Source organism: Ostrea edulis, chromosome 6 (assembly GCF_947568905.1).
Source record: "Ostrea edulis chromosome 6, xbOstEdul1.1, whole genome shotgun sequence".
Classification (NCBI taxonomy): Eukaryota; Metazoa; Mollusca; class Bivalvia; order Ostreida; family Ostreidae; genus Ostrea; species Ostrea edulis.
The window spans coordinates 16,272,555-16,560,912 of NC_079169.1; the positions used below are offsets into that span (position 1 = coordinate 16,272,555).

The following is a 288,358-nucleotide window of genomic DNA, read 5'->3' on the forward strand; positions in this document are numbered from 1 at the left end:
TTCCCCTCTGTATTGAATTCCGCAATATCAGCCATTTGGATTTTGTACAAGCTGACGGAAAATGAAGAAAACTGAAGACGGTGGAAAGGACTTCTGGTACCCCCCCCCCCCTTGTATTTTTTAATCTTCGATGTCTCAGGTACATGTATTTAACGAATATATTTTTTGTAAAGATATTCAGCTTATAGTAACTGTTTTTATAGATATTTTCACTGATCATAATAGACACAATACACATTGAACAACAGTAGGGGCGTAGCTGCCTAAACGCAAGTATCCAAATGCTGCCAATCATTTGAGAGAAAGAGAGAGAGAATGGAGGGCACAGATGAAAGTCAAATATTTGTCAATATACTCGGCCATTTTGGGAAACCAGACAAATATAAAATTAGAATTTTGTCAACATGTTTTGTCCAGGGTTTGAATGCCAAGGTTTCCCCACACTATCATCTATAGAGGCCAGTAATGCCTTGCAAGTTGTTGTTGGGGGGGGGGGGGGGGGGGGGAGGGGAGGGGGGGGGACTCTAAATATGCCACTGCACTTTGAAAAACGATGACGGTGCTAAAGGCCCGCTGATTGATTTATACATTGAAACCACTCAGTCGTGTCATTTTACTTAGAGAGAAACAGGTTTGACTGGAATAAGGATGGAGGATATGTCAGGAGTTACATATTGAACCACATCTGTTCACCTGACTCATTAACAAGATTCAAGTTATATAGGAGGAAAAACACAGGGATTTGATTCACTTCAGAAAAATTCAAGGAGCCAACTGAACTCAAGATCTCAGAGTTCCTTGCCTTGTCCACAGTAAATTCTCTATACCATATCTGCATATCATAGTCTCTTGGGTTTTATTCTGTAGCCCAGAGTTAACATTTATTGAAAAAGTACACTCAAAACATTGATCTATCATCTTCAATGCTGTTGAAGCACTTGTTAGCTAATCTGATCCTCTTGAGCTCGACCCAGGTGAGCTAAGAAAACCCAGCATTTCTCCAACATTCTGCATGGACTCTGCCATTCAATCACAAAAATCTAAAGCAAGTAAATTATTGACATTTTATTGAATTATTGTACATCTCTGTATAAAGCAAATTAAATAGCAGCAGTGGAAACCATTCAACATGTACTGTTGGTAGTTTACCCATATGACAAGTCACATGGAAATGTCATACAGAATGTCTAACCAATAAAAACAAATTACAAAGGCAAGCTTGGTATACTTCATTATATATGAGGAAAAAATCTGCATCTGTCAAGTTTACCCATTCTCTTTGCATGGTAATAAAATCTTGCCAATTTTTTTCTTTTTTTTTTCTTTCCATTTCACAACCCTGTAACAGAGATCTGCATAAACCTAAACAATACATAACTTAAAAAGTGTTTTTAAACTGGTCAATATATGTCCAGGCTGGAGTTTACAGAGATTTGAACTGGTCAATATATGTCCAGGCTGGAGTTTACAGAGGTTTTGGGTAACTACACTGATTATTGGTTTGGATAACATATCTATAAACCTGAGCAACAGTCTGAATAGGAGAATACAGTTACACATATGCTTTGGTCATATATTGTAGTTGTCTAACAGCTTGGTCAAAAGCATTAAAATCAAAGGACTACAAGTACTGAGAATTGTACAACAATGATGAGAATAAATGTAACCAAAATCAATTAATTTTTTTGAACATTCCTTTAATGTAGAGCTCTGGGTATCTCATGGTCCACTACTACAAAAAGTATGATAAAAGTATTTTGTCTACTTACTTACACGACAATCCCCCATTGACTTATCTGACAATGAACACAGTGTCTTTAATGGCATTTTACATGATTATATGAAAGACACATTGAAGCTTTGGACTAGAGAGTTTCAAGGGGGGATCTTCTTGAAATTATGATGCAATCAGTCTGAATTTTCACAATAAATATTGCCCAATCAAAAGGCTTTGTGTTTTTTCTTCAAGAGTTGAAGTCATGGGAATTATTTGGCAACTTCCATACACAGAGTTCATAACCTGGGATAAATGATTTCCCAGTAGATTGAAATAATTCTAAGTATTTTTTCAACCATTAGCCATGGCACATAGATTGCTGACATTAGTCTCAACTGCCCTGCAACTTTATCAGTGTTTTCTTAAAATCTTCATATGCTGTGCTCCCAATATTTGCTCTGAAATGCACTACAAGATATATGTAAAACTATTCTTAACTGGGATGAGTATCACTTATGTTGTTGGGTATGCAGTTAAATATAAATATATAATAAATATGACTGACTTTATGCATTTTTTTAATACACAAAGTAAGGTTTACATGGTGGTTTTAAATAAGAGAATACAGGCAAAATTATACTTCTTGGTGAAATTTGGATGTGAATACTCAACATGTTTAAAAAAAAAAAAAATTAAATCAAAATCTGTCACTAATTCATAACTGAAAATTAAAGCCCTGTAAAAATGACAAATACTTAGAAAATGTGTGTATATGTAGCTATCACATGTAATAAACTGCCATCTAAAATCTTCTTAAAAGCCACTCTAAAGAAAGAGAGAGAGAGAGAGATAAAAACTCCAAACTCCTATAAATCTTTTACCTTAGAAGATTCAGACTAGGAATCACGAGAAATCCGGTCTACAAATTCTAAGTTTTATGGCAATGTTTAGGGTTTTGTAATATTCATCACTAGTATCTACATGTCATTGCAAAAAAAAAAAAATTCTAAATATTTTTTTCCATCTGGGGAAAAATGAGAGCAAATGAAATCATGATTCTCCAAAATGAATAACAGTTTCAATATAGAGTCAAAAATAACATAATATATGAAACAGATATCACAAAAAATCAACATTATCAAATCACAGCTGAAAAGGGTGTTCTCTAACAAAACAGCAGAAAGTCAAACATTCATAAAAAAGAAGAGATTTTAAGTTTGCTATCATACACAAGACAATGACTACTATCATTTGGTCTTCAAAATCGTATAGCACTTGCTTTAATATTATACCTAAATTGTCACACAGTGTACACTCAGGATGAGTTTCAGCATAACTGAGAATGACCACAAGACTCCAACAAAATTTCTGGGTTGCATACATAGCATCTTGAAAATGGACATCAATACAGTTTAATCTGAATATATAAGTAAAACAATTCAAAAAAAAAAAAAAAATGGATGAGGCGGAATATTTGATATCATTGACATTAATAACAAAGCATCAATCTTTTCCATTCCTTTGCAACAATCTCCCACACACATATTATGCACTGGTATATTGGCCCACTAAAATTGTAATAAAACACTATATAATAAATGAACAAGAAAATGCCTCTGAAATCTGCCAACCTATTGAACAGTTAGCTGCCGAACTCCTCCCGGTGACAGTCTGCCATTGCATGGCATGGAGGGCCGGTCTGCTAAGTTGGCAGTTATATTTCTTTGTGCGGCACAAACTTTCTGGCACTACGTTTCGCCACAATCCTCGTAATCTCCCCATTATTGTCTCCTACAGTGATATGAACTAAATAATTAGGCTTAATGTTCTCACAGAGTCTGAACAGCAATCACTTTCCCTGGCCATCACACAACCTCGGAGATTTCATCTTCGCCGTGGAAGAAGAATCCACACTGTTCTATAAGAGTCTGTACTATGATAGCGGGAAGTTTAGTCATCTGGGTCATATCTGTGTAAGTTTTACCGGTAAAGTCTATCCTTAGAAGGGTGGGCCATAAACAAATGGCCAGGTTGGAACTGTTCATGTTATGTGTAGCTTTGAACTGGCTCACCCTGCAAAAGAGAGAAGATCATGTGGTCATGCTTGCCTTTGGTAAACAATATATTAACAGGGATGTGACCGAATTCCTCCAAAATTAGAGGAAAACTGGTCAGAAAGGGAGGAAAACACCTCACCCTACCTAGAACAATATCATTTTCTGTCACACTAGATCAAACCCAGAGTGTTTCATGTTTTCGAAAATTGAGTGAATAAGAGGATTTCCTCTGAAATGAGGAAAAATGACATCCCTGACAATAATGTAACATATGCATGTCTCTCATTCAGTTTCATGTATATTTAGACCACCTGTTCTACTTAATTGAGAGGCAGCACCAGACTTGTCACTGTCCATCACTTAGAAATATCACTCAATTTGTACAAAGGTATGGTAAAATCAGTCATTGCTATAAACAATTATGAATAATTCCACATCAATTCATGAATAAAAGTTGTTGCTAGAACTCATCAGATAGTAAATATTAAGAATTAAAGTACATGTTTTCGTGGATGGTGGAGAATAACTTCTGAGGTCAAGAAATGTTTTGTTATATAAAAATTCAAACAATATTTCAAGAGGTTATCCTGTATCATTAACGAAAACAAGAACTTTATTTCTGTTTATTATGGTTCAGAAATGTTTTTCTAAACAGCTACGAATTAAGTCACTTCAGATTGGCTGAGGTAGTTTTTCTACATCACTCCTTTATTTCTGATTGGCTGAGGTAGTTTTTCTACATCACTCCTTTATTTCTGATTGGCTGAGTTAGTTTTTCTACATCACTCCTTTATTTTTGTACTAAGGAGGAGCTCCAAAAATGGAATACATGTTTTTTACCCACAAAAAAAAAAAAAAAAGGTGAGAAGGTAGGGCCTACTATTTAGATATTTCCAATATTTAGTTAGATGCTGATGGGTTACATCAATGCGATGACTTTATCTGATCTACTTATGCACTCTCCAACAAAACTACACACACGTGAAAGAGGGTCAACTTGTCTGATTCGCCATGTTTGTTTACTTGGAATGCAGACGATTAATTATTCATTGAATTATCATCTTTCAATGTAACACATATTGAGTATATTTTTATGATCATAAAATAAAATTATCAGATATCGATTTTACTGTTTTAATTGCAAAACACCAGTGTAAAAACAATAGGGAGGATTGTGGAACAGCCATAAAACAGCACGAAACAGGTATGGTCTCCATAAGTTATTATATTTTAAGCCCATACTTCTATTTTCCTTGTGGAAGTTTCATATATATATATATATATTTATTTATTTATATATCACTGTTCTGATAATCTTATGATGACATGATTGGTGTATTGCAGAATAATGGCCACATTATTTCTTTAATCTCTTAAACAATGATCACTAGTGCGGTGTCGAGCATTAAAATGTGTATATTTCTTAGTTTCATCATCTACACTTACCTCTGAAGATGAGTAATGAAATACTTTAGCACTTCATAATTTGTGGGATAAATCTTTTTGAGAACACCTCTTAGAGCCAGTAGCTTTGAGCTCTTGTCAGGCATACCTGAAGAATGAAAAACCAACACATGCATAAAAAAAAACAACTCCTGTAAGAACACAACCTACAATGTATGTTTTTTTGCACACATTTAAATTGTTTGATGTGATAAAACTGTTATGTGATGCTATTGTTATCAAACCCAGAAATCTGTGCATGTCATCCGATATAAATTTATATAAAAATACAGTGCACAAAGACTATAGCTTTTGAATTTAGGTTGACAGGAAATAGAGAATGAGATGGTATATGTTTTCCTAAACTAGTCTCAGTAAGGCATTAGTAAAATGTTAACACATGCAAATTTTCCCCAGTAACATTTTTAATGGATGTATCCCTTTGTTTTCATTAGAAAGGTACTTTTTCCCAGACTTTCTGCTCTACATTATGAAATGGGCATCAGAGTTGGTTTCTGCATATTTCTGCAGGAAATAATAACTCCAAACAGGTAAGTATCCTCAGACATGATCAAATCCCAGATCCATTTTTTAATTTCAATGTTAGTTGCTTTATAGAAGAATGCTGATGATTAATAAAATGAAATATGATGTCTACCAGTAATATCATACCATGGAAAGTCAAGGTTACACCAGAAAGATCAAGGATAATAACTAATGATGTACTCTACTGATAAGCTTTTGGAGTTAACTTTAACACACATAGTTGTGTGCTTCAATTACACACCGATTTTTTCTTCTTCAAAGACCTATCTTTGAATAAATAAATGGAAATATCGAGAATGTTCATTATAATGATGTGCACTCGTTTTTGTACACATCTGAACTTCCAGGTACAATGACATTCTGTCCACAGAATGTTTTGACGATAACAGCAATGTCTACAGTATATACAGATATAAGTATGTCTTTAATACTCATGCACAGAAATTAATGTTTCATTCACTGCAGCTATCGGGTAATATTATCCTGTAATGGCTACATATGCAAATGTGTGGATGCAGTTCAAAATACTGTAATATATTTTAAGTGGCTCGGGAAAATTACAGAATTAATGACTGAGATGGCATGGGAAAATTACAGAATTAATGACTGAGATGGCATGGGAAAATTACAGAATTAATGACCGAGACGGCATGGGAAAATTACAGAATTAATGACCGAGACGGCATGGGAAAATTACAGAATTAATGACCGAGATGGCATGGGAAAATTACAGAATTAATGACCGAGATGGCATGGGAAAATTACAGAATTAATGACCGAGATGGCATGGGAAAATTACAGAATTAATGACTGAGATGGCATGGGAAAATTACAGAATTAATGACCGAGACGGCATGGGAAAATTACAGAATTAATGACCGAGATGGCATGGGAAAATTACAGAATTAATGACCGAGATGGCATGGGAAAATTACAGAATTAATGACTGAGATGGCATGGGAAAATTACAGAATTAATGACTGAGATGGTCATGGAAAAATTGTTATTAGTGTATGTCAGTGCTTAGAAAAATAATAAAGCAGTAAAGCACACAGGCAGGCACGCCAGATGTGACCTCTAACATGACCTCAAGCTGAATTGTGATTGGTTGATATTTTTACCTTCAGAATCATCATCTTGTTCAGTAATCTTTTCTGTAAAGTGTACACAACATTAAAACAACACACCATTCAGCTATAAGATGATGCATTACAGAGAGTTTCAAACTTTCAGTTTTTCAAAATATATCACTTTAATTTAACAGACTTCACCAAAAACACATCAAGACAAGCGTCTATCACAATATATATAATTCTTGTCAAAAATGCTGATCTGAATTTCCAAATTTTCCAACAAAAAAAACACAATAAACCACCAAAAACTTTTTATCAAAGAACAACAATAGTTACATTAAGGTCAAATATGAACATGCAACCAAATGACTGGAGATTTTCCTCACAACAAAACCAAGGACAAGCACTCTCAAGGGTAAATTCTCAAATTCAAGATTAAAGAGAATATTTATTACAATTATAAGTACAACATACTTGGCTTCTGACAGGTTTTTATCTTTGAGAATATTTGATACTAGGTCTGAGCTAATAAACTGCTTAACAACATCCACTTCACATTTCTGGTCATAATAAATAAGTTGGACAAACCTGCAGCTTCCAGCAGCTCATCGTGTAGATTCGGGGGAATCAGGGGCTCAGTGTCATTAATGAAATTCTTTAACACTGTAGCCACTGCATTCACTTGGATGTCCAATTTTCGGATTTCTATCGACGGATCTGAAAATAAAAATACATGCTGCTTTAATACATATCAAAAACTGCATCTTTAATTTATTTTAATATCAATCTAATGGAAAATTTGTTTCTGTTCATTTCATATACACATGTAAAAATATATTATTACAATAACAACTTTCTTACGTACCCTCCTGTAATCTACCATGAAGAAGTTCCACCTGTAGCTTGTTGCCAGGGATACGGTAAATACCCTCTGTATTCATACCTGTCATTATAAAACAAAGACACATAAAGGTTTTACTTCTCCATACAATAAAATAAAATTCAGTCTTTATTAATCACACTGTGATTCATAGATTTTCACTATTATAAAAATAATTTTTGTCTGTAAAAACTTCTAATGATAGTCCCATTATTTTGATCATCATCTGAAATCAACAAAGCTGATCATCCTCTTCACAATTTTCCACAGGGGCTAAGTCCGTTTGGGCCTGAACTCTGTGATACCATAAATATAGAAAGGGGTCTAACTCAGAACCAGATAAAAAAAACTACCCATTCGCTTCAAATGCCTAAAAAATCAGAAACTAGGTGCGGTATGCGTAATTTACCAGTCTCCTTGCATAGATTAATGTTTTAACTACTTGCTTGCTAAATTTCAAGCCACAGGTTCTAAAAATAACAGATATACGTCCTCATTCTCTCGATTTCACCTGTTTATAATTACTAGGACATTTACCGGTCCAGGTCATCGGGTGGTTTATCACCTATGACAGCAGTGAAATTCAGACTAGTGTCGAAAAGTTTGGACCTGACAATTAAAATTTCACATCAAATATACCTTACTTACTTCCTCATACTTTAATAAAATGCTCTATGTTTGCAGTATCTGGGTCGCTTATTTTACAAAACTTCAACTCCTGACTCTAACTGTCATTTTTAGAAACGCACTAAAGACCCGAAATACCTAAAACTTTAAAGAAGGGGAAAATGGGTAAATATAATCTAAATGAAATAAAATAAACAAAAAATTAAGAAAGCCAAAAAATAATGTTCAATTTCCTTCTCTAGGTGCCACATCACATTAGTAAAGTTTTGATCAGTTTTAAGGTACACGTATTTGAGATTTTAAGTATATCGGGTATTTAGTGCGTTCATGAAAATGGAAGATCTTGTCAACAGTTGATGCTGCTGAGGAAAAAATGAGCCATGTAACGTCTACACGAAGAACATTATTCAAGTATGAGGAAGTAAGTAGCATATATTTGATGTGAAATTTTAATTGATAGGTCTGAAATCTTCCACACTAGTCTGAATTTCGCTGCTGTAATAGGCAAGAAACCACCCAGTGACCTGGACTGGTAAATGTCCTAGTGAAAATCAACACGTGAAATCGAGAGAATGATGACGTATATCTCTGTTATTTTTAGAACCTGTGGCTTGAAATTTGGCATGCAAGTAGTTAAAACATTAATCTATGCAAGGAGACTGGTAAATTACACATACCGTACCTAGTTTCTGATTTTTTAGGCATTTGAAGTGAGTGGGTAGTTTTTTTAATCTGGTCGAGTTAGACCCCTTTCTATATTTATGGTATCAGTGTTTGGGCCCAAATGGGCTTAGCCCGTGCAATTTTCCAATGTAACTGTTTGCCCACCTTCATTGTCTATGTACTCCACGCATGTCTCTACAAACTGTGGCAAGGAAGGGTTATTACTAGACATGGGAAACTCGCTGAGTTTACAGGCACTCTCAGACGTTCCGGGACGGCCATCCTTCTTCTTTTTCTTTTGAGCTTTTTGCTGTTCTTTTTGTTTTCTTTCCTAAGAGAGATTTAAATTGAGCTTTACAGGCTTACAAGCAAGAAAAATGAACATACCAAACACAGGTGAATATCCTGAATATTAATGATTAAATAGCACAAATATATAGAGAGGCAATGCCTGATTCAAATTACTGAAAATACTCAGCAAGTGTAATCTACTCTCAACGGAGTTCTTGCCTGTGTATCAACAATGAAAATTACCATTATTGCAAGGAAGTTAGATCCTGAGCTTTTGAGCACAACTGTGCAGGATGTTAGAACTAAATATTTACTGGTTCAATACTGATCTCATTTGTGCAACATATTACACATATATTAGGCCAATTCAACTTAATTCATAGATTATCATCCCCACCCGCCCCTCAAAAATCGGCCTGCCCCAATTTTTTTTATTTTGCGAAACTTGCGATTTCCGGAAAATGTTCATGTCCAACTCCGGTATTTACACTTCTTGTATATATTTTCAGTATAGCAACGTGAAAAGCCACGTGAAGAAAATTGATCTACATGGTTTCTTAATTTTTCGCTTTCTTACGAGCGTGAATCTTGAAGAAGTTTGGTATCTTTAGGCCACAGTTTTTTATTTCTTGGTTTACGGATCCGCCAACCCTAATTTCTGGGGAAACGGAAAAAAAATAAAATGCAAATTTCTACTTTTTTAAAATTCCGCCAAACTATCCAAAATGTCAAACCGAAAATAAAAATAAAATGCATTTTCAATTTTACGAATAGAAAATCGTGAAACGCAAACCTATTGATTTGTAATTGGTAATCACTATTCGTTTTGCGAAATATCTTTATTCCGTATTTTTAAAAACCATGTAAACAGATAAGGCCATGCACGATGACAGCAATGATACCTATATCGTTCTTGTCGACGAAACAGATGCCATTTCGTCACGAAAAAAAAAGGGAATTGATAGAAATAAATATTTCTCATACAATTGGCGGTATTCTTGCTGCTAACATAACACGAAATGCAGTGCTATTTGGGTGTTTAAAACTGAGAGGAAGGTACAGTTGTTAGCGACTTTACTAGATAGGATGTTCTATCGTTAAATTGATAATGTTCTACGGACCCGGTTTGAGTGTGGTGAGGGCCTGTACCGAGACACAGATTATTCTAACTAATGACTTTATACCATAGCAGTACATGTCATAATAAATGTATTTGAATACATGTACATGCATCTCTGCTGTCAAAAATCCTAACAGTGTGAGAAATTGTTAGATGCTTTTGATATTATAATGAACGCCTGTAAAAATTTGACCAGATAAAACTCAGAAAGGTATGCATATTTCTCGTAAATTAGTATTCCTTGTGTAGTGGTGGAAAGAATTTGAGAATCAAATAAAAATGAAAAACAAGAAACATTTCTTTCAAAAAGGTGGTAGATAATTCCATGGGCATGTCTATGAGGGGAAAATGGGGTTAAAAATTATTTCATGGGGGTATAAACATTCTGAAATTAAAAATGGAATTACTACATACAATTGTAATAGTGCTTATATTAATTTTTTTTCTTTATGTTTACAATTTGTAAATATAAAATCTTTATTGAGCATATACAGCAAAGTTACTGAACAACATTATATAAATACTGGATTCTTTACAACATCAAAGAGATATGACCTTATACATTCTCGGCTTATGTTCCACCAAAGTGTAACATAGATACATGTAATAGTTATACACTGAATTTGAAATTGCATTTTTTGTTTTTCAAAATTCATAACGTACTAGTCACTCTAAAGAATTTTTTATCTAATATTTTTAAAATACATGTTTTGTTTATTTGTATTCACGAAATTAAATGTTAATGATTTATTGAAAATAAAACAACGATAGATATTAAAAATGTTTTTTTTTTTCTTCTTCTCCCGACCGACCCTAAAATTTTTTTTTTAAATCTGTAAACCAATAAATTAAAACACTGTGGCCTTATGTGTTTAAAATTAAACCATAACATGGAATTCATCTGTGAAATAAGCATAGATTTATATCCATCTGACATTAAATCATGCACTTCTGTTGATAAAAACTTGTTTTCATTAATATTTTTCTCAGAAAGAAAAAAAAAAATAAACACAATAAGCCATATAGGAGAAGTGTTTACAAGCTATTTTACATCCTTCATCCCTCTTAGATCCACTATAACTTTTAGGAAAATAATTGGATCCTCCTGTCCCGACAATATGCACATCTACAAATGGCAATGAAGCATTGTACAAAGTTTCAAGCCTATCTGATAAGCCATATAGGAGGAGAAGCATTCACAAGATTCTGTGACAGAAAGACAGACGGACGGAAAGTACAAAAACAATAATTATATGTCTCCCCCTGAAAGAGGGGAGACATAAATCTATGATACAAGTAGTTGAGACTTGGAACTAGTTCAAATGTTGGAATTTATTGATTTAGTTGGTATATTTTTCCAAATAGAACACCAATTCTTATAAAAATTTAAATTAATCTAATTGAAATTTTGTATAAAAATTCAGTATTTTTGCCAATAATTTAAAAATTTGATCTCTAACCCCCACTTTTTTTAAAAATTCCATTGAAGATCAGACCTTGAAAATTATGTGAAATTTTAGAAACTGACATTACTCCTAATATGTCCTTTTAAACTCTCAAATTTAATATCATGATTTTTTTTAGTATATCAAGTGCAAAAAGGTCATTATATATTTCCATTACATGTATTGAACTTCTTTTTTTATCTGTAGTGTAAGAAGACATGATTGTGTATCTATTTTATGTAATGATTTCAGCTAAGGTGAGTTAATAATTTAAAACATGTTCTTGATAAAGGAAAGGAACTGACAAATTGGGACCCAACTAATAGCCACTCGATGATGTACATCTAAATGTTTTGGGGACTGTCAGACACTCGACCATCTGCCCCTACCTGATCATTATCTAAGCGGGTATCACTCTTGATTACTGTGGAATATGGCATCACATGAACAGAAGCTGTGCAGCCCATACTTCTTTCTTATTCCAAACTATTCATCAATGCTATCAAATCCAGTTCACTAAAATCCTGCTCAATCAATGACATCTGAACTCTATTGAATCGAATGTTTCTTTTTCCCCCCATTTAATGACTTCCATAACACCATATGAATTAAGCATGGTTACTTGGCACATGTGCATTACGCGTCTCTGTACCTTGCAGTACAATTAAAATCCAATGACATGAAACAATACCCAGAACCACACTCTATTCTCAAAGTTTGACAATATGTCAACAAAGTAATAAATTCCTGATCTCATGTGAAATATCTGATATCACATTTAATTCCTGATACTAGTAGGTATAAGTATGTACAAATCTTATCTGGGAAACTATGCAAACGGAGATTTAAATCCATAAAACTACATGCTTTGCTATGCTTTCTGTTTATTCGGTCTGGAGTATTGATCACTGGACCTTTAAATATCTACCTGCACAGAGTGATATGATTCATATAGGTGGAACATGGAACCTGCCATGAAACAAAGAAGGAAGGAATGATTATTTATTCATAGTGCTATATCAAGATACAAATTTCATTGTAGTTTAAGAGGGAGAAGGGAAAGACTGATTAGAGAATGGTGAACATATATACACCTGTAATTATGTTTCCAATGACAACTGGACAGAGACCATTAAGATCTATTGTACTAGACAAGACTTTGTACTAAATTCCTATAAGAACTCTACCAAATTATCAAAACAAGCAAGGTGCTTTAACTGAAGATTTTCTGAGTGAGATGTACACAGATTTTCTCCTCATTAAACCTGTTGGAAGGGCAATCCCACGCCACCACCCTGTATCCTGTACCATTAAACCGTGATGCCTCTCTATTGCTTTATCATGCTAATCAATATCATTTTGTTTTGTCATGTTCTTATTATTCCGATTTACGAAAAACATACATCAAACAATACTATTTTACTCGACCATCCATGTTCAAACTTGTGTAACTTTTTTCAATAAGAAACAGAAAAGCTTTATGTAATTTAGCAAGGTTTTTGATAAAGGCACTGAGCCTAAGAAACTTGTAAGATATGATATGTTTGTGGATCCTCCATATTTGGTCACATGATTCTGTTCACATGGTTATACTCACTAGTATATTGTTACTTGATTATTATATAATTGTACCATACCAATGAGATGTTTCTCAAGGTTTCAATAAACTAAACTAATATCTTCATACTATTATCTGTACAACCTAATCTTAACAAGAAAATGGTCTAATTTTAACAATAAAATGGTCTAATCTTAACAATTAAATGGTCTAATCTTAACAATAAAATGGTCTAATGATTCCAAAATTTCATCAAATAAAGTACATGTATATTTAACCAAGGCAATACCAAGACATAAACTTCTTAAAGCTTCTTTGTAATCTTACAATAGGATTTGGACTACAATGACTATGAAGACAAAGGTATTAATGCAGCTCCTTTGTGAAAATGAAAGCTTGGGTTGGTTGGCTAAGTCTCTTCAGATCCCTCGGAATGATGGGCTTACACATCACAAACTCTGGAGAATAGGGTCAAGTCATGACCTAATTTAGACCTGAATCAAGGAGACTGACCTTAAAAATGTTGAAGACTGGAATTAAATGCAGGAGATATTCTAAATGTACATACAGGTGACTCTCTCAATAACTCAAAGTTCAAGGGACCTTGATAAAACTTCTGAGTGATCGAAAGTTTCAAGGTTGAGTCAAATTAAAGGAAATTAAATTTAAAATCAATTAAAATTAAAGATCTGACCATTATGGTCAAGATTTTATAGTAACCGGATTGCATATCTACAACATTTTGATATTGTTTTTACACATGTTAGGTAATTGACTTGACAAATTTCTCGTACATAATGAAGTTTCGCTGTCAATAACTACACAGAGGACAATCTCAAATCGCTTTACACAATCTCCAGTCACTTTATACAATCTCCAGTCGCTTTACACAATCTCCAGTCGCTTTACACAATCCTCACACTCTCCAGTCACTTTACACAATCTCCAGTCGCTTTACACAATCCTCACACTTTCCAGTCGCTTTACACGATCCTCACAATCTCCAGTCGCTTTACACAATCCTCACAATTTCCTTGAAACAAAACCTAACTTCCTAGACACCAAGTCTATCATTATTACTGTACTATACTACAACAGAAGAACCCCTACAGTATAACCCGCAGGCTTGGATGAATCTGTCCAGGCTCATTGATGCTAGACCTCATAGTATCCAAGTTATGAGCTGTACGGGGTTTCACTATATTCAATGTTATTCTTATTTGAGCTCATCATCACCTAGTTTTAGATCACAACACATCCTTTAGATGCATTAACTGACAAGGTTGAATAATTCTATCTCTCAAAGTATCCAAGTTATGAGACATACAGGGTTCTACTATATTTAGTTTCCTCATTTTTAATGGAGCTCACTGTAATATAGGCTTAGGTCATTGCACACCTTCCTCTAATGCATGATGACTCTAAATGTGTAGTATCTGAGTTATAAGTCAGAGAAGGATAACAAACACAAACATTAAAATAAACAAACAAGAGGACAACAAAACAGACAAGAGGACAACAAAATAAACAAACAAGAGGGCAACAAAATAAACAGACAAGAGGACAACAAAATAAACAAACAAACAAGAGGTCAACAAAATAAACAAACAAGAGGGCAACAAAATAAACAGACAAGAGGACAACAAAATAAACAAACAAGAGGGCAACAAAATAAACACACAAGAGGACAACAAAATAAACAGACAAGAGGACAACAAAATAAACAAACAAACAAGAGGTCAACAAAATAAACAAACAAGAGGACAACAAAATAAACAAACAATAGAACAAAATAAACAAACAAGAGGACAACAAAATAAACAAGATGACAACAAAATAAACAAACAAGAGGACAACAAAATAAACAAACAAGAGGACAGCAAAATAAACAAACGAGACAACAAAATAAACAAACAAGAGGACAACAAAATAAACAAACAAGAGACATCAAAATAAACAAGAGACAACAAAATAAACAAACAAGGGAACAACAAAATAAACAAACAAGAGGATCTTCGACTATAGAGGATCTACATCAAATCATTTTGATTGAAAACTAACACAATTGACCTGCCTGGTAATCTGGTGCATGCCTGCACTTTGTTGTGGTCCTCCTTGATATCTGTACTATTATTTTTAAGCACCTACCTCCTCTTTTTGCCTCCTCCTTTCATCGTCTTTGATCCTTTTCTCCTCCTTCCGCCGGTTCTTGTCAGGTTTCAGTGTTCTAAATTTGGTCATCCAGCTCCCACTGTCATTGAGGTCAAAGTCTTCCCCTGGAAACCCTCCCTACAAATAAAGGACTACCATTTAAAAGTGTGCTCGCTTTATACAAAACATTTTCATTTTTAATACCAACAAATCTATCAGAAGAGGTTGATGTGGAAAAAAGCCCCTTAATATGCCAGTTTTGAGATATGTCCGAGTTATTTCCCTTTGGAGAACTCTTGTACATAGTAAGGTGCAAAACAACTTGTTTACATGCGGGAGTGGGACAAATATTCATCACTGCATAAGTGAATGTGCTCAGTAAGTCTCTCATACGCAGTTTCATCACCCAAATTTGACTGATACACAAACTAAGTAAATGATAGTGTTTAGGGAGTAATTAAATACATGGGGTTCCCATTATATCACGTTGTCTTGTTGATGGTATGCATCATATCCAGGGTATTACTTGCAAATACGGCATTGTTCTTATGTCTCCACTATAGTAAAACATTTCTTTTGATAGTATTTTGTATTTCCTACATTTACATATTTAAAGAGAAGCCGCTTTTGATATATTTTATCATCTTCCTATCTGACTGTAGGTCCTCTCTGTCCCACTTAGGCTTCCAAAGTTCCACTAAATGCACCTCCTACACAGAAGAGCTCGGAAACTGGCGTATTAATGTAGTACGGCTTCACTTGAATGACTTACCCGTGGCATGGTGTGGGAGTATTCTTTGGGCATATCAGTGTCACATTCTCTGAAGTTTCCTACAATAATACCTTTACTCTATATACAGGTATGTTATAAATCAATGTCACATTCGCTGAAGTTGCCTACAATAATACCTTTACTCTATATACAGGTATGTTATAAATCAAGAGAATATTAGTTAAACTGTGGGAGATTTGGAATAGATCAATAAATATATAAATGTGGATGAATAATAAAATTTAAGGATTTATTCAAGAAATAAAGAATGAACCACTTTCTCCATCTCTTAAGTTTGTTTGATGCATCTCTTATTTTGGTCTGCGAAAATCACAGTCACAATGGCGCATGTAACAGTGGTTTTGAAAAATACGATGAGATGACAGAGATATAGGCCACTGACCACAGCTATAAGAGGGGAGATAAGTCTGTCCACATTTATCCACATCTACAGATGTTTAATAGTGATGAAGCCATCAACTTTATGTCCATTTCATTTCTAAAGATAATATTTGTTCATGCAAAACAAATCATGTAAAAGATTACGTTATTTACATGTACCTATGTATCAAGTTTTGATATTGTGTTTGTGAGACAATATGCCATTACTAGGGCTGAAATGATACGTCCCTTCATGATACGATACATATTGCAATACTTATGCCACGATTCAATACAATACAATTTACAGAAGAAACCAATAACATTCAAGAAAAATTTAATTACCAAGATTCAAAATCATGATTTTAAAAGCAAAATATTTCTAAACTGCCAAACAGCAAGATGCCTGTTGGCTCTGTAGTTTAAACCATTAAAGTTCATTATTGTTTATGTCAGACTCAAGGCAAACAACAGTCTGAATGTTATTTAATGCTATTTTGTCCCTCATGCAGGTAAAAATAATAAGTGCAGGCCGAGCCTGATGTATCTTACTGACCCGTTTGTAATAAACGTATCGAACCGAAAATCGAGGCAATGAATCAAGCATTGAATCAAGCATTTATATTGAACGGTATCGATATTTCAGTGAATCGTTTCAGCCCTAGCCATTACTATGACAAAGTCCAATAATTGACCTTTAACCTTTATCTATAAATCTGAACACAACCTCTATGGTCATCAAGTGTAATGTCCCGATCTTGTATTGTTCAAAAGTGACAACAAAGGTTTAAGGTTGCTCACTACACTAATAGAGCTTATACTCTGTATGACACCACGTCACAAGATGGCGATTTAAATGTTTTGTGAATTTATTTGTATCGATCAATTTGTTTGTCTATCATCGTAGCTCAGTGGTTAAAGCATTGGGCTGGTGTACTACAGATCTCGAGTTCAAATCACTCAGAGTTTTTTATTCAATGTGTTGAAATACTTCTTTTGAAAATCATGTTTTCATCCAAATTTGTATAATTTTTGTCTTTTTGGCATATGTACTTATTGTATATCATCATATCTTTTATGATTAAATCAATTCGTACTGATTTGAGAAACTATTTCTGGGTGTAGTGAGCCACCTTAAGATGCAAACCTCCCAGATAAGATTTGAAAACTGATACTTGAACATGTTCATGGACAAAGAATACACGTATATTGGTGATCATTTGAGATAGGATGTACAATTTTACAGACATAGCAAGAAATTTTTCAGTCTTATGCAAAATTTACTTTCAAAAATATGTTGCCTTGATGCTAACTGAAAATGACTGCAAGAAAAATCACAATGAAATGGCTAGCGATTAAAAACAATCAGAATGAAATGCGAAGCCAAACATTAAATGCTGTACATTGATAGGAACAAGACTCTACAAACTTAGCACTGTCTGATTGCCACGGTTAGTAAGTGGTGGAGTTAGCCAGTGAAGCACTACTGGGAATCAAATCAACAGGTGCTAGTCTGCTGTGCTTGAAATATATATTAGATATAATGAAGTTTGCTTTGAAATGTTTACATAAAGCTATATGATTCCGATATCCTGCAAGGTTCATTCAACTTCAGAGTAAAACAAACTTATGACATCAATAATAAGACTATATCACAAGGTTATCCTAAAACAGCAAGTCTCTGAGCCCATCATTCTATCAATATCCTGTCCGTTCTCTGACCCCTCCCCACCCTTCCACGAACCCTCCCTTGTTCAACAACATCAAATGCTACAGGGAGGTACCTGGCGAGCCCAGAGACGACTGGGGACTCAGAATATAACTGTCAGTCACCCCCTGCAACTTCCAGTGTTTTAACATGAATTTCTTCATCATCGGAGTTTTATTCATCTCATCCCCTGTCTCTTCACTTTCTGTTGGCGAGTCACTCCTTTCTGTTTAGTGAGAAAAGGTCTCAGTAATTCAAGAATATTTAAAATTACACAATCTGCTATATTCCACTGAGTAAACCTTTCTTCCCAAACATTGAAAACAAGTGATGAATCCATGTCTAATTAAAGAATGAAGAAATCTTGAGATGCAAACATTCAATGATCCTCTGGTGGAGAGTCTGAATTTTTTCCAGTTCTTCATCGATCTGTCATTCAGAGTTTATGGTTAGTGTGTACAATGTATTCATATATCAAAGCACAATCTGTGCAGAAATCTTCACAAAGCGGTGTTTTATTAGTCTTGATAGCTAAACTTTAACAAAAGCAATGCTACAGATAATGAAATCTACAAAATAAGCTATATGTACATATATACAGGTCTTTTTTTTGTCAAGTAGTGCATATGTAACAAAGGATAAGTATACAGGGAAATTTGAAAGACAAGTAAGGTGTATGCAAGTCATACATACTCAAACCATCCTTTTCAAAGGCAAATGAGTTAAAGCATGATAATTTACAAGCATTAGTTTGCAGTGTCGATTTCTCACCCCTGATGTCCCTGCGTCGATTTCCCTGTGGACGTTCGTCAGTATACACAGGGATGGTGTACACTTGGCCATCATGTGATTTTTGCTTCGTTTTCTTTTTGTGAGGTGTGGGTTTCCGATTCACTCGACTGTAAATGGAATCTTTCTCTTTTTTGTCACGCTCTAGTGAACTGAACTCTTCAGAGTCATCTGAGTCTTGAGCTTTCTCTAAAAAATGTTAAAAATTCTATTAGAAAAGATGTTTTAAAGATTGAATTAAGATTCCAATTGGAAGCCTAATCTCTGATGAATTTAAGATACTGTACACACCTCTCCTTATTGGGGTGGGTGGGGTGGGGGTGTCTGAATTTAACCTTGAAAGATACTGTACGCACCTCCTCTCCTGATTGGGGGTTCTGAATTTAACCATAACAGGTTAAAAATCCCTGTCTCATGGAATATTTGTAATTATTTACAATTAATTTCTGATGAAAAGGGCATAAATGCAAGTATAAAAAAAAAGGAATCTGAAACGACTACAAATTGATCACAAGGAATGAATGGTTTAAAACTTCGCCTTACACAACCGCAAACTATTAGGGTGAGACAAGCAGAAGACAAGAGACAAAGGGATCATTAAATGTCTATAATGAAAATTGCAGAGAACTGTATTACTGCAGCTAGCAATATAACAAAATATTCAGTCCCCACTAAGGTACCCTCCAATCTTACTTTTGGATTTGCGTTCTTGTGACATGATACGCTGACGACGACCAGGTTCCAGAGCTCCGTATACAGAGGCATAATCAGCATCATCTGAACCCGCAAAACGATGATCCTTCAATTAAAATTAACACATAACATAATCGGCATCATCTGAACCCGCAAAACGATGATCCTTCAATTAAAATTAACACATAACATAATCGGCATCATTCGAACCCGCAAAAACGATGATCCTTCAATTAAAATTAACACATAACATAATCGGCATCATTCGAACCCGCAAAACGATGATCCTTCAATTAAAATTAAAACATAACATAATCGGCATCATCCGAACCCGCAAATCGATGATACTTCAATTAAAACAATGATCCTTCAATTAAAATTAAAACGATGATCCTTCATTTAAAACAATGATCCTTCGATTAAAATTAAAACGATGGTCCTTCAATCAAAATTAACATAAAATTAAGATGTTATACATCAATTAAAGATTACGGTTACAAACATTGTACATTTACAACAAGCAATATACAGTAAAACACAATTTTCATGCTTCACAAGATCTAGTGCGATTTCAAAAACTCATGAAAACTTGATACATAACTGATAATGTACTGAATAAATCAGCACCAGAATTCATGAGGCACAAAAGGAGTGTAGCGGATGTTAGTTGTGTAGCGGATGTTAGTTGTGTACCTTTGGTATTCCGTAGTCATCAGCCAGACTAATGTCTTGTTCTGGCTGGGCCAGTGGCGCGTCTCCTTTAAAGCTTTTCTTCGGTGAAGCCTGAAATAGCACACCCGGAAAAGTTGCAGGTCCCATAAGTTGTCACAAAATTTTGAACCAGATAATTACATTTATCAGTTATATATAATTACTTCAAAGTCATTCTATGCATGTTTTACAATTTAGTTTTCATTGACACTTCGAATGAAAGCATGAACTTCTAATATCTTTGCACAATACTGGCCATTTTCTCTACCTTAAATGCTGGATCTTTCATGAAGGTTGACGCCCTCTGGTAGAGATCATTCTCCGCCCAGATTGTATCATCTCCTGAATTTTGTGACTCTGTGGATTCACGCATTGAGGGGTCCGTCCAAGAATCTGTCAAAATAAATCAGTTTGCAAAGTTAAAAAGAGACAACTGACATTATATCACCAAACAAAGGAAATGCATCTCACCAGTGAAGCATATGAATTATACATTATTTTCCTAAATCATTTTCTATAAGTTCTGATAGATTTACTTGTAAACAATATCTCTACTTGATGCAATAACAGAATTCTATATGGATCATATACAAAGATGTATATGAGATAATGTTCAGTTAGAATTCCTCTTTATTCGCATGCAATTTTTTTTTAAACTCAGAAAAAAGAAAATTGATAGTCTTGTGTTAATAAATGGAAAATAAAAGAAAATACAAGGCACATGAATTACATAACAGACTCTTAAACTTGGAAACAATCTCATTCTGTAGTTCAATGACCATGCTATAATACTAGCAAAATATACAGCAAGTGTTGATGTTTACTGCTCAGGTGAAAAATAAATCCATGCTATGTAACATACATGTCTACTTGAATTTTTTTCTATTTCTGACAGAACAGCTGGCTTTCACACAAACAGTTGTTAATATCTCAATAATTCATAATAATTCATGCACACAAATATCTGATATCATGTACAGGAAAAAAAGACATAATGGGTGTTTTCCATTAACACAGCGTTGCCGGTATTGCTGATGTTGACTGGGTATTATTATTGTAACTTATATCAGCTTGCCGGCAAGGTAACATGAACAGAAAGCACCCACTGAACACGAAATCAAAAATACACCAATTTGTCCATGACAAGTCAGTTCTGGCCTGGAGGTTATAAAACTTTTTTGAGCACATTCTCAAACTCAGACTCAAACTATGTTCTCTAAATCGTACACAAACTCAAAGGTGAAGGTTATAAAACTTTTATAAAATCATTCTCACACTCAAATTGAGTATATGCTCAAGATTTTTCAAGTATGTTTCGAAGCTTGCTCTGGGTTATACCCAAAATAAAAATAGCTGAGTTTGAGTACGATAAAAGTTTTCTAACCTTCAGATCTTGTGATTTTATGAGTGTATTTTTGTATTCAACATGTCTAAACATAATTTTATATTTATTATAATAAAAAACTGTAATGCATTAATTCCTATACATCTACCTATGTTTATATATTCTGTATTTTCTCACTGTATAGCAAAAAACTAGACATTTAAAAATTTTGAAATATAGAATATTATGTAAAGCCTTTTTCTTCCCATTTTTCTAACCATAAATCACTATTCATTGTTAATCACACTAAACATCTACATGATATACATATATATATTTTTTTAAATCTACGAATAATTGTACTAAGTGTCCTACGAAAACAAACTAGTAATGTAATCATGCTAAAACGTGCATAAAATGGAGATATCTTTAAACTGCATGATTAAAGCTGTTTCTTTGATGATATTTGGAAACAAATGATATGCCTATGAATTCTTTGAATTCTTTCACCATTGCATACCTGAAAATAATTTTTGTAAGAGAGAAAAAGAAAAAAAAAAAAATTTTATTTAAAAAAGACTATAAACAGAAGTGCATGTCCAGAGTGACAAAACGAGAAACCACTGTCACCATCAGACTTTTGATACACCCCCCCCCCCCCCTAAATTTAAGACTATGAATGCATATTAAGATTTGAAAATAGAAATTACAGTCTTAGAGACAGTGCACATGAAAACATGTCGCTGTAAATCAACAACAGGGCCACTGTTGTAATAGAAACAGTCATAATTTCTTTCCTTTTCAAATGTCTTTGCTTCATTGAACAAGTGCTTGTATGCAAACTCCCAAACTGAATATTTCTAGGGGAAATTGTCATATTTTGCAATACATATGACACATTTGAAACATTTGTATTGAATGTTCTTAAAATGATATGTCTAACTAGCAGGTGGCCATACAGCTTTAATCATTAACAAAAAAAAAATCATAAACTAAAATGACTTGGTGGTTTCTGTGAGTCTAGAGTTAATTGTAATTGCATGCAATTTCTACAAATTATCTCCGTTAGCATGGTGATTGTCAGGAGTCACGTTTAATTTGCTTAAATGAGAAGCTGAAATAATAAAAACACGCTCTCCAATTCATTCTCAAAGAAACACATTGGGAGTCTGTTTTTAAAAGTTATAATAAAAAACGGTAAAGAAAAAATTTGAAAGGGCTAAGAAATTCCAAGCAAAAAGGTAATGAATTAACCTTTGACAAAAAATATACTACCCATAAATTACTTAGATTTCTGAGTTATGATAACTTTTAAGAATGCTCTATGGTCTAGTGATACTAAGTCTCTTTACACTTCCATACCAAAAATCACAATAAACTTGACACAAGTTTACCTCTGAGCATCACCAAGAAACTGCTGATGAGGACAGGTATATTTCTTTATCAACATAAACTGAAGAATTTTACCCCCCCCCCCCTCCCCCCCTCCGCCCGATCCTCCTGACCACAGAGCACTCTTCATTAGCGTGCTACCATGAGAAATGAATGTGGAGAAAGCCCAGGCCCACATTGATTACAACAACCACCATTAATACAAAAGCAGAAAATCACCATTCTCCCGGGCGGACTGACGCACGTCGGTCGGGAAAGTAGACGCTTTCTTCGGTCTCTGGGGCTCATTTAATGCCCATGCTTTTAAGAATAAGAAAACATTCAGAAACTATCATGGATACCATCAAGGAAATATGAAATCCCAGTGATTAAAACATGAACAAGTTTTCTAATTTACTGATCATGCAATTTATTACATGTATGTCATTAAGAGCTTTATACTGATCAATGAGGCACACAGAAAAATTCTAGTATTTCATTAATCCATGACAATTTGGATTTTAAGTTCAACTGAACCGAATACTACAAATATACAGAGACTGAAAACAATTACCACCTTCAAGTACACGAACTTTTAGATTTGATACAAATGCATTGCATCAGAGGAAGAATATTGAAAGGACAAAAACTAAATACACGATACAAAAGAAATATCTAGAGAATAAAACAAGGGATGACAAACTCTCCTACATTTATTATTCTTTCAAAATAGAATAAAATATATCTCTAAAAAGTCAATATAGTCTTTGCAAGCAGACTGAAAAAATAAATAAGTAATCATAAGCATTAACATTCCATGAAAAAATAATGTTCACTGAAAAATATTTAAACAACCAAATAAGCAAGAGGGGAAAGAGAGACAACTGAAATCGGAGACTGAAATAAACGCATTATTCCAACTGAAATCGGATAATGAAATAAACGCATTATTCCAACTATTCCAGGGAATATTTGGAGAACCCCAAAAGAACTAAAGCACACTGCTGATCACAATATTAATTCACCTGGCTCTTTTTCCTTCATCGCTAGTTTCATACTACAAGATTTCCTAAACTGAAATGGACTAGGAGTGCTCTCAGAGTCTGTGTGTTCCAGACTCTTGCAACTTATCAAGCGTAACGAATCGGTTTCAATCACAGGGAATGACCTGCGAAACACCTCCCGATGGTATCCCCCGGAAACTACAAATTGCATAAATAAGAAATGATGGTTAACCTAAAATGGATATCTAAATGAACCTAACAATTTTTTGATATGAATATAAATCTTAAGTTCTATCACAATGGGTACTATTTCTAAATCTTTCTGAGTGTGTAAAAAGCTGAATTTACTTTGTAATTTAGCATTCTTAAACGTAAGTCAACAAGCATCCAAAAGTCTTCGTTGTTTTTTTCCTTTTCTACTATCATTATCACTTTTTGATCAGTTAATACAGAAATGCTAAATGATCACTCTCACATCAGTAGAAATTATAGTGGTATTTATTTCATCAATTTAAACAAGCCTAGAAAGCAGAAGCATCACGGTGACGGTCAATATTAAATTTAGTATATATCTACATTAGTAATATATCAATTATTGAAGATATCATAGGTCAACATTTGCTCTAAAGCTACTAAATATACTTCCGAAATTTCAAAAATGCTAAAGAAATTTACTCGATCTTTACAAACAGGAAAGTAAAACTGGATTCTTTCTTTATCACAAAAATTAAAAATCAAATGCATCTTTCCCACCACTCTGAAGTTCAAATATTCTGATGTTAGAAACTGACTTTCCCCCCAATAATACAGAGTACAGTCATGAAGAAATAATAGTATACAGAAAAAATATTCAACTGCACTGCAAGAAATCTGTGAGGAAGTATTTCCCTTTGACAATTACCTGCATTTGATCCCCTGTTTTTCCGAAGCATGCTTGGCTTGACCAGCTGATCACGACTAGGTAACTCTCCATTGGGGGGAGTCGCCGTCCTGTGGGGAGGGGGAGAGGTTGACGAGAGTTCACTGTCGGAGGGGTGAAGCATAAACGGTTTATCGTATATCGGTTCCTGTGTGTACACGGGTTCATTAGGTTCGGAGTTCTCTGTACTTTGACTGTAAAAATTAAGAATAATGCTATTATTATCTTCATCAATTTCGTAGGATTTCCAAAAGTATCCAACAGTATAGTTTAAAAATTCTTGTCTAATTCATATCAGAAACAATAAAAAAAAAAAAATGGGCTGCCAACACTGCCAAGGGATAAGCAACCGTCACTATGACCATTTCATCACTTCCTAATCTTGTTGAAATGTCAAATTAAACTGAAGTTAAATATTTAACAATAGTGAAATCAAAACAATTGAAATATTGGCATTCTCACAAAAGGACCAATAGAAAATGTACAAACATGTTAATTACAAAATGCCAGCAATCTATAAACTCCGGTCACAGAAGTCTGGTGTGTTACCTGTACATAAACTCCGGTCACAGAAAGTCTGGTGTATTACCTGTACATAAACTCCTGTCACAGAAGTCTGGTGTGTTACCTGTACATAAACTCCGGTCACAGAAAGTCTGGTGTATTACCTGTACATAAACTCCAGTCACAGAAGTCTGGTGTGTTACCTGTACATAAACTCCGGTCACAGAAAGTCTGGTGTATTACCTGTACATAAACTCTGGTCACAGAAAGTCTGGTGTATTACCTATATGTAAACTCCGGTCACAGAAGTCTGGTGTATTACTTGTACATAAACTCCGGTCACAGAAGTCTGGTGTATTACCTGTACATAAACTCTGGTCACAGAAAGTCTGGTGTATTACCTATATGTAAACTCCGGTCACAGAAGTCTGGTGTATTACCTGTACATAAACTCTGGTCACAGAAAGTCTGGTGTATTACCTATATGTAAACTCCGGTCACAGAAGTCTGGTGTATTACCTGTACATAAACTCCGGTCACAGAAGTCTGGTGTATTACCTATATGTAAACTCCGGTCACAGAAGTCTGGTGTATTACCTGTACATAAACTCCGGTCACAGAAGTCTGGTGTGTTACCTGTACATAAACTCCAGTCACAGAAAGTCTGGTGTATTACCTGTACATAAACTCCTGTCACAGAAGTCTGGTGTGTTACCTGTACATAAACTCCGGTCACAGAAAGTCTGGTGTATTACCTGTACATAAACTCCAGTCACAGAAGTCTGGTGTGTTACCTGTACATAAACTCCGGTCACAGAAAGTCTGGTGTATTACCTGTACATAAACTCTGGTCACAGAAAGTCTGGTGTATTACCTGTACATAAACTCCGGTCACAGAAAGTCTGGTGTATTACCTGTACATAAACTCTGGTCACAGAAAGTCTGGTGTATTACCTATATGTAAACTCCGGTCACAGAAGTCTGGTGTATTACTTGTACATAAACTCCGGTCACAGAAGTCTGGTGTATTACCTGTACATAAACTCTGGTCACAGAAAGTCTGGTGTATTACCTATATGTAAACTCCGGTCACAGAAGTCTGGTGTATTACCTGTACATAAACTCTGGTCACAGAAAGTCTGGTGTATTACCTATATGTAAACTCCGGTCACAGAAGTCTGGTGTATTACCTGTACATAAACTCCGGTCACAGAAGTCTGGTGTATTACCTATATGTAAACTCCGGTCACAGAAGTCTGGTGTATTACCTGTACATAAACTCCGGTCACAGAAGTCTGGTGTATTACCTGTACATAAACTCCGGTCACAGAAAGTCTGGTGTATTACCTGTACATAAACTCCAGTCACAGAAGTCTGGTGTATTACCTGTACATAAACTCTGGTCACAGAAAGTCTGGTGTATTACCTGTACATAAACTCCGGTCACAGAAAGTCTGGTGTATTACCTATATGTAAACTCCGGTCACAGAAGTCTGGTGTATTACCTGTTACTGCTGCTGTTGGTAGTTTGGTAAGACTCGGGGAGTGGGGCTGGGGGTCTCATGTCTAGCTTGGTGTCGTATGGAGGGCTGTTGGGGTCACAGTATATTGACTCTAATTCGTCTCGTTTGTTCCAGGCCTCTTTCATAAAGGGCAGATAAACTGCCGCTAAAAGGAAACAGCACACATCTATCATCATACATGCACCAGTTTTACAACTCAAAAATTCAGTTCTGGCCATTGTTATACATTAAATTAAATCAGTAATTCATTACAGGTACATACTCATACCACGTCAAATAATGCAAGAACTGTTATTCAATCATTATAACCTTTATCACACAGTGAACAAACATGATGAAATCTCAGTGAATATTGTTACACATTAAATTAAATCAGTACTTCTTCTCAGGTTCGGTTATAATGCCGGCCCCAGAGGTTCACTATAACCATGTTTTACTTTATCCCTATGTAAACTTAGATCCCCTATTGTGGCCTAATCCTACCTCTGTGGTCATGATTTGGGGAAGTTGAAAATGTTATAAGGTTTTGGATGGACAGACAGATGGATGCAAGACAAAAAGTTATCAGAATAGCTCATTTGGGCTAAAAATAAATTTCATCATTGAAAAAACATAACAGTATAAACTGCAATGTTTTACGCTGGCATACTTTTTATGAAGTGCTTCATGAAGTAGGCCAGTATGAAACTGTTTCTATTTCTTACATATATAAAATTCTGTGGATTTCCAGGATATTGTAGTTTCTGTGGAATCCTGTAAAATTGTGGGGGTTAGTTTTCCGGGATATTGTAGTCTCTATGGAATCCTGTAAAATTGTAGGGGTTGGTTTTCAGGGATATTGTAGTTTCTATGGAATCATGTAAAATTGTGAGGGTTAGTTTTCTGGGATCTTGGGGTCTCTATGGAATCCTGTAAAATTGTGGGGGTTAGTTTTCCGGGATCTTGTGAAGTCATGTAAAATTGTGGGGGTTAGTTTTCAGGGATATTGTAGTTTCTATGGAATCCTGTAAAATTGTGGGGGTTAGTTTTCCGGGATCTTGTGGTCTCTATGGAATGTAATTTTGTGAATATGGATTCTCTACATTGAAACATAAATTGTGTAGTTCATTGAGGTTGTAAATTCGCAGAATATGAAATGCCCATGAAAATATAACATCCCCATAATATAACAGTTTCACAGTACTATCAATATTACTTTGCTGCTTGAAGTCTGCAGTGGTGACCTTGAATTCTGCCACTAATTCCTCAGCAATCCTCTCCCCTGCTACAATCAATTCCTTAGAGTAAAGACGACTAGCTGGATCCTTCACAGCAACGATCATAAGGGGCATTATAGAATATATATTGCGCAGATTTTCGGCATAAGCTCTGAAAAATTGAAGGAAAAGAAAACTTTCTTATAGCTTTCTAAGAGCAAAATAAAATGCTATAAATTTGTAACAACACATAGTGGAACATATGTCAAAAGAAACTAGATTTCTATCATAAATGAAGAGAAATATTGTCTCCTATACTAGATGTACATTAGAAGCGTTTAAAGTGGAAGTAAATGTTATTTTAATAAATGAAATGGAAGTTACCGACATTATATAATCTCAATGATGTTAAACATCATTTACAGCATCTCCTGGGGGCCGAACAAAAATAAAATATAAAACTGTCGTTTACTGTATTTGATCCCATTACCCTACATTTCTAGATGCGAATTTAATAAAGATTAAACATTTTATGTATAAAAATATGCACTTACTTCATAGCAGCAAACGATGCCTGTCTCATTGGACTGTAGACTAGAATAAACCCTTGAAATTCCTCCTCCTCCCTAAACACCCTAGTGATGAAGTTATGATACGCTCCCACACAAACCTCCACTTTTTGTTTGCCACAATCTGGATTACTTTCTAAGTTCAGTTCTAATGAAACAGAGAGATCATTTTCTACATCTATGTAGGTGGCGCTACTGTTCAAAATTGGACCTATAGGAATGTCCACCTTGAAGTCTTCTCCGCACATGATACACATTGCAATCCTGAAAACAAAGGAAACCAAATTACATCACACACACATTTAAACCATTGTAGGATGGCTTGTATACAAGGAATGTTCAATCACTATGGATGCTCTCTCTATTTCCACTTAAAATAGTGTAATAACGTCACCTAAACCAGTGTAATAACGTCACTTAAACCAGTGTAATAACGGTACCAAAACCAGTGTAATAACGTCACTTAAACCAGTGTAATAACGTCACTTAAACCAGTGTAATAACAGTACCAAAACCAGTGTAATAACGGTACCAAAACCAGTGTAATAACATCACTTAAACCAGTGTAATAATGGTACCAAAACCAGTGTAATAACGTCACTTAAACCAGTGTAATAACGTCACTTAAACCAATGTAACAACGTCACTTAAACCAATGTAATAACAGTACCTAAACCAGTGTAATAGTGTCACTTAAACCAGTGTAATAATGTCACTTAAACCAGTGTAACATCATCACTTAAACCAGTGTAACATCACTTAAACCAGTGTAATAACGTCACTTAAACCAGTGTAATGATGACACTTAAACCAGTGTAATAACGTCACTTAAACCAGTGTAATAGCGTCACCTAAACCAGTGTAATAACGTCACTTAAACCAGTGTAATAACGTCACTTAAACCAGTGTAATAGCGTCACCTAAACCAGTGTAATAACATCACTTAAACCAGTGTAATAACGTCACATAAACCAGTGTAATAACGTCACTTAAACCAGTGTAAGAATGTCACTTAAACCAGTGTAATAACAGTACCTAAACCAGTGTAATAGCGTCACATAAACCAGTGTAATAACGTCACATAAACCAGTGTAATAACGTCACTTAAACCAGTGTAATAATGTCACATAAACCAGTGTAATAACGTCACTTAAACCAGTGTAATAACGTCACTTAAAATCGTGTAATAACGTCACTGACTGCAAACTGCAACACTTTTATTCCTGACATATTTCTACAGGCTTTAGCTGCTACCTTAGTTGAGGTTCCAACTGTAGGTTGAATCCGTTTGTAGTTCGGACCAGAGCTAAGAGAGCATCTTCCACTTGAATAAGAAGCATATCTTCTGGGTTGTCCTCAGGAATGTATACAAAATCACAATTCATTCTGAAAGAGATGACAGAAATGCATTCATATAATCAAAAAAAAAAAAAAAAAATCAAATGCAGGTCATAGCCTCAATAGATTGACAGTAGTTTCCCGGACTGAAACTTACAGTATCAAATCAAGTATTGTTTGCAATTTGTCCGACTTTAGAATATGCTCAATCCATTATTACTGCTTACTTGTGTGAGACTCCAAATTTAAAATAATGATCTATTCTCTTTTACCTGACAGAAATTTACTAACTTTCTAGCTAGATCCTGTCCTTTCTGTTGTAGCTTTAAGCTATCTTTCTCAGACAGCTGCGAATCATATCCGTGCATGATGACAATAGGAAGATTTCTGAGGCTTTCTTCCTCCGGGACATCAGCCGTCAGAACAGTTTCCAAACTTGAGGCAATGTAATTGAGCGAGGAGTCCGATGTATACATACATAAGCAACCTGGAAAAAGTCAATCACCTGTCAATGGTGTCGACACGGATGCTGGCTTCAAGTATTTTCATGGTTTAAGTTGCATGTACGAGGGTTGTTCATTTTAATATTGCAACATATAGCTTTCCATAATATTAGTGAATACATGTTGGTTTTATTGTTCATAATCCAGCAGTTTCAATTTTGGCCTTTCAATCAAGGAAATCTGCACTTTTTTTTAAGAATGCACTCACTAAATAATCCCTTTCTAAATTACACATGCTCATTATCATGAGTCTTTTGTAGAGGCTTTTCAGATGAAGATAGAATTGCGAACTTATGTAAAATCTGTATGGGTGAAGAAGGATTTTGATGCTGTGCAGACTATGTTCAGTGATGATGAAAATATACTGCAAAAGAATTGGCTAGTGGACTTCAAATGTTTAGAACAGTGCAAATAAAAACATCATCAAAGAACTCAGTCACAGGAGAACATCTGCAAAATGGGTAACCCTCTCCTTACCAACAAGCTAAACAGAATAAGAGTGATAGAATTGTGACTCAAAATTCTTATAGCTGACGAGACCTAGATTTATCATTTTGAAAAGTGGGTAACAGAATGCAGCTCAAAAAAAGGCAGTTGTCACCCCATTATTGCAAAGAAGAGCCAAAAATGTTTCAACTCAAAAGATCCATTCCTACACCTAAAATGTAAACTGGTCTGAAGAAAGTGAAAGTTGTGTATTGTAAGCAACTTCCTAATGCAGGCTTCTGTGGTGTTTTCTTCTTACACGACAGTGGAGCTGTCCCTCAAACACAGAAAGTTTCACGAGGAAAAGTTAACCTAACTAATCCACCCAACCCATTCACCAGACCTGAGCCCATGCGACTTTTACATGTATCTATTGCATAAGCTGAAGATAATTTTTGCAGACAGATGCTACAGTTGGAGATTTGCCCTTGGTAATGCTGTTTACGAGTATTTTTACAGTTGGAGATTAAATTTTGCCCTTGGTAATGCTATTTACGAGTATCTTTACAGTTGGAGATTTGCCCTTGGTAATGCTGTTTATTAGTATCTTTCAAGCAGCACTCGAAAGACCTGTGCTGGTACCTTCTGGTCATAGACAAACAATTTGAAACATGTATAAAGGACATGGGAGAATAAACCTGTAAATGGTCCTTCTGCTGCTCTAGTATCATGTCGTGAACATCCCTTGTACATCATTAGGTAATATGGCTCATTCTAACATTTTAGAAGAACCTGAATTCCATACAGACTTACCATTTGGCTTAAATTCTGTAGTTTGAAAAGCATTTTGTTCTAAGCTAACATCATCCTCAATGGGACGGTAGTCCACATTGTAGATTGTGTCATTGTACTGAAACTGGTCATGTTCAAACATCTCCTAGACAAAGAAAATTCAGTTTTTGTGAGGACAAATTTTTTACTTCCTGTAAAATGTTAACAACATACATACAAATATAAAATTTAACTCCCATAGATTATGGTTCTGAGTTAACATTTGTGAAATTCAAATTGGATGTACAGAGGCATTATAATCCACTTACCCTAATTTGCTGAAAGAGTTTGGTGGCCAGCCCCTCACATCCTAAGAGAACCAAATTAAGTGGGCATTCCTTTTCAGAAACTGCAGATATCCTATTTGATGAACGGCTACAAAACACATGGTAAACAAAATAAACCTTTTCATCTACACTATAAAAGCTGTTATGTATGAATTTATAAACTGCATTTCCCTAAAAATTGGCATCTGTTTAATTCAAATTGGTATGACCTTTACCTTAACTGACCAAATCAATAACTTAATGAAACTGCAACTTTTATTTAATACAAAATTGATTCAAAATGAACTAAATCCCAGTGAAGGAAAATGGTTTGATGTATAGCCGTGAAAAACAGAAATACACAAAACAGTTTCTCGTTCTCACTTGACTGTCTTGCCAGCTATCTCTAATACTGATTGCACTTGAGTCTCGGCACACAGATCTTTGTAGTAACACCTCTCACTGGAGGGACACTCCAAAAATCCCAAATGATTGATCAGAATCACATCACGGTCATCTTCCATTTTGTCCAAACGACGGTACCTGCAATGGAAGAAATTTCAGGCATGCGAACTTTCCTATATGCAATGGTTATCAAAATGCTTAAACATGAACATCTTTCTCTTTCAGTCAGACTCATTCTTAAAACTAGAATCTAGATATAAAATAGCCTCTTTGCTGGTTGAGCTTACCTGGGATCTTTCTCGATTTCCTCTTTAATGAGATTGAGATCCTCCTGTGTGATTTTGTCCGAGGAGTTTGGCTGCATTCTCTGTCGTATAAATGTCTCCGTCCGTTCCCAGAGAAGATCATGAAACTCGTGTTTTACCTGGTTTTTAAGTTCTTCCTGATAGTCATCAAACACATCGTCACGCTCTGACTGGGAGAGCCCTATGTAGCAGTCCTTCCCCACAAATGAGAGATAGGTATCTTCAAGGGTGGCCCCAGGGGTTACCTGTGAGGTCTCAGACAGGAGCTTCTTGAACTGATCTCTAAGTCTGAAAATACCATTTTTAAAAAAATGTATATCAATGAACATCAAATTCTTTAATCTTTGATTAAAATCACCAAATTGAATTACGGCTGTTAGGGTAGTCATGGGTTGCTAGGGTAGCCATGGAAGACTTGTTGCAATGCTAATCTGCAACCATTTTTCTTAGGATAATCTGATTTTCCAAATATCTTGAAGAATTGGATTGGGCAACAGGCAATGGCAATATACTAGTATACCATCTCGATTTTTTTTATGAAGAGGATATTGACCATAACAATTCATCATCATGTCAGATATTGGGTGGAACAGAGCATGAAGCACTTTTCAATACATATATCTAACATAATGAATACAATAATATGCAAGTTATTATTTGTTCAACCACATACAATTCAATTACACATGGAATATACTGCTGTGAAGTTCAAAAGTTTTATTTATCATCAAGGAAATATATGGGTGGAACATTCGCAATTTTCAAGAAAATGAAGAATGGAGTAATAAATTGTCGCAAACCATACCTATTGTCTCCATTTACACTACGTCAAATGTCGTGGCTGTATGGTAAAAAAATCCTCGACTTCATGAATATTTATGTTTATTAGTCAACCAATCAGTGAGCTTCCATGATTTGTTATGGTGGAAAGAAAAATCGTTTGGAGGTCATTGTGTGCTCGTAGCGGAATAATCCGAGGATTGCCGATTGAGAACTGGACACTTTTTAGCTGTTGTAACTAATGGACACTTCTTTGTTGAATTCACAGGTGTAATAAATTGACCATACAATATGCGTAACCACGCCGCTCTTTTTAGATAATTGTCTGATCAACTCTAGTCTTTCAGATTTCAACACATCCACTTTACCCCGAATTTCCTCATCAAGTTTGAGAATATAATTAAGTTTATCAAAACAGAATTTACAAGCATAACCATTGCAGTTAATGCAGATTTCATTTAATAAATACTTATAAACTTTACTTGCTTCTATAAACAGGGATATGTAGCCCTTTTTGTCCGTTATTACTTGTAAACAAATACTGCACATTTTAGTTGTGGGCATACACATTAAAATATCGGAAATCTGTTATTGTGACTGTGATTGGTCAAAAAAATCATTGTGTCATTTCATCAATATTCATGAAAATCGAGGGTGTCCCTGACCCTGTAGCCAAAGTTTGAGGTTGGGTAGGTACTACCTGACTCAGTAACCGTGGCTACCAACGATGGAGGCAATATATATATATCTTGTATTTCTCATTGTCCATCACACTGACTGCACTGGAAAATTACCAGTAAATTTTTAACTAAAATGAATTTCTGCAAATTGCTTATTTTATCTGTAATAGGAAGCTATGGGCATTAAAGGCGTGATACTACCCATTTATAAAAAATCAGTTTCAACTTGCCTTTCATCACTAAAAATTTCATGATACATGTAACAAAAAGAACTTCAGGGACCGTACACTTCCTGCATTAAATCTTCCTTATTTCTCTTTATTCTAATTCAAATTGCACCCAAAATCTCACCACTCCTTGCTAGGCATAACACATATCTACAGTGAAATTTTGAATGAAATCAACACCATTATTTTATGTCTTCTTGTCCAGAGATAAACGCATGCATGAATAGGAACAGAAACATAATCCTCTTGGAAGAAGCAACCAACTTTATTCTGCATGCTTGTGTTTACCAAATGCATAATTTTATCATTATTGCAATTCACTTTCTAAACCAAAAACAAAAAACAAAAAATGAAATAAAAGAAAGATTTCAGATTGCAAAAGAAAACAGAGTTGAAATTTGTAATGCAAGTTTTGGATAAAATATAGGAGATTTGGGGCCACCTCCTGCAGATTTTTTATTGACAATTTTCTGACCAATGAATCAACTATTTTCAATAATTTGGATAGTTACTGATTAGTTTTCACAGTTACTAGTATTACAAGAAATGAGAGGTACCTCTCATAGTCTTTTCATAATAACATTTTGGCAATTCGTAAGAGATAAATCTCCCACAATAACAAAGTCTCATGAATAGTGCCAGTAAATGATCAGTTTACAACAATGGCTTCCATTACATATGATCATAATACATTTTTTATAATCATCTTCAGTTTGACACATGTATGTGTTGGTATATATTTTTTATATCAATACCTTATTCATCACCTCAAAATCTAGTGAAATCCATTGCTTGTCATTTGCAACTATAAGACATTTTGTTTCAATCTAGTTAGAGGAGGTTTCATATTTGGTTTATTTTTTACCTTTCATTTGCATTTAGTATAATTTATTTGGTTTATTTTTTACCTTTCATTTGCATTTAGTAGAATTTATTTGGTTTATTTTTCACATTTTATTTGAGTTTAGTATAATATATCTGGTTTATTTTTCATCTTTTGTTTATTCTTTACCTTTTATTTGAGTTTAGTATAACATATTTGGTTTATTTTTTTACCTTTTATTTGAGTCTAGTACATGTATAACATATTTGGTTTATTTTTCACCTTTTATTTGAGTAATAGTATAACATATTTGGTTTATTTTTTTTTTTTAATCTTTTATTTGAGTTTAGTATAATATATTTGGTTTATTTTTTTTATCTTTTATTTGAGTTTAGTACAATACAAAACATATCAAGAAAGGCTCATCATATGGACCCTTCTTGGACTATTTCGCTTTACCATAGTTCAATTCTGGAAATCATTACTATCATCATTTTTTTTTAATCGATAAACTCGATCTTGTTCATGTGACAATGATCAAAACTATTACCTGTTCATGAGAAACTTTTGTGCCAAATTCAAAGTTCTACATCTCTGTATAGAAAAGTCATAGTCTGAAACAGATACTCCAGTGACTTTGACTTGGCAAATCGATCTCAAATCCACGTCACATCACAGTTTCATAAGAAGCAACACGTGCATCATATACGAATTTATAATATCTCTCCATTACATACTGTTGAAGTCAGTTTTTTGGGAGTGTAATTTTGACTACGAAGTCTATGTCTGACTAATAGCTGCATACTATTGGTGGAATTATTGTCTTGCTGTACAACTCACACTATTTGATGGTATTTATAATGTGTTGATGTTGGTTTAATCAGTAACAATCAATAGGAGTGATAGTTTAAATAGCAAATAACATACCAAGTACTCACCACTACGATGTTATCGGTAAAAATATATTCAATTCATTATCTGTATGTTTGTCAATGTCAATGTACAGCAATTTTTACACAAACATTTCACAATATTCACATTTCCAGTGTTTTTGCCTTTGATATCTTTACAAATTGTAATGATAGCCATTTTCTCATGAATGCGATGCAGTTCTAAACAACGAGTGTATGAATCTTAATAGATAGAATATATTTATTCTAACGGCTAAACTTTCCAACAGAAATAAAAGTAAAATTTAAATATAAAATTTGAATTTCATATAAGAAAATACACGAGGGAATGAATTGCAACGCTTCACACCTGCGCAATTTTCACAAAGCACTTATGCGCTTCCTGAAGTAGGCTTGTCACAGTTAATTCCCTCATACATTTTCAAAATTGAAATCTAATTCTTAAATATTTAATTTCCAATGTCTTTGTCTTTGATATCTTTACACATTGTAATGATGTATATTTCCTCATCAATGCGCTGCAGATGATAAAAACAATGCATGTAGGTATATATCTATCTTGATAAATATAGTACGTCTATTTTAACAGCCATGAATTTCAACAGAAATGAAAATAGAATCTAAAAATAAGAAATCTTCATTTTTGAAAATACATGAGGGTATGAACTGTAATGCTTCACGCTGGCGTACTTTTCATGAAGCACTAGCATGCTTTCTGAAGTATACCATTGTGAGATGTTGCAGTTCATACCTTCATGTATTTCTATAAATGAAATTCATTTCTTAACACTCCTTGGAACCGACGACAAGCTGTCACGGTATCCAGCAGAGCACTTGAAGTTCTTTTTTGCAAAGTTTTGACAGGAGTGCTAACATAACTGCTGTTGCTATGCATGTCCTCATCAGAACTTAATGGGTGGGTGTTTGAAAGCCTCTTACTGAATTTTCTTGTGCGCCTCCTGGAGCTGTTTGAGATGCCGCTGGTAGACAGTCTCCCCCTCTGGGGAACTAAGGATGTCAAATGGTGTTCTCGTTTCATTGTAATTATCAATGAAAGATGGTACATTCTTCCACGTTTTCCCCTCTTCCGGATTACACACCTCAACAAAGAAGTGACTGAATTCTTTGTGGTCTTTGATATACCTCTGACAAGCACTCCATGACCTGCAAACAAAAAACAAAACAAAAAAACTCAGTGCAATGTCATTTTGTGTAATGAACTTGGACATGCAATATTTAACTTTTGTGTGTGTATACAACAAATTGTAAATAAACAAGTTTACACAATTTGATACCTGCACCCCAAATCACTTCTGTTCTAGGCCTATGAAGCCACAATCACAATACACACCCAACAGTTTGGACCTAAATGCACTGCCTTTGATGTCTATGATCTCAACCTTTTCTAACTGGCTGTGGTTAAGGGTCATGTCTGTTCAGTATGAGCTAACTGGCTGTGGTTAAGGGTCATGTCTGTTCAGTATGAGTTAATTGCCTGTGGTTAAGGATTATGTCTGTTCAGTATGAGCTAACTGCCTGTGGTTAAGGATCATGTCTGTTCAGTATGAGCTAACTGGCTGTGGTTAAGGATCATGTCTGTTCAGTATGAGCTAACTGGCTGTGGTTAAGGATTATGTCTGTTCAGTATGAGCTAACTGGCTGTGGTTAAGGGTCATGTCTGTTCAGTATGAGCTAACTGGCTGTGGTTAAGGGTCATGTCTGTTCAGTATGAGCTAACTGGCTGTGCTTAAGGGTCATGTCTGTGTTCAGTATGAGCTAACTGCCTGTGGTTAAGGATTATGTCTGTTCAGTAGTATGAGCTAACTGCCTGTGGTTAAGGGTCATGTCTGTTCAGTATGAGCTAACTGGCTGTGGTTAAGGGTCATGTCTGTTCAGTATGAGTTAACTGCCTGTGGTTAAGGATTATGTCTGTTCAGTATGAGCTAACTGCCTGTGGTTAAGGATCACGTCTGTTCAGTATGAGCTAACTGGCTGTGGTTAAGGGTCATGTCTGTTCAGTATGAGCTAACTGGCTGTGGTTAAGGATCACGTCTGTTCAGTATGAGCTAACTGGCTGTGGTTAAGGATCATGTCTGTTCAGTATGAGCTAACTGGCTGTGGTTAAGGATCACGTCTGTTCAGTATGAGCTAACTGGCTGTGGTTAAGGGTCATGTCTGTTCAGTGTGAGCTTCTGAATCCTCGTATGAACAGTTTAAGTGATTCACAAAAACATGCAGAATCCCTCCACTTCCTAGCAGTTACTAATTATCAAATAATTCCATTTGGAAAAACTATAAATCCAACAATTCTGTCAAAAAATTCCGTCTCTTATCTTTTGTCTTATTTTGATTATTGTAAGACAATAGCTGCTGAAATAATAATAGCAGGAATTGAAATCATCACCAAACTGATTGTTCTCATCTTGGCCAACAGCATTTTGTTTTCAACCTAATCTGTTCATTCTCCATCTCCAATCCTTCTCTTCTCCATAATGACTGTTCCGTTCAAACCAATCAGCATTCATTCCCTGACCAAACATGTTTGTTTTAGAACCATTCATTCCCCGATGAAAAGCGTTTGTTTTAGAACCATTCATTCCGTGATGAAAAGCGCTTGTTTTAGAACCATTCATTCCCCAATGAAAAGTGTTTGTTTTAGAACCATTCATTCCCTGATGAAAAGCATTTGTTTTAGAACCATTCATTCCCCGATGAAAAGCGTTTGTTTTAGAACCATTCATTCCCTGATGAAAAGCGTTTGTTTTAGAACCATTCATTCCCTGATGAAAAGCGTTTGTTTTAGAACCATTCAGCGTTCCACTGGAGTAGTGGTATGCTTCAGGATTTGTTTATTATACAAAATTTTTCCAGTCCAACAAAACTCACCTACAAATACCAGACAAAGCCTTGATCAAACTCAACACAGTCTGTTCCAATTCATAAAGTGCAATTTCCTTTTCTTGGAAACATTGAATAGTTTTAGTTATTCTTAGAACAAACACATCTACAGACTGACAGATGATTCCAGTTTACATCTCAAAAGTCCTTTGTATACATATCAAAAGAAAATCATCCGGTTCCACAACAGACAAAACTAGCAGAAAGGATGTACTGTACCCAGTACGGGCACCTGCTCCGAGATTAGTGTTTATGTACTGTACCCAGTACGGGCACCTGCTCCGAGATTAGTGTTTATGTACTGTACCCAGTACGGGCACCTGCTCCAAGATTAGTGTTTATGTACTGTACCCAGTACGGGCACCTGCTCCAAGATTAGTGTTTATGTACTGTACCCAGTACGGGCACCTGCTCCAAGATTAGTGTTTATGTGCTGTACCCAGTACGGGCACCTGCTCCAAGATTAGTGTTTATGTACTGTACCCAGTACGGGCACAGGGCTGCTACGAGATTGGTGTTTCTGTTTGTTTTGTTTTTTTCCTTTCCCCTAGACATTGTTCATTATAGTTGTATGGTTATAATATTTTTAAAGAAGAGTACCATAATCAGACTTGTACAATAATTGGGCCATTAATACATCAAATCTACATATATTGAAAAGCTCAGCACTTCTAGCCAAACCACTTGGTACCAAGCAATTTATCTGGTTAAAGAGACTTTAAGAAAATAGAATAAGCAAAAACTATATATAATAACAACTTAAATCTGACCCCCATAAAGCTCACAATTTCAAAGCTTTAAAGAAAATCTAAATTTTATTTTATTTCAAAGAAATCATGTCACATAGATCTTTAAAACCCAATGTCTTCATTATCTACAGAAAACAACATCAAAAGTGACCCAACTTCTCAGTTCAACTCAAACTATTAAAAACCAGTCTTCATTATCTACAGAAAACAACATCAAAAGTGACCCAACTTCTCAGTTCAACTCAAACTATTAAAAACCAGTCTTCATTATCTACAGAAAACAACATCAAAAGTGACCCAACTTCTCAGTTCAACTCAAACTATTAAAAACCAGTCTTCATTATCTACAGAAAACAACATCAAAAGTGACCCAACTTCTCAGTTCAACTCAAACTATTAAAAACCAGTCTTCATTATCTACAGAAAACAACATCAAAAGTGACCCAACTTCTCAGTTCAACTCAAACTATTAAAAACCAGTCTTCATTATCTACAGTAAACGACATCAAAAGTAACCCAACTTCTCAGTTCTACTCAAACTATTAAAAACCAGTCTTCATTATCTACAGAAAACAACATCAAAAGTGACCCAACTTCTCAGTTCAACTCAAACTATTAAAAACCAGTCTTCATTATCTACAGTAAACGACATCAAAAGTTACCCAACTTCTCAGTTCTACTCAAACTATTAAAACGGGATCATTTTCATGAAAATTTGTTCAGAAAGAATAGAGCCCTGTTTTGGACAATAAGTTTCTTTTTATCCTTTAAAAGCCCAAGACTGTCCTGCATGCTTTTTGAAACTGTGTGAAAAGTGGCCATCTTGTGTCAAAATTGTGTATATATCATATAGTTTGTATATTATGAAAATGTATCCAATTTTGATATACCATAATATATCTTGCATAATCAAGTTTGCTCATCATGCTTCCTAATAATATGCATCTACAAAATCACATAGCTATAGATTATTTATGAAATACATTTTTGATGTAATATTTTTAATTGTGTTTATATCTATGAATAAAATCAATTATTGTGTTTTAATAACTAATTTTATAAATAAGTGGATTTGTCTAATTAATGCCATCACATGTATGCTTTCACAGGTATTTAGGAAAACTTTAGAGTGCGGGAATATCCTGTAATTATTTAGAAATATGTATAAACAATTGGTAGCTTTGTTAAATAAATGCAGAAAGAATATATTTAGTGTGCATTTCATACTTTCCCCCTCTATATCAAGTTAAAATGGAACTCAAGTGATCATACTTATTACACTGAACTCATATAAGAGGCCTGCATGGATCACATTGCTCACCTGAGTCACCATGGCCCTACTGTTGTGATTAAAAAATAAATTTTAAAAAATTCAATATTTTTTTCACCTAAAAGGATCACAGCATAACTGAAATTTGAATTCACACAACATTGGGATGCCTCAACACCAATATGACTGACATGATCTTATTGTTCTCCAAAAATTCAAGGTCAAAAAGTCAAAGATCATAGAGTGAACTGTCTGCCATAAGAAATTTCAGCTCAGCTGAGCTAAAAAAAAATAAAAAATACTTGTATATCTCGAACTGAAAGTAGACCTTGATTGAATGGATTTACATGTGAATATTGATTTGTATTCATTAAAGAGAAACATGTAAAAGATCCTTGATAAACAAATAATCTATCACATTTTAAAAACTTCATTTCATCCTGGTATGATCAAATGATTTTTTTATTTGAATGTTAGTGACACTGAATGAAATGTTTTTGAATTATTGAATATTTGTGAACATCTTTTACAGTCAAAATACAGAAAGTGGCTCTTCATGTCATAGTTTTGAATGTAGATTATTTTGATTCAAAAAAAAAATATGACCAAGTTGCATTTTGATTCTTTTAAAAGCCATACTTAATTTTGAAATAAAACTTTGACAGTAGTTTACAGGGCTCTTATCATGATATAAAGTTCTTTAATTCAGCAAAGTTTGGTGCCAAATATATATACATATTACAAAACATTTCAGATTGCTCATCATTCGATTTACACAAGTCCCACTGCATAACTAAAAACGAGTATAAATGTAAATCATTACCTGTCTGCAATAGTCTCCAAGTCTGGTAAAAATCGCTGAATCAAATCCCACAACCTTGTAGAAAATATTTGTTCCCTCTTTCTGATCTGGTCCTCCCTTAATTGTCTCGCATGTAAACGAAACAATTTTTTAGCATTATCAGTTCCTAACTGTTCAACATAATGGTTAAAATCTGGTTCCTTTTCTAACTTCCTAAGGTATGTTTTAAAGATTGCCTTTGGATCAGTTACATGAATACGTAACAAATTCTTATAAGCTTCAATAGCAACTTCTTCAATTTCCTGACGCTGTTTGAAGGCGTCGTTATAGGGAGTTACGATTGGTCGACGCTTATTTTTGTCCATCATGTGAGCCAGTACCAAGAAGGCCTGCTCCACATTAACATTTCTATGAGCAGAAGTTTCAACTACGGGAATGCCGTTCTTGTATTCCTTTCGTGTTACAATTTTCAACACCACATCCTGTGTGTATCGCCTGTCGGCGTCAGTGACGTCGTCGTTCTTGGTTGTCACCAAGACGATGGGTTTCTTGGTTTTCATGGCAGCATTCAAAAGGGGAATAACAAAGTCCACCTGGTGCTCCATAGTTCGCTGGGAAACCTTGCTGACATCAAAACAGCAAACAAATCCATCAATGTTTAGTTTCCCTTCAGGCATTAGTTTCTGCTCATAAGCACTGTCAGTCTCCATTCCTTTACAAAATAAAACGTAACATAATTATTCATAAAAATGCATTTAACCCTTGTCAATTTCTGCAATTTACAGCAAAAGATATTGTTGCTATAAAAACATGAGGAAAGTAGACATAAGAAAAGAGAAAAATTTCATCATACTTTCGAATTTGTAATGGGAAAGACAACAATTTCATTAAGTGTTTCAATAGAAGAATTTTAAAATCTGGATCAACTTAGTATGACATCATAAGCAGTGGAATTAGTCAGCCCGGAGATACTGCCATGATTTCAGGAGACAAGAATTAAGAGTGTTGGACAATTTAGAGAGGTTGTCATCTAATATGTCACGTAAGTTTGTAAAGTCCAGAACACGATACATGCCACATTCCTTGAGATGAAAATAAGAGATCTATATTCTCTCTCATGATCCGTTATGAGTATTGAAATTTCGAAAAATGAGGATTTTTGTTATGACCAGTTTCAAAAAGATGCTGAAAATGAGGTACTTGTGATCATCTATGAAAAACCTACCACCATAAGTTTCCCCTGAAATAAAATACACAAAAAAGATGCAGATAATTATTAATATCAACAAAACACAAGAAACATTCTATACCCCTAGCAGCAAAAAATTTAAATATTCTCCATATCTATATATATACACACACAGACTATAGAAATACTGTAACCCTACCCTTAGTCTGAAGAAAAGTACACGTACCACATGGGGGTAGTTGCATTATAATCTAGTACATCATATTACTAGATAAGTTTGACGCAAAACATCAAATCCACCAAATTCTTAAATATTCTAAACTAGTTCCATTTAAAGAAACACACTGCAATTGTAATATGAAATATTTTATTCAACATTGAAACAAAATCAAGAAAACAATATAATTTGAATATCCGCTTTTTAAAAAAAATTAAAGCATTATTTAATACATGTGCACAGGACTCGAAATTAACATATGTCTGTCAGTCCGTGACTGGTTAAATGTCTGGCAGACTGACAGACATTGGTTTTAGTCAGTACAATGAGACTGGTCAATTTTTCTAAAACGTCATTCTGGAAAATATACTTATGAATCTTAAATGCACATTTGGCATTCCTCTGTAAATATTAGGTGAACCCGTTTAGTAAATATAAATCTCGCACAAGTATTACAATATTGTCAGAGGCATATCGAGTCAAATTACATATTTCATTTTGATAACATTAACGAAATATGTTAAATTATTTCTGGAAAACTCTGATGGACTGGTAAATTTTTCTGCGGACTGGTTGAATTTATACCCCATCAGTCCGACTGGATTGGTGACATAAAAAGTTAGTCTCAAGCCCTGCATGTGCATATACCATCATATATCACCAAGTCTGTAATTTAGATGGATGCTAGGCACAGCCAGCCAACAGTGTTATCAAACATGATTGGATGAAGTTTAAAAACTGAACATTGTTTATTCCCAAATTAGATTGTAAACTAACACAGGAGTTCCGGGGACTTTGATGGGCCCCCATCAGGACAAACTGGGGACTTTGATGGGCCCCCATCAGGACAAACTGGGGACTTTGATGGGCCCCCATCAGGACAAACCGGGGACTTTGATGGGCCCCCATCAGGACAAACTGGGGACTTAAAAGTGACCCACAGTTACCACTTATCTCTCAATTTCTTTTTTAAATAAATAGAATGCAATGGAAAGACATACCCCAGATCTATGTCACATGGTGATAGCAACATTATTTGCAGGACTGGTTATACTTACACGTGCGCATGCACGCACACCCACTCATCTGCAGCTGTAGCACATATTCAAACCAAAATAACTTGTTTCTATCCATTCATTTCGGAAACTTATAATGAGTTGCTTCTATATTTCACACAATGCGGTTCCTGGGAGTATACTTGTAATTAAAAATCTTCAATAAAATTGTAAATTCATAATATCTATACTCCTAAACTAACAATTTTGGCCAATAAACTCCAAAATGCTTGCTCCAGAGTTACTGCTTGCACTTTTAATATTGTTTCATATGTGAGGTGGAGTTCATAAGCTATAATAGAATCTTACTTGATTAGTAAATATTGTAAAATTGATTAAAAACCTATTTTTGTTTTCGATAAACTACCCTGAAATGGCAAAAATGAAAGTAAAGTGGTGGATCTAAGCCATTTTTTATGACAACTTAGGATAATAAGCTTTGAATTCATGTAAATTTCTACTTTCCTGGCCCAGTGGTTCTTGTGAAAGATTTTCCTTATATATATTATCATTTGCATATAAAACTTTCGGAAGGTCGGTGGTCTCTTCCCAGATACATAGTATCTGGGTTCTCTCTTCCACCAATAAAAACTAGGTGCCACCAGATAACTGAAAAATTGTTGAGTGTGGCGGAAAACATCAATCAATCAATCAAATAAAACTTTGATCCCCTATTGTGGCCCATCCTACTCCAGGGTCCATGATTTTAACAAGCTTAATCCGCACTATGTCAGGAAGCTTTCATGTAAATCTCAGCTTTTCTGGAGCAGTGGTTCTTGAGAAGGAGAATTTTAAATGACCCCACCCTATTTTTTCATTTTTGTGATTATCTCCCCTTTGAAAGGGGCATGGCCCTTCATATGAAGAAACTTAAAAGCCCTTAACCCAAGAATGCTTTTTACCAAGTTTGGTTGAAATGGCACAGTCGTTTTGTAGAGGATGTCGAAAATGTAAAAAGTTTACAGATGGACAACAAGCGATCAGAAAAGCTTTGAGGTTAAAAAGTGTGAGCTAAAAACAAAACAGACTTCAAACAAAAAATTTGATCTTATGGGCAAAAATTGTGGGTAATAATACTATTTATACCAACAATTTCTTTCGTACTGTGCAACTTTACAAGTCTAGTTTAACTTGTATCTATACAACATGTAAAATGCAGCTTTATACTCTCAACATACTCAAGTAGTGAAGTAAGGTAGGCATACCAAGAAGGAAGGAAAGGCACATGGTTACTTCATAAGGGGGTACTATCATGCTTAGTAAGACTGTAGTGGATCCTTGACAAATACTTACATCATTTTGGTGGCGGAAATTTTTGTAACGGTTGTAAAATTGTGATTTTCTATTTTAATGACAGAAAAAACAAGGTTTATAAACTCTTCTTGCTATTAATATTTGAAATAGAAAACCTACATCCAGAGGCTCTACATGAAGCAAAATTACATTATTGTCTACCCTTACAAAAATTGATATCTATATAATGCTATATATTCAATAAAACCAAAATCTTTAATTTGATAAAATCTTCAACTTACAGTTTTAATTTTATTAATGATTGTGGTTAAAGTTATGCATACAAAACTATCATGACACATTTTTACAACAAAATAAAATTTTCAAATTTAGAGCTAATATTGCTTTAAAAATGTGGAAACATATATATTTCTTCAGTGGAAATAGTTAATCTGCATTGAACCATTAATATTGATAAGTCACAATGGGGTAGAGCTACCTTAAAAAGATATAATGCAATACAATAACACTGTGTTACCAGATGTTCGATTTACTAGGTTGCCAGACTTGTAATGAAGTTAAAAAAAAAGAAACTATAAGAAGGAAAATCTGAAGAGCTCAGTGTAAGACAAATGAAAAGTCAAGTGTCTACTGAATGAATCATGTGATGCGTTTTATTGTTTACGTTTTTAAGAAAGCCACACTAGTCAAATGTGAAAATTAATTGCAGGAATTAAATTTCGATATTGTAAACAAAATATATTTTTATAAGAATTTGATATATGTATAATGCTAAATACCATATATACTCGCTTATAAGTCAGATTTTTTGGAGTTAAATTTTGGTCCAAAACTCTATGTCCGACATTATAGGAGTGTCCTCTTAGAAGATTAGTATTTTTCTGGACAGCGAAATGCATAGCCTAGTATTTTTAAACAACAAAAACATGGACGAAATAAACAAAATAGTAACTGTTTGATTTGTTGAGAATAAAAAATGAAATATCGATGTCATATCCCAAAATATTATTGGAACACAGATAAATACATAAGGGTATTGATATGAAATTGATTTGTCGAGGAAAAAAATACCAAATATCGGCGCATTTCTCAAAATATTATTTGAAACAGGTAAAAACATTAGAGCACTGATTTGAAATTATCAACCGATTTTGGAAAAACGTTAGACCGACTCATAAATGGGTCAATGGCAATTTCCTCCAAAATAATATAAAACTATACAACCGACATATAAGCGAACTGACTTATAGGCGAGTATGTACAGTAAATTATATGGAATGATATATGCAGGTTTTGTTTATGTGTGTGTTGGGAAGGGGGAGGAGGTGAGGAAATTTTTTTGTTTTATATTTTAATTTATTCATGTAGACCTGTTTAAAAATCACATAGACTAATGAAAATCAATAGTTACTTCCCCTTTCGGTGACATCATCAGAGACAATCAACATCAGAAAACGCTTTGTAAATAATAATAACATGGTTTTCGTGTTCGATGGCACATTCTATTGACAGTGATGGTGACCTATTACCAGAGATTGACCTTTCTATAAAGAAAGCCCAGTTTACTAGAATGCCTTTTGGTCTCGTCACAGCTCCAGCGACATTCTGTAGACTGATGCGATTGGTACTTCATGACATGTCTGAAGTAGATAACTTTATTGATGATATTTTGATCTATTCTATGAATTTTGAAGAACATAATTCCATGCTTACTGAAGTGTTACAGAGACTTAGAAGTGCCAAATTAACAGCCAAACCAAGTAAGCGTGCCATTGCGTACAATCAGTTAGAGTGTTTGGGACATATCGTAGGACAAGAGTCAATTCAACTTCATCCAGATAAGGTAAGGGCAGTGCAAGAAGCAAACCGTCCTACTACAAAGAAACAATTGCATTCTTTTCTGGGCTTGGTAAATTTTCATAGAAAGTTTATCCCAAACTGTGCTCATATCTCTTTGCCATCGACGGATTTGACCAGGAAGTTTGCTCCTAGCAAGATCCAGTGGACGGAGTCTCAGGAACTTGCATTTCAAGGTTTGATAAAAGCTCTTACGTCTTCACCTCTTCTAAAACTCCCTGACCTTTCAGAGATATTTATTGTACAGACATATGCCTCAGATCGGGGTAGAGGCGCGGTTTTGCTTCAAGAGGAAAACAAAGTGAAGCAACCTATCGCTTTTGTAAGTAGAAAGCTAAATAAAGCAGAACAAAATTATTCCACCATAGAATGAGAGTGTCTCGGAATCATGTGGGCCGTGAACAAGTTTCACAAGTATTTGTTTGGTCATGAATTTATTCTTGAAACGGATCACCAGCCTTTGCTATAACTAAATAGCTCAAAACTGTTGAATTAGAGACTTATGAGATGGGCATTGGTGTTACAACCATATAGATTCAGAATTCGGTCAATTTGAGGAAAAGACAATGTTGGCGCAGACTATTTGAGTCGTCTCTAAATCTGTTGTAGTTATGGAAACATTCATTGAGACAGCGAGTATAAGGAAGTGTAAATAACCATGTTTTCCAAAAGTGATTTTATTTGTTGTATATGTATGAAAGTGTTTGTAACATAAACGTTCTAAAGTACTAAGTACTTCTTTAAGGGGGAAGGAATGTCACATTTTATGTCCAAACTACTGTAAATGTATTACATTTGGCTGTGTATTCTATTTAGCGCCTTTGGCGGAACGCAGCTTCCGCTAAATCAAGTACATCACTAAATGCCATCCGTAAATCTAGATGTTTAAAGTAATTCAGGAATGCGCTAAATCAAATCTACGCTAACTTGTTGAAAAAACGATTTCCGCCAAATATTGTACACGCCAAATATAATACGTTTACAGTACTTTCCCTAGTTTTAACCTTGTACAAAAGAATTAGATGTATATAATTTTATTCCTAACTTGCTTCCATACAGGTAAAGTTAATGATGTTCACCAGGTCTAAATTTAGATACCTGTGTATGAGTTCACCATGTTCACTTCTGAGGTAAGTTTATCTTTATTCAATATATTTAGTAAATACCGTAATGCATTGCAAACAGCTTTACCATTTTCTCTTATCCTACAACTTTATAGTAAAAGTAATCTCAAGTTTGCATATTGTACATGTAATATTGTTTCACACGCCATAATGTACCAGTAGTTAGTATATTATATCAAAGTAATGAGTAAATATGGGTAGAACTTTTATGCTCCTAGAGTAGTAGTAAAGTTACATATGCGTAACTTTTGTATGTGTAGTACAGTGTACCTACGTTGTATAGCAATGTATACAGAAGTGGTAAAATGCAAAACCACAGTATTAACGTTATAGTGGATTTATCAAATGTACAGTATGAAGTTTACGTAAATAGTAAACTGTTGTGTAACGATACAGTATGTATTTCTGAAATGACATTTATATTATAGGTCCAAGTTACAAGTAGATCAAATACAGGAAATATTGCCATTCGCACGTAATACCTCTGCCCGCCAAAGTTTGGGAAGAAGAGCATATGTGGAAGCAGAAACCAACTTTAATTATCTAATGAACTGTAGTAAACAAAAATGTAATCTGTAAAAGTGGAGAAATATATATATATTGCAAAGTGTTGTGCAGTGTGTCATTTCTTTTATATTTATTTGGACAAGAACTCGGTCAATCTGTGACAACCACAAAATAATAATTTATCCATGTTTTAAAATATATCTTATCCCACTGATTCATATCATTATACATACATATATGCACACAGGCACTTTGTTTCTGTAAATAAGTTGTGACCACTGTATACTAATAATAACATGATGTTATGAATTACATGGTCTTATCATTAGTACACAGAGGTCATAACTTATCTACAGAAACAAGTGCCTGTGTGTATATGTAGTATGAATCAATGGGATACGCTATTTTTTAAAACGTGGATAAATTAGTATTCTATGGTAACGATACATGTAGCTAAGCTTTCTAAAACATAAGGGGACAAAATGTAAAATGAGGCAGTATAGATTAGAGAGAAATATTTATTCATGGTTCGAATTTCTCCATCATCTACACCGAGACACCTATAAAAAAAAAATGAATGGATGGGGAAGATATTTTATCAATACTCAAACGAATGGTTTGTTCCCAGTTATTTTTCACATCTCCTCCCCCCTTTTAGAAATTGCCAGCCGGCTACGTGCCTGGTTAATTACAAGATAATGAATCAATACCTGTAATAAAACCCCCCCCCCCCCCCCCCCGCCCATATTGATCACAAAATTTCCAGTGAACATATACAGATATTATCTCTAATCGGTTGCTGATTTTATTTTCTCATTTTTTTCCCTTAGATACGTGTTACCTTTAGAGCCTTCGGCCCATCCGAGCTTTTGCTTGGTATACTTTTCTCATTTTTTCCCTTAGATACGTGTTACCTTTAGAGCCTTCGGCCCATCCGAGCTTTTGCTTGGTATACTCATGGGTATAAGCCTATGGATTGATTTAAACACCGAATCAATTGTTACGGGGTGTCGTCAGTTAAAAATCTCCATATAACCTTCAATTCCATTTTAATTTAAGGTGTACTATTAAATATTTGAGGTTTATTTTCATTATTCAATCTGGTTCAAACCCCCCCCCCCTCCCATGTTAAGGTGTAAAAGCTTGTCATTTATTTAAATTGACGAAAAAATTTGAGTCCTAAAAATAAATACAGAAACTAATACTTCCTATTACCAGCCCATCAGAGTTATCGCGCTTTGATGACTCTTGCGCGTCAATAAAACAAGTCTCGCGAGCAAGTGCGAGATTACCGGGACATAAGCAAAACGTTGGTACCCCCCCCCCTCCCCTTTTATATATATATATATATATTAAAAAACATGGTGCCATGGTAAAATAGCCATTAGTCAAGTTGCATTTTAAAAAATCTAACACTAATATATAAGACTAATGTGTTTTTGAACGCCATCACATCTGTTTCAAAAATCGATGTTTTATATCCGATTTCCATCGACATATGTAATTTTTGAAATAGCTTAGATGAAGTTCAGAAACATAGCAGTTGTGTTAATTAGTGTTATAAACATCTCAAAATTAAAACAAAATTGCAGTTTGACAGATGGGTAATTTATTTTCTAATATTAGAAAAGGAAGGGGTGGGGTGTTGGGGGTGTTACATGTAAAACTTATACTGTACCAATTTATACTTACAAAGTTCATGCCATATGAACCTGCACTAATTGTATGATAAAATATCTTCATAGTCTGACAGAATAATTTTAAAAGCATATGAACCCCCATTATTTGCAAGAAGATTTCTTTATGTTGGATGTGCATAGGTAAAACCTTTACAGTTCTTCTTGCAGTTGATGCTTTATATCGGTCAAATTTAGCAAATTCAGTACCTATGCTCCCTCACATAGTTTAATAAGTTTGTCTTTTTTCTTGTTAAAATAATTAATTTTTTTTTAACTTTAGAATTTTGATCAGTGTTGTGTTTTGCAGTTGATTATAATTCGTATTCAATGCCATATTTGTTTACGTTGTCCCGGTAGCACGACTTTACGCGCCTTTAATTTGAAGAGTTCCACTAATGGAAATCAAAAGTATTAGCTGAGAAACATACTCGCATCTTAAAAATTACAATCGTTTATTTGATGAGTTTGATTAAAATATGCTGTGTCTTTTAAATCATATATTGTGACCTATATTTTAATTGGTTAATTTGGATATTGAATTTCAAATTCAAATCTCGTATATTGAATCTAAGTTAAAGATTTTGTCTGTCTTATACTCAGCTGAGTGCAACTGTAAGAGTAGACTTTCATCAAGATTTCCCAAAATGCCCACAATATACCTGTTGATGTTATAGAATAAGATGAAGAATCTGATGTTGTCAACATTGTAGAAAATTTAGAGAAAGCAGTTGAGGATGGTATTTCTCACTGTCTAATATTTTTGAAAAAATAAGATATCAAAACTTGTATTTTTAAATTTTGATATCTCGATTAAGTACAGGACCAGTAATTCAATGATGAGATATTGCATCTTTTACAAACCTCTATGGATATTAAAAAAATTTTGTCTGCAAAATGTAAAGAATTGAAATTGCATAGAATTTGGAAAAATGTGTCAACTGAATGGTTTTTTGCCCTATATATGTATTAGGGCACAGGATGATAACAAATAGTACCTTGTTTTTATATCAGAATTATACACAATGATCTAAAGTGTAAAAGCATGGTGAACACTGAGTTTTCTTCCTAGAATTAATTAACAAATGTTTCAGTCAAACAGGAAGGTGATTATATTTATAGACATTCAATAAATTTCATACCAATCTGCATCATTCTGTCAGTTGATATATCATGTGATTTGCTATAAATTGTTATATAATTGTTAAATAAAACAATGGCATGAACTATGTTTTGTTGTTTTATTTCATAATTTGTTGCAAGTAGGTAGGGCCAATCTAATTAAAATGAAATCTTCCATCCCCTCCCCAGTTTTCGATACGTTGCGTGTGTGCTTCCATGCGACGTATCGAAAACTGGGGAGCATATGGAAGATCCAATTTTAATTAGATTGAGGTAGGGCAAGTGAATTTTGGCCATGCACTTGCCCTTGGCCAACTGCTTTAAATATCAACTTGTCAGCCCCTGTTAAAGTAATTGTGAGCATGTCAACTTAGGTCAAAACAATATTTCATATTGCATAAAGCTAGAACATGATATTGACCTTAGACATTTCCTTGATTAGTATGAAATTACAGATTAACCTACTGAAAATGAGAAATATTAATCACAAATTTAAAACCAAAAAATTGACAGCAGTGGCAAACAGTACAGAACAGGCTCTAATTTCTAACAAGATGGACATACCCAGTTGGTCTTTACAGATATACATCAGCTTCTCTGCAGACTGCACTTTGACCTGCGTACTTCTCTTGTAGTAGTTGTCTGTGCGACCTGTCTTGAAGAGCTGAAAGGAGACATCATCAATGAATTCCGTCTGTTCTATGACATGGAATGTAAAGTTGTTGCCTTCATCAGTCTTGGTGGTCTCCCCCCAGTACAGGAAGTGGTCGTTATTGATCACCCGTCCTGCGAAGTCACTCTGACTGAGGACGGAGATGTGCTCCATGTGATACCTGTCCGCCACATCATTAATGAAGCGGTTACACAAGCACGACTTGCCCACCCCCACCGCCCCTTTCACGCTTTCTGGCCCAGACAAGCCAATGACGCTGACATTATAAGTTCTATCCTCTGCCTTTTTTGCCATTCCCAATTCACACACATGAAAAACTGTTATCGGAGCCTATCTGGCACGTCTGCCATGGTCCATGGCAGAGTCAGGTTTCGTCTACAAAGTGTAGGAGGTAGTTCTCCACATGTACATTTTTAACCATTGCTCTTTGTATCAGTGAAGTGATCAATGAGGAAGACTTGAACAAGTAAGATATTGCTTCTCACTAAGTGGCCCTTTCCTGAAGATTTATCAACATGTATAGTATTGTCTCTTCACACACATTACGGACTGGGATCCTCGCTCTGGGATATCAAAAGGTCTGACGTGTTCCCATTTCAGTAGAACTCTTCAATCTATAATATAAAAATCAAAATCTTACTGAAGAAGGATTCTAACACCAATAGGTCGAGTAACAGTTGCTAATTTTTGATTTTGGAAATACATTTATTTCAGATTATGTGGTAAAAGAAAACAAGATGTACTGTGAGCAATGCTCACTAAGAATATCCCTGCTTTCCCCTATCTCCCAAAGGGTGTTGTTAATAGGTATAAATTACCTCTTTCCTGAGTGTCAAAATATGGTATGCCTTTGTAGAAGAAAATGGAAGATATAGTCTGAACACAAATCCATGGCATAGACCTATAATTTTGACCTTGAGATCAAAGGTCAAGGTCATAAAGAGGTCATGAATGTACATGACACATAGTCTCATGGTGATACACCCATGTCTTATGGTATGACTATGTCAAAACCCTATAATCAATTTTGACCTTGAAGTCAAGTTCAAGGTCATATAGAGGTCATGAAGGTATTCGAAACATCGTCTCATGGTGATACACTCATGTGTCAAATATGATATGTCTATGTCAAAGAACAAAGAAGTCATGGCCCTGACACGAATCCATTGTAAAAACCTTTCATTTTGACCTTAAGGTCAAGGTCATATAGAGGTCATGAAGGTACTCGACACATCGTCTCATGGTGATCTACCTGTGTGCCAAATATGGTATGCCTAAGTCAAAGAACAAAGAAGTTATGGCCTGGACACGAATCTGCACAGACAGACAGACGGACGGACAGACAGACAGACAGAGTGATTCCTATATACCGCCAAGAACTTCGTTCGGGGGGTATAATAATGTCTTTTGGCAAGATGTCTTTAATTCATGGTTAACAGTAATGAAAGTTAGGGAGAGGAAAATAAATGAAAATAATTTTCTTTGCATGTACTCCACTATGGTACAACTCATATGTTAAGGTGGGAAATAAAGGTTTCTTTATAAAAACATGGTACGAGAAAGGTATATCAGTTGTTGGTGATCTATTTGCTGTTGTCTGTAAATGCTTTTCAACAAAGATATAATCTTGAGTATGTATGTATCATGCAATACAACAGTGTTATAAGTGCCATTTCAAATTTTATGAAAACAATGTCCATTAAAAGAAACTCTGTCAAAATAGTATGTAAACCTTTTATACCTTTTTACTATGATTCAATTATATTGTATGAGAAATGTACAAAAGTCATATATAGGCTTTTAAATGAGAACTATACTGATCCTAACTCAATTTCCAAGTGGAACTCTGAATTATATCCTCATAGAATACAGGAATTGTTGGTGAAAGATGTTAAAGGTTTGTTTCAAAACAACAACTGATTCTACAGTTCAGTGGCTACAGTATAGAATTTTTCATAGAATTCTTCCCGTTAATTACTATCTAAAGAAAATCAACCTCATAAGTTCTGATACCTGTACTTTTTGTAAACAAGCTGTTGAGACTATACAACATATTTTTATTGATTGTGAAAAATTATGTCATTATGGAGTAGTTTTAGTTTACATATATATGTAAAAACCAAAGAAAGAGTTGGGTTTAATGTGCAAAATGTGTTATTTGGTGATCTTCCACTCACAAAAAGAAACAAAGTACTAAATTTTTTTATCCTTTACACAAAACAGTATTTTTTCTAGTCTAAAACAGAACAAACTACCAAATATATATGGGTTATTATCTCACTTGAAATTCAAATTCAATATTGAAAAGCATATTGCTATTCAAAACAGTGATGTATATAGATTTGAAAAATCATGGTCATTATGGAAAAATATTTTTGATTTTTAACCCGTTATCTACTTGTATCATATATATGCAAATTTAAGCAACAAAATAACTCTATATAGACTTTACATAAGTGTGTGTGTGTGTGTGTGTGTGTGTGTGCTTTTAGGTATAAGTAGAAATAGCAATGCAAATCATTCTTAGTTATAGATCTATATGTATCTGATTTAATGATGAAAAAATGTAAATTGAAAAAAATAAATCTTACTGATAGTGGTACACTATACCAAGCTTTACCGGTATCATTGATGAAATACCGGTCCACACATAGGGAAGTTGCTTATATCTGACAAATAATGATGCAAGAGTAAACACAAATTCTCCCATGAAACAAAAATAATGATCCATGAGGAAACACAAATTCTCCAATGAAACAAATATAATCTGCAATACTATTCTACCAATAAGGAATTCGATCAATTTTAATTAACATATCTAATCACTTCATTTTGAGCAAATGCGGACATAAATGGTCACATCCCCTTCTCCAAATGTGATGGTCATACACCCCCTTCAAATCTTAAACCACTTGCTTTACATTTTGATTTCATTATTGTAAACATATATGTATTTATCTCAATATTCACAGAGGTACTGTTCCCTTTCTTCTGATGATCTATGATCAATTATCGGCGGAGATCAAATTAGTCTGCTTGTACCTACAGGTAATTATACATGTGTAATTAATAAGAAATATTCTCACTGAAATCATCAAATTTTAAAGTGAAAATCTATAACAGGATTCCGATACATAAAGAAAACACAGAGGCATATTGGAATTCCTCTTACCTATAAATACTCTGTTTACATACATCGTTTAAATATCATTATCAAATTTGTTTTGACGTTTTGGAAAAGTACAGTAGTAAATATGAAATTGTTATTTGAATATTTCTTAAGAATTTTAAGTCTATGGAAACCAAGGAAATAAGTTATCTTTTAATAATTATTATTAACAGTCATGGGTTTGTTTTCTTTATTAACTACCGCTTATACCCATACAATAGAATGGTGCACCAATAATACTGTATTCATTCAATATGTTCCTTTCTGTTTTTTACATTTTCTACAGAATTTGGAAGGGTCACTTGGATTAGCTAAGTTAAAGAATAGAAATTAAATAAGCCACTGGTGTTTTTCACACCTCTGATGGATAATTTCCCACCTGGTTGGTTGGTCAGTCAATTTGCGCACCCTCTGGCCAAAATTTTCCTGCCTTCAAAAAGTGGCCTGTATGATAAGGGTAAATTACACGTTTGTTAACAAATGTACTTTAAAAAGTGACCAATGTCCGGTTTTCAGGGGTGGCCTCATGTCTTGTAAGACTTTCTTTGTAAGGAAATATTAAGATTCTGCCGGGACTTTGAAAATCGGCCGATATTCAGGGAGAACCGGTTTTCTGAGGGATCGGTTTGGAGAAGTTTCACTGTATAGATAAAATCATTCTTTATATTCCACCAGCACACCTCTAAGACTACTGATGATATACCAGTTTTATATTCCTCCAGCACACCTCTAAGACTCCTGATGATATACCAGTTTTATATACCTCCAGCACACCTCTAAGACTCCTGATGATATACCAGTTTTATATTCCTCCAGCACCCCTCTAAGATTACTGAGTGATGATATAACAGTTTTATAACCAACAGATAAACACCATTCAATATATGTTAAAAGAGAGCAGTGAATGCAAGCAAAACACAATGACCTTGCCAAGAGTAAAAACCCCTTTTTTATATCACAAATCTTCCCAAAATCTCTGGCCTGTATAAAACTTCAGCCAGTAAATATTCCTTGGCTAGTTTTCTATTGAAACAACTGTTAAAAAATAAAACCTTATCTTTTGCCACAACAACTCACCCACATACATTACAAAGCTCTATAATTACCACAACAGCAGTGCAATCTTTGAACAGGTTTATGGTTTTCAGTACGTTGTTACTAATTATAGCCACGGAGGATTCCCTATCTATGGTAAGCTGATGAGTCATCTTTATATGTACAGACAACACAGAGCAGATATTGACAGTATAGAAAATGCTGGGGTGAAACCAAACCACAGGAGCCTGCCTTCTCACTGTAAGATTCTTTACTCAGAAAAAAAAAAAAGGAATGTACACAGCATATAATCCTGTGCACTGTTATGTTGTCATGAACAATACAAAAAAAATGTGTAGGATGCATCAAGTACCAAGCGTTGTACCAGTAGATTTATAATGCTTCTTCAGTGTTTTCCCTCCTTCCTTGATATTTTAATTCACCATAATTCTTCCATACAAAGGTGTTCATTCAAAGTAAAATAGTCTATGAACAGCATGCATGTATATCCAGTATCCTATGCATGCACACAGCATTGCTGTTATGTACACAATGTGTATATTTACATAAAAATCAGACAGTATCACAGTGTTCAGTGTGAACTAAATTTGGAGACAGCTATTTGATTATATCTGACATCTTTAATGAGGTGGATCTGTGGTAACACCGGATATCATTCAAGTGTTATATGCAACAAAACACAATCTTAGCATATCATTATGTCAGACACATGCAATGTATTAAAATATCCTAACTTAAACGAAAGTATAAAACTTATACACAGGAATGCCTTAGCATTCCTCTGGTATACATGTGAGTAACTTATCACTGAATCATGGACATGTCAATGAAAATGTTTTGTCCAAATCCCCCCCCCCCCCCTCTCTCTCCAATGTTCATTACAATAAGATATCTGCAGGCTCTAGGAAACTTTTATAATACACCACCATGATCATTAAAACAGCATCCATAAGACTGATTTATATCCTAGGCAGACACCATTGTAACCTCTTCCAGTGACTGATATCATCCTAGTCAGCAGGAGATATCCTGTCCATTTTATCAGTTTCCAAATACTACAAACCACAATATATTACAAAGCAGTCAACAGACATGGATCTAGAAATTCCAGACAGGATAGGAAGGGGGACAAATATCTGGAAGTCATTCCTACTATTATTGATTTAAACTTTTAAATGTTCTACATTTTCTTGCACTAATCTTTTATCATACTGATTCAGGATTTAACTGCTTGTGGGAAAATGGTTCAGGCTACGGAGTATGTTTGTGTTACTCTTCCTTGTATCTCATTTCCCATTGGAATGTATCACATGTACTTGAACTCATGTACCACATATTGTTGGTTTGAGTAAATAAAGAAACTTGACTTGGACAAGCCAATAATCAGGAATAGACATGACCAAAATAAAAGGATGCAATGCCGCCAGTCCCTGGATCCAACAACACATTCTGAACAAAGCTATGAAAACAATTCTGAGAAAATTATAAACGCAATAATGAATTAATACATCTAACATAAAGGGTCATAACTCTGGTGAACATAAAGATGCCCATGGGCCACACTGCTCACATGAGTCACCTTGGCCCTGCTGTTGTTTAGCTATTGATTTTTAAAAGATTTTTTTCAACCTTTATTCCCATGAAAATTTTTAACTCCATATTGTGGTCCCAACTTAACCATGGTACAAAGTAAAAAATCATGGTATGAAACGTAAATTGTAAATTCTTGCCGTCACGAACCTATATAAAAACAAAGTTTGAAAGCCCCATCTCAAACAGTTCAGGAAATATTGAATGACTTAACTTTTCTTAAAAGGATGTTAAGATTACAAGTTCAAAAATTTTGGTAACAAGAGAAAGGTCTTGTCACAAGGAATGCATACATCAATTTGAAATATAAAAGACATAGATCACGTACCTTTCAAAATTTATGAGCAATGTTAAAAGTTTCGCTTAAAACTTGGGTCAAACTCTAATGTCTAAGGTCATCATTCATCAAATGAAATTCCTTGCCATAAAGAATCTATAGACAAAATATGAAAACCTTCACTTAAATAGTACAGGAGATATTTTCTGAAATGTAGGTCAATCTCCTGGGTCAAGGTTAAAAACAAAAACAACATCTTGTCACATGAAATTTACATATTGATATCAGTAATCAAGGTCCTGCTGTTCTTGAGATTTTAAAAGATTTTTTCCTATATATCCCAATGAAAAATTTGATCCCCTTTAGCAGCCTCACCCTAACCCCAAGGGCCATAATCTGAACATACTTGAATCTACACTATCATGTATGTCAGAAACCTTCCATGCATCTTCACTAGCCAAGGGGATGTCTGAATCCCCTTCACCTAAGAATGATTTGTGCCAAGTTTAATTGAAATTGACCCATTGTTTCTGGAAAAGAAGATAAAAATATGAAAAGTTAACAAAAACAACAACAAAGTTTGATAAGAAAAGCTAACTTGAGCCTTCAGCTAAAGTGAGCTAAAAAGTAGAACAATAATAATAAAAAAAAATCACACTAGATTTACAGTAACTGTACCTTAGAAAGTCGCTTATCAATATCACAAAGCATGATGAAGTAAGTGTGGAAATTGAAGTAGGGTAAATGGATGGAGAGGCTGAAACCACTTTCGATATTCTGAGAATTAACACCATTTCAATATTTTTTGTATTTTGTGAAAAACCTATTTAAATTTGGAATTCCCTTTTTTTTCCCTCTCTTATTTACACAGACTGAAACGTCTGTAATCTGATTGCTTGTAATCTGGTATACCCACAAATCTCATTCACAAATCCTAAACAATGAACACACCTTGTTGCCAAACATGTACAAAATTTAAAACTGAACCAAACACAGGATATACTTCCATTCATAAAAGAATGCCAATAATATCTTTACTAATTAATAACTCCACAAGATTGTGATTCTAATCGGAGACATTTAAAACGCTATACTTTTAGAACACTGGTGATAAGTGCAGTCCCTTGTCTACCGTTGTGACCCAATTTCATGTTTATAATATTTCTAATGTGATACCAGTTTAGATCAAATGTTCTTAGAGACTTAGCTATATATTCACTCTCATCGTGATTTAAAAGATCAAGAGGGGGAAAAAAAAAAGACCATCATTGTATTCATTGAGCTTTTAAGTCCCATGAAGAGTTCTCGAATCATCACAAAAACAATCCCTGTGTAGAGTATGATTCATGTAGTACTGTCAACATAATTTGCACAAATACCGTGAAAATGGCGTGTGAATTAAATACAAATGTTGATGAATAATCAACAGAGACTAGACAAAACTTCACTTTCAAGTCCACTCTTGAAATATTTTCCAATATTTTGTTTCTTCCCATAAAACCCTTGGAATTTGACCAAGATTTTATAAGTATTGCATTGAGTTATGAAATAAACGTACATGAAATACTTGATGTCTGAGATCATATTTACATACATATCGTAAAACTACATTTGCAAAAAAATCCATTTTCAGCTGCATACCAAAAGTTCAACAAAATGAAAGTATGTGTTACCCTGATCCTCTAGCTATTGGTAATTACATAGTGATACATGTACATGTATGTGTTTTGGCAAATGATGATCAAATGACAACAAAATGACAACATACACTGAATTTGAGGTTCTTGACATCCCATCATTCATCACAGAAGTGTCTCAAGCCTTGACCTTAGGTCCTCTATCATTAAAGCCAATAATATTACTCTTTCATGTGCAATGCTTGAAATATTCGGGTCTACATGTAACAATGGTTCTGTGGAGCTATATTAACATCTGTGGAACAGCCTACATGACTCTGATTCAATCCTTCTTTTATCTGTCTTTCCATCCATTTTCCTCTTAAGCCTATACTGCATCTAAAGAGTCTGCATGAAGCCGAGAATTACTCAATGGCTCTGTGAGTCACCAATCGATACGCAACTATAAACCAAGGTTGATATGGAAACCACTGATGAATGGCTTGCAGAACCACTGATCCATGACCACGTCAAGCCCAGTTCTGATTTTTTTTCTCTCCCCAAAATGAATCAGATTTTGTCATTTTTTCTCTCCTTCTTTTCACTTCTTCTAATTAAAGCACAATCAATTTCTAGAGCAATTATCATAATGGGGTCATACTAGGGCTGAAAATCAATGAATGATATTACACACACAATGTCGAGTGTCGTTATAGATTTACAATACTAGTCCTACCCAAGTTAGATGTGGTGACCAAAAAAAAAAAAGACACCGACAAAAAACTAATTAATTAACCATACACAATTATGAAAGGTTCTCAAGCATTTGAAATTAAGCTGAGACATGTGCATCAGACATAATAACCTACACCTAACCACAATCAATGGCCTGTGAGACACGCTGGTATAGGACCAAGAACATCATTATATTTCAATTCAGACATACTCTCCTGATTTCTGACAAGATACAGTTAAAAACAGTTGGAGTAGTCTCTCTATAAAATAAGCTTGCAATAAACAACACACGTAATCATTGGGTAGAGCTGTACAGTAAAAACTCGGTTACAGTGATTTCCTGGACTCCCATTAATTTGAATTCATTGTATTCATAAAATTCAATATATTCCTATAATGAATCATTTCTACAATTCACAATGAATTTAGTGCGAGAAAGGCAAATTACAAAGCATAGAACCCACCCCCCTCCCCATATTCATCTCTGTTCATGAAATAAAATTGGCGATTACCATAATGAACAATGAAACACACATGCATTCTTTTATCATTAGTGCAAAATTTGGTTTTGGAATTGGCTGATTCAGTAACAGAATCCTTTAGAAAACTTACCATGTGTAAAAAATTTTTCTTCAATTACATGTACATATATTTAAAAGTAAATCAAATGAAAGCCCATGTGCTAACATTAGATTCATATCTGCAGATCAAAATAAACATTGGTTTTTTAGTTTGGCTAGTTTTAGGAAACAGAAATATCCCATAACAGAGGCATCGGTCATGGTAACTCAGTGGTAAAGCGGTTGCTTCGTAACCGGGAGGTTGCGAGTTCGAGACCCACTTGTCGTCCCATGGTCGCGTCAAACCCCAAGACATTAAAATAGGTTATGATTGCTCCTTGACCAAATGCTCGGCATTTCTAATTGAGAATCACGGGTCTTTTGGATATGACTCTTAAAATGGAGGTCTTATGTCGTGGCAGGCATTAGCACACTAAAGAACCCTCACTGGCACTGCCATGGACCTGAACGCTAAGCCTAGGTCTAAATTTTTAATACTTCACCTTCAACTGGTGACGTCTCAATATGAGTGAAAAATTCTCGATGAGACTATAAAAACAATCCATCAACATGACAGAGGCTTGTGTGCAATCAACTCTGGAACCATCAACACTCCTTGGTTGTCCGTTGGTTTTTCAATGGATGCTTAGCCATGATTTATTTAAAGGGGCATGAACACAATTTTTTTGGGGGGGGGGGGTGTGTGTGTGTTCCAAACTGACATTTTTAGGATAATCTTTTATAAGAATTTATTTTAATACAGGATTCACTTAATATTTACAGAAATCCCAGCTCCCAAAATTGTGTTTGTAAACATAGTGACTAAGTCTTTGTCTATATCTTAAGTGTATCTCATCGTCAGCCCAGGTACCATATGCAGAGATGACAATATCAATAACGTTTGGATATTGGTTAATGATGAATCAATTTAGGGTGTATGCACAAAGAAAAGAAAATACCAAGAATTTTCCTTTTAATTACATGCTTTTTTCACCAAAACTGTCAACTTTGTGCCTTATTATGAAAATGAAAAGTGCAGATGTCTCAAATACATCTTTGCATCAATTTTTGAAATTTAGGTTTGTTGCCATGTTTTACATGTATAAAATACTTTCATATCATTGATTAACGTAGCTCACTACACTAGAGATGGTGATTTAAATGTTTTGTGAAATTATTTGTATCAATAGATTTGTTTGTTTATCATCATAGCTCAGTGGTTAAAGCTGGTGAACCGCTGATCTCGAGTTCAAATCCCGCCTGAGTCTTTTGTTCATATGTGTTGAAATAATTTTTTTTTTTTGAAAATCGTGTTTTTATCCAAATTTGCATTCTTTCTGCCTTTTCAGCATATATACTTATTATATATCATATCTTTTATGATTAAATCAATTTGTACTGATTTGAGAAACTAATTCAGGGTGTAGTGACCTTAAAAATCTCAGTATTTTTAAAAAAAAAATGAGAATCATGTCCATGCCCCTTTAACAAGCATAATTAGTTATGAATGGTTTCTATTAGAGGAATAAGTATTCAGAAAATATCAGTTGTGAGAGAGGGTAATAATGAAAGCAGAAACAATCCAAAAATGTGCTAAATGAAAAAAGATTGATTGATGATTCCACATAATTGTTTAACTTCCTTCTCAAGAATCTTTCACTCATGAATATGGAGACATCACCAAGACCAGTGAATGGCTGCAAAATTTAGGCCTATGTCCGGTGCTTATGGCCTTTGAGCAGGGAGGGATCTTTATAGTGCCACACCTGGTTAGTCACCTTTTGTGACAAGCATTAGGGGTACTGAGGACCTATTCTAACCCGGATCCCAATAAGAGTACAAAATAAAAATTTTCTATGAAAAAGAAAACATTATAAACTGGTGCAAATACAAATTATTTAATACTTTTGAGGAATTGAAAATAAGTTTGTTTTATCTATAATTTAAAAATTTGCTCTACATCAGAATTTTTATAACCAATTTCTTAAAGAAATATGAGAAATGTTGCTAGGGATTCAGAAAAAAATTCATGTTATCCATAAATTCACTCTATCCATGTTTACACCAAACATGTTTCACTGTATAAAACTGTAATCTTTTCAAGATTTTCAGGAGAGCATGGAAAGAGATGTAAGAGGCAGACTAATTGTCATATGATGTAATATCTGATGGAATGTACTTTCATTCATGTTAAATCAAGCATGTTTAGAAACCATTACAAATCTTAAGATCTTCCTTTCTTAAGACCTTCCCTACAGTTGAATGGAAATCAGTATTTTCAACCATACCATGCAAATTCATGCCAACTTCTTTTTTGACTTCTGAGTTTTACCCATGTGTATGTGTGTGTTTGTGTGAATATTTATGTGTGTTTGTGTGAAAATTTATGTGTGTGTGTGCATGTGTGTGTGTGAAAGTGTTACATTGCTAACATTTTTGTGGCAAACCGACCCTTACACAGTACATGAATGAAATCTGCTCGCCATGCACTATACAACTCACTCAGAAACTTAAAAATTCACAGAATTCTGCTTTTGACCTGATTATTTATAGCTGCATAATAATACAGATTTACATAGATTCATTTCAACACATGGTTAACAATTTCTATACATCATATGTACAAATACACTGGTAGTCTCGTGAATGCAAAGATGCAGTCATATTGCTCATAGCAGACAAGAAGTTAAAATCACAACAAAACAGTCCACTGCAGAGCAAAGGAAGAGCACTGAATATTCGTCTTCTTTTAAAACACCAGAGTTTTCATTCTAGTGCTTGTATAAATTTAACAAGGTCCAACTGTGAATGGTGTAACCTTACCAATCCCTGTAGCCCCCTCCTTCCCTCAATAAAATCCAGGATTCAGATCTCTATCACAATCTAGTTACCATACTTATTTTCAAATCTTGAAAGGCTTGACTTTGATATAAATTTCATTAAAAAGTGCATTTCTCAAAACCATGTAGAGAAACTAGCAGCAGTTTTACTGAACCTTTCCTTTGTGGGGGAATCAATTCTAATGGAGACCTTTACACATCTGGTACTTTGTTTATATTGAACAGTAGACTATCGTACTTAAAACTTGACCTTGTTAACCAATTTAAATATATATGACAAAACATTATATCCATTTAAGTTTGAATGTAAAAATTGTTGACAAATAAAAATTTTCTCATTCAACCTTGAAACAGTGCCACAAGGTAACAGTAACACAATTCTGAAAATAATCTACATGTCTAATTTAAAATCTGTATGATATTACATGTATTTTGAGACAGTCTACAATCCCTAATGTTTCAATCAAACACCAGTATTGTACGACATTTTGTTCAACATGTTACAAATGCACAAAGAATTCGTCTAACAACAAGGGAGGGGGGGGGGGGGGGGGGGGATATTGACAAACATTGTACTACCAGGCAAAAAACACTCTGGTAGTGACAATTTGACACATCCTTGATAATTTTCAAGCACCCCATCTCACTGCCTTACAGCAGTGTTCGAAATTAACCATAGACCAAGTCTATGTCAAATGACACTGGTCTATGCCAATTGTAATACGCCAGTTTCGAGATACGAACTCTTCTGTGAAGGAGGTGCATTTAGTGGAACTTTGAATGACTAAGTGGGACAGAGTGGACATACAGTCAGCGAGGGAGATGATGAAATGTATTAAAAGCGGCTTCTCTTTTAATATGTAAATGTGGGAAATACAAAATACTATCGAAAGAAATGTTTTACTAACGTGGAAACATAAAAACAATGTCATATTTGCAAGTAATGTCTTAGATATGGTACTTATGACCAACGAAATAACGTGATATGATAAGAATTCTATGTATTTAATTACTCCCTGAATACTTATAACTTACTTAGTTTGTGTATCAGTCGAATTCGGGTGATCTAACAGTGCATGAGAAACTTACTGAGTACATTCACTTACGCAGTGATGAATATTAGTCCCACTCCCGCGTGTAAACAAATTGTTTCGTGCCTCACTATATACGAGAGTTCTCCAAAGGGAAATAACTCGAGTGTATCTCGAAACTGGCGTATTGAGATAGACCACATTGTCTATGCCAATTTCTAGATTTAAAGCAATAAAGTTATCCCAAAGGACCTCTACATGGTCAGTCGACGTCTGATAGACTCGTGGTCTATACCAAGTTTAAACCAATTTCGAACACTGTTAAAGTACAAGATCTCTGTGTTTCCAAGTATTATCCTATCAACTAAAGAGTGTTTTCATCATTTTCACGAAATCCATTCTGTATGTGCAAAATCAAATCGTAATATCATGTGGTAAATTCTACAGAGATAGCATGAAAAAAGATACCAAAGATCGTTCTCTTTCCTGTAACAAGGACAAAGGGAAGCAACAAAATCCATCCAATTCTTCCCTGGTCAAACTGTTACGTAATATGCTGTTTCAAGAAAATGACCATTACTCTGTAGTGCAAGCACTAGAATGACAACTCTGGTGTTTGTGTGAGTGGGTGGGTGTGAGTACATGTGTGAGTGAACGTGTGTGACGAGTTAATGAAAATTAAAAAAAGAAAATATATAATAAACCAAAACAAGAGGTCCATGGGCCACATCGCTCACCCGAGTCACCTTGGCCCATATCTGAAGACTTTCCATATACATTTGCATGTAAAACAAACTTGAATCTGCACTATGTCAGAAAGTTTTCTTGTAAATATCAGCTTTTCTGACTCGGTGGTTATTGAGAAGAAGATTTTAACTATATATTTGTAAGTAAAACTTTGATCCCCCTTGTGGCCCCATCCTACCCCTGGGGGCCATGATTTGAACAAACTTGAATCTGCACTATGTCAGAAAGTTTTCATGCAAAAATCAGCTTTTCTGGCTCAGTGGTTCTTGAGAAGAAGATTTTTCCTATATATTTGTATGTAAAACTTTGATCCCCTATTGTGGCCCCATCCAACCCCCGGGGCCCATGATTTGAATAAACTTGAATCTGCATTATGTCAGGAAGCTTCAATGTAAATCTCAGCTTTTCTGGCTTAGTGGTTCTTGAGAAAAAGATTTTAAAAGTTTTTCCCTATATATTTATATGTAAAACTTTGATTCCCTCTTGTGGCCCCATCCTACCCCCAGGGTCCATGATTTGAACACACTTGAATCTGCAATATGCCAGGAAGCTTTCAGGTAAATTTCAGCTCTTCTGGCCCAGTGGTTCTTGAGAAGAAGATTTTTAAATGACCCCACCCTATTTTTGCATTTTTGCGATTATCTCCCCTTTGAAAGGGACATGGCCCTTCATTTGAACAAACTTGAAAGCCCTTCACCTAATGATGTTTTTGGCTAAGTTTGGTTGAAATTGGCCCAGTAGTTCTGAAGAAGAAGATAAAATTGTGAAAAGTTTACAACAACAACGACAGACAACGGACAAATTTTGATCTGACAGAAAAGCTCACTTGAACCTTCGGTTAAGGTGAGCTAAAAAAAGTAAATATATAAGAAGGAAAACTGTTCCTTTGGACTGGAATGGTTATAACTCGGATATACTTTTATGGGGGGGGTGGGGGGGGGGGGACTTTAAAACTTATTCAAACCACACCTACATCACAATAGCTGCCTCTGTAAATCCAAACTACACATGGTCAAAATACTTTCAATACAATTTTTTTGGGCATTTATCATAACACAGTTGTGATACTGCCAAAAGGGAACAAGATTTATATATACACTGTGACAATGAACTTAACTGCGCTTAGAACTATTCATAATAGTGAATGATACCGTGATTCAAGTATGATTTCAATCTAATTAAAATTAGAGGTTAGATCCGCTCACATACTCGCTACACAAACATCTAACAACATCCTGTAGAGGTTCACGTCAGAGGTCAAATTTGCATAAAAAATTAACCAATTGCTACAAAGGTGGAATGTCATCGGCATCTAATGAAAATCCTCATTATATACTGTATTTGGTTACTTATTAAAGATGGCGACCGATGAAGAAATGGAAGCGATTAAAACCGCTTTGAATATATTTGATCTCGACGCTTTGAAAATGAACAAGAACAGTTACTTAAATGTCATCTTTGCTGAAGTATACATGAAAAGATCCCCCGATGTCGCCATAGTTTAAAATTTAAACAAAACACGTGATAAATAAGTCACGATCGTGGGTGCTGCCATTTTTTCTCTTCCTTGCGTGAACAATACATGGAATTGTGGGATAATACCCTATCGATATGAAGGGGGAAATTTGATTGGTTGTTGCAAATTTGACCTCTGACGTGACCCTCTATGGGATGTTGTTAGATGTTTGTGTAGCGAATATATGAGATTGTATATATTTTAGATTGGTATGATTTGATCTGAAAATCATTAAAATAACAGACGTAAAAAAAATTTTGTCTCAAAATTTACTAGAAATGCAAGATTTTGCAAATTCCCCCCCCCCCCCCCCCCCCCCCCCGCAGGAGGGGACATGCCCCACCCACACTTCACTTCCTTGTCACTTTGTGACTAGTCATCAATCAACAGGATTAGTAAATTATAGAATCTACTAGTCCTTTTGACTAGTACAGTGTAAACTTGTGTCAAAGACTGACTGTGATCTAGAACCCAACTCACAATACCTTTAATCCCGTGGGGATCCGGGTTAGAATAGCTCCTCAGTACCCCCTTGCTTGTTGTAAGAGGCGACTAAATGGGGCAGTCCTTTGGATGAGACCGCAAAAATTGAGGTCCCGTTTCACAGCATGTGTGACACGATAAAGATCCCTCCTTGCTCAATGGCCGCAAGCGCCGAGCATAGGCCTAAATTTTGTAGCCCTTCACCGGCAGTGGTGATGTCTCCATATGAGTGAAATATTCTCGAGAGGGACGTCGTTAAACAATATCCAATCAATCAATCACAATACCTTTAAATATACTAAGTTCACTTAAACATATATAATACATGTACTACCAAAATGGTATTCTGGGGCTCTGAAATAAAAATACATCATACTGTGTTATGCAGAAAGTTTTAAACAAGATTCATATTTTCCTAGTTTCACAAACTTGAACCTTACCTTTTCCATAAATACCATCTAATTAATCGAAAACATTTATAACCCACTCTCTGAGAAATTTCCAAAAATACAAGAATTTGAAAATAATACTATTCCATGATATGTGAGGACAGAGAATTGCATGGATTGCTGAAAGGAGTTTCAACCAAGTATTCCTTTTAAGGAGGGTATTCGCAGCTTCTGGACACAGTAAGGAAAATGTGAATTTTGAACAAATATTGATCTCAATATGTTGGTTGATGAGACTATTTCCTAAGAAGCAATCAGGCTGTTTACATGTGGGTGTCCAGGTAGCACTCTCGCTTCTCACTGCTGCGACCTGAGTTTGATCCCCGATATCGGCAGCGGTTGTATGTGAGAGGGTATGGCGGTCACCCGCTCAGACACGTGGGTTTCCTCTGGTTCCCTCCCACATAAATGAGCCCCTATTGCAAATATCCACGCATTAAAGGACCCCATTGGATATAAACTTTTAAGCTTTCATCGGTTATCCTTGGTATTTATGTATGTATGATTGTATTTATGTATATCCCCAATAAACATTTATTTCATTTTTTTAATGTGAATTTGTAGTCATTTGCGGGTAATAAATATGAGAAAATGCAGTGTGTGGTGTTGTTTTTCCGGTGTCGGCAGAAGAGATGGGTAACATAGAACAATTCTGACTGAGTTGTTTCGCATCAACAAACTAATTTTGAATGAGTTTTCCCTTGTAATATACAGAGAAAATAATAAAATGCTTGTGATACCTATAAATGTACAATGAGGATGTGGCGTCAAGTGGAAACAACATTTTGTTAGATAACATCATAAAATACGAGTAATAATCATACAATACTTTTCGTGAAGATAATACCATAATAGATTCAAAAGGCAGTACTATTAAAATTGTACCATTGAACAAGTGTATCGTATGATTACTGAGTAGACTAATAGTTGTTATCATGTACTTCAAGCAAAAGCTTTAAAAAAAAACACAAAAATTGGGAAAAACTAGCATTTTAAAGCATAACCTGGCAAATCTTCCCACCAAACAATGGTACACCTACAAGTTTTTTCCTTGTACTTAATTGATTACAGACTTAGTGAGTGACCTCCAGTATGATACATGCACCATTCAAACAGTCTCTTAACATCGTTTTCCTTGAATATTACAGAGAAACTAGGTCATCTTCAAAAAACTTTAGTGATGTCATAAACTGATTCATACTAAGGACAAAATCCAGCTACATCAAATATAAGTCAATGTTGGAGGTTGGTGAGAAGTCATTTCATAAGAAAGTGATAAATAAAGTTTAGCTAGCCTAGGAATCTAACCTTTCTTCCATAGTAATGAGGTGGAACATACTCAGACTACCATCAATCCAAAAACCATAACATGCACGATTTCTGATAAACTGTCAGCAAAAAGACTTTCAAAACGGAAAATAGCCGATACAAAAACTTACCGCAACTGAAAAGTTTACATGAAAAATAAAAATCCTTTTCTCCATTTGCTGATGTACACAGAAACAAAACAAGCACCAAACCCACCCTCTTATCTACAATCCGAACTTCTTCATCAGCCGGGGAAATATTTATCGTGTGAAATCGGCAACACCAGTAATATCGTAAATCTGAATACCACTTTAACGAATACTTATGATATACGGAACTCATTTATGCAGATTGATAAATAAAAATAGCTATAGCAATTACAAAAAGGATGTTAAATATACCAACTTGTAGATCCCCTCGTCAACTGTTCAGCCATATTGAATTTATTCTCATGCCAAATATGGAAAATTTGTCCGATTCTAAATTTAAAACCCGTCATGGGTAATATTCAGAATCCGGATACACAAGGTAGAGTACTTTATAAAATAATTTTTAAAAATACGGGGGGAACAACAAATAGATAAAACAATAGAACACAAACAAACAATAAAGATTGGGTATTGCTATCCTCTCTCTCTCTCTCTCTCTCTCTCTCTCTCTCTCTCTCTCTCTCTCTCCACACACACACACGCAGAAGCACTCAATTCACCAACAAACAAAAACAAACAAAACAAAAAATGAAATGAACAAATTTATAAAAAAAAACAAAAAAACAGAAAAATAAAAATAAGTTAAATATGTTTAAAAAAAAGAAAGAAAGAAAGAATAAGAAAAAAGAAAGAAAGGAACTATAAAATAATGCCAATGAATGAATGGCAGACTTTTAAATATTCACTATCTACAGAACGATCCATGACCACGGACTATACAAATATTTCCTCTTTCCCTTTAAATGTCTGACACAAACTTTAGATATGAAATAAACTGCTAAATTCATAGAGAGCAATAATACCATACATCACCGTCAGTAGTGTTCAGCGGGCATTGCGACAAGGGAAGCGACGAAGACACACCATATAATGGAAGGAGATAGAAAACGCCACAGTTCCAGGGTTGCTCCTTATTCACAAAGGTAAACATTGTGTTTCTGATTTTAAAAAAAGAAATCTATTTTGGGTATTCCTGGGAAACATTTAATTTTGAACCATGTGGTCGTGGGTGTATGAATATCAAGGTATTGCAAAACGGACTAAAATTTTAAAAAGGAAAGAAAGAAAGATCTAGATTGCACTTAAAACCATCATGAGGACATTAATCTAAATTGAGAAATACTATGTAGACGGTGCCGTTGGCATCGCTGATTTGTATTATACATATACATCCATTTTTATGTTGGGAATCAGGGCCGTAAGTAGGGTTCTAAATCAGGGGAGGCAGGGGATTGGGGGCCGCCGATTGACTTTACGACTGAAAATGACACTTTTTAAATCCCAATTTATCATGTTTGTGTTTCATTTGTACTATGTAAAGAATCGTAATATGGTGTCAAAGACAAAGGTGCTTGTCTTCATTTTAAACATATATCCTATAATATAACATTTATATAATTTTATTTTCTTTTTTGCCAAAAAATCAGACGAGGCAGTTGCCTCGTCTGCCTCATCGGCAGTTACGGCCCTGGGAATAAATTTGGTCTTCAGAAAATATACTCAGAGTGAACAATGTTCCTGTATTACAGATCAGAGTCTAAAGGTAATACAATGGACTGCCTGGACATCGGCCCCAGACCTCCGGATTGCCTGGACATTACAACAGGGACCAGACCCCCGGGCTGCCTGGACTGTTTGCGGACAAGACTGCACTTACTTCCTATTATCACCTTTACATGGCTAGGGATTACAGTGTGTTTATCGTAAGTTAGAGAGAAAGAAGGGGGGGGGGGTGTTCGTAATTCAAGTATATACTTCCAATTGATAACTATGGAAATGAATGACAAAAGAAGAGTGTATTTTGGGCTCGATATCGTTGGTGCAGCGTTTGACAAACTGCATATGTATGCTAATGGATGTATACTTATTCAGGGATCGCTCAGGCTTGTTGTCTGCCTGTAGTGGTACGTCCCATTCACTCCTGTAGGGACAGCACCAGCTGTAAGTTAAGAGACACGAATTTTGGCCTAACCATGCCGCGCCAGGCCGTAGCTGTGAGCTTTCTTTGTCTTAATGCCTGGCGCTTGGAGGAGGAACAGCCACTATCTGTAAAATGTTAATCTGCGTTAAACGTCACAGGTTTGACGCGATCAAGATTCGAACTCAGAACCTCCCGGTAGCAAAGGAAGTGTCCTAACCATTTGGAAACTGCGATCGATGATCGCTCAGATATATATCATAAAGTGAAATCTTTTCTGAAGTCGTGCATCCAAAACTTTCTCAAGCTTTTCTATGCAGCATTAGTTTAACGGAGGTGTGGGGGGGTGTGTGGTCAATGACCAGTATATGACCTTCCATTTGTTACCCTCGGGGTTAAATCTTCATTACGTATGGTCTAAAATAGTCACTGATTTATCTGAAAACGTCATTTGTCTCCTCCAAATCCCTGTCAGTTGACGAGGTATATAGTAGGTGTACATGTGTACACGTCAGTTGACGAGGTATATAGTAGATGTACATGTGTACACGTCAGTTGACGAGGTATATAGTAGATGTACATGTGTACACGTCAGTTGACGAGGTATATAGTAGATGTACATGTGTACACGTCAGTTGACGAGGTATATAGTAGATGTACATGTGTACACGTCAGTTGACGAGGTATAGTAGATGTACATGTGTACACGTCAGTTGACGAGGTATATAGTAGATGTACATGTGTACACGTCAGTTGACGAGGTATATAGTAGATGTACATGTGTACACGTCAGTTGACGAGGTATAGTAGATGTACATGTGTACACGTCAGTTGACGAGGTATATAGTAGATGTACATGTGTACACGTCAGTTGACGAGGTATATAGTAGATGTACATGTGTACACGTAAAGTGTACGCATTTGTGCGATGGAGTATGCTGCGACCTGTGATGTCATGCTTTTGAAAAGTCTGCAGATATATGCTAATCTTGATAGGGTTGACATATTGGGTAATACTAATAGATTGGTCGGACGCTGGGTATAGAGGAAAGTTATTAGTACTTCTTGGAAGAATTCTATCATCCCTGAGTGTTTTCACTCCTCAGGACAGGTCGGGGTGTAGTTACCAGCTGAGCCTGTTGAGTTAACATTTAAATCAGCTGTGTCCATGGTGTCGCCTGACATTCAAATTGTGGATGCTTTTAAATTACATTTACATGAAGACAATTTTTTAATTATAGATATTTAAAACGTCGAGTGCCTGTGGATTGATTGATACAATGTAGATGTTTTCCGCCACACTCAACAATTTTTCAGTTATATGTTGGCACCCACTTCCACCGACCTTCCGAAAGTAAAATGAACCGGCGCGAGCGGGATTCGACAGAGGTGAGAGGCCGTGCGATTTTGAGCGCGATGCTCTAACCACTCGGCTGCGGCGGCCCTTATGTGGATGATGTGACACCCAAGGTGATGAGATAAAAAAGGAATATCTTTCCTAGATATGTAATCTTTGGTGTTATTTTTATTGAGATAGGACAGCGATAACAACATCCGTGAGGAGAAGTCTGAGGACTTTGATATACAATATCTCATTGGAAATACGTTATCACCAGTCTCGCCCCTACTTTTTTGAATCGTTCGTCAAAAGATTTATCCGTGAGATTCTCCATTAAGAAATATACACTAAGACAACGTTCATTCTCTTGAAGGCGTTGAATTTGATCATATGACTTGAAATACTGTAAAACAACTTTTATTTGCATGCGAGAAATTGGCGCAAGGTTCGCGAGAGCCTCGTTGTCACGAATAATTCTCACCTCGAACCAGACCTTTCATCCTCGTCGCTACAATTAGTCGCAGTGAACCAGTTTATCGCTGGTAAATCGCGAAACAAAGACGTCGCAAAGAAGATTTTGTTTACAGTACTAGTATGCACCAAGAACTAAACAAAGCTGCCCTGTCCTTCCCTCTGGGATCATCGATATGTCTCTGTTCTGATGGCTGATCATTGATTACTGACCCCTACAGAGGTCAACACCCCCACATACTGTTTCTCTCAAAGTGTTTCAAGGGACAGCCATGCATAGTACTAGTATTACTAAATGTCCTAGACTCTATCTCGGAGCTGTGCGTGCTTCGAACGAGAAAACACCAGGAAGGTTCTGAAGCCGCCATTCGGCAGTGGGTTGTCCAATGTAATCCTCAATACCAAGTCCCTTTTAAGTTACAAAGACGCCTAAAAGCATACGAAGGGGATTTTCCAATCGAATATACCTCATCTTTATGCACAACTCCCACCGAATCGCATCGGGAATGATAATCCAATTGGGACAATTACTAGTATATCATTATCATTATATATATTTATACACCGATTTGACACTTAGTTCGTTCTATGCATTGGTTTTTAGATATACGTTGGCTGCCATTAAGAACGACACAGAGGCTGATTTTCCTTATATCAGGTAAATTATTATTATTCGAAAACGATAAGAAATAGTCTAATAACCATATTTTTAAAACCAAAACAAATTGATTAAGATTTGGATTTATTTTCATGTTCACAGTAAAACAGCAAACGATGATCCCCAGCGAGCCATATTTGCACAGATGGTTACCATTGGATCAGTGCTATGTAGGTGTTGCGTGTATAGATGGTTACCATTGGATCAGTGCTATGTAGGTGTTGCGTTTATATAGATGGTTACCATTGGGGCAGTGCTATGTAGGTGTTGCATTTATAGTTGGTTACCATTGGATCAGTGCTATGTAGATGTTGCGTGTATAGATAGTTACCATTGGGGCAGTGCTATGTAGGTGTTGCGTTTATATAGATGGTTACCATTGGATCAGTGCTATGTAGGTGTTGCGTTATTGGAGCAGTGTGCTATGTAGGTGTTGCGTTTATATAGATAGTTACCATTAGATCAGTGCTATGTAGGTGTTGCGTTTATATAGATGGTTACCATTGGATCAGTGCTATGTAGATGTTGCGTTTATAGGTGGTTACCATTGGGGCAGTGCTATGTAGGTGTTGCGTGTATAGATGGTTACCATTGGGGCAGTGCTATGTAGGTGTTGCGTGTATAGATGGTTACCATTGGGGCAGTGCTATGTAGGTGTTGCGTGTATAGATGGTTACCATTGGGGCAGTGCTATGTAGGTGTTGCGTGTATAGATGGTTACCATTGGGGCAGTGCTATGTAGGTGTTGCGTGTATAGATGGTTACCATTGGGGCAGTGCTATGTAGGTGCTGCGTTATTGGGGCAGTGCTATGTAGGTGTTGCGTGTATAGATGGTTACCATTGGGGCAGTGCTATGTAGGTGTTGCGTGTATAGATGGTTACCATTGGGACAGTGCCATGTAGGTGTTGCGTTTATAGGTGGTTACCATTGGGGCAGTGCTATGTAGGTGTTGCATTATAGTTGACATCCACTGTATTGTGTACTCGTGAATATACAGGTATTATAAATCTAAACGTGTCGTACTACTACACGTACATTGATTCGTCAACCATATAATATACATGTATGTATACTCTTATTCTACCGGAATGGACATTTATATGTTCCCTGTAATCCGATTGTCCGCGGGTCTCTTAACATCTGTGATCAAATTCCCAGCGGTTGAATTGCACATGATTTAACCATATGTAAATGCTAACCTGTGTTAACACATAATCAATCAGAAAAAAAAAGGTTTTCCCCCCTTGTAGATGGTATGTGTAGCACGATGAGGTACCTCTCCATCAAGGCTGACCTCCTATCGTGTTCTGTCTCCCGCGGATACCACAGACTGAACATTGCTTGTCTCTGTGTAGGTCTTCTCGTCTGCTTAGGAAACAGTTTGTTGGGAAACTTTCCGGTAAGAATGACAGAGTATATAGGTCCTTTCACTTTCTAGTTCACTGTTTGAAATGCTGAAAAGCAACTTTCTTTCATCTTTTATACATGAATATAATTTAAATGTTCATCAACTTGTAAGTTTTACACCAAATTGTAATTGTGAGTAATAAACCCAATTACATATTATTGTAAGGTTTACAGAAATTATTTCGTACGTTATGCACCCAATTGTTATTGTAAGTTTTACACCCAATCATTATCAGACGGACGGCTACAACAGTTATTTCAAAGGTCCTCACTATGTGGGCGCCGCCATGGCTTTTATTGGTGGAGTTGTCTATGGTTGGATACAAACGAGGTTGTCATGGGTACTGGACCGTAAACAAAGATGGACGGGTAGAGTGCAGTTGCTGCTGATCATCTGGACCACAGTAGCGCTCCTTACGTGTATCCTTCTCATGCTTCACCAATATCTAAAACTTTAAGTCCCTATCTAATCATGCTGAAAGAGAAATCTCATAATATGCTGTCTTTGCAATACTTTGTTAACCTTGACATTTGATATTAGTTGGGATATCAAAAACAGTGTATGAATTGCAGAAATCCAAAGGTTATGGGACAAAAGAGGTATGCTCTTACTAGGGGTGGGTGGGGTGGTCTAACATCGACCACCTGGGTAACCCTAGTTATAAAGGAAACCCTGTAATTATATGTCAGTTTCAAGGTATATTTTCTGTTGAAAGGTTACATGTATGTAGCGAAGTTATTTCAAATTTATCTAAATTAGAATTACAAGTGAGAAAACACATTTAACGAAAACACCTTTGTTTGAACACATTTTATTGAATTTTAAATGAACCATTGGGACCGGGCACAAGTTCTGTAGCTTAGGACGCCATCTTTCGCTGGCTATAACGTACTTGTAACCTATTTTTTCATGAGGAGGTGTGAACACCTTAATAAAATATCATACTCATTCATTAACATTATCAGAGAAGTCGTACGCCTTTTCTTTTTACTATTTTCTCTGCCACTTTATACCAAAGTTTCTATTTAGACACAATTGTAAAACAAAACTGCTCCAAAGAAAGAGTTCCCCCGAAAGAGTGATGCCTCTCACCTACCTAGTGGTTTTCAAGTCTTTAAAAACACTCTACAAAGCAACCTTGTACAGATAATTTCTACGAAAGAGGGAAAGTTTAACTAACACCCTACTTCATTTTACAGAATGAATTGCGTGACGTGTATTTGGCATCAACGATAACGGAGTGGATCCTGGCCTTCAGCATCGCTGGCTTTCCTTTGACCTTCATCAGGGATTTCAAGGCATCCATTCTGAGAAGTCCCAAAATCTCAAGACGTGACTATACAGAACAGGTTGAATATGTACGTACAAGGTTACTCTATTTTACTAGTTATCAGTGACAGAACAAACCTCGCATGAAACGCGTTGTGGCATTATTTATATTGATAAGCAGGCCTGTGGAATTCTAACTTCAGAATGTTGTTGTCAGTCGTGTCTGGAAGTGACTTATTTGGACTTTGTAGGGTATCTGAACACACGTATAAGACGATCACGTGGTCTCTTCACAGGCTGTCGTCTGCTTGTTGTGTGCGACATTCCTGGTGCATTTCCTGGCCAGGATTTCTCGAAAGATACTAAAGTTGGACTTAAGTCTGAGATTTTACTCAAATTTTGACTGATCAAATAACAGAAAACTCAAACTTAAGTTTGAGATTTTCTCGACAAATCCAAGCCTGTACTCCATGTTCTACTGTCCTCTCAGATTTTCTTCTTTCACAGATCCCTTTGCTTTGCTGACACCAACTATTCTCAAGATGTGCCGAGGATTTTCTCCGCCTTCTGCGCTTTATTTCCATGTTAGTGTCTAGAATTCCTGTTTTTCTATGATATCCGACCTTAACCTCCTCTTTCTCTTAGGCTTCTTCCTTTTATATTCCTTACCACGGCAATCATATTGTACTCAGACTATCCCAGCTGTACACATTTGATCTTCCATGACCTTTCTTGTAATTTTCGCACATGTTATTTCTCTTTTACGTTCCCCCTCTTCCTATCGCCACTTGTATGTCCCGGTATCCTGTGACAGCGTAGACATCCCTGTATAGACATCCCTGTATAGACATCCCTGTGTAGACAACCCTGTATAGACATCCCTGTAGAGACAGCCCTGTATAGATATCCCTGTATAGACATCCCTGTGTAGACATCCCTGTATAGACATCCCTGTGTAGACATCCCTGTATAGACATCCCTGTGTAGACATCCCTGTATAGACATCCCTGTATATACATCCCTGTATAGACACCCATGTATAGATATCCCTGTGTAGACATCCCTGTATAGACAACCCTGTATAGATAACCCTGTATAGATATCCCTGTATAGACATCCCTGTGTAGACATCCCTGTGTAGACATCCCTGTGTAGACAACCCTGTATAGACATCCCTGTGTAGACAACCCTGTATAGACAACCCTGTAGAGACAGCCCTGTATAGATATCCCTGTATAGATATCCCTGTATAGACATCCCTGTATAGACATCCCTGTGTAGACATCCCTGTATAGACATCCCTGTGTAGACATCCCTGTATAGACATCCCTGTATAGACATCCCTGTATAGACACCCCTGTATAGATATCCCTGTGTAGACATCCCTGTATAGACATCCCTGTATAGACAACCCTGTATAGATAACCCTGTATAGATATCCCTGTATAGACATCCCTGTGTAGATATCCCTGTGTAGACAACCCTGTATAGACATCCCTGTGTAGACAACCCTGTATAGACAACCCTGTATAGACATCACTGTATAGACATCCCTGTATACACATCCCTGTATAGACATCCCTGTGTAGATATCCCTGTATAGACATCCCTGTATAGACATCCCTGTATAGACAACCCTGTATAGATATCCCTGTGTAGACATCCCTGTATAGACATCCCTGTGTAGACATCCCTGTATAGACAACCCTGTATAGACAACCCTGTATAGATATCCCTGTGTAGACATCCCTGTATAGATATCCCTGTATAGACATCCCTGTATAGATATCCCTGTATAGACATCCCTGTATAGATATCCCTGTATAGACATCCCTGTATAGACAACCCTGTATAGACATCCCTGTGTAGACATCCCTGTATAGATATCCCTGTATAGACATCCCTGTATAGACATCCCTGTGTAGACATCCCTGTGTAGACATCCCTGTATAGACATCCCTGTATAGACAACCCTGTATAGACATCCCTGTATAGACAACCCTGTATAGACATCCCTGTGTAGACATCCCTGTGTAGACAACCCTGTATAGACATCCCTGTATATACATCCCTGTATAGACATCCCTGCTAGTTCCCCACTGGTTCATTAGAGTCTCTTCTGAATGGTTCTTTCTTTGCTCCACGCAAACTGCATTGACCCCTGTGTCCATCTATTTTCTTTGTCAAACATCTTTCTAATTTAACCCGACTTTGCCATTCATCCTGTAATGTTGCAGTCTGTGATATTTGCGCGCCCTCTGTCGGACCCCCGTTTACATTCCATTCACAATGGCGTATAACAGAACCAGCATTATATCATGCGTGATTTGTTCCACTTCCATTCCATTGATGCTCATTAATTCCCAGAATGAAAGGTGAAGATAACGAACAGTGATCAATCTCATAACTCCTATAAGCAGTACAAAATAGATAGTTGGACAAGCACGGACCCCTGGATATACCAGAGGTGGGATAAAGTTCCTAGGAGGAGTAAGTATCTCCTGTTGACCGGTCACATCCGCCGTGAGCCCTATATCCTGATCAGGTAAATGGAATCATCCTTAGTCAAAATCAATGTGCCAAGAACAGCCTAACAATCGGCATGAAACACGTCAGACAGCACCTGACCCCATGCTAGGTTGCATTGGCAAACCAGATCGTTATAACGACCATATAATTTGCGAAATGCTGACCCCAAACGAGACCGCGGAACCCCCGCACCATCAACTTGTTTGTCAGTAGCCTGCTTTGATTTAAAAACTGACCACAAACAGAACAAGCTCTTGTGTATCTAATCAGTTGAGAGATGTAAACACCATATGCAGGCGATAATGGAATATTGGTACACAATCATGGGAAGTTGAGGATGGAGTTGAAATCATCCCGTTTTTCATAAAGTTGAGTTTGGTGATCCAGCGCATAATGTAACCGCTTTCTAATCCGCGGTGTCATTTACAGTCTACTCCGTATTGAAATTCAGGTGACCAACTTGAATTGTTCATTATATCCAAAATTCAATATAACCAATGTTAATTAACTATATAAGTAATGCTATTGGAGATTTATTTTTACCTCAATATAACTGATAGTTCAATATAAGTGACTTCAATAGAAGCGGATCACACTGTATTAACTGATTCTTCCACTTAAAGGTTGGTTATAGAATGACGACTAACCCGGAAAGATTGGCGGAAGGATAGAATAATCATTGTATCTGTATTCCGGATAAAATGGCTCAGTACAGTAGTGACTTCGCCCCGGTGGAGAACAACTTTACAGTTGTACCGCTTTCCTTTATCGCCAGTTCTCTGTCTGACTGCATATTGCCAGACTTTCCCTTAAACATAATTTCCGGAGTAATATATATAAAGTTATAGGTTATCATTATACAGTTTTTGGGCGGACATACAGGTTCAAACGGACCTCCGTGGCCGAGTGGTTAGAGCGTCGCGATCAAAATCACACGACCTCTCACCTCTGGTCGGCGTGGGTTCGAATCCCGTTCGTGCCGGTAAGTGAGAAAGTTTCCCAGTTTACTTTCGGAAGGTCGGTCTTCAAAGGTACATTGTATCTGGGTTCTCTCTTCCACCAATAAAAAACTGGGCGCCACTAGATAACTGAAAAATTGTTGCGTGTGGCGGAAAACAGCAAACATACAGGTTCAAGTGAGCTTTTCAAATGACGTTTGTCGTCGCCGTCGTTACCCCCCCCCCCCACCACCCCCCACCCCCCCCCCCCCCCACACACAAAATCAACTTTCCTAAAAATTGCTGAGCTAATTTAAAACGTTGGCACAAAATATCATTGGGTAAAGAGGATTCGAGTTTGTTTAAATGAAGGACTACATCCTCTTCAAAGAGAAGACAATTTGAGAATATGTAACATTGAATGTTGCATTACAAAAATCTCCACAACCACGAGACCAATGTTAAACAAAGCATCCTTACCAGTAGCGGATCCAAACATTTCTGAACGTAGAGAAAATATAAATACCATATCTTGTGCTCAGTCATAAAAAATACTTTGTTAAACACTGCTCTCATTGTACACACATGTATTTCATATTAAAAAGATGTTGGAGTTCCTCATTAATAATATTTACGTAGTCTTTGGTGATCAGGTCTTCCAACAGACTGTTGGAATACTTATGGGCACCAATTGTGCGCTCCATTATTAGCAGACCAGTTTTTGCATTCTTACGAGGCAGGACTCAGTATTTTGATTTTTTCCACAAAATGAAAAAAATCAACTTATTTTCCATTGTGAATGGGGCAGAATATCAGGCCATGAGAAGGTACCGATGATATCTCGGTTTTTAAGCTCACTTGAGCCAAATGCTCAATAATGTGAGCGTTTCTGATAAAAACTTTCCGTTGTTATTGTAAACTTTTCACATTTTCATCATCTTCTTCAGAACCATCTGGCCAATTTCAACCAAACTTGGCACAAAGCATCCTTGGGTGAATGGAATCACGTTTGTTCAAATGAATGTCAAAGGGGACATAATTATAGGGAAAATACACTGACAATTTTTAAAATTATTCTTCTCCAGAACCAGCAGACCAATTTCAATTAAACTTGGTACAAATTATCCTTGGGTAGAGGGAATTCAAGTTTGTTCAAATGAAGGGCTATGTCCCCTTCAAAAGGGAGATAATCTCAAAAATGCAACAATAGGGTGGAGTCATTTAAAATCTTCTCAAGAACCACAGGGCCAGAAAAGTTAAAATTTACATGGAAGCTTCTCGACATTGTGCAGATTCAAGTTTATCAAATTCATGGTCCTTGGGATACACGTATAGGAGTAAAAAATAAAAACAAGATACATGTATATTGGATGAAACAAAAACAGTAAATATCATGCAAAATTTAGAACGTTTTGATTAATCAATCCTTCCGCCACAAAATATAGTCCTTGTCACACCCATTCAAAATTTGAATTGACTCAAAATGTTTCATAATCGTATACATGTAATATGTTTGCACCAATTGGATCAGTATTGAGCCAGTAAATACTTAGTTGTAGCATCCTGCGCAGTTGTACGGAAAAGCTCAGGAGCTAACTTCCTTAATTGAATTGACGTGCCCATTAATTGAATTATAATTGCTCTCTTCAATATGCCAGTTTCGAGATACGAACTCTTCTGTATAGGAGATGCATTTAGTGGAACTTTGAATGCCTAAGTGGGACAGAGTGGATATGCAGCCAACGAGAAAGAAGATGAAATGTATTAAAAGCGGCTTCTCTTTAAATATGTAAATGTGGGAAATACTAAATACTATCGAAAGAAATGTTTTACCGAAGAGGAAACATACAAACAATGTCATATTTGCAAGAAATATCTTGGATATGGTACTTATGACCAGCGAAATAACGTGATAGGATAAGAATTCTATGTATTTAATTACTCCCTAAATACTTATCACTTACTTAGTTTGTGTATCAGTCGAATTCGGGTTATCAAACAGCGTATGAGAAACTTACTGAGTACATTCACTTACACTGTGATGAATATCTGTCCCACTCCCGCGAGTAAACAAATTCTTTCGCGCCTTACTATGTACGAGAGTTCTCCAAAGGGAAATAACTCGGACTCGGACGTATCTCGAAACCGGCGTATTGAATTGTACATAGCGCGCATCAATTTGTTGATATTATCGATTCAATTGATTGGATATTGTTTCACGTCCCTCTCGAGAATTTTACACTCATATGGAGACGTCACCATTACCGGTGAAGGGCTGCAGAATTTAGGCATATGCTCGGCTTTTACGGCCTTTGTACAGGGAGGGTCTTTATTGTGCCACACCTGCTGTGACAAGGCCTTATGGGACCTCGGTTCCATTTAGTTGCCTCTTACGACAAGCAAAGGGGTACTGAGCACCTATTCTAACCCGGTGTTGTAGCATAGACCACCCCGCATAGAATTTCCCTCCGGAGAAACGGGACGGGGATAGATCTCCCCCCATGGGAGGAAAAGCGCCCCAGCATATAATTTTTCCCTATGTACAAAGTCAGTATAGAGTTTCCCTCATGGCGGAAAAACCGCCCTGGTATAGAATCCCCCCCCCCCTTCCTATTTTCGGATTTCGTCGACCGGAATCTTTTTTCTTCTCATGTAGAAGCTTTTGAATAGATATAGAATGAAGCAAACCCATGCAGTTGAAGATAATAATCAATGAAATTTGTTATCATTGCTATAAAGAGGTATATATGTTATTTAAAAAAGTTACAATTCAAAAGAAAAAAATATGTGCTTTTAAATTGTTATAGTTTAATGAAATAGATATGCACTCATTAATATTATGATATTCATAAAATAAAGGACTTGTCATTTAGGGGGAAGTTCTATACTGAGACGGTTTTTCCTAGGGGGAAATTGGGCCCGGATTAATTCTTTAAAGGGGGAAATTCTATGCCAGTCCCATCTTTCCGGGGGGAATGTCTATTTCGGGCCCGTTTTTCGGAGGAAAAGTCTATGCGGGGGGGGGGGGGGGGGGGGTTCTATGCTACAACACCGGATGCCCACGGTACTCAATTTAATTGAAGATATCATTAATTAATTGTTGGAGGAGATCTTGATTTGTTGCGCACACCAAATGAATTGATGTTATCTTGAAATAATTAAAGATATCAGCTTATATTAAATTTGGCGCTCCTTATTATATTTCCGTCTTAGAATTGATTTCTAAAAATATCCATGACTGCATAAATATAGGTATATTTTGTGTTGTGCAATGATTTGTAATTGACAAAGTATTGTTAATAAACTAATTGATTTTTGTTGTCATTTTAGGGAATTGATTATGGTCGTATAAAAGAAGACAAAGGTGTCCACTAAACAACATTTATTCTTCACTGAACATGAAAATCGTATACATGATTTAGTTAGTTTCTTAATCATCTCGGTGTATTGGGATACCTAGTCTACAGTAATCGTCAGTCTGACTCCTTACGACTGTCTCATCGTCAGTCTACACAAAGATCGCCAGTCGCACGGATAGCATAAATATACAGAATTCTGCAACGGGTTTCATATTCTTCATTTGATAATCTACGAAGGCATACAGAAGAATTGGGATATAAGGTAAATGAAAACACTTAATGACATTTTTAGTCAGAGAAATTTTTGCTGTATATATAATTATATATATATTTTTTGATAATGGGCGTTGATACATGTAGGTCAAATGATATCACAACAAAGCACTATTTAATTTCATTCTCTGGGTCTACCATATTCTCCTTAGAGAGGTGGACATTCTTATCATACATCACATCCATGTAGGCTATGCCTGTTCACTTCTTTACAGACTTTATACGGCGGCTATTTAGCCGATCATGTTATTTGTACATGATAATAATGAATCGAAAATGCAATAAAAACTTAATTTTTGCTAAACCATTATGAAAATGTTCCTATAGAGTTACGTGATTAAATTCAAACACAATGGTAATTTATCCCATGACGAATAAGATTCATAACGTAAAGAAAACTTGGTTAAAATATTTCATTCATTTATTTTCCAGATGGATATTTCACCAGCACGCATGATGCCACCAGGGGGCGCCATGGATATCTTATTTTCATTTGACACCACTGGGTCAATGTCATATATACTGGACGAGGTCAAAGGTCGATTAAGTGACATGATTCAGAGGCTACAGGCCGACATTCCGGGTATTAGGATCGGCGTCATTGCTCACGGAGACTATTGTGACGAAAAAGTCTTCTATCTCGAAAAGCACATTGACTTCACTCAGAATGTGGTGGATCTGTGTAATTTCGTGGGCGAGGTTGAGGGAACTGGAGGAGGGGACCAGGACGAGTGTTATGAACTGATCCTCAGAAAAGCGAATGAAACATTCACATGGGCGCCAGTGTCCAACAAAGTTTTAGTCATGATAGGCGATGCAAATCCACATGAACCAGATTATAATTTAAACGTGGACGAAATCAACTGGAGGGATGAGGTCAATATATGTGCGAAACAGGTTAGAAATGTGCACGTTTTACTCCCAAGTTCTTTCGAAAGTTTTGAAGTTATACCCGTTTGCCTTTTCATTTGTTCCTATGTCTAACGTGTAATCCTTTTCATTGTTTTAGGGAATCAAAATCTACGCTGTGCAGGCTATGAATAACGATGGCGTAGAAGAATTTTACCAATTCATGGCTGAAAAAACCGGCGGTCACTATCTGAAGCTGGAGAATTTTTCCAGCATTTGTGACTTCATCATGGCAATTTGTTACAGAGAAAGGGATGACGATCTATTTCAGGTATTAATAAGATTAATGAAATGTTGCTAGAATTGTATTAATATAAAAGTATTGTGTACTTATTTACATCTGAATAATGTATACGTGTATCGTAAGTGCTTAAAATGCACAAACCTGCCTATTTTGAAAACGAAACATGATTTGAGATGAACTACATGTACATCTGAATTTAATTTTTGTAGAATTACGAAGCAGAAGTCACAGCCCGCCAAGGTACGTCGGGTCTACACAAAGACTTAAACCAAATGTTTGCTACCCTTCGTCGTGGAGACTCCTCGGTAAGCAGTACGTCGAATCCGGGATGTTCGTCAACAGTTATTCCAGCACCTCATTCGCCATTACCAATCACACCAATGCACAGCGTCGTTTCCTCAGCGAGTGATTCAAATGTCAAACCTACAGCTGTGTGCGCCCCAATAGCCAAACCAATAGCTAAACCAGGAAGACAGACAAGAGCATTTCCTAAAAAGGTGAGTTTTCTCACTTAGAATAATACTACATTCAATTTAAGAATATATTTTGAAAATGTATATAAGAATATCTTATATACTTACACGCGTCCATTAAATATTTTCAGAAATCCAAGGTAAAAGCAAAACTAAGTGAAAAAATCCCGGGAAAGAAAATTGTAGCAACCCCACGTGAAAAAGTTCCAAAAACGAAGTTTGCACTCAGGAAATTGAAATGGTCAGCGTGGAAACTGGCATATAGTTCCGAGAAACCCGAGAATCGAGATTCGTGGTGCAAAATGTACAACATGAAAAACTGCTACAGGAAAAGGGAATTATTCCGGGGTTCTGTGAATTTAAAACTATACGAAGTCTCAGTGCAGACCCATCCCAGAGGGAAAATGCACGTCATGTATCAGAAAATAACATCAGCTGACCTTAATCACAAGTCATGGGAGCGGTATTTGTTCCAGGGATCCAAGAGACGCCGCTACATTCACAAGAGACAAGTAAAGAACGTTATTAGACAAGGCTGTCGTGTGTTTATTCGTAAAGCAGATATCCAAAAGAGACAACTGAAACAGGTCGAGAAATTAAACAAATATAGCTACGCATGGGCAAGGTCAATATCTGGTAGAAAGAGACCGGAAAGACTGGTCATTAAGAATAAGAAAACGCTGTCCGGATCGAACTGTGGGCTACACTGACGATGTATTTTGTGATGAGATGTGTATGTTGTGATGAGATGTGTATGTTGTGTTGAAATGTGCCATAAATTTAAGATATCATTGTAACATTACATATTGTATACTATGAGATTCATATTTTGTTGAATTGTGATATTCCTGAATAAAACAATGTATTTCTCACGTATAACAAAGTTGTATCATCTGTATTTTAATGCAAACTGCAGTTTTCAACTTGGTACCGTGAAATAAATTATCTACACAGTAACGAAATTCAATTTGTTAACATTAAATGGATTATCTACACAGAAATATAATTCAACTTGTTAATGTTTAATGAATTATCTACAAAGTAATAAATACAACTTGGTAATGTTAAATGAATTATATCACGCAATTTCCGAGTTGCTCAATAATTCTTTCCCTTTGTGGAAGTCTTGCGCACAGTGAGACGCAAAACATACTATCGCCCATACGCGGTGGGTACAAATGCTTATCGCTGCCTTCATATATTGCCTAATGGCCGATTATCAGACATTTTGCAACCACCCAAACTGGAGGGACACACAATATTAGTATTTGATAATAAAATAGCTCAAACAAAAATCGATAATCACCATTTTGCTTTGATTAAAACCACTCGTGCAGAGGAGGAAATAAAAAATAACTTCATATTTGATTTAATGGCCTAATTCATTATTCAGTCAAATATTATTCTTGGTACGGTCAGTTTAATGTATACCAACGGCTGATATAAACAAAATTTACACTTTCATTTACTTTTTTCCGTGTTAGTATAGCTAATCTATAGTATATGTATACATCTTGTACTCACCCAACCGTTCAACAGAACACTTAACGTACCTCTATCACAGAAGAGCTGATATCTCGGAAGTTGCATAATCTCTTCAATTGAATTGTACATAGCGCGCATCCATTCAATTGTTGATATCATCAAATCGATTGATTGAATATTGTTTAACGTCCCTCTCGAGAATTTTTCACTCATATGGAGACGTCGCCATTACCGGTGAAGGGCAGTAGAATTTAGGCCTATGCTGTTTTTATGGCCTTTGAGCAGGGAGGGGTCTTTATCGTGCCACACCTGCCGTGACACGGGACCTAGGTTTTTGCGGTCTCCTCTGCAGGACCGTTCCATTTAGTTGCCTCTTATGACAAGCAAAGGGTAATGAGGACCTATTCTAACCCAGATCCCCACAGCACTCCATTCAATTGAAGATATCATTAATTAATTATTTGAAGAGATATTGAATTGTTGCGCGCACCAAATGAATTGATATCTTGAAATAATTAAAGATATCAGCTTATATTAAATTTGGCGCTCCATATTATATTTCCGTCTTAGAATTGATTTCTAAAAATATCCATGACTGCATAAATATAGGTATATTTTGTGTTGCGCAATGATTTGTAATGGACAAAGTATTGTTAATAAACTAATTGATTTTTGTTGTCAATTTCGGGAATTGATTGTGGTTGTATAAAAGAAGACAAAGGTGTCCACTAAACAACATTTATTCTTCACTGAACATGAAAATCGTATACATGATTTAGTTAGTTTCTTAATCATCTCGGTGTATTGGGATACCTAGTCTACAGTAATCGTCAGTCTGACTCCTTACGACTGTCTCATCGTCAGTCTACACAAAGATCGCCAGTCGCACGGATAGCATAAATATACAGAATTCTGCAACGGGTTTCATATTCTTCATTTGATAATCTACGAAGGCATACAGAAGAATTGGGATATAAGGTAAATGAAAAAACTTAATGACATTTTAGTCAGAGAAATTTTTCCTGTGTATATAATTATATATATACATGTATATATTTTGATAATGGGCGTTGATACATGTAGGTCAAATGATATCACAACAAAGCACTATTTAATTTCATTCTCTGGGTCTACCATATTCTCCTTAGAGAGGTGGACATTCTTATCATACATCACATCCATGTAGGCTATGCCTGTTCACTTCTTTACAGACTTTATACGGCGGCTATTTAGCCGATCATGTTATTTGTACATGATAATAATGAATCGAAAATGCAATAAAAACTTAATTTTTGCTAAACCATTATGAAAATGTTCCTATAGAGTTACGTGATTAAATTCAAACACAATGGTAATTTATCCCATGACGAATAAGATTCATAACGTAAAGAAAACTTGGTTAAAATATTTCATTCATTTATTTTCCAGATGGATATATCACCAGCACGCATGATGCCACCAGGGGGCGCCATGGATATCTTATTTTCATTTGACACCACTGGGTCAATGTCATATATACTGGACGAGGTCAAAGGTCGATTAAGTGACATGATTCAGAGGCTACAGGCCGATATTCCGGGTATTAGGATCGGCGTCATTGCTCACGGAGACTATTGTGACGAAAAGGTCTTCTATCTCGAAAAGCATATTGACTTTACTCAGAATGTGGTGGATCTGTGTAATTTCGTGGGCGAGGTTGAGGGAACTGGAGGAGGGGACCAGGACGAGTGTTATGAACTGATCCTCAGAAAAGCGAATGAAACATTCACATGGGCGCCAGTGTCCAACAAAGTTTTAGTCATGATAGGCGATGCAAATCCACATGAACCAGATTATAATTTAAACGTGGACGAAATCAACTGGAGGGATGAGGTCAATATATGTGCGAAACAGGTTAGAAATGTGCACGTTTTACTCCCAAGTTCTTTCGAAAGTTTTGAAGTTATACCCGTTTGCCTTTTCATTTGTTCCTATGTCTAACGTGTAATCCTTTTCATTGTTTTAGGGAATCAAAATCTACGCGGTGCAGGCTATGAATAACGATGGCGTAGAAGAATTTTACCAATTCATGGCTGAAAAAACCGGCGGTCACTATCTGAAGCTGGAGAATTTTTCCAGCATTTGTGACTTCATCATGGCAATTTGTTACAGAGAAAGGGATGACGATCTATTTCAGGTATAGATTAATGAAATGTTGCTAGAATTGTATTAATATAAAAGTATAGTGTATGTATTTTCATCTGAATAATGTATACGTGTATTGTAAGTGCTTAAAATGCACAAACCTGCCTATTTTGAAAACGAAACATGATTTGAGATGAACTACATGTACATCTGAATTTAATTTTTGTAGAATTACGAAGCAGAAGTCACAGCCCGCCAAGGTACGTCGGGTCTACACAAAGACTTAAACCAAATGTTTGCTACCCTTCGTCGTGGAGACTCCTCGGTAAGCAGTACGTCGAATCCGGGATGTTCGTCAACAGTTATTCCAGCACCTCATTCGCCATTACCAATCACACCAATGCACAGCGTCGTTTCCTCAGCGAGTGATTCAAATGTCAAACCTACAGCTGTGTGCGCCCCAATAGCCAAACCAATAGCTAAACCAGGAAAACAGACAAGAGCATTTCCTAAAAAGGTGAGTTTTCTCACTTAGAATAATACTACATTCAATTTAAGAATATATTTTGAAAATGTATATAAGAATATCTTATATACTTACACGTGTCCATTAAATATTTTCAGAAATCCAAGGTAAAAGCAAAACTATGTGAAAAAATCCCGGGAAAGAAAATTGTAGCAACCCCACGTGAAAAAGTTCCAGAAACTAAATTTGCACTCAGGAAATTGAAATGGTCAGCGTGGAAACTGGCATATAGTTCCGAGAAACCTGAGAATCGAGATTCGTGGTGCAAAATGTACAACATGAAAAACTGCTACAGGAAAAGGGAATTATTCCGGGGTTCTGTGAATTTAAAACTATACGAAGTCTCAGTGCAGACCCATCCCAGAGGGAAAATGCACGTCATGTATCAGAAAATAACATCAGCTGACCTTAATCACAAGTCATGGGAGCGGTATTTGTTCCAGGGATCCAAGAGACGCCGCTACATTCACAAGAGACAAGTAAAGAACGTTATTAGACAAGGCTGTCGTGTGTTTATTCGTAAAGCAGATATCCAAAAGAGACAACTGAAACAGGTCGAGAAATTAAACAAATATAGCTACGCATGGGCAAGGTCAATATCTGGTAGAAAGAGACCGGAAAGACTGGTCATTAAGAATATGAAAACGCTGTCCGGATCGAACTGTGGGCTACACTGACGATGTATTTTGTGATGAGATGTGTGTGTTGTGATAAGATGTTTATGTTGTGTTGAAATGTGCCATAAATTTAAGATATCATTGTAACATTACATATTGTATACTATGAGATTGATATTTTGTTGAATTGTGATATTCCTGAATAAAACCATGTATTTCTCACGTATAACAAAGTTGTGTCATCTGTATTTTAATGCAAACTGCAGTTTTTCAACTTGGTACCGTGAAATAAATTATCTACACAGTAACGAAATTCAATTTGTTAATATTAAATGGATTATCTACACAGAAATATAATTCAACTTGTTAATGTTTAATGAATTATCTACAAAGTAATAAATACAACTTGGTAATGTTTAAATGAATTACCTGCACAGAAGTAAATCCTTGGTAACGTAAAATAATTATTTACACAGAAACATAATTTAACTGCTAAAGTTTAATGAATTATCTACAAAGTAACAAATCCAACTTTGTTACGTGAAAAAGTATTCTGCACAATAACAACGGATTGAACTTGGTAACGTAAAATAATTATCAACAAAGTTGCAAAATTAAACTTTTGAAGTTAAATGATTTATCTGCAGTTAAAAATTCGACAAAGTAACACAATTCAATTACACAGTAAGAAATTCAACTTGTTAATGTAAAATAAAAGGTGAATATAATGAAAGGTGAAGATAACGAACAGTGATCAATCTCATAACTCCTATTGGCAATATGAAATAGAGAGTTGGGCAAAGACGAACCCCTAGACACACCAGAGGTAGGATCAGGTGTCTAGGAGGAGTAAGCATCCCCTGTCGACCGATCACACCCGCCGTGAGCCCTACATCTTGATAAGGTACAAACGGAGTTATCCGTAGTCAAAATCAGTGTGCCAAGAACGGCCTAACAATCGGTATAAAACACATCAGACAGCATTTTATCCAATGATAGGTTGCATTGGCAAACTAAATCGTTATTTGCAAAATGCTGACTTTAAACGAGACTGTTGAAACCTGTGCACCATCAACTTGTTTGTCAGTAACCTGCCTCGATTTATCTACACAGTAAGAAATTCAAGTTGTTAATGTTAAATGAATTATGTACACAGTAAGAAATTCAAGTTGTTAATGTTAAATGAATTATCTACTTAGTAAGAAATTCAACTTTTTAATGTTGTACACAGTAAGAAATTCAAGTTGTTAATGTTAAATGAATTATGTACACAGTAAGAAAGTCAACTTGTTAATGTTAAATGCAGTGGCGTAGCTTCCATTGAGGCAACCGAGGCAGCTGCCTCGGTAAAAAAAACAAAACACCCCACCTTTTACGTTGTTAAAATGTCGATAGCTTCTGGGGGGCACAGCCCCCCCCAGACTCCCTGCCTCGGTAATATTCGAACCCAAGCTACGCCTATGAAATGAATTATGTACACAGTAAGAAATTCAACTTGTGAATGTTAAATGAATTATGTACACAGTAAGAAAGTCAACTTGTTAATGTTAAATGAATTATGTACACAGTAAGAAATTCAACTTGTTAATGTTAAATGAATGATGTATGTACACAGTAAGAAATATGCGTTCGCCATGATCGTCAGTCTACCTAGTCTGAAAAGTCTTGGGAGTTATCACGCTTTGCATGGTGTTAAGTCATGTACGGGGAGGATATTAAAAAGAGGGGGAGAGGTGACCCCTATCTACTATAACGTACTGTAATTTCTCAGATATTCTGCACCTTGACAATTATGTAGGATCTCTAAAGTAAACCTATCTATAATGATAAACATTATGTGGCAGCCTAATTAAGAAGGAAGTGTAACTAATTATTCAATGAGACAGCCTAATTAAGAAGGAAGTGTCACTAATTATTCAATGTGACAGTCTAATTAAGAAGGAAGTGTCACTAATTATTCAATGTGGCAGCCTAATTAAGAAGGAAGTGTCACTAATTATTCAATGTGATAGCCTAATCAATGAAGTGCCACTAATTATTCAATGTGGCAGCCTAATCAATGACGTGTCACTAATTATTCAATATGGTAGCCTAATTAAGAATGGAGTGTCACTAATTATTCAATGTGGCAGCCTAATCAATGAAGTGTCACTAATTATTCAATGTGGCATCCTAACTAAGAATGGAGTGTCAATAAATATTCAATGTGGCAGCCTAATTAAGAATGGAGTGTCACTAATTAAGCGAGTCTTACTGAACTTCATTATCTACACATTTTTATATATTCGCAACAAAAGGTCAAAAATGAAATTCTTATTTTTAAACACACTATCTAAAGTCGGAAGTAATGCTCTCCATACAAATTTCAGCTTCATTAAAATTATCTGGGATAAGTATAATTGCTTAAATATTCAATAGTGTTTTATAAACCGACTTAGTTAGCTTAACATTTTCTTGTAGTTTTCTGTGATCAACATCAAGGTAAATTTCTAGTCTGTTCGAATCAGTTCTTGTCTCTTCGACCTCCATCAATCCGAAACTCACTCACTCGACATCTAGATCCATGGTCTAATCTGAACGTCTAAATCCATGATCTGAACAATTAGATCCATGGTCTGAACAATTAGATCTTTGGTCTAATCTGAACATCTAGATCTATGGTCTAATCTGAACATCTAGATCCACGGTCTAATCTGAACATCTAGATCCATGGTCTAATCTGAACGTCTAAATCCATGATCTGAACAATTAGATCCATGGTCTGAACAATTAGATCTTTGGTCTAATCTGAACATCTAGATCTATGGTCTAATCTGAACATCTAGATCTACGGTCTAATCTGAACATCTAGATCTACGGTCTAATCTGAACATCTAGATCCACGGTCTAATCTGAACATCTAGATCCACGGTCTAATCTGAACATCTAGATCCATGGTCTAATCTGAACGTCTAAATCCATGATCTGAACAATTAGATCCATGGTCTGAACAATTAGATCTTTGGTCTAATCTGAACATCTAGATCTACGGTCTAATCTGAACATCTAGATCCACGGTCTAATCTGAACATCTAGATCCACGGTCTAATCTGAACATCTAGATCTACGGTCTAATCTGAACATCTAGATCTATGGTCTAATCTGAACATCTAGATCCATGGTCTAATCTGAACATCTAGATCCACGGTCTGAACATCTAGATCCACTAGCCTCTGGCCTCCAGATTGTTGAAGTTTAATATTGAACTCTATGAACTCTGTCTCTGACCATGATCCGGGATCCAATACTGATGAAAATTGTCCGTGTTCAAAAGTTTAGACCTTTCCGTGTGTGAGCTATGAAGCGACTTATTTCTTATGCATCTTGACCATGCGCTAATGAAATCTCAGCATCGTCTGACGGAATCCTAGGACATGGTGCATCCAAATGATTCTTCACAATAACTAGTTGGTTGTTCCATGTTTGATCAATCTTAAAATGTTTGCAAATTAACAATATATAGCGAGCATTCCGAAGGAAGGGTTTTGTGTTTCCGTTTAGACTAATTCCGTACACAGTTCTCTCTGTTATCTAATGTAAACATTGTTCTATGTACAGGTCTTGAGTAAACCCCACCTGTTCTATGTACAGGTTACGAGTAAACCCCGCCTGTTCTATGTACAGGTTACGAGTAAACCCCGCCTGTTCTATGTACAGGTTACGAGTAAACCCCGCCTGTTCTATGTACAGGTTACGAGTAAACCCCGCCTGTTCTATGTACAGGTTACGAGTAAACCCCGCCTGTTCTATGTACAGGTTACGAGTAAACCTCGCCTGTTCTATGTACAGGTTACGAGTAATCCCCGCTTGTTCTATGTACAGGTTACGAGTAAACCCCGCCTGTTCTATGTACAGGTTACGAGTAAACCCCGCCTGTTCTATGTACAGGTTACGAGTAAACCCCGCCTGTTCTATGTACAGGTTACGAGTAAACCCCGCCTGTTCTATGTACAGGTTACGAGTAAACCTCGCCTGTTCTATGTACAGGTCTCGAGTAAACCTCGCCTGTTCTATGTACAGGTTACGAGTAAACCCCGCCTGTTCTATGTACAGGTCTCGAGTAAACCCCGCCTGTTCTATATACAGGTTACGAGTAAGAGTAAACCCCGCTTGTAATTATCCACATTACTTTGATTTCACGATACTGAGCACACCTTCCATCAAATAGATCGTTGCTAAATATCACTGAGAGAGTTAATCGACGAAATGCTAGGTTCAAAGTGCATACATTACCATAGAACTTGCTTGATTGTAAAATAGGATAAGTTATGAATTTTAAGATTTGTAACGACCTATGGTCTTCTGAGTGTAAAATCATAATGATTGTTTTTAAGGTATATATAAAGTTCTACATCTATGATGAAGTTCAAAATCCAAAATAATTTAGGATTGGGTCTGATAGTCAGTGATTAATTGTTTCAGGTTTGCAATTATTACAATTTACATTATTTAATCTTCAAAAATGTGAAATTATTTATTCAACACATCTACTGAAAATGTTCAAAATATCAAGTTACTTTTGTCTCGTCGTAAAATTGCCCGAAACCTTCAACTTTTTTTTTTTTTTAAATACGTCTAATCTATATGTTCGTAATATTCCTGAAATTTGAATAAATAAAAAATACATTCTTAAGTTCATGTTGAAATTTCCGTGAGAGAGTGTTTGAAGTGAAATTATTGATCGGAATTTATCGTGCAGTTTACCATTAATATTCATCTGTCAAGTACACATGCTGTTTACTTATCAGATAAAACCGATTCTTAGAATGTCTGCAATGAGACGTTCACGAGAGTAAAGTTTGTCTGCGATGTTTAACATAGTCTCAAATAAAGAGTAATGTAAAAGAGAAAAATGTTTCAATTTCCATCTCCCCCATCCTCTCTTCAACTACAAAACATAGCCACTTCCATATATATATATATATATATATATATATATATATATATATATATATATAACTCTAAACACTTTGTAGAAATATTTCGAAATATGTTTCATTGCTAATACCAAATTGTACTCATAGTCATATTTTAGGATGTGTCCACGAGGTCGGGTAAGTATTGTTCTATAGCGTTATTGAACTTATATTGGTGAATATTGGCACAGGTTGGCTGTGAAAATGTACGAGCTTGAGTAAATTTTGACAGCTAACGAGTGCCAATATTCACCATTATTATATACTTTCAATTTCACCTCTTCTTTTTTCTTTAAAAGTTTGCGGGCATATATCACACGATATATGCCCGGATACATTCCGGCCCGCAAACATTACGTCACAATCAATACACAAGCAAATTACTACGTCGTTAATTTTCAATTTTTTCGTGTTTTTCATCTTTTACTCAGTTAAACCAATAAAGAAATTGTAAAAATTAAATTATTGTTAGTTTCTAAATGAAATTGAAAGTATATAATAAATAGGTTATAGACTTTGTATGGGAAAATATGACGACCTCGTTTTTTGTCGCGGACGGACCTCGCAAGCTCAGTCCGTCTACGTGCCAAAAAACTCGGTCGTCATATTTTCCCATACAAAGTCTATAACCTATAAATATAAGTTCAATAACCCTTTTATTATATAGCTAAAGTATTTAGTTGTTAAATCATATTCCTTTTCATTTAAAATACTCCAAAATAGACGAGAATTGATCAATATTGGCATCTAAGGTGAAAGTGTGCAATATCAACATGCATTTCTTAACTGTTCAATATTAAACCCGTCATTAATGCATGAAGCAAACTGATTTTGTGAATGGGGACATAATAATTTATGTACAGTAAAACATTTGTTTAAATAAATGAATATGATATCAAATACCGGCTCTGTCAGATTCAGAGGACCGTCTCCTGCCATTTTGGCTTGTTTAGGTAGCAGGGGACAGTTTCGCACTATAGGCCCGGTCAACTTTTTCAAAAAATGGAATTACCCCGTATTTGAAGTGATATTATATGTGTAAAAATGTATACAATAATTTTAGGATGCATGTCAAATGTAGCTGAGTGCTTAGTAAAAATGTTGATATACAACATGTAGGTGTCACCATGATTCCTAGCATATAGATGGGTGCAAATACGAAACTAAGACACGTGGTCAGTTGCTGAAGAAATTCCGGTGAAAACATGCAGGGTCTAGCAAAAGGTCTGTAGCTGTGAGGGAAGGTAGATGGCCCCATATGAGAGGTAGATTTTTGAGAAGGGCAGATAGGGTTCTTGATTGTGCACAGTGTCTAAATCCCCATGTTTGGTACTGTGATGGTGTGGGGGTGGTGCGGATTAGCCCAAATGAGGGAAAATCAAAACAAAAAAGGGGAACCTGCTCAGAGCATGTTTTGTGCACCAGCACCAGTATTTATAGATTACATGTAATTAAGGGTCATAATTTATTAACTACACTAATATGAAATACAAGTATTGACATAAAATGGAAATACGATTTTTTATTAGTCTGTCATAATCTGACTTTGGTGTATACCCCCTATCCACATGTTTCAAAACCAAAGAAACTGTCCCCTGCCACCTTACATCGTTGCGGTAACGTCAATATTGAACGCTCATACTCGGAATGTTTCGGGCGCACACACAAGAAGAACGGACGCAGACCAGTGGCAATAGGTCACCTAGGAGACTCAGATGACCTATTCAGAAAACCGGGCATGTTATATATATATATATATATATATATATATGTGTGTGTGTGTGTGTGTGTGTGTGTGTGTGTGTGTGTGTTAGATAGTGAAAAGTCTAGACGACCTGCACTTCGGATTATCTATAGCCTAAACGGTATTCCTTTTTTTTTTTTTTTTTTTTTACAAATCATAATTTTACGAATGACCTGGATATTCCAATAAATGTGAAGCAATATGAATGGAAGCACTAAAACTACCTTCTTCCATATAAATTGCATGTTGTCAATGTACACTATTGGAAAAATGCAATGGTTTCTTTATTTAAAAAAAAATGCTTATAAGGCGTACTGGTATACATTCATAATCACGGGGGGAAACAATGCAAAAATAAGACAAGCACTAGTCCAATGAATGAGAAAATCATGCGCACTACAGTTGATAAGATAAATGATAAACGGAGCAAACAAAACAAATCAAGCCTAATACGTCAGAGGGATTTATCGTTGCCATCTAACTTCACAGCACATAGTTTGATTTTTATCATCATATCTTGATAATAAACACTACATATAATAATTCCTCAAATACAAGTCATACTTACGTCTTGACAAAATATGCTGAATTCAACATGCTGAAAGCACGGTATTCAGTAAAACTTGTAGTGCACTGTGGGTAACTAACAAAAACTCGCTAAGAGAAAACCCACAGAGAAATGATCTCACAAGCCACCGGTATACATGTTAACTGAAAGACTCCATAAAGCAAACAATTGCTGCTAAATCACAATAAGAGCACCGTCATCCCTTTTGTTCACGAAGAAACACGTGATCATCACCGTATTAGCACCAACCTGGGGTCCATACTCCGTTAAAATGTTTTGGGTCTGCACTTTTTACGTTTCTTTTACTTTGCTGAGTTTTCGCTTTCTTTTTATATCGATCCAAGCGCTTTTTCATTTTCTGAACCATAACAGGTTTGTATCCAGCTAAATTCTTTCTTTCTGAAGGGTCAGCTACAAAATGATAATTATTACATAAGAAGATTGTTCGAAAGAATACGTGTAACCTGCACGTGCTTTATAGTACACGTGATGGCAACCAGACAGACGGACAAACAACAGACAGAGTGGTCCATGTGTTGTCATGCTCGTATAAACAATGGATAGGTTTTCAAATGCCTTTTCATTCACGATGATTTAAAAAAAAATTTAAAACTTACATTTGATGTTATATAGGAGGTATCGAGGAAGGAGCCATTTCCCCTTGTCGTTTTTCTTTAATTTTTTACACCGCTGCAGTTGGCTGTATCTGTGCCATTTCCTCACCATTTCAAACCCCGGAATCTTGGCGGTCAACCAGCGAACATACCCTACACATATAATTAGATCCATTAAAGTACTAGACCATGTGGGATGAATTCAATTCGACTTTCCGATACAAAAGTAGATGTGAGTCAAACACACGACGGAAGCTTTCTTGCTATCGTCGTTGAAAGATGAAGATAACGAACAGTGATCAATCTCATAACTCCTATAAGTAATACAAAATAGAGAGTTGGGCAAACACGGACCCCTGGATATACCAGAGGTGGGATCTGGTGCCTATAGGAGGAGTAAGCATCCTCTGTCGATCAGTCACACCCGCCGTGAGCCCTATATCTTGATCAGTTAAACGGAGTTATCCGTAGTCAAAATCAGTGTGCCAAGAATGACCTAACAATCGGTATGAAACACGTCATATAGCACTTGACCCAATGATAGGTTGTACTAGCAAATAAGATCGTTATAACGACCATAGAATTTACGAAATGCTGATTTTAAACGAGACTGTTGAAACCCTTGCACCATCAACTTGTTTGTCAGTAGCCAGCCTCCATTTGAAAGCAAGATCACGATTAACGAAAGAAAAGTTTTCATTAAGGAGTAATCTGTCCAAACTTTAGGTAACAAAGAAATAGCAATTTCTGGATAAAAATTCTGGAATTTTACAACTATGCTAATACCATATTACTTGCGTTATTGCGTAAGGTAGCTCATTGCATCCAAAATTTATATAATGGCTCGTTAATTAAAACACCTCTTATGAAGCATGATTTTACAATCAAGCTGTATCATTTTATATGATTTTTTGGTGATTTTTCCGAAATCATAGAAAGGTCTTTATTTTACAATTAAGAGATTATAGAGGCTAAATTTCGCTGTGATTTGATGCATGAAATGAATATTCAATAAAACATGCCTAAACCGTAAACGATATATCATGCACAAAATCACAGCGAAATTTGGACTCTATACAATTTATCATTCCGGAAAAGAATTCACTCTTTCGATGGGGAAATAATGCTTCATACGAGTCGCTTAAACGAGCCATTAGATGTATAATGTCAGTGTAATGAACCACCTTAATTTTAAATGAAAAAGCATTGTTAAAATCCCTATCTGCTGTAGCGGTATAAGTAATAACACAGCAAGAAGAATACCGGAAAAAAAAACCGTGGAAAAAGAAGCAATTTCCAAACAAGTCATGAAGATTTTATCACAATTGAAAAAAGCTTGTAAAATGATATCTAGTAATAACTATGTAGTATCAAATGTTTATGAGTTTGCTTGATGACATAAATGCAATTAAACAGATATACTATGTCAATTTCTGGAGTCTGTGAGGTAAAACATGTAAAATGTCTACTTCAAACAGTAGTAAAAAGTAATTTTTATTAAACGATTCGGACACAGATTTGAAAACTGGGAATACAATCTTCATCGTCTTAAAAGAACGAATGTCGCAAAACTGAAGAGGCTAAACATTTGCTCAAAATCATTCCACCTTATAGTGACCCCCTCCATCACCCCATTCTGAATGAAACCAGACAGTATATAAGCAAGTGTTATAACGTCAAAATCGAATTTCATCACTCAAACCAGTATCAAATTCAAACATTTATTGAACATGGAAACATTTTTGAGATTAAATAACGAATCTGTAAAACAGTTAATTACATAATGTGAGAGGAATATGAAAATTTATTCCGTTTACCTGATCAAGATATAGGGTCACGGCTTGTATAACCGGTTAACAGGGAATGCTCACCTGATCCCACCTCTGTGTATCCAGGGGTCCGTGTTTGCCCAACTCTCTATTCTGTATTGCTTATAGGAGAGATTGATCATTGTTCGTTATCGTCACCTTTCATTCACCCACAGAAAATCATATACTTTTGGAATTTTGTGAGTAAATCATCATATTCTCCTCGCCACCATGTGCATGTGATACATGTATTGTAATAGTATTGAGGTTAATGTTTCATCCCCAGGGGCGGATCCAGGAATCCGCCACTGACCCCTGCTACACAAACTCATGGTATATTCCAAATTTAGACATACATTTGTATTCTAATAAGAAATGGACTTCTTTGTCGTGTTAGCGCCCGTTGTTTTACATTAGATCCACCTCCGGTATTTTGTTGAAGAAATAGTGATCTACTATCTATGAATAATCAGATCTGACCGGATTTTAATCCTCGATTTCCCGATTACGAATTATTTATACATCACCTGATGAGGTTAAGTGACCGCTCAGATTTTAACATGTTTTACCACTGACCTCAAACTCATGTTCTGACCATTTGGTTATCACTAAATGAATCACGCATATTCATGTACATCCTTCGTCATATCCTCACGCAGATTTTCATAAAAAGTATCTAGACTAAGAGAGGGCAATGACCGACCCATTGACCAGACGTGCCCTGTATACATAATTTACTTTTACATTCATATTTTGTCTAGTTTATAAGTTGCTTTTGTGAGAATCTTTTGTCTTTTTAAAACAGAAAGAATTCAAGGAAAGTACATGATAGTGATTTGTTTTGCGTGTACTATGCGGAAATGGTATTTAAAAGTTTTTGACACGTGGTGTACGAGCTAATCAATAGTTAGCAGACGTCAGTAGATGGCGTTTCGCTGAAACATTTGGCATTTTCGACTGGTCTATTTCATGAAGTGACGAAACTTGTTGAGATAAATCTATCAATTGAATGGTATAATTTCTGATGGGTTGAAAAATCTTTAGAAAAGGAAAACACCTATTTTACATCTGTCCGATAGTTTTTGCGTCTGACATCGGCCCAAATCTCTGATGCTTTAAACCCTAACACTGTGAATACATATGAAATTGTTTTCCTTTTCCTACATTTATTCGGCCATCTAATTGATTCAGTGACGATATAATTATTGGATAAAACAGAAACTGTAAAACCATGCAGATTTAGAACTTTGTGATTAAATAATCCTTCCGCCACAAAATGTAGTCCCTGCCAAACCCTTTCATAATCTGATTTCAGCTGAATGGGGTGAAGTAATACATGTATAAAATGTTTGGAGCAATGGGATCAGTATTGAACCAGTGCATGCAAAATTATATCATCCTGTTCAGTTGTGCTCAAAAGCTGAGGAGACAACTTTTAAAACATGTTTAACAAATGAAAAATAAAATGAGATGAAATTCAGCAATTCTAAAAATGAAATACTGCGAAATGAAAATTTATCCTCCTCCTCATGTGGTTCCTTCCTATTTATAAAAATATGACGTCAACGAATGTACAAAATATAAACTTTTCAAGAAATTTTCTATCAGAAATTATAGACCGCATGCATCGGTATGGTTGACGGATATGATTCTCTACTTTCAGAAGAATCATGTCAATTTTTTGCCGTTTGAAAAAAAAAAAGTCTCGTATGTAAAATGAGCCGGCACATAGTATATTCATGATTCTTAACAAAAATCGTTCTATTTCACCTACCTCACAACAAACGTTTACGAACACTTGTGTTCTTTATGCAGTTTTAGATTAATTCCGACAAAAATTATGGTTAAATTAAGTTGTAAGTGGACTTGGTTCGTTTTGTCTTCTGTGCAGGTGAGTGATCTGTATTTGTACTCCAAAAACGCCAATTATTTCATTAAGTATTCCAAAGAATACTCAGAATGATGAATGTATTGTTTCATAATGAAAAATAAATAAAAATACGTCTGTTTCAGGCTATTTAGTCGATTATTTAATCAATGTAAACATATTACATGAACAGTATTTGATCTTTGCCTCTTGTTATTTCTAAGAAGTTTCTTTTTGGGTAAACGACTTGGTTTATTTTACGAAGCAATGCCAGTAGACCTATAATACTCTGTTGGTAGATGCTCTCCTCAAATCCCCGGTGTCTGAATATCGCACGAGAGACTATCGCTGTGATACCATTTCCCGCGTATTATATAATTCATACGCTATATGAACCCTTTGTTTGCTATACCAGTTGCATAATACATACAGAAATTTAATCATTTAGTATCCAGAAAATTTTTCCAACATACCTTTTGCATTTCTGACCATTTGATTTAGGGACTCGTAAATGAAGACATCTTGGTCGCCGTCTGTTTCGTACTCGTCATAGATTGGACAGAAGCTATTAGTCGCCGCCACACGGTACCAGTTGTTGTAGTCGCCCGGAGAACCAATTATCAGTTTGTAGTCACCCACCCTGCAAGAATTTGCATTTCAAAACGTGAAAATCTTATGAATCTTCCATATAACTATTCGGTCAAAAAGATAAGTTTTATTTCTGACAAAAGCAAATGTACAAAACATTTATAATTATTTGCGCAAAATTACCTTATGGCCGCCGCAGATCGAGAGATGTCAATGTCATAGACGAACTCGGATCTTCGGGAAGGTTTACCCGATCGAATCATCGGCCATTGATTTATACCATCAATTTGTTTTTCTGACCATAAAACCAAAGATAAATTTCATTGAAGCAAGTAATTACCTTTCACGAGTAAATGATTCTTATTTCATTTATAATGAAAATTAAATAAATGCAGTTCCAACTACTAGTATACTTCGGGAACTAATGTATCCACATAGCTTTGCCTACCTAGCTTTGGTTTCCCTCCCGCGGCAGCAAGAAGCGTAGGGAACCAATCAGTTGCATGAAATAATCTGAAACATATACACCAGTACTAATATACAACATACAAATACACTACTACACCGAATATTAGAAATATACTGAACATAATACGTGCAGCTATTTATTGAATACATGCAAGGTGAAGATAACGAACAGTGATCAATCTCATAACTCCTACAAGCAATACAAAATAGATAGTTGGGCAAACACGGACCCCTGGACACACCAGAGGTGGGATCAGGTGCCTAGGAGGAGTAAGTATCCCCTGTTGACCGGTCACACCCGCCGTGAGCCCCATATCCTGATCAGGTAAACGGAGTTATCCGCAGTCAAAATCAGTGTGCCAAGAACAGCCTAACAATCGGTATGAAACACGTCAGACAGCATTTGACCCAATGCGAGATTGTATTGACGAACTAGATCGTTATAACGACCATAGAATTTGCGAAATGCTGACTTCAATCGAGACTGTTGAAATCCCTGTACCATCAACTTGTTTGTCAGTAGCTTACCTCGATTTAAAAACTGACTATACCCAGAACAAGCTCTTGCATATCGAATCAGTTGAGATATATAAACACCATATGCAGGTGATAATGGAATATTGCTACATAAATGTGGGAAGTTGACGATGGAGAAGCTGAAATCATCCCGTTTGTCATACAGTTGATACCTGTGTCACATTACACTGCGATTAGGTATCCGACTAGGTAGCGGGTTCTGAGCGGCCTGAGAATGCCAAAATCTGAAAAGTGTCCGGCCGGGGACCATGCGGTGAGAACACGCCATTCAGGGCCCGTATACCCCACCGGCAGCTTTTAGCGCGGAGTTAAATCCTGGCGATGTCAACCCCATCGTAAGATAACGCTCACGTGCTTCAGCGATTTGTAGACGTAGGAACGGCAGTCTCAGATGCCTCGGAGGATTGGCCATGTCGATGTTGATGGCAACAGCGTCGATGATGATGTTGGAGATGATGACGATGACGATAGGTATTTATACACCAGTTTGCAATTGCCTTAATTGCACTTAACACGCATGAAAAGGCAAAGGTCACCGAACGATACCCGGATGTTCTCAGAACGGACATCGTCCGGGCTTCATCCGATACCCCTCAGGTGTCCGAGCGGTGACCGCACGGGGGTACCTAGTCCGTACGATGTCCGTATGGGTACCGGACGTACCCCTCCTGGTTACCTACCGATAACCTTACGGATATCGGGCGGCCACCAACACCATCATTCCATACGCTCCCCGCCCGGTAAACATACGGCTGCCTTCCTTGTCCCGCCCGAGGTGCGGGCGGTATATGAGGAGAGCTAATCACCCGGCAGACTTGGAAATGTGTTCCTACGGTGTTAGATCTTGACAGGTCCCCCACCGATACCTATACCTCGCCCGGTACCCGCTAGTAATGTGACACAGGCATGAGTTGTTAGTTTGCCGTTAATGTCTACTTTCAATAAAATATCTAAGTATGAAGCAGAAGTGGACGACTCTGTGGTGTCCTTTATTTCCAGCTCACAGGGATATATCAAATCGACATATGAATGGAAGCTATCATTGTTAATAGACAAAACGTCATCGATATATCTAAAAGTCGAATTGAAGGTCACAGCGAGAGATTTTTTCTTCCACGTAGAAGTTTTTGAATAAATTTACATAAAGTAAAACGTATACGGTACCAATTTTGATGCACCAGATGCACATTTCGACAAATAATGTCTCTTCAGTGATGCTCAACCGAAATGTTTGAAATCCAAAATAACTATGAAGATTTGGAACTAAATATAGCCAAAACCAGCGTGACAAAATAGTGGAGCCAAACCCATAACTTTCTTAAATTAAACCATTGCCAAAATACTGTAAACCAACTTTTATTCGCGTGCGAGAAAATTTCGCGAGATTCGCGTGAACCTTATCTTTACGAACCAGTCCTTGAATGTCTGTCATAGGCTCGAAAAAGACTCGATCCCGAAAATAACTTACCCCGAACCAGTTTACCACAGGTAAATTGCGAAAATAAGTAGCCGCGAATAAAAGGTGGTTTATAGTATGAAGTGAAATTGAGCATACATGGTTTACATGACAAACTTTTAATTCTAAAAGAACTTGCAACAATTGATAGGAATAGTGCTGGTGAGTGTAAACATATACCCTTCGTGAACGTATCCCTTTCTTTTCAAAACATTCTTGCTGTACACGAAGGACACCGCCCTGGTACCACCTTCCCACAAAGTGGTTTTGGATCCGCGTAGAGGAAAGTTGTTCCCCACTATGTGGGCTGCACCACCATTCTGCACGATAAGAGGTATACATAAAATAGAGGTATTCGTTTTTAATAACCTCTATCAAAGCCCTGTAAATCTATATGCATTGTAATATTCTTGTTCATACCGATATTTCAAAATTTCAATCCTGATGTCATTGATATTTATCATACCTCTACTGATTATTCTTTATATGAAAAATGATATGATAAAGCTCTATATGAAAAAATGATACAATAGAACTATTTCCCTGAAAATGGTCCATTTCCCCTTGTCTGAACACTACTTTCTCATTAATATTCATCAATATTTTTTAACCAATCAAAATGCTCGGTAGGCGGAGCTTTCCGGGAATCGTCAGAAAGATGACAAATTGTTGTTAGCAAATTTCATAAGGTTTGAGAAAAGTAATCAATTAAAATTGTTTCGGTAAAATAAAACTGCTATATGATAGGTATTTTGGTAAATAGCAAACTTATGGCCCCCTCGACAAAAAAAAAAACCCCTACTTCCCTTGCGGCTTTGCCGCAACTGGAAATAGCTTTCTTATCAGACAGACCATAAATTTGCCATTTCCCGAAACTATATTTACATTCACTGCGTGCATTCCGCTTATTTTCTATCGAAATATATTGATTGTCATTTGCGACCACGAAGACAGAATTTGTTTCAGTCTAGTAAGATCGGTTTTAGTGTCGTTGGTGCTCGTGTAAACAAACGTACACACATTCCACGAATTCCGCCACCTATTTTGCGGCATTATGGACATAGTCGGAAGACGTCTTGTTCTCTGGTTTATTCTTACCTTTTATTTGAACTTAGTACATAACTTACCCTTACCTAGTTCATACAAGGGTTCATTTTATGACTCCTTGGACCCCTTGTTCAAATATGGAAATCATTTCCAAATGAGGAGACAAATCAAGGTCAGATGATTTTCAGCTTTTACGTTTAGATAAATTGTAGATGCAAGGTGAAGATAACGAACAGTGATCAATCTCATAACTCCTATAAAGGTGAGGATAACGAACAGTGATCAATCTCGTAACTCCTATAAAGGTGAAGATAACGAACAGTGATCAATCTCATAACTCCTATAAAGGTGAAGATAACGAACAGTGATCAATCTCATAACTCCTATAAAGGTGAAGATAACGAACAGTGATCAATCTCATAACTCCTATAAAGGTGAAGATAACGAACAGTGATCAATCTCATAACTCCTATAAAGGTGAAGATAACGAACAGTGATCAATCTCATAACTCCTATAAAGGTGAAGATAACGACCAGTGATCAATCTCATAACTCCTATAAAGGTGAAGATAACGACCAGTGATCAATCTCATAACTCCTATAAAGGTGAAGATAACGACCAGTGATCAATCTCATAACTCCTATAAAGGTGAAGATAACGAACAGTGATCAATCTCATAACTCCTATAAAGGTGAAGATAACGAACAGTGATCAATCTCATAACTCCTATAAAGGTGAAGATAACGAACAGTGATCAATCTCATAACTCCTATAAAGGTGAAGATAACGAACAGTGATCAATCTCATAACTCCTATAAAGGTGAAGATAACGAACAGTGATCAATCTCATAACTCCTATAAGCAATACAAAATAGATAGTTGGGTAAACACGGAATACTATACTTAATAATTGTGTGTACTTGAAAGGATTTACATGTATTTTAAAAAAGATACAGAAATATATGAATATGAATAATAAAATGTCTTTATTTGTTTTGTTAAACGGGAGATGGAGGTACATGTAGCAAACATTGCAGAAAGATATTGCAGAACTCGCGTTACGATTGTGTATATCCATTTTCTGCAATGCGTGCCACCTAACAAACCAAAAAAGCATTTCATTATTTAACTACACTAAATTACTGAGTACATGATGGACTGGTGGTACGGACTTTTCTCCACAAGGCGCTAATTGAATATGTCAGACAGCATTTGATCCAATGATAGGTTGTTTTGGCAAACTAGATCGTTATAACAACCATAGAATTTGCTAAATGCTGACTTTAAACGAGACTGTTGAAACCCCTGCAACATCAATTTGTTTGCCACTAACCTGCCTCGAATTAAAAACGGATCATTAGCACATTTCATTTACACCACTTCTGGTATATGACGTGGCACAGATACGTTTGAGGTTTCCCCTTTACAGTAATTAATATTTTCGTGAGGAGCAAAGATAGGGGCTCGGTAGAACGTCATGTACTGGATCCAACAATGTATCTACGTTTGCAAGGGTTTTTATGAAATTGAAGAATCCAGTATAGGTACGGTAACTCGTAGACACTCGTCACATTCACTGGGATATTAAATGTTTTAAAACTGAAGTATGCTTTTTGAGAAGTTCGTCTTTTGGAAGGGGAGTTTGAGTATAAATAGGATTACCACAGGTGGAATTAACATTATTGCTAACATAAACACTTTTACAGGGTTTGTTGACATGGGAACTAGTTAACTACATGTACTTTGACAAGACAGGGGAACTAGTTGACTACTTTGATAAGACAGGGGAACTAGTTGACTACTTTGACAAGACTGGGGAACTAGTTGACTACTTTGACAAGACAGAGGAACTAGTTGACTACTTTGACAAGACAGGGGAACTAGTTGACTACTTTGACAAGACAGGGGAACTCGTTGACTACTTTGACAAGACAGACGTACTAGTTTACTACTTTGACAGGACATGGGAACTAGTTTACTTACATCAGTTGTGAAGACCACCAGGAGGTTACCCATAAATTTCTGCTTTTTAAATGCCGTCATTACAGCACCCACGGCATCGTCCATGGCCGTTACCATACCTAGAAGCAGGAGAATCGATGGTATTGTATTGTTGATTGTATTTTCTTTCCATTCTAAATGATAATTTGATGTATTATTCGATGGTACATGTACGTAAACTTTAAAAAGTGAAGTTTACGAACAGTGATCAATCATATAAATCCTATAAAAGATACAACATTAAGACCCCTGGACACACCAGAGGTGGGATCAGGTGCCTAGGAGGAGTAAGCATCCCCTGTTAACCGATCACGCCCGCCCTGCCCTCTATATCTTGACCAGGTAAACGGAGTAATCCGTTGTAATTTAGTAAGTAAAGAACGGTCTAACAACCGTTATGAAACATGTTAAACAATATTCCACCCAGTGATAGCTTGTATTTGCAAAGTAGATCGATATAACGACCACAAAATTCGACAAATGCTGATTTTAAACGAGACTGTTGAAACCATCAATTTATTTGTCAATAAACTGTCTCGATTTAAAAATTGATCGTTCAAAGAACATGCTCTTACATATCGAATCTGTTGATAACATAAACAATAATATCAAGTAATCTATCTAAAAATATCGTCGTTACAGACCCGAATATATTTTCCTGTCTCTGTTCTTCAGGAGTCGGTATCTCTTCTCATACTTCTTAGGTACCTGAAAATAAAACATTAAATTTCAGTCTACATGTTTATGTATAACCGCTGTATATTTGGTATGCTAAAAATGTTTAGCGAATAAAAACATCGCCAAAATTAAAAGCACTAACATTTCAACAATCACATAATGATAGGCATTCATCGTTACGCATCATAAATTTACCAGTAAGGAAAACTATTTACTCAATATTCATGCTTAAAATCTTTTTTTTTTTTTAAATAAAAAGCCAACATGCCTTTTATTTACTTGGCATATTTGTAAATGTTTTGAACATAAAATTAACAGATTTGATTTTATATGCAATAACAGATCTACTATCATTCCTTCATTTCAATCAATTTTTTTTTTACGATAACTGAATAAATTGGTAATGAAATATTTATAATTTTGGGGAAAAGGTTGAAGATAACAGTGAAAATCTCATAAATCCTATAAGTACAAAACAGCGAGTAGGGCAAATTCTGATCCCTGGAAACACCAGAGATGGGATGATGTGTCCAGGAGTAAGCATCCCCTGCTGACTGATCACACCCACCCTGAGACCCAACCCTACCCCCGACGGCATTGAATTCAACAAACTGAATCAGCACTACATGATGATGCTTGCAGATTAACATGACTAATATTGACCTAGCTGTTTATTAAATTTTTAAACGACGTTTGCTATTTATTTCCATATAAAACTTTCACCCCCTATTGTTGCCCCCCCCCCCCCCCCACCCTGTCCCGGGGCAATGGTTTTAACAAATTTGAATATACACTCATCAAAGAAGCTTTCACATAACGTTTGTCTTATCTTGTTCCAGTGGCCCTAGAGAAGCCGCCAGGTATTTAAAGCTGTATGACCCGATGTCCATGTATTATTTTTGTACATAATTAATTTAAACAATATTTTATTATGTATGAAACATAAATGGATTAGGCAGCAGGCTTGCAGCCTATATAAGACTTCTCCAAAATTGTACATAATTACTTTAAAGCAGATTAATTACTCTATAAAGTTATTAACTTTCCCTTAATTACATGCTTGAAAACACCAGCATGTAAATGAAAACAGTGAGAATATTATTTAGAAAGTAAATATAGTGTGGAACTTATATAAATCATCCGGAAAACCTCGGGGCATTTCAGACAAAACATGGTGTTTTCGGTGAAAGGCCCGAGGTGTTTCAGATAACGCTTAAGGTGGATCGATCCTCATGTGACTTATCAATATTAATGGTTGAAAGTGGAAAAACTGTATAAATTTCCACTCAATATACTTTAATTTAATCAATAACCAAGGAAAATGCGTATGTTGCCACCTTTTTAAAGATGTTAGACATACAAAAACAGAAGTATATATCAACATAAAAAATCGCACATTTTCGTTAAACAAAATAATGAAAATTTATTAAAACTTGTTGAAATTACTAATTTTAAGTGTCAACAGTTCAAGAAAACTGCTAATTCATAGATAAATTAAAATTAATTGTGGATATTAGGGAAATTGTGTCATAGACATGCAGTAGAGGAAATTCCAGCATAGGATTATTGCCCTTGACAACATTTTAAAAATTATAAATAATTGATTATCTATGGAAAATAAAAACTTTTTCAGTATCAAAAGTTTACCAGATTTTTTATTTTATTCAGTGAACAAAATTCCCCTGAGAGATATATTTCTATCATGTGCAAAATTTAATTAAATAAAGGTTTTGCAAAAACCTATGACATCACATGAGGATCGATCGACCTTAAATTACAGTGTTAGACATCTATAAATAGACCCACGCGCGTCAGGGGAATCCCAACATGATGTATTAGCTCATACGCAACTGTCTAGTTTTAAGGCTGAAAGAGCGTAAAACAACGAATTATTAAAAGGTATTTGATATTTTTATTTCTATTAAACTTATGGCACGATACTGTTGTAACAAAATACACAGCTTTACACAGATAAGACCACCAATGATCTGAAAGTTTGAATTGGTCACGTGACTGTCACTTGAAATGGCAGAGTGACGCGGTTGTTTGTAAATACCGATTTAGAATCAAATAACTTTGGTTAAAACAGGTGAAATAATGTATGACATGTCATACAGCCTCATAACTACATACGTTATGATTTAATAGCGTTTCTACGAGATGGAAAAAAATGTTTTAATTCGGACCATATAACTTTAAGAGATGCTGCCATATTTTCGTCTACATTATATTCCCTTTGAACAGGGTGGAGTCCTTCATTTCTCACTCACTTAAGGATGCTTTATGACAAGTTTGGTTGAAATTGACCCTATGGTTCTGGAGAAGATGACAAAAGTGTTAAAAGTTTGCAGACGGACAGAGAGACAGACGGACGGTTAGACAGAGAGACAGACGGAGAGAGAGACATACAGACAGAGAGAGAGAGAGACATACAAACGGATAGAGAGAGAGAGAGACAGAGGGACGGTTAGACAGAGACGAACTGAGAGAGGGACAAAGGGACGGTTAGACAGAGAGAGAGAGAGAGGGGGGGCAGTTAGACAGAGAGACGGACGGTTAGGCGGACGGAGAGACGAACGGAGAGAGGGACAGACGGACGATCAGACAGAGAGACGAACGGAGAGAGGGACAGACGGACGATCAGACAGAGAGACGAACGGAGAGAGGGACAGACGGACGATCAGACAGAGAGACGAACGGAGAGAGGGACAGACGGACGATCAGACAGAGAGACGAACGGAGAGAGGGACAGACGGACGATCAGACAGAGAGACGAACGGAGAGACAGACAAATGATCGGTTAGACAGAGAGAGAGATGGACGGTTAGACAGAGAGACGGACACAATGGGTGTTTGGAAAAGCTGACTCAGCTTATAGCTCAGACAGTTAAGCTAAGGAGGTCCTAAGTCGCGGCAGGTGCTGACATGTTAAAGAGTCCTTACTGAATGGCCCTGAACGCATGCATAAATCTAGTGGCATTTCCGCTGGTGATCTCAATATGAGCGAACAATTCTCATGGGACGTAAAAGAAAATCAGATTTACCTGTAAATAGTATACAGATTTACCTGTAACGAGTTTACAGATTTACCTGTAAGGAGGATACATATTTACCTGTAAGGAGGATACAGATTTACCTGTAAATAGTATACAGATTTACCTGTAAGAAGTATACAGATTTACCTGTAAATAGTATACAGATTTACCTGTAAGAAGTATACAGATTTACCTATAAATAGTATACAAATTTACCTGTAAGAAGTATACAGATTTACCTGTAAATAGTATACAGATTTACCTGTAAGAAGTATACAGATTTACATAAGACTACAGATTTACCTGTAAGAAGTATTCAGATTTACCTGTAAAGAGTATACAGATTTACCTGCAAGGAAGTATGCATGCATATACTTACCTGTAAAGGATTTTGTACATTGGTTTACCTCTAAATGGATATGTACATTGATTAACCAAAAAGGTATATGGATTTTCATTTACACATTGTTAAGAATCTGTCCATTTGATTTACCTGTAAAGGAGTGTGATATGGATTTACCTGTAAAGAAGTGTGATATCGATTTAACTGTAAAGGAGTGTGATATCGATTTACCTGTAAAGGAGTATGCACAGACTGGAAAGATAGGTATAAAAACAATGGGTTGTTTTTCCTTTTGTGACCTTTGATGATTTGCACTGCTCGTTTGGCGTAAGTTTTCTACAATATATGAAGATATATTGGGTGCATGCAACATTCTAAAATATTCTAACTGTCCCCTACGTTAGAACATCATCACAAGGTCGTTCTTTTGCAAAACGTTAGTCGTATCATATGCGCACGTGAATTGCGTGATCAGGTTTTTTTTTTTTTATATAGACATTCCTTCTCGGCAGGCAGACAGCCGAACATTATCAACGTAAAGATTGCATAATTTCAGAAAATGAACTTTGATGGGAAAAATTCACTTGAATCACTGAAAACATAAGGTTTGTTTCCATCTGAAAATGAGTGTAAAATGATATAATACTACATCTTTTTTATTTATATATTTTGAGAATTTCTGTAAAATCCACGAAATTCAAGCCATCCTTCATAATTATGTTGCCCAAATGAGAATAAAGAGCTGATATTTTCCCTTCTTTTGATATAGAAACGTATGGGTTTGTATACAATTTGTGGTGGTTTCTACATTTTGTATCTTCCTCTTACTGTAGAATATTGCTTCTTAGGCGGGTAAAACACCGTGTTGTTAAATCGAAAGTCGTATCCTCCAGCTGAAAAAATAAAAAAATCAGAAATGTACTTCTCCTAAATCTGTCGATGTCTGTTAACTGTTTCTGTAATCACTGTCGACATTCAAACCTGCATGTAGAGTTAAGAGAAGTGAGCGATTTACAATGGTGCTGACCTGTCGTGTGCTTGTAATAGTCCTGAGCGCCTGTGTAGAACCCCAGGAAGGAATCAAAGCCTCGGCGAGTGGGTGTATAACTCTCATTACAAAATCCCAAGTGCCATCTGCAAAATTCCCCCCCATCAAACTCAGTATCAGTATGGCTACTCGCAGAAATTAAACAAAATCTTCATGTAATATATAGTGTTAAATGTATCTCGATTATTTACCGATTGGTTTTATTAGTAAAACTGTACGGTATATATAGATCTAAAGTGAAGCTAAAACATCACATTAAAAGTCATGTTATGTACGACATACCATTATACTAAATCGTTAATCTTATTCAACAAAATCGGACGTACGATAATTTATTGTGTCGCACGTTCGATATATCGTACATGCATGTCGTACTTAGCTTATGGTAAAATGTAAGGGGCGATATCTTTGTTATGTCGCACAGACGATATATATATATATATATATATATATATATATATATATATATATATATATATACACACAGTGAAACTTCTCCAAACCGGCCCCTCAGAATACCGGTTCTCCCTGAATATCGGCCGATTTTCAAAGTCCCGGCAGAAATCTTAACATTTCCTTACAAAGAAAGTCTTACAAAACCGGCCACCCCTGAAAACCGGACATCGGCCACTTTTTAAAGTACATTTGTTAACAAACATATGTAATTTACCCTTAACATACCGGCCACTTTTTGAAGACAAGAAAATCTTGGCCAAAGGTTAATTAAGATCGTCCAGGTGTGCAAATTGACTGACCGACTGGCCAGGTATGAAATTATCCATCGGAGGTGTGAAAAACACTTGTGGCCTCTTCAATTTCTATTGTTTACCTGTGCTGTCAAGCGTGTTAATTGACACTTAGCTAATCCAAGAGACCCTTCCAAATTCTGTACAAAATGTAAAAAACAGTTAGGAAATTATTGAATGAATACCGTATCAAACGTCATATTGTTTCACCATACTTTCGTATGGATATAAGCGGTAGTTAATAAAGAACAAACCCATGACTGTCAATGATAATTATTAAAAGATAGAATAATTTTCTTGGTTTCCATAGACTTAAAATTCCAAAGAAATATTCAAATTACAATTTCATATTTACTACTGTACTTTTTAAAAACGTCTAAACAAAATTGTTAATGACATAAGCGATGAATGTAAACAGAGTTTTTATAGGTAAGAAGGATTCCAATAATAGGCCTCTGTGTTTTCTTTATGTATCCTGTTATAGATTTTCAGTTTAAAATTAGATGATTTCGGCGAGAATATTTCTTGTAATTCATAATTATCTTTAGGTACAAGCGGACTAATTTGATCTCCACCGATAATTGATCATAGATCACCAAATCAAAGTGAACAGTACCTACTTTGTGAATATTGAGATAAAATGTCTATAATTGCTAAATTCTCGGTATACCGGCCATCCCTCTAAACCGGCCATTTTTTGTGGTCCGAGAGCCGGCCGGTTTAGAGAAGTTTCACTGTATACACCATGTCGCGTATGTACGAAACATCTATTATGCCGTACGCAAGATATATTTGTTATATTGTATGTAGGATATATTACATATCATTCGCACGGCAATTATCTTTTCTTTATTTAATCAATAAAACTCCTAAATATAAATCCAGGACTATAAAATAACCTCATAATCCCTTCGATTCACCATTCAAACACCCATGAATCCTATCTCGGTTTTCATAAGAGCATTATTATATTGCTTGCTTCAGATAGAGAACACACGAATAAAGAATTTAAATTTTTTATCTTAAAACATACTTTCCAATCATATGTGTCGAGTAACCCAATTTCTGGAGTTTTTCTGGAAGAGTCGGTGTATCCAGGGACATAAAGCGCGCTTGTCGGGGAGCTATTGCGGTGCCCTGGAAGAAAAAAAATGTTGTTAAGATTGATATCATATTATTCGTGTAACTTTTGATTAATATAGCAAGAGCCTACATATTCGCAGAGAAGGCGGGAAAAAAAAACTTGGCTGCTACATCCATTCAAATTTATCCGAGATTTCAGCTTCAATCTCATGGGGGTCCGGGTTAATATAGGTCCTCAGTACCCCTTGCTTGTCGTTAGAGGCGATTGAATGGGGATGGTCCTTCGGATGAGACCGCAAAAACCGAGGCCCCGTGTCACAGCTGGTGTTGCACGACAAAGATCTCTCCCTGCTCAAAGATCGTAAGCGCCGAGCATAGGCCTAAATTTTGAAACCTTCATCGGCAATAGTGACGTCTCCTTAATGAGTGAAAGATTCTCGAGATGAACATTAAACAACATACAATCAACCACTGTTATCAATCTTATTTTTAATGTATTTATTAATATTTCTTATTTAACATAATTCTGTACCAATCACTGACAAATGAAAAACAAACTTTAATCATATAGCACTATGTCTGAATTTTGGAGGGTACTAAATTTTTGGGGTTTTGAATTCAAACAAGCTGAGAAGCAGCACTATATCTCTCTATATAGTGTGTTTTTCTATTTCCGATTTCTTTCTACATAACCCCCCATTATAAAAACTTCGAAAAATTCATACTTTGCATTTTAATGTATTATCTAAAAAGTAAGATATGGGGCTCACGGCGGGTGTGACCGGTCAACAGGGGATGCTTACTCCTCCTAGGCACCTGATCTCACCTCTGGTGTGTCCAGGGGTCCGTGTTTGCCCAACTATCTATTTTGTATTGCTTGTAGGAGTTATGAGATTGATCACTGTTCGTTATCTTCACCTTTATAGGAGTTATGAGATTGATCACTGTTCGTTATCTTCACCTTTATAGGAGTTATGAGATTGATCACTGTTCGTTATCTTCACCTTGCATATGTTTATATCACGTGGTTATCCTTATTTCAATGTTTAAACCTAGAGCCTTCTATACCGATCATTTCAACACTTTATATTTCTAATGATTTGAATTTCGGGACATAACAATGTAACTTACATGATATAATTAACAATTTCGGAAAATCTTATGACAGACAAAAATTATACTTGGGTTCTTCGAAAAGTTCCGTTAACATCGCATTCTACGACCTATGCCAATAATATTTCGTGTACTTAAACTGTAGATTCCAATATACATGTAGATCTATATGATCTCCACTAAATACAATAATATTATTCAATTCAGTTGTGAAAACAGTCAGCATCCCAAGTGGTATGCTTTAGAGTGTAATGACGGAGTTACGTGAAAGTTTTCGGGACCGTATTGCCGGAACCTTTCATCGTAAGAATAGACAATTGGTTTTATTTCTATATTGCATAGTATGACATTATGTACAATGTAGGAATAGGTGGAAAGTTTTACACGAAACTTGAAGAATCCATGGACGAACGCAATCTGAGAACTTGGGGGTCATTTGAAATCAAAACAAAGAAATTAACAAACTTACTGATAAGCCGACTCTGAAAGGGTAGACACCGGTCAGAAAACTGTTTCTTGACCTGGAAAATGAACGAACCGTTAAATAGTGTCCATTCTGTTTTATCACCAGGCGATACGTGTACACTGCAAGTTATTAAATAAATGATTAATGGTGTTTTCTTTAAATTAACTGGAAACATTTACTGATTTTTTAACCTTTGAATTAAGAACCTGATTCCAGCGTAAATTTGATTCTATCTCAATCAATAATGCTATTATCTATGATTTACTTACGGTGTACAAATAGGATGGACATATGAAGAATTTAATATCACCCCTTCTTGAGCCATTTTGTCCAGATTAGGCGTGTAGATATCCGGATTGTGCCATCCAACATCATTCCAACCTATTTTTGAAATAAATTCTATGAATTACACAGCATGTGTAAATAAGCTGTCTCGGATACTGAACATATGTGCACACGGTATACATGTGTAAATGCCGGTATCATGTAGTTATGCTTAATTGTTAAAATTGTATATATGCTCCTCGAGGACCTGTTTTATGCAGAAGAGCCCCGTCTGTTTTTGCCACGTGCATATAGCAGTGGCGGATTTAGGGGGGAGGGGGCCGGCTGCGCTCCCCCCTAAAATTTTAAAATTTAAGGTAAATTGGGGTCTCTTGTGTAGAAAAATGTAAACGATGAAAGAAGCAATAATTTCTTCCACTATCGGATAAATAAATGACAAAATCTTTTAATTTATTGAATTACTTTTATTGGGAGAACTTACACTTTCCCAAAAATCCTTAAAATTTGTGTCATTCTATTAATTTCACCTTGTCAAAAATGATAGGGGGAAAAAAGTGTAAAAATGAATACACAGGATGATAGAAGATATACATGTATTTCAAGCCCCATAAAATCTGTACAAATCCATGAGCTTCCGGGGGCTTCGTCCTGGACCCACTGGGGGCCTCAAGGCGGCCCCCAGCCCAGACCCCCTGTCTCATACAGTTGCGCCCCATAACCGCGATTCCTGGATCCGCCTCATTATAGTGCACATTCTTGGTTAATTTGGTATGCCTTTTGTGTGCGTACAGATAACCTGTAAATACTTTAGCACTTTTTGGGAATAAGAATCAAAAACTACTTTTTTATTGCTAAATTCTGCACCAGCAAGTTACCTTTTTTTTATTAATGGGTGTGTAGCTCACACCTGTTAACCTAGTTTAAGCTGATAAGTTCCAAACATGCGAATCGCTGCTCGATTGAATTAAAATCGTAAAATGAGGTCAAAATCTAAGGAGGTTAAGTCTATTTCTACGTAGGTTATAAGTAAAAAGGGATTTGACCTACAAGTTTCTGTTTACAACGGTAGTAGATACATACAGCTCAATTACGTCACGGCAGGATGAGGCGATGGCTTAAAAAGTCACGAATAGTTTGTCGACCTGTTAGACAGAGTCGATGTTCTCCGTTCAAGATATCAATTGATTTTGCTGATGTTGCTGAACAAAATATAGTAAAAACGTGTTTATTTTCAGTTTTTGAAAATATTTTGAAAAAATAAATTACAAAAGGGAGAAAAAAATATGAAAATAATCGTACATATATTAGCCAAGATTTATTAGGAAAGAATAAATACTTAGTAAACGCTGAGAAGAAAAGAAAATATTGTTTTAAAAACAGGTTTCAAGATTGCATTTTTTATATATATCAAAAGATATTAGAGAGAGAGTTGTAACCTTAACCCCCTTTAGTTATAAACATTTTAAACAAAAATGGTCTTTTTACCAAATTGAACTCGCCCTGTTCCTCTTTGGGGCGGAATAGGTACAAAATCTGCCCCCCACTCCCCCTAAAATTTCTTCTGGTTCTGCATGGGTCTGCCGTTCTGCACGATCAATTCAATGAATCAGTTCCGCTTCATAATCTTTTATTGATACCAAATGTACCTATCAACTTTTAATTAATTCCGTTCCATACCGCTAGTATGAAATGAAATGGATTAAGTTCTCTAGGGTCTAATTAACTACACAATGACCTTGTATATGTCTACAGATATACAAAAATATTAATATTATCATGAATATACCCTTCCACTCGGGTGTTATCATTAAGACACTGGAGAGTGGTAAAGAAAACGAAAAAACAAAACACTCATGATTACGTTACAAGTTAATGATTAAATCTAACAATGCGGTAGAACGAGTGCTTATGCACTGTAACTGAAATACGAATTCCGGACCGTGATAACCCTGTAGGTTAGGGTCGATAATATTGTTCTGTTCCAATTTTCACATTCTAAACAGTTATCAATTAAAGACGACCTAATAATCAGAGGATTTTTTCGGAGGGTGTGTGTGTGTGTAAAATAGTTATATTTAACTTAATCATATTTAACAATTAACAACGTTTATAAAGATATTGGTAGTGATGTCACAAGGCTTTTATCTATCTATCTATATAAAGTACATATACGTACCCAAGTCGTCTGCCACAATGAAAAGGATGTGCGGTCTTTTGACACTCTCTATAACAGGAAATAGGAAACACAAAACAATAATACTCCGGCACTGCATCGTTTTGCTTCGCTCAAGTTTTTAAAAAGTCTATTTGGGAAAACTATATCGGTGTCTAATGATGACTTGAAATCATCTTCTTTCGGATTTCCAATATTATGTCATGTGAATTTTTTACGGTCAACTGAGCTCTTTCCTCGAGACACTCAGAAAGTTAATGTCAAAAACCACACCAGAAATGGTTACAAAGAGAACACCGGAGCACTTCTAATCCCTAAAGGTTTTATCATGCTTATCAAACATAACCCTCACTCACTGTGCAACGCTGAACCCAGCAATGGTGACTCAAGACAGCTCAAGTTTTTTTTATCGTTACCTTCCTGATCAGGAATTAATGCAGCGGATCAGCCTCGGAAGTGCAAGGGAATAAATCTCACGGATTTTTTTTTTTTGTGTCTGCAAAGTCCTCACGCAGTGAGAAAATTTTTAAATGTCTACGATAAAATGTCATTTGAAAGATGCAACACGCTGTGCGGGTCGTTAAAATGCGGGTTGTTTGACAGGACATGGAAAATAGTTTCCTAACTGTTTTAATGGTTGGACTTTGAACCTTGAAGGAAAATACATATTGTGAGAATTGCAAAAACTGTGACGCATCAACCGCATTTCGCCCCACTCTTACCCACTTATGAAATATAATCGCTTCTTTGTGATAAACACCAATATTTCATGAACAAGAATTAAAAAAATGAGAAATTTGATGATGTTGATTAGAAATAGTCTTGACAAAATCCACAATTTGTAAAATCCTATATTCTTTATATTAAGTTATCAAAGTGGTGAATGAGTCTGTGACGGTAGGAACACTGCGTGGCCTCTTATCAAACATCGCGTTTCACCTGTATCTGATCGGACCACCTGACAATATTGGTGCTAATTGATTGTATGCAGTGATACTTTTTCATCATGTCAACACAGATCGCGCGATACTGGACCTTGGGGTCACATTTCGTAAATATTTCACACAGTGAGGGCAACATTTTGTAAATACACTATCCTAGATAATCCTTCTCAATGTATAGGGTACAGATAAGTCATCTCCATGCAAGATCTTAAACAACAATAAAAATGATTGTGAAGTTTATTAGTCTGACATCCTTATAATATTTCATTTATATCAGCGCAACAAACTACGAAGGGTGTGTCAAAGCAATAATCATATGTATCGCGAGCTTGCGACAAGTCGGTGACTTTCTGCATTGTAAACAATGTTCTCACATCACAACTCATACTCAACATTCATGTGGATATGATAGATGTTCGCATTTCTACCCAGAAATTTATAAACAAGAAGATATATGAAGCCTAACCCCCAAAAATATTAAACAAGAATTAAAAACAGAAACCTGGACCCATGGATTAATGGAGGTTACAGAAAGACGAAGTGTTAGAACCCTGCCTAAAATCAATTCAGTTTGATACGTTATATATATATCAGATTTCCAGTCTAATATACGGTTCGTTGAATTGACAATACATGGAACACACAATTATTGCCACACTAAACAATTACTTGACAACACCATGCCAATCTCATCAATCGTCTTGGTGAAATCATCTGGTATTGTTTTCTCATAAACCAATCAATATATCATATAGAGATAATTGTACAATAATTAAAAAATACATTTTTTGTTTATGGCATCAAGGATTCAAGTCCCATGGGGGTCCGGGTTAGAATAGGTCCTCAGTACCATTTGCTTGTCGTAAGAGGCGACTAAATGGGGAGGTCCTTAATCGAAAAAGACCGCAAAAACCGAGGTCCCGTTTCACAGCAGGTGTGGCACGATAAAGACCCCTCCCTGCTCAAAGGCCATTAGCGCCGAGCATAGGCCTAAAATTTGCAGCCCTTCACCGGCAGGCCAATCCGAAAACATGAGTTATCTTTCCTTGATCCGGAACGTAGTACGCTTGCGTAACAGTAGGTTAAGACTTCCGGGTAGTATATTCGAGAAGCGTCATTATCAACAGTGCAGAAGGCCGCAAAGATAATGCTGTATAATTTTACAGTAATCACGCCAACAAACATGTTAACGTTAATAAAAGATCTTAATGCATAGGTTTACTTCATACACGTGAAAATAACCAACTTTGCCTGTAAAAATAATAGAAAATTAATGTTGTAAGTAGAGGAGGACACCCCCCCCCTCTCCGATAGGATGTTCTATCGTTAAACTGATGTAATTTCCTACGACGGGCCTGTCCCGAGACGCAGTAAGATTATTCTAACTACCACCACCCCCCTATTTTCCAGGATTTCACGTGTTTTATAACTGAAATTAGTATATATCATATATTGCATACATTTCCTCAGGATCTTTAGCCCGTGTTTTAATACAGTCAGATTTATAATAAAATATCAGAAGTTACTTGTTCAATATCAATGTAGTACATTCAGTGATGAAAGTTCTGCCACGATGTACGTCTAGGTATGTCGGACTGACACATCTGGATTCTGAAAATGTTCATCTCCTTCGATTGGTGAGTAAAATTTGTAAATGAAGCAGAGACCACTGACAGATTTCCAGCTGTCTGCCCACAAATTTTATACAGTTTCAAATACAAGTATAACCATAAAGAATTTCGTCGTCACAAACCATCTTTAAACTGACATGCAATGCTTTGAAAATAAAATAACGTATAATTGAACACCCTGAATTTATAGTCGGCAAGAGTATGTACCTGTAAATACAGCCATTTTGAGTAAAATATTCGGAGTTTTACTCAAATTATTTTGTAAATTTGTGGCGAAAGGGGGTGTCTAAATCTGTCATTGCAATTTCTTTTATGACACGATACGTGCCTATACATAATCAAATAGATTTCAAGGGGGCTAAAACGAATAAAAGAGGGAAGATACAGAGACGTCAAAAGCATTGTATTAGGGGGGGGGGGGTAAACTTACCTATCCCCCAGAGAGTACATTTGAGAATATGCCCCCCCCCCTTCCGGGATCACACAGGTCTATGAAAAATAATTTATATCAGTCTAGCAATATTCAACAAAATTAATAAAAAATATTATTTAGTTACCTATTTTACTGCATTTTAAACATATCAGTTGATATTAACAATCCTAGCTTCATGCTGCAGTGTACAAAATGATTTGCACGTCCACGTCCAGGTACTTTGAAGAAAGTTACCCAATGATTGCAATCTGGTTTATTTTTGAAAGAGTCGATTGGTGGTGGTGGAATAAATTTAGCCCTGATAAAACAATGAAAGCGTTGATTTCCTATTTTAATTGATTTCTTTTATTTTGAAAAGAGGGGGGGGGGGGGCATTTTACATGTATGCAAGATCTTCTCACCACAGGCACTCGACGTTTTAAATATCTATAATAAAAAAAATTGCCTACAAAATAATTATGTCAGTCGTTATTGGATACATATGTAAACAAATGAATGTCTGGGTGATTTCCAATTTAATTTTTAAAATCCCCCCTCCCCCCGAAAATCACTCCCGACTCGATCAAGAAATTCTTCTTCTTTTTTTCCATTAACATTTTCTAACTCACTCGTACAAATGATTTCAACTGTTCTCGATTTTGAACAGCGCCCATACTAATAATATATGAGCAGTCTGACTGTGTTACTACCCGGAAGTTGTCATATTCACACTAAATGTAAGAATACAAAGAGAGATAACTCACGTTTTCGGAAAGGCCTATATGGGTGAATTATTCTCGAGAAGGACGTTAAACGTTCTGACAAGCACGGTGACATTTATGCCGTGGATATATAAGCGTTAAATATCTATTGTGCTAATGACAGTAATGTAACGGAGCACAGATTGTGAAAATTTGCCTGCGTACCGCTGCTTATCATCAGCACAAACGACAACACAAAAATAAACTTTGAGTGATACTAAAAACTCTGATCACATTGCACTTTGGCTCTCATTGTTAAAGATATTTCCATGACGACTCATATTCCGCCAGGATTACGGCTTTCTTCTTTTTCAGTTCAATTTTCAAAATTTCCATAATTAGACGTCATGTTAATAAAGGATGCCTTTCTGCACGTACTCTGTTGGAGGTTAAATTCAATCGACCATAAACTACATACACGTGGTTAATTCAAATCAATTTACAGTTAACAGAGTGTTACAGATTTCAAAACTTTTTTGCTGAAAATATTCATTATTAAAAACATGATTGCGAATATTATTTTTCAGTGCGAATCCGATAGTAAACACACCAATTACATATTATAAGAAAATACTGGAGATCGATTCCTTCTTTTTGATTACAAGCTTGTAAGTAACAGTTCAGTTTGGGCCTGTCACGAGAAGGCTGCAAAACTTGCATGCTATTGCATGCTGACGTGATCGGTTAGAAATCGCCTGTGGGTACAAAGTTAAGGGAGCACGAGTTACCTTCCCATTTAATTTGTGTTAGTGGTAGTACAAAACAATCCGATCTGGGTATGTTTTTCTATCTTTCTGTTGTGTCGCGTCAAAAGATGGCCACAGTTTCACATTTCAAATGTTTCCTTATAAAAAAATATATAACTAAAATAAATTTAAAATGCGTGCCTTCCCTGATTTAAATCATAGACAATTAATTTTTCTACAGAAAAATAAAACGACCAAATTTCTAGATAGTGTTGTTTTAGAAAAAAAAAAATTAATGTACTCTGACGCGGAATCTCACGTGAAATAAACTACCTGGTATCACAGTGCTGGAACGACAATAGAAAACATTAGATTTTCTCTTTCAGAGCTTTCTTTGATGTGCATTTGTCGCTATTCAGACATTTTCTTTGTCCGTTAGTACATAGTATGGATTGTCTGTTTCGTTTAGAAATATCTACCTATTTTATTTCTTAGTGAGATTTACCCTAGTAATTAAGGGTAATCAAATACACGATTTAGTCACAATATTTAAGAGATCGACTAAAAGATCCGAAATAACAGAAATCTAAAAGTAACTTTTATTTCAGGATTGAGCTTTCATTTCCTAAGTCAAACGACATGACTGGAAGTATTCTTTGTGCAGATATCTCAGAAATGCATTTCCTTTAGTTTGAAATTACATGGAATTGATACTTCACATTTATAAATAATGAAATACTAAGAATACTATTTTTACTACACGATACCTACATAATTCACGCACAGTCACATTCCCGCTCAAACTTTTCACAACAATATATCATATACATATTGTACATGTAAAATATAAAAAAGAAGACGTTATGAGTCGTTATCTTCACCTTTCAAAAACGCATTGCATTGTGCATATCGTTTACTTGATCAAAATATAGAACTCACGGCGGGTGTGACCTGTCGACAGGGGATGCTTACTCTTCCTAGGCACCTGATCCCACCTCTGGTATCTAAAGCCTTCGATAGAGTCTGGCACAAAGGTATTATATCTAAGTTAAAACTCTACGGTATATCTGAACAAATCATTAAATGAGTTAATAACTATCTAACTAATAGATCTCAAAAGTTGTCGTAGATGGATTTACTTCTTTCAGAAATACAAATTCTGGAGTTCCGCAAGGGTCTGTCTTAGGACTATTTTTGTTTTTGTTATATATAAATGACATATCTGATGATCTGTCAAATAGTGTAAGACTTTTTGCGGATGACACCTCTGTGTATGTTATTGTTGATGATAATTCACTAACAAATGATCTTGAGAAAATAAAGCAATGGTCTATAAAATGGGCTGTGGATTTTAATCCACAAAAACAATCAATCAGTCTAGATATCACAAGAAAACATATCTCACATCCTAAAGTAAAATATGGTTATAATGGTCCGGAAGTTATGAACACAGAAAATCATACTGATTTAGGATTAAAATTTCAATCTGATGGCACTTGGAGATCACACATATTAGATATTCATGAAAAGGCATCTAATAGACTAAACATCTTACGTATGCTGAAATATACTTTAAATAGACAATCTTTGATTAAAATTTATTTTTCTTTTATTCGCCCTGTTATTGAATATGGTAATTTAGTTTGGGATAATTGTACATAAAGAGAATCTAATTTACTAGAGAATGTTCAGGTTTCTGCAGCAAAAATAATCACTGGAATGAGAGTAAATTCTTCCAGGTCAGCACTACATGATGAATTGGGCTGGGATAGCTTATCAACCAGAAGAAAAGTTCATAAACTTATTTCATTTTACAAAATAGTATATGAAATTGCCCCTCAATATCTTCATGAACTTTTGATGCCTTTCATTCCTCCACAAAATTTATATCAATTGAGAAACTATGATAATCTTAAATTTATTCTTCCTCAAGTTAGGACCTCATCAAATATGAATAGCTTTGTACCTTCAACAATTAAACTATGGAATGACCTACTTGCCCATATTAGAAACCTTCCTACTTTAACATAATTTAAAACTGCTATAAAAAATGTGTACTACAATAAACCAAATAAACTGTTTAATCATGGTAAACGCAATGCAAAAATTGAGAAATAATGCTAGTAATCTAAATTTTGACTTACATAGTCAATTTCTACGAGATGATGCTACTTGTGATTTGTGTGATCACCCTGATGAAAATGCTTATAATTTTTTCTTTGAATGTGTTCAGTACTCAATACAAAGAATTGCTCTTTTAAAGTCAATAAATGCAATGCAACTACAAGTTCCCATATCATTAAAGTTATTGATGAGTGGTGATGAGACTCTTGGGTTCAAAGATAACAAAGATTTTTGAATATGTTCAGAAATATATTATAGAAAGCAAAAGATTTTAAAAATGCATTTAATACATGTGTATTTGTTATGTATGTCTATTCTTATCATGTTTGAGTCGGTACTCTCAATCTTTTTTTTTCTATTTCCTGTTTTACTTATTCGTTTTTCTTTCACTATTTTTTATTTTATTTCATTTTTTCTCTTTTGTATGTCATTTAGATCCCATTAACCACCCCACATTTCTATTTTGTTAGCCTATTATTCATATCAAGAAATCAAAATACTTATATAATCATTATATTTGGAATGACTTATTATTCTTTTACTTCATCTCTATATTGTAATTTCTTGTGTGTATAATTATGTGGACTTTACCTTGTACCTTAAAGAAGGCTTATATAGGCATTGCCTGCTGCCTAATCCTAATTATGTTATTCATGATAAAATACTGTTTAAATTAAAAACATATATTGTTTGATTTAGTTTAGGTATAGTAAGTACAAATATAATATTCCCTTATAAAAAGGGGGACTTGTAAATTTTCTATGATGTTCAAATGTTGAAATATAATCACCCCTTCCAAAATAACTTTATACCCCCCCCCCCCATCCCTCAGTTCTGGAATTAAAGAATATCATAGGAATGAATTGCATTCCACACGGTAAATTGTATTCAGTTTACTTATAAATCCCTAAATCTGACTTTTTTTTACTTAAATAACCCTAAATCTGGCTTTTATTTTACTTATAAAACCCTAAATCTGGCTTTTATTTTACTTATAAAACCCTAACTCTGACTTTCATTTTACTTATAAAACCCTAAATCTGACTTTCATTTTACTTATAAAACCCTAAATCTGACTTTTATTTTACTTATAAAACCCTAAATCTGACTTTTATTTTACTTATAAAACCTTAAATCTGACTTTTATTTTACTTATAAAACACTAAATCTGACTTTCATTTTACTTATAAAACCCTAAATCTGACTTTCATTTTACTTATAAAACCCTAAATCTGACTTTCATTTTACTTATAAAACTCTAAATCTGACTTTCATTTTACTTATAAAACCCTAAATCTGACTTTCATTTTACTTATAAAACCCTAAATCTGACTTTTATTTTACTTATAAAACCCTAAATCTGACTTTTATTTTACTTATAAAACCCTAAATCTGACTTTCATTTTACTTATAAAACCCTAAATCTGACTTTTATTTTACTTATAAAACCCTAAATCTGACTTTCATTTTACTTATAAAACCAAGGGTCATTAAAACTCTCTCTAATGTACATGTACCACCGATATTGAAAATTAGTTTGACAGTAAATTTAGTTACACTTTAAAATGGTGTTATATTTTACTTTTGATACTGCATAAAATACAAAGCTCTAAAATGCAAATATTCATCGAAAGACAAGGATTCATTTGTCATTTTATAATTCTTTAATTTACTGGGTGGATGTAAATATAAAAATTATAATAATATATTTACACCCATCCAGTAAATTCAAAAATACAATATGACACCTTGATTATTAAATGAGTAAGTCATAATCAGATTAATGAAACAGTACATTTGTATTCATTTATCAATTTTACATTACTAAAATCCTGGTATTCTATCAGCAGACTAAGGGAAATATGTACAAAATCCATCAATATTGTGGGTGTGGCCGACATCTCTAGTTTAGCGAGTACTAGTTGGTGGTGAAATGTCAAACCTATATACCCCTGTAATAACGTGTAACAAGAAAAACAACTGTCTTCCTAAGTCATTTTCATTGATAGTATAGTGGTTTGAGAGTCTTTATATTCAGTCTACACTATGAGAGTATAGCACATAAGGTTTGAAGCCCCAATACTAGTACATATAATTTCTATTGTAAAATAAATGAATTAATATCTATACAGATATTATGCTCCTTCATAACTACCCCCTCTCATGATATCCATAACAATACAATCACTAGCACATGTACAAAATAAAAATATATCGAGTAACTGCATACCTACAATTAAAACTTAAACAAGAAATAGCTTCAGTTTTCAAAATGCTATACATGTATATGATTTATATCAACCAGCTATGTCAGAGTTCTTTAGTTCCTCTCTATGACAGTTTGAAAAATATGAATATATCTCAGATTAAATGATGCTGGTATACTATTCTTAAACTGTTTCAGTCACTTTGGAATTCCGACTTTGCTATGAAGTACCGTAGAAATGTCATTGTCGCGTTGTACCCTTGCTGCAAAAAAAAAAAAAAAAAAAACAAAAAAAAAAAAAAAAAAAAAAACCAACAACAAAAAACCAAAATTTATTAACCATGATCACATAAAATGCTTTAGGTCTTCAAGATATGTAAATCAAAATATGTGTTTTAGAAATACTAGTCATGAATTTAAAGAAGTTTTAAAAGATAAGTCAAAACCACTCTGGTTACTGTACCTGTTCCAGGAACGCTATATCTTCCTTCTCCATCGTGTAATCATGCGTGTCGACGTATACTGTATTGATCCCTACAGTTCTGTCTAAATCCTTATCCTAACAGATAAAAACAAAACAATGAGCAAAAATCAACGCATTATCCAAAAAAGACTACTTTAGGACTTTGTTACCATCATTGATTTTTTGGCTACGGATCACTTTGTTTACCTGATCAAGATATATGGCTCCCGGTGGATGTGAACGGTCGACAAGGGATGCTTACTCCTCATAGGCACTTGACTCCACCTCTAGTGTATCAAGAGGTCCGTGTTTGCCCAACTATCTATTTTGTATTGCTTATAGGAGTTATGAGATTGATAACTGCTCGTTATCTTCACCTTTATAGGAGTTATGAGATTGATCACTGCTCATTATCTTCACCTTTCATCAGTTACATTCTGCTAACACTTACCGAGATGGAGACATTCGATATGTTATTCTGTGTGCCTTTGACATGTTATAATACTGTGTGCTTTTGACATGTTATAATACTGTGTGCTTTTGACATGTTATTCTGTGTGCTTTTGACATGTTATAATACTGTGTGCTTTTGACATGTTATAATACTGTGTGCTTTTGACATGTTATTCTGTGTGCTTTTGACATGTTATAATACTGTGTGCTTTTGACATGTTATTCTGTGTGCTTTTGACATGTTATAATACTGTGTGCTTTTGACATGTTATTCTGTGTGCTTTTGACATGTTATAATACTGTGTGCTTTTGACATGTTATTCTGTGTGCTTTTGACATGTTATTCTGTGTGCTTTTGACATGTTATAATACTGTGTGCTTTTGACATTGACATTTCATACAAATGCATGAAATCAATGTTGCGTAGTAAAATAAGTACAACATCCAACAGTGGCTTCAAAAACTTAACCACCACTCGTTCTCAATAAAGATGACAATTCTTCATTCTAACTTAATAACCACCACTCCTTCTCAATAAATATGACAATTCTTCAAAAGCAAAGACATATACAAATTTAAATATACATGTATATATTTATTTTCTCTAACAGAACTTATGAAAAATATGAAATGCGTTTAAGTTTCGTGTTTTGACTGTTACACCTCGAGGTCGAGCCCCGCTCACACCGTGGCCAAGTGAAACCTAGTAAGATGTAAAATAGGCATTGACTGGGCCAGTGGATAAGTGTAATAACCCGATAGACAATAATTCTTTATTATACATTCATGTAAAATACTCGAATCTGATTGGTCGAGAAGCATTTGAAAAAACATATTGTTACCCTCTGAGAACAGAAAGCACGCGCCACAGGGTGATAATATCTAGCAACGGGTAACAGTACTTGACAACGGGTGATATTATAAAAAAAATTATCACATGCGTCAAATTTATGCGCGTACGGTTCGCCGTAGATTGTTAGACGACGTCATTTGAACGTTTGTAATTAACGGGAATACTCGCATCGATATACGAAATATCGCATGACAGTGATTGATCAAATGTCAACAGACGTAAGTTTGTCTGCTTTCCTGTTTACATAACATTCAGTATAATAAAACAAATATTGCATGTAGTTGAGGGTAACATTGAAATTTTCACCCCTCGGTTGACAATGGTTTTCTCGGGGTGAAAATTTTCAACGTTACCCTCAACTACATGCAATATTTATATGATATGCGCTAAGGCATATTTTAAAACCATTATATTTTAGAATTTGCTCAGATTAAACACACAGTTTTCTTTCATAAAATAAAGAAAAATAAATTCTATATGCGATCTAATGCAAACCACTTCATCCCGAGGGGTGTAATGTCCTGTTATTCAGTGTAATGCCCTAAAGCTTATACTCTGTATGACACTACGTCACAGGATGGCGATTTAAATGTTTTGTGAATTATTTGTATCGATCGATTTGATTGTCCATCATTGTAGCTCAGTGGTTAAAGCATTGGGCTGGTGAACCGCAGATCTCGAGTTCAAATCCGTCAGAGTCTTTTGTTCATATGTGTTGAAATAATTTTTTTGAAAAATCATGTTTTTATTTTGCATATTTTCTGCCTTTTTGGCATAATTATATACTTATTATATATCATCATATCTTTTATGATTAAATCAATTGTACTGATTTGAGAAACTATTTCAGGATTTAGTGAGCCACCTTGAAATATTTAACTTCTTGATATCTACCATTCCATTTCTTTTCAAATTTGGTATGAAGTATCCTTGGGGCAAGGGTGACATAAAATGTAAATTTCTGAACTCTGGGACCTTAGGGGTTGGGCAAAACTGACAGAAATTGACCAATTTTCAAAATTCTTCTCTACAATCACACATCAATAAGAAAACCTAAATGCTTAGTGATGTAGAGCAGGGAAGCCTCTACTAAAATTGTGGGGGATTATTGATCCTCAGGATAGAGGTTCTGACCCCAGGGCGGGACCAAACTTAGTATTTAGTGTTTATGTGTAAAATATTGAAATGTAACATCTTTTTGAGTGATATTGATACTAAATCGAAACTAAATGGATATTCAGAGAGCGAGAGAGCAGGTAGTCTTTCCCCAAAATTGTTATTTTAATGATTTCAGGGATAGGGGTTTCGGCATCAGCATGTGGCCAAAATGGTCAGTAATTAAATGTGTTAACAATTGAACATTTCTGACTTCTTGATAACTACCATTCCAATTCTTTCCAAATTTAGTATGAAGTATCTTTGGAACAAGGGTGACATAAAATGTGAATTTCTGGATTCCTGACCAATTTTCAAATTCTTCTTCTTTACAACCACACATCTGTGAAACCCAAATACTTGCTAGGGATCCGTTGTAGAATAGGTCCTCAATACCCCTTGTTTGTTGTAAGAGGTGACTAAATGGGGCGGTCCTTCGGAAGAGACCGCGAAAACCGAGATCTCTTGTCTCTTCAGGTGTGGCACGATAAAGATCCCTCCCTGCTCAAAGGCCATAAGTGCCGAGCATAGGTCTAGATTTTGTTTCCCTTCAGCGGTAATGGTGACGTCTCTAGGAGTGAAATATTCTTGGGAGGGACGTTAAACAAAATACAATCACTCCATCAATCATGATCCCTGCTGTAGATATTCCGACTCCAGGACGGGGCTAAAGTTAGTATTTATTGTTGATGTGTAAACATTTAAATAATGTTTTCTTTAGATCTATTGATACTAAATTGAAACAAATGAATATCTAGAAAGAACAGATAGTCTTCTACCATAATTGTAAATTTTATGATCGCAGGGGCAAGTATTTTGGTTCAAGTGTAGGGCATTCATAATAATTCATTGTAGCGATTTTTGTCTTTCTCATTTGAAAGACTTTTTAAAGTTTGCTAACACGTTATAAACAAGAGGCCCAAGGGCTTAGAATCGCTCTTCTGATAAATTGTACAACCCCACCATTTCTATTCTTAGCCTCTTAGTATTCTAAATCTTTAGTTAAATCCTAAGAATTCAAAAAAAGTAGGTCAATGTGACCTACTTTTTGGTTTACACATTTTGAGAACCCAAGAAATATCAACTGACAAAGTTTGATGATTTTAAGCCAATTAGTATCTGAATATTGAAATATAGCTGTCAAATTCCAATCGTAGGTCATGGTGACCTACTTTCTGGTCAGCGAACTCTGAACATGCAAGACCCATCAACTGACAAAGTTTGATGACTGTAGGTCAAATAGTATCTGAAATATATAAATATAGCCGTCCAATTCCAAAAGTAGGTCAAGGTGACCTACTTTTTGGTCAACACCCTTTGAACATGCAAGACGCATCAACTGACAAAGTTTGATGACTGTAGGTCAAATAGTATCTGAAATATATAAATATAGGTGTCCAATTCCAAAAGTAGGTCAATTTGACCTACTTTTTGGTCGAAACCCTTCGAACATGCAAGACCCATCAACTGACAAAGTTTGATGACTGTAGGTCAAATAGTATTTGAAATATATAAATATAGCCGTCAAATTCCAAAAGTAGGTCAAGGTGACCTACTTTTTGGTCGACACACTCCATTGACTCAAGATGCATCAACTGTCAAAGTTTGATGATTGTAGGTCAGTTAGTGACTGAAATATATAAATATAACTGTCAAATGCCAAAAGTAGGTCACAGTGACCTACTTTTTGGTCGATACACCCCGAAGACTCAAGATGCATCAACTGACAAAGTTTGATGATTGTAGGTCAAATAGTGTCTGAAATATAGTAATTTAGCTGTCAAATACCAAAAGTAGGTCACGGTGACCTACTTTTTGGTCGACACAAACCGAAGACTGAAGACGCATCAACTGACAAAGTTTGATGATCCTAGGTTTTACAGTGCCCAAAATATGCATCTAAAATTGAAAATGTGAAATTTGAATATCTGCAAAATTCAAAAAGTAGGTCACTGTGACCTACTTTTTTTATAAATATGTTTCAAGGCCTCAAAATGCATCAACTTACAAGATTTGATGATTCTAAACCTCTCGGTATTTGAAATAACAACTTAAAATATATCTATAAATGATAAGCCATAAAATTCAGAAAGTAGGTCACGGTGACCTATTTTTCAGTTGACGCATTTCAAGGTCCCATGATCCACCAACTGACAAGTTTTGATGATCATAGGCTTCAAAGTGTCCAAGATATGCATCAAAATTAATTTTAAAATAAATACCTGCAAAATTCAAAAAGTAGGTCACCGTGACCTACTTTTGAGACAACTTGACACAAGGTCCTAAGATGCATCAACTGTCAAAATTTGATGATCCTAGTCCTTATAATGACTAAAATATCTAAGATTTAAGGAATTTAAAAAAATCTAAATTTAGGTCAACTTTGAAGTGACCTTGAGACCATGCCCTCTGCCCCAGGGTAATGCCTTGAACAATTTTTAATCTACAACATATCCTCATCCTTATGTGTAAGTTTGGTGATAATCTGCCCTGTGGTTCTTGAGAAGAAGATTTTTTAGCAACCACTACTTTTGTTTGTATTTTCCTGATTATCTCCCCTTGTTAAAGGGTCACATCCCTTTATTTAGTATGTATGAAAGCCCTTGGGCCAATGATACCCTGTAACAAATTTGAAAAAAATTGGCCAAGGGGTTCTTGAGTTATAGCCCTTTTTCTAAAAAGTTTACGCACACCGCACAAATGGCCATAGCATTAGCTCTTTGAGCCTTTGGCTCAGAAGAGCTAAAAACTAAATACATGTTTAGGAAAAGTAGAACAAGCCGCCCACAGGCCTTATCGGTCACCCGAATGCTAGTGAAAAAGTTAAACTACTTCCATGAGGTATGAAATCTAGAAAAAATTCCTGTTCTGAATATCTAAACTAAATTCTAATGTTCAGCAACAGTATAAAAATGTGTTCTTAAAACTTCACTGCCTTCAGAAGTGCATGCAGTGATGAAAGGCTTTAAATTAATAAATAAGAAATTCATTTCAAAATTAAGGATTATCTCCCTCATGCATAGCTCTTATCCTTATACGAATTTGACTCCACTTTTTTGGCACTTTGTTTTTCCCTATAATAGCTCTAGCAAGTTCATTGTTATTTCGAATTTTAAACATTTCGGTTGAGCATCACTGAAGAGACATTATTTGTCGAAATGCGCATCTGGTGCATCAAAATGTGGTACCGTACAAGTTTTACATAATAGATGTATTAACATTAAAACATCAAAAGATATGACCAATTTGGGCTCATCGTAAAGTCATAACCCTGGGTTTTAATTGAAATTCTCCATTTTATGTACACCCTTTTCTGTTATTCCTAAGTATGCATTTAGATTTTATACTATATACTAAGTTTGGTCCCACCATGGGGCAGAACCCTTACTCTGGGGATCATCAAATTTACAATTTTGGTAAAAGACTACCTGCTCTATCCATTTAGTTTCAATTTAGTATCAATAGCACTTAAGATGTTATTTAAGTGTTTTACACATAAATACTATATAACAAGTTTGGCCCTACCCTGGGGTCAGAACCCCTACCCCGGGAATCATGAAATTTATAATTTTGGTAGAGGCCTTCCTGCTCTCCATCACCATGCATTTAGTTCTTCTTACACGTGCACGGTTTTTGAGAAGAAGACTTTTGATAATTGGTCAATTTTGGTCAATTTTTACCCCGCCCCTAAGGCCCCAGGGGTGCAGGAATCCTGAAATTGACAATTTATGTCCCCCTTGTTCCAAAGATGCTTCATACCAAATTTGAAAAGAATTGGACTGGTAGTTATCAAGAAAAAGTTAAAAATGTTCAATTGTTAACGCACGACGAACGACGACCGGTTGCAATAGGTCAACTGAGTTTACTCAGAAGATACAACAAAATTGTTAATTTCGCAACCCCAGGTTTTTGACTTAGTCATACCGTGTTACATATTGTGTCATGAGTAGAGGCACTTTCGGGGGGGGGGGGATTTTAAAAGTTTTAAGAACACGTCTTGTTTTATACTGTTACCTAATACTAGAATTTAGCCCAGATATGCAGAAACAGAATTTCATAGGCCCTGGGGCTAGTGATACTTTTAATTATGTCCCCTTGAAAGAGGGATATTACTTTGCACCTGTTGGTCGACAGACTACATGTTGTCCGCTCAATATCCTGAAAACCATTCAGTTGATCGTAATGATATTTCATATGTGGATTGGTTATGAGTAGAAGAGGGCCCCTATTGTTTTTTAGGTCAAAGGTCAATCTACTCTGGACATAGGAATTTACAGTCCGCTGAATATCTTGAGAACCCTTTGCTTGACAGACATCAAACTTGGTACACTGGTACATCCTAAAGAGTAGATGACCGCTTTTGATTTTGAAGTCACGTGATCAAAGGTCAAGGGTCAAACTGGACATAGGAACATACTGACCACTCAATGTCTAGAGAACCCTTTGCTTGACAGATATCAAACTTGGTACACTCCAAGAGAAGATGACCCCTATTGATTTTGAGGTCACAGGGTCAAACTGGACATAGGAATATACTGTCCGCTCAATATCTTGAGAACCCTTTGCTTAGCAGACATCAAACTTGGTACACTGGCACAACTTCAGGAGAAGATGAGCCCTATTGATTTTGAGGTCACTTGGTCAAAGGTTAAACTGGACATAGGAATATATTGTCCGCTCAATATCATGAGAATCCTTTGCTTGACAGACATCAAACTTGGTACACTAGTACATCTTCAAGAGAAGATGTTCCCTTGAGGTCACATGGTCAAAGGTCAAGGATTAAACTAGACATAGTAATATATTGTCTCCTATATTTTAAGAGTTATTTGCTTGATTGACACCAAACTTGGTACACTGCTACAGCATAAGAAGTAGATGACCCCTATTGATATTTACAATGTAGGTCACATGGTCAGTCGACTCTTGACATAGGAAGATATGTCTGGTCAATATTTTGAATTGGTGATACTACTATCAATTAAATGATGCATGTGCATAACCCTTTTCACTTTTGCACCATGGGAACATCTATGTTTTACAAACATCTCTTGTTACTACTTAGGTGACCGATAAGACCCGTGGGCCTCTTGTGACGAAAATGGTATATTTTTACTATGTTTTATATTAACATTACGTCAACACCTACTGCGACTCATTCATATATTACAGAGAGCTAGTTTAACCATAAAATACTCACTTCTAGTAAATAGTGTAAGGGTTGGATTTCACAGACTGACACAACAATCACTCACCAAGTCCACATGGTCTTTGCTAATCCAAAATGAACTAAACATGGCGAACATGAAAGACGAAAAAGAATTAATTTCCAATTTTCCCAATCCACTGATGCGTTCCTGAATGTGCACGCCGATACCCTGAATGAACTCCACTAGTTCGTTGTAGCTAATCTGGAAAAGCAACCTCTATGTTACATCCCAGTATTTGCGTTTATCAATGGTTTCTCTAAGAAAAAATCCTTTTATATTTCATTGTTGCCATACTTGAATATATTAATTTGATGGATTAACGATAAAGAAATCAATGTAATTTCTATGATGATATATCAAAGTTCACATGTGAACTTCCAAGTCGCCAGTGCTCACCTCTCCATTCCCATCGTCATCCAGAATCTCAAATGCTTCCTCCACAGTACATTCATCCCCAAACAATATTCTGAAACTTTCCTCTCGAACAAAGTCCTAAAAATACACATCCCATCTTTCAACTTCTTTGTTTTTACATTTGTAAATTAAATGTGGACATGTATTTTAAAATTTACCATAAGGACACGTACTCACACTGACAAAAGCGTGCTCAAACGTTTCCTTGGTAATGATGGAATTGTCTATGATCATCTTTCTTACGACCTATAATTGGAATTACCTTTGTTTCAAAAGAAGCAACTAATACAAAATATCAGTTATAGTAAATCATTCATTCATGTATATTCAGTAGGCAAAGGGGTTACATATAGATGTACCTTCAAGAATTCATCCGCTGCTAGTACAACCCGCCTGTGTTCTCGGGACGCACGCTCAATAAACCGCCTTTGGTCCCCCATCTTTCTACAAATATACAACACATATTCTCCATAAGGAGGAGTAGGCCCATATCTATGAAATTGAGACAATGTTTTTCACTTTCTACTCTTTAGTTGGATATTAGCCACGTTAAACAGACGCATCTCATGACCAATAGACGGACTTTGGTGTTTTGATGAACGTAGCGATGATGTATTGCAATACATAACTTTATTTCTAAATAATGCTAGTAATCTGTAATGTAATGCATTACTTCCTAAATTATCGTGTAATGCTAACATTACGTGGCATTACTTGAACGAAATTAGTGCGATCTACACAGTGAAGTGAAACATTGAAGATAACGAACAATAATCAATCTCATAAATTTCGTATAGAATAAAAATATAAAAATAATTAAGAATAGGACATGCACGAAACCCTGGGCACACCGAGGAGTAAGCATCCCCTGTTGACCTGTCACACCGAGGAGTAAGCACCCCCCTGTTGACCTGTCACACCGAGGAGTAAGCACCCCCCTGTTGACCTGTCACACCGAGGAGTAAGCATCCCCTGTTGACCTGTCACACCGAGGAGTAAGCATCCCCTGTTGACCTGTCACACCGAGGAGTAAGCATCCCCTGTTGACCTGTCACACCGAGGAGTAAGCTCCCCTGTTGACCTGTCACACCGAGGAGTAAGCATCCCCTGTTGACCTGTCACACCGAGGAGTAAGCATCCCCTGTTGACCTGTCACACCGAGGAGTAAGCATCCCCTGTTGACCTGTCACACCGAGGAGTAAGCATCCCCTGTTGACCTGTCACACCGAGGAGTAAGCATCCCCTGTTGACCTGTCAAACCGAGGAGTAAGCATCCCCTGTTGACCTGTCACACCGAGGAGTAAGCATCCCCTGTTGACCTGTCACACCGAGGAGTAAGCATCCCCTGTTGACCTGTCACACCGAGGAGTAAGCTCCCCTGTTGACCTGTCACACCGAGGAGTAAGCATCCCCTGTTGACCTGTCACACCGAGGAGTAAGCATCCCCTGTTGACCTGCCCACCGCGAGCCCTCTATCTAAGTGAACAGAACAATCAGCATGCAAAGAACAGACATTAATTATGAAGGACTGGTCCGATAAGGCGTCAGTTCAAATATTCAGCCAAGTCGAATCTCAGTCGATATTACATTCGACTTAATAACGGGCTGTATCTGCAAATATGATTACTATATAATGGCCATATGAAAGGTGAAGATAACGAACAGTGATCAATCTCATAACTCCTATAAGTAATACAAAATAGAGAGTTAGGCAAACACGGACCCCTGGATATACCAGGTGTGATCAGGTGCCTAGGAGGAGTAAGTATCCCCTGTCGACCGGTCACACCCGCCGTGAGGCCTATAATTTGATCAAATAAACAGTTATCCGTAGTCAAAATTAGTGTGCAAAGAACGGCCTAACAATCGGTATGAAACAAGTCAGATAGCCTTTGACCCTACTGGCAAACCAGATCGTTATAACGACCATAGAATTTGCGAATTGCTGACTTTAAACGAGGCTGTTGAAACATCTGCACCATTAACTTGTTTGTAAGTGGCATGTTTCGATTTAAAAACTGATCATACGTAGAACAAGCTCTTGCTTATCGAATCAGTTGAGAGATATAAACACCATAAACAGGTGATAGTGGAATATTGCTACATAAATATGGGAAGTTGACGATGAAGAAGCTGAAAGCATCCCATTTATCATAAAGCTGAGTTGTTAGTTTGCTGTTATTCTATTTTCAATAAAATATCTAAATATGAAGCAGAAGTGGGTGGCTCTGTGATATCTTTTATTTCGAGCTCACTGAGATACTGTATATCGAATCGACATATGAATGAAAATTAACATTGTTAAAAGATAAAACGTCGTCGTATATGTAAATGTCGTATTGAAGGCCACAGCAAGATATTTTTTCTTCTCATGTAGAAGTTTCTGAATAAATTCTGCTTCATATGAATATAAAAACAGGTTAGCTAACAAAGGAGCACAATCCGTGCCCATGGGAATTCCAACAGACTGTTGGAAGACTTGATCACCAAAGACTTGAAAATATTGTCAAGGAGGAACTCCAGCATATTTTTAATTTCAACTTCAGTACTTGTGCGTGGATCAGAAAGTTGTTAACAAAGTAAATTTTTGGATGACTAATCACTAGATATGAATATTTTCTTTATTGAAGATAATTTCCGAAATGCTGATCTGAAACTCAAAATTAAAACTAGTTCTTGATATATTCAATAATTACCAAGCCCTATCTGAATATGTTGTTTTACGTTCCTTCAATGACTTGGTTGCATAAATCGTATTTCTTTTCTTTTTAAATCTCAAAAAAAGTAATGGGAATCCATCACTTAGGCAAATTAATGGTAATGTTATGCATTACTTCAAGACAATGAGTAATAGAGATGGTGATTTAATTGCCCCAATTTACAGTAAAGGTAATAGTATGTATTTCGTGTTCTTCACCCGAAGCCTGACAATAGAATAGAGAAATCAAAGTACCGAATGTACTCCTGGAAGTGGACCATTTCAAACAATTAAAGAAAAAGTTAATTATATATCAAAGTGATTCTGTTATATTGATTAATTAGTTCATGGTATTGAATTAAATTTATTAATTAGTTCAATGAATTTAAGTAGTATTTTTTAATATCAATGTCTCAATAATGTCCGAACAAGCCTCGTATAACATACTATACCTTGCTAGTCTGGTGTCTGGAAGTTCACAATCATGGACTCTCATAACATACTATACCTTGCTAGTCTGATGTCTGGAAGTTCACAATCATGGACTCTCATAACATACTATACCTTGCTAGTCTGGTGTCTGGAAGTTCACAATCATGGACTCTCATAACATACTATACCTTGCTAGTCTGGTGTCTGGAAGTTCACAATCATGGACTCTCATACCATACTATACCTTGCTAGTCTGGTGTCTGGAAGTTCACAATCATGGACTCTCAGTCTTTTCTCCAGCTCAAACTTCATGTGGTCACTGCCGCTCTCTGCATACTTTGAAAATCATGGCAATAGTTTATTAATTTTGTTCTCCATTTTAATACACATGTAAAATTTAAAGTAGTCTCCCTTATCAGTTCTTCCCCAGCCTCTCATGTAATCTACTGGTATATTGTATCCTTTTAAACGGAAATCCTGAATCTATATGCGAAGTGTTCTATCCCAAATGTTATAGACGCATTCCTTCTCTTCATTTTATTTGTTCTATAACCTGCATGCTATCTAGGAAACTACATACTTGCTAAATGCTAATTGTTGAATGATGATTGCCAAAAATGCTGATTACAAGGTACATATTGTAGTAAATAAAAATCTAATCATGATAAGTTGCCATCTTTAAGCATTGTAGACTCAATGCTCCAAAGGGTAGGGTGGGGTCACAACAAGGGTTACATTGGTACTTTTACATAAGAATATATGTTTTACGGCGTGACCGTGTATGAGGGCGAAGCAAAAAAGTTTTGGCATTAGTATCTATATCCAAAACAGATAATACCTGAGTGGCAGGGTCATGCTTAGTGATGCATGTATTAGTATACATTAAGCAATGTTACTCAATTTAGATTCCAGGTTATTCAAATTCTGGCCTGAAGGTGTAAGATGGGATCAAAGGTATCAACAATCGATGGGAATAGTTGATTGATTGATTGAATATTGTTTAACGTCCCTCGCGAGAATTTTTCATTCATATGGAGACGTCACCATTGCCGGTGAAGGGCTGCGAAATTTAGGCCAATGCTTGGTGCTTACGGTCTTTGAGCAGGTAGGGATCTTTATCGTGCCGCACCTGCTGTGACAGGCGTCGGTTTTTGCGGTCTCATCCGAAGGACCACCCCCTATTTAGTGGACTCTTACGACAAAAAGGGGACACTGAGGACCTATTCTAACCAAGAAATATTTTTAAAAAATCTTATTCTCAAGAGCAGTAGGTCCAGGGTTAGGAATATTATAGCAAGCATGCTCACGTAGTTCAGATCCAAGTTCCATCAAAATCAAAATCCTTGGGGTAAGTTTGTGTTTCAATTACGGATTCAAAGTATTGCATGAGAATGTATGGGGAAAATTTTGAAAATGCGCTTTCTTTCTATTTTTAAATATGGACCAGGGGGTTAGGGTGGAGCGAAAATCTGCGATAAAACTTTGCGCAATACATGCATATAAGGGAATATAGGGCATCGTTATGTTGCGTTGATTCAAATTGGGTCAAGTCATGGGACAAAATATTCGTGGGAATAAAAAGGGTAAAAATCTTTTAACATCTGATGAAATAGTAGCAGGAGCAGGTTAACTCAGGTGAACGTCGTGGTATTCATATTACAATGAAACCCAGTGTTTGTCAGACCAATGTTTTCAGAGTTACGTACTAGATAGAAGCCAAGTGTTTTGTTGAACGTGGCCGGATCCGTCTTAAATCGGTTTTCATCCCTCATCAGAATAGGGACATCATCCAAGGGATGTAACTTCTCAATAAAACTATCACCTTTCTTCATTGATAACCACCATCCTATAAATATAAAACCTAATCGTAATCACTCTATTGATACTGCGGACTGCGCTTATTAAATGCAATGCAGTTTATAAAGAGCGAAATATATGGAGCGCCAAATTAACATAAACTCAAATAATTGAAGATATCTTCAATTATTTGAAGATATCATCAATTCATTTGATGCGCGCAACAATTGAATTAAAGATCTCTTCAAATAATTAATTATATCTTCAGTTCTGAATTATTGGGCGCTTTAATTGAATTGATGATAGCATTAATTATTCAGCTGAATTGATGCGCGCTTTAATTGAATTAATGATCTCTTTAAATGAATTAATGATATCAACAATTGAATTGATGCGCGCTACAATTCAATTGAAGAGAGCAATAATTGATATAATGCGCCCTTTAAATCAGTTGATGAGAGCAATAACTGACTTGATGCGCGCTTTATTTCATTTGATGAGAGCAATAATTGATTTAATGATATCTTTAATTCATTTGAAGAGAGCAATAATTCTTTTAGAGAAATCAACTATATCATTAAAGATATCTTCAATTCAACATATCCACAATTGAATTAATGCTATCTTTAATTGAACTGTTGCTCTCTTTAAAAGAATTGATGCGCGCATTAATCCCTTATACAAAAGCATTGTAAATAATTAAAGATATCTTCAATTGAATTAAAGAGATCATCAAATTATTTATACCGAGCTCTAAATTAATTATTGCGAGCAATATTTCTACGAAATTGATGCTCTCATCGAAGAGAGCAATAACTGAATTAATGCGCGCATCAAATCTATTATTGCTCTCATTAAATGAATTAATGCGCGCTTCAATTGAATTGAAGAGGGCAATAATTGAATTAATGCGCGCATTAAATCAATTATTGCTCTCATTAATTCAATTTAAGCGCGCATTAATTCATTTGAGGAGAGCAATAATTGATTTAATGCGCACATAATTCAATAAAGAGAGCAATAATTGAATTGATGATATCTTCAAATAATTGAAGATATTTTCAATTATTTGAGTTTATGTTAATTTGGCGCTCCATAGAAATATGCACCATGGTATGTAATAATATAAGACAAATTATTAAATTCATTTTACCTATCGCTGGATGAATATACTTTTGATTAAATGTTTAAGATGAATATTAAACAAGGACCTCGAATGTTAATGAAGTCACGGTGCTTTACGTCGCAAGTTTTGCTATTAAAAATGAAATATATCTTTCAGTCAATGATATTGTGTGTTGCAAACAAGATCAATTTACTCGGAGATAAATGTCTATTTAGACATTCAAACCAGCATGTTGTGATTGTGGACAACTTCAGAAAGACTGTAGAAAATAACTCCCTATGAATACTTTATACAAGAGTTACAAAATCTTATCAGCCAGTAATGTGGGTTCGGATTTAATTTTGAATCGAATTTTTTAAAAAGATTTAGTAACTTATAACAAAAACAAATGGATAACACATTTAAGAATTTTAAGTTTGATTTACACTAGAATCAGACCTTCCATATCTTTCTAAACATTGAGCGATTGTCTAGGTAACTTTGATCCAGACACATATAGACATTCATTAATGTAGTTAATCTATAATGATTCTCGGCCATGGATCTGTAACAATTTCTTTGAGCCAAAGTCCAACTTTGGAATCTAAAGGTGATCTTTTCGGGCACTTTCACTCCAAATTCGCTGTGCTGACCACTGGCGATGAGCAGCAGCAATATGTTCAGCCCATCTGTCATTAACGTCACATTTTTTCTTCCGGCCAGATCCTGGACACCGTATTTTGGAGTTCTCTTCACGTAATCCCTTCAGATTATCGGACACGGCAGATCTCGGTATGTTTGTTATTTCACAAAACTTCTGTACTGATGTGACTCTGCTTTTGTATTCATGAGACGCCTTGTCAATTTTTGACTTCTCTGTTATACGGAAATCTGTCGTCTGATTAATGCGTCATCACTTAGTGACAAGGGGAATAACTCTAAAGTCTGTCCAAGCATTCGAATAATTACAAACAATATTTATTTTTAAAAACGCAGAAAAATCTTTAATTTTTTTTGGCACAATGCCATAATACTTGTAAAGTCTATTCGTAGGACGATCGTTTTGAAGTCGACATTTATCAATTAATACACGGACACATATGGTTACCGTAGAAGATCTTACCATCAAAGCAGCAAATAGGATAATAACAAGACACACCCCCGTCTGTGTAAGTGTTAGTTTCATTATCATGAGTGTACTGGATTGCCTGCATAACACCTGTAAAGAGAGAAGATGTCACAAGGTCATGTAGATCTAGCTCTTTTTATGTTACTCAGAGCCACCATTAAAATAAATGCAACCCATGGGTATGGAACGCCATAGCTGTCTTGTGTTACGTTCTTTGATAACATGTTGTGTTTCCATACTTATATGCTGTGGTTTCATAATTACATATTATGGTGTGTTTTCATATATTATGTGCTCTGGTTTCATAAATCTGTGCTGCGGTTTCATAATTATGTGATGTGGTTTCATAATTATGTGCTGTGGTTTCATAATTATGCGCTGTTGTTATGTATAATCATATGCTGTGGTTTTGTAATTTCATGATGTGAATTCTTTATCATATGCTGTGCTTTTAATATTGTGTGCTGTTGATATTCAATTATGTAATGTGATTTCATTATTATATGGTGTTGACATTTAATTACACGGTGTTGATCTATTATTATTGCAGTTCAGATATTATATGGTGTTGACATTTAATTACACGGTGTTGATCTATTATTATTGCAGTTCAGATATTATATGGTGTTGACATTTAATTACACGGTGTTGATCTATTATTATTGCGGTTCAGATATTATATGGTGTTGACATTTAATTACACGGTGTTGATCTATTATTATAATGCAGTTCAGATATTATATGGTGTTGACATTTAATTACACGGTGTTGATCTATTATTATTGCAGTTCAGATATTAGGTGTAGATTTTGAATTATGTGCTGTGGTGTTCTTATATTTGCTGTTTTGTTATCATATTGTGGTTTCTTATTTATATGGAGTGGTTTAACATTGATGTGTCATCATTACATGGTTTGCCATTATTGGATCTCTCTTTACGAGGTTCGTCATTATATTATTAGGTTTACGACAACCGGAAATGATTCTTTAGAAATAATGGCAGCATAATCCAGATTTGGCCAATCTTCTGAAAACTTTATTAATGTACATTTCTTTGACTCATCATGACTTTTGTATTCAGGCACGGAGTTCCGTTTTTCAAAAAGGGGAGGGAGCAGCCACAGGAGATAACAAAGAAAAGATTCTTAACAAGCGGAAAATACAAAAACAAAAAATCATATATATCATTTTAGTCGATTTCAAAATTCTTATTCATGTGTGTGTTTGGGAGGGGGGGGGGGGGTTGAGGTTCGTGACAGTACAATTCATTACACCTCTAAACATTTTCCAACCTCGAATACCAACGTCCTAAAGTCGGGGGCTGATTATGCATTCAGTAAATTAAATGAACGATGTAAAGGATATCTTAATCCGACTTCTGAATGGCCAGTTTTAAAACAGTTGTCACTTACCTGGAAAAGAGCACGACATCCGAATGGCCAGCCTAACTGGCATATCCGGCGTAGTTTTAGGGTGACAGTATTCTTCCTTCAAGTAATTCAAGTTTGTCACAACAATGCACACTTCCTTCCCCGTTTGTTCATAAAACTTCAACATAAAAAGGGTAGAATTAAATATACATGAAAGGTGAAGATAACGAACAGTGATAAATCTCATAACTCCTATAAGCAATACAAAATAAAGAGTTGGGCAAACACGGACTCCTGGATGTACCAGAGGTGGGATCAGGTGTCTAGGAGGAGTAAGCATACCCTGTCAACCTGTAACTCCTGCCGTGAGCTATCCTGATCAGGTAAACAGGTCTATATAAATCTCATCTGTTTAAACGTAACATATTATCTTAGACATGTCTACGTAAATTTCACCTGTTTAAACGTAACACATTATCTTAGACATGTCTACATAAATCTCACCTGTGTAAACGTAACATATTATCTTAGACATGTCTACATAAATCTCACCTGTGTAAACGTAACATATTATCTTTAGACATGTCTACATAAATCTCACCTGTGTAAACGTAACATATTATCTTAGACATGTCTATATAAATCTCACCTGTGTAAACGTAACATATTATCTTAGACATGTCTACGTAAATCTCACCTGTGTAAACGTAACATATTATCTTTAGACATGTCTACATAAATCTCACCTGTGTAAACGTAACATATTATCTTAGACATGTCTATATAAATCTCACCTGTGTAAACGTAACATATTATCTTAGACATGTCTACGTAAATCTCACCTGTGTAAACGTAACATATTATCTTTAGACATGTCTACATAAATCTCACCTGTGTAAACGTAACATATTATCTTAGACATGTCTACGTAAATCTCACCTGTTTAAACGTAACATATTATCTTAGACATGTCTACGTAAATCTCACCTGTTTAAACGTAACATATTATCTTAGACATGTCTACGTAAATCTCACCTGTTTAAACGTAACATATTATCTTAGACATGTCTACGTAAATCTCACCTGTTTAAACGTATCATATTATCTTAGACATGTCTACATAAATCTCACCTGTGTAAACGTAACATATTATCTTAGACATGTCTACGTAAATCTCACCTGTTTAAACGTAACATATTATCTTAGACATGTCTACATAAATCTCACCTGTTTAAACGTAACATATTATCTTAGACATGTCTACATAAATCTCACCTGTTTAAACGTAACATATTATCTTAGACATGTCTACATAAATCTCACCTGTTTAAACGTAATATCTTTATTGCCCAGTTGCTTCTCAAATAGCTTCCCGATTATTTCGTATACTTTCACGTTAGGGTGCCATCCAAAATGATACAATAAGTTGGGTATCAAGCTCAAATACCCCCAGCCTGCGTCTGTAGATTTAGACAATATACGTCTTCATTGTAGCAAAATAAACGTATTTTCAATTTCATTCATTCGATATCATTATACCTATATTCAGCGAAAATTTGCAAAACTGAATGCAAAAACAGAACAAAACAAAAACAAGAAGTGTTAGTGAAACATCGATGTACCCGTGTGGAAGCAAAGTAATTATGATGCCCAAAAGACGGGTCAAGGAATACATTTGTGAAATATAAAAGCCCTATCGTCGTCCATTCAAAAGTTATGACCAAGGTTAACGTTTTTTGCGGACAAATGGACAGATAAAAAACTACCAGGTATATTTCTTCGAATCTCGAGGGCATAAAAAACAAGAAGCCCACAGCCTTAATCGTTCAACAGTGTACAAGTTTAAAATATTACTAGACCCGATGGCTTTGAAATATATATTTTCCGGTTCTGCATATCTAAGCTAAATTCTAATATTCAGCAGCTGTATAGAACAAGATGTGCTTTTAAGGTACATGTAGATCCACCCTTGTATGACAGCATACTAGGATTTTGCAAAATCGTCAATTGATTAAATTTTGTGTATACTAGAAATCTATATTATGGGGAAATTTTATTCACTGGGTATAAAAAGGTGAACTATTTGGGGCGTATTACTTTTCCGCAAATTTTCAAAAATTCCACAAAAAATTGTTGTTCAGTTCCCGCAAATATACAACTATTAATGTACCCAAGCATTACGTTTCCGCAATTTACCTGTGGCGACAAGTTCATCTCATGTGATTAGTTCCCGAGGGTCTCTACAGCCCAGTAGCTAAGTAATTCGTTACTAGCTTAAAAATACGGATGTATATTTAATTGCTGTTATAAAATTTAGAAATTCATTTCAAAATTAAGGATTATCTCCCTCATGCATAGCTCTTATCCTTGGACGAATTTGGTTCCACTTTTTTGGCACGCTGTTTTTGGCTATATTTAGCTCTAAAACTTCATAGTTATTTCGGATTTCAAACATTTCGGTTGGGCATCACTGAAGAGACATTATTTGTCGAAATGCGCATCTGGTGCATCAAAATTGGTACCGTATAAGTTTTACATGTAGCTTCAGAATCGAAGACTAAGTTTCCGCCACAAAGAATCACCTGGTCAATTTTTAAAAGTTATCTTTTATAAATGATTTTGTTTATGTCAGTGAAAAGTAAAGACAACGAACAGTGATCAATCTCATAACTCTTATAAACGGGATGATTTCAGCTTCTCCATCGTCAACTTCCCATATTTATGTAACAATATTTCATTATCACCTGTATATGGTGTTTATATCTCTCAACTGATTCGATACGCAAGAACTTGTTCTGCGTATAGTCAGTTTTTAAGGCAATCTACTGACCAACAAGTTGATGGTACAGGGGTTTCAACAGTCTCATTTAACGCCAGCATTTCGCAAATTCTATGGTCGTTATAACGATCTAGTTTGCCAATACAACCTATCATTGGGGCAAATGCTGACTGACTTGTTAGACCGTTCTTCCCACACTGATTTTGACTACGGATAACTCCGTTTACATGATCAAGATATAAGGCTCATGACGGGTGTGCCCGTAAACAGGGGATGCTTACTCCTCCTAGGCAACTGATCCCACCTCTGGTGTGTCCGTGTTTGCCAACTATCTATTTTGTATTGGTGATATGATTTATGAGATTGATCACTGTTCGTTATCACCTTTCATTGTTTGGTCAACAGGGACATGCATGGAAGGGTTTTCATTAGAATAATGAGTTATAATTACTTGATTATAAGCAGAGAATAATCCCATTTATAGAAGTTGCTACATAACACGTTTACTGCCATTCTAAATCACGTGATGTAAAATGTCCGCGTCAGCATTAGGAAACATTGAATTCCGGACGATCTTCAAAGCGCAGTTGAGAGCATATTGGTGCATTCAAATTATTATAAAATTTTAGTATCGATATGATTTTTATAATTTTATCGATACATGTTTTAAACAAGAAGCCCATGGGTCACATCGCTCACCCGAGTCACCTTGGCTCATATCTAAAGATTTGTCCTATATATTCGCATGTAAAACTTGGATCCCCTATTGTGGCACCAACCTCCCCCCGGCGAACATAATTTTTACAAACTTGAATCTGCACTATGTCAGGAAGCTTTCATGTAACCATAAACTTTTCTGGCCCAGTGATTTTTCAGAAGATGTTTAATGATTTTCCCGATACATGTATATTCGTATGTAAAATTTTGATCCCCTACTTTGGCCCCATCTTACCCCTGGGGACCATGATTTTCACAATCTTAAATCTGCACTGTGTCAGAAAGCTTTCGTGTAAATGTAAACTTCTTTGGCCCAATGGTTCTTAAGGAGAACTATTTCAAATATTTTTTTCTATTTATTAGTTATGTAAAACTTTGATCCCCTATTGTGGCCCCATCCTAGCCTCAGGGATCATGAGTTCTGGACTATGTCAGGAAGCGTTCATGTTAATCTCAGCTTTTCTGGCTCAGTGATTCTTGAGAAGATTTCTAAAGATTTTCCCTTTATATTTGTATGTAAAACTTTTATCCCCTATTGTCGCCTTAACTTACCCCCGGGGGCCATGGGTTTAACAAACTTGAATCTTCACTATGTCAGGAAGCTTTCATGTAAATCTCAGCGTTTTTGGCTCAGTGGTTCTTGAGAATATTTTAAAAGATTTTCCCATCATGTATATATTTGTATGTAAAACTTTGATCCCGTATTGTGACCCATCCTACCCCCGGGGGACATGATTTTTACAAACTTGAATTTGCACTATGTCAGAAAGTTTTCATGTAAATCTCGGCTTTTCTTGAGAAGAAGATTTTAAAAGATTTTTCCTATATATTTGTATGTAAAACTTTGATCCCCCTTGTGGCCCCATCCAACCCCAAGGGGCTTTGATTTTAACAAACTTGAATCTGCACTATGTCAGGAAGCTTTCATGTAAATCTTAGCTTTTCTGGTTTAGTAGTGTTTGAGAAGATTTTTAAATGACCCCACCCTATTTTTTCATTTTTGTAATTATCTCCCCTTTGAAGGGGGCATGGTCCTTCTTTTGAACAAACTAGAAAGCCCTTTACCAAGGGATGCTTTTGGCCAAGTTTGGTTATAATTGGCCCAGTGGTTCTGGAGAAGAAGTCGAAAATGTAAAAAAAAGTTTACAGACAGACGACGAACAACAGGCGATCAGAAAAGCTCACGTGAATAAAATGTGGAAAATGAGCTGTAGTGTCTCTTTAAATGTTTTACAATAAAAATAGTATATAAGCATGAAAGTGAAACTTTTCACAATTGAAAATGTCACATAGTTAATTACCAATGCATGTAATTAGCATTTGATATTCAAATTTTAAACATCCATCCATGACATTCAAACGTTATACATATTATATTTATTAAAACTGTGATGTATTTTACTACTTACATGTACTCATTGCAAGGTTGACAGGAAGAAAATACATTGTTTCTGAATCGAGATCGAGATGTTCGACTTACCGAAGACATTCATTAAATTGTTTCTGAATCGAGATCGAGATGTTCGACTTACCGAAGACATTCATTAAAGCATGATCGAGCACTTCTCGGTAGTCCTCTATTGTAATCCCCGCAGCCATGAGGGCCGCAATTATAGAACCAGCACTAGCTCCTGCGAAACGTTTGATGTTCTTCATAATGCCCATGTCTTCTAAACACTAAAAATAATAAATAAAAAAATGTATACATAGATCCTTTAAAATATTGTCCTGACGTCATGTAGAGAACCTCATATTTTACATAAAAATATGTTTACATGACTGTATGTTGCTTAACGTTCCATTTGGAAAAGTTTTCTTAGTTTAGCTCTAGTTTTTAATCGCTATTCGCGCATGCGCCAGCAATTATTAGGAGGGTTGTCAAAAGTCATATTTATGTAGCAATATTCCATTCTCACCTGCATATGGAGTTTATATCTCTCAACCGATTCGAGACACAAGAGCTTGTTCTGCGTATGGTCAGTTTTTAAATCGAGGCAAGCCACTGCCAAACAAGTTGATGGTACAGGAGTTTCAATAGTCTTGTTTAAAGTCAGCATTTCGCAAATTCTATGGTCGTTATAACAATCTAGTTTGCCAATACAACCTATCATTGGGGCAAATACTGTCTGACGTGTTTCATACAGATTGTTAGACCGTTCTTGGCACACTGACATTGACTACGGATACCTCCGTTTACCTGATCAATATATAGGGTTCACGGCGGGTGTGGCCGGTCAACAGGGGATGCTTACTCCTCCTAGGTACCTGATCCAACCCTGGTGTGTCCAGGGGTCCGTCTTTGCCTAACTATCTATTTCGTATTGTTTATAGGAGTTATGAGATTGATCACTGTTCGCCTTTCATCAAAACGAGTTTGTAATTTATTCCAGCAAAATGTGGTCATTTCATTGATTTAACAGTCCCATTATGTTATAAATAATCTTTACAATATGAATCGAACAACAATATGAATTACTATAAAATACTTTTATTTTTCCATTTCATGAAAAATGGTGACGTCTCCATATGAGTGAAATATTCTCGAATTTTAAACAATATACAATCGATCAATCATAAGAAAATTCCATCTTAAATACTAGTATAGCATGCATTTATAATTGTTTAGAAGCCACATTTAACTCATAAATTGTACTCAACGCAATGACCATCTTTACCTTGTAATGATTTCTGTAAACTCAAATTTGTAAATTCTAGGAAGAAGGTTTTATCAATTACCTTCACAGCTCCAACATAAGAAATCATTTTGGCTCCACCTCCATTGAAGACGAGATTTTCAAATGGATAATCCTTTGTATGGTCCTTGGGATCTATCGTGAGGACTCGGGTTTCAATCTCATTTAATATGGACGGCATTTTTGTCAGTATATTGGGATGATGAATATTGCGTTCTACAAGGCAATATATAAACGAAATCAAAATGTTTTATGAAATAGATTTTGATAATATATCACCTTTTAAAGACATTTTTTCATTTGCTATTACCTTGAAATAATTCAAAATCATGAGAATATAAGGTAAGAAAGTAAAAAGATCGTCTTCTTGTGCTTCCATGAAAACATGTCTCTATTTACCGTGCTTCCTCTTGTCTTCATTGTTTAACATTTCGTCGATGCATTTCCTCCTGTCCTGTAGGAACTTTTCCCGCTTTGTCATTGTCTGGGTTGGCTTAGCTGACCACAGTCCAGAGTACACCCCGCCCATGCTGACCGCGTTATGTTACTCTAGTACAAGACCAGACCTAGTACAAACACCGGAAAACCTTGTATCCGCCCGCCGATTTCCGTCTCCTTACTTCTTTACGACAACTGCATGTTACTAACTTCTCGTATTTCACAAAATATTATTCCTATTACATTGAACGAAAACAATTTAAAAAAAAAATAAAATCAGATTTTACACGATAGTGTGCCTCACACTGGACGGTTGGTTTGGACATCTGCGTTTCGAGGTTGAGATTATTCCAATGTTATTTAGTGCAATTGTTTTGATTGGACAAAAATAAAGCTGAACGAGAATTTACACATTGATAAATCCAAAATCGGTATGTATACATACGCGCCTGATAACAAATAACATAGTGCGTGAAACTATTCAAATTTTTGAAATTGATAATACAGAGAACGAATTTGAATTATAAGAATCAAACATTCTTTTTGATAAATTTATCGATGTATAAACTCCGGACATTTTACTAACAAACTTAACATAAAAGGGCACGCTTGTTCATGGAATTTATAAAGAATGCTTTTATAAGTATATGTATTTCATTACATACTGAATTTGACTACGGATTACTCCATTTACTTGATCAAGGTATACGACTCATGACGGGTGTGACCGGTTAACGGGAAATGCTTATTCTCCTAGGCGTCTGATCCCACCTCTATGTATAGGGGTCCATGGTTTGCCCATCTCTTGATTTAGGGTGTTTTTAAAACGCGGAACAGAAAACTGAACGAAATTTAAGAATTAGAATGATTAATGTCGCCAAGAAAGTATACTTTATTTTGATTAAAATTAAATTTTTAGGAATTTGTTTACAAGCCGTAAAACAATTTTATCTTGAAATTTTGCACCATGTATTGATTAAAAACGTTTGTAAAAGAATTTACAAAGCGTTTTACAAGAATCTTGAAATTTCTGCATTGACAGGTATTAGGGAGCAGTGACATCTAAGAGTAGAAACACATGATACACCCCCCCCCCACCTCGTGGCAAAACGTCTTTAACGCACAAGTATTTTACGTAATATATGGTGTTTGTGTACTTAAAACAGGGAGTGTGCTATGTATAAAACAACGATAATTCATGATGTTTGATTTATTATTTCTTTTAACTAACAGAGACTTAGTTACTGCACCATTCCAGACGAGGACTTCTGGCAGTTTATTTGTGAGCTAAATACTTGTATCTTATTATTTAGGACGATAATGATATAACACTTGAGTTCCATTCAATGTTAGTCTTTTAGCTATTTCATACATCGTTACTAGCTCGAAAATACGGATGTATATTTAATTGCTGTTATAAAATTTAGAAATTCATTTCAAAATTATTAGGATTATCTCCCTCATGCATAGCTCTTATCCTTGGACGAATTTGGCTCCACTTTTTTGACACGCTGTTTTTGGCTATATTTAGCTCTAAAACTTCATAGTTATTTCGGATTTCAAACATTTCGGTTGAGCATCACTGAAGAGACATTATTTGTTGAAATGCGCATCTGGTGCATCAAAATTGGTACCGTATAAGTTTTACATTATGAAACAAATCTGTTCATTCCTCTTATTAGGGTCAAAAACTTCACCACAGTTTTCATCGGTTGTTTTAATCTTTCCTCCAGCTGTATGTCTTCAGTTTCAACACTATTCCGCAGGGGATTGGTACATGGACGAACTTTCACTTTCCATAAAATGATCCCAAATGAGGCAAGCCTTTTATACACACCGGACTCGTTCACTTTAAAATTTTATGCGATACATATTATGTATATCATTCCAGGTGTAGAACTAAACTCAAATTCAAGTTAAAATCTTGAAAATATCTAGTTTGATTAAAAGCTAGTCCGATTTAAAAAGGCTATGTTTGGGAATTTTTAGGTCACCTGAGTCACTAAGGTGACCTATTGCCGTTGGTCGTCGTCAACAATTTCTTGAAAACTAGAGAGGCCAATCATTATCATTTTTGGTGTGAAGCATCTCTAGGGAAAAAGAAATATAGATTTTGAAATTTATTATCTTACCACCCCCGGAGCCTTATGGACAGGACCAAATATGCTGAAAAGGTCGACTTTTCAAAAATCGCCTCAATTCCCACAGATGTGGGGGGGGGTATAAATGCATGGTTATGATGTCCATTAAACCATCTATCAAAGTTATGAAATTCATGGTTCCTGGGTCAGGGTTGAGGCCCTATGTCGGGGCCAATATGGCCATATAATGCTTAGGATATCTTCTCTGCTCCCATATATATATATTTGAGAAAAACTAAATGCATGATTATGATGTTCATGAAGCTCTCTACATAAATTGTGAAATGCCTGGTTCCTGGGTCAGGGGTCGAGGCACATGCGCGTGACCAATATGGCCATATAATGCCAATGTATCAAATCTTAAGAAATCTTCTCTTCTACTCGCATATATATTTGACAAAAACTAAATACATGATTATGATGTCCATAATGCTCTCTATCTAAATTATGAAATTCATGGATCCTAGGTCAAGGGTTGAGTCCCTAGTTCGGGGTCAATATGGCCATATAGTGAAAATGTATTAAATCTTAGAACATCTTTTTCTCTATTCCAATATATATTAGAGAAAAACTAAATACATGATTATGATGTCCATAATGCTCCCCATCTGAATTGTGAAATTCATGGCTCCTGGGTCAGGGGTTGAGGCCCTAGGTCGAAGCTAATATTGCCATATATTAAGAATGTATGAAATCTTAGAAAGTCTTATCCTCTACTCTAATATGCTAAATGCATGACTATGATGTCCATGAACCCCTCTATCTAAACTGTGAAATCATGGTTCCTGGATGAGGGGTTGAGGCACATGCTCGTGACCAATATGACCATATAACGAAAATGTATTAAATCTTAGACATTTTCCTTCTTTACTTCCATATACATTTGAAAAGATCTTAATACATGACTGTGATGTTCATGAAGCTTTGTACCTAAATTTAAAAATTCTTGGTCCCTTGGTCAGAGGTTGAGACCCTAGAGTGGGGCGAATATGGTCATATTGTGAAAATGTATTAAGTTTTACATTATGACCCCTGGGTCGAGGCCTCTGCTGGTGGACTGTTAGTCCCCGAGGGTCTCTGCAGCCCAGTAGCTAAGTACTTCGTTACTAGCTTGAAAATACGGATGTATATTTAATTGCTGTTATAAAATTTAGAAATTCATTTCAAAATTAAGGATTATCTCCCTCATGCATAGCTCTTATCCTTGGACGAATTTGGCTCCACTTTGGCACGCTGTTTTTGGCTATATTTAGATCTAAAACTTCATAGTTATTTCGGATTTCAAACATTTCGGTTGAGCATCACTGAAGAGACATTATTTGTCGAAATGCGCATCTGGTGCATCAAAATTGGTACCGTATAAGTTTTACATTATGACCCCTGGGTCGAGGCCTCTGCTGGTGGACTGTTAGTCCCCAAGGGTCTCTGCAGCCCAGTAGCTAAGTACTTCGTTACTAGCTTGAAAATACGGATGTATATTTAATTGCTGTTATAAAATTTAGAAATTCATTTCAGAATTAAGGATTATCTCCCTCATGCATAGCTCTTATCCTTGGACGAATTTGGCTCCACTTTGGCACGCTGTTTTTGGCTATATTTAGATCGAAATGCGCATCTGGTGCATAAAAATTGGTACCGTATAAGTTTTACATTAAAACTTAGAAAATCATCTTCTTTGCTCCCATATGTATTTGAAAAAAACTAAATGTTTTTCATAATCAGTTATAATGGTGAATGACTGAGTTACCGTGAGTGAGTTACCGTACCTATACTGGATTCCTAAACTTCACAAAAACACTTAGAAAGATACATTGCTAGAGCAAGTAATTGTTCTACGAAGACTTCACGAAAATATGAACAGCTGTGAAGGAAAAACTTCAAACCTACTGTGCCACAACATGTGCCAGAAGCGGAGTAAATCAAATGTGGATTCCAAAAGTTCTAAAGAACTTTTTAGTAAACTTGAAATCGCAAAACTTTTCCCAAATCAACAACATCAAAACGTATGGCTTTCAACACTTTACACGACCATTCTTCAGAAAAAATTAGAGACTAGACTTTTTGAAATCATAGACAGTTGCTTCTTCCAACAAAAATGGATAAACGAAACATTTACATCTAGTGATCAGTCATCCAAAAAATTACTTTGTTAAACACTCTAATTCTACGCACAAGTACTCTGAATTTGAAAAAAAAATATGCTGGAGTTCCTCATTGACAATATCTTCGTGGTCTTTGGTGATCAAGTCTTCCAACAGCCTGTTGGAATTGCCATGGGCACGAATAGTGGTCCTTTGTTAGCTGACCTCTTTTTATATTCTTATGAAGCAGAGTTTATTCAAAAGCTACTACACGAGAAAAAAATATCTTGCTGTGGCCTTCAATTCGACATTTAGATATATAAAACCTACGGTATTAACAATAATCATTTTGATTCATATGTCGATTCGATATATACCCGTGAACTCGAGATAAAATACACCAGGGAGTCCTCCACATCTGCTTCGTACTTAGATATTTTATTGAAAATAAATATTAACGGCAAAGTAACTTCTCCATCGTCAACTTCCCATATTTATGTAGCAATATTCCATCATCACTTGTATATAGTGTTTATATCTCCCAATTGATTCTATACGTAAATGCTTGTTCTGCGAATGATGAGGTTTTAAATCGAGACAGGCTACTGACAAACAAGTTGATGTTACAGGGGTTTCAACAGTCTTGTTTAGAATCAGCATTTCGCAAATTCTATGGACGTTAAAATATCTAATTTACCAATATAACCTATCATATCTTCAGTCATTTCAGGTTGAAAAGTGTTGTTTTCTATATGCATTGGTCTGTAGTTGAAAGTTTATTTTTTGCCGCATTCAAATCAATTGTACACTGCTTTACAAACTCAATGTTTTGAAAATTATGTCCGATGCAATTTGACATTTAACTCATTTTCTGAATTATTTCTTATGCGGTACACTGGCCATTTAAATTTATCAAGTTTCCTTTACCCTAGTTGTAAATTTGCTTTACCCTAACCAAAGTGCTGATCATGCAAAATTTTACGGAATATTTACCTTCTACCATTTAGACTACTACAACCTAAACAACCATTTTCGTAATATGTACATATCTTTGTATATCAAGTGCAAAATAACAGAAGCGTACTTGTCGCCATCTTGGACTATAGTAACGCACTTTACCTGTGAAGGTCTAGTTCCAGTAGTTATAGTTTAAATACATCCGAACAAGTTAGGGAGCCTGGTTTGCAGTACATCTGGATCCCAGCACCGTGTCAAACCTGAGATATTTAACATAAATAGTGACTGTTCCTTTACTAAGTACCCGTCTGTACTGCTTCAGAGCAGGGAGGCTACCAACATCACAAAGGTTCAACAATGTAGTAATTAGTACCTGCCTGTACTGCTTCAGAGCAGGGAGGCTACCAACATCACAAAGGTTCAACAATGTAGTAAATAGTACCCGCCTGTACTGCTTCAGAGCAGGGAGGCTACCAACATCACAAAGGTTCAACAATGTAGTAATTAGTACCTGTCTGTACTGCTTCAGAGCAGGGAGGCTACCAACATCACAAAGGTTCAACAATGTAGTAATTAGTACCTGCCTGTACTGCTTCAGAGCAGGGAGGCTACCAACATCACAAAGGTTCAACAATGTAGTAAATAGCTTCAGAGCAGGGAAGCTACCAACATCACAAAGGTTCAACAATGTAGTAAATAGCTTCAGAGCAGGGAGGCTACCAACATCACAAAGGTTCAACAATGTAGTAAATAGTACTCGCCTGTACTGCTTCAGAGCAGGGAGGCTACCAACATCACAAAGGTTCAACAATGTAGTAATTAGTACCTGCCTGTACTGCTTCAGAGCAGGGAGGCTACCAACATCACAAAGGTTCAACAATGTAGTAAATAGCTTCAGAGCAGGGAAGCTACCAACATCACAAAGGTTCAACAATGTAGTAAATAGCTTCAGAGAAGGGAGGCTACCAACATCACAAAGGTTCAACAATGTAGTAAATAGTACTCGCCTGTACTGCTTCAGAGCAGGGAGGCTACCAACATCACAAAGTTTCAACAATGTAGTAAATAGATCTAGTAGTTGTATGTATATGTATGAGTGTGGTAAAAAACCGAAATAAAACGAAACACGAGATTTATAATATGTTCAAAATTACAATTATTCTATACGCGAGAAGAAATCTCCTGCTGTGGCCTTCAATTCGACATTTAGATATACCGACGACGTTTTGTCTATTAACAATGATAACTTTCATTCATATTTCGATTCGAATTATCCATGTGAGCTCGAAATAAAAGACACCAGAGTCGCTCACTTCTGCCCCATACTTAGAGATTTTATTGAAAGTAGACATTAACGGCAAACTGACAACTCAACTGTATGACAAACGGGATGATTTCAGCTTCTCCATCGTCAATTTCCCATCTTTATGTAGCAATATTCCATTATCACCTGTATATGGTGTTTATTTCTCTCAACTGATTCGATACGCAAGAGTTTGTTCTGCGTATAGCCAGTTTTTAAATGGAAGCAATCTACTGACAAACAAGTTGATGGTACAGGGGTTTCAACAGTCTCGATTGAAGTCAGCATTTCGCAAATTCTATGATCATTATAACGATCTAGTTCGCCAATAGAACCTATCATTGGGTCAAATGCTGTCTGACATGTTTCATACCGATTGTTAGGCTGTTCTTGGCACATTGGTTTTAACTACGGATAAATCCGTTTACCTAATCAGGATATAGGGCTCACGGCGGGTGTGACCGGTCGACAGGGGATACTTACTCCTCCAAGGCACCTGATCCCACCTCTGGTGTGTCCTGGGGTCCGTGTTTGCCGAACTATCTATTTTGTATTGCTTATAGGCGCTATGAGATTGATCACTGTTCGTTATCTTCACCTTTCATTTGACATCGAAAATATTTACCAGTTGGAGTACAAGTAAGATTTGTTGGGTATGTCTTCTGTATAAACACATGCCGTCTTGAAATCAAATTTTCTTGGAAATTTGATTTCGTTTTTGAAACCCTGTCATTTATTTCATCGTAGATCAAGATTCTCTTGTCTTGTTCATGGAATATTTACTTATATTCATTCTGCAAAAGCAACAAAAAGAATTCTCTCACGAAAATGTACGATCTTACAATACAGAATTCCTAGTGTTGAGGGAACATGTGGGCACTGCAAAACGCTATGAAATTCGTGTGAAGAAATTAGGGATGAAATTAACACGCAGGCGAATTGGAAATTAAATTGAAATTGAGTCTGTAAAATGATGACCGATGAAATGTAATTATTTTGAAAGGCGATACCACACCTTGCGTGTCATCACGATAAAGTGAATCACGGAATGTTATATGTATATCCATGATATAATTCATCACGAAATGCTGTATTTACTTGTTTATAAAAGGGTGTTTCGAGGAAATACTGAAGTAGTTCTATACACCCGAATAAGCTAGAGTAAAAATGTTCAGGCATTTAGTTTTAATCCTTGTATTTGTTTTCGTCGCCCGTGGTGATGAATCATGTGACCGGAAGGAGATGGAAGACACGATATGCAGTCTCTGTACACAACGGAAAAGAAACCATTTGGGTGGAACAGGTAATTGTTTAATTCTAACTTGGAATTGCTCGAGACTTAATGAAATAAGATCTTTTGTAACCTCATGCATGTTGTTCATGAGTATAGTTATCAGTTCAATTTTGCAATGACAAAATCAGAAAGACTAAATTGTTTAATTTCGTTTTTAGGAAAGCAGGTTGCGTTTTTCGCTTATATGTCGAAGAACATGAAGACGAATACATTTTCCCGGCACAAAATATTTGTTTATGATCGTATTGAAATCAACGTCGGTAACGGATATGACGTCAGGTCGGGAAAATTCACCGCTCCAGAGAGTGGTGTATACGTCTTCCATACATCCACAGTTGCATTAGACAAATCTCACTGCATCGTAGAAGTGGTACAAAATGGTGTTGTCAAAGACATAGGATGGGCTGATGCAATGGACCACCGCGACAGAGCCTCGGCTTCAACAATGACCATATTGCAGTTAAAGAAAGGCGATGTCGTCAACAGCCGGGTCGGCAACTATTTTGGAGGAAACTACATGGAGAGCAATGCATATAACCGAATGAGTTTTTCTGGATTTAAACTTCTGTAAATATTCTGGAAATAAATTGGTAAATTTAACTACACTTGTCCTGGACGTTTTATGCCTCCTGTAAACACAACAGAAGATTAGAATGATGTTGAAAATATGATTTATTGATCAAATACACTTTGATGAACAATCCAGTTGTAAAACTTCATAGTTATTTCGGATTTCAAACATTTCGGTTGAGCATCACTGAAGAGACATTATTTGTCGAAATGCGCATCTGGTGCATCAAAATTGGTACTGTATAAGTTTTACATTATGACCCCTGGGTCGAGGCCTCTGCTGGTGGACTGTTAGTCCCCGAGGGTCTCTACAGCCCAGTAGCTAAGTACTTCGTTACTAGCTTGAAAATACGGATGTATATTTAATTGATGTTATAAAATTTAGAAATTCATTTCAAAATTAAGGATTATCTCCCTCATGCATAGCTCTTATCCTTGGACAAATTTGGCTCCACTGTTGGCCCGCTGTTTTTGGCTATATTTAGCTCTAAAACTTCATAGTTATTTCGGATTTCAAACATTTCGGTTGAGCATCACTGAAGAGACATTATTTGTCGAAATGCGCATCTGGTGCATAAAAATTGGTACCATATAAGTTTTACATAAACAAATATAAAAGATCACATGACTTCTAAAAAGGTACCTGAAACTAGATACCACTACCAAGTACAAAATGTACTTTGATCAACAATCCAGAGATGTAGAATGAGAGCAACTATAAAAGATCGCATGACTAAAAATGTACTAATTATGACTATGGATTACTCCGTTTACCTGATCAAGACAAAGGTGTGACCGCTCGACATGGGATGCTTACTCCTCCTAGGCACCTTAGATCACCTCTGGTATGTCTAGGGATCCGTAATTAAAATATGTAAATGTACAAACTGGTTATGACTTAATAAATTGGAATAATTTTACCATCGTAGATTTAACTGATGGCAGTGCTAAATACCACATATATGACAAACAAGTTAATGATACAGGGGTTTCAACAGTCTCGATTGAAGTCAGCATTTCGCAAATGCTATGGTCGTTATAACGATCTAGTTCGTCAATACAACCTCGCATTGGGTCAAATGTTGTCTGACGTGTTTCATACCGATTGTTAAGCCGTTCTTGGCATACTGATTTTGACTGCGGATAACTCCGTTTACCTGATCAGGATATAGGGCTCACGGCGGGTGTGACCGGTCAACAGGGGATGCTTACTCCTCATGGGCACCTGATCCCACCTCTGGTGTGCCCAAGGGTCCGTGTTTGCCCAACTATCTATTTTGTATTGCTTATAGGAGTTATGAGATTGATCACTGTTCGTTATCTTCACCTTGCATCAAATACTCATATGGTTAACTGCTCGCGGCCAGTGACATGTTAATGGGTGTCGTATATATACAATGACCCCCGTTATAATGCCACCCCCGCATATCGTCAAAAAAGTTCAAAATCCTGTTTTCCTCGCTATGTAAAACCCCGTTATATTGTCATCCCCCACATACCGCCTACGTATTTACAGGTACGATTTGGTCAATTACCATTATAATCACCCCCGCTAATGATCGCCAATCAACGGCAGGAAAATTTCAGTGAGCAAGCTTAGGCAATTATCCGCTATTAGTCCTCAAGATATCAAAGTTTGGAGCAGATAATAAGTTATGTAAATTATAATTAACTGAGTTCAAATACGCAGTATTGTTTTGGAAATCGGAGTATGGCGGATACACCGAAGTCTAAGCGTGTTGGACATAAAACAAAAACTGGAAATCTTTAAATACCCCTACCATTACTAGTCATTTACGACCACTGAACGCTGGGATTATCTAGGTATTCAAAGCACGATGTGGTAGATAAAATTTGTTTGATTTCCTATGACACTTGTATACATACCCCCTCTCCGGATATAATGCCAAAATTGCCGAGGTACAAACAATCTGATTAAAATAAGATCTTTGATCCGCTCCGTTATTGTTATGTCGGGGCGGATCAAAGATCTTATCTTAATCAGATTGAGGTACAAATGTTTACGTTATATTGGGGGATCACTGTAGATACATTGATACTTTGCTGGATCCAGTAAGTACTCTACCAAGCCCTTATCTTTGCTCCTGACGAAAATATTAACAGCTGTGAAGAGGAAACTTTAAACTTACTGTGCGACTACATATACCAGAAGTGGTGTTAATGAAATGTGGATTTTAAAAAATTCTAAAGAACTTTTAGTAAAATTGAAATCGCAAAACTTTTCCTAAATCAATAACATCAAAACCTATCACTTTTCAACACTATACACGACCATTCCTTACAATAAATTAAAGGCTATACTTTTTGACGTTATAGACAGTTGCTTCGTCAGCAAAAATGGAAAAACCAAATATTCATATCTAGTGATCAGTCATCCAAAAACTTACTTTGTTAAACACCACTCTGATTTCATGCACAAGTACTCTGAAGTTGAAATAAAAAATATGCTAGTGTTCCTTATTGACATTATCTTCGTGGTCTTTGGTGATCAAGTTTTCCAACAGTCTGTTGGAATTCCCATGGGTACGAATTATGCTTTTTTGTTAGCTGACCTGTTTCTATATTCAAAGCAGAAATTATTCAAAAACTTATACGCGAGAAGAAAAAATATCTTGCTGTGGCATTTAATTCGACATTTAGATATATCGACATTTTGTCAATTAACAATAATAACTTTCATTCATATGTCGATTCGATATATCCCTGCGAGCTCGAAATAAAAGACACCACATAGTCGTCCACTTCTGCTTCATACTTAGATATTTTATTGAAAGTAGACATTAATGGCAAACTGACAACTCAATTGTATGACAAACGGGATGAGTTCAGCCTTTCCATCGTCAACTTTCCATATTTATGTAGCAATATTCCATTATCATTTGGATATAGTGTTTATATCTCTCAACTGATTGGATACGCAAGAGCTTGTTCGGCGTATAGTCAGTTTTTGAATCGAGGCAAGCTACTGACAAACAAGGTAATGGTACAGGGGTTTCAACAGTCTCGATTGAAGTCAGCATTTCGCAAATGCTATGGTCGTTATAACGAGTTAGTCAATACAACCTCGCATTGGGTCAAATGCTGTCTGACGTATTTCATACCGATTGTTAAGCTGTTATTGGCACACTAATTTTGACTACAGATAACCCCGTTTACATGATCAGGATATAGGGCTCACGGCGGGTTTGACCGGTCCACAGGGGATGCTTACTCCTCTTAGGCACTTGATCTCACCCCTGGTGTGTCCAGGGGTCCGTGTTTGCCCAACTATCTATTTTGTAGTGCTTGTGGGAGTTATGAGATTGATCACTGTTCGTTGTCTACGCCTTTCATACCACCCTTGTAAGCTGTTATACAGCAGGAACAAAATGATAGTGGAACCATTTCCATTTCTCACGCCATGATCCTTGAAAAGACCTTATCTGACCCCCTAAACTTGATAAAGGTAATTTGAAATTGGTGGGTTGGAAAGGAGACTCATTTATATCAGGTGTAGGCCATCTGATAGAATGTTCTAAGTTTTCTGTACCGTCCTTGTCCGGTGTTTGCTTTTTGGGTGTTAAATTATTTCCTGGACTATCTTCAAGCTCAGACTTCTCACTTTTGAGATCTCCATCACCCATTCTAATGTAGAAGGATTTTCGAGTGTATACTGAAATTCCGCTTCATAACCGCTTTTCAAATCAGAGCTTGAACTCTCGGTAAGAAAATCCAATGGAACACAGAGAACAAAGTGGTTAGAAGACTAATTCTGACCACAATGTATGAGTCCACATCACACATATTTTATTCGAAGACACATCGTAGTCCTTGAACGGCATTATTAGCTGATTATGGCAGTCTCTGCTGATAGCAGCATTTATTATCTCTGGGGAAATGCTTCGGATGAGTCTATAAATTGCATTGCAAACAGCATAAATGTACAGCAATGAGGAATACTCGCCTAATTTGGCAGTTATAAGAATTTCATTCTGCAGATTTTGTTGCATTAGCAGTCACAGGGGCTCGGTTGTCAGATATTGAAGTTTTGTATTATTTGTTCCCGAATAATAAATTGAAGTTTTGCATGATTTGTGTCCGAATAATAAACTAGAAAACTGACACGGCCAGCAAGGGCCCCGCCGAGGGTTATTAGAGGAAAGTGACATCTGTATTTGATATAGCAATGTTTGGGGCTGGCATATATGTTAGAATTAATAATATATAAAGATACATTGGAATGCCAGTTTGTGAAAAAGGAATTATGAAGCATATTTATGAGAGACTTATGCAATTTAAATTACTTCTGTTTGACACACACTCATGACATCCACTCAAACACAACAGAGTGCAACAAAATCCCATTGTAATCGGGGATTCAAAATGGATAACTGGTACAAAATATGGTACATACTATTCGAAAAGGATTATGAATTTGACATATTGATGTCTTGGAAAAGGAAATTCTGATATCGGGGCTCTAAGCGTTTTCAAACACATTGTCATTTGATAAAAGTGTTCTACATTTTTAAAAATAGAGATTAATATGTCTTTACATACATAGGTGAGAAAGTTTCCATTATTCCTAGCCGAGACATACCCTGTATGCGCAAAAAATTCATAAGCAAATATCAAAATACTCACGTAGAAAATGTGGACCTTACCGTCAACAAACGCAGTGAAACTCGCCATTTCGAGATTTTCGCCGACGAAAGCTCGGTAACAGTAATGAATAAGGTACACTCATTTTGTATCTATTTTGTGACTTTCTTTATTAAAAGGAACAGTTCTCTAATGTGTAACGTGCAATTACTACATAATTCAATAACTTGAAGCATGAAGCGGTTTCACTTTGCAACCGGATACGAGAAATTTTATTTCGTATTCCGATCCCGATCGAAAGTTGTTGACTGGGAATGACGTGTTTTAATTCAATATACATGTAACATCAAGCATTTTTTATATCACATTTAAAAAAAACCCCAAATATATACACATACACAATGTTGTAGAGTTATTTTTTGTAAATTTTCTATATATAAATACAATGCATATCATAATTCAAATTGAATTATCTCCCTTAGACAGTGGTAAATAAATACGGTCATAATAAGAAAGATGATGACATTCAAACAGAAAGACAAAGTGACATGACTTCAAAATCTATAGGTATCTTCCTCTTATTGTAAAGTATTTCTGCACAAAATTTGAAAACTGTACAATGAAAACTGTTTGAGTTATCGTGTCACAAAGAAAGTGTTCATAATAACAAAGATAATGACACATATACAGACAGACAGACACAGTGACATGACCCCAAAATCTAAAGGTGTCTTCCTCTTATTGTACATTATTTCTGTACAAAATTTGAAAACTGTACAATGAAAACTGTTTGAGTTATTGTGTCACAAAGAAAGTGTTCATAATAACAAAGATCATGCCGTACAGACAGACAGACAAAGTGAAATGACCCCAAAATCTATAAGCTTCTTCCTCTTATTGTACATTATGTCTGTACAAAATTTGAAAACTGTACGATAAAAACTGTTTGAGTTATCATGTCACAAAGAAAGTGTTGACGGACAGACGGTCGGACGGACAATGTGATTACTATAGGGCTTCCCGCATTTCATGCGGGGCCCTAATTATATAAATAAAATTCACCACCAAAATCCGCTTTTTCGAGGTTTTAAAAAAGGTGTATCATGTGTACATTAAAAAAAGTAAAGGGACGACACTCGCCATCTTGGATTTCTGTGGGGCCCTCGATTCACGGCTTGTTTTTAACAATTTCAACACCCCAGTGATTATATGGAGAGCTCCGGTAGGCGTCGTGTCACTCGATGCAATCTTCCGTTGCTTTCGATAAGTAGGGGCAGGTATCGAGGATGTTTCGGGTCACTAGATCTTTAATACGGCATGTAGACATAAGCAGACGATAGGGAGAAGTCGTTGGATCTTTTTCCAACGTAGATCTCGCCAGAAACCGGTAGGCAGAGAGTAGAAATTGTTAAAAAACAATCACGAAAGGTAAATGAAGATAATGAAAGAGGTATAAACGAAATTCTATCAATGACAAGATGGTAATAATGCTTGCTCTGATAATGTGAACAGCCAATGACAGGACGAATGACGTATACGCGGTACATGTACGATGTAAACTTTAAAGGTAGTTTTAGAATACTACTGCTCAAGTTATTTTTTGCCGAATTAAACCACTTAGTGGTGCAATTTAAATGATCGATTGATTAATTGATAATTTGTAGTTTTACGTCCTGCTCGAAAATCTTTCACTCATGGAGACGTCATCATTGTCAGTGAAGGGTTACAATATTTAGGCCTTTGCTCAGCGCTGAGTGCCTTTGAGTAGGGGGGGGGGGGGTCTTTATCGTGCCACACCTGCTGTGACACGGGGCTTCAGTTTTACCGGTCTGATAATCAGTAAGTCGCCTACTGAATCCCGTGGGGATCCGGGTTAGAATTGGTCCTCAGTACCTCCTTGCTTGTCGTAAGAGACGACTAAATGGGGCGGTCCTTCGGATGAGACCGCAATATCTGAGGTCCCGTGTCGCAGCACGTGTGGCACGATAAAGATCCCTCTCCCTGCTCAATGGCCATAAGTGCCGAGGATATGCCTAACTTTTGCAACCCTTCACCGGCAGTGGTGACGTCTTCATTTGAGTGAAATATTCTCGAGCGAGGCGTTAAACAATATTCAATCAATCTTACAACACGCAAGGGGATGCCGAAACCCTATTAGAATAAAATAGAATAGAATTCTAGCCCGGATTCTCACAGGCAGTGTAATTTAAATGTTATGAAATGGGTATAAGAAATTGATTAACAACGGTCAGCAAGATTATCAAATTTATTTTCAAACATTTTAAATGAAATGGCTAATTTAACGGGTTACAGTTGTTATATCCGGAACTTTATGTGGTTAATTTGGTTGGTTTTGCTACTACTGTTAACTGCGTATGAATATCTGATAATAAAAAGTAGTTCACAATGGCTGAGCTGTGTTGATACCATGTGCGTACATGTATTCGGAAAATACACGCAAACAACACAACAAATTGGCGACGAGGTGAAACATTTAAGTGCAGAAAACGTTCCGTTCTTGTCTGGATTTATAACTCGTTCCTTAAACCGGATCTGCAGTGATAATTCGCAAGGATGGCGGCACTAGGATTAATTGGAAAAATTGACCCCTTCGATGAGACAATCGAACCGTGGGAAAGTTACGTTGAGCGCTTTGAACAGTACTTCGAAGTCAACGAAATAGATGCAGGAAAGAAGGTACCGTCGTTATTATGTCTTATTGGTGGAAAATTGTATTCTTTGTTACGTGACCTAACTTTTCCTGACAAGCCTGCAGCAAAATCTTATGGAGAACTTGTGACTCTACTAAATAACCACTTGTCCCCGAAACCCCTTAGTACGGCAGAGCGCTTCCGTTTTGACAAGCGTGATCAAAAGGAGGGAGAGACGATAGCTGAGTATATAGCTCAACTAAAGAAACTTACCATTCATTGTGATTTTAATGCATCGCTGAACGAGAAACTTCGAGACCGATTAGTTTGTGGTATGAGACATGCCCACATTCAAAAGCGTTTGCTATCGGAAAAAGACTTATCTTTCGGAAAAGCAGTGGAAATCAGTCTTGCAATGGAATCAGCTGCCAAGGACGCTACAGAATTACAGTCAAGGAACAAGACAGAGACCGGGGCAGTAAACAAACTTCAAACACGTGCGACTCCCAGGAATAAACATTCTAAGTCGAACGATTACAGAAAAGATACGGTGCGATGTTACAGATGTAACGGAGGCGGACACACAGCACAAGACTGTCGATTCAAAGATACGGTGTGCCATAACTGCAACAAACGTGGACACATCAAGAAAGCGTGTCGGTCCAATCCCAAGAAACCTGTTCGTAAGAAACCGATTAGATACGTGGATGAATACCAGGATGATGGTGGTGATTGCATCGCCAGTTTAGAACTAAATAACCTATCAAGTAAAGATATCATCTGGATCAACCTGAAATTGAATGGCATTTCATCACAGATGGAATTGGATACTGGATCGGCTGTCTCAGTGATGGCTGAGGATGAATTCCATAGGAAGTTTGGAAAACAGAAATTTAGAAAACCAGACATGATACTACGAACATATTCAGGAGAACACATTAAACCAGTCGGTTGTGTTAACGTGCAAGTAGAATACAATGACAGTAGTTACACATTGCCATTGTATGTGGTTCAAAAAGGAGGACCCGCACTTCTTGGCAGGGATTGGCTGAGAAAAATTCCATTGGACTGGAAAGTGATTAAAGAAACACATGCCATGCACTCTGTGAAGGTGACGAGCATCAGTGAAATTCTGGACAAATACAAAGACGTATTTAACGATGATGTTGGTACTTTGAAGGGTATCACAGCAAAGCTGTCTCTCAAAGAAAACAAACCCAAGTACGTCAAAGCTAGGACTGTACCATTTTCATTGCGAGCAAAAGTTGAGGAGGAACTTGAGAGGTTGGAAGCAGAAGGTACTCTTACGAAAGTTCAACACAGTGAATGGGCGACCCCGATTGTACCCGTATTAAAGAAAAACGGCAGTGTGAGAATCTGTGGTGATTTTAAAGTGACATTAAATCCAGTACTTAATGTTGATCAATATCCGCTACCAAAAATTGATGACATTTTTGCCAACATAAATGGAGGATCACATTTCTCCAAGATCGACTTGAAACAAGCATACCTGCAACTTCCAGTGGACGAAGAATGCAAAGAGCTATTGACCATCAACACACACCGTGGGTTATATCGCTATAACCGGATGGCATTTGAAATTGCATCAGCACCAGCAATCTGGCAACGAACGATCGAGCAGATTTTACAGGGGGTTCCTGGAACACAATGTATCCTAGATGATATGGTGATCACAGGGAAAACAGATGAAGAGCATCTACAAAACTTAGAAAAAGTGTTGCAGAGACTTAGTGAATACGGTTTGCGTGCGAACTTAAACAAGTGTGAATTTTTCAAAGAGAACATTACATTCTGTGGACACGTCATTGATAGACATGGTCTACACAAGACACCAGAAAAGGTTGATGCTATTGTCAAGGCACCATCACCCTCCAACGTGTCGCAGCTTAGGTCCTTTCTTGGATTGGTGAATTATTATGGGAAATTCTTACCGGATTTGGCAACTGTACTTGGACCTTTACACAAGTTGCTGCAGAAGGACTGTCAATGGAAATGGACTGAAGCCTGTGAGGAGTCTTTCAACAAGGTCAAGGACTTGGTTGCTTCAGATATGGTGTTGACGCACTACAGTCCAGATCTGCCTATTTCGTTAGCATGTGATGCATCGCCATATGGACTTGGCGCAGTGATTTCACATGAGTTACCGGATGGAACCGAGAAACCAATTGCATTTGCTTCTCGTTCTCTTGCGCCTGCAGAGAAGAACTACTCCCAAATTGATAAAGAAGCCTTAGGAATTATCTGGGGAATCAAGAAGTTTCACGCTTATTTGTTTGGAAGAAAATTCAAGTTGATCACAGATCATCAGCCCTTGATTCATATATTCAATCCTCAGAAAGGTGTACCAGTGACTGCATCATCACGATTACAGCGTTATTCTCTATTCTTGTCAGCATACAACTATGAGATCGGATTCAGGAAAACGTCCAAGCATGCTAATGCAGATTCAATGTCGCGACTACCCTTGGAAAGCACAGAGTCTGACTTATCCATAGACTTGGTGGACGCATTTCACATTGGACAGATTGAATGTCTACCAGTTTCCAGTAGAAGGATTCAACAGGAAACTCGGAATGATGTAATTCTCGGACGTGTGATGTCATGTGTGAAAAGTGACTGGACACCAAAAGATAAAGAGGGGGATCTGGCACCATTTCATGCACGCAGAAATGAACTATGTATACATCATGGATGTGTGATGTGGGGTGTGAGAGTGATCATACCTGCCAAACTCAGAGACCAAGTGTTATTCCAAATACATGAAGGACATCTGGGTGTTGTCAAGATGAAAACTTTAGCCAGAAGTTTCTGTTGGTGGCCAGGCATTGATCAGGATATTGAGACCGTGGCCAAGAAATGTCATGGGTGTCAGCAGAATCAGAATGCACCCAAAGGAGCACCATTGAATGCATGGGAGTGGCCCACGAAACCATGGGATAGAGTCCACATAGATTTCGCCGGACCTTTCATAGGATCTATGTTCCTGATAATGGTGGATGCACATTCGAAGTGGCCGGAGGTGATCAAAATGAGTACGACTACATCAGCGTCCACAATTGACGTTTTGAGAACAGTTTTCGCCCGAAACGGACTTCCAGCAACTCTTGTGAGTGACAATGGGCCGCAATTTACGTCGAGGGAGTTCGAAGATTTTGTTGATGCCAATGGCATTAAACACATCAAAACTTCACCATATCACCCATCCAGTAATGGACTTGCCGAACGCTTCGTACAAACATTCAAACAAGCCATGAAATGCAGCAGAAGTGACTTGGGTAACATCAAGAAAAAACTGGCAAACTTTCTGTTAGCTTACAGAAATATTCCGCATTGTACTACCAACGAAACTCCAGCTATACTGATGATGGGGAGAGAGTTGAGAACGAAAATGCAGCTGATGAGACCAAATGTCGAATCACATGTTAAACAGAAGCAGCAGGAGATGTGTGCACAGAGAAGTGCGCATAACAGAGAATTTGAACCTGGACAATCGGTAATGATGAGAGATTATCGAGGAAATAACAAATGGATTCCTGGAACTATTGCGCAACGAACAGGACCAGTATCATATCGTGTGCAAGTTGACCCGATGACTCAATGGAGGAGACATGCAGATCAAATCGTGGTATCGCAAGTTCCAATGATGACGCCCAGCGTAGAAATTCCAGAGTCAAAACAGTCAAGTGAACCAAGTGGTACATACGTGGATAGTGACGACCAGGAGATGAATGTTCCAGAGTACAGAACATCGCAACCTGTCACACCAGTGAGAACGTCGAAAGTTTCGCAACCGCTTAAGTCCGATGTCACACCAGTGAGAACATCGAAAGTTGTTCGTACACCGCGAAAAGCCATGCCTATTGCACAGGAGAAACGATATCCAGTTCGGATCCGCAAACCAAAGATCATGGAAGATTTCGTATACTCTGGTGCTCAGAAGACCAATACCTGATATGTGTGTGTAGGAATAAGTTGTACTGTGTTCAGGGGCATAATAATCCCCTGTACAACTCTGTGTGTTTATTTCAAACTCTACTCAATAGTCATACATTTTTTTTGTTGGTTATTTTGATATTAACATGTGTATAGATAATACATCTATGTTTGTGTGTTGTGATGGACATGTTCTTAAAATATATACTATATTCAGTGAACTCAATCAGTGACACTTTACCCTTGGACATTTTCATTTTGGCAGTATAAAGTTTAACGTAATTGACAAATGTATGTACATCAATCTTAAAGGGGAGAAGATGTTATATCCGGAACTTTATGTGGTTAATTTGGTTGGTTTTGCTACTACTGTTAACTGCGTATGAATATCTGATAATAAAAAGTAGTTCACAATGGCTGAGCTGTGTTGATACCATGTGCGTACATGTATTCGGAAAATACACGCAAACAACACAACAACAGTGATCAATGTCATAAATACAAAATGAAATAAGAGAATTAAGATAACTCTTTGCCAAAAATGTTGGGGGGTTAAGTCCCAATTATCAATGCCTATATTATGTCTATCTTTGCAAAAAACCCGGTGTTGTACCATATAATTTCCCCCGCATAGACTTTCCCTCCGGAAAAACGGCCTTCGGATAGACATTCCCCTCGGGAAGATGGGCCTCGCATAGAATTTCCCCCTAGGAAGAATTAACCCGGGCCCAATTTTCACCCCTAGGAAAACCCGTACCAGTACTACTTATAGAATTTCCCCCTAAATGACAGTACGCTCCCCCTTCTTACATGTTACCCATGTATCCGTTTCCAGTTCTATTAATATAATTCTCTTGCTTATCTAGACCCAGAAATTCTTATCATTTTAAAAAAATTTGTCACGTTTGATCGCAGTTATCCCGCACACTGCTCTTCGTAGTCACAGCGACAATGAATTATTATAATAATGAATTCCACTTAAGAAATATACATTACAAAAATCATTATGTAAATCAAAATCTCCATAACTAATAACGCAAGTGGTAAACATTGAAACATGTTTAACATCATAGATACACAATACTGACATTCCTAAATCAATCCATAAATACACATCAAACAAAATAAATTATATTAACATCCTAATGATATTGACCATCGTTAAAGTCTTTTGGGAAGCATATTGTATTTATAATATGTATTTCAAAGTTTTCAGCGCGTAAACCCAACTTCAACATCTAAAAACAAGAGTACCGCAAACGGTACATAATACGCCCGTGAAATGCTTACATAATACGCCCGTGAAATGCTTACATAATACGCCCGTGAAATGCTTACATAATACGCCCGTGAAATGCTTACATACATTTGTAGGGTGTTTTTCTTGTGCTATAATTTATATAACTTTGCTTCAGGTATTATCAGCCATCATGAGGCTGTGACAAACTTTCATATGAACAAAGGGTCTTAACTTAAAAATCTAGATTTCCTCAAAATGGACCAAGTTTAACAACCTGTAATTTTTTCAAAAATGGAAGAAAATCAAAATCCTTCTCCAGATCCACATCTTCAATACCCATACAATAACTCCACAAAATAAGATGGTCCTCACTTGAAAACTGTGGGAGGAGTTGGGCGGACAAATTATGTACCCTCCATAGAATATTAATTTTCAAATAGACAAAGTTCAACAACCTGTAATTTTCTCAAAAATTGTAGAAAATCAAAATCCATCCCACATGCACATCTTCAAATGTTAAATACTAATAAATAACGGCAATTACTTGAAATATCTGATTGAATTTTGATATACCATTACACGATTTGAATAATTTCCTTTTAAAAAAATTATGAGATGATGATTGTGATACACAAGTCCCTGCTCAAAATTTTAAAAAATGATAAGAATTCCTGGGTCTAGATAAGCAAGAGAATTCTAGTAATAGAACTGGAAACGGATACATAACTAAAATGTAAGAAGGGAGAAAAGCGTACTGCCATTTTGGAGAAAATTCTATACTGGGACGGTTTTTCCTAGGGGGGATATTGGGCCCGGGTTAATTCTTCCTTGGGGGAAATTCTATGCCAGGCCCATCATTCCGGGGAGAATGACTAACCCGGGCCCGTTTTTCCGGGGGGGGGGGGGGGTGTCTATGCTGGGCTAAAATTCTATGCTACAACACTGGTATCCAAGCCTACCACTCCTCTCAATTGAATATTTATAATTCAACCAATCAAAGTTGTAAACTCAACAACCCTATCAATTCATACCACACTGTAATTTTTGCGGTCGTTAGAATCTCAAATTAAACATCAGTTTAAGAGTATTGTACATACCTGGTCCAAGAATCAACTGGATCTTTGGTACTTTTTGATTAATGGATTTAATATTGTTTAACGTCCCTCTCGAAAATAGAGACGTCACCATTGTCGGTGAAGGGCTGCAAAATTTAGGCTTATGCTCGACGCTTATGGCTTAGAGCAGGGAAGGGTCTTTTTCGAGCCACACCTGCAGTGACATGGAACCTCGGTTTTTACGGTCTCATCCGAAGGATCGCCCCATTTAGTCGCATCTTACGACAAGCAAGGGGTACAGAGTACCTATACCCCACGGGATTTGGTACTTTTTGTAAAGAGATTCAAGAGTTACTGAATGAAATGTTGTCAATACTGAATTAAGTCGTTTAATTAATATCTACAATGCACTGAAGAATCGAATGTTGTGTATTTGTTTGTATCTAATAATCGTTCATGGACTGATTTCAACTAACAATGAAATTATGCCTTGTTGACAAATGCATGTTACAATGGTATGATATTCACTAATAACTTTTTTTATGAGGCTCTAGATAGCGAAACAGGATATATGAGGTGCAATAGGAAAGTCGTAAGAGTTTAAACATTACACGTGCACTCAGATTATTTCAATAATGATGTAGTCTCATATGATGAACCAAGATAAGAGATTGCAGATGCCATAAAAAATACAGTAAGAATGTAGACTAGCTTCAACATTGAATTAACTATGAGATGCATAAATCGATTCTCTCTCTCTGAAAAATGCAATCTTCACTTTCAAAATAATTGGGTTTCTATGACTACATGTATGGGCTTTATCAAGTAACAAGTCATATTTTCTGTTAGAATGCTAATGAAGTTTCTTTAAAGTTCTTTAATCCAATATGCTGAATCCCCTATTCCACTGAATGCTTATCTTACCATACAACAATGCAATTATATTGTGACGTATTGAAATCTTTGAACAGTTGGGAAATCTACATTAAATGATGAACCGTATTTTAACACTATACCATGGTAATTTTTATTGTTTTTTTTTTTTTTATCTATTTATATGTATTCTCTCTAGATATCTGTATTTTATTTGGCATGGGATTCTGGTAAACATTGTGGGTGTTTTTTGAGAACTAAAACTTGGCATATGAATTAGAATTAACATCCACGAGCACACAAAAAATACTTATTATTTCGTAATTATATCAAAATGGATTGATACACTTTTACGTGAAAATGAAGCATTTGATACATGAATTTATGTTAAATAGTCCCCCGCTCACTGTACAAATAGGGTTTACACGTTAGTGTTTGCCTTGTCATCAATTGAATAACATTTTCACAGTCAGATTTAGAATAAAATTTATTTGCTTATAGGTGCTTCCTGTGTCTCTGATCCTCCATCAACTAAAGGAAGAGTTGCAGAAGACCGTGGGATCCAATGAGATAAATGTATGGAATGGGGTCACAGGCAGCATACAACCATAGCCTGACAGAGCTCTATACCAGTATATAATGTTTCTCAAGATGATACCGTAAAAAAAACCGAGGCCCTGTGTCACAGTGGGGACGATAAAGATCACTCCCTGCTCAAAGGCCTATAAAGAACACAAAATTAAGAGTTGGGCAAACATGGATTCCTGGAATACGAGGATTCCTGGAATACGAGTGGTGGGATCATGTACCTAGGAGGAAACATGCCCTATCGACAGTTCACATCCGTCATGATGCAATTTAGTTTAATCGCAGGTCTTTGACACTTTTTTTAAAGTGGAAATTGAATTTTCACCTCCTGGGGTTAAAAATGCACAAGTGCGAATTTACAGACAGGTATGTTAATTAAAATAATTACCCCAAAAAGCCTGGAAGAAGCTTGAAGACTTTTAATTTTAACATTTACACTTTCAATTCTAGACTAAGTTAAAGTATTGGTATCATTAGTCTAACATCAAGTTAAGTGAGAGTGCTATATATAAGGCGATGGAAATTTCATGCACATGATACGTCTCTCGCTTCATCAGCGCCGCAGTGTTGTAAAGCTCTGTCCTTGAAATGGTTTACAGTGTCCCCAGGTCCTGTCCTTGAATTCATAAATTTAGGCCCCTGTGATTTCTGGTAAGCGATGTATTAAGGGGAGGAAAATTTTCTTTTGCTTCTGAGAGAATTCAGTTTGAGCGAGAGAAAAGGCGGGAACTTGTGCATCAAGAATCTCAAATTCATCATTTCCCCTTTTCGTCGTATCTATCGACAGGTCTTTTGCTACATGTAACTCTTACAGTGCCCTGACTTTTAGCTTCTTCAAATTTCCTCAAGTAGCCATCTTTAATTGTTCTGTAAATATAAACAAAGCGTGTCGACTCTATTGTTATTCAACGCTCTGAGTTCGCATGTGCGAAAATTATCGTGAAAGTTTGTTTGATCCCTAGGATAGGTCAGAGCAACCATTGGAAAAAAGCCACTAGAAACTCCTCCCCACCCCTGCAAAAATTTATGAGACCTCGCTTTGCAAGTTGATTTTATGCTTAAAATTTGATCTCAAGGAAACTCTAATTTCTAATTACCGGTAAGTACACAATTATGAGTAGTCATGGTCTCATTGTAATTCAAACATTTCGAAGAGTGCAAGACACAATGAAACATACTAATCTCCTGCTGCTGTAAGATCAGATTGTATAACATTAGGTTCGTAAATTATAGTTACGGACGAACGTCTGGCATATAGCGGTAGCATTGAAGGGTTGGTGGATATGAAGAGAAGATTGACATATGTTTACCTTTCCTGCAGGTTGAGGCGTTATCATATAGCCCTTTTTTCCAAGGGAAGGAATCGCTACATTTTCCCAAAGTTTCACTACAAGGAAAGCCTCACTCCAGTATTCAAAATTGATGCGTCATTCCAAACTGTACAGGAGTACTTTGTAGTGTATGTGATGATAAAACACCAGATCCGACCATGTTCATCGTAACACCGACAAGACGTCGGACAGAATACGATTAAATGTAAATTTTGAAGACCAATTTTTGGACCACAGCTTGCACCCACACAACAAATACATGCATATGACTACATTGAGAATATTCTCTTTTAAGTTGTAAAATATTAACGTACCGGTACTAACTGCTAAAACTAGGTACTGTCATAAGACAGTAATACCCACATACATGTGTTTGCCTTTAAGTATACTCTACGTCATACGTATGTAACTAGCAAATAGTTACCTCATAACATACCCTATACCATACATATTCTTGCTGCATGTGTCAAGACACATGGAGTGTTCTGTTGGGCAATTGCCATGGGGTCATCCAAAACCCCAGTTCATAGTTGTTGAAATATATTCAAAGTGAATGAAGAGTTTGAGGAAGAAGAAAGTGTGATATACTTAACATTTGGTCCCTAAACTATATATACAGTGACGGATTTAGGGGGCGCAGCCGCCGCGCGCCCACTAAAATTTTCAAATTTAAAGCACTAAAACAAGCAATAATTTCTTCCACTCCCGGAAAAATCTTTTGATTTCCTGAATTACTTTATTGGGAGAACTTAATTTTCCCCCAAACCCTTAAGATGTGCGTCGTGTTATTAATTTCACTTTATTAAAAATGATAGAAAATAGTAAAAATGAATAAATAGGAGACATATTTCAAGCCCTATAAAATCTGAACAATCCAGGAACTGGACCCACGGCGGGCCTCAAGGCGTCCCCCAGCCTCATAAAGTGGCGCCCCCCTAACCGCAATTCCTTGATCCGCCCCTGATATATATATATATATATATATATATATATATATGTTGTGTGCATCGAATATCCTGATGGGCAAGTACCCCGGGGTCAAATATATTTAAAATAGTTGAGATTCAAACCATATTCTTGTTGCACATGACAATGCACTGTGCACAAGGATTTTTTTGCCGTTTTTCCACCTTATTTGATCCTCGAGGTGAAAAAAAGAAAATTCCGAAACCTTATTGCACATCTACAGGACACTACCAATCATCCTCCAAAAGATCATTTGGCTACTGCATAAAATGTAAGAAGTTCTGGGAACCAGGGTTTGTTTTACAAAAAACGTAGTTTTTCGACCCACATTTGGGCCCCAGTCGGTTTTCGACCCAATTCGGACCCCGAGATTAAAATAAAAATTCCGAAACCTTATTGCCAATCTACAGGACACCACAAATTGTCTTCCGTAAGGTGATTTGGCTACTGCTTAAAATGTAAAAGGAGTTCAGGGAACAGTGTGACAGACGGACGGACCAGGGTAACAACAATATACCCGTGCTTTCTTTAGAAAATTGTAAAAGAAACACAAGATTTATGTTTCGTGTATATGAAGGGTAAAGTGAGGGAATGTGAGAATATTTAGTGTCTATACAATGTAGAAAATACTGAATATTAACACAGTCTCTATTAGCTGGGGTTGTGGACTAGCCTTTCTTCAGTATCCGAGGAATGTAAATACTGAATATTAACACTGTCTATTACCTGGGACAGTCGACTAGCCTTTCTTCAGTATCTGAGGAGTGAAAATTGGGCCCATGTTTGATATATTTTGTTGAACGATGTTTTCGAAATAAGTTGGGTTTCCATGTAAAATTGGACGATGCTTGTTTCCAGTGCATATACAAAACTGTGCATCAAATTAAATGCATGACTATGAATGGTGCAACGAATCTATTTCAATTTCTTTCGTCTATTTCGATATAGCACGATTTGTCTGTTTCTAATCACTGCAGTCAGCCTTTATGTGGTTTTCTTTCATGTCGTCTAGAATTGCAAATCAACGTCAGATTATGACTATGGGTGTTATACAGAACGTTTTAGTATTTATTTTTTACTATTCTTAAAGTATGTTAAATCAAAGAACACAATCAATATAACTCCCTCATTACAAGGAAAATGAGAATTTCAAAGGTAGGCAGTTCCCTGTACACACGAGCAGTTGTCTGGCGTCCTTCACGCATTGATTCATTTCTATATTCAAATTCTTCAAGAACAAATTTATTATTTCTTTGCAATTGGTAACAAATGTTTTTATTTTACCTTTAAATAGAAGTTATTTGAAATGTACATGCAACACTTGAATGCAGAGTTCTCTGTATTAAAATTTCGCGAAATAACATATTGTCACAACATCAGGTAGATTTCACAAAAAATATAGTTTTAGTGATATTAAGTCGAACAATTTTTCACTCAGGAAACTTCCATCTGAAAATAAAACAAACATCATTGTAATTCATAATATCATCAATATTATTTTTTATCATCATTTCATACATGGATTGAATTAGCTTTGGTTTTATTTTCGTTTTTGCGACTAATTTCCCAATCTCGGCAAACTAAGGAAAATATTTCCCACTAAACACTGTTAAACACTGAACATAGATTTCATCGTAGCAATCGCAATTCGGTTCCTCCAGCTTTTAACTAAAATCTACGTAGATCATTGTACCTTAAGAATAATGCAGAATGGAGTATTTCCTAAATATCTTCGTCGTCAGTATAGGAGAATCGGTTTTGTTGTAATCGGTGAAGAGCATTGAGAAGCCCAGACAGAGACCACACCGATCCCTCTTTGTTAGATCCACTGGTTGCTAGTGACGCTACTACAGGCTCCTGTAAACACACGGAAATTGAATTCCAACAATACAAGAAATACTAATATATTTTAGTAATTCTGTTTTTAAAGATACAGTTTTGGTTATCTATTATGCAAGATACTGCATTACTGTCATCAATAAATAAATGGAAAGCATAATTTGGATGTTATGTCTCCATATATTCACACTACCGTTTCGAGATTCTAATGTCAATGAATTCAAAATCATTATGAACTGGTCATGGTAGTGGTGCAGTGTATAAGCATCACGTTCGCTTAGTAGCCGGTAATTCGATAGTTCGAGCCCCGCTTGTGCCATGACCGCATCAAACCTAAGACGTAAACATCACTCCGTTTACCCATAATCACTGTAAATATCCTGTTTCCGGGAGCCTCTATCGAGTGTAGGAATATCTCCAAACCTTTTTAATACTACATATTTTATGAAATACAGCATACATGAATATCTAACCAGAGTTCTCGGAGTTAAACTATACACTCAAGCCTGCTGTCCTTCACGAATTCATAGCGATATAATTACACAACACTTTCCCATGTTTTGAAAAACATTTGATAACACAACAAACAGACACAATCCAAGAACACCACTGTAAAGCCGGGGAGCTACAGATCCACACGTTATAAGCCAGAGAGCTACATATCCACACGTTATAAACCAGAGAGCTACACATCCACACGTTATAAACCAGAGAGCTACAGATCCACACGTTATAAGCCAGAGAGCTACACATCCACACCTTATAAGCCAGAGAGCTACAGATCCACACGTTATAAACCAGAGAGCTACAGATCCACACGTTATAAGCCAGAGAGCTACAGATCCACACGTTATAAACCAGAGAGCTACAGATCCACACGTTATAAGCCAGAGAGCTACAGATCCACACGTTATAAGCCAGAGAGCTACACATCCACACCTTATAAGCCAGAGAGCTACAGATCCACACGTTATAAGCCAGAGAGCTACATATCCACACGTTATAAGCCAGAGAACTACAGATCCACACGTTATAAGCCAGGGAGCTACATATCCACACGTTATAAGCCAGAGAACTACAGATCCACATGTTATAAGCCAGAGAGCTACACATCCACACGTTATAAACCAGAGAGCTACAGATCCACACGTTATAAGCCAGAGAGCTACAGATCTTCACGTTATAAGCCAGAGAGCTACAGATCCACACGTTATAAGCCAGAGAGCTACAGATCCACACGTTATAAGCCAGAGAGCTACAGATCCACACGTTATAAGCCAGAGAGCTACAGATCCACACGTTATAAACCAGAGAGCTACAGATCCACACGTTATAAGCCAGAGAGCTACATATCCACACGTTATAAGCCAGAGAGCTACACATCCACACGTTATAAACCAGAGAGCTACATATCCACACGTTATAAGCCAGAGAGCTACAGATCCACACGTTATAAGCCAGAGAGCTACAGATCCACACCTTATAAGCCAGAGAGCTACAGATCCACACGTTATAAGCCAGGGAGCTACAGATCCACACGTTATAAGCCAGAGAGCTACAGATCAACACGTTATAAGCCGGGGAGCTACAGATACACACGTTATAAACCAGAGAGCTACAGATCCACACGTTATAAGCCAGAGAGCTACAGATCCACACCTTATAAGCCAGAGAGCTACAGATCCACACGTTATAAGACGGGGAGCTACAGATCCACACGTTATAAGCCGGGGAGCTACAGATACACACGTTATAAGCCAGAGAGCTACAGATCCACACGTTATAAGCCAGGGAGCTACAGATCCACACGTTATAAGCCAGAAAGCTACAGATCAACACGTTATAAGCCGGGGAGCTACAGATCCACACGTTATAAGCCAGAGAGCTACAGATCCACACGTTATAAGCCAGAAAACTGCACATCCACATGTTATAAACCAGATAGCTACAGATCAACACGTTACAAGCCAGAGAGCTACAGATCCACACGTTATAAGCCAGAGAGTTATAGAACCACACGTTATAAGCCAGAAAACTACACATCCACACGTTATAAGCCAGAGAGCTACAGATCCACAAGTTATAAGCCAGAGAGCTACAGATCCACACGTTATAAGCCAGGGAGCTACAGATCCACACGTTATAAGCCAGAGAGCTACAGATCCACAAGTTATAAGCCAGAGAGCTACAGATCCACAAGTTATAAGCCAGGGAGCTACACATCTACACGTTATAAGCCAGAAAACTACACATCCACATGTTATAAACCAGATAGCTACAGATCCACACGTTATAAGCCAGAGAGTTATAGAACCACACGTTATAAGCCAGAAAACTACACATCCACACGTTATAAGCCAGAGAGCTACAGATCCACACGTTATAAGCCAGAGAGCTACAGATCCACACGTTATAAGCAAGAAAACTACACATCCACACGTTATAAGCCAGAGAGCTACAGATCCACAAGTTATAAGCCAGAGAGCTACAGATCCACAAGTTATAAGCCAGGGAGCTACACATCTACACGTTATAAGCCAGAAAACTACACATCCACATGTTATAAACCAGATAGCTACAGATACACACGTTATAAACCAGAAAGCTATAGATCCACACGTTATAAACCAGGGAGCTACACATCCACACGTTATAAGCCAGAGAGCTACAGATCCACATGTTATAAGCCAGGGAGCTACAGATCCACACGTTATAAGACGGGGAGCTACACATCCACACGTTATAAGCCAGAGAGCTACAGATCAACACGTTATAAGCCAGAGAGCTACAGATCAACATGTTATAAGCCAGATAGCTACACATCCACACGTTATAAGCCAGAGAGCTACACATCCACATGTTATAAGCCAGGGAGCTACAGATCCACACGTTATAAGACGGGGAGCTACACATCCACACGTTATAAGCCAGAGAGCTACAGATCCGCACGTTATAAACCAGATAGCTACAGATACAAACATTATAAACCAGAAAGCTACAGATCCACACGTTATAAACCAGGGAGCTACAGATCCACACGTTATAAACCAGGGAGCTACAGATCCGCACGTTATAAGCCAGAGAGCTACAGATCAACACGTTATAAACCAGATAGCTACAGATACAAACATTATAAACCAGAAAGCTACAGATCCACACGTTATAAGCCAGAGAGATACAGATCCACACGTTATAAACCAGAGAGCTACAGATCCACACGTTATAAAACATTATCATCTTGAGGCGGCAATGCAAGAATACGGATTAATAACATATGAATAGTTGGTAGAAAAAGCGGTGCCATAAATCAAAGGTTTTATATTTGACTTCTAGGATTAGGTCTGTAGCTCTCTGGGCTGTACTATCTATTCCATTTTGTAACTACAGTGTGCATTCACGTCTACTTATCCTGTAAAACAATGGGCCGATTTCAAAATGGAAAGGTGAAGATAACTAACAGTGATCAATCTCATAACTTCTATAAAGAATACAAAATTAAGATTAGCGCAAAGACGGACCCTTAGACATTCCAGAGGTGGGATCAGGTGTCCAGGAGGAGTAAGCATTCCCTGTCGACCGGTCACATCCGACGTGAGCTCTATATCTTGATTAGTTAAATGGAGCAATCTGCAACCAAAATCAGTGTGCAAAGAACGACCCAACAATTGATATGCAATACGTTAGACAGCCTTTGGCCCAATGACAGGTTGTATTGGCAAACTAGAGCGTTATTACGACCATAGAATTTGCGAAATGCTGACTTTTTAACGAGACTGTTGAAACCCCTGCACCATCGACTATTTTATCAGTATGTTGCCTCGATTGAAAAAAGTGATCATATGTAGAACAAACTCTTGCGTATCGAATCAACTGAGAGACATAAACACCATATGCAGGTGATAATGGAATATTGCTACATAAATATGGAAATATGACGATGGAAAGGCTGAAGTCATCTCGATTGTCATAAAGTTGAGGTGTTAGTTTGCCGTTAGCATCTATGTTCAATAAAATATATAAGAACGAAGCAAATGTGGAAGACTCTTTGGTGTCTTTTATTTCGGGTTCACTGGGATATATCGAATCAACGTATGAATTAATTAAAATTGGTAACGTATAAGTTTTACATTATGATCCCTGGGTCGAGGCCTCTGCTGGTGGACTGTTAGTCCCCGATGGTCTCTACAGCCCAGTAGCTAAGTACTTCGTTACTAGCTTGAAAATACGGATGTATATTTAATTGCTGTGATAAAATTTAGAAATTCATTTCCAAATTAAGGATTATCTCCCTCATGAATAGCTCTTATCCTTAGACGAATTTGACTCCACTTTTTGGCACTCTGTTTTCCCCTAACATAGCTCTACAAGTTTATTGTTATTTCGGATGTCAAATATTTCGGTTGAGCATCACTGAAGAGACATTATTTGTCGAAATGTGCATCTGGTGCATAAAAATTGGTACCGTATAAGTTTTACATGAATGAAAATGATTATTGTCAACATAGCAAAACCCGTCGATCCATTAAACGCCGAGTTGAAGGGCACAGCAAGAGACCCCTTCCTCTCATGCTAAAATAGGTCAAACAATAAAGTAGCACAACCCGCGCCCATTGAAACCCCAACAAACCGCATGAAGATCCTACCACCAAAGACCACGAAGACACCGCCAATAAGGAACCTCAGCATCTTTTCTATATAAGTTCAAAGCACCTGCGCGCTAACTATGTGTTGCGCGGACCGACATAATTCAACTTTTGTACAATTCCTTAGTTTAAAGTTAATCTTTTATAATCAATACCAATTTGCAACTTACCTGGCGTACTTCTGAAACATCAGAATTTCGTTTTCTGTACTGAAATAAAAAGAAGTCAATGATAATTATGGATGATCAAATAAGATGTTCAGTTGAGAATAATAGAAATTATATTCGCTAACGTAATTCAATATGGTTATGAAGAACATGTCAACTAGCAGAACCATGGTGGCAGATCATGTGACTTTACAAGTGCGGCTTTTTACCGAGAATTGAATGTGCACAGCAAAACATTCTTACACATGTCAATCTTCTGCTATATATCATGATTCACAACCATGTTCAGTGTAAATACGGCATAAAGTTTGATAAAATATTCAGTATTATGGAAGACATTGTCACATAAAGAAGTTTAAAGACGACTTAGTCAGGTTATCAAAAGGTCATCCATCGTTATGAAAGAAACATGATAGATTTTACAATTTAATTCAAAAACAAAACTTACAGCTCCTGGGCAATTCTGAAAAATAGAATATTATAGGATATTTAATTTTCGTGAAAAACACACACTTGGAAGCAAATTAGTGCATTTAAACTGAAGTATTCCGTGTTTTTTTTCTGACAATAAATTCGTGTAAAGTTTACATGTAGTTTCAAAACTAAATACCATACTATACGATGATCACCATAAATGAATAAGTAGTAAAACATAACGCGAGGCGACCAAATAATAATAATTCTAATTAAAAAGAAATAGAATCAAAGGGCCGCGACCAGCAAAAGCATGTATATGTCTACACCATATCCCCCCCCCCCCCCCACCAAACCAGAAATTCTACACCACACGTGTAAGATGTATATTTTCGAAATGCTAATCATTCAAGCTCTGAATACATATTCATTGGATTAATAGGACTTTGATTTACTGCACAATCTAGAGTCTACATTTTAAAACATAACAGCCTCTGAATACCATCTCGGAATACCGGTGTTGTAACGTATGATTTCCACTCAGATCCGCATTAGATTTTTCACCCGGGAAACATAAGATATTCCTTAGGTGAAACAGTTCTGATTTAAAATGCCCTCGTCGATGACACTACGTCCCACCTTACAATTATCGGGTTTATAGTTCGATTATTAGAATGTATTTACTAGATGGAAATAATGAATTTAATATGATATACCGGTATTTGCAAAATTAATTAGTCTGGTTGTCCTAATGGGATTAACACCCCTGCATGGCCTATTCCTATTTGGTTATATTTTAAATATGTGTTATGGGGGGAAATTAGAAGAAAGTAAACAGATGAATACCGCATATATTGACAGATGACCAAAAACGGGTACGAGTACAAACCGTTAAGCAACTGCTCAAAATGTTTTATAATTCAATCAAAGACAATTTGCAAACATTGTTACTGGTGACGAAACATGGGTTCACTCTTTCGAACCATTAAGAAAAATTGGAAACAAAGTATGGCTAACCAAACACGGAAGAAGGCCTGTAGTTGCCAAAAGAACCATATGCACAAAGAAGGTTCTTTATTGCATATTTTTCTCATGTGATGGTATAGCCGTACAAATTCCGGTGCCAGAGGGCAAAAGTGTTAGAGGTCGGTATTACCGAGGTGTTATACCAAAAAAGCTCCAGAAATATTATCATCAACGACGATCTGTGTCAAGATTTGGGCATGTTCGTCTACTTCATGATAATGCTCCATCCCATACATCTGAGCCTGTGAAGCAATTTTTTGAAGTCGGAGAAGGCTATCGTCTTAAATTGCCACACCCACCATACTCTAGAGATCTAGCCCCATGTGACTTTTTCCTTTTTCCAAAACTTAAAAAGTTCTTATCTGTTCGTCCCGACAAGCCCCTGGCTCAGCCATCAGTCAGTGCCTCAGAGGTCTACCTAAATCAGCGTATCGTGACGCATTTCAGAAATGGATTCAGAGATTGAAATTATGTATTTCTAACCGCGGAAAATACTTTGAAGGGATGTAATTGAATGCTTTTGAGATATCGAACAATACACATTACATATCGAACAGCCCTCGTATATAAGTCAGCATTTGGGGCGCTGTACTTCATTTAAAGCTATTCAGGTGACGTAAAATCCGTAATAATGAGATGTTCTCCTCGGACAACAAGGAGTTTACGATCAGATGATACCAGTGGGTAGTTTTTTTTTTTTAAATAGCTGAAATTCAGTACTCACCTTTGGATGAATCTGAAAATGATATAAATTTGATCTGATTACATGAAAGGTGAAGATAGCGAACAGTGATCAATCTCATAACTCCTATAAGCAATAGTATAACATTTCCAATTTGCTTTTTTATGTGTGATTTATCAAGAAAGTGAAAATGGCTTCTATTAATTCATACATACCATGCACATCTGTTGAGGCATCGAAGGAAGCATAAAAAAGACAATATAAGTATCATCTTACATGTATATACATGTACTACACATCGTGGGGGATTCAGAAAATTAACAAAGATTAAAGTATGCTATTTAATTATGTGGGGGATTCAGAAAATTAACAAAGATTAAAGTGTACTTTTTAATTATGTGGGGGATTCACAAAATTAACAAACATTAAAGTGTACTATTTAATTTTGTGGGGGATTCAGAAAATTAACAAACATTAATAAAAGTGTACTATTTAATTTTGTGGGGGATTCAGAAAATTAACAAACATTAAAGTGTACTATTTAATTTTGCGTCTTAAGGATGAATGATACATCGGCATAATGGCTGACTTCCTTTTGAAAAATATAAATATCAGCAATACATGTGCACTTCATTTAAATCGAACTGCCTAGCTTAACAGGTTAACATGTCTAATGCAAAGCGATAAAAACAGTTTCGACCGTTGATCTGTAGTTCGTGCCTTCGAGTCTAGCAGGGGTTTTTATAAAACAAAATTCCAGTTTACTCTCTACTAAAACTGCAAAATGGTAAATTTTAAACAAATCCTACATTTTCCATCCCTATCAATTTTCTCCGGTGTGTTATTCTTCCTTAAATTTGAATGCAAACATTGCATATTGTGTATTCAAACAGATAAATGCACTGTATTGTGGTCTATTCTTGACCACTAGGGTTATACTTTGCACATTGATAATTCTAATTCATTCCATTTTGCGCCTTAAATGTCAATTCAAACATACAGTGCATATTGTGTATTTAAACAAAGTCATACACTATCTTGTCATCTATTCCTGACCACTACATGTAATGAATTCCATTTGTATTTCTCTGTTGATCCTTTGTTGCTCTCAGTAGCCTCACACTATGTCCGAAGACTATGTGTCCACTTAACTTTGAATTTACCATACGACATGAGAATGGTATCTGGACAATTTTTACCTCAGTTTTCGGTATAAGTGATTTGTCAGACCTCTACCGGAGATCACGTGTTTTCTCTCCGTCTGTCTATCCCCTGTCCGTCTATCTGTCATCCCTCGTATTCCACATTGTTAAATCATTATTTTAAAGAATATCGTAACAAGTCCTGCTATCGTCATGAAGCTGACTTTTGGGATATTTTCATTGTCATAATCTCTCAAGGGAGGGAATAAAGTATGAATGTATGGATGAAAGTAACTGTTTCATGGACTATTGTTCGCTTGACACGCGCATGGTGCCGGGTTCGCTTGACACGCGCGTGGTGCCGGGTTCGTGCACACATTTATGAATTTACGGAGTTGTTTCAGTTTACTCTATATGAAAAAAAAAAAGCGAAAAGTAAAACCTCACAGAAGAAATCGTAAGAATGAAAGGTGAAGATAACGAACAGTGATCAATCTCATAACTCCTATCAGCAACACAAAATAGATAGTTGGGCAAACACGGGCCCCTGGACACACTAGAGGTTGGATCATGTGCCTAGGATGAATATTTGTACGTAGAATCAGAGTGGTGTTTAACAAAGTAAATTTTTGGATGGCTGGTCACTAGATATGAATATTTCCGTTTTCCATTTTTGTTGAAGAAACAACTATCTATGATGTCAAAAAGTCTTTAATTTATCGTGAGGAATGGTCGTGTAAAGTATTGAAAAGTCATAGGTTTTGATGTTATTGATTTGGGAAATTTGGGGATTTTGCGATTTTAAGTTTACTAAAGGTTCTTTCGAATGTTTGATTAACACCACTTCTGGCATATGTAGTTGCACAATAAGTTTTAAGTTTCTCCTTCACAACTGCTAATATTTTCGTGAGGAGCAAAGATAAAGGCTTGGTAGAGCACTTACTGGATCCAGCAATGTATCTTTGTTTGTAAGGGTTTTTGTGTAGTTTAGGAATCCAATATAGGTACGGTAACTCATATTCATTCGACCCATTGACTGGGATATTAAATGTGTCTAAAACTGAAGCGTGGTTTTGAAGAATTTAATCCTTTGAAAGGGCAGTTGGAGTATAAGTACAATTACCAAAAGTGGAATTAATGCCAAGTTCGTTTAAAATACAGTTGTAATAATGAACCATACAAAGACAATGTTGTTACAAGCTTTGTCAGCTGGAACCAAAACATATTCCTCATGCAACCTATCTAATTCTTTTATCACTTCTGGTTTACTAAACACAGAAGGATAGATGGTACGTACTTTTGTTTTCATGTGTCTAATGCGGGATTTTAATATTCCTCTTGTGCTTTTAACCCATTCTGACAAAGTTTCAAGTTCTTTTTCATATTTACCCCCATCGTCTGGCATAATCTTCGACAGAATTCATAATAGAGATGAAGTTCTGTCGCCAATTGAAGGACCGAGGTTCTCTGTATTTAGGATCTTTCAGAATAAGTGATTTGAGGTCCACATTTTCAACCATATTAAAATAACTAGTAATGACATATCAAGCTGGACTATAGTTGAAAGAAGATGAAAAACAAGAACACGTGGGTAGATTAAGTATAAGGTGGTCTCTATCTAGGCACTGTAAAGTTTTTAAAAATAATAACTAAGTTTGGATGCAATAGCAGAAGTATATTTGTAGGATTTATTTGATTGATTGTATCTTGTTTAACGTCTCACTCGAGAATTTTCCACTCATATGGAGACGTCGTTTTCACCAAGACCGGTGAAGGGCTTCAAATTTAGGCCTTTGTTCGGGGTTTACGGCCATTGAACAGTGATGGTTCTTTAGCGTGCCACACCTACTGTGACACGGGTAATCCGTTTTTAAGGTCATCTCCGAGGACCAGTGACATTCACACCTGATGCCGGACGTTTGGCGATGGAACTGTCACTATCTGTTTTAACGACTTAGGTCTGTCGGAAATACAGTGTGTAGACTTAAACTCGAAATAAGTTGGAATACACGACTGAACCCTTTTATGACGAAGAATGTTGCTTATGTTGACAGCATCTATTCCTTTGTTTGTAAATTTGAGCTTAAGGAACTGGCGGCATGATCTGGAAGAAATATCATCCATGACCCGTGCTGGTTTAAAGAGCCTGTGATAGGCAACATCCATAATCATAGAGTTCAATCTATATTCAGGTGTTGAAAAATCCAAGTATAGACTAGCTGTAGCTTCTTCAAATAATGTATGAATAACTCTCAATGGAACAGAGTAAACTTTTGTACGATTATGATGTGGGCCTAATTGTCTGTTGACGTAAGGTAAAAGTGAATCAAACTTGACATCATTTATACTATGTCCTTGACTGCGTTTCCGTCTTTGGGTATTGGGAAAGAGTCCCATCACATTCACGTTATTTCCTTGTGGACTCGTTTTCCCACATCTTATACACTATCATTTCATCCATATGGAAATACAGTGCCTAGGGTCCTGATCCAGTGGTATTCTCGCTGTCTACGAAAAGGGGTACTAAGATTGTGTATATGATGGTAAAAAAATTTCCCAAAATCCTTAGTAATAAAATAATTATGGACATTTTCTCGGTCAATACGATGTTTTAGTTACTTTCGAAATTCAATATTACACTGTAATGTCATCTACAGAGCTAAGTGAATTGTGTACTCGTCTTCAGTGAATATTATACTTCTCAAGTAGGTGAAACATCGTGCAGTTATAGTCAACGAATAAGAAAAATGATTGAAGGATGCAAATTCATTCCATGTTATTTCTAAATCGACTGATTTATTGTTTAATGTTTGGGAAAAGTCATGGAACAATATAATAATGTAATCCAAGGCAACGCATTTGGCTACATTTGTGAGCATTATAGCGCACGCACACAATATCACATGTTGTCATAACCCTCGGACATAATGGTAACATACTCGTAAAAGAGAACTCTTTGTCACAATCATAAAATGTTTGATAAAGTAGATGCAAATTGCGTTTTCAGTATCTTCAAAGGCTCAATTCAGTGTAACAATAGAAAAGGCCTATAGGGAAGAACGATTTCCCGGAGAAAAATCACATTGTTATATCAAGTTTCGTTAGTTATTGTTAGTCGTACATATATATATGATTGTTTTTATATTTTCATTTCGAACCTATAATTTATTATCTACAGTGTTGAAATCAACCTTCGAAGTTGACCTAAACAGCATTTTCCTCATTTAAGCACTGATTTTGACATGAATTTTGACTTTTAAGTCCTTCAAGGCAGGTCTGGCCCTAAGATTTGTTTTTGATGGGTTACAATCTGAAGAACAATTTACATGTACAGTAGTATTGTTAGGGGCACCCCTTCCTTGGGATCGAAAGTCACGAAAATACGACCAAAATTAGGGAAATTGTTTTAAACTTGTTTCATATTTACACGGGAACTATTTAATTTAAATTTGATAAAACACATTGGAGAATAGGTTTTCACGTGCCGACTTTGCAATGTTGAAATACCGCATCCCCGCGGATGTAATGGCGAGAACTTTTTTTCAAGGGAACGATGACCGCAGCCATTCTTTAATGCAAACGGCTAACATAATTATGTTATATTGACAAATGAACTTGAATTTCCGTATGGCGCGCCGTGCAAAGTGAGAACGATGCGATGCCAACGTTTTCGGTTTTTTTAAGACTGTTTTTATTTCTTATTTTGAATGTCAGTCGACAAGCATACATTTAGTATAATGTATATGCAAGTTTTCGTTTGTCTCTCAAGATCATTTTGTTAGCAATAAACATGAACAAAACAAAAAAAAAAAACAACAAAAATTAGAGGGAGAAAAATTAGAAAAGCTCTGTTTGATTTCGTGCAACAAAGATACCACATACTTACATTAAAGGCATGCGTTTTTATTTTCACCGTCTACCGGAATAAAATAAAATATCTAGCTTATATTTTCTGAGAGATCTCTTTAATAATGATTGATTGTTTATTGTTCGAGAATTTTTCACTCTTATGGAGACGTCACCATTGCCGGTGAAGGGCCCCAAAATTTAGGCCTATGCTCGGCGCTATTGACCTTTGAGCAGGGGGGATCTTTATCGTCCCACACCTGCTGTGACACGGGACCTCGGTTTTTGCGGTCTCATCCGAGGGACCGTCCCATTTAGTCGCCTCTTACAACAAGCAAGGGGTACTTAGGACCTATTCTGACCCGGATCCTCACGGGATGATCTCTTTGATATAAAACAGTGATATATATAAAGCACTGAAAATGACCAGCGACACTAACAATATGATATTTTCTAATTTTCGGGATGACTTGTCCCTTCTTCAGGACGACATAATATTTACATAGTAATGAAAACTAAATAAATGCAATAAAAATGTAAAGTAGCAATAAAACTAAACAACTATAGCTGAGAAAAATCAGTCTACATATTGAAATTATTGATTGTAATATTGAGAGAGAGAGAGAGAGAGAGAGAGAGAGAGAGAGAGAGAGAGAGAATTTTAACTTAGATAGTTTCTGTACCCAAGTAGCCACAGTTCTCCACCCATGTACAATCTAGTGTGCTATCTGAAGTTAAAGGTATCTTCCCCCAAAAAATCATGAAGAAAACAGTCTGATACTAAGACGATTATGGACAGTATGTATTGCTGAATTGGATGGGTACCCAATGACTGTAATGCGTATTAATGTTAGTCATACTTCAAGGGTGTTGTTCGATTTCATTTCATTCTTAACTTGAAAAGTAAAAGCATTTTTCGCTGTACATTCACAAGTGTTAGATATATCGCACTGTGTTGCAGAATTCTTGGACTAGTTGTAAGATATATCGTATTGTGTTGTAGAATTCTTTGACTACATGTAGTTGTTAGATATATCGTATTGTGTTGTAGAATTCTTGGACTAGTTGTTAGATATATCGTATTGTGTTGTAGAATTCTTGGACTACATGTAGTTGTTAGATATATCGTATTGTGTTGCAAAATTCTTGGACTAGTTGGTTTATACTCTGTTGTTTATTATTTTCTGAAGAAAAGATCCCAAACTCCTACACGTGATATGAGAACGGTAAAAATGATTTCAGTTAGTATTTCTTGTCACATTGCAAAAGCTATAAAAGGAAACACCTCCAATCAGCAGCTCATGCAGTTATAATGGACACCATCCTTAACGTTTCCTCTATAACTGGAAGGAAATGATCGAGTTCGATAATTTGATTTCCACGTGTGTGCACACTGTTGGAATGGTGAAAGGATGTCGCCTTGATATATGTGCAGTGTATTTAATTTGTCAAATTTTATGACACTTCTTAATCAGAGTAGGAGAATGCCAGTCTAAGGTGTGTTTTTTTAAATATTGATTTAGTTAGTAATAAAGTACCACTACAAGAAACCTTATTAGCATTTGACGTTATTAGGAATTATATACAAAGTAAAACTATCAAGAAACTGTATACAACATCACCAACGGCAACCTTTGGTTTATATTTCAGGAGAGTCACGGAGATATGAAATACACTTGGAATACGACATGTATCTGTTGCATTTATTACAAAAGCACAAAATACACAGGAAAACAACATTTAGTTCTGTGAGACGTAAACTTACCATCTAAAGGCAGAAATGAAATTGTAAATGAATTTTAATAATTTCCTCAATTGCAATGTCATTTAGTAAAGCAATTCAAATTGTTTGCTTAGCAACATTCAATTATTGATGAAGTTTTAAAACGTTACAAATCAGTACAAACTTAATATATATTCAAAATAGGAAGATTATATACTCACCCGAATTCCCTATGAAAGCATGCACAAAATAAATCACTGAATTAGATACACGTACAGTATATAGTATATTAACACGCTTCCTGATGTACGCCAGCATGATGCGTCACACTTTGAACCCTCATATATTTTCAAAATGAAATTCTTAAAACAGTGCAAGAGAAAAGCAAAGTTATTGTACAAGAGAAAAGTAATTTTATATATATATTTATATATAAAATTTATATCTAGATAGATAGATATAAAAGTACTAAGTTCCAACAACACCCGATACCTAGAAGTGTCGGATCCACAACGATACAAGGTCAAATACAAAAAAGCACTAAAATGACCGACGTCATTTTAGTGCTTTATATATATAATTATTACACTATGATTTCCTGCGCTGCGCGTGACGTCACAATGTATGTACATTTTACATACATGTAGTGTGTTTACAAATATGTCAAAGAACGTAACTCCCAATTATAATGTGTATTTTGATAGGCACTTTTTCTGTAGACCCATGTTTTGTTGCAGTTTTCGGAGAAAAGAGGCGCCTCAATGAATGCAGTCATATCAGACATGTTTTTTTTTTAATTGAATGATTGTACAATAGAACGGTAGTAAATACATTTGCATCGCATATTCCCTGGAGGCTCAGAAGGCCGACATTATCTGGGGGGGGGGGGGGGGGGGGGGGTTAATCGGTGTCATTTGAAGCTAGGTACCTTGTGTTATTATTAGTATACAGAGGTCATAAGTCATTTACAGAAATAAGTGCCTGTGTTTCATTAGGTCGAATGTTGTCTGACGTGTTTCATACCAATTGTTAGGACATTCTTTACATACTACTTTTGACTACAGATTACTCCGTTTACTTGATCAAGATATAGGGCTCACGACGGGTGTGACCGATCGACAGGCGGTTTTTACTCCTCCTAGGCACCTAATCCTACCTCTGGTGTGTCCAGTGATCCGTGTCTGTCCTGCTCTTAATTTTGGATTCTTTGCAGGAAATATGATTGGTCAATCTTCACCTTTTCATTTTAAAGTATCTGAATTCATCTTGATTCAACCAATTTAAGTTAATTACTTAATTTCAGGTTTCTTTTTCATTATCAATTTTCATTATGTAAAAGATTTGAATATATGGAGGCAGGAAGCACAAAAATGAGGCGTAACAAATACATCATCTCTCAAGCAAGTGTCTTACGTTAAGTATTAAGAAATTGCATATTTTGGTACATGTACCAATATGTATTCTGGGTTGAGGGTTTCTGTGAATTGGTATTCAATTCAGAAACCTAGATGGAAGATTTGAAAAAGACCTGTTGCACCAACAATGAGCAATTGATGAAAATGTAGTTGTCGAAACTTAAATTGCGAAGATTTTCATATTAGTCAGTTTACTGGAAAAATTGATATTCCCAATGTTATCTTAAATCCTAAACAGATGTGGGCATCAGTATTTTTTGCCGTGCAGTAGATCGTGAATGATACTACTCCATTATAAGTATCAGTGGATCTAACAAAATGTATGCATATTGCCGACATTTTAATCCAAGATTTTCACCGTAAATGAGGGGAGAGTGTAGTGCCAATTTTCTGTTATTCTGCTAAAACTTGCAATTTGATCAACAGTTTTTATACAACGACAGTAAAATTTAGTGTTGCAAATTTGCTATTCTTCAAAACATTTAATGACCGACAAGTGATGTGATGAATTGTGCATTTAGAAATGGTGTTATGACAAGGTTGTGCTGAGAAATAAATAAAATGACTGTCTTCGATCGTAAAGTGGAGATTGATTTTAGCGCATGAAAAGGGAAAGCAAATGAAGTGCCAAAATATAAAGTGCTTCAGCTTTAAATTCTCCATTGACTAGCAGGGAGAACTATCGTGTTTTGCCATAAAATAAGCAATTCCTACAATTGTCAATATCTAACTTGATTAAATGATGGTGATTGTTTCCCTGATTTGCATAAAAAACGTTAATCAGCACACTGTGGAAAAAAGAGTTGATTGATAAATATCATCTTATAAAATGTTAGCTTCATTTTTCTTTTCTCTCACTGGTGAAGGGAGAACCAAGAGGTTTCTATGTAATTCCATCAGCCGAGCTCATTTCTTAAATAAAGCACCTAAGTATTTTTATGGTTGACACTCTGTGTAACTTTTGGAAATCGTCTGAGTTTATTTAGATAAGATCGATCTGTGCCCGTGCCAAATGACAGCGTGTTAATCAAAACATCGACCACTGTCGTAAAAAGGATCGAACCGCAGTAACAGGTACCCAGTGATTTATTGTTTAAAAAAGATTCATTGGATTGACACGAATATCAGTTCTTAGAATACAACATGTGGACAATATATTGTCTCTTAAATATCTGAAATCTGCAATATTGTGATCTGGCGATTCCTCAGAATGCAAATCACGTATTGTTGTACCGGGATATCCAAACATTGCGTAATTAAAGTGTAATGTATGGGAAATCCAGCACGATGTGTTATCAGAATGTCTTGATTTAATGAATAAGTTTTGTACAAATATTCATGTATTTAGAAAGCTTTGTCCTTGTATTGCAAAAATGTACTGCCGACTTGATAATCTTTGACCTCTTAGACTCTACCACATTTAAATAACAACCATTATTTGAAATTCAATCGGAATCCTGATGTTAAAAAAAAAAGCTGAATAAAATTAAAAATAGAGGTGTTACGAGAGACTTGATTGATATATGAATATGTTGCACGTCAGAGAAGGCTTCAGAATTATTTTTACAATCGGTTCATTAATAAAGAACACACCAGGACTTTAATGCACACCTCTACAAATGAATGATAAAAGTTATTAATGTACGACTTACTGAAGTGAGCTGGTGTATTGTTTTAAGTTGTAAAATAATTTCAGTGATTTACGAGTACATGACTCCTATTAATAATTGGCCAGGGGAAAATATCGTGGTTTTGTTCCCAAGTTACAGATTTCGACGGGGAGGGATGATGTTATTGTAGTGATGGTCTCAAATGAACCAGCGCATACTTTTCTTTTTGATTTCGTGTTGTCTTTTAAATTTCATGGTTTTCTTTATAGTACTGCAAATAAACTTGTTTGCAATGTGTCCAATAAATATGATGATATTGCTTAATCAAGACAAAATAAATAGCTATTCATATTGTAGTTTAAAGACGGGGTAAGCCAAGTAGATTGGGCTCCCTCTTCGCCACCGGAAGTTCGGTGTTAGAATATCGATCCCGATGTGGTGTCAAACCTGATACGTTTAGCATAGCTAGTGAAAGTTCTTCGCCAAGCGTCTGGTATTACTGGTATTACAAGTAAAAGTTACGATTCTTTTCAGATACGACCTCAAACACGAAGGTGCCCTGTTACGGTCGGCACTGTCACACTTCTATGAAAAGGTGAAGATAACGATCTCACAATCCCCGGACTAATACAAATGAAGAGTAGGGCAAACACGGACCCCTGGACACACAAGAGGTGGGATCAGGTGCCTAGGAAGTACAACATGAATACGAAAAGGTGAAGGTAACGAACAGGGATCAATCATAAATCCCACAAGAATTCAAAACCGAAATTGGGGCAAACACGGACCCCCGGATTATAGCGGTACTGCTCACAGTAATTCGTGAAGCGTTTTATCCCCCCCCCCAATTTGATTCTCAGATCTTTGTAGAAAGTGTGACCATCATCTCAGTGTGATATTTGATATGAAATTTTCTGTTGATCAAGACATGGGTAGAGATGGCGCAGCTTGAGATCTCGGTCAATTCTCGTTCCCGGCGCCGCGTCAAACCTAATAATAAGACGTTTATCATCGGTCTGTCGTCCGACATTAGAATTAAGAGTCACGGGTCTTTCGGATATGACGTGATAGATATAGCTCTTGGTGACATGTCAGGCATTGACACAATAAGGAACTCTCTTTACTCCACCTACAGCTGATGAATTCTCTGTGTGAGTGAAATGGGATGATAAGCAACGTGTATAACATGCACGGGTTGATTGTTTTGCTTTTTCCGCCACACTCAACATTTTTTCAGTTATCTGGTAGCGTCCAGTTTTTATTGGTGGAAGAGAAAACCCAGATACAATGTACCTAGGAAGACATCACCGACATTCCGAAAGTAAACTGGGAAACTTTCCCATTTACCGGCGCGAGCGGGATTCGAACCCGCGCCGAGCAGAGGTGAGAGGCCGTGTGGTTTTGAGCGTGATGCTCTAACCACTCGGCCACGGAGGCCCTTTGCACAGGTCAAAGTGTAGGTCAAGTCGGCTGCTGGCGTCTGTATACGGAAAATGCTTTCAAACATTTTAAAACGAAATCATGAAATGAAGCGTTTTCAACCTTGTTCAGTTGAGTTTAATGTGAACCACTTACCACCAAATTATTGATCTGAAATAAATGAAATAAAGTGTATTAGGATATTGGTATATTTAAGAGAAGTGAGTAATTTTCCTTGACGTGTCATTACAGTTGAGATTGAAACCTTATAATTACGGATAAAGACTATTAAAAAGGCAAAATTAAACAAACGATTTCAACAAAATAAGTAAACTGTTACATGTATCCAGCGAATTCTAGATCTACTCGTTTTTTTAGATGAGTAAAAACTTTCATGTTAATAATAAGTTTAAATTTCTTGTCCATTCATATTATCGATATTTCCTTTGAAATTTACATAAGTTACAGGTATATACACGTTATACATACCGCCTTCTTGAGAATGGGACTAGGTAGGCCCTCGTTATAGGTATAATATTCTGAAACAAGAAACACCATTTATCAGAGTTTAAATGTAACAGCTACTGCATTGAACATAAAATGAATATAAAAATCATTTTGAATGGAATGAATGATAGGCACGATACATAAAAGACAACGATGGTTGATTGCTTACGTACATGTGCATTTGTATGTAATCGTTCGTATAGACTTGTAGATGGGCATGAAATAATCATTTCGATAATCTATAGCTCGTAACACTGAATTAAAGATTAATAAAGGTGTAAATTAACTTTCTGTTTCCATTGACTTTAATAAATTATTATATAGATGAAAGCATTCCCTTCGTTAGTTTAGGCCTACTTCAAGAAGGAAACGATTTTTACTCCAAATTAATTCATGAATTCTACGGCAGGGTTTATTCATTAACAGTCAAATGGAAATAAAAGATACATATCGGATAAGCATTTAAATTGAAAGCAATTCATCAGTCGCCGAATGACGCTTCGAGCATTTTCCTGTCTATTGTTTCATTACACCACCAACCATTTACCAATCTCTAAAGCACATTTGAGTGTCAACATTTTCAGAAACCTTTTCGTGTGGTTCATTTGTACAGATTCAGGAGCATAGAATATGTTAAAAGGACAAAACGTTTTATTTGACATAAAAACATTATTCAAATTTGTTCATTGATGGTTTATGAGCCCGTAAATGCGATGTATGTTAAAATTATCTCCATGTCCCGAGAGGACGAACCTCCTCATTACCCAACCGGAAGGCATGTCGTGGGCAGTGCATTCAAGTTGTGAGGGTGTCTCTTACAAAAGAAAGACGATAAACACCCCCAAACGAGGCTCTTCACTGAACCTCTTTCTGGGACATCTTTTCTGATAGGAAATGGAGAATATAATTATTGACAGTTTTAGTATTTTCTGTATATATTTAGATAAGATAGGTTTCCCCCCCACAATGAGATGGAAAAAGAAGGGATTCATACTTTTCCTTGCAGGCTTTGAAAAAAGACATTTCTTTGGTGAAAAAGATGCAGAAGAGGGACTTCTGTTACCCTTTAGTTTTTAAAGGACACTAAAATACCACCGAATATTCACAGATACTTCCAGTTGGAATTCAGAGGCCATTCAATTAAATATAATAGCAATACATTGCCAAATATCTCTCTCTCTCTCTCTCTCTCTCTCTCTCTCTCTCTGTGTGTGTGTGTGTATGTCATTAAAAGCGGAATCTCTTGATCGGTGCACAAACAGCTCAACAAACCAAACAGAAACTCAATTAGTTGTATACGTGCATTCATCTCATTTACTAAAATATTTCCAAAATGTGAGTTAAACTTGAAACTACTTATTTTAATTTTTGTAAAACGATGTTCGACTGTTTATGTTATAGTGAATGGCGTCCGGATATCTGAGCACCATCATTTGACTTTTCTTCGTAGTACCTCACGTTTGAGCTTCCCATAACCACCAAATACTGGGCAAGATACGGGATTCACGGAGTCCGTTACACGTGTCTTTCCAGGCAGTCCACGACGTTTGTTCTGCCACAACAGAGCAGGCTTACTGGGAGCCGTCAGGAAAAAATAACCTTCCAGACCTATCATATTTCATTTACTTCACCGCCGTAAAATGGCTGAAATATTGTTAAAACGGCGTTAAACTTCCAAACAATCAACCCGTCATGTATTGGAGAGAAGTTACAACCTCAGGCTTCGGACATGTGTTACTTATGGCCAAATGGTGTGTCAAAGTCATTGTGTCATATGCCTGAACCAAAATCATTTGGCCAAGGTCAAAACGTTCAATTTTTTAATGCACCGAAGTAATGTGAGAGAAACAAGAATTTCAAACTTGATATAAGGAACAGAATCCCGTGGTTTAGTGGTTTTAGTATTGCGCCGTGATTGGGTGGTCGTGATTTAAGCCCTGCTCGTCAAACCGAAGACATACATAGGTAATGATTGCGCCTTAGCCAAACATTTGGCAATTAGAAAGAGAGTCGAGGACCTTCAAGATATGACCTTAAAAACGGAGGTCCCATCGCGGTAGGATTTCCAAAGAACACAATATATATGCGATTTGTCTTTCGTGATCAGGTAAATGGAGTAATCCGTAGTCAAAATCAGTATGTAAAGAACAGTCTAACATTAGTATAAAACTTGCTAGACGGCATTTGACCTAATGAAAGGTAAGGATAACGAACAATGATCAATCTCATAACACCTATAAGCAATACAAAATAGAGAGCTGGACAAACACGGATCCCTGGATATACCAGACGTGGGATCAGGTGCCAAGGAGGAGTAAGCATCCTCTGTCGAACAACCGTGAGTCTTATATCTTGATCAGGTAAATGGAGTTATCCGTAGTCAAAATTTATGTGCCAAGAACGACCTAACATCAACGTATTTATCAGTAGTCTGCCTCGGTTTAAAAATTCATCATTCGCAGAACATTTTCTTAAACATCATCTACCGGTGATAATGGGATATTGCTTATGCTACATAAATGTGGGCAGTTGACAGTGAAGAAGCAGAATTCACCCCGGATTGTTAGTTTGCTGTTAACGTCTATCGTCCGTAAAATATCCAAGTACGAAACAAAACGTGGAACATCTTTACTCTTAGATAAAAGTAGGCTTTCCCCATAGTTTTGTTTTGACTAGAGATGTAATTGTAAATCAAATTTTTAGCATAGTAAATCAAATTATCAAAAATTCTTACTGCAAATGCACAGTAAATCGAGTGTACAGAATGCGCGCGTCAATAATCATTGCGAGAGGAAATCGGCTATTGAAAATCCAGATGAATTGAATAGAAACACAAAGCACATCTAAATGACATTTATGTAGTTCGCGAATTTCATTCTATGGCCCGGAGGAATGATTTAGATGAACAAAGTTCTTTCATTAAGCAACATAAGCTTTACTTTCAGATTAATCTTCTCATTAAAACTCGTTGTAGACTTAAATTAGTTGAATGTTTTGTACAACCTCACGACACGAAAGCAACCATTTTACATTATTGTGACATGTTGCCGCCATTACCGTGGCTCAGAGTCGTATTACCGCATCCATTTGGTTAATATTTGAAATCCATTAAAGAAACCATGACATTTTAAGATATACCTAGTATCAATGAAGTAACCCCATACCTTTCTCTACACGCGGTAATCAGCGAATTTCAACCTACGTATACGTTATATCTACAAGTCCAGCACTACGGAACAGATTCTGCGTTTTGTTGGGGAGAAATTTCTGAAAGTTTTCGTACCTTTGCTAACACACAGTCTGACTGCCCAATACTGAATTACTGATTAGCTCAGGGATTCGTTACCGTCTGTATTGAAACAGTTGAAAACAATGCATGCATTATTTAAGATATTTCTAAGTCAGAGATTATTTTGCAAGAAAGTCCGTTTGCTATTAAAGTGGTATTTCAATTCTAAGGTGGTGGAACTGAATTTTTAAAGTCTCGTAAATTGGTTCTCTCTCTCTCTCTCTCTCTCTCTCTCTCTCTCTCTCTCTCTGTGTGTGTGTGTGTGTGACGCCGATACAAATGAATGAACATATCCTTTTGTCAGTAAAATATTCTCCATTCAATAAACATGTCTGGATACCTTGTTTGTAAACATGTCCCGAATTCGTGTTTATATCTTGCGCATAGATAGGCATAATCATTGCATCTATTTACACAATGACGTCAATATTATCGATTATTATTATTATATCTACATATGATTTCAATGTTCATAATTACTACATCTGTAATTACGCGATAAATACAACACTATCATACCTATAGCTAATTACGTATGTATATCTCACTTCGCAATGAATCCGATATGCATGGTTACTATGCCTTATTGTGCAATAAAGTCAACAGGCACAACTGAAAATCGGGGGTGGGGGGGGGGGGGGGCTTCTTCTTGATAATTTTTACATACTTCAATATCTTCTATAGTTGTTCCTGATCAAATCTTGCAACGTTGTGGGCAGCAATCGACTTAATTAAAACATTTGAATTTCTCGTCAACGTCAGACAAAAGCGAGCACAACCATTAGTGTAGTTGACAGAAACAATTGATTATTTTGATATTGTTATGTTTAATTCAATTTTCATAATGACATCACAAAAGCTATAAGACAATAACGCTCTGCGAATTTTGAAAATTCAAATATATATATATATATATATATATATATATTCAAACTTCCATTTTAGCATAACAAGACCATAATCAGGGGCGGATCCAGGAATTGCAGTTAGAGGGGGGGGGGGGTGCAACCGTATGAGGCAAGGGGTCTGGGGCCGCCTTGAGGTGGGGGCCCAGCGGGTGAACCCCCCAGAAGCTTTTGGATTTCACAGATTTTACCGGGCGTGAAATGTTTCTCCTATGTAGTAATTTTTATTATTTACTGTCATTTTTGATATTAGGTGAAATGAATAAGAGGACGTGAATTTTAAGGGTTTTTGGAAAAAATAGCAGTTCTCCCGATAAAAGTTATTCAATAAATCAAAATATTTTGGCATTTATTTCTCTGAGAGTGGAAGAAATTATTGCTTCTTTTATCGTATACATTTTTCTAAACAAGAGACCACGATTTACCTTAAACTTGAAAATTTTAGGAGAGCGCGCGCCGGTTGCGCCCCCTCAAATCCACTGATAATAATATTTGATATCAGTTTCGTGTCAGTTTTTGTAATCTGACGGCACAAATGAAGTATGGCGTCCTTTTCATCTTGCCACTAATTTGAGCGCATTCGACCTCATGGTTACGTTTTCTGCCACTAGATGCATACGCAGTAATAATTTATATGCAAATCATGTTTGCAGAGAGAACGTGTTACAAAAATAAATTAAAAAAAAATAAATGATAGGATTACCAAATGTTGATGTAAATATCAATAGCATACATGTACATTATAAAACTGTGTATACTCTCCACAGAATTCGTTTTTGCCTTAGATTTAGTTGGGGCGATGGGGACATGGTAGACTCATACCAGTGGTGTTACCAGAAATTTCTGAATGGGTGGAGGATGCAGTTAACTGTAGGGTGCCATACGGCCTCCAGTTGGTCCAGATCGAAGTCCCCTGAAACTACCGAGTTCCGATAAAATAAGACATTATAATTGAATGTTTTCGGTCATATTTCAATAAAAGCCTATTTCTATCAAAATATGCATCCGCCACTGCATACCTTTTGTTGAACACACACACACACACACACACACACACACACACACACACACACACACATATATGAAAATCAGAATGACACATGGAATGTGTCATTCTGATTTTCATTATTTATTTACAACTGTACCGAATCAACGTCTAATATTTGGAATAACGTAAACCAGTTGAAGACGGTTATTTTCATCTAAGATTTAAACTCCTTGTAGTCAAGATTTAAATGATGATCAGGGGAAAATGAGTTCTTAATTACTGATCATCTCAGTTTGACAGAACACCTAAATACAGATCATTTCGTACAGCAGGTATCCATTAAAGAAAATCGTTTAAGATACCAAGTAATCTGTTGAATTTTCTGAGAAGGGATCTTAACTCCAAAATAATGAATAATCATTATCGCATGCGTCCAGCGCTTAGTAAAAAATGGAACTAAATCTGGCATCATTTCAATACTCAGGCACACAATATAGTTTCACAACTCTACCTGCACTTGTTGTTTATAGACAGACTAAATTTTGTGTAAATCAAATTAGGTGCTGAGGAAGCACAATTCATGCCTGTTTCCGGATCTTCAGACTCCGTCAATTCAATGTTCACATACATGCAACCTTTTCTTTTACATAAAATCTACGAGATGCCGACAATTAAATTATTTATCCGGCTTTCAATTAAAAAAAATATGGTTGGTGGTATTGACCAGAAAATAACCCGGGCACCTGCTCCCCTTTTGTTGACCATTTATAAATTCATGAAACTAACAGGAAATTTTTCTGAGAAAGTTGCGAAATACCTACAGAAAATTTAATTTTAACATGTTTCCAAATCACACACACACATATGAATTTTGTCAAAAGACACTTTTAATTAAGATGCGCTAAGGCATTGACATTTTTGCACTCTTGCATAGGGACAGTGACACGCATGGTAATTTGTTTTCTTTTAATTTTATACAGGGAGATAATTTGATGCTGCCTGCATCTCATTTGCTTTGTATCTTGGTTGGGGTTGGAGCAAAATAGACTGTTAACGAATATTGTTTCCTGAAGCCCAAGACATAATATTTGGATAATACACACAAAATGAAAACTGACCGCTTGCAGGTGCGCTAGAAACAATTTAACAAATATTCCAATCATAAAATCCTTGTTATTTTTCAATTTTACATACATCATGCTTGGGCTCTATTTTCAATTCTGGCACCACATCAAACCTCAGATGTTTAAAATAGCGATTCTTCGATCGCCAAGCATCCGGTGTTAAATTGAAATTCACGGGTCTTTTGGATATGAACATTAGGGTCCCTAACGGTAGGCATGGCATCTATTTTGTATTGCTTATAAGAGTTATGAGATTGATCACTGTTCGTTATCTTCATCTTTCATGAAAAAGAACTATCACCGCTATGGCCCCGGATGCCGTGCAGACAGCTGGTCTGTGGTACTTCACCTACTGCATTGTGTAGTTTTGTCACTATACGAACAAACAATTCTGGAATGGGACGCAGGACAATACACAAACCATCCTCATACAAAGCATCGATACGCTTATGGTCAAAAATGTGCCTTGGTTGTCAAGGCAACTGGCAATACATTTAAAAAGGCATAGGAATATAATCCTTTGGTATGTGATTTCTTTGCAGAAGCCTGCGGAATTAATAATATCTATATGGAGTCTTGAACTTTATGAATAGAAGATAGTTTGTAAATGGATGATTTTAAATGTAACCATGTATATATGAATATCTCTTTGTAAGGGTGTCATTTTTAAAATTTTCTTCAAATTATTGCCATGGTAAGTCTAAAATTACCCACATTTTTCATAATTTCATTACATAATCTGTAACATCAAGGTCTACACATTGGAAATTTAGGATAGTTTTATGTTCTACGTTGTAAAAATGTTACAAACAAACCTGCATATTTAGAACCTTTTGGTGCACTCCCGTGACCAAGCAGCCGGTGACCTGATATTGTTCATAGTACCAAGTTTTATCATTGTATTAAGCCTGCAGAGCGTCTGTGTCCATGAGCGACATAAAAGTGTAAGTGGTAACCGAGAATGGTTGTTCAAGGTTTTAGAAATACTATATCAAATACTTAATAGAAAGAAAAAGACTAACAAACGAAACACTACACCAATTAACACGCGTCAAAGAAAATAATAATCATTGTATATTACTTTATGAAATTTTGCCATGTTTTTAAAGTTGTCATGCAATAGGACAATGATCTTAAAATATTAAAGAGACTTCTACAAAAATTGTTTAAGAACTTAGGTATATTCTTTGAAGTGAAAGAAATGGTTTCTTACGAGGTAGTAACAAAAATTTACCTTCCGCATCCTGGGCATAATACTGTTCCGTAAACATGAAGAGTTCCAAAAGAGTAACAAAAATTTACCTTCCGCATCCTGGGCATAATACTGTTCCGTAAACATGAGGAGTTCCAAAAGAGTAACAAAAATTTACCTTCCGCATCCTGGGCATAATACTGTTCCGTAAACATGAAGAATTCCAAAAGAGTAACAAAAATTTACCTTCCGCATCCTGGGCATAATACTGTTCCGTAAACATGAGGAGTTCCAAAAGGAGGACAAAGCACAAACGAAAGTTCATGTCCAGATCAAGTTTTTAAAATTCCAATATAGCACTACAAATATTTAGTTTAAAATTTCGCTGGAAATTCCCAGTCACCGAATCATAGTTTGTCGCAGTCAAGTATTGTCTGAAGTGTTATAAAAATCTCTAATTATTATCGCTTATATGTCAAATCGTTCATAAAAATCGCTGTTCATTCATCGCGAGAGTTTGATAGTTGTTAAATCAAGGCGTGTATCACAACTTATCGAATTTTGCAAACCTTTGACGACACGAGATTTTGATGCAGTTTACTAAACGACTTTTGAATGAACCTGTACATATAGGAGTCTTAATGAAGGGTAGGCGGTGTGGACGCCGAATAGGGAGGGTTTAATGTATTTATAATTAGTTGACAATGAAAAATCGAACGTGATTGAATGCAAATCAGATACCCTCTCAACAAATAACTACTGTATACCAAACCATCAGCGGAGAGGAAATTTGTCACCTGGGCTTACAATGTAGCGTTCGTAAATAATTTCAGAAATGAATGAATCTCTTGTTACGACCGAGATTAATCATATTTAGAGTGGTGCAATACTTAAGAAGCGTTGATCTTGATCGTTAAACCCGACCAAGGTGTTCCTCTTCACTAACAGCAGGCGTTACAATAAGCTATGGTCAAATATTCTTGCGTGCAGCTTATGGACGGGAAAGGCTACCATTGCCATTTTAGCTAATGGGACATTACTATAGAAGCATTGTCTGTTTAATAGAGTTATGAATTGCCATACGACCAGCAATTAATCGTTTTAGCCGTCTTTTGTCAGAGTCTTAAAAGACAAAAACGGATTACAGCGCAAATCATGAAAAAGCGAGTCACGATGCACGTCAGTGGCTATCCAAAAATGTCAAGTTTACGTCCAAAACGAGAGAGAAATGGCTCATTCATCGTCTTCTAATCCCCGGCATGTAACAGCCACATACATTTTGCATGTTTCTGGACTTCATTTCCAGATCTCTGGCGAAAGGGAATGAAGTCGAGGAATGAAGTGGATCCGATAATTTCCCAACTCACGCCATTGTTAGTGGAGTTTATGCTGATCTTTCATTAGTTATGACTTAAGTATGACTTTACGTTTGAAACGCTATTATGTCAGTGCACACAAACATATGAATATTAACAAATTTCTCTATAACCTTTTGTTCCGTACAAGATGATCTAATGTTGTGTAATAGATTATTGTCTTCACTGTTCATTCAAATCCCCCTTTTCCCAATGGCGCACACTTTTCTATTTTTGTCCCGATACTTTAGATAATTTTCATTATGATGTACTCTTTACACGCAATATCATATTTGGAGCAAAGTTTCATTTGTAATGGCCCCCTATCCAGGCAGGTAGTCACGTTGTAATAAACATATTTGAATTCATTTTTAAAACAAGTATTAGTATGAAATATTCATATGCATTCTACAAAATTATTTCAGTTGTCTGTTTAAATTGAAATGATTCTACGCACGAAGGCCCCGGGAGCCTTTACATATTAGTTATACCAATCATACTGAAAAATATTACATATGATTAAGCTTTTTCGAGATGCAATATAACTAGTTAATGCAAAGATCAAAGAGGTCTTCCAACAGGCATGCATGTCTTCAACAAATTATTTGCTTTATTTTATAAGAAGAAAAACTCGTTAAAAGGCCACGGGTGGCATTAATGCTTCTCATAGTGTCATGGCAGTTCTTTTATGTATATCGTCTTTACAAATAGTACTTCCTTACAGCTTTAATCACTTCAGCACGCTGTTCAGCCATGTAGAGTTCGAAAGTTCGTCATTCTGCCCCTCCTCGGACGCTGTCTGTGAATTCTAAAGACATCACCGATTAACAGGTCAACCCGAGACATTATACACGTGTAATATTTTTTATAGATTAAGTGTCCTTAAATTCCTTCTACGATAGCCTTACCCAATTTAGAACCCTATCCGACATATTAGAATAATACGTTACATGTATAATACACGAAAATGTTATTTCTCCATTTTGCCACAGATCAACGGCCAAGTAGTTCGATTCTAGCGTTGTAACAAAATTAGAACTACAATGTAATGAAGGCCTATATTTTTTTTTGAAAGAAGAAAAATGATTATTGAGATGCTATAAGCAGTCGTAGATTAGATCCAGGTCTTATTTAGAATTTATTTCCAGCAAACTCGTTAATATCTGAACCAGAGCTGCATATGCATGTGCATGTACATGTGCATTATTTGACTAGATGGATTCGGTTTGTGTATACGTATACGTGACAGTGTCTATATTCCTACAAACTGCATGGACTTTACGTAATAACACAAGCTTGATACCACACTTTGCTTTAAATTGTAAATCATGCCTGGCTTTATTAACAAAACAAACCTTTCAAATTTCCACCACTCCATTATTCAACCTCGTACACTATTTTTAACTATACATGTATTTATTTAAGTTTCAAACATCGTTTGAAAACATTAAAATAAACCAAAATCTCCTGGAATTCTTAACATTAAAATTTGTCTACTAATAAACAGCTGCACCTGTATGCATGGTACATCTGTACATATTAGGTCTACCTGTGTTATACACAATAAAGTTCACACACCTGTTGTTTACAATTCATGCCATTCCATCATTGGCATTTTCTCCTGTCTGGCACTTCCTCAGTTAATTAAAATAAAAGATACACTGGGTGTTTCCCCCCACTTGTTTATGACAATAATGAATGAAATGAAAGTAAGCTTGAAAGTTATGATCATTGATAGTTTTTTAAAAAGACCTCCATCCCCCACGAAATTACCTTTTAGCTGCCCCCCCCCCCCTTAAAAACGATGATAAGTGCCTGGAATTACTTATGCCCACGTACAATTCTGGTACCGAAAGAAAGGTTTTGTCACAAGGAATACTACAGTAGTATGACATCCCTACCACTGACCATTCCAATGGTAGTGCTTGTGTTAATCTAGCATGACATCCCTAACACTAATCATTCCAATGGTAGTGCTTGTGTTAATCTAGCATGACATCCCTAACACTAATCATTCCAATGGTAGTGCTTGTGTTAATCTTTCTCAAACGTCAAGATCATGAGGTAAACACATGTGAAATATGAAAACCCTACCACCAATTAAAAAGTTATGGCCGCGGTTAAAGTTTTGCGGACAAACAGATTACACTGTAACAGACAAACAAGAGTTATCTGTCCCTGTTTCTGATAATCATATGCTACTTAATTTTACAAAACTGTAACACTAAAAATGCGAATTTTTAAAAATTAATTGGCCTACTAAATCCTTCGCAAGCAGAAGTAACCTGAATTTGCTTTAAATGCAATGTCCAAATACTTTTTATGCATATATTGGGCCATCGATCCATTTATTTTTTAGCAATATTGAAAGATCGGGTAAATATTTATCATTTTACGCTTACAAAATAATGGAACAAAGACCCATTCTACCTGAAAATGTAAATTTAGTTCCTACAATTTTCAACATACCAAGTGTACACTTGTTGTATATCTAAGTAATTTTTATTTAAAGTCGGAACTATTTACAATAAACAAGTAACATGAGCCGAAAAGCTCTTTAACCGACTATATATTAGCATAAAACACATAGCACAGACGGTATATATACATGCACAGACTTAAAACAAACACATTTTTATATAAAAATTTACAAAAGACACATACTATATGAACAAAAGAAAAGAATAATATAAAACAGACATATACAGAAGAATCAGGGATAAAAAAAAAAAGGGGGGGGGGTAAGAAGCAAAGCACTAATACAGTTGGGAAACTAGTCCGAAATATCTGACGTTTTTTCTTGCTTTTTAATGATTTTGATATTGACCATGCCAGGAAAACGTCAGAACCGGCGCCATTACGTAAACTGGAAATTCGCCGCCTCCAGCTGGAGGCGGCATTCTCAGGCCGATTTTAAAAACTTACGAGCGGAATTCAATGTTGAATTCATAATTAATCAATAAACGATGCTTCTTGTACTTACTATTATCGATTTTATGGGTTCTTTCATCACATAAATAGCCTCATGAAAAGATTTTAGCAAACTGTCGAGCTTTGTTTTGAGTCACGTGACTCGCTCGCTCAAATGACAGCGAAAATTCGATTGACTACAATTGTGTGCTTTTGTTATCGAATTTTGGAGTGGTATTTTCTTTTAATCGATATTAGTAAGTACAGGAAGCATCATTTTATTGATTAATTATGAGTTTAACATTGAATTCGGCTCGCAAGTATTTAAAATCGGCCCGAAAATGCCGCCTCCAGCTGGAGGCGGCGAATTTCCAGTTTACGTAATGGCGCTGGTTCTGGCGTTTTCCTGGCACCGTAAATATCAAAATCATAAGAAAAAGCCAGGAAAAAGTCAGATATTTCGGACTATTGGGAAACATAAAACATGCATGGATATACAGGGACTATATAAGAGATAACGTCTTGTGAGTGCCTTGTTTAGTGGTCAGCGAGAAGTTGTCGAATGTTCTACGTCCTGGGAAAAAGAGTACCAATTCATTTACCATAGACCTCAATACTAACCTCTGGCCCTCTCACTAACTATATTAATTCTGACATTTCAAAGTTCATTCCAAGTGCTGATAAAAAACGACAAAAATTATATTGGGTCCCGTGCCTTTTATAGGCCATATTTGTAGTGTTTTACAACATAGCAATCTGCAGTAAATTACACCCTTCATTTCAAACACACCCCTACCATGGTATTTTCCTCAGTCATTTCTCGATTTTGTGCGATAATTTTTCATCCTGACAATTCAAAATTGTTTTCGATACAGTAACTGTAACAAGGATGTATGCTTGTGATTTCATGGCGAATTTGTTCAATGTAAAACTTCTACGGTACCAATTTTGATGCACCAGATGCGCATTTCGACAAATAGTGTCTCTTCAGTGATGCTCAAGTCGAAAGTTTGGAAATTCGAAATACCAATAAACTTGTAAGAGCTAAAAGGAAAACTACAGTACCATAAACTGGAGCCAAATTCATCCAAGGATAAGAGCTATGCATGAGGGAGATAATCCTTAATTTTGAAATTAATTTCTAAATTTTATAACAGCAATTAAATATACATCCGTATTTTCAAGCTAGTAACGAAGTACATAACTATTAGGCTGTAGAGACCCTCAGGGACTAACAGTCCACTCGCAGAGGCCTCGACCCAGTGGTCGTAATGTAAAACTTATACAGTACCAATTTTGATGCACCAGATGCGCATTTCGACAAATAGTGTCTCTTCAGTGATGCTCAAGCCGAAATGTTGGAAATTCGAAATAATAATAAACTTGTAAGAGCTAAAAGGAAAACTACAGTACCATAAACTGGAGTCAAATTCGTCCAAGGATAAGAGCTACATCCCACATTTGTTGCGAATGTTTTGTTCTATAGTTTGTTCCTATTTTGGTGTTTTCAATAAGCCACTTATTGTTTTAACATATTCTGTAAAATATTTTTATGAAATTTATGGCGCAGTTTTATGCTTGAAGAATTTCACATTGTTTACCATATAAACCGCGTGTCACGCTTGTGACGCTTCACGTTTTGGTTTTAACTTTGGCATGCTCGTCTAATTTGGCATGAAAAAGTACATACATGCATCTTTTAATGGATCATTCGGATTAGATAATAGGTTTCCTTCTTGGAAGTCTGAGAGAAAATCCCTTTCATTAAAATGATTGTAGTTTAGGTCTGTGTACGTTTGTTATAATGATTATGTAATATTCGTGTAAAATAAACAGGATAGGTGTCCAAGATTGCAATTCCAAGTACTATCGATTGACATGATTATGTTTTTGGGTAGCTTAGTGTATATATGATCAATAATTGTTGATGAGGTATTTGTTATTCTCACTACATTATTTATTTGTGTGAAGTCGCATTCATCAATATTCCTTAATGAAGGTAATAGGATGCTCCGTACGCTACCCGAGAACACCAAGCCAATTAACACGGCTAAATTAGGGGTTGACAGAGTGCCAGTGTGAGCGTGATCTGCTGTCCGAGACGACGCAGTCCCAGTGACCTATGAAACACTGCATAGTTTTAGTGACCTATGAAACACTACACAGTTCTAGTGACCTATGAAACACTACACAGTTCTAGTGACCTATGAAACACTACACAGTTCTAGTGACCTATGAAACACTACACAGTACTAGTGACCTTTGAAACACTACACAGTACTAGTGACCTATGAAACACTACACAGTACTAGTGACCTATGAAACACTACAGTTTTAGTGACCTATGAAACACTACACAGTTCTAGTGACCTATGAAACAGTACACAGTACTAGTGACCTTTGAAACACTACACAGTACTAGTGACCTATGAAACACTACACAGTTCTAGTGACCTATGAAACACTACACAGTTCTAGTGACCTTTGAAACACTACACAGTATTAGTGACCTATGAAACACTACACAGTATTAGTGACCTATGAAACACTACAGTTTTAGTGACCTATGAAACACTACACAGTTCTAGTGACCTATGAAACACTACATAGTTCTAGTGACCTATGAAACACTACACAGTACTAGTGACCTTTGAAACACTACACAGTACTAGTGACCTATGAAACACTACACAGTTCTAGTGACCTATGAAACACTACACAGTTTTAGGGACATATGAAACACTACACAGTTCTAGTGACCTATGAAACACTACACAGTTCTAGTGACCTATCAAACACTACATAGTACTAGTGACATATGAAACACTACACAGTTTTAGGGACATAGGAAACACTACACAGTTCTAGTGACCTATGAAACACTACACATTTTTAGTGACCTATGAAACACTACACAGTTCTGGTGACCTATGAAACACTACATATTTCTAGTAACCTATAAAACACTACACAGTTTTAGTAATCTATGAAACACTACACAGTTCTAGTGATCTCTGAAACACTACACAGTTCTAGTGACCTATAAAACACTACATAGTTCTAGTCACCAATAACACACTACACAGTTCTAGTGACCTATGAAACACTACACAGTTCTAGTGACCTATAAAACACTACACAGTTCTAGTGACCTATAAAACACTACACAGTTCTAGTGACCTATGAAACGCTACACAGTTCTAGTGACCTATGAAACACTACACAGTTCTAGTGACATATAAAACACTACACAGTTATAGTGACATATAAAACACTACACAGTTCTAGTGACCTATGAAACACTACACAGTTGTAGGGACATATGAAACACTACACAGTACTAGTGACCTATGAAACACTACACAATACTAGTAACAAATAAAACACTACACAGTTCTAGTGACCTATGAAACACTACACAATACTAGTAACCAATAAAACACTACACAGTTCTAGTGACCTATGAAACACTACACAGTTCTAGTGACCTATGAAACACTACACAGTACTAGTGACCTATGAAACACTACACAGTTCTAGTGACCTATGAAACTCAACACAGTTCTAGTGACATATGAAACACTACACAGTACTAGTGACCTATGAAACACTACACAGTGCTAGTGACCTATGAAACACTACACAGTTTTAGGGACATATGAAACACTACACAGTGCTAGTGACCTATGAAACACTACACAGTTTAAGTGACCTATGAAACACTACACAGTTCTAGTGACCTATGAAACACTACACAGTTCTAGTGACATATAAAACACTACACAGTTCTAGTGACCTATAAAACACTACATATTTCTAGTAACCTATAAAACACTACACAGTTTTAGTAATCTATGAAACACTACACAGTTCTAGTGATCTATGAAACACTACACAGTTCTAATGATCTATGAAATACTACACAGTTAAAATGACCTCTAAAACACTACACAGTTCTAATGATCTATTAAACACTACACAGTTCTAGTGACCTCTAAAACACTACACACTTCTTGTGACCTTTAAAACACTACACAGTTCTAGTGACCTCTAAAACACTAAACAGTTCTAGTGACCTCTAAAACAATACACAATTCTAGTAATCTATGAAACACTACACAGTTCTAGTGACCTATGAAACACTAAACAGTTCTAGTGACCTATGAAACACTGCCAACATGTAGTGGTCCCGGGATGTGGTGACACTTGTATAGAGGTGTGGTGACACTTGTATAGAGGTGTGGTGACACTTGTATAGAGGTGTGGTGACACTTGTATAGAGGTGTGGTGACACTTGTATTGGAGGTGTGGTGACACTTGTATTGGAGGTGTGGTGACACTTGTATTGAGGTGTGGTGACACTTGTATTGGAGGTGTGGTGACACTTGTATAGAGGTGTGGTGACACTTGTATTGGAGGTGTGGTGACACTTGTATTGGAGGTGTGGTGACACTTGTATAGAGGTGTGGTGACACTTGTATAGAGGTGTGGTGACACTTGTATTGGAGGTGTGGTGACACTTGTATTGAGGTGTGGTGACACTTGTATTGGAGGTGTGGTGACACTTGTATAGAGGTGTGGTGACACTTGTATTGGAGGTGTGGTGACACTTGTATTGGAGGTGTGGTGACACTTGTATAGAGGTGTGGTGACACTTGTATAGAGGTGTGGTGACACTTGTATTGGAGGTGTGGTGACACTTGTATAGAGGTGTGATGACACTTGTATTGGAGGTATGTGACACTTGTATTGGAGGTGTGATGACACTTGTATTGGAGGTGTGGTGACACTTGTATAGAGGTGTGGTGACACTTGTATAGAGGTGTGGTGACACTTGTATTGGAGGTGTGGTGACACTTTATTGGGGTGTGGTGACACTTGTATTGGGGTGTGGTGACACTTGTATTGGAGGTGTGGTGACATTTGTATTGGAGGTGTGGTGACACTTGTATAGAGGTGTGGTGACACTTGTATTGGAGGTGTGGTGACACTTGTATTGGAGGTGTTGTGACATTTGTATTGGAGGTGTGGTGACACTTGTATAGAGGTGTGATGACACTTATATTGGAGGTATGTGACACTTGTATTGGAGGTGTGATGACACTTGTATTGGAGGTGTGGTGACACTTGTATAGAGGTGTGGTGACACTTGTATAGAGGTGTGGTGACACTTGTATAGGATGTGTGGTGACACTTGTATAGAGGTGTGGTGACACTTGTATTGGAGGTGTGGTGACACTTGTATTGGAGGTGTGGTGACACTTGTATAGAGGTGTGGTGACACTTGTATAGAGGTGTGGTGACACTTGTATAGGAGGAGTGGTGACACTTGTATAGAGGTGTGGTGACACTTGTATTGGAGGTGTGGTGACACTTGTATTGGAGGTGTGGTGACACTTGTATAGAGGTGTGGTGACACTTGTATAGAGGTGTGGTGAAACATGTATTGGAGGTGTGGTGACACTTGTATTGGAGGTGTGGTGACACTTGTATAGAGGTGTGGTGACACTTGTATAGAGGTGTGGTGACACTTGTATAGGAGGTGTGGTGACACTTGTATAGAGGTGTGGTGACACTTGTATTGGAGGTGTGGTGACACTTGTATTGGGGTGTGGTGACACTTTTATTGGGGTGTGGTGACACTTGTATAGGAGGTGTGGTGACACTTGTATAGGAGGTGTGGTGACACTTGTATTGGAGGTGTGGTGACACTTGTATTGGAGGTGTGGTGACACTTGTATTGGAGTTGTGGTGACACTTGTATTGGGGTGTGGTGACACTTGTATTGGAGGTGTGATGACACTTGTATTGGAGGTGTGGTGACACTTGTATATGAGGTGTGGTGAAACTTGTATTGGAGGTGTGGTGAGACTTGTGTTGGAGGTGTGGTGAGACTTGTATTGGAGGTGTAGTGACACTTGTATCGGAGGCGTGGTGATACTTGTATTGGAGGTGTGGTGACACTTGTATATGAGGTGTGGTGACACTTGTATTAAAGGTGTGGTGACACTTGTATATGAGGTGTGGTGACACTTGTATCAAAGGTGTGGTGAGACTTGTATTGGGGGTGTGGTGACTTGTATCGGAGGCGTGGTGATACTTGTATAGAGGTGTGGTGACACTTGTATTGGAGGTGTGGTGACACTTGCATTGGAGGTGTGGTGATACTTGTATAGAGGTGTGGTGACACTTGTATTGGGGTGTGGTGACACTTGTATATGAGGTGTGGTGACACTTGTATAGGAGGTGTGGTGACTTGTATCGGAGGCGTGGTGACACTTGTATATGAGGTGTGGTGACACTTGTATTGGGGTGTGGTGATACTTGTATTGGAGGTGCGGTTATAGTTGTATTCGAAAGCGAAGAAATTAATCATCCGCTATCGCACAGATAGTATATTTGCACTTTGGTGCAAAATCACAGCTACCATGTCCATAGGATCTTGCATAAATGCTGTCCTGCGCTATACCGATGTTATTATTAAAACTACTGCACAGGAGGTAGGTCATGACTTTTACCCCTCTTCTCCGGGGTATGGTTTGCTGTTTTCGCCTAAATAACTAAACCATTAAGCCCACTGTAACCCTTGTTATAGCTGATGCGGAAACATACTGCCTAGAAGTACTGGCTATTGCACACATACTACAGGGTTATTGAACTTATATGGTGAATATTGGCACGAGTTGGCTGTTAAAATGCACGAGCTTGCGAGTGCATTTTGACAGCCAACGAGTGCCAATATTCACCTATATAAGTTCAATAACCCTTTTATTATATAGCTAAAGTACTAAGTTGTTAAATTATATCCCTTTTCACTCAAACTACTCCAAAATAGACGAGGATTCATCAATATTGGCAGTGTGCAATAACAGCATGCATTTCTTAACTGTTCAATATTTAACCCGTCATTAATGCATGAAACAAACTGATTTTGTAAATGGGGACATCATAATTTATGTACAGTAAAACATTTTGCTTAAGTAAATATCAAATACCGGCTCTGTCAGATTCGGAGGACCGTCGTCTGCCATTTTGGCTTATTTACGTCGTTACGGTAACGTCAATATTGAACGCTAATACTCGGAATGTTTCGGGCGCATACAATTTACGCAATGCAAAGTTAGCGTTCAATAAATTCTCAGGATATTGAACGCTAACATTCTCTAGATTTTACGCAGATTTTATATTAGACTATTTATTAGCTATATAATAAAAACTGTTATTAGTCCCCTACCGACTTTAGGTTTGCGCTCCGTCCGTCCGTCTGTCTGTCTGTCAGTCCAGTTTTCCGCACTTTTTTTTCTATGTTCTTGCAGATATTTATTTTATATACAAGTGTCACCACACCTCCAATACTAGTGTCACCACACCCCAATACAAGTGTCACCACACCTCCAATACAAGTGTCACCACACCTCCAATACTAGTGTCACCACACCCCAATACAAGTGTCACCACACCCCAATACAAGTGTCACCACACCTCATATACAAGTGTCACCACACCTCCAATACAAGTGTCACCACACCTCTATACAAGTGTCACCACACCCCAATACAAGTGTCACCACACCTCCAATACAAGTGTCACCACACCTCATATACAAGTGTCACCACACCTTCAATACAAGTGTCACCACACCTCCAATACAAGTGTCACCACACCCCAATACAAGTGTCACCACACCTCCAAAACACGTGTCACCACACCTTCAATACAAGTGTCACCACACCCCAATACAAGTGTCACCACACCTCCAATACAAGTGTTATAGCTGATGCGGAAACATACTGCCTAGAAGTACTGGCTATTGCACACATACAAACTGTTATTAGTCCCCTACCGACTTTAGGTTTGCGCTCCGTCCGTCCGTCTGTCTGTCTGTCAGTCCAGTTTTCCGCACTTTTTTTCCTATGTTCTTGCAGATATTTATTTTATATTTGGTAGATTGCTTTGCCATACCAAGTTACAGATCAAGTTTGAATTTGGTCCCGGTCCGTTGATTTTTTTTTACTTCGTTATGGCCCTTGGACTTAATTATAAAAATAGCATGAATTATCAGTTTTCCAGACTTTTTTTGGTTGTGCTTGCAGATATTCATTTGATATTTGGTACATTGCTTTGCCATAACAAGTTACAGATCAAGTTCGAATTTTATCTCGGTCCGTTGATTTTTCACTAAGTTATGGCCCTTGAACTTAGAAAAATAGCATAAATTGTTAGGTTACATCCAAGTTTCTTATCTCTGTAGATAAGAGTACTACACTCATTAAAACTTCTAGCATAGTAATACAACAGTAGAGCTAAATGATTCATTATCACCTTCATGTCACAGTTTATTGACTTGGTTAAAGACCTAATTAAACATAATTATAAATTTATCTCCCCCTCCCTGGTCTAGTCTATACTCAAATAGTAGTTGATTTCCTATCCTGGTTCCCCAATTTTCCCTTTTACCATAACCTACATAATGAGCTTTGAATAATGTTGTGGTACAGTAATATTTGCAACCGGTAGGGGACTATGTATTGCCATGCAATACTCTCCGAATGCTAGTTACTACAGGCACATACCTGTATGTTTATGCATTAGACAGCAGCAAGTATTGGAAAGTACACACCTACATACCAAATCTGACCGAATCTTAATGAAAAAAGAACGTTGATTAACAGTAATGCACCAATTACATAATTAATGAAAAGTACCATACAATAAGGATGAACAAACCTGGGCAAAGGGGATTTGGGGTCAATGAATCTCGATGACTAAAGTAATTTCACTATTGGGTTATAGAAAAAATTGTGCGAGTGCGATTTAGTTCAGAATTAATCAACCCTCATGGGGTATTATGTAATTTTTTAAACACATGTTATTGGATGGGAGAAAACAGACCAAACTTAGATTAACAAATATTGTCTCGTCAATATTTAGTAGGAGTAATCTTGATTTATTGCAGTAATTGTTTAGAACGTCACAAAAACTAGGCTCAACATTCATTAGTAAAAGACAATGTTCACAAAAAGTTTTACGCAGATACATTTATTTACCACAGATGTATTATAAGAAAGTTATATACAAGTAAATACAAGCAAAAGATATCGCGATATAAAGAGATAAAAAGATATCGCGATATATAGAGATAAAAAGACAAACGGTATTACGCGTAATGTTTAGAACGTAAATATTGCAGTGCACTTTCGCTTTGTGGATCATGAAGAAACTTGTAGCTCTTGACTTCACATAAGAAGGTTTGCGACATCGGAGAAATTTGATGTGGATGAAAACTGGAGGACATGTATAACAATATTTTGAAATTGAAAACTTTCAAATTTACTTTATGTATTCAAGAAATACTGTTTTAGTAGAAAGCAATCTGAAAAAAATGAATAAAACCCCTTCTGTACCTGAACTCACGATCTACAGGTCAGCAGTTGATGTGCTAACTTACTCAGCTATGCAATTTAATCTGAAAGGAATAGACTAATATTATGGAAAATTTATATTTTCATTCATGTTTAAAAAGGAAGTCGACCATTATGACAATGTCGAGTACCTCCTTAACTGAGACCACTGCTTGAAATCAGTATGTTTTTTTTATACCTACAATTCGCATACACGAGAATTTTGACTTACCAACCGTTTTGTCTAGACTTCTGCTTATTTATGACCAATTCCCCGATTTCAAGCAATTTTCCAATACGTCTGCTTTCTTACCTCTTAAAGTATACCAAATGACACGATCCTATTTTAGTCATCTCAATCCACTCCTCACTAGAATACCAAGTGTTTCCGGTAGTAATTCATTCCTTTTCTTAAATACAGCGGGGTGTTGCTAATTAAAGAAGGACACATCATTTTCGGAATATTTAGTAATTGTTATATTTATAAAATTATATTGATAATTCGGAAGATAGTGGATGGGGGATGTAGCGAATATAATTATTACGACATATTTCAAACTACTAATTGCTTTTCTATAAACATTACAATTTTCCGGATCATCCCATCTTGTTCATGAGGGTCGGAATTATTTTTAAAAAAAAAACCCAGCCGAACTTTAAAAAAAAATAGTACTCCTTTTCGTAGACAAACGAGAGGATAACGAATAGTGACCAATTTTAGATTCCTATAAGGAATAAAAATCAAGAGAAGGGCGAACAAAGACCCCTGGGCACACATCGATTTGAAATAATTGTTTATACGCAGAACATGCTCTCTCATGTGATAATGGGATATTGCTACACAAATGTGTGAAGCTGACAGTCGCGTTGTTCTAGAGGTTAGAGCGTTCGCCCCGCATGCTGAAGGCCGGGGTTTGAATCCCGGCCACGACAGACCTAAGTCGTTAACACAAGTGGTGACAGTTCTATCGCCATAAAGTTAAGTTATTAGTTTGCCGTTAACATCTACCTTCAATAAAATATTCATATTAAGCAGATATGAAAGATTGGGGTGTCTTTTTATTTCAAAATCACTGGGATAATCAAATTGAACACTGTTAAGAGACAAAATGTCGTCGATATATCTAAATAAAAGGCGAAGATAACGAACAGTTGTCAATCTCATAACTCCTATAAGCAATACTAAATAGATAGTTGGGCAAACATGGACCCTGGATACATCAGAGGTGGGATCAGGTGCCTAGGAGGAGTTCTAAATGTTGAGTTTAAGGCCAAAGCAAAAAATTTATTCTTCTAATGGCTGCGGTGGTCTAGAGGTGGAGCGTTCGCCCCGCATGCCGAAGGTCGGGGTTTGAATCCCGGCCGTGACAGACACAAGTTAAAACAGGTAGTCACTGTTCCATCGCCAAACGCTCGGCATCAGGAGTGAATGCCACGGGTCCTTGGAGATGACCTTAAAAACGGATGTCTATAGAACTTCCACTGCTCAATGGCCGTAAGCACTGAGCATAGGCTTAAATTTGAAGCCCTTCACCTATCTTGGTGACATCTCCATATGAGTGAAAAATTCTCTCGAGAGGGACGTTAAACAAGATATAATCAATCAATCTAAGGCAGAAGCTTTTGAATAAATTATGCATCGTACGAATATAGGTCGGCTAATAAAGGGGCACAACTAGTGTACATGAGAATTCCAGTAGACCGGTTACGATGCGATATCTATCTATCTATATATCTATCTATCTATATATATATATATATATATATATATATATACATTCTAGAAATAGGCATAGAATTATCTGCGTATATACTCTATCGACTTCGTTATTATTTTTATATCCCTCAGTGGCCGAGTGGTTAGAGCATCGCGCTCAAAAAATCACACGGCCTCTCACCTCTGGTCGGTGCGGGTAAGTGAGAGGGTTTCCCAGTTTACTTTCGGAAAGTTGGTGGTCTTGTATCTGTGTTCTCTTGTTCGAGTGTGGCGGAAAACAGCAATCAATATATATATATTCAAGAAAGTATTTATAATATCTTTTTTGATTTTACTCTGATAAAAGACACACACACACACACACACACACACACACACACACACACACACACATAAAAAAGCACCAAGTTACAACAACACCCGATACCTAAAAATATCTTCCATTACAACTTTAAACACGTATTTGATTAGCTTCAGTTACAAACTTTTGTACAAGCCGTAACTTTGTACTGGCTAAACATGATGCGACGAAAAGAAAAACTAAGAGGGTTCAGGAATGGAATTCAATATATTTCTTTTAGAAATGTACGAGATTTGTTTGAAAATAGTATTTCAAAATAGGTCAAAAGTCAGAAATCGTCGTTATTGTTTGTGATATGGAATTCTGATACAAAATATTAACGCCCTTTTACTTCTAATTGTTCCTTACGTAGTTTGATAGCCCCTTAAATCCAATGACGAATCTGACATTTGAAGTAGAAGAAAGCGCATCCACGATTTTTCCTGTCTAATTTGTTTGCATACGATCCTCCAATATCTCTGCCTCCCTCGAGTTGTTGACATAACTGAAGTTGGACAAGCGATTATCAATATTTTCTTTAATCAGTTTCACGAGAATAAATTAAGGAAACCTTTTTTCACCAGGTTCTGTCACGATTATGTAAATAGTGCACACGTACCAGTGTTCAATAAAAAATTCAGAAATGATTAAAGTAGAACAATTTTAGCCAAAGCATAAATGCCGAAATAATTATTAATCGTGGTTTTTATTATACTTATGTAATATGATGATTGATTGATCATAGATCGTAAATACGTCACCAGCGTTAGTGAAAAGATACAGTTTGACCTATACTGGGAGTTTAGTGCCATTTAACAGTGATGAACAAAGACAGCGACGATAACGAACAGTGATCAAACTCCTATAAAGAATACAAAATTTAAGAGAAAGACAAACAAGGACCCCGGGATATACCAGAGGTTGGTTAAGGTGTCTAGGAGAAGTAAGCATCCCCTGTCGACCGGTCACACCCGCCGTGAGCCCTATATCTTGATCAGGTGAACGGAGTTATCCGTAGTCAAAATCAGTGTGCCAAGGGATATGGTTGTATTTCTTTATCGATATTTGAAATTATTTCTCAAACAAAAATCAGAAAAATAAATAGATAAAATAAACACCCTAAATCAAATATACACAAACAAACGAATGTATCTGAATCAACTTGATTTCATGTTACTGCCTTCAAACTTTCGGATGTTTCAAAAAGAATGATTCCTATCAGCCACGGACCTCAAATCGCTTGACTCGTCCCTAACTTCGTGTTTTGGCGATGTGATACAAGATTTCTGATGGATCAGTTATAATAACATGTGTTAATTAGTTGCGAATTCACCATCATCAGGAGCCTATGTGAACATCTGTTGTATACAAAATATCTAATTAGTTAGGAATGGGGCAGATCACCCATATTCTTATTGCGTTTCTATGACACAACAGATAATTCAGAGAGAATTGCATTGCAGTCCTTCTCCTTTGTAAGGATGTGACAGTATTTTGGTGATTTCCGCATTATGTTTCGGAGTCCAAGGTTGTATCTAATTACAAAAACAAGAAAGTGTATTTTGGTTTTCCTTGTAATAGCATCATTTTTCACTGTAAGAGATATATCTTTGTTAGGGCATTCTGGCCATTTTGATTTGTCATTTTCATATAACTTTTCTTTTTGAGATTCAATTTAAATTCAAACAAAATTGTGTTAAGTGCAGTAGTGTTAAATGAGCAATGATTTTGCCTTTAATGAATCCTTTAAAAACAGATGGATCCTACAATTACAATATTAGAACGTGTTGGTGGATTTAATGTATGTTTAATAAAATCTAGGATTTGATCATTTACACGTATTTTGAATATCTTTCCTTTGCATTTCGTCGTATTCAAGAATTAATGCATCTTTTGCCCGGAAATTACGTATATGAATTTGAGTTATGGGTGATGAGCATTGGTTTCAGTGAAAAAGACCATGGATCTCATTTTCATGAAAAATTGTAATAAAAGATTTATATAGCGTCCTATCAACATTTGTTCTCTAGAGCGCTCTACAAATGTGAGAGAAAAGATAATATGAAATCGATGTGCACATACATGTGAATAAAATATTCATAGTGTCAGAATTAAAATGCATAATTATTATTATTGATATATAGCGCCTATTGTAATGATATAATTACCCCAATAACATATAAAACAATTTAAAACAACCCTTAGGAATAATTAAATACATAGAAAGGACATGGGTATAATAACAAACTACAATTCAAACAGCAACTTTTTAAAAAATAAATCCATCGTCGTGATAGCGACCGTAGTAGGTAATTTCTGCTTTTCCTGGAAATTTATTGAAAAATTTCGTTTGATGATTTGGTGTAAGCGAATATCGCATACAGAGGGAGAACACTTAGAGATCATATCTCATCCAATGATTAGTTTGAATTTAAATATATCATTATCTAGAATTAATCTAAGTAAATAACTCAGGTCTGCAGTGGATGAGGATTGGACTTCTATCAAATTCTCTGCAGGCTGCTTCCACGTCAGCGATTGTCTCCTCGAATTGCATGTTTGTGTAACTCATAGCTGACCAGCAGTCAACCGGCGTGTGGTCGCAACGTTCCACACGAAACCTGAACTGTCCCTAATTATGGCGCTCAACGTATGCACGATAGGTGTTAAAATATTCAATAAATAGACTCTGTTGTTGGTGCATTTATTTGAGATATAATACTTTTTTCTTGTGGAATGGCAGATATTTTGCGGCATCAGTTATTTTTGATAGAATTCAGTATCAGGTTTGTGTATTTTTGGGAGTAAAGCGAGATCTTAAATTTGAAGTCCAGTAGAATCCGGTCCAAATTTTTCTTAGACCCCCCTGTTTCAGCACTTATTATTTTTTGCTTTTTGGCGGCAGACGTAGGTATACTGCCCAATGTCTTTATCCGGAGTTCCCGGAGATAAACATTGCTGGTCATTATTTTCCTGTCTAGAAACTCTACTACTGTTTTCAGAGTTGTTTCTTTGACTTTGTCCAGAATTCCTGGATGAGTTTTTTTTTTAAATTTATTTTTATTATCAATTTTAGGATTAAAAATAAGCTGGGACGACACTTCATTTGCCATCTCATATAAGGTTGTAGTGTCTTTGAGATGAGAATTTCCCCTCGTGTTCATTCTATAGTTGATGTCGTTTCACCAGTTCTTTGTCAGCAATCGCCACTGCCGCGTTGTAAATTAAGATCAAAATCACCTTCAGATTCCAATAATTTCTTTCATTACCTACTGGTTGCAAGGAATATCGGATTCAGAGTCATACGTGTTCATATTTGTGACTGTTCGTTTTTAAAGTGAATTTTAGCACAATAAGCTCTCTTATTAAATGACTCTCCTTACAATTATATTTAATGGGGGTGTGCGATATGGGCACGCCAAATTTTAAAGTTAGTGAGATCAAATGACCGGAAATACGGATCATACACAATGTGGACGATTCTCAGGAATTAGAGTCAGCGGGGCTTTAGTTTAAAAATAAAGACCTCAAATCACGTGACTCATCCCCCATTTCGTATTTTGGCTGCGTTGTGGAGGTTTCTAATTAAAAATATCAACAAAATGTATACATAGCAAAGTTTTAATCAGTGACTGCAATATAAAAACAGCACAAAGAAATACAATTAGATTACTACAAATATTGATGAAAAATGAAGAGATCAAAGAATTATTGTTTCCAGTTCTCAGTGAGTTTTCACTACAAATCACTATTTCATTCCAAAATTCCATTTTTTTTAAAACTCAATTTTAATTTGTATAGTTTTAATACGGTATCAGTGCATGAAAAGACCTGCTATTTTCGTTGTTGATACCTTAAAATTAATATATTTGACCAAATCATCCTTATTTCCAGTTTTAAGCTATTTTCCATTAGAAAATGATATTTGTCCCCCTAAATTCCATGTTCTCTAGTCTCTACATCGATTTTTGTCATAAAGCTTTATATTTTAGCATTGTACAAATCCAATCCTGTAATTGAGTTTTAGATAATTTGATACCAATTCGTTCGATACGATTATTTAATTTTTCCAGATTTCCGTGATTTTTCATTACCCAATATTTGTCCCCAAAATTCAAATTTCCTCAAATTATAATTCTGTATAGTTTTGATATGTTACTTGTACAAATTAATCAGGATTATTGAATTTATATGAAACAATCCCCCATTAATTGAGTCCTGGGTCTCTGTATTTGTGTTTAAGATTCATCTACGAACAACTTGTCCAATGCTGTAATATCTAGGTACAACTTATCGAAGTTGTTCCACTTCCGTTTCCTTTCCTGAAAAACCGCGAAATCTCATCGGCAGCCACACATTTTTTCTTCGATTACAATCCAAGTTTTGCAGACTCATCCAATCCTTAGAACAAGCTAAGATGCCACCTAAGAGGTCGAGAACTGGGCATAAAGTCGTTTCATCAACTCGGGGGCGAGGGAGACTCCGCCGGGAGAGGCAACCAAAGTGTCCCTGTGTAACCACCCCTCCGCCGGAGGCCACGAGCCCGTCCGTTTCTGATGCCGACTCCACCCAGGACCGGACTTGGGTAGATGGACAGATACCCCCACAAAATTCAAGTGGATGGCAGGATGAGTTTTCCAATAGCTTTGCTACGGCCTGTAATTTTGCTAATCAATTTTCTATAGATGAATTCATCCCCAACCCGGAGGTTAGTTGTTTTGACATGGTCGGACAAACTATACCTCTCAAATTAAAACAAACAAGAGATGTTTGTAAAACACATATGCCCCCCATGGTGCAAAATTGAAAAGGGTTATACACACACACGTCATTTAATTGAGAGTAGTATAATCAATTCAAAATATTGAGAAGACAATATAGTCCTATGTCAAGAGTGGATTGACCATGTAACCTAAAAATCAATAGGGGTCATCAACTCCTAAAGATGTACCAGTGTACCAAGTTTGATGTCTGTCAAGCAAAGGGTTCTCAAGATATTGAACGGACAGTATATTCCTGTCCAGTTTGACCCTTGACCTTTAAACATGTGACCTCAAAATAAATAGGGGTAATTTTCTCCTGAAGATGTACCGGTGTACCAAGTTTGATGTCTGTCAAGCGAAGGGTTCTCAAAATATTGAACGGGCAGTATATTCCTGTCTAGTGTGACCCTTGACCTTTGACCATGTGACCTCAAAATCAATAGTGGTCGTCTTCTCCTGAAGTCGTATCAGTGTACCAAGTTTGATGTCTGTCAAGAAAAGGGTTCTCAAGATACTGAGCAGACAGTATATTCCAATGTCAAGTTTGACCCTTGACCTTTGACCATGTGACCTCAAAATCAATAGGGGTCATCTTCTTTTGAAGATGTACCAGTGTATCAAGTTTCATGTCTGTCAAGCAAAGGGTTCTCGAGATATTTAACGGACAGTATATTCCTATGTCCAATTTGACCCTTGACCTTTGACCATGTGACCTCAAAATCAATGGGGGTCATCTTCTTCTGAAGATGTACTGGCGTACCAAGTTTGATGTCTGTCAAGCAAAGGGTTCTCTAGACATTGGATGGTCAGTATATTCCTATGCCCAGTTTGACCCTTGACCTTTGACCATATGACCTCAAAATCAATAGGGGTCATCTACTCCTTAGGATGTACCAGTGTGCCAAGTTTAATGTCTGTCAAGCAAAGGGTTCTCAAGATATTGAGCGGACATTATATTCCTATGTCCAGAGTAGATTGACCCTTGACCTTTGACCTTTTGACCTGAAAAACAATAAGGATCATCTTCTACTCATAACTAACCCACATATGAAATATCATTATCATCAAGTGAATGGTTCTCAAGATATTGAGCGGACAACACATGGTCTACAGCGACCGACCGACCGACAGGTGCAAAACAATATGCCCCCTCTTTTTCAAAGGGGGGCATAAAAATTTGGGAGGGCCAGTTTATTGACTTGGCACTTCTGAAATCGGTCAAGGAAATTGACGATATGTTAGGGGGAAAGGGGAACTACGTCTTCGGGAGGGGAAATTTTGTTTAGTCAAGGCAAAAACCAATACCTTCCTTACCATTGAAAAATGGACTTCTGCATTCATCATCTACACTGGCATTATACTTGAAAAGTACCGAAATAGGGCCCAAGAAATGCTTAAGTATATGAGGGACATCAGACTGGCTGCCTTACGTTCATCCGGATGGTACAAATATGACCAACAGTACCGTCTGCGCATGTCAGCTAACCCTCATGCCTCTTGGGGTCAAATCAATCAGGAGTATTGGTTGTTCTACGTAAATGCTAATGCTACATCAAATGCCCATACCGACACTCACAAACCCCAAGATTATACTGGCATGGGGTCCCTGTAAATTGGGGGGGGGGGGTTGATAAAAAGAGGAGAAAAATTAATAGAAGCATTAAGAAATGTGTTCTTGAATTACAGGGAGCTTACATTAACCATGATTGGAATATTAATGTAAGTCAAACCAACCTTTTCAGAAATGATGGGACCCATATGTCAGACATAGGCAACCTGGTTTTTCTGAATAATATTCAGGGGGCATTGCAATTTTTTACCCTAAATAAAAGCAATCTGTTCCCTTCTTCACTTCTAAGGACCCTAGATCAGCTAAAAGCTCGGAATATATATCGACAGTGTATCCTAATTCAATAATTTTGTGTGTAATTTCCTGGTCATCTTGCCTTCTGTCAACCTTAAACCTAGCCTTAAATTTGTGGGGGACATTGTATCAATGTCTGTGGCGGGGACTGGGGAGATTTTTGTGGTATGTAGGGACGTCCACCCAACCTGTTGTCTCCTCCCATCTGCTAAAAAAAGCATGAGGGCGGTAACAGTGTAAAAAGAACCTCGCCAATAAAAAGTTAATTGACAGAGCTTACACTAAATGTTTACAAAATATATGATAATGGATGTTTTCATCAATCTTGGAGTCCACAGTATAACTTACAGTACTTGATCCCCTCCACCTCTTTTAAAAGGAGGGGAGGCTACAGGCTGGTCATAACAATATAATATACCAGGTAGCAAGTAGGAGACAGGGTGTGAGGGTCGGAGTCTCTGCTATCCTGTCCATCAGCTGGTAAACTGAGGACCTGTCACTGGCACAAAAAGCCAGGACACTGGTTTGCCCAATATGTTTTTCCGGCATACCAGTTGTCTCCCCAGTCCTCTACAAAATTTGTTGCCAATTTTTATCCACACTTGTAAAAAGTTTGTTCTTGATTAAAAAAAGGCTGAACTACAGTACGTGTTGAATGCTATGTGCTCCTTGTGACAGGAGAGGAAAGAACTATCAAGTTCAAAGAGGATTATATTTGTGAGAGGAAGGAATTATCCCGTTCAAAGAGGATAATTGGTTTAATGAGATTCTTTGATTGTGTTTGTCACTAGCTAGTATCTTCAATTAATGACTTTATTTTATGTGATAATTAGCTTTGTATAAATAAGTTTGAGGGTTGGCTTAAATTATGATAGTGTAACTAGACTGCCTGTAACGTCAACTTATTTGTCAGTAACCTGACTCGAGCTGAAATTTACAACATAGAATCAACAAATTCAAAAGTATCTCTACTCCGTGGATCATCGTGACCATGGTGAAACGACCCAGTAAGGAAGGAACAAACGTCTTACCAAATAGAATCTCACCCTATCGTGCTTGATATCGAATACCTGAGACAAGTCGCACTGATGATTGAAAGGCGAAGATAATGCGATCAATCTCATGACTACTATAGGGAATACAAAATAGAGAGTTGGGCAAACACGGACCCCTGGATATACCAGAGGTGGGATCAGGTGCCTAGGGGAGTAAGCATCCCCTGTCGACCGGTCACACCCGCCGTGAGCCCTATATGTTGATCAGGTAAACAGAGTTATCTGTAGTCAAAATCAGTGTGCGAAGAACGGTCTAACAATTGGTATGAAACACGTCAGACAGCATTTGACCCAATGATAGGATGTATTGGCAAACTAGATCGTTATAACGACCATAGAATTTGCGAAATGCTGACTTTAAACGAGATTGTTGAAACCCCTGCATCATCAACTTGTTTGTCAGTAGCCTGCCTCAATTTAAAAACTGACCATACGCAGAACAAGCTCTTGCGTATCGAATCGGTTGAGATATAAACACCATATGCAGGTGATAATGGAATATTGCTACACAAATATGGTAAGTTTACGACGGAGAAGCTGAAATCACCCCGTTTGCCATAAAGTTGAGTAGTTAGTTTGCCGTTAATATTTCAACAAAATGTCTCAGCATCAAACAGAAGTGGACGCCTCTGTGGTGTCTTTATTTCGAGTTCACAGGGATATATCGAATCGACATATGAATGAAAATCATTACTGTTAAGGTTGATCGATCCTCATGTGATGTCATAGGTTTTTGCAAACATCTTAATAATTCAAACTTTGCGCATGATAGAAATATATCTTTTTAAGGAATTTCAATCACTGGATATAATAAAAAATCTGGTAAACTATTAATTCTGAAAAAGTTTATATTTTCCATAGATAATCAATTATTTATGACTAAAAAAATGTTGCCAAGGGCAATAACTCCTAAGCTGGAATTTCCTCTACTGGATGTCTATTATACATTGGTTTCCATAATATCCACAGTTAATCTATACATATTTATGAATTAGTAGTTTTTTTTAAAAACTGTTAATAACTAAATTTTGTCATTTCAACAAGTTCTTATCTATTTTTATTATTCTGTTTAACGAAAATGTGTGATTTTCTGATGTTGATGTATATTTCTGTTTTTGTATGTTTGACATCTTTAAAAAGGTGGCAACATATACATTTTCTTTGGTTATTGATTAAATTAAACTATATTGAGTGGAAATTAATAAAGTTTTTCCACTTTTAACCATTAATATTGATAAGTTACATGAGGATGGAGCTACCTTAATAGATAATACGTCGTCGATATATCTAAATGTAGAATTGAAGGCCGCAGCAGGATATGTTTTCTTCTCACATAGAAGTTTTTGAATAAAGCATGCTTCATAAGTATATAAAAACAGGTCAGCTAACAAAGGAACACAATTCGTGCCCATGTGAATTCCAACAGATTGTTCATTGTTGGAAGACCTGATCACCAAAGACTACAAAGATATTGTCAATGAGGAACTCCAGCATATTTTTTATTTCAACTTCAGAGAACTTGTGCGTGAATGCTTTATGAGCTGAATTCACTCTTTGAAATACTACGAGTAATTTGAGAAAGAATCAGGGATTCCCGCGAAGATCCGGGTGAGAATAGAATATTTCATTTAGTTTGTTTATCTTTTTATTGTTAACCAACCTGAACTTTAAGAAGTTACACTACATCGTCATAATGACTGACTTCCTTTTAAAACATGGATGAAAATATAAGTATCAGCAATATTTGCCTATTCATTTAAAGAACCAGCGCCTAAGCTGAGTAGCTCAGTCGGTTAGCACGTCAACTGTTCAACTGTAGATCGTGTATTCGAGTCCAGCTGAGTAGCTCAGAAGGTTAGCACGTCGACTGTTGAACTGTAGATCGTCTGTTCGAGCCCAGCAGTGGTTTTGGAAAAAAATTCAAATTGTTTTTTTTTTCTTTACTAAAACTGCATTTTTTGACTAAATAAAGTAAAGGGGTATAGCGCACTTGGTATGCAATTTCGCCTACATAAATACCTTTTTCTTGAATATCATTTTTTACAAATATTCTGCTATACAATGTCAGTTTATACTTGTGTTTACCCAAATTACTTAATAAAGATATCGATATGTTGATCATATCTTTATTTGATAAGCATAAACATCACCGTGATTATATAGAGTATATAGTAGATGTAATGTAATGGGCATAAAAAATGCATACTGTTGCAAAAGGCCACCTTAAACCAGAAGCAAAACACTGAAATTGTTTTACTTGATTATGAATGTATATAAGTCCGTTTGAGGAAATGTGGTTTATGGTGGCCCTCTTGTTGAAAAACGATAAAATATGAAAAAATTGTTCTCAAAATTTACCTTGAGATTTAGCAGCCTGTCAAACGTTAAACCTTTAAACTTACATGCCTGGATAGCCTAGTGGTTTAGGTGCTCGGTAATCTTACACTTACATGTAAACCGTACATTCCGAGTTTTTTTTTTGTTTTTTTTTGCTTTTCATTTTTTTGGAGTCGTTTTCATGAAGGGGGTGGGGATGTTTTTATATATTATAACAAATATTAGTAATTTTCATCCTAACTTCTAATATTTGCAAGTTACGACTTAAAAAGGGGGAATTTATTTCGAGATCATTGTAGTTCCGCTTGTTTACACTAACATGTTCCTGTGTGCTCAAGAATTTCAAACCGTAATGTGGCTGACGAAAAGCTTAACAAATACTACAAGAAAAAGGACACAAATGGACAGCATGTAATAAGTAACAAGAGGCCCAAGGGCCTAGAATTGCTCTTCTGATAAATTGTACAACCCCACCATTTCTATTCTTAGCCTCTTAGTATTCTAAATCTTTAGTTAAATCCTAAGAATTCAAAAACAGTAGGTCAATGTGACCTACTTTTTGGTTTACACATTTTGAAAACCCAAGAAATATCAACTGACAAAGTTTGATGATTTTAAGCCAATTAGTATCTGAATATTGAAATATAGCTGTCAAATTCCAATCGTAGGTCATGGTGACCTACTTTTTGGTCAGCGAACTCCGAACATGCAAGACCCATCAACTGACAAAGTTTGATGACTGTAGGTCAAATAGTATCTGAAATATATAAATATAGCCGTCAAATTCCAAAAGTAGGCCAAGGTGACCTACTTTTTCGTCAACACCCTTCAAACATGCAAGACCCAACAACTGACAAAGTTTGATGACTGTAGGTCAAATAGTATCTGAATTATATAAATATAGCCGTCCAATTCCAAAAGTAGGTCAAGGTGACCTACTTTTTGGTCGACACCCTTTGAGCATGCAAGACGCATCAACTGACAAAGTTTGATGACTGTAGGTCAAATAGTATCTGAAATATATAAATATAGCCGTCCAATTCCAAAAGTAGGTCAAGGTGACCTACTTTTTGATAACTGTCAAATGCCAAAAGTAGGTCACAGTGACCTATTTTTTGGTCGATACACTCCGAAGACTCAAGATGCATCAACTGACAAAATTTGATGATTGTAGGTCAAATAGTGTCTGAAATATAGTAATTTAGCTGTCAAATACCAAAAGTAGGTCACGGTGACCTACTTTTTGGTCGACACAAACCGAAGACTGAAGACGCATCAACTGACAGAGTTTGATGATCCTAGGTTTTACAGTGCCCAAAATATGCATCTAAAATTGAAAATGTGAAATTTGAATATCTGCAAAATTCAAAAAGTAGGTCACTGTGACCTACTTTTTTTTTTATAAATATGTTTCAAGGCCTCAAGATGCATCAACTTACAAGATTTGATGATTCTAAACCTCTCGGTATTTGAAATAACAACTTAAAATATATCTATAAATGATAAGCCATAAAATTCAGAAAGTAGGTCACGGTGACCTATTTTTCAGTTGACGCATTTCAAGGTCCCATGATCCACCAACTAACAAGTTTTGATGATCATAGGCTTCAAAGTGTCCAAGATATGTATCAAAATTAATTTTAAAATAAATACCTGCAAAATTCAAAAAGTAGGTCACCGTGACCTACTTTTGAGACAACTTGACACAAGGTCCTAAGATGCATCAACTGTTAAAATTTGATGACCCTAGTCCTTATAATGACTAAAATATCAAAGATTTAAGGAAATATAAATTTAGGTCAACTTTGAAGTGACCTTGAGACCACGCCCTTTGTCCCAGTCTAATGCCTTGAACAAATTTTAATCTACAACACATCCTCATCCTTATGTGTAAGTTTGGTGATAATCTGCCCAGTGGTTCTTGAGAAGAAGATTTTTTAGCAACCACTACTTTTGTTTGTATTTTCCTGATTATCTCCCCTTGTTAAAGGGTCACATCCCTCTATTTAGTATGTATGAAAGCCCTTGGGCCAATGATACCCTGTAACAAATTTGAAAACAATTGGCCAAGGGGTTCTTGAGTTATAGCCCTTTTTCTAAAAAGTTTACGCACACCGCACACCGCACAAATGGCCATAGCATTAGCTCTTTGAGCCTTCGGCTCAGAAGAGCTAAAAATAGGTCAAGAGAGGAAAAGAACTGTTATACAGTTTGACTTCTCAAAAGAAAAATATAAAAACTCATGTAGCAACTGTCATATGATATTTAGGCAAAGATAAACACTCGAATTATCGACCAAAGGCAAATGAACTGATGACATCTATTAAAGGCGCTGCACTCATGTCAGAACAGTGAGTTAAGTAATGCCATATGTAAAAGGGTTGTTGCACAGGTTTATGAAAATATTGTACTGTTCATCATTCCAAATAGGAAAATGGTTTATTAAGTAAAGAACGACTCGTATAAATGTCAGTAATGCTAAACTGCGGCAGTTATTTATCTTGGTTAACGAAACATCAAAAACGTTGGCCTTATATTTAAAAATATTATTGAAAACCGGTGTTTTCCATTTAGATTTCTGAGTCCGCCGTATCGTCAGCAAATGCGCTATACATCTTTGAAAGTTTTCAATTTTAAAATATTGTTGTATATATCCTTCACTTTTCATCCATATCAAATTTCTCTGGTGTAGCATACATCCTTAACTCTGCACTTTTCACACTTCGGAGGACGCTTTATCAAAACATCGCAGTCCGTGACGTCGCCGGAGTATGACTTCATGGATGACAATACGCCAATGATTTTTCAACCAATCAGAATAGTTGGTACAGATATGGAGGCCATGTTAAACCTGCCTCAGGCACGTACATGTAGCATCGTTTTTCAAAGTAGGCGGGGGGGGGGGATCCAGTGGAGGACATGATAGTCAGTGGCCTATACCAATATAATTTCTATTGGGGAGGAGGCAGCGGAACTGTTTTGAAGCCATTGTAACCACAAAATACAGTATATTTATACTAAAATAATATTCTGAAGAATTCTCTTCTAAACCAATGCTACACTAAACAATTATTGCATAATATTTTCCTATTGAATTCTTAACAAACATCGCTCTAAAAATATAACGTCTAGAATCTTGCCGAGGTCGCAGGTGTTAACCAAATACAATGTTTACACAATATTTGCCATTGGTTTGGGGACATATTTTAATTATAAAAAAGATCATATTTGTGAGGGTTTGCGCCCGGCGTTGGATCCACCACCACAAATTATCAAATCGTGGGGGAGGGGATTAAGCGTTCGTTCAACTTCTAATTCATAAGCTGCCAAGGTATAGGGCTCACGGCGGGTGTAACCGGTCGACAGGGGATGCTTACTCCTCCTAGGCACCTGATCCCACTTCTGGTATGTCCAGAGGTTCATGTTTGTCCAACTCTTTATTTTGTATTCCTTATAGGAGTTATGAGATTGATCACTGTTCGTTATCTTCACCTTTCATATATACACACTATGTATATAAAAACTCTAAGAGAGATAATGATAGCAGCATTACTTTAAGCGGTTAATTTTGGGGACAGGGGCCCAATATAATAACATAATGGTAAATATCACACTCTCCCAGATTTGTTAGGTACTGGTAATTTTTACACATGATGACTTTCGATTGATTGGTTGTATCTTGTTTAACGTCTCTCTAGAGAATTTTTCACTCATATGGAGACGTTGATGACTTTCGGGATAATCAATTTTAAACACGTTATTTTTTTTTTTATCCCTGTTTTTGGATTCGGGCATTCAGACGAGAATTCTGCCACTCCCGTAACAAATAATCGTCATAATTTGATTTTGAGTATTCGCAGGTTTACTTGTATGGGGCTTAAAAGTCGACTTCGGTTTCATTGTTCTTACGAGGAAGTACATATGCCATCTGGTGTTAGTGTAAAGCGAATTAGGGAAACGTTTGAAGATTAATTGAAATGAGCTTTTAATAGTTAATGTGTATTGTCAAATTTTTATTCCATTAGAGATTAAAAAGAACTTTTGAGAATGTCCATTGAAAGTTTCATGCGTAATTTAAACAACTTGGGAGGAACGGGGTTGACAATTCTATGCATGATCAATTACTTAGATAAGTCTAATTACTGAACAAAATACACTCATAAAATGTCAATTGTCCATTAGTAATTAGGGATGTAATCTGAGACTAACCCACAATGCTACATACTTTTAACGTACAAAACATTTCGATAAAGAAAGTTAATGTCTACACAATTCAGTTTAGTTTCATTGGCCCAGATATTTTATCGATGAAGTATATGTAAAGGGGGGGGGGGGTAAATTAATTTACTTCCTGGTGCTTATATACGATGTAATGAAATACAAGGTTTCATGCCCACAATGATTTCAAACTTGCGACTCAGAAGATACGAAAATCCGAAAAACCAAAAATGTCTTTACGTCGTGTAATGAGAGCATGTTGCTCATGCGATAGTTACATGTATACACAATGTGAGAATGGATTTTGATAAATATAGCACGTCTATTTTAAGGACTGAGAATTCCAATACGAAAAGCATTCTGAGAGTATTGCATGGCAATACATAGTCCCCTACCGGTGGCAAAAATTACTGTACTACAACAATATTCGAAGTTCATTATGTATAGGTTATGGTAATAGGGAAAATTGGGAAACCAGGATAGGAATGGTTGGAAAACAACTACTATACGAATAGAGACTAGACCAGGAAAAAAGACAAATTTATAATTAGGTTTAGGTCTTTAATCAAGTCAATAAACTGTGACATGTAGGTGATCATGAATAATTTAGCTATATTGTTGTATTACTATTCTAGAAGTTTTAATGAGTGTAGTATTCTTATCTACACAGATAAAAAACTTAGGTGTAAACTAACAATTCATGCTATTTTTCTAAGTCCAAACGCCATAACTAAATGAAAAATCAACGGACCGAGACGAAATTTGATCTTGATCTGTAACTTGTTATGGCAAAGCAATGTACTAAATATCAAATGAATATCTGCAAGCCCAACCAAAAAAGTCAGGAAAACTGATAATTAATGCTATTTTTCTAAGTCCAAGGGCCATAACTTAATGAAAAATCAACGGACCGAAACGAAATTCAAACTTGATCTGTAACTTGTTATGGCGAAGCAATGTATCAAATGAATATCTGCCAGCACAAGCCAAAAAAAAAAACCCCAAAAAACAAAAAGTCCGGAAAACTGATCATTCATGCTAATATTTTTCTAAGTCCAAGGGCCATAACTTAATGAAAAATCAACGGACCGAAACGAAATTCGAACTTGATCTGTAACTTTTTATGCAAAACAATGTACCAAATATCAAATGAATATCTGCAAGCTTAAAAAAAAAGTCCGGAAAACTGATAATTAATGCTATTTTTCTAAGTCCAAGGGCCATAACTAAGTGAAAAATCAACGGACCGAAACGAAATTCGAACTTGATCTGTAACTTGTTATGGCAAAACAATGTACCAAATATCAAATGAATATCTGCAAGCTTAAAAAAAAGTCCGGAAAACTGATAATTAATGCTATTTTTCTAAGTCCAAGGGCCATAACTAAGTGAAAAATCAACGGACCGAGACGACATTTGATCTTGATCTGTAACTTGTTATGGCAAAGCAGTGTACCAAATATAAAATAAATATCTGCAAGAACTGGGAAAAATAGTGCGGAAAACTGGACTGACTGACGGACGGAGCGCAAACCTAAAGTCCCCTTCGATTTCGTCGGCATGGGACTAATAAAAGTAGAATGTAAATATAAGAATTAACACACTCCAATTCCTGAGGCATGACGGCGTGATGCGTCACGGTTCATACCCTTATCTATATTTAAAAATGAAATCTACTTCTTACATAACCACATCACGTTCCACCACCATACAAGACGACTCTGGCGTTCCATACGCAATAGTTGTATCTACGATGTAGAAAATTCAAAATTCACGAGTCGTGACATTTTTGAAACTCAACTAAAAATACATGTAAGTGAGAAACAAACAAAATTTTGATTTCAGACACAGTGGTTATAATACCCCAATGCAAATAAAGTAATTCAAACCCAGTTTATCGTGCTCGAATTCTAGTGAGCGGGGGTGTATTTGTTCAAGTCAACACACTTTCTTGAAAATAAAGATAATATTGATGATATCCAAATTAGCTTTCATCAGTTCTCATAAATTTGTTATTGAATTTCAACCAGTTATCCATCGAGTACGTGAAATCTTCACTATTCAATCTAGAATACGTAATGCTGTAATGGATTATAATCGATTGGAACTTCAGTAATGGGGACATTTACAACTTAAATGTGGAAAAAAGTACACATGCAAATGTTTCATTGTAGTTTTATCGCATAAATCGGCTACTTTACACGTGCTGTTTGATTATTCTCTTTCATTTCTTCATAAATTCTGTGAAATAAAAATATATACTGGATAATTTTAAATACACGTTGAAGTACAATTACCCTAGTTTTTTTTCTGAACCTTGAATAATGCATATAGAAATGAACACAATTTAGCAATTAAGTTCGAATCCTCAATAGAAATTTGCTGAAACTTGATTCGATATTTTGGCAAATCTTAACGATAAACTGGAAATACACGACCATTTCCAATTTCAAAATTCTTTAACACTTTATCTTATTAACAAAAATTAAAATTTCTGGATATGACCCAAGAAAGTTTGCAGCTTATAGGAATATCAGAAGAATAAGTCATATATAAAATTTAATACAGTTTTCGACGCCTTCTCTTCATACACAGTGATGGTGCAGCAGCCCGGTTACAATATATATATATATATATATATATATATATATGGAAACATTCTGTAGCACTGACAACAACAGCTACCTCATAATTATATGATTGATTGTGTATTGTTTAACGTCCCACTCGAGAATTTTCTCACATATGGAGACGTCACCATTGACAGTAAAGGGCTGCAAAATTTAGGCCTATGCTCGGCGCTTACTGTCTTTGAGGGGGGGGGGGGGGGGGGGGGGGGGGGGGGGGGGGGGGGGGCTGTCGTGCCACACCTTCGGTGACACGGGGCCTCGGTTTTTGCGGTCTCAAACTGCAAAAGAATACTTGAAGCAGACTGTTGTTTTACGCCTCTATGAGAATTTTACACCCATTGAGAAGTCACCAGTTGTAGACACGGCACCACAAAATTAGATTCAGCGGCGAAGCAGTGCCCCGACCAATGACCTTCGTTTTAGAGGTCATTTCCGCCATTCTCGCTTCCAAATGCCGATCATTCAGTTGGTTGATTGATTGTATATTGTTTAACTCGAGAATTTGTAACTCCCGAGCGTTTGGCGAAGGATAAATATATTTACGTCTTAGGTTTAACGAGGCCATGGCATGAGTGGATGTCGAATTCACCCCCCCCCCCCACTCCCCGGTTACGACACGAGCACACCCCACTGAGCTTCCGCTACCGGTAAATGAGAAAGTGAGCAAGCGATTACGGTAACTTTAAACCAAATACACTGCACTAGCACTGTTCATGTGAAGATGCATATTGAGATAATTCAGTAAATTAATTAATCCACTTGGTTTCATCTTTTAAAATCTCATCAATATTACATAGTACTCATGATGACAAAGTGTTTAGCAAATATTTCTCTACAAATCTGAGTGTATATATATATATATGTGTTATTTGCACATGGTATACACAAATGAAATCTACATTTTGAATCTTTGCTCGTATAGGGGGGGGGGGGGGGGGCATTGTTTGAAAAAAGCATTCCTAATACATGTAATTGTTTCGTATATTTTGTGAAAGGTTATTCAAAGAGTGTTAATATAGTTTACATTCGTTGTATGAATATAGTTTACATTCATTGATTCATTGTTGGAAGCACCTGAAATCGCAAATGAATTGTTTAAATTGAACGAGCAACAGATAATTATTGAAAAAATACGAAAATGTGGCAAATCAAAACACATCGACAAAGCTGTTAACTATATGCCTCCACTCAAAACACAATTATTTTGTTGATTGTATTTTGTAGTTTTCAATTTGACTTGTTTCGTTTTATGATTGATATTCACCTGAACAGTATTTCATTTATGTATGTGCCTTGATAATTCAATCTTAGTCTTAAATAAGATAAGGCACTAGTCTCTTTCTTTCTATAATAGTATAGGATTAAACATTCTTTTTGAAGAATTTATCGATGTGTAAACTCCGGACATTTTACTCACAAACTGAATAAAAGTGCGAAGCACTTTTATGTTAAGTTTGTGAGTAAAATGTCCGGAGTTTACACATCGATAGATTCTTCAAAAAGAATGTTTGATTCTTATAATTCCAATTCATTCACTTTATTAAAAATTGCAAAAATTTGAATAGTTTCCCCGCACTATGTTATTTGTTTTCTAGCGTGTACGAATACATCGCGTTTTCGGATTTATTGATGTATAAACTCTTGTTCAACTTTATTTTTGTCCAATCAAAACAATTGTAATAAATAACATTGGAATTATATGCATGTAAATGATTAAATTAAGTGGTTGATAAAGTTATAAAAAAAATATACATTGTACATGTATATCAAGTTAAAAGGTTGAGAATCATTTACAACAGCCTAATCTTTACTGTGTAAACAACAGTAAAAATAGATTTTTGTTGTTGAAGTATTTTTGGTACCTCTTCTTTTGTGCATCAATACAAGCGCCACCTACTTTATGCTAATTCAACAGTTTAGAATACGCCGACAATCAGCATCACGTTTTGATGGAATCTACCGGAGATTTGTGCACTTATTCAACTAAGCTCATTTGCAAAAAATAATGTAAATACTACCGGTGTAAACATACTGTGGCTCAATGCAACCAGATACATTTTCACCATTCAGGGGGAAGTATTAACTAACGAACATAATTAAGATTTATAGATGAAAACAATTTGTATGAAGAGGAAACAAACACCTGTTGTATTCAGGTATCACACCGGTAATTATTTTCACTATATATTACTATAGAGGGGAAAAATCATTAAAAATCAGTTTATAAAATTGATGCCGAATAACTCAGTCAGACACGTTCTATGTTACCTATCTCGTCTGCCGACACCAGAAAAACAACACCCTACGCGGCATTTTCGAAAAAAAATTATCCGCAAACAAGACTACCCTCAAATCCACGTATTTTTCACATGTGTGTAAACAGCCGGAGTGCACCTCAGGAAGTAGCCTCAGCTACCAACAGCAAATAGTTCCTTTGTATACACTTGATTATTTCTACAAATTACACAAAATTTCCTAATCAGGGGTACAAAAATTAAGAGAAAAGAAGAAGAAGAGGAAATGAGAAAAATCGCGCAAGGAAAAAAATATTTCTTTAAATATATGGAACTACAATTGACTAAGTTCATTTTGATTGGACAATTACCGGTGTGATACCTTCAGGGCAATCTCTACTCAAGAGTTATTGTTCCTTACACTCACATATACCTCTGTCAACGTCTCAAAATAAGTAATGTTAATCCACATGTAAATCCACTTTCTTACGGCTAACAAAACTAAGAACTACTGTTTAAAATATCGGGAAAATGTAAGACAAGCAACTGTTTGTAGTTTTTTCCCCATTACTATGCATTCTTCATGTACCTATGTATAGGCCTGGTGCAATATCCACGTTTCAACCCAAATCAATGCTTCTTGTGTCACATAAAGACTTGACATCTGTTCAGTATTTATTTATGTATATTTGTGTAACTGAATTCGAAACCATGCTTTTGTAAGAGAGAGGAAATTTAATTTCAAGTTGAAAAAAAAGTTTTGTGATAATGGGATTTGAAACGGGACCACAAGGATTGGGGTCGAGATCGTTACCTCTTGGCCATTTCATTTTAAGTATTGACTGATTGGGTGAAGTTACGTAACATTAAATGATAAGGTTTGGAAATATTGGTTTTATTTGTAATCAATTCTTATTTTCATTATTTGTTGAAAATTATTTCGGGTTCTGTTATATAATGAAAACTTTGACATAAAACTAATTATTGATACATTATGTAAATATTTATAATGTCATATGGAACAGTGCATTACATGCTGGCCATTTCTCTTGATTGATTGATTGATTAAATATTGTTTAACGTCCCTCTCGAGAATATTTCACTCATATGGAGACTTCACCATTGCCGGTGAAGGGCTGCAAAATTTAGGCCTATGCTCGGCCCTTATGGCCATTCGTGCCACACCTGCTGTGACACGGGACCTCGGATTTAGCGGTCTCATCCGAAGGACCGCCCCATTTAGTCGCCTCTTACGACAAGAAAGGGGGTACTGAGGACCTATTCTAACCCGGATCTCCACGGGGACCATTTCTCGTGATATTTTTGTGGTCATTGGTTGACAGAAAGGGTTTGAGCACTACATTACGTCTTACAATACACTGTTCAGAAGGGAAGTGCCTAGCTGTAGTCAACACGTTTGCCCCTTACTAAGGGGAGCACTGTATACTCAGTACTTCACCGTGGAATAAAAAACCTACATGTATTACACATATTATGGTGTTACACTTTATTTGACCATACGTGCCATTTTACAAGAATCTTGTAAAACCCTCGAGACGTTTACAGAGGTGTATGTGAGAGCAAGGAACGACAACTCTGGGTAGAGATTGGTATTCAGGGGTGCTTGAGGAAGGACCCACTCCCAAACGGTCAATAGCATTCATCTCTCGTGATAATTTTATTCCTAATGCATGTTAAAATCTTCTGTGAAAAAGCCGTCCCTTCTCTGACACTTCCGGGTTAGAATAGGTCCTCAGTAACCCTTGCTTGTCGTAAGAGGCGACTAAATGGGGAGACCCTTCGGACGAGACCGCAAAAAACCGAGGCGCCGTGTCACAGCAGGTGTGGCACGATAAGGATCCCTCCCTGCTCAAAGGCCGTAAGCGCCGAGCATAGGCCTAAATTCTACAGACCCTCAATGACAAATGGTGATGTCTCCATGTGGGTGAAAAATTCTCGAGCGGGATACCTATGCTTATATGCTTACAACTAAGATAGAATTTAGTGGCAGTTTTCTGGACTATGTATGCTTCTGTAATCGGAGATTCAGAGGTATATCGTTCTTAGTCTGTCCTTTGTCCACAAAACCTTTAACCTTGGTCATACATTTAAATGGTTAGTATTGAAATGGAGCTTTCATATTTCAAATGTATGTTCCTTGTAACAAGACATTTCTTTTGGTACAGGTACTAAAATGTTTGACCTCGTGACCTTCACCTTTGAGTTTGACTTACTTTTGAAAGACTCTTACCTCGACCATAACTTTTGAATGATTAGACCGAAGTAAAATCGCTGAAATATTGCCAAAACGGCGATAAATCCTAAACAATCAACTGAACTTATATCAATGGGTTGAAGGTCAAGTTTGAGTGTGAACTGTATTGGACTCTTTTTGAAAAAGTCTTACCAGAGATCTGACAGTTTTCAATAATTTAAATAATTTATTTATCTATTCCTAGAATTGAACATTTAAATACATGTTACAAATCACGTTTGAGCTTTATTAACCCATTGTTTATTTGCCGAGTTGCAACGAAGTTGAACTCGGCTATTGGTTTGGTGATGCGGGCGGGCGGTTGGGCGTCAACAATTGGTTTCCGGATGATAACTCGAAAAGTTTACAATCTAGTCAAATGAAGCTTTGATATATTGTTGGGTACCAGGTAAAGAAGACCCCTATTGATTTTGGAGAAAAATGGTCAAAGGTCAAGGTCACAGTGACCGAAAATAGAATGAAAATTTCAGAAAAATTTGATTTCCGGATGATAACTCAGAAAGTTTAAATCCGAATCAAATGAAACTTTGAAATATTGTTTGGTACCAGGTAAGGAAGACCCTATTGATTTTGGAGAAAATAGGTCAAAGGTCAAAGTGACCGAATATACATGTAGAATGAAAATTTCAGAAAAATTTGGTTTCCAGATGATAACTCAGAAAGTTTAAATCCGAATCAAATTAAACTTGATATATTATTGGGCACTAGGTAAAGAAGGACCCTATTGATTTTGGAGTATAAAGGTCAAAGGTCAAGGTCACAGTGTCTAAATATAGAATGAAAATTTAAGAAATATTTGGTTTCCGGATGATAACTCAGAAAGCTTAAATCCGAATCAAATGATACTTAAAGATATTGTTATGTACCAGGTAAGAAAGACCCCTATGGATTTTGGAGAAAATAGGTCAAAGGTCAAGGTCACAGTGACCGAAAATAGATATAAAATTCCCCCCCAAAAATTTGGTTTTCGGAGGATAACTCGAATATTTTAAAATTTGAATCAAATGAAACTTGGATATATTTTTGGATACCAGTAAAGCGAGGCCCCTATTGATTTTGGAGAAAAAAAGGTCAAAGGTCAAGGTCACAGTGACCGAAAATAGATTGAAAACTTCAGACAAATATGGTTTCTGGACAGTAACTCGTAAAGTTTAAAACTGAAATTAGTTCTTCACAATTATAGATATGCCACATAATTCCTGACTTTACAATGTATCCCATGCAACTCGGCTCATTCACCCCTGGGTGCATACATTGATTTTCATATATATGAACTTATATATATATCAATGGGTTACAGATTAAGTTTGAGCTTTATTGACCTAATTTTGAACATTTTGGACCCTGAACTTGTCCTAGCAAATTTCAGATATTTGAAAAATTTTCTATTCTTGCAGCTGTGGAATAGAAAGTTTATACATGGACTTATGTCAGTGGATTACAGACCGAGTTTGAGTTTTCTTGACCTATTTTCATGTCCCCTTCAAAGAAGAGGGACATATCAACTGTTTTGTACCTGATGGTCGGTAGACCACATATTGTCCGCTCAATTCTTTAAGAGCCTTTTGTTTGATCTTAATAATTCATAAGTGGGTTGGTTATAAGTAGAAAAGGACCCTTATCGATTTTGAGGTTCAAAGGTCAAGGGTCAATCCACTCTGGACATAAGAAGATACTGTCCGCTCAATATTTTGAACACCCCTTTTTTGATAGACTACTATACTGGTAAATTGTAAAGAGTAAATGACCTTTATTGATGGTCAAGGATCAAACTGGACATAGGAAGATACTGTCCGCTCAATGTCTTGAAAACTCTTTGCTTGACAGACATCAAACTTAGTACACTGGTACATCTGTAGGAGTAGATATCCCCATTTGACTTTATGGTCAAAGGTGTAGGATCAATCCACTCTGAATACAGAAAGATATTGCCTGCGATAGATCTTGAGAACTCCTTGCTTGACAAACATCACACTTGGTACACTGTGTACATCGTAATGAGTAGATGACCCCTTATAAGTTTGGGTTCAATGGATCAAGGGTCAAACTGGACATAGTAATATATTGTCTCCTATTTGGTTAATTAACACCAAACTTGGTACACTGGTACATCCTAAGGAGTAGATGGCCCCCATTGCTTTTTAGGTCACATGATCGAAGGCCAAGGGTCAATTCATTCTGGACATAAGAAGATATTGTCCGCTCAATGTCTTTAATTGTTTTGGCACTACTATCAATTAAATGATGTATGTGTATAACCCTTTTTCAAATTGCACCACGGGGGGCATATATGTTTTATAAACATTTCTTGTTGAAATAGTTATTAACCTTGAACTTAGCAATTAATGCCACAACGCTTGTCATCTATCTAGGTGCTGTGTGACTTGGTAAGAAGCGTCACTCGGAAGCTTGTAATCTATGTAGATGCTGTGTGATATGGTAAGAAGCGTCACTCGGAAGCTTGTCATCTATGCAGGTGCTGTGTGACTTGGTAAGAAGCGTCCCTCGGAAGCTTGTAATCTATGTAGATGCTGTGTAACTTGGTAAGAAGCGTCACTCGGAAGCTTGTAATCTATGTAGATGCTGTGTGACTTGGTAAGAAGCGTCACTCGGAAGATAATATTCTTCCTTTAATTCTTTTAATCGGTGTAATACACATACATGTATTTTCAGTAAACATTCTGTAGCATATTAAATCCTTAGACTTAGTGATTTTTTTAAATACATGCATATCTAATACAATTACAATATCTATGTATTATAATATTGTATATTAGATGTATAAGTACATGTAAGGCATTTGCCCTAAGGAATCAAACTTCTGTAGGGTTTCATTTCCATATCAGCTTTTCTATATTCTTGTACACCAAATAAATCTGAATATCTAAAAGTAGAAACAATTTATTTAATTAAATTAAATCCTTTCATCTCCTCACCTACGATTGCTACACAAATATTAGCGTACTTCAATAGTAGTTGTGTCCCGTGGGGGATCCGGCTTAGAAGACATGTAGGTCCTCAGTACCCCTTGCTTGTCGTAAGAGGCGACTAAATGGGGCGGTCTTTCGGATGCGACCGTATAAACCAAAGCCCCGTGTCACAGCAGAGATGGCACGATAAAGACCCCTCCCTGTTCAAAGGCCGTAAGCACCGAGCATAGGCCCAACTTTTCCAGTCCTTTACCGGCAATGGTGAAGTCTCCATATGAGTGAAAAATTCTCGAGAGGGACGTTAAACAATATACTATCAATCACTAGAAGTTGACAACATGTACGTGTACAATTCAAAGAATTGGTCAATAATTTAGCTGTTTTTATTACCGATCTCCTTTCTTCTGTTTTGAAGTCTACGAATTTTGGTGGGAAAGTTTTAACTGTTTGTCGTGTTGAGGCTGATGTAAATGTTAACATTTAATGGGGTTTTCACTTTCTTCAGAGGGTTTTTCAATGTCAAGTTAAAATTCCTATAATTAAAACATCCCGATATGTGCGTGTATTAAAATTTCAAGGGAGTATCATTAATGTTACAAATTACAATATCAATATATTTTATTACATCACACAAAATATATTAGTAAAGGAATTTAATAATGTATGCTTTAGGGACCCTTTATCAGCTTTCCCCAATTTATTGATTCATTATTTTGGTTTGTTGATCACCAGGGATTTTCTCCCAATGATTGCCGATCTATTTACAGCGTAAAAGATAATGTTGCCATTTATTGCTAAGTACTTCCTCTTGCACCACGATTTTTGTAGGCAGTCTTTGTGGCCCTTTACAGTATTTTACTTACCAATCAAGCACCTGCTACGTCAGCATGCCCTTTAAGCTGTAATAATTTAATTCTTATTGCATCCTTGTCTCTGATTGGTCAATTCCAATTGAGGGACGCAGGTTATTTTTGTATAACCTGGTTTGTTATGGAGATACACCCCCCTTGACAACCTCTCTCTCTCTCTTTCTCTCTCTCTCTCAACATCGCAGCACTGTTTTCAGCCTTCTATGGAATAGAAAGTCAACGTGTAGGCCTACAATAAGATACTTCGGTTTGATACACATTGATATTGTTTTCTCGTTGTCAATATATGAACATCTACTTGTACGCAAATCACTGTTGTAAAACAACTATCTCTGTATATATGATGGTCGAATAATAGATTAAAACAAAGATATTATATTCGAATTAATGATTTACCAAGTAAGCATTGCCCTGTTCATTTTGAAATACATTTCTCACTGGAAAAAAAAAGGGGGGGGGGGTCATTGCTTGATCCGCCTTTCAACAACGCAAACAAAATTTCATACGTCACATTTTTTCACATGACGTCAGTCACTTTGACATGTGGATCGCGATTTGCCACTTGCTTGTACATATTTTCTTGTGTTGGATTTACTATTAGTGACAACTTTGCATGCAAGGGTAAGTTTTCAAATTGTAGAAAAAACTTAAAGGCCGCAAATTATTGCATTTCTGATATTGGGTAGGCCTAAACGATGCAATTTCCCGTATTTTCTCAATCTGTCGAAGATGAGCTACTTCAAAGTCGATCTCAATCTTTAAAGACAGCGAAATACCGCATTGCATGCATAGTCTACACATATTTTCTATCATGACAAACTTCACCTTCCATACAATATTTTGATAAATAGGCTAGGCTCCGTAGAACTAAGAGATTAAAGATGGCGACCTTCACATCTAGACGCTTCGTCGTTGTTGCTAAGTGAATCCTTGCGCAGTTCAGTTGACTTGTATTTTTTCGAGTTTATGTACATTTTGATAAACGAAGGTTAGTATATTTGTCTCTTGCATTAAATTATGAGGAATGGCTTTAATTCTGGGGCAAATTATACGAGTATAACCTGGTTTGGGTCAGTTTACGCTTTATAATCCGCGAAGCAGGTTATACTCGTATAACTTGCTCCAGAATTAAAGTCATTCCTTAAATATCTCTTAAGGAGGTACTCTACATCGTCATAATGGCTGACTTCCTTTTAAATCAGGAATGAAAATATATATAAATATCAGCAATATTTGTATTCCTTCAGAAAATTATTGTCAAACTGAGTAGGTTAGCACGTCGACAGCTGAACTGTAGATCGCGGGTTCGAGTCCAGTAGGGCGTTTTAATTTTTTCAGATTGCTTTTTACTAAAACTACTTTTTTGACTAAATAAAGTAAATTGGAAAGTTTTCAATTTCAAATTATTGTAGTACATATCCTCCACTTTTCGCCCATATCAAATTTCTCTGATGTAGCATACCTCCTTAAGTTCAGACTGACCACCTATAGCTATTCCTCCTTGATTATATTTGGACACAGCCGACATACACCTGCCTACAAAAATCAATTCAATATCTCAAGGCGTTTATAAAAAAAAGTCCGAAAATCTGGTTGTAACATTAATTTTTCTAAGTTAAAGGGGTACAACTCCACCAAAAATCAACAAACCGGAACAAAACTCAAACTCGATCTGCTAAATGCTAATACATCAATATGCATCTGTAAACAAAAATCAATTCAATATCTCAAGGCATTTAGAAAAAAGTTCGGAAAACCAGGTGTCCTAGAAAGATGGACAAACTACTTGTATATCCCCGATCACTTTGTCGGGAAGGGATGTCCTAGGTTGAGTGAGATGTACATGTATACTTGTAATGCATTGTTTAACGCCCCTCTCGAGAAACTCTCACTCATATGGAGATGTCACCATTGTCGGTGAAGGGCTGTAATATTTAGGCCTATACTCGGCGTTTATGGCCTTTGAACAAGGAGGGATCTTTATCGTGACACGGGGCCTCGGTTTTTGCGGTCTCATCCGAAGGACCGCCCTATTTAGTCGCCTCTTACGACAAGCAAGGGGTACTGAAGATTTATTGTAACGTGAATCTCCACGGAATTATAATTATACATCCTCATAAAATGATAAATATGGCTCTAAATAAGAATAGCGAACACTGAAGACCTACAGAATTTTATGCTGATCATGTTGTAGAATACGATACAGCGATTTGACAATAAAATTTGAGAGGATTATACATTATACGCACTACATATATAAAATATCATAAACTGCATAAACTGACTAAGCATACAACTGCCCTTAACGAAGAAATATTGAATGTAAAGCACACAGAGGGATTCTTTATGAATGGATACCCAATGCTGCCTCAGCTTAGGGCTGAACTGGCGACGTTTAAATTCTCCAATTTACGTTAATCATACTAAAATTAACATCGTTTTTCACGCGGAATTCTCTGCACTTCAGCACTGACCAGCTTCCGTTCCTCCGGGATGGGCATTAAACACAGGTGTTCAAAGATTTTAATGCTGTCTTTCAGCACTGAATAAATATGGGTATAAAACTCGCATCTATATCAACATATCTGACTACTTGAATGTTACATTTGTGCTCTGTAAACGAGGAACAAATATGGCCGTACCACTGGCTCTTACGAATATACAAGGGGAGAGAGTTTACTTGCCACACCTATTGGAAAATCAGTTGACATGACCTCATTCGAAGAAGTGGTCTGCATATTCATAGTGGAATTTGCTTTTTGTTACATGTACATGCACACCATACGCGGATGGCCCGTGTCACAGTAGGTGTGGCACGCTAAAGAACCTTCACTGCTTCATGGCCGTAAGCGCCGAGCATAGGCCTAGATTTGAAGCTCTTTACCAGTCTTGGTGACGTCTCCATATGATTGAAAAATTCTGGAGAGGGATGTTCAACAATATATAATTAATCAATGGAAGCTGGGAAACCTTAAATGACACGAGACACTTCCACAACTAAACCCTACGTATGAGAAACTGAATCATTTGATAGCAACTTTTTATTTCATTGAAATGTGTTGCTTTTCAGTATGAACACTTTCTTGGGGCGGACGTTTGGTGATAGTAAGTTTTTGTATATTATATAAATCCAGTGATATGTGGTGGAAAAAATAGTTCAGGTTCTGATAACTTGGAAGACTAATACCTGTAATTAATGATTTCTTTCCTTATTACACTAACACGAGGAATCAAAGTCCAGATTTGGAGCCGCACCCTCTACCTAGATAAGCAACAGCGGCCACTGAAGAGGAACTTGGAGTTTCAAACTGTTTTAATGAATGAACAAGAAGAAAGTAATTTTTGACAAGAAATTGCCACGTTAACGCAAGCGTCATTCATCATTTTAATTCTAAGTGTAGTAAATTCATCAATAGATGCTTTCTCCGTTCGCTTATTAGCCGATGAAACTGTAAAATAGTTACGTTCGTATGTTATTTCTGTCACCATAAACAACCCATTATTGGCGGGATTAATAGCTTTCTTCCTATCTCTTCCGTAATCTTCGACGAAGGAAATGACAGAAATATCGGAATTATCCAAAAATAATTTATTACCATAAGATACCCATTAGCGGAAAATTTTGTACTTAAATGTTTAAGGGAGAGAAAAAATGTTCTATGATTGCAAAGGATTAAGTTCTTAACTAAAATTGAATTTCGTCGATGTCAATTTTTTTCCCTTTTGTATCTTAATCATTGTTATGATTGGTCGTCATTGCCCTAAAGAGCAATGTCATGACATGCAAATTCCAACTCCTCAAAATTAATTTGCCATATTTGTATATAAAACGTGTAATAAATTTATGGATTACGTATCTGAATAGATTTCAAGTATTATTTCACCTTCTCCCCTGTATAATATTGTAAAGATCGCGAAGGATATCCGAGGAAATATTTACTCAAGATTTGATGTTCGCGACCTATTTTATTTATGACCCCGCTGGCATATATTGGTTCCCTTTCCTTCCTTCAGTAAAAAGCATTTCTATAATTAATATATTTTGTTCATTAGTTTGTTTACTCATGTGACTTGTACAATACTAAGATGATTATCACACATTTGCCACCCCCCCCCCCCTTTCAACTCACAATATTAGCATGTCCTATTAAAATGTTCTTTTTGACTGTGTTTTCTTTTGTAATTTTTTACGTTTACGTATTGTCATTATTGTTGCCCAGGCCAATATTTGACTGCTACGCATATTTTTGTCTCCGTAAAACACACTGCCAAAGAGAAATATGCAAAATGCAAGCTCCGTATTTCATTTTGGTAATTCTTGGGTGGTGCAGCAACTCGCATGCTCTACAGCATGTTTCCGTGGTTTTTGGCCCTTTTTGTGCACCACCTGTTTGCTATAGTTATTGTTTATAGCATTTGTACATGTATTAAAATGAATGTTTCATTTAAAATAAAAATATAAATATAGATTTTTATCTTAATCTTTAAATATATATGTTTAATGCGAAGAAAGCTTTCAAATGAATAACAGATGCCAGGGAAACGTCGAGGGAAGTCCATCATAATGTAACAGAGTACAGAATATTTGGCACAAACAATATCTCCTCCTTTTTTACTATGTTTCACCAAGCAATTGTGGGGCTACTTTTGTGTTTGTGCACCACCTTTTTGCTATAGCTAGTATTTTTAAGCATTTGTACACGTTTTATTGGCTACTTTGTGTCATGTGACTAGTCAACCTGTTTTAAACTCTTTCTGGTCAATTTATAGTTATGAGTCAATTTTCTGATGTAAGCCCAGCCAATTAATCGTAAGATTACGTGATATGCAATTTTAGTTTTTAGTCATTTGTTATTTTTACAAATGACAAATTCACACAATGGTATTATTACTATTCTTATATTTTCATTTGTTATGTACAGCAAAGACAAGCTGCACATGACCAGAATCGTTTTTCTTACATTGTTTGGGCAAAATTGTGAAAATAAAAATTCTTTTACGTTCTTTGTGTCTGCTACAGATTCAGTTATTGTTGGATTCTGGTTAAATGATTTTTGTCAGAATTCTGCCTCGTGAACTTAAAATAATTCAAACAATTTGTAGTTTCTGCTTATCATCTCGGTAATACATGATCATTTTGAATTTAAAGGATGATATGGATTTGCTCGAGGAATCGACCCACAGCGTTATACAGGATTCCGGCAAAATAAGTTTCTGGATTTCACTGATAACTGGGTTATAGTTTTTAATTAGATGATCTCCTTGGCAAATAACATTATTTTCTCATTTATGGTGTCAATTTTGACAGTACTTTCCCTTCAAAAAGCATGGTGGCAGTTGTGCCCATGGACAAATGAAACATTTTCAGATTTATTAGGAGCTGCAGATGCATTATCAGAATGAAATGTCCATGGGCACCGCTGCCTCGAGGTTGAAAATGTCGAAAATAGCCCCTCGAATCCCCACAAATTATTATTGTAACGTATGCCCCAAGTTTAACATCAAATGTATCCTGCCTCCTGTGGCGCAATAGGTACATGTAGTTTGGGAGTGTTTTCACCGACGTAGAACCTTTTTGCGCGTGTTCGAACCCCATCGACGTTTTGTTTTTATATTTATCTATTATTATTCGTTTTAATAACAATGATTATTATACATGACGACATTTTTTGCCATTATCAAATTAAATATTAAAAAATGAACCATAATGAATGAAAGGAGAAATCTAACAATATATTCACTCAAATGAAACGGGTTTCATTTATAGCACGAAGCCACGTATCATTTTCACTGTGTTATTCGATACAGACGCCACGTTTTAATAACGATGCCATATAAAATTTGCAACAATGATTGAACATACATGTTGTATAGAATTACTTACACTTGGTCTATTTTGTGAAGATGAAAACAAACGATCAAACCGAAGTCCTACACAATTAACATACTGCTCTGTAATGAACAAACCGAAGTCCTACACAATTAACATACTGCTCTGTAATGAACAAACCGAAGTCCTACACAATTAACGTACTGCTCTGTAATGAACAAACCAAAGTCCTACACAATTAACGTACTGCTCTGTAATGAACAAACCAAAGTCCTACACAATTAACATACTGCTCTGTAATGAACAAACCGAAGTCCTACACAATTAACATACTACTCTGTAATGAACAAACCGAAGTCCTACACAATTAACGTACTGCTCTGTAATGAACAAACCGAAGTCCTACACAATTAACATACTGCTCTGTAATGAACAAACCGAAGTCCTACACAATTAACATACTGCTCTGTAATGAACAAACCGAAGTCCTACACAATTAACGTACTGCTCTGTAATTAACAAACCGAAGTCCTACACAATTAACATACTGCTCTGTAATGAACAAACCGAAGTCCTACACAATTAACATACTGCTCTGTAATGAACAAACCAAAGTCCTACACAATTAACGTACTGCTCTGTAATGAACAAACCGAAGTCCTACACAATTAACGTACTGCTCTGTAATGAACAAACCGAAGTCCTACACAATTAACGTACTGCTCTGTAATGAACAAACCAAAGTCCTACACAATTAACGTACGACTCTGTAATGATACTGAAATGTCGGTGTGTTTGGTATACACTTGATGAATTTGTAAACTAACTACAAATCATATTTTGGTAAGATTTTATCAAAGCTCATTATTTTTAAAGTTAAGACGATCTCCAATAAAATTATTTTACAACGATAAGATATCCACAAATAAATATTAATTTGTTGTTTTGTTTCATTCCTTTATGAACTATCTATTTGATAAACGCATAGTTATATCAATTTAGATGACCTTTAAAATGTTCAATCAAATCTGGAACCAGTTCGACTTTTATTTTATACATCGTGCATAAGATTCAAAACCCCCTCTGGGCCATTCCTTTGGCATATCGATACATCACAAGAGTTTGTATTTGGTTCAGGTCAAAACATTTTGCAGAGTTATGAACCTTGGCTTTTGAAATATGAAACATACATGTATGATCTCAGTTTTACATTTTGAATCCAAACATAAGATATATACATGTATTATGAGAATGTTCAGGTCAAATACTACTATTAGATTACGGTTAATAATATTTGGCAGAGTTGTGCCCCTGGACTTAAAACAATGTTTAAACAATTCAGTTTCCACTCATTGTCTCTGTGGTACACGGATATTTGGAATTGAAGTTTGGAATTCGTTCTGAAAATATGCAGGTCACATTTCGTATTTGTGTCGAATATGTTTTTTACAAACGTAATAATGATAAGAGTTGAGCCACTTGGACTAACGAAAATTTAAAACAAATGACAGTTTCATCTTATTATCTCAGTCATACACGGGGATTATAGATATGCTATGAGAATACACATGTCAAGTAACTCTGGAGTAGAAGTTTCAAGTCCAGCACGGGGTCAATATGGTCATCTATTGCTAGTGTCCATTACAAGGGCGGGGTCAATATGGTCATATATTGCTAATGTCCATTACAAAGGGCGGGGTCAATATGGTCATTTATTGCTAATGTCCATTACAAGGGCGGGATCAATATGGTCATTTATTGCTGTGTTCATTACAAGGGTGGGGTCAATAGGGTAATCTATTGCTAGTGTCCATTACAAGGGCAGGGTCAATATAGTCATCTAATGCTAATGTCCATTATAAGGGCGGGGGTCAATATAGTAATCTATTGCTAGTGTTCATTACAACGGCGGGGTCAATATGGTCATTTATTGCTAGTGTTCATTACAAGGGTGGGGTCAAAATGGTAATCTATTGCTAGTTTCCATTACAACGGCAGGGTCAATATGGTCATCTAATGCTAATGTCAATTACAAGGGCGGGATAAATATGGTCATTTATTGCTAGTGTTCATTAAAAGGGTGGGGTCAATAAGTTAATCTATTGCTAGTGTCCATTACAAGGGAGGGGTCAATATGGTCATCTATTGCTAGTGTTCATTGCAAGGGTGGGGTCAATATGGTCATCTAATGCTAATGTTCATTACAAGGGCGGGGGTCAATATGGTCATTTATTGCTAATGTTCATTACAAGGACAGGGGTCAATATGCTCATATATTAATAATGTCTATTACAAGGGTGGGATCAATATGGTCATCTATTGCTAGTGTTCATTACAAGGGCGGGGTCAATATGGTTATCTATTGCTAATGTTCATTACAAGGGAGGGGTCAATATGGTCATTTATTACTAATGTTCATTACAAGGACAGGGGTCAATATGCTCATCTATTGCTAATGTCCATTACAAGGGAGGGGTCAATATGGTCATCTATTGCTAGTGTCCATTACAAGGGTGGGGTCAATATGGTAATCTATTCCTAATGTTCACTACAAGGGAGGGGACAATATGGTCATTTATTGCTAATCTTCATTACAAGGACAGGGGTCAATATGCTCATCTATTGCTAATGTCCATTACAAGGGCGGGATCAATATGGTCATCTATTGCTACTGTTCATTACAAGGGCTGGGTCAATATGGTCATTTATTGCTAATGTTCATTACAAGGGCGGGGTCAATATCCTCATCTATTGCTAATGTCTAGTACAAGGGTGGGGGTCAATATGGTCATCTATTGCTATTGTCTAGTACAAGGGCGGGAGGCAATATGGTAATCTATTGCTAGTGTCCATTATAAGGGCAGGATTAAAATGGTCATCTAGTGCTAGTGTTGATTACAGGGATGGGGTCAATATGGTCATCTATTGCTAGTGTCCATTACAAGGGAAGGATCAATATAACCATCTGTTGCTAATGTCCATTACAAGGACGGGGGTCAATATGGTCATCTATTCCTAATGTCCTTTACAAGAGTGGGGTCAATATGGTCATCTATTGCTATTGTCCATTACAAGGGTGGGATCAATATGGTCATCTATTGCTAGTGTTCATTACAAGGGCGGGGTCAATATGGTCATTTATTGCTAGTGCTCATTACAAGGATGGGGTCAATATGGTAATCTATTGCTAGGTGTTCATTACAAGGGCAGGATCAATATAGTCATCTATTGCTAGTGTCCATTACAAGGGCGGGATCAATATGGTCATATATTGCTAGTGTTCAGTACAAGGGCGGGGGTCAATATGGTCATTTATTGCTGATGTCCATTACAAAGGCGGGATCAATGTTGTCATCTATTGCTAGTGTTCATTACAAGGGCGTGGTCAATATGGTCATCTATTCCTAATGTTCATTACAAGGGCGGGGTTAATATGGTCATTTATTGCTAATGCCCAATACAAGGACGGGGTCAATATGCTCATCCATTGCTAATGTCCATTACAAGGTCAGGATCAATATGGTCATCTATTCCTAGTGTCCATTACAAGGGCGGGATCAATATGGTCATCTATTGTTAGTGTTCATTACAAGGCCGGGAGTCAATATGGTCATCTATTCCTAATGTCCTTTACAAGAGCGGGGTCAATATGGTCATCTATTGCTATTGTCCATTACAAGGGTGGGGTCAATATGGTCATCTATTGCTAGTGTTCATTACAAGGGCGGGGTTAATATGGTCATTTATTGCTAGTGCTTATTACAAGGGTGGGGCCAATATGGTAATCTATTGCTAGGTGTCCATTACAAGGGCAGGATCAATATAGTCATCTATTGCTAGTGTCCATTACAAGGGCGGGATCAATATGGTCATCTATTGCTAGTGTTCAGTACAAGGGCGGGGGTCAATATGGTCATTTATTGCTGATGTCCATTACAAAGGCGGGATCAATGTAGTCATCTATTGCTAGTGTTCATTACAAGGGCGTGGTCAATATGGTAATCTATTACTAATGTTCATTACAAGGGCGGGGTTAATATGGTCATTTAATGTTAATGCCCAATACAAGGGCGGGGTCAATATGCTCATCCATTGCTAATGTCCATTACAAGGTCAGGATCAATATGGTCATCTATTCCTAGTGTCCATTACAAGGGCGGGATCAATATGGTCATCTATTGCTAATGTTCATTACAAGGGCGGGAGTCAATATGGTAATCTATTGCTGATGCCCATTACAAGGACGGGAGCAATGTGGTCATGTAGTGCTAATGTTCATTACAAGGGTGTTGTCAATATGGTCATCTATTGCTAGTGTCCATTACAAGGGCAGGATCAATATAATCATCTGTTTCTAATGTTCATTAGAAGAGCGGGGGTCAATATGGTAATCTATTCCTAATGTCCATTACAAGAGCGGGGTCAATATGGTCATCTATTGTTAGTGTTCATTACAAGGGCGGGGTCAATATGGTCATCTATTGCTAGTGTTCAATACAAGGACGAGGTCAATATAGACATCTATTGCTAATATAAATTACAAGGGCAGGATCAATATGGTCATCTATTGCTAGTGTTCATTACAAAGGCGGGATCAATATGGTAATATATTCCTAATGTTCATTACAAGGGCGGGATCAAAACGATCATTTATTGATAGTGTTCATTACAAGGGCGGGGTTAATATGGTAATCTATTCCCAGTGTCCATTACAAGGGCGGGATCAATATGGTCATCTATTGCTAGTGTTCATTACAAGGACAGGGGTCAATATGGTCATTTATTGCTAATGCCCATTACAAGGATGGGGTCAATATGCTCATCCATTGCTAATGTCCATTACAAGGGCAGGATCAATATGGTCATCTATTGCTAGTTTCCATTACAAGTGCGGGATCAATATGGTCATCTATTCCTAGTGTTCATTACAAGGGTATGGTCAATATGGTAATCTATTGCTAGTGTCCATTACAAGGGCAGGATCAATATAATCATCTGTTGCTAATGTCCATTACAAGGGCGGGGGTCAATATGGTAATCTTTTCCTAATGTCCATTACAAGAGCGGGGGCTATGAAGTGATATATTGCTATTGTCCATTACAAGGGTGGGGTCAATATGGTCATCTATTGCTAATGTTCATTACAAGGGCAGGATCAATATGGTCATTTATTGCTAGTGTTCATTACAAGGGCGAGGTCAATATAGTTATGTATTGCTAATGTCTAGCACAAGGGCAGGATCAATATGGTCATGTATTGCTAGTGTTCATTACAAGGGTGGGAACAATATGGGCATCTATTGCTAGTGTTCATTACAAGGGTGGTGTCAATATGGTCATTTATTGCTAGTATCCATTACAAGGGCAGGATCAATATAGTCATCTGTTACTGATGTGCTTTACAAGGGCGGGGGTCAATATGGTCATCTATTCCTAATGTCCATTACAAGGGCGGGTCCAATATTGTCATCTATTGCTAGTGTCCATTACAAGGGTGGGGTCAATATGGTCATCCATTACTAGTGTCCATTACAAGGGCGGGATCAATATGGTTATCTATTGCTAGTTTCCATTACAAGTGCGGGATCAATATGGTCATTTATTGCTAGTGTTCATTACAAGGGCAGGATCAATATAATCATCTGTTGCTAATGTCCATTACAAGGGCGGGGGTCAATATGGTCATATATTGCTAGTGTCCATTACAAGGCCAGGATTAATATGATCATCTAGTGTTAGTGTACATTACAAGGGTATGGTCAATATGGTCATCTATTGCTAGTGTCCATTACAAGGGCAGGATCAATATAATAATCTCTTGCTAATGTCCATTACAATGGCGGGGGTCAATATGGTAATCTTTTCCTAATGTCCATTACCAGAGCGGGGTCAATGAAGTGATATATTGCTATTGTCCATTACAAGGGTGGGGTCAATATGGTCATCTATTGCTAGTGTCCATTACAAGGCCAGGATTAATATGGTCATCTAGTGGTAGTGTTCATTACAAGGGTATGGTCAATATGGTCATCTATTGCTAGTGTCCATTACAATGGCAGGATCAATATAATCATCTGTTGCTAATGTCCATTACAAGGGCGGGGGTCAATATGGTAATCTTTTCCTAATGTCCATTACAAGAGCGGGGGCTATGAAGTGATATATTGCTATAGTTCATTACAAGGGCGGGGTCAATATCGTAATCTATTCCTATGTTCATTACAAGGGCGGGATCAATATGGTCATTTATTGCTAGTGTTCATTACAAGGGCGTGGTCAATATGATCATCTATTGCTAGTGTTCATTACAAGGGCGAGGTCAATATTGTTATCTATTGCTAATGTCTAGTACAAGGACAGGATCAATATGGTCATGTATTGCTAGTGTCCATTACAAGGGCGGGATCAATATGGGCATCTATTGCTAGTGTTCATTACAAGGGTGGGTCAATATGGTCATTTATTGCTAGTATCCATTACAAGGGCAGGATCAATATAGTCATCTGTGGCTAATGTCCATTACAAGGGCGGGGGTCAATATGGTCATCTATTCCTAATGTCCATTACAAGGGCGGACCAATATTGTCATCTATTGCTAGTGTCCATTACAAGGGTGGGGTCATTATGGTCATCTATTGCTAGTGTCCATTACAAGGGCGGGATCAATATAGTCATTCATTGCTAGTGTTCATTTCAAGGGCGGGGTCAATATAGTTATCTATTCCTAATGTTCATTACAAGGGCGGGATCAATATGGTGATTTATTGCTAGTGTTCATTACAACGGCGTGGTCAATATGGTCATTTATTGCTAATGTTCATTACAAGGGTGGGGTTAATATGGTCATCTATTCCTAATGTTCATTAGAAGGGTGAGGTCAATATGGTCATCTATTGCTAGGTGCCCATTACAAGGGCAGGATGAATATGGTCATCTATTGCTAATATCCATTACAAGGGCGGGGGTCAATATGGTCAAGTATTGCTAATGTTCATTACAATGGCGGGGTCAATATAGTCATCAATTGCTAGTGTTCATTACAAGGGCGGGGTCAATATAGTCATCGATTGTTAATGTTAATTACAAGGGCGGGGTCAATATGGTCGTTTATTTCTGACGTCCATTACAAGGGCGGGGTCAATATTCTCATCTATTGCTAATCTCCATTACAAGTGCAGGATCAATATGGTCATCTATTGCTAGTGTCCATTACAAGGACGGGATTAATATGGTCATTTATTGCTAGTGTTCATTACAAGGGTGGGGTCAATAAGGTAATCTATTGCTAGTGTCCATTAAAAGGATGGGGTCAATATAGTCATCTATTGCTAGTGTCCATTACAAGGGCGGGATCAATATGGTAATTCATTGCTAGTGGTCATATGAATGGCGGGGTCAATATGGTCATGTATTCCTAATGTTCATTACAAGGGCGGGATCAATATGGTCATTTATTGCTAGTGTTTATTACAAGGGCGGGGTCAATATGGTCATCTATTGCTAGTCTTCATTACAAGGGCAGGATCAATATGGTCATTTATTGCTAGTGTCCATTGCAAGGGTGGGATCACAATGGTGATCTATTGCTAGTGTTCATTAGAAGGGCAGGATCATTATGGTCATTTATTACCAGTGTTCATTACAAGGGTAGGATCAATATAGTCATATGTTGCTAATATCCATTACAAGGGTGTGGTCAATATGGTCATCTATTGATAGTGTTTATTACAAGGGCGGGATCAATATGGTCATTTATTGCTAGCGTTCATTACATGGGCGGGGTCAATATGGTGATCTATTGCTAGTGTCCATTACAAGGGTAGGATCAATATAGTCATCTGTTGCTAATATCCATTACAAGGGCGGGGGTCAATATGGTCATCTATTCCTAAAGTCCATTACAATGTCGGGGTCAATATGGTAATATATTGCTATTGTCCATTACAAGGGTGGGGTCAATATGGTCATCTATTGCTAGTGCCCATTACAAGGGTAGAATCAATATGGTCATTCATTGCTAGTGTTCATTTCAAGGGCGGGGTCAATATGGTCATCTATTCCTAATGTTCATTACAAGGCCGGGATCAATATGGTGATTCATTGCTAGTGTCAATTACAAGGGCGGGGTCAATATAGTGATTTATTGCTAATTGTCATTACAAGGGCAGGATCAATATGGTGATTTATTGCTAGTGTTCATTACAAGAGCGTGGTCAATATGGTTATCTATTGCTAGTGTCCATTACAAGGATGAGGTGAATATGGTCATCTATTGCTAATGTTCATTACAAGGGTGAGGTCAATATGGTCATCTATTGCTAATGTTCATTACAAGGGCGGGGGTCAATATGATCATCTATTGCTGATGTCCATTACAAGGGCGGGAAGCAATATGGTCATATATTGGTAGTGTCCATTACAAGGCCAGGATTAATATGGTCATCTAGTGCTAGTGTTCATTACAAGGGTATTGTCAATATGGTCATCTATTGCTAGTGTCCATTACAAGGGCAGGATCAGTATAATCATCTGTTGCTAATGTCCATTACATGGGCGGGGGTGAATATGGTAATCTTTTCCTAATGTCCATTACAAGAGTGGGGGCTATGAAGTGATATATTGCTATTGTCCATTACAAGGGTGGGGTCAATATGGTCATCAATTGCTAGTGTCCATTACAAGGCCAGGATTAATATGGTCATCTAGTGCTAGTGTTCATTATAAGGGTATGGTCAATATGGTCATCTATTGCTAGTGTCCATTACAATGGCAGGATCAATATAATCATCTGTTGCTAATGTCCATTAAAAGGACGGGGTCAATATGGTAATCTTTCCCTAATGTCCAATACAAGAGCGGGGGCTATGAAGTGATATATTGCTATTGTTAATTACAAGGGCGGGGTCAATATCGTAATCTATTCCTATGTTCATTACAAGGTCGGGATCAATATGGTCATTTATTGCTAGTGTTCATTACAAGAGTGTGGTCAATATGGTCATCTATTGATAGTGTTCATTACAAGGGCGAGGTCAATAGAGTTATCTATTGCTAATGTCTAGTACAAGGGCAGGATCAATATGGTCATGTATTGCTAGTGTCCATTACAAGTGCGGGATCAATATGGGCATCTATTGCTAGTGTTCATTACAAAGGTGGGGTCAATATGGTCATTTATTGCTAGTATCCATTACAAGGGCAGGATCAATATAGTCATCTGTTGCTAATGTCCATTACAAGGGCGGGAGTCAATATGGTCATCTATTCCTAATGTCCATTACAAGGGCGGGGCCAATATTGTCATCTATTGCTAGTGTCCATTACAAGGGTGGGGTCAATATGGTCATCTATTGCTAGTGTCCATTACAAGGGCGGGATCAATATAGTCATTCATTGCTAGTGTTCATTTCAAGGGCGGGGTCAATATAGTTATCTATTCCTAATGTTCATTACAAGGGCGGGATCAATATGGTGATTTATTGCTAGTGTTCATTACAACGGCGTGGTCAATATGGTCATTTATTGCTAATGTTCATTACAAGGGTGGGGTTAATATGGTCATGCATTCCTAATGTTCATTACAAGGGTGAGGTCAATATGGTTATTTATTGCTATGTGTCCATTACAAGGGCAGGATGAATATGGTCATCTATTGCTAATATCCATTACAAGGGCGGGGGTCAATATGGTCATCTATTGCTAATGTTCATTACAAGGGCGGGGTCAATATAGTCATCGATTGCTAGTGTTCATTACAAGGGCGGAGTCAATGTAGTCATCGATTGTTAATGTTAATTACAAGGGCGGGGTCAATATGGTCGTTTATTTCTGACGTCCATTACAAGGGCGGGGTCAATATGCTCATCTATTGCTAATCTCCATTGCAAGTGCAGGATCAATATGGTCATCTATTGCTAGTGTCCATTACAAGGACGGGATCAATATGGTCATTTATTGCTAGTGTTCATTACAAGGTCGGGATCAATATGGTCATGTATTCCTAATGTTCATTACAAGGACGGGATCAATATGGTCATTTATTGCTAGTGTTTATTACAAGGGCGGGGTCAATATGGTCATCTATTGCTAGTCTTCATTACAAGGGCAGGATCAATATGGTCATCTATTGCTAGTGTCCATTACAAGGATGGGATCACAATGGTGATATATTGCAAGTGTTCATTAGAAGGGCAGGATCAATATGGTCATTTATTACTAGTGTTCATTACAATGGCGAGATCAATATGGTTATCTATTCCTAATGTTCATTACAAGCGCCGGATCAATATGGTCATTTATTGCTAGTGTTCATTACAAGGGTGTGGTCAATATGGTCATCTATTGATAGTGTTTATTACAAGGGCGGGATCAATATGGTCATTTATTGCTAGTGTTCATTACATGGGCGGGGTCAATATGGTGATCTATTGCTAGTGTCCATTACAAGGGTAGGATCAATATAGTCATCTGTTGCTAATATCCATTACAAGGACGGGGGTCAATATGGGCATTTATTCCTAATGTCCATTACAGGAGCGGGGTCAATATGGTAATATATTGCTATTGTCCATTACAAGGGTGGGGTCAATATGGTCATCTATTGCTAGTGCCCATTACAAGGGTAGAATCAATATGGTCATTTATTGTTAGTGTTCTTTACAAGGGTGGGGTCAATATGGTAATCTATTCCTAATGTTCATTACAAGGGCGGGATCAATAAGGTCATTTATTGCTAGTGTTCATTACAAGGGCGGAATCAATATGGTCATCTATTGCTGATGTCCATTACAAGGGCGGGGTCAATATGACCATCTATTGCTATTGTTCATTACAAGGGCGAGATCAATATAGTCATCTATTGCTAATGTCCATTACAAGGGCGGAGTCAATATGGTCATATATTGCTGCATTACAAGGGCGGGATCAATATGATCATCTATTGCTAGTGTTCATTACACGGGCGGGATCAATATGGTAATCTATTGCTGACGTCCATTACAAGGGTGGGATTAATATAGTCATATATTGTTTGAAAAGTTTCAGTAGTGCGTAAACCATGGGTGGCGAATAGTTTCAGTAGTGCGGAAACAGTGCAGAATCCCTAGGTTTCCGCAAGTTTCCGCTGCGTAAACCATCTGGAATCGGGGACAACCTAGGTTTATGCACTGCGTATACCATTGTAAACTTGAAGTTTCCAAACTGAAACCATGTTGTCTGAATATTTTTATTTACAAACAGATCTTATGCAGGACGAAGGTCTCTCGCCATGCTAGTTTTATTATTTATCAATGATTTAGAGAAAGAAATGCTCATTAGTGGTTGTGAAAGTCTGTCGCTTCAGAATTTGCAGTTAGAAAAGAACTTTATTGCTTGGGTCTTGGAAATTTTTGGGAACAACAAACAGTTGGTAATGTTGATTATTTTTCTTTTCTTGTGGAAAAACGTCTCACCGATGCATTTATACAAAGTTGTTTAGTACTTTTGAATTTTCATCGATATGTATCTTATATAAAGAAATAATTGATACATTTGGTTTACAGAGATATCTTGTAAAGCGATTTTCACACAAGGAAAAGTCATAACTATGCAAACATTGAATTTCTGCACATTCTTTGAGTGTTGAAAATGGAAGGTACAAAAATTTACCTAGAATTGAACGCAAATGCTTATTTTGTAACTTCCAGGAAATAGAAGACGAATTTCATTTCGTTTGATATGCTCAGCATTTTTTGATTTACGTGAAAAATATATCAAACCTTATTACTATAAAAAATCTTTTTTTAACTCGTAGAACATTTTAGTGTATATAACTTTAAAACTATTCATAAGCTTTGTCAGTATTTAGTGAAAGCTACAAAGCAAAGAGAAGCACTATTTGTTAACTGTCATGAATGATGTTTCATTTTTCGTTGCTTAGATTTATTTGTTTCTAAACTTATTTCTCTGATAATATATGTTTACATGTTGTAATAATTCTGAATTCTCTGCCATTTGCCTGTATTGTACACGGTATACCTATGAGCCACAGGGCTCCTTTGGGCAATAAATAAACTATGCTATACACAATGAAATCCACAGGAAATATAACGTGTTCGAAATCCACCTGTCCATGCATGGTTGAGGAATAAGATGAAATCTATCTTTGAATGTTAAATTCAATCTATGATTGATTGATTGAATATTGTTTAACGTCCCTCTCGAGCATATTTCACCCATATGGAGGCGTCAGCGCTGCAGGTGAAGGGCTGTAAAATGTCGGCCTATGCTTGGCGTTTACGGCCTTTGAGTAGAGAGGGATCGTTATCGTGCCACACCTGCTTTGACACGGGACCTCGGTTTTTGCGGTCTCACCCGGATTCCCACGGGATTATGTTGCATACATGTATTTTACTTGATTTCTCGTATGATCATAGTTTGAGAACACTAGCCATCGGGAGATTATGAAGTTGTTCATTATCCAATTACATGTTTATATTTGTAATTTGCCGGTGTTTCCAGTTCTTGCTGGATTTGGCAACCATTCTCTGACATTACGACATCATCTCTCGCTTTATTCCGTTGGTCTGCCAATATGGATCGCTTTTGTCTGATATCTGTTTGTAAGGCTCTGTACTTTATGTCAAGGAATTATTCGTCAACCTAGGCTCCTCGGTGGCATAGCAATGTCCAGAAGTTTTTGTAAAGATTTTTTCTACCATGGCTGTTATTGTGGGGTGCCGTTTTTTTTTTTTTTTGGTTGATTGTGCCACCGAAACTGTCTTTTCTCTGTGAGAACACGTGGCCACCACCGAAACTGTGTTCTCTGTGAAAACACGTGACCGACAGAAGCAATCCGGACATTCTATTAATGGTGTTTGAGAAGGATTTATATTATTAGGACATTATGCACAGGAACTGGTGCTGTTACTTCGGGAACTTCTAATGAATAAAGCTTGAATTGCCGCTAATCTCTCTTCCGAAACTTTGACATTTTCTTCGGGATACAATATATGACCAACAGAAAATCGTGTGCATAGTTTTATTTTTCTTTGCATAAATCACCATTTCATCAATCAAATGTAATATGTGAAGTTGTGTGCGAGTCCCTCGAGGTAAGGAAGAAAGAAATCTTTAGTCCTTCCTCCACATTCTGAAACAATTTTTAAAATTCTACCATTTCTTTCAACGTCTTTCTTGTTTAGGACATCGCAAGCTTCAACCATTACTGCGGATCTTTCAATAATTTAGGACCGAGATTGCTCTGATTTGAGGGAAGCAATAATTTTTATGCCCCCGAGATCGAAGATCGGGGAGGGGGGGGGGGTGTATTGTTTTTGTTTTTTCTGTAATTCTGTCTGAAACTTTAACCTTGGTAATAACATTTGAACAGTAAGTGCTAGAGCTTTGATATTTCACGTGAGTATTCCTTATGACAAGACCTTTCCGTGGGTACCACCATTTTTTACCTTTGGAATTTGACCTACTTTTTGAAGACTTTAACCTTGCTAATAACTTTTGAACAGTGAGTGCTAGAGCTATGATATTTCACATGATTATTCATTGTGACAAGACCTTTCCGTGGGTACTAAACCTTTTGACCTTGGCATTTGACCTACTTTAAGAAAAGATTAACGTTGGTCATAACCTCTTATTGGTAAATATTAGAGCTTTCATATTGCACACGAGCATTTTTTGTGACAAGATCTTTCTACTGGTTCCAAGATATTTATTCTTGCGACCTTGGCCATCTTTGGAATTGGCCATTATCGGGGGTATTTCATCGTCGGAAATCCACGGTCAGTCGCTCTAAGGTTACCTCCCGTGGGACACAACGCTGATATTTTCGCATAACTCATTAAAATGCGTGACCTTACGTGACCTATCGAGGACCAATGAGAATCGCCGTAAGTATTCCCGGTACTCAAAGTGTCAGCTGTAATGGCGGCGCCCATGAAAGTGTGTGTGTTTTGTCGTGCCACTATCAAAGATATATAAATGAAAACTCCAAATTTGGCACCCAAACTGGCTGATTATTTTAACTAGTAATACTTCACTTTCACGTCTCCCCTTTCGGAAATCCTGGATCCGCCTCTGGTATGTTTATTACCATCACTGCTTCATGACACGTGAATAAAATCAGTCATGCATGATACAATTTAAAAATTAGATGCAATTTTGAATTAAGATATGGTCTTACAATTCTGTTCACATGTCATTTTGTAATTAGCGTAGGTGAGACATCAATTGCATTTTCATGAGAGAGGTACAGTATGTAAAGATCGAAGGCCACAATTACTGACTCAAATTGTGTCGACAACACAACTGGAACAAATTACGGCAGTACTTAACACGCAGGTAAGCTTAACATACCTATATACATGTAAACCGATGAAATACCAAGTCTGTTAAAAAAACCCCACATTGCTCCCATGTGATGGAACTACGAGTACATGTAGACCTTCCAGCGAAAATACTGGTGTTGTGTCCCACGGTAGGTAATCGTAGAGCGACCGACCGTGGGTTTCCGAAGATGGGGGCATTTGTGTTTCACTAACACATCTTGTTTTATATTGCTTTAATCAACTGAGCCCACAACACAACACATACATGTAAGATATAAACATGTAAAAATCATCGTCGGTGATTTTCTATTCACTGACACTCTTGTCGGTGAAATGTCCAATCGGCAAATTTTGCTTGTCGGTGAAATGTCCAATCGGCGAAATTTTGCTTGTCGGTGAAATGTCCAATTGGCGAAATTTTGCTTGTCGGTGAATTTCACTTCTGTCGGTGAGCTGTCTTTCGGAGAGTTGTCTGGGGCCGCCATGTATGGCTGTGACTGTATTTATTCCAATATTCAAATATTTACTTCAGGTAATTATCGACTCGTGATTTTGAAAATTACTGCGAAATTATCTTTGCCGTAGACGAAAGGGGTTACATTTAACTTACTAATAGACCAACCACTTAATGAAATAAAATAAGAAATGTGATGGGTAATTTTTTTGCACCTAAAGCAAAAATATGACCCTGTGTGTAAATATTGTGCACTATTCTAAGGTAATTAGCCAATGTAGCCAATGATCCTTTTTACAATAAAAATGTTATAGCTTTATTTGTATATTGCTCTCTACATATTTTTCTTCACTTTTTACGCTTTACAAAGACTGAAGAAAGTGTTATTAAAATGGCCATATTTCTCAAAAACAAGGTCGATTACCTACATTAATTTTTTAATATGTTTTATAAAAAAAGCTTCATCATAAACCTAATATCAAAATTTTAAAAAATCAATGGTTATTTTTTTTTAGTATCAACCTATCAATCTCTACCTTAATAAATTGACAAGCGATATGTTTTGTTTATCTCTGTCCAGGTAAATTTTAAGGGAGGTGGCTTAAAATTGGGTCTTTACTGAATAAAATAAGCATGCGCAGTCATAACATGTTTGCGAATGCTAAAATTAGCATCACATAAGTAACCATAAACAATTTGTTGTCATAAATTAGTTTTGCTATCAAGTAATTAATTAAACTTTACAGATATTTTCCCTTTGTAAAAGCACAAATCAAATATACGTATATCCCTAAGTGAGAAACGAATTCTCTGAACTTATTCCCCAGCTTTCAGCTATATTTGACATATTTTACGTATTAAAATCTCTCTGTTCAGATTGTATTTTTATATACAAGTAGTTGGTCTTACAGATACAATTGGATCTCAAAAATAGCGACCCTTCCCTTGAAATTATATCTTTATCTAAATCTGATAAATAGTATAAATTCGCCTATCAGCACCGGGATAACTACTTGACCTAAGAAAGGTTATCTCGAGTTCTCTGATTGAAACTCTTCATGTGAAATGTCATTGATAAAGGATAAAGCGCATCAGCAATAATTGACCTTGTAAACATTTTGTTTTTGGTGATAAAGATTGTAAATTTGAAGCTCTCATTAATAAATGACTATGTATAGCATTCAAAATGTCATCTGGAATCTATATTTTACAGTAGTAGATAATCTTTATTAAAAGTCGGTGCAATTTTGATGGAAAGCAAGAAATGTTCTGATGTTCCCCGTATGGCAAGGGTCAACATTTACACACACTCGTTTTGCCAGTCGCGTTTTTGTTGTATACACATATCTTATTTTCACAGATTTATAAAATATATCAATGTGTATATACATGTACACCCTGAAGTTTGCCAAAATATTGCCTTAGTCAGAGATAAAGGAAAACTACAATATTTATGAAAGGCCCCTCACTTACACATTTCCTTTCACATTCATTCCCAAACCGCTTCAAAACACCGAGTTAAAATCCAGTGATTTGATTAGGACCTATCAAAAATAGTTTGTTTTATTTGAATCATTGAGTTCTAGAATTTAACTTGAAATAACGAAGGACTTGCATTTTGACAACGACTTGTCATGATAACCTCTTGTCAATTGCAACTTTCCGTAACACATATGTAGGTGGTACGGATGGTGTTTAAAATTGATACCAAAGAGGCAGTGATTGAAATTTTATATCAAATTAAAAATAAAGCATTAAATGATATTATAAGATATCCCACAAGAACTGGTACATGTAGCAGGGTTGCATTTATGAGCAGTTTTACTATTTTTTTTTTAGAAGTCAGTTATTCACCACAGCAGACATATTTTCGTCTCCAGAGAAATAAATGACTAATGAATTATATTTTGATTTTATTTATGTTGCAATATACATGTATGGTAGTAGCAAAATTTCTTTGAAATATCGATATTGGTTTTCAGGATTACTATGGAGTTATGAGCACTCTAGTTATCCTCACTTCCTCTCGTTATATAAATGCTACAGGTGGTAATATTGATGAAGAAGCATTTTAACGTATTATATTTTAAAACTATACATAAAGAAGTCATGTTTGTCATTGAATTTATTTAAGGAATATTTAAGCGGTTTAAAAAATTGCGTAAACTGTCCAAACTTACTTTATATCGTATAAAACAAAGGAAAATTACTTTCATTCCTTATAACCGCGTTTGATATTATTTGATGGATAATTCTTAAGAAAATAGCAATTCTATATGACACGGACCAATATCGCCGTAATAATGGAAACAGAACGACCAAACCAATCGTAACAACTCGGCTATTTCCGTAACCGCAAAATGATACTGTTACGGAAAAGGACGAGCGCGTGATTTGATTGCAGCCAAACGTATTGTATAACGTCATATAGCGGGACTAAAGGGCAACTTATACGATATAAAGAGTGTTGATAATAAAGGATTAAACATTCTTTTTGAAGAATTTATAGATGTGTAAACTCTGGACATTTTATTTACAAACTGAATAAAAGTGCAAAGCAATTTCTATGAAATTAATGTAAACTTTCGTTGCTTATCACGAAAGACTTTCTGTATGATAATCATCAGCTAAAAGCTAGAGTTACGATGGAAAGAATGAAATGAGACAGTGAATTCGACAGAACAACAAAATGCAAAGATGGATAGGTGTGTGTATGTGTACGTGTGTGTGTGTGTACGTGTGTGTGTGTGTGTATGTGTACGTGTGTGTGTGTATGTGTACGTGTGTGTGTGTGTACGTGTGTGTGTGTGTGTGTGTGTGGAATTACCGAGAGAGCAAAATAATTCAAATTAACATCTAACCTGTGGGATACTCATAAATTCAAACACAAAATTTTCATTGCGAAAATTAAATGCATTTTGGAACATATTAGTCACATATCCACGGATCCAGAGAGTTTGAGGGGTCCACAGGTTTGTGGACTGTATTGGCATTACTCTTAGGTAATCGTCTGTTGATGAGCATATCTTAAGACAAATATGATAGCAGAGAGTTGGAAGTCCCTACCATGTAGTTCACAATTAATATCAGTGAATCTGCTGATGATAAAAAATGTCATGTTTAGCTTGGTCCAAGTTTCTACCCTCCCTACATTATATTAAAAGTGCTAGTAATAAAACTAGGTATGTTAAAGTAATATTAGCTCTAAGTCTAAAAATTTTAATTTGTTGTAAAATTGTGCTATAATATCACAATTTTACAACATAATAAAATTTTCAGACTTAGTTTAACATGTAACTTTAACCATAGTTACTGACAAAATTAAACAAATTTAAGATTATATAAAAATAAAGATTTCGGTTCTATTGAAATCAGTTTTTGCACGGGAAGACAACATACATTATTGTAATTTTGCTTTACTCACAGCCTCAGGATAGGTTTTCTAACACAAATATTAAATGTAATAACAATTTGTAAACCTTATATTTTCTGTCAGTGAAATAGTAAAATTACAAACAAAAACTTTCGACACCAAAATGGCAGCTAATATTGCTTAAAAACTGTTTAGGACATAACCTCAGCGATATGATAAGTTATCATGTTTTTAGGTCACTTGAGTAAACTCAGGTGACCTATTGCAATTGGTTTTCGTCCGTCGTCATTCGTCGTGCGTTAACAATTGAACATTTTTAACTTCTTAATAACTACCTGTCCAATTCTTTTCAAATTTCGTATGAAGCACCATTGGGACAAGGGGGACATAAATTATAAATGTCAGGACTCCAGCATCCCTGGGGACCTAGGGGCGGAGCAAAAACTGCCCGAAATTGACAAATTTTCAAAAATCTTCTTCTCAAGAACCACACGCATATAAGAAAAACTAAATGCATGGTGATGTGGAGCAGGAAGGCTTCTACCAAAATTGTAAATTTGTAAATTTCATGATCTCCGGGGTAGGGGTTGTGACCCCAGGGCGGGGCCAAACTTGTTATATAGTGTTTATGTGTGGAAAACACTTAAATTACATCTTCTTTAATGCTATTGATACTAAATTGAAAGTAAATAGATATTTAGAAAGAACAGATAGTCATTTGCCAAAATTATATATTTGATTATTCCAGGGGTAGGGGTTTTGGTACATGTATCAGAGTGGGGCCAAAATGGTCAGTTATTAAATGTGTGAACAATAGACATTTTTAACTTCTTGATAACTATCATTCCAATTCTTTTTAAATTTGGTATGAAACATATTTAGAACAAGGGGAACATAAATTGTAAATTTCAGGATTCCTGCACCCCTGAGGCCTTACGGGCAGGGCAAAAACTGCCCCAAAATGACAAATTTTCAAAAATCTTCTCAATGACCACACACATGTAAGAAAAACTAAATGCATAGTAATGTAGAGCAGGAAGATCTCTACCAAAATTGTAAATTTCGTGATCCCCGGGGTAGGGGTTGTGACCCCAGGGCGCGGCCAAACTTGTTATATAGTGTTTATGTGTAAAACACTTAAATAACGTTTTCTTTAAACTAAATGGATAGAGCAGGTAGTCTTTTACCATAATTGTAAATTTGATTTTCCCCTGAGTAAGGGTTTTGACCCCAGGGTGGGGCCAAACTTAGTATATATAGTATTTATGTGTAAGTTTGCTGATACTGTATAAAATCTAAGTGCATACTTAGAAATAGCAGAAAAGGACGTACAAAAAAATGGTGAATTTCATAACCCAGGGTTATGACTTGAGAATGAGTCCAAATTAGTCATATTCTTTGGTGTTTTAATGTTAATACACCTATTATTTAAAGCCTTTCATCGTGTGGCAGTGAAGTTTTAAGAACACATCTTGTTTTATACTGTTGCTGAACATTAGAATTTAGCTTAGATATTCAGAACAGGGATTTTTTCTAGATTTCATAGCCCATGGAAGTAGTGATACTTTTTCACTAGTATTTAGGTGACCGATAAGGCCTGTTGGCCTCTTGTTTCTTTAAAAAGGTCGAAATGATGTAAGGAGTCTCAACCCGAAGACAGCGTTTCACGTGTACAAAGGAAATTATGCACCAACTTTTTTGAATATTTATGTAAATTTTGTGACATATATACAACAATTGTCTCATTGACTAGGATAAGACTTCATTTCTAGTCGTCTCTATTTTGCAATTATGTAACGCAAATTTTGTGATATTACAAGTTCTTGCATAATCTTATCGTAGCCTTTACTTTGTTTTCAAGTCATTTGTTCAAGAATAAATGATCAAACCTCACTCAAATTTCATGGTGTCTATTGTATAGAAGTTCATCTGATAGGAAGATGCAAACACAAGCTGCGTCATTTAGTCAGAAGTTGGATATAAAAGTCAATTCACTGCAAGAAGTAGGCTAAGGATACACACACGACAAACCCCAGCTGACAAAACCTCTTATGGTGAGTGTCAAGCCCTTCAATATTACAGATAAATTATAATTGTTCACATTGAGGACTCATGTACCAAATTTGACACGCGTGTCAACGTGAATTAAATGAATACGCACTATCACGGTAGCTCAGTGGTAGAGCCTTCGTTTCGTAACTCGGAGGTTGTGAGTCTAACCCCGTTCGTGCCATGGCCGCTTCAAACACCTAAGACGTAAACATACAGACATGCAATAATCGCTACTTTTGATTCCGCATTTAAAAGTGAGAATCACGGGTCTTTCCGACATGACCTTAACGTGTCGCGGCAAGCGTTGGCACAATAAAAAAATCACTTACTGCTACATGTACGGCCCTAAGGTCCAAAGGATGAGGTGAAATATCTAATGAATTCGGTCCCTTTCTGTGTGGTCAAAAAGTAATTCTACTGTACAAAAGTTAAAATGTATACATAGACGCCACATACAACGCTTTCTGAATAGGTTTAGTAGTGTAACAGGCTGGCCTCTAGTAATCGTCATCACGTACAATCACAACTTCTTTACAGATCAAATGTTTATTTTCTTCACATCAACAATGCATAAAGATACACAAAACTGCGTTGGTCCATCATTAAACAATGTCACCTGGGAATCACAACCCGTATATAATCATAATCTTTCACAGGGTCTTATGAGTGATGGGAGATAGCTCAAGGTTTCAAAAGTATGAGAATAGCATTGTACAGTAGAGGGGAATATAAGGGGAATAACACTGGCAAAGAGAATCTACATATAGGATACTTGCTGTCAGGAATTATTACTATAATAATAATGTTCAATAACTTTGGATTGTCAGGAATTAAATTGTAAGAAAATAAGATGTCAGGATTTTACTTGTCAGGATTTTACTTGTCACATAATTATAATTTATCCAAACATTAAATAGGAAAGAAGTATTGAAAAGGTTCTTTATAATGATTATGATCTCTTGTCAACAAATTCATTTTTGTACCTAAGTTTCTCTCAGTTTTTGTCCTGACACTGATGTGATTGAGACAGCTATCTAACTAAAATGAGCTTCTTCCTCCCTTATATAGTTTCAGCAGCTAGGAATTAGCCAATCAAATTACTCAATTTTCCTGACAATTCCTGACAGAAAAACTTATCTTAAATCATGCAATAAACACTGTCATCTTTATACAAAAATGATATGCAAGTAAAATTAATTGATTCGATAAAAATAATTGAATAACTTGGCTAGTTAATTGATTCAAATAGATGCTGAATTCACTGCACTATATTTTGTGACTTCACTACTAACAAGGAAGAAAATGTATCCTTGGGCATGCACAAAATAATTCCAAATTATGTAACAATAAAATGGGACTGTAATGATAACAACAATTAAAGACTGATTCATATTGACTAAATCTTATCACCTATGTGAATTCTAAATGAAACAACAACACATAGTAGCCATAAGGTAAGTTTGTATCACTTTGAATTAATGCGCCAACTTCACTGTTGATGATGTCATACAATGGCAGCCTGTATGTACTTAACTCTGTGTGCACCTAAGATAAACATGTGTAGGATATATGAATTAAACATAGGATATAGACCAAACAATCTATGGGATATTTCACACAGGTAAGTGTACTAATTAATAGTCATTGATTGTGAACTGTAGGATGCATTTCATTCATAGAAAACATGTGGAAAATAAAATACAGCTGGACCTCATGTTTATATACAACAACAAAAAACCAATCTCTGAACCAACTCAGTCAAAGAACAATGATAATTCATGACAATTCAACAATGGTATTATAGCTTTCCACTATATACAGTAAATGTACAGTTTTCCCTTTAAATTGGAATTTCACATTCTGTTGTGCAACTATAGATCTAATGCACAAAATATGTATCTAAAGGCCACCCCCTCCCTATACACAGAAGAAAATGTGTTAGGAAAGACGTGTCTATTACAGTAGTTACCTTTATTTTTGTCATGAGGAATGACAAGCAATTTTCGTCATGGCTGATCGTACGTGTAGAAATCATCATCTTCCTACCATCAACTGATTTATTAACTGATTGATTAACCATTTTTAGTTTGAACAGGGGGGGGGGGGTTGCAATTGTCAACCTTCCCACAATGGATGTAAAATTTAGTCATTTTGGGTCTACATTCCACTGTTTGGAGCGGAAACAAATATCTTGGGTCGGAAACCAACTTTTTCAAAAACAATTGGATTGACCTCTGACCCTGATTCTGTGATACCCATGACGATGACAAATTCTATGCTGAAGTAATGAAGATACAGATCCGCCGATTGGGCGTACATATTTATTTATACCTCATGCATCGGAAGCAAATTAGAAGGAAGAGACAAACTATGACTTCATTAAGTAAGTAAACCCCTCAGGAACGGACAAATGGAGGCTAACTAAAGTCGTTTGCGTCGACAGGGGATGCCTACTCCTTTTAGGCACCTGATCCCAATTCTGGTATGTCCAAGGGTCTGTGTTTGCCCAACTCTCTATTTTGTATTGCTTATAGGAGTTATGAGATTGATCGCTGTTCGTTATCTTTACCTTTATTAATGAAAATTAGGGAAGATGGCTACGTCGTTAATTAATGTACATACTATGCGTTTTGTGAAAGGGTATGTGTGGTCCGATTCTAAAACTTACACCACAGTCAACAATTAGCGTTCTTTGTTGTTGTTTTTCTTGTCTGGATGTTTGTTTAAAGATGAAAAAGTTCATATATAAATCCCCCTAAAACCAGCCGCTCCAATTCAAACTCCCGTGCTTGCGTGGTCTTCATCTATTACTACATTTACGTTGACATTTTGTGTGGCATTCCTTTAGAACCAATATCGTTTTATGCGAGATTACAGTCACACGGAATCAAACGTGATGGGCATGGTGCGTTAAGGATCCCCCGCAGGGTTATTATTTATGCTGGGGTAGCATTCTTTTCACAATTAAAAGCGAGACCTTACAATGTTATGTTAAATCGTTTCTCATTACTATCTTTTTGAGACCTTACAATGTTATGTTAAATCGTTTATCATTACTATCTTTTTGAGAAAGTTTCAAGCCACCGTCACAGGTTCTAAGTTTTAGTATAGACCGCGTGGCAAAATATGCGTTTTTGTTTAGTCAAAACTCAGAACTGACTGCAGGTAGATTGAGTGTTGAAACTTGAAGGGATAATATATCTTGAGCAGAATCTTAATTTACTTTACAATTTTTATGTTCTCTGTTGATACCGGGCTTGGTGATCATAGATTCAAATTGATATAATGTGTAGAATTTATTTGAAACATTTTGATGATTTCAAGCAAAGGTAACCCATGGTTTTTGTTTGGTCATTTTGTGGTACTACTACTTGTTATTGGAAGTATGAATCAGTATTTCAATAAATTGTACAAGTGGATTCCGACAATTTGAAAATTCACTAATTATCAATTGCTGGCTGAAATTGACTTTCAGTTTATGGTTTCTGTAGTGACGAGTGAAAAGAATCGGATATCTCAAATCATCCAAATCCAATTGAATGTCTTATTTTAATTTTCGGAATTCACCTAAAAGTAAAGTTTGATTTTTGTTTGATTTGTTGTTAATAGATCAACGCATTTCTTGAATGTTCCTTAACTATAAAGATAGAAACTCCTCAGCATGTTTGTTGTTAGTTACAGACGATTTTCACACATTTTGTGCACGCCAAATCTGAGTGAGTTTGCAGATTGAACCATTGCTTGTTCTGCAGCGTCAAACTGTTTGTAAACCGATTTTACATTGTGATTGTCATCCTAACGGTATTTCTACAGAGGTCTGTGTACAATGCACAAAAATGATAATAGCAGGGTGATAGATTATGCAGAATTGCAGATACAGGTACTGCCGCCCATCTTCTTCATCTGGAGTGATGAAAAGGTGAAGATAACGAAGTGCTCAATCTTATAAATCATACCAGAGGTGGGATCAGGTACCTAGGAGGAGTAAGTGATTAAGTGAACAAATAAACAGATTACTATTCTGCTAGGAATGTATGATATACATGTACATGTATTTATGTTTTGATTATGAAATTAACAAATTTATTACAAGTACATGTATCTATATTCAAGAATTTTTCCATATGATAAATATCCTTGTACTGCAGAATTTATTTAATGTTGTTGACTCTGTGTGTTATGAAAAATAAAACAAAATTTGACAAAATAATTCTCGTTTCTTCATTTTCTTTTGCTCAATGAAGAATAATGAGGAACAGAATATTCTGGTATTTCAAAACTGGAATATAAAAATCTTTATCATTCATTCATAATACTATTTTCGCATCAACAGACTTTAACCACTATTAAAAGCCCGTGTTTTTTCAAAGAACAGAGTATAGGTCACCCTATGAAATTGTTTTGGTCTTTGCCACCCTTATTTCACAATTTACAATTCACCTTTTCAGAATTTATGTAACCAAGCTAGTCACGTGTGCTCTGTAGTTACAGGTATCTGTGACTGACCAGTGGGCACCGAGCCTCATTCTCTGAGGAGTTCTTCGATGAATAGGTCAGAAAACCGAATTATCGTTTATCTACGTCCACCTGTAATCTTATTCAGTATTTTCATTCCTCGTTTTATTATTTTATTTTTTAGTATTTCTTTTGTCTATGAAACAAATTTCATAAGAATTTTAAATTGTTTAGGTGTGACTTAGAAGACAATGTACCAAGCAAGTAAAAGGTTGCAGGCGATTCGCCGACAATTGAGACAGATGGATGAGCAGTATAGATGTGCAACAGAAGAGGAGGAACCGAATCAAGCCTCATCACCTGATTACTCAAACAATGACATTGAATCGGCGGACATGGTAAGATAGTACATGTACGATAGGGACCTGGTGCTGATAAATGATGACAGAGCGGAAATATCACCTTGATTGTATAAAATCCCAAAATGTGTTTAAAACGTGTCTGAAGAAGGAAGGTTTTAGAGATTTTTTACTCAGAATCATAATATTTTTTAAAACATACTTTATTCAATGTTCATCATATAATATATCTGGAGATGTTGAACTGAACTTTACATCGTTAAACTAAAGGTTGGTCTGTGTCCCAATTGTTTTGATGCCAGCTGGTGGATTGCAATTATTCTTGTGAATCAGTATGTATGTACTCTGCATAGGAAAGAAAACACAGAGTTATCTATCTATCTATCTTTCTATCTTTCTCTCCATGTCCAGCCCGGTGTGTTGATGTTCCACACGTCGCATACAGGATGTCTCTACACCAGGGCAAACAATCTGCTTACAATTACCTATACCCAACAAATTACCAGTAATCAAATTAGGTTTTTTATTTTCAATTCCCTCGTCAAATGCTGAATTCCTCGCTGACACATTAACAATTTTTTTTTTATTACGGTACATACGAATGTCAGCGGATGTTGCTAAAATGCGGAACGGAACGAAAATATTATATGCAATAATGAATTAAGGAGGTCAGTATTTTGCAAAATAAAAGGTTTGTCTCGAACAAGGGATGCAGAAATTACAGAGAGAGAGAGAGAGAGAGAGAGAGAGAGAGAGGTCATCACAGAATCCACCGTTTCATATACTTCGTACTAATGCATATGTGTTTTAAAACCATTAACTGACCACGAAAAATATGAATTAAGAAAAAAATAATTAAAAAGAAGCAACCAGAATAGTTACGGGAGGTAATAAACTAGCATCCAGGCATCTTCTATATAAGGAAACGGGATGGGGTCCAGTGTCAAAGCGTAGAGAAAATCATCGACTTATTCAACTCCACAAGATATACCATAACATGACTCCCAATTACCTAAACAATATAATTCAGTCTCTGAGAAATCAAGGTCATAATCAAAACACAAGAGCAACTAATTCACTGTAGAAAATCAGCTCTAGAATCAAGCTATACTTTAATTCCTTTTTTCCAGCTACAATAAGGAAATGGAATGCACTTCCTCGAAATGTCCAATTAAATATCTCCCTATCTTGCTTTAAGAAATATCTTAATACAAGTGTCATTAATATTCCAGATTATTTTTACTTAGGAACCAGAATCGGACAAACTGTTCATGCAAAATTGAGATTAGAATGTCGTGCTCTTAATCTTCATATGTTTCAAAGAAAATTATTTAATTCACCCCTTTGCATTTGTGGAGAAGTGGAAAGTACTGATCATTTTCTTTTACGCTGTAATATGTACTTCAGAGTTAGGACCAATATAATTCTGACACTGCCATATCCACTTAATGTAGAATTATTGTTATACGGTAATGAAAATTTATCTGAAAGTGAGAACAACGTTTTTTATTTAGCCCAGAAATTTCTTGTTGAAAATAAAAGGTTCTGAGCCTAACTCTGAACGCTGTTATACTATATCTACATGTAATACTGTCACATTGTATATAAAATATATTCATGTACACCAAGGTTGTAATAAGTGGAAAACCTGTGTTTACTACTTATCATTTATATGGCATAACTCTACAATTTGTTATTTCAACATTGTCAATAGTTTATATTCATTTGATCTGTATCGACATTTATCATATTATATAAGCGTGTGTTATTTTTCATTCAATACTCAATTCCAGCTTTTCTCTCTTTTTCCTATTTCTATTTTCATGTACATGTACTATTGTTATAATTGGTATATGACGTATTATACTGTACTTAGAATTTTCATTCACCTCTTACTTGTAAGATATTGAGAGGGAAATTAATATAAGCCTTTTGGCTTGTTTCTCAATCTATATACATGTATAAGACATTGTTTATAAACATTAGTATCAAATTATTTACGAATAAATATTGTTTAAACAAAGAGTATTTCACTGTTAGAATTTCTAATATCATTTTATATAGACTATAACTTATTTATTCGATTATATGTGAATTTAACAAGGATTCTAATCTTTGAAAAAAAAAACATCACGTGTTTTTATATGGTGGGAAGAAATTTCTAGTAATATTTACCTAGATTAAGGACAACTTCGCGGTCTGTTGAAGGTCGAACTATTGACATTAAAATCATTGCCCGAATGTGAACTGGTTCGGGGACACGATAAGTTCATCATGATGAATGGGGCGCAACACCAACGTTTTACTTAGAGACTCGCTAAATCATCTCAATACCGACTCTCAATTATTATGTTTCCAGATTCATTGAGAGATAATGTACGATAGTCCAATTCTGCAGCGTCAAACTGTTTGTAAACCGATTTTACATTGTGATTGTCATCCTAACGGTATTTCTACAGAGGTCTGTGTACAATGCACAAAAATGATAATAGCAGGGTGATAGATTATGCAGAATTGCAGATACAGGTACTGCCGCCCATCTTCTTCATCTGGAGTGATGAAAAGGTGAAGATAACGAAGTGCTCAATCTTATAAATCATACCAGAGGTGGGATCAGGTACCTAGGAGGAGTAAGTGATTAAGTGAACAAATAAACAGATTACTATTCTGCTAGGAATGTATGATATACATGTACATGTATTTATGTTTTGATTATGAAATTAACAAATTTATTACAAGTACATGTATCTATATTCAAGAATTTTTCCATATGATAAATATCCTTGTACTGCAGAATTTATTTAATGTTGTTGACTCTGTGTGTTATGAAAAATAAAACAAAATTTGACAAAATAATTCTCGTTTCTTCATTTTCTTTTGCTCAATGAAGAATAATGAGGAACAGAATATTCTGGTATTTCAAAACTGGAATATAAAAATCTTTATCATTCATTCATAATACTATTTTCGCATCAACAGACTTTAACCACTATTAAAAGCCCGTGTTTTTTCAAAGAACAGAGTATAGGTCACCCTATGAAATTGTTTTGGTCTTTGCCACCCTTATTTCACAATTTACAATTCACCTTTTCAGAATTTATGTAACCAAGCTAGTCACGTGTGCTCTGTAGTTACAGGTATCTGTGACTGACCAGTGGGCACCGAGCCTCATTCTCTGAGGAGTTCTTCGATGAATAGGTCAGAAAACCGAATTATCGTTTATCTACGTCCACCTGTAATCTTATTCAGTATTTTCATTCCTCGTTTTATTATTTTATTTTTTAGTATTTCTTTTGTCTATGAAACAAATTTCATAAGAATTTTAAATTGTTTAGGTGTGACTTAGAAGACAATGTACCAAGCAAGTAAAAGGTTGCAGGCGATTCGCCGACAATTGAGACAGATGGATGAGCAGTATAGATGTGCAACAGAAGAGGAGGAACCGAATCAAGCCTCATCACCTGATTACTCAAACAATGACATTGAATCGGCGGACATGGTAAGATAGTACATGTACGATAGGGACCTGGTGCTGATAAATGATGACAGAGCGGAAATATCACCTTGATTGTATAAAATCCCAAAATGTGTTTAAAACGTGTCTGAAGAAGGAAGGTTTTAGAGATTTTTTACTCAGAATCATAATATTTTTTAAAACATACTTTATTCAATGTTCATCATATAATATATCTGGAGATGTTGAACTGAACTTTACATCGTTAAACTAAAGGTTGGTCTGTGTCCCAATTGTTTTGATGCCAGCTGGTGGATTGCAATTATTCTTGTGAATCAGTATGTATGTACTCTGCATAGGAAAGAAAACACAGAGTTATCTATCTATCTATCTTTCTATCTTTCTCTCCATGTCCAGCCCGGTGTGTTGATGTTCCACACGTCGCATACAGGATGTCTCTACACCAGGGCAAACAATCTGCTTACAATTACCTATACCCAACAAATTACCAGTAATCAAATTAGGTTTTTTATTTTCAATTCCCTCGTCAAATGCTGAATTCCTCGCTGACACATTAACAATTTTTTTTTTATTACGGTACATACGAATGTCAGCGGATGTTGCTAAAATGCGGAACGGAACGAAAATATTATATGCAATAATGAATTAAGGAGGTCAGTATTTTGCAAAATAAAAGGTTTGTCTCGAACAAGGGATGCAGAAATTACAGAGAGAGAGAGAGAGAGAGAGAGAGAGAGAGGTCATCACAGAATCCACCGTTTCATATACTTCGTACTAATGCATATGTGTTTTAAAACCATTAACTGACCACGAAAAATATGAATTAAGAAAAAAATAATTAAAAAGAAGCAACCAGAATAGTTACGGGAGGTAATAAACTAGCATCCAGGCATCTTCTATATAAGGAAACGGGATGGGGTCCAGTGTCAAAGCGTAGAGAAAATCATCGACTTATTCAACTCCACAAGATATACCATAACATGACTCCCAATTACCTAAACAATATAATTCAGTCTCTGAGAAATCAAGGTCATAATCAAAACACAAGAGCAACTAATTCACTGTAGAAAATCAGCTCTAGAATCAAGCTATACTTTAATTCCTTTTTTCCAGCTACAATAAGGAAATGGAATGCACTTCCTCGAAATGTCCAATTAAATATCTCCCTATCTTGCTTTAAGAAATATCTTAATACAAGTGTCATTAATATTCCAGATTATTTTTACTTAGGAACCAGAATCGGACAAACTGTTCATGCAAAATTGAGATTAGAATGTCGTGCTCTTAATCTTCATATGTTTCAAAGAAAATTATTTAATTCACCCCTTTGCATTTGTGGAGAAGTGGAAAGTACTGATCATTTTCTTTTACGCTGTAATATGTACTTCAGAGTTAGGACCAATATAATTCTGACACTGCCATATCCACTTAATGTAGAATTATTGTTATACGGTAATGAAAATTTATCTGAAAGTGAGAACAACGTTTTTTATTTAGCCCAGAAATTTCTTGTTGAAAATAAAAGGTTCTGAGCCTAACTCTGAACGCTGTTATACTATATCTACATGTAATACTGTCACATTGTATATAAAATATATTCATGTACACCAAGGTTGTAATAAGTGGAAAACCTGTGTTTACTACTTATCATTTATATGGCATAACTCTACAATTTGTTATTTCAACATTGTCAATAGTTTATATTCATTTGATCTGTATCGACATTTATCATATTATATAAGCGTGTGTTATTTTTCATTCAATACTCAATTCCAGCTTTTCTCTCTTTTTCCTATTTCTATTTTCATGTACATGTACTATTGTTATAATTGGTATATGACGTATTATACTGTACTTAGAATTTTCATTCACCTCTTACTTGTAAGATATTGAGAGGGAAATTAATATAAGCCTTTTGGCTTGTTTCTCAATCTATATACATGTATAAGACATTGTTTATAAACATTAGTATCAAATTATTTACGAATAAATATTGTTTAAACAAAGAGTATTTCACTGTTAGAATTTCTAATATCATTTTATATAGACTATAACTTATTTATTCGATTATATGTGAATTTAACAAGGATTCTAATCTTTGAAAAAAAAAACATCACGTGTTTTTATATGGTGGGAAGAAATTTCTAGTAATATTTACCTAGATTAAGGACAACTTCGCGGTCTGTTGAAGGTCGAACTATTGACATTAAAATCATTGCCCGAATGTGAACTGGTTCGGGGACACGATAAGTTCATCATGATGAATGGGGCGCAACACCAACGTTTTACTTAGAGACTCGCTAAATCATCTCAATACCGACTCTCAATTATTATGTTTCCAGATTCATTGAGAGATAATGTACGATAGTCCAATGTTCCTTATCTCTTAAACAAAACAATTACTTTGTACAACATTCTAAAACATAAATTGCCCAAAATGTTAATCTGAATAACGTACCATCTTCATTTATTTTCGTGTGACCCCTTTTAAGGAATTGCAGGACTGATCCCTAAAATTGAATGTCTCAATCGTCTGGAAAACTATCAACATTTTATTTAACATTATAGAACAAAACAAGATGCATTTGGCAATATCAAGTTTTACGGACCAGCCCCTTAAATAAGGGACTGAGAGCGGTCAAAAGTATTTTCTAAATATCTATAAACCTGAAAAGAATTAAAGCAGAGGTTTTCGTTTTTACGTTATGCAACAGCTGATGTCCACAACATGATCATTGATTACGTAATATAAAGGGAAATGATGTACCACACTTTAGTGCTCTCTAATCTAACACGAAAGATCTATTCGTTGCTCGCAATGTATCGTGTGTACAGTGTAGTTAAGGTCTTCATGCATCCTCCTTTTTTGTCGGCGGGATTTCTCAGAAATGGTTCAATGGATATTCATGAAACGTTCAGGGATAATAGAGAATGAATTGTTTAGAAGGGCGTTTTGATTTTTTTTTTTAAAGATTCACTTTCGGTCGGCAAACATGGTCGATTTTATGTTTTTAAAAAGATATTTTGTCCGTGCGTTTTCTCAGAAACAGTAGCAGATTCACACATCAAATTTTCATGGTTGATAGACCTGACGTACATGTAGTAGGTGTGCAGAACAGGGTTAAGAATGTCAGCCTCACCGGAAGTGAACACAAAATGTCAAATTTCAGAGTAATGCTTTTGAAACAAAGCTTGCATGATATAATTACTAGGTCTCTTTTGGAGTTTCAGAAAATGTTAGACTTACCGGAAGTTAATCCGTCAACTTCCGGTATTTAGATGAATCTTCGTTATGTTGATCCCCATTAATCTCACAGGCACCTGAAGTATGGACATTACCACAAACCCCTCTTATTTTTCTTTTGGTGGTGATAATTTCTCCGAAATGTGTGGACTCCCTGCCTATCTCACCCCAATATTTCGATTCATGTATTCGTTTCACGGTTTTAGAGATTGGCCTTCTGCAGGTATAATAGAATACAATTCAGTTACCGTATGCAACCAGCTTGTCACTATGAAACATTTAGAATGTGCACAAGAATTCCACATTTAAATAGATTAGTAAAATTTATGTTGCACCAATGATATTCCTTTATTCAAAATTCGTTTTTTTAAAGTCCAATCCTAGCTCCTCGACTCCTATGACTGTCGACCACACGGGTGATGTAGAGTACCACGACTCGGCCAGCATGGTTGCGTCCATTGGAGAATATCCCTCTGGTGAACTTGACGAAATTCCTCTGTCCGAAGAACTCCGTTGCGACATGACAAATATGGAAGACCTAGATGATGTAAGTTCATATTATTGAAAAATCATGTACTGCCCCTATTGCAAGTGACACGTGCTGTAACAGTGTACAGAAATAGTTCCTGTCAATTGTATTTTAGTCAAAGTACGTAACTAATATGGATTGCAACAAAAGTATCATGACGAAATTGTCAAAGACCCTGTAACATCAGCTTATATGTCAGTTGCTTTCCTCGGTTTAAAAATTAATCATACACAAGACATGCTCAAGCGTATCGAATCAGTTGGGAGACGTAAACACTACATGGAAGTGCTATTGAATATTGCTATATACATGTATGTATGGGAAGTTGAGGATGGGGAATTCAAAGCTGGAGTCATTCTGTCATAAAGTAAAATGGCTAGTTTGCCGTTAACGTCTATGTTCCATAAAGCATCCAAACATGAAGCAGATGAGGAAGACTCTGGGTTATCTTTGTTTAGGTAGATAGTCTCTTTGGAAACATGATAGATTCCACGCAGGTTGAAACACCTTACGGCAAAGAATTGCAGACTGTTGACTATTCCCTTATTTTATCGGTAAGTAGAAATGCGTTACTACACACAGTGTATTGTTTAATTGATGTTTTAGATAAACGTTTGTGAAATGAGAAAGTTAACTGTAGCGACCACACATGTACACCTGTAAATCGGTCGGGTTTAGAATGCATAAAACTTAATATTTCGGACAAGTCCATTAATTAGTTTCGCTCTTTTCGAGAAGACAAATTACAGTTCGGTATTTACACTTTCTCTGTGATGAAATAAAAACGGGTGAATGTCCGCTTTCCTAACCAGACTTATTGCATGAAATGAACTTAAAACTTATTCTTCGAAGCAGTTGTCGAGGTACTGGTGGTAGGGGTCATAACTGATGGAGGATATTGTAAAATCATCAATATTTTGTTTAATCCACACCTTGATTTTCAAATGGTGGAAGAAAAATACCTACATATCGGGCTACCCCGCGTTAAAGGAACAAGGGAAGACAACTACGTTATGCACTGCATTCAATGATATGCGAATTTGATGGCATTCTTTTCCCGCAAGATGATTCCTAAAGGTCGATGACTTGCGTCATCCACTGAGGCATTCAAAACATACAAACGAAAAAAGACATTAAATTTAGAAAAAGAAATGCCCTCCTATCTAACCTAAATTATTTAATAGCTTTCTTCAAACACATCGAATAATGTAAATCAAAAAGGGTGACAATAGCGAATAGTGATTAATCTCATAAATCCTACAAACCCGGACTACTGGAAACGCTAGAGGCAGAATCAGGTGTCTAGGAGGAGTAAGCATCTCCTGATGACCGGTCACACCCGCCGTGATGAATTTCTATCCAGAAATACGCAGGAGGAATTTGATCCAAAATACAGAGTAAATAAAGTGCACTCTCTTGGTTAAATATACGAGACTGAATATATATTTAGTTGTGCATAATTCTATACGGCTTTACTAATTTACCCAGAACGATTTCCCCTCTTAGTAAACGTTATGTAGATGTATCAATAAATTTACAACCTGAAAGTATTGGTCTTAAGATTGAGAAATTTCATTTTTAAATTAAATGTTGCAAATACATGAGAAGGTATACATGTAGGTCAGTTTAATGCCACATACGATTTCTATCAGTCAATCTAATGCAACCTGTGGTTTCTATTGAATAAATCATTTTTTACAACTTTTAAAATGCATGTAGTTTTAAAATATTAGGTATGTGATCTCCAAATTCTAACTGCTTCACAGGAGAATGGTAACAACATTATTTTGACACCAGAAGAAGAAAATAAGAGAATAAATCGACAAAAGAAGGATAATCATAACATAAGTGAGTACTGAATAATACAGAGAAACCTTACATACAAAAATAAACCGGAAATACAGAGAAACCTTACATACAAAAATAAACCGGAAATACAGAGAAACCTTACATACAAAAATAAACCGGAAATACAGAGGAACCTTACATACAAAAATAAACCGGAAATACAGAGAAACCTTACATACAAAAATAAACCGGAAATACAGAGAAACCTTACATACAAAAATAAGCAGGGAATACAGAGAAACCTTACATACAAAAATAAGCAGGGAATACAGAGAAACCTTACATACAAAAATAAACCGGAAATACAGAGAAACCTTACATACAAAAATAAACCGGAAATACAGAGAAACCTTACATACAAAAATAAGCAGGGAATACAGAGAAACCTTACATACAAAAATAAACCGGAAATACAGAGAAACCTTACATACAAAAATAAGCAGGGAATACAATACAACCTTATATACAAAAATAAGCCGGAAATACAATACAACCTTATATACAAAAATAAGCAGGAAATACAATACAACCTTATATACAAAAATAAACCGGAAATACAATACAACCCTATATACAGAAATAAACCGGAAATACAATACAACCCTATATACAGAAATAAACCGGAAATACAATACAACCTTATATACAAAAATAAGCCGGAAATACAATACAACCTTATATACAAAAATAAGCAGGAAATACAATACAACCCTATATACAGAAATAAACCGGAAATACAATACAACCCTATATACAGAAATAAACCGGAAATACAATACAACCCTATATACAGAAATAGATCGGAAATACAATACAACCCTATATACAAAAATCAGCAGGGAATACAATACAACCTTATATACAAAAATCAGCAGGAAATACAATACAACCTTATATACAAAAATCAGCAGGAAATACAATACAACCTTATATACAAAAATCAGCAGGAAATACAATACAACCTTATATACAAAAATCAGCAGGAAATACAATACAACCTTATATACAGAAATAAACCGGAAATACAATACAACCCTATATACAGAAATAAGTCAGAAATACAATACAACCTTATATACAGAAATAAACCGGAAATACAATACAACCCTATATACAGAAATAAACCGGAAATACAATACAACCTTATATACAAAAATCAGCAGGGAATACAATACAACCTTATATACAAAAATCAGCAGGAAATACAATACAACCTTATATACAAAAATCAGCAGGAAATACAATACAACCTTATATACAAAAATCAGCAGGAAATACAATACAACCTTATATACAAAAATCAGCAGGAAATACAATACAACCTTATATACAGAAATAAACCGGAAATACAATACAACCCTATATACAGAAATAAGTCAGAAATACAATACAACCTTATATACAAAAATCAGCAGGAAATACAATACAACCTTATATACAAAAATCAGCAGGGAATACAATACAACCTTATATACAAAAATCAGCAGGAAATACAATACAACCCTATATACAAAAATAAGCAGGAAATACAATACAACCTTATATACAAAAATCAGCAGGAAATACAATACAACCCTATATACAGAAATAGATCGGAAATACAATACAACCTTATATACAAAAATCAGCAGGAAATACAATACAACCCTATATACAGAAATAGATCGGAAATACAATACAACCCTATATACAAAAATAAGCAGGAAATACAATACAACCTTATATACAAAAATCAGCAGGAAATACAATACAACCCTATATACAGAAATAAACCGGAAATACAATACAACCCTATATACAGAAATAAACCGGAAATACAATACAACCCTATATACAGA

At 36.2% G+C, this 288,358-nt stretch overlaps 10 protein-coding genes and 3 long non-coding RNA genes across 23 annotated transcripts in view; 7 read left to right on the top strand and 6 right to left on the bottom strand.

Moving 5' to 3' along the window:
• Window positions 1-1,050: 1,050 nt before the first annotated feature.
• Window positions 1,051-71,426, bottom strand: LOC125683851 (rho GTPase-activating protein 190-like). 10 transcript variants are annotated; one of them, XM_048925332.2, is made up of 29 exons: window positions 70,706-70,799; window positions 52,815-53,537; window positions 43,475-43,489; window positions 42,271-42,961; window positions 37,470-37,694; window positions 33,092-33,397; window positions 32,784-32,942; window positions 32,403-32,508; window positions 32,116-32,239; window positions 30,665-30,860; window positions 30,290-30,421; window positions 29,021-29,299; window positions 28,466-28,638; window positions 27,253-27,415; window positions 25,226-25,437; window positions 24,346-24,522; window positions 23,561-23,641; window positions 20,894-21,018; window positions 20,608-20,697; window positions 19,915-20,020; window positions 19,204-19,410; window positions 16,344-16,402; window positions 15,569-15,709; window positions 9,172-9,337; window positions 7,702-7,779; window positions 7,425-7,553; window positions 6,885-6,917; window positions 5,221-5,326; window positions 1,051-3,790 (listed from the first exon to the last, which is right to left on the bottom strand). In XM_048925332.2, the coding sequence occupies exons 2-29, from the start codon at window positions 53,215-53,217 to the stop codon at window positions 3,583-3,585; spliced, it is 4,890 nt and encodes a 1,629-aa protein (XP_048781289.2). In that variant the 5' UTR covers window positions 53,218-53,537; window positions 70,706-70,799; the 3' UTR covers window positions 1,051-3,582. The 10 variants fall into 10 exon arrangements, with proteins under 10 accessions (XP_048781289.2, XP_055997671.1, XP_048781292.2 ...); XM_056141696.1 differs by lacking the exons at window positions 43,475-43,489; window positions 70,706-70,799 and adding an exon at window positions 71,318-71,426; XM_048925335.2 differs by lacking the exon at window positions 43,475-43,489.
• LOC130047159 (uncharacterized) lies at window positions 43,857-49,552 on the top strand. The gene is made up of 3 exons (XR_008796207.1): window positions 43,857-47,997; window positions 48,881-48,951; window positions 49,374-49,552. It is a non-coding gene; the product is annotated as an uncharacterized LOC130047159 (long non-coding RNA).
• LOC125683862 (DNA damage-regulated autophagy modulator protein 2-like) lies at window positions 71,324-84,511 on the top strand. Its single transcript, XM_048925356.2, has 9 exons — window positions 71,324-71,432; window positions 72,039-72,212; window positions 74,842-74,895; window positions 74,998-75,065; window positions 76,148-76,296; window positions 76,541-76,724; window positions 76,846-76,904; window positions 77,505-77,663; window positions 84,372-84,511. The coding sequence occupies exons 1-9, from the start codon at window positions 71,380-71,382 to the stop codon at window positions 84,414-84,416; spliced, it is 945 nt and encodes a 314-aa protein (XP_048781313.2). The 5' UTR covers window positions 71,324-71,379; the 3' UTR covers window positions 84,417-84,511.
• On the top strand, window positions 84,436-87,182 carry LOC125683859 (uncharacterized). The gene is made up of 5 exons (XM_048925353.2): window positions 84,436-84,662; window positions 85,106-85,570; window positions 85,683-85,853; window positions 86,036-86,323; window positions 86,431-87,182. The coding sequence occupies exons 2-5, from the start codon at window positions 85,106-85,108 to the stop codon at window positions 87,007-87,009; spliced, it is 1,503 nt and encodes a 500-aa protein (XP_048781310.2). The 5' UTR covers window positions 84,436-84,662; the 3' UTR covers window positions 87,010-87,182.
• Window positions 87,183-88,497: 1,315 nt separating this feature from the next.
• On the top strand, window positions 88,498-91,284 carry LOC125683860 (uncharacterized). The gene is made up of 5 exons (XM_048925354.2): window positions 88,498-88,762; window positions 89,213-89,677; window positions 89,790-89,960; window positions 90,138-90,425; window positions 90,533-91,284. Exons 2-5 carry the CDS (start codon window positions 89,213-89,215, stop codon window positions 91,109-91,111), a joined length of 1,503 nt encoding a protein of 500 aa, XP_048781311.2. The 5' UTR covers window positions 88,498-88,762; the 3' UTR covers window positions 91,112-91,284.
• Window positions 91,285-98,017: 6,733 nt separating this feature from the next.
• Window positions 98,018-120,305, bottom strand: LOC125683856 (arylsulfatase I-like). Its single transcript, XM_048925347.2, has 15 exons — window positions 119,679-120,305; window positions 117,487-117,598; window positions 117,221-117,272; window positions 115,589-115,692; window positions 113,789-113,895; window positions 113,590-113,654; window positions 112,993-113,097; window positions 109,350-109,413; window positions 108,688-108,785; window positions 105,837-105,976; window positions 103,644-103,708; window positions 103,379-103,490; window positions 103,081-103,247; window positions 98,936-99,085; window positions 98,018-98,729 (listed from the first exon to the last, which is right to left on the bottom strand). Exons 1-15 carry the CDS (start codon window positions 119,773-119,775, stop codon window positions 98,557-98,559), a joined length of 1,611 nt encoding a protein of 536 aa, XP_048781304.2. The 5' UTR covers window positions 119,776-120,305; the 3' UTR covers window positions 98,018-98,556.
• A 6,797-nt stretch (window positions 120,306-127,102) lies between these two features.
• LOC125647015 (uncharacterized) lies at window positions 127,103-152,488 on the bottom strand. Its single transcript, XM_056141702.1, has 14 exons — window positions 152,107-152,488; window positions 151,751-151,923; window positions 150,547-150,691; window positions 146,842-146,978; window positions 145,561-145,696; window positions 144,143-144,238; window positions 141,824-141,963; window positions 140,362-140,453; window positions 137,347-137,431; window positions 137,165-137,233; window positions 136,970-137,065; window positions 136,619-136,774; window positions 128,903-128,998; window positions 127,103-128,702 (listed from the first exon to the last, which is right to left on the bottom strand). Exons 1-14 carry the CDS (start codon window positions 152,234-152,236, stop codon window positions 128,634-128,636), a joined length of 1,620 nt encoding a protein of 539 aa, XP_055997677.1. The 5' UTR covers window positions 152,237-152,488; the 3' UTR covers window positions 127,103-128,633.
• Window positions 152,489-159,714: 7,226 nt separating this feature from the next.
• Window positions 159,715-160,521, top strand: LOC125683865 (cerebellin-1-like). The gene is made up of 2 exons (XM_048925362.2): window positions 159,715-159,930; window positions 160,080-160,521. Exons 1-2 carry the CDS (start codon window positions 159,795-159,797, stop codon window positions 160,490-160,492), a joined length of 549 nt encoding a protein of 182 aa, XP_048781319.2. The 5' UTR covers window positions 159,715-159,794; the 3' UTR covers window positions 160,493-160,521.
• A 7,146-nt stretch (window positions 160,522-167,667) lies between these two features.
• LOC125663099 (uncharacterized protein K02A2.6-like) lies at window positions 167,668-171,717 on the top strand. Its single transcript, XM_048895412.2, has one exon. The coding sequence runs from the start codon at window positions 167,668-167,670 to the stop codon at window positions 171,715-171,717; it is 4,050 nt and encodes a 1,349-aa protein (XP_048751369.2).
• Window positions 171,718-178,992: 7,275 nt separating this feature from the next.
• On the bottom strand, window positions 178,993-184,865 carry LOC125647016 (uncharacterized). The gene is made up of 4 exons (XR_008796208.1): window positions 184,849-184,865; window positions 184,404-184,442; window positions 179,445-179,608; window positions 178,993-179,200 (listed from the first exon to the last, which is right to left on the bottom strand). It is a non-coding gene; the product is annotated as an uncharacterized LOC125647016 (long non-coding RNA).
• Window positions 184,866-197,829: 12,964 nt separating this feature from the next.
• On the bottom strand, window positions 197,830-206,284 carry LOC130047160 (uncharacterized). 2 transcript variants are annotated; one of them, XR_008796209.1, is made up of 3 exons: window positions 205,929-206,284; window positions 198,167-198,216; window positions 197,830-197,848 (listed from the first exon to the last, which is right to left on the bottom strand). It is a non-coding gene; the product is annotated as an uncharacterized LOC130047160 (long non-coding RNA). The 2 variants fall into 2 exon arrangements; XR_008796210.1 differs by lacking the exon at window positions 205,929-206,284 and adding an exon at window positions 205,725-205,785.
• A 7,815-nt stretch (window positions 206,285-214,099) lies between these two features.
• On the bottom strand, window positions 214,100-216,456 carry LOC130047199 (proline-rich protein 36-like). Its single transcript, XM_056141805.1, has 2 exons — window positions 216,375-216,456; window positions 214,100-216,270 (listed from the first exon to the last, which is right to left on the bottom strand). Exons 1-2 carry the CDS (start codon window positions 216,454-216,456, stop codon window positions 214,100-214,102), a joined length of 2,253 nt encoding a protein of 750 aa, XP_055997780.1.
• A 60,911-nt stretch (window positions 216,457-277,367) lies between these two features.
• The window catches only part of LOC125647017 (uncharacterized), a 14,837-nt gene continuing 3,846 nt past the window's right edge, over window positions 277,368-288,358 (top strand). Inside the window, exons 1-5 of the mRNA XM_056141806.1 lie at window positions 277,368-277,463; window positions 280,804-280,923; window positions 284,517-284,690; window positions 285,131-285,226; window positions 286,439-286,520. Coding sequence (XP_055997781.1) covers window positions 277,368-277,463; window positions 280,804-280,923; window positions 284,517-284,690; window positions 285,131-285,226; window positions 286,439-286,520 — 568 coding nt within the window. The remainder of the gene's footprint in view (window positions 277,464-280,803; window positions 280,924-284,516; window positions 284,691-285,130; window positions 285,227-286,438; window positions 286,521-288,358) is intronic.

Excerpts from the sequence above, each read along its gene's own strand:
- LOC125663099 (XM_048895412.2), top strand. The coding sequence starts at position 167,668 with ATGGCGGCACTAGGATTAATTGGAAAAATTGACCCCTTCGATGAGACA.
- LOC125683862 (XM_048925356.2), top strand. The coding sequence starts at position 71,380 with ATGGAAGGAGATAGAAAACGCCACAGTTCCAGGGTTGCTCCTTATTCA. Across the intron at positions 76,297-76,540 it reads GTTTGTTGGGAAACTTTCCG|ACGGACGGCTACAACAGTTA; the intron begins GTAAGAATGACA and ends AATCATTATCAG. Across the intron at positions 76,725-76,845 it reads CACAGTAGCGCTCCTTACGT|TTGGGATATCAAAAACAGTG; the intron begins GTATCCTTCTCA and ends ATTTGATATTAG.
- LOC125683856 (XM_048925347.2), bottom strand. The coding sequence starts at position 119,775 with ATGCAGTGCCGGAGTATTATTGTTTTGTGTTTCCTATTTCCTGTTATA. Across the intron at positions 109,414-112,992 it reads CTGTGCATACTCCTTTACAG|GTACCTAAGAAGTATGAGAA; the intron begins GTAAATCGATAT and ends TTTTATTTTCAG. Across the intron at positions 98,730-98,935 it reads CCTCCTATATAACATCAAAT|CTGACCCTTCAGAAAGAAAG; the intron begins GTAAGTTTTAAA and ends ATCATTTTGTAG.
- LOC125647015 (XM_056141702.1), bottom strand. The coding sequence starts at position 152,236 with ATGGGCGGGGTGTACTCTGGACTGTGGTCAGCTAAGCCAACCCAGACA. Across the intron at positions 137,066-137,164 it reads TTGAGCACGCTTTTGTCAGT|GACTTTGTTCGAGAGGAAAG; the intron begins GTGAGTACGTGT and ends GTGTATTTTTAG. Across the intron at positions 128,703-128,902 it reads ATATAGCGTTCCTGGAACAG|CAAGGGTACAACGCGACAAT; the intron begins GTACAGTAACCA and ends TTTTTTTTGCAG.
- LOC125683859 (XM_048925353.2), top strand. The coding sequence starts at position 85,106 with ATGGATATTTCACCAGCACGCATGATGCCACCAGGGGGCGCCATGGAT. Across the intron at positions 85,854-86,035 it reads GGGATGACGATCTATTTCAG|AATTACGAAGCAGAAGTCAC; the intron begins GTATTAATAAGA and ends TAATTTTTGTAG. Across the intron at positions 86,324-86,430 it reads CAAGAGCATTTCCTAAAAAG|AAATCCAAGGTAAAAGCAAA; the intron begins GTGAGTTTTCTC and ends AAATATTTTCAG.
- LOC125683865 (XM_048925362.2), top strand. The coding sequence starts at position 159,795 with ATGTTCAGGCATTTAGTTTTAATCCTTGTATTTGTTTTCGTCGCCCGT. Across the intron at positions 159,931-160,079 it reads AAACCATTTGGGTGGAACAG|GAAAGCAGGTTGCGTTTTTC; the intron begins GTAATTGTTTAA and ends TTTCGTTTTTAG.
- LOC125683851 (XM_048925332.2), bottom strand. The coding sequence starts at position 53,217 with ATGGCAAAAAAGGCAGAGGATAGAACTTATAATGTCAGCGTCATTGGC. Across the intron at positions 7,554-7,701 it reads TCATGGTAGATTACAGGAGG|ATCCGTCGATAGAAATCCGA; the intron begins GTACGTAAGAAA and ends TTTTATTTTCAG. Across the intron at positions 3,791-5,220 it reads TTCATTACTCATCTTCAGAG|GGTGAGCCAGTTCAAAGCTA; the intron begins GTAAGTGTAGAT and ends TCTCTTTTGCAG.
- LOC125683860 (XM_048925354.2), top strand. The coding sequence starts at position 89,213 with ATGGATATATCACCAGCACGCATGATGCCACCAGGGGGCGCCATGGAT. Across the intron at positions 89,961-90,137 it reads GGGATGACGATCTATTTCAG|AATTACGAAGCAGAAGTCAC; the intron begins GTATAGATTAAT and ends TAATTTTTGTAG. Across the intron at positions 90,426-90,532 it reads CAAGAGCATTTCCTAAAAAG|AAATCCAAGGTAAAAGCAAA; the intron begins GTGAGTTTTCTC and ends AAATATTTTCAG.
- LOC130047199 (XM_056141805.1), bottom strand. The coding sequence starts at position 216,456 with ATGACCTACCTCCTGTGCAGTAGTTTTAATAATAACATCGGTATAGCG. Across the intron at positions 216,271-216,374 it reads TGCAAGATCCTATGGACATG|TATCACCACACCCCAATACA; the intron begins GTAGCTGTGATT and ends CTCCAATACAAG.